This window comes from Caretta caretta, chromosome 21 (assembly GCF_965140235.1).
Source record: "Caretta caretta isolate rCarCar2 chromosome 21, rCarCar1.hap1, whole genome shotgun sequence".
NCBI classification, from domain to species: Eukaryota; Metazoa; Chordata; order Testudines; family Cheloniidae; genus Caretta; species Caretta caretta.
In genome coordinates, this window is record NC_134226.1 from 8,275,057 (window position 1) to 8,560,243 (window position 285,187).

General features: G+C 49.9%; 5 protein-coding genes across 30 annotated transcripts; 1 reads left to right on the top strand and 4 right to left on the bottom strand.

The window, feature by feature from the left end:
- Positions 1–374: 374 nt before the first annotated feature.
- ETNK2 (ethanolamine kinase 2) lies at positions 375–26,794 on the top strand. Of its 2 annotated transcripts, none has more exons than XM_048827127.2 (8): positions 375–620; positions 5,989–6,248; positions 7,299–7,436; positions 18,234–18,376; positions 18,514–18,597; positions 19,943–20,118; positions 23,625–23,698; positions 24,431–26,794. In XM_048827127.2, the coding sequence occupies exons 1-8, from the start codon at positions 447–449 to the stop codon at positions 24,501–24,503; spliced, it is 1,122 nt and encodes a 373-aa protein (XP_048683084.2). In that variant the 5' UTR covers positions 375–446; the 3' UTR covers positions 24,504–26,794. The 2 variants fall into 2 exon arrangements, with proteins under 2 accessions (XP_048683084.2, XP_074978027.1); XM_075121926.1 differs by lacking the exon at positions 375–620 and adding an exon at positions 983–1,068.
- Positions 26,795–39,330: 12,536 nt separating this feature from the next.
- SOX13 (SRY-box transcription factor 13) lies at positions 39,331–132,877 on the bottom strand. Of its 17 annotated transcripts, none has more exons than XM_048826323.2 (16): positions 132,631–132,877; positions 127,466–127,618; positions 85,889–85,979; positions 62,651–62,858; positions 60,960–61,065; positions 60,100–60,186; positions 58,847–59,019; positions 57,126–57,317; positions 56,806–56,920; positions 55,845–55,927; positions 55,590–55,749; positions 54,804–54,913; positions 54,005–54,101; positions 52,086–52,229; positions 44,383–44,599; positions 39,331–43,226 (listed from the first exon to the last, which is right to left on the bottom strand). In XM_048826323.2, the coding sequence occupies exons 4-16, from the start codon at positions 62,855–62,857 to the stop codon at positions 42,947–42,949; spliced, it is 1,971 nt and encodes a 656-aa protein (XP_048682280.2). In that variant the 5' UTR covers position 62,858; positions 85,889–85,979; positions 127,466–127,618; positions 132,631–132,877; the 3' UTR covers positions 39,331–42,946. The 17 variants fall into 17 exon arrangements, with proteins under 17 accessions (XP_048682280.2, XP_074977974.1, XP_048682279.2 ...); XM_075121873.1 differs by lacking the exons at positions 85,889–85,979; positions 127,466–127,618; positions 132,631–132,877 and adding exons at positions 77,584–77,758; positions 83,881–83,932; positions 84,695–84,943; XM_048826322.2 differs by lacking the exon at positions 85,889–85,979 and having other exon boundaries at positions 132,631–132,876.
- Positions 132,878–135,787: 2,910 nt separating this feature from the next.
- On the bottom strand, positions 135,788–142,643 carry SNRPE (small nuclear ribonucleoprotein polypeptide E). Its single transcript, XM_048826332.2, has 5 exons — positions 142,475–142,643; positions 141,796–141,822; positions 140,759–140,821; positions 140,318–140,396; positions 135,788–136,224 (listed from the first exon to the last, which is right to left on the bottom strand). The coding sequence occupies exons 1-5, from the start codon at positions 142,526–142,528 to the stop codon at positions 136,169–136,171; spliced, it is 279 nt and encodes a 92-aa protein (XP_048682289.1). The 5' UTR covers positions 142,529–142,643; the 3' UTR covers positions 135,788–136,168.
- A 637-nt stretch (positions 142,644–143,280) lies between these two features.
- Positions 143,281–170,387, bottom strand: ZC3H11A (zinc finger CCCH-type containing 11A). Of its 6 annotated transcripts, none has more exons than XM_048826315.2 (18): positions 170,261–170,387; positions 162,441–162,493; positions 161,769–161,956; positions 160,394–160,513; positions 159,521–159,644; positions 158,479–158,682; positions 157,649–157,765; positions 156,470–156,550; positions 155,743–155,853; positions 154,526–154,588; positions 152,406–152,498; positions 152,181–152,246; positions 151,110–151,631; positions 149,620–149,699; positions 148,727–149,051; positions 147,517–147,686; positions 146,972–147,039; positions 143,281–145,537 (listed from the first exon to the last, which is right to left on the bottom strand). In XM_048826315.2, the coding sequence occupies exons 3-18, from the start codon at positions 161,820–161,822 to the stop codon at positions 145,279–145,281; spliced, it is 2,457 nt and encodes an 818-aa protein (XP_048682272.1). In that variant the 5' UTR covers positions 161,823–161,956; positions 162,441–162,493; positions 170,261–170,387; the 3' UTR covers positions 143,281–145,278. The 6 variants fall into 6 exon arrangements, with proteins under 6 accessions (XP_048682272.1, XP_048682271.1, XP_048682273.1 ...); XM_048826314.2 differs by having other exon boundaries at positions 170,242–170,374; XM_048826316.2 differs by lacking the exon at positions 170,261–170,387 and having other exon boundaries at positions 156,473–156,550; positions 162,441–169,703.
- Positions 170,388–179,186: 8,799 nt separating this feature from the next.
- On the bottom strand, positions 179,187–279,351 carry ATP2B4 (ATPase plasma membrane Ca2+ transporting 4). Of its 4 annotated transcripts, none has more exons than XM_048826312.2 (22): positions 278,809–279,351; positions 233,165–233,749; positions 222,560–222,757; positions 219,758–220,015; positions 218,952–219,077; positions 218,053–218,178; positions 215,351–215,386; positions 212,627–212,788; positions 211,738–211,952; positions 210,748–210,990; positions 209,829–210,070; positions 208,566–208,800; positions 206,016–206,195; positions 205,085–205,172; positions 204,340–204,446; positions 201,087–201,278; positions 200,650–200,863; positions 198,565–198,776; positions 197,162–197,269; positions 196,402–196,584; positions 191,696–191,812; positions 179,187–184,698 (listed from the first exon to the last, which is right to left on the bottom strand). In XM_048826312.2, the coding sequence occupies exons 2-22, from the start codon at positions 233,358–233,360 to the stop codon at positions 184,393–184,395; spliced, it is 3,744 nt and encodes a 1,247-aa protein (XP_048682269.1). In that variant the 5' UTR covers positions 233,361–233,749; positions 278,809–279,351; the 3' UTR covers positions 179,187–184,392. The 4 variants fall into 4 exon arrangements, with proteins under 4 accessions (XP_048682269.1, XP_048682263.1, XP_074978060.1 ...); XM_048826310.2 differs by having other exon boundaries at positions 184,533–184,698; positions 191,620–191,812; positions 278,809–279,350; XM_048826306.2 differs by lacking the exon at positions 191,696–191,812 and having other exon boundaries at positions 278,809–279,349.
- Between the last annotated feature and the right edge of the window lie 5,836 nt (positions 279,352–285,187).

Sequence of the window (285,187 nt, forward strand, 5' to 3'; positions counted from 1 at the left end):
CGCTGCCCCGGGGGGGGGGGGGGGCTCCCCCTGCCAGGCTCAGCCTGCGCCCGGCCCCGGCGCACCTGCCCGGAGCGGAGCGGCCCCTCCGCAGTGCGCAGGGCCGGCGGGACGCGGGCGGAGCGGCTCGTCCCGGCCGAGCCGCGCAGGGGGCCCGCCCCGGGGCGGGATGGCGGCGCCGGGGGACCCCGGTGACATCACAATGGTGGCCGGCCCGAGCGCCGGGCTGGGCACGGAGGGGCGGCGGCGGCGGCGGCGGGGCTGACTCATGGGTTCCCGGCGGCGGCGGCGGCGGCTCCTCCCCGCCCAGCCCCTCTCCAGCCCCTGCCCATGGGCCGCTGCCCCAGCGCTCCGCGGCTAGCGGGGGTGGAGTCGCCGGTGCCCGCTCCCCGCCTGCCGCTCCGGCCCGGCAGAGGCCGCGGGTCCGCCCGCGCTGCACGTGGGCCATGGAGGAGAAGCTCTCGGCCGCCGCCGCCCCCGCCGGGCTGCCCGGCCGCCGGGGCCAGCCGGCCGTGCGCTGCCTGGGCATCGCGGTGGACGAAGACAACGTCCGGCCCGGCGCGCTGCGGCTGATCCGCGAGCTGAGACCGCAGTGGGCGCCGGAGCGCGTGAAAACCAAGGTACGGGGCGAGCGTCCCGTCCCGTCCCCTCCCCGGGGGCTGCGAGGGGCCGGGCTGGACCGGCTGCCCCCCGCCGCCGCCGCTCCCGGCCAGCCCGGTTTCCATGGCTCTCGCCCAGGCAGGCGGAAGGGAAACCGCTTGCTGGGGCGAGATCTGGTCTGGGCAGCCGCCTCCCGCAGCACCCCGGGGGCGGTGCAAGTTCGCCTGGGCTCTGGAGCTAGACAAGCCCCTGGAAGGGGCGAGGTTTGCGCCCAGTGACCTGCTCCGGGTCTTTCCTCCCTCGCCGGGGGATGTTGCCGGGCACCTTTTCGCAGCCCCCCCCCCCCCCCCCCCGGGCGGTCCCAGGGGCGCTAGGGCGGCCGCGAAGAGCTGAGGAGTGACTGGGCGGATTCATGTTCCCTGCAGAACTCTGAAATGCCTGTTGCACGTTGGAGATTTTTAAGAGCAGGTTAGACGGGCACCTGCCAGGGACGCTGGAGGCCAGCGCTCCTCCAAGGGGTGGTCCGCGGGCCATCGGCTGCCGGTCTGCCCGCACAGTGGGAAGAACATTGCCAGCCCCCCACCTCAGATAGCTGGAGAAGCAGTGGTCTGGAGAATACCTGGGCCTGCTGTGGGTGCAGGGCGCTGGGCTAGATGACCTCTGGAGGGCCTTTCCAGTCCTGTGATTCTGTGATCTATGAATCCTGGTTCTCCCCAGGCAGAGGCATCCAATCCTTAGAGCCAGAGACCAGGCACTGGGACTCCAAGAATCTGTTCCTGGTTGTGCCACTAATTGGCTTTGCTGCTCTGTGCCTCGGTTTCCCCATCTGTAAAATAGGGATGGTAATAGGCACCTGAAGAAGTGGGGTTTTTACCCACAAAAGCTTATGGCCAAATAAATCTGCCTGTCTTTAAGGTGCCATCAGACTCCTTGTTGTTTTTATAGGGATGGTAATGACACATTGCCTAGCTTAGCTCATCAGTATTTGTAAAGTGCTTTGAGATCCCTGCATGAAAATGTTCTGTAGCTGGGCAGCGAGGGCACAGCACTAGTACAGTATCGATGTAATCTAGCACTCAGACAAGCCCGTGTGCTTATTTCCAGTGTGCCTGGAGCATCCTTAGTAATATATTAGTAGCCCAGAGTCATTTAAATACAAGAAGCTGTGTCAAAATATCTGTGCCAGGGCAGCTGCTAATAGACAGGAGACTCTTGAGTTAAGGCTGTGATCTCTTCAGGGCAGGGACTGTCTGTCATGTGTTTGTACAGCCCCTTGAGCCCCGGTCTCAGCTGAGCCCTCTAACTGCTTCCTATAATACAAAGCGTTCGTAATAAGACTCTTGTCAGCCGTCTTGTATCCATGTGTTGATGTTGTGTTGAACAGCAGATCTTACTTGTGTAAGCCTAAGGGGAAGCCTTAAATTGTAGCCCCAGCTGATGTTACTTTATATTTGTTGTTTTTTTTTAACATGGGGAGAGAGACTTTCTTTTTAAAAAAAATTTTTTCGAAAAGACCATTTTTTTTATTAAAGAGAGAATTGGAGCAGATCCTTAGCTGGTACGTATCAGCATCGTGATGGGGTGACGCTGATTTACCCTGCCTAGCTCCATGGTGTCAGAGCCAGCCTCTTAGGTACTGTGCACCACTGCAGATGTTAAAGGCTAAGTCTTTAGAGTGGCCAAGGTCTGCTCGGTGTAGGACCCAGGAAAGCTGGGTAAAGGTGGCTGTACGCCCCCCCCCCCATGCCCACACACAATTCTGGGGCCAGCTGAAGATTGTCCAGCCCCCCAGTGCAAGTAAAAGGAGCCTACAGGTTGCACTAGGTTACGCCCAACTGCAGTGGTCTCCAAGGATCTGGCCCCACCACCAGTGCATCCCCTAGTTCTGCCACTAAGCAGAAAGCATCTCCCTGCAGGGGACTGGACTAGATGACCTCTCGAGGTCCCTTCCACGCCTATGATTCTATGCTGGAGAGCTTCAGGGCATTGTAAGCAAGCTTGATCGCATACTATCAGAGGGGTGCCTGCTTCTCTCTCACCTTAGATGTGATAAGGAGAGCCAGCACAATACATTCAGCGCTGAAGCCCTGTCTGGACTGCAGCAGGTTGGAGATCTATGCTCTGCATTCCAGTATCTTTAAGGCTGTGTTGGCAACACAGAAAGGCCCCTGCTTAAATACTCATGGAGTTACCATCCAATGAAAGAGACAGGAGATGCACGGGAGCACTTTGGGGTGAAGAATGTCTGTGAGAATGTCTGAATAGGCAGGGATGTGTGTGTCACATTCACTCTGCAGTTGACACTTCCGGGAACGTCTCAGGTGGTCTCCTGAGCAGCTGCCCTTGTTCCTGGAAGCTGGAGGAGCTGTGAGATGCTGGGTACGCAGGTCGTCAGCAGTGCTGAAATGAACGTCATGGAATGCCAGCAGGATCAATACCAACAGTCCAATTCACACCCACAGGAAAGATCTGAATGGACTTCAGATCCGAAAATGGAGAAGAACTGAGGCAGAGTTCAGTTTGCCGAAGAGGAAGGGGCTGCTGAGCTAGAACTGCTGGGGGAGTGGGACCTGTCCACAGGAAATTCCTGTTCTCGCCCTCACGTAACCTGGGGCTATTCTATTCCATGTGCAGGGGGCTAGTTTCAGTGGGTCCCACCCTTAGCTGGTGTAAATCTGGATAGTTCCAGTGATATCAATGGAACTATGCCGGTTTGTACCAGCTGAGGATTTGGCCCATTGGATATGAAAGGAGGAGGACAGGGAGAGGCTGAGGGCGAAGACTTTAAGGAAATATGTGTCTTATGGTATTTACTTCTCTCTGGCCTGTGAAGCTCAAATCAGTTTCCGTTTTACTTATAGGGGAAAAGCATATTGTCACCTACAGCGAAGCTACTAAAGCTCCAGATCATGTCCCGGGCAGTGCTGGACAAAGGTAGCATCAGCTTGGGCGGTACGGCACCAGGCTGTGCCCTTGGTGCTGCCGGTTCTGCAACAGCGGGTAGCCTGAGCAATGCCTGCTTTGGGCGTGGCATCCCTCCCCTGTGCATCAGGCCATAATGCTGGGCACTGCCCGCCCAGGCAAAACAAGCCCCATCGGATTGCACCCTCAGTGCCACTGTCTCATCAGCACATTGTGTCACAGGTCCTGCTCCAGTCTGACTCTGCCCGTCCCATTGCACTCCCAGGCAGCACCAGATCTGCCTTCTGAAAGGCCCAAGGATCCAAGCCTGCATTTCCCACAGCAGGATGGCTCGGTGGATGGCAAGGATTGCCTTTGCGGGGGCGCCTTGCTCAGCACTGGCTTGCAGCCGGAGCTAGCAGCCCCTCGCTTCGTTCCACAAGCATCAGATTCCCCCAACTTTTAAAAAATCGAAGAGGAGAAAAGTGGCCCTTGGAAACAGCATTAATCTCGACTTAACCCGGGGCTAAGGGTTCCGCTTCGCCCCCATCTCGCTGGCTCCTTTGACTTCCGTGGAGTTACTCCTCATTTACTCCAGCGTGAGTGAGAGGGGAATCAGGCCAATATTTCTTGCCGTCCCCAGACCATCTGGAATGGCCTCCCTTCCCCATCAATCCACACCTCTGTGCGTTTCCTCTGCTTCCCAAGAGAGAGCATAGACAGGAGCATAGAGGGAGAGATCTGCAGGAAGAAGGGTCATTGAGTTGGAGAGGACGGGGGAAGGGGAGAAGACTCCGTGTATCCGGGCATCCAGCCAAGTTAAGGAGAAGCCCGAACAAAACCCTCTTTCCATCTGTGAGGAGCCATCAGATTAGTGACAGAGGCATCCCCAGCAGAGACATCCCTGCTGTCAATGATCTCAGTGCTGTCAATGATCCCTGCGGTTGGTTGGTTTGTTTCATTTGCTCCTCGCTGTGTTTTGTGCCTGAGGCTCTGTGCCAGTTCAGGGATTCTGCCCGCGGGGCAGCTCAGAACCTACAGAGGCCTGAGCCGCGGCCCTCAACACCTCAGGGTGGAACGGTTCTTTTAGCTCTCTTGAGTCGCCAGCCGGAAAACAGCCCAAACCACCCAGCTGTGCCTGGTGCCTTCATCAGCGCCTCCAGCTAGCTGAGAACTTATCACAGCCCCCTCCCCCACCCCACCCCGGTTCGAAACCCTGCTGAGCGCCCCCATTGAACTGGGATCGAGTGTCAGGTTTGTAACTTAACCCAGTGTCATGCTTTGCTACTAAATCTCCAAGCTCCACTTATAAGCCTGGGCCGTATGAGGAGTGCAAGACAGGCCCATGTTTGGGATGCTGTCGAGACCTCCCAAACGTACGTTGTCTTGTGACTGGTGCGTCTCCTGAGGCGAACCGACAAGAAAGGTCTCCAGAGAGAGTGCCCGCTGATCATAACCAAGCTCTTAATTAAACCATGCGGTTCCGTGCCGTGGTGCTGCTGAGACCCCTTCTTTCCTCACCTTGTCCCTTTCCTGTTCTCTGTTGCCCCCACATCTTACTGCAGCTTCTTTTGGCAGGGACCGTGCACAGGTGCACACATTCATTCACAAGCAGCACCCAGAGGGTACAAAACAGAACGGCTCCAGCAATGACCCAAGTTGCAAGGCGGGGGAGAATCAGACCCGGTATCTTGCAGTCTGTCCTTGTAAAGTGCCTCGTGCAACTCGGACACTGTTCAAATAATATTGCGCCACGCTGCGCATTTAACAGCCTCAGCCCATGTGCCCTGAGTCACAACCTCCATCCTGAGCCAAAGGCTGGTGACCTGGCTAGGACTCCGTTCCAAGAGTCTGTGCTGTTCCCTAGTCGGCATTTTGACTGGCGACAGTGGCAAAGAGAGAAAGGGTGGTTGCCTGGGACTCAATTCCCTGCTTCACCACAGACCCCTGTGCGACCTTGGGCAAGTCCCTTAGCTCTCTGGGCCTCAGTTGCCCATCTGTACAATGGAAATAATAGCCCCGCCTCACCGGGGTGCTGTGAGGATGGTGATAGCAATGCCTAGCTTTTATATAGTGCATTTCATCAGATCTCGGAGCACTTTCCCGTGGAGATCGGTTTCGTTATCCCCTTTCACAGATGGGAGAACTGGGCAGTTCCTTGCCCAAGCAGGCTGGGTATTGAGCTGAGACTTGAAGGCAGGTGGAGTGCTCTGTCCACTAGACCACACTGCCTGCCTAGGTCAAATCCATTGGAGTGTGAGCCACTCACATGTAACGGTTGTGGCAGCCAGATAAGTACCATGGACAGACTCCTGTGCCAACCTTTTTCCTTTTACACTCGGGGCTGTTCGGATTCTACATTAGTGTCTCTTTTTCCCCTTCCCACAGGGCATTCCCCTGCGCACACACTTGTTAATGGCCCCTACGGCCTCGCTGCTTTTCCCCACACCACGCCCTAACCCTCTCCCTCTGTCCCTCCCTCGCCAGCTCTTCACCGATGGCATCACCAACAAGCTCATGGCCTGCTACATGGACGAGGGGATGGCGGACGCGGTCCTGGTGCGGGTCTACGGCCGGAAGACGGAGCTCTTTGTGGACAGGGAAAATGAGCTGAAGAATTTCCAGGTGCTGCGAGCCCACGGCTGCGCCCCCAACCTCTACTGCACCTTCCAAAACGGCTTGTGCTACGAGTTCATGCAGGGGATAGCGCTGGAACCTGAGCATGTGCGGCAGCCACAAATCTTCAGGTGAGCGTGTGTGTGTGTAGTTTGTGCCACGTTTCCTTCCTCCGTGGTCCTGCCTTGGGAGGGGAAAGGCACTTGGGTGGATTGCTATGGGCCTGATTCTGCTATCGGTCTTAGGGTGCTGCATGCAGGGAGTGACGTTTGGGAGAAGCCAAGCCAGATCAGGGAATAGGTTCCTGACACCTCTGCAATGCCCCGTATTGGGCTGCTAGCAGGAACTTGGGTGGGAGGCAGCATAGGGCATCCTTTCTCCCAGCAACCAGAGGCAGCTGCTGGCAGGGGGGTGGGTGTTGCCTTTCTCTTGCAGACTGGCCTTTCGTCCGGCAGATGCGTAGTGCGCACAGCCATTGCAAGCCCCACAGAGGCTGTTCCCCCGAAGTCTCCCATACCATTTGCCTAGATAGAACCAGGACAGCAGCATTCTCTGGTAACTGCAGTCGGCGACCAGATTCCCTGTTCGTGTAAATGCCAGCAGTATTGCCAACTCTCCTGGTTTTCTGACAAATCTCGTAATTTGGGGTGTACTGATTGAAGCCCCAGCTGCTGGAATCAAGTGATCACATCAGAATCTCAGCTTTCATTTAAAAAGAAGTAACTTGTAACCCTCAGGGTTGTTGTGAAGAACTTGAAAACATGATGCAACTGCAACCTGAGGGCTCAGAAACCAGAGAGCAAATCACAGGAACAACAACAACAAAAATGTGGCTTGAAAATCACAAGATGATTTTTTAAAAATATCCCATGATTTTTGAATCATTGAGGTTGGCAATGCTGAAATTGGCATTTCTCCAGAGACTTATACCAGCAGAGAATTTGGCCCAGTGAGTTTGGAGATTTTTGAGATGGTACCTTGAAGCTTTTGGAAGTCACGCCACTAAAATGGAGAGAGAATTTAGACACTTTCAGCCTGAATTTTTAACAGTGGGCGCTGGTTTTGTGGGTGCCCAACTTGATGGCCCTGGGGTGTGGCTGACAGAAGGTGCTGAGCATTTCCCATTGACAGAATCTCGAAGTGTAGCCACCTATTATCGCTGCCCGTGTGATTTGTTATAGGTTGATAGCCTGGGAAATGGCCAAAATGCACGCAATTCACGCCAACGGGAGCCTCCCCAAACCCAGCCTGTGGCACAAGATACACAAGTACCTCACCATCATGAAAACTGATCTCATCACCAAGGCATCCAACCCCAGGTAAAGAGAGAGAGAGAACCCAGCAACAAGACTCCTGCTAAGGGCATCCTGTATCCACGCAGTTCTAGCCAGCTGCACTGGGCTCATCTCTAGTCCTGCGTATGGGTTCAGGCAATGCAGCCAGGCAGTTGTGGGAAGGGTAAGTGACATAGAATCATAGACTATCAGGGTATGTCTACACTACGGAATAAGGTCGAATTTATAGAAGTCGGTTTTTTAGAAATCGGTTTTATAAATTCGAGTGTGTGTGTCCCCACAGTAAATGCTCTAAGTGCATTAAGTGCATTAACTCGGCGGAGCGCTTCCACAGTACCGAGGCAAGCGTCGACTTCCGGAGCGTTGCACTGTGGGTAGCTATCCCACAGTTCCCGCAGTCTCCGCTGCCCATTGGAATTCTGGGTTGAGATCCCAATGCCTGATGGGGCTAAAACATTGTCGCGGGTGGTTCTGGGTACATATCGTCAGCCTCCCGTTCCCTCCCTCCCCCCGTGAAAGCAAGGTCAGACAATCATTTCGCGCCTTTTTTCCTGAGTTACCTGTGCAGACGCCATACCATGGCAAGCATGGAGCCCGCTCAGGTAACCGTCACCCTATGTCTCCTGGGTGCTGGCAGACGCGGTACGGCATTGCTACACAGTAGCAGCAACCCCTTGCCTTGTGGCAGCAGACGGTACAGTACGACTGGTAGCCGTCATCGTCATGTCTGAGGTGCTCCTGGTCGCCTCTGTGAGGTCGATCAGGAGCGCCTGGGCAGACATGGGCACAGGGACTAAATTTGGAGTGACTTGACCAGGTCATTCTCTTTAGTCCTGCAGTCAGTCCTATTGAACCGTCTTATGGTGAGCGGGCAGGCGATACGGACTGCTAGCAGTCGTGCTGTACCATCTTCTGCCGAGCAGTCATGAGATGTGGATGGCATGCAGTCCGTCTGCTGCCAGCCAAAGATGTAAAAGATAGATGGAGTGGGTCAAAACAAGAAATAGACCAGATTTGTTTTGTACTCATTTGCTTCCCCCCCCTCCCCTGTCTAGGGGACTCATTCTTCTAGATCACACTGCAGTCAAGGTGCAGCGAGGTAAATCTAGCCATGTATCAATCAGAGGCCAGGCTAACCTTCTTGCTCCAATAAGGACAATAACTTAGGTGCACCATTTCTTATTGGAACCCTCTGTGAAGTCCTGCCTGAAATACTCCTTGATGTAAAGCCACCCCCTTTGTTGATTTTAGCTCCCTGAAGCCAACCCTGTAAGCGCCCCTCCCAGCGTCAGAGCAATGGCAAACAATCGGGCATCTGAGAGTGCTGTCCAGAGCAGTCACAATGGAGCGCTCTGATGGGGCTAAAACATTGTCGCGGGTGGTTCTGGGTACGTGTCGTCAGGCCCCCGTTCCCTCCCTCCCTCCGTGAAAGCAAGGGCAGACAATCATTTCGCGCCTTTTTTCCTGAGTTACCTGTGCAGACGCCATACCACAGTAAGCATGGAGCCCGCTCAGGTAACCGTCACCCTATGTCTCCTGGGTGCTGGCAGACGCGGTACGGCTTTGCTGCACAGTAGCAGCAACCCCTTGCCTTCTGGCAGCAGACGGTGCAATACGATTGGTAGTCGTCCTCATCGTGTCCGAGGTGCTCCTGGCCGCGTCGGCTGGGAGCGCCTGGGCAGACATGGGCGCAGGGACTAAATTTGGAGTGACTTGACCAGGTCATTCTCTTTAGTCCTGCAGTCAGTCCTATTGAACCGTCTTATGGTGAGCAGGCAGGCGATACGGACTGCTAGCAGTCGTACTGTACCATCTTCTGCCAGGCAGGCAAGAGATGAGGATTGCTAGCAGTCGTATTGCACCATCTTCTGCCAGGCAGGCAAGAGATGGGGATGGCTAGCAGGCGTACTGTACCATCTTCTGCCAAGCAGCCATGAGATGTGGATGGCATGCAGTCCTTCTGCACCGTCTGCTGCCAGCCAAAGATGTAAAAGATAGATGGAGTGGGTCAAAACAAGAAATAGACCAGATTTGTTTTGTACTCATTTGCCTCCTCCCCTGTCTAGGGGACTCATTCCTCTAGGTCACACTGCAGTCACTCACAGAGAAGGTGCAGCGAGGTAAATCTAGCCATGTATCAATCAGAGGCCAGGCTAACCTCCTTGTTCCAATAACAACGATAACTTAGGTGCACCATTTCTTATTGGAACCCTCCGTGCAGTCCTGCCTGAAATACTCCTTGATGTACAGGCACCCCCTTTGTTGATTTTAGCTCCCTGAAGCCAACCCTGTAAGCCGTGTCGTCAGTCGCCCCTCCCTCCGTCAGAGCAACGGCAGACAATCGTTCCGCGCCTTTTTTCTGTGCGGACGCCATACCACGGCAAGCATGGAGCCCGCTCAGCTCACTTTGGCAATTAGGAGCACATTAACCACCACACGCATTATTCAGCAGTATATGCAGCACCAGAACATGGCAACGCGATACCGGGCGAGGAGGCGACGTCAGCGCGGTCCCGTGAGTGATCAGGACATGGACACAGATTTCTCTGAAAGCATGGGCCCTGACAATGCATGCATCATGGTGCTAATGGGGCAGGTTCATGCTGTGGAACGCCGATTCTGGGCTCGGGAAACAAGCACAGACTGGTGGGACCGCATAGTGTTGCAGGTCTGGGACGATTCCCCGTGGCTACGAAACTTTCGCATGCGTAAGGGCACTTTCATGGAACTTTGTGACTTGCTTTCCCCTGTCCTGAAGCGCATGAATACCAAGATGAGAGCAGCCCTCACAGTTGAGAAGCGAGTGGCGATAGCCCTGTGGAAGCTTGCAACGCCAGACAGCTACCGGTCAGTTGGGAATCAATTTGGAGTGGGCAAATCTACTGTGGGGGCTGCTGTGATGCAAGTAGCCCACGCAATCAAAGATCTGCTGATATCAAGGGTAGTGACCCTGGGAAATGTGCAGGTCATAGTGGATGGCTTTGCTGCAATGGGATTCCCTAACTGTGGTGGGGCTATAGATGGAACCCATATCCCTATCTTGGCACCGGAGCACCAAGCCGCCGAGTACATAAACCGCAAGGGGTACTTTTCAATAGTGCTGCAAGCTCTGGTGGATCACAAGGGACGTTTCACCAACATCAACGTGGGATGGCCGGGAAAGGTGCATGATGCTCGCATCTTCAGGAACTCTGGTCTGTTTCAAAAGCTGCAGGAAGGGACTTTATTCCCAGACCAGAAAATAACTGTTGGGGATGTTGAAATGCCTATATGTATCCTTGGGGACCCAGCCTACCCCTTAATGCCATGGCTCATGAAGCCGTACACAGGCAGCCTGGACAGTGGTCAGGAGCTGTTCAACTACAGGCTGAGCAAGTGCAGAATGGTGGTAGAATGTGCATTTGGACGTTTAAAGGCGCGCTGGCGCAGTTTATTGACTCGCTTAGACCTCAGCGAAACCAATATTCCCACTGTTATTACTGCTTGCTGTGTGCTCCACAATATCTGTGAGAGTAAGGGGGAGACGTTTATGGCGGGGTGGGAGGTTGAGGCAAATCGCCTGGCTGCTGGTTACGCGCAGCCAGACACCAGGGCGGTTAGAAGAGCACAGGAGGGCGCGGTACGCATCAGAGAAGCTTTGAAAAACAGTTTCATGACTGGCCAGGCTACGGTGTAAAAGTTCTGTTTGTTTCTCCTTGATGAACCCCCCCGCCCCTTGGTTCACTCTACTTCCCTGTAAGCTAACCACCCTCCCCTCCTCCCTTTAATCATTGCTTGCAGAGCCAATAAAGTCATTGCTGCTTCACAGTCATGCATTCGTTATTCATTCATCACACAAATAGGGGGATGACTACCAAGGTATCCCAGGAGGGGTGGTGGAGGAGGGAAGGAAAATGCCACACAGCACTTTAAGCACAGCACTTTAAAAGTTTACAACTTTAAAATTTATTGAATGACAGCCTTCTTTTTTTTGGGCAATCCTCTGTGGGGGAGTGGCTGGTTGGCCGGAGGCCTCCCCACCGTGTTCTTGGGCGTCTGGGTGTGGAGGCTATGGAACTTGGGGAGGAGGGCGGTTGGTTACAGAGGGGCTGCAGTGGCAGTCTGTGCTCCAGCTGCCTTTGCTGCAGCTCAACCATACACTGGAGCATACTGGTTTGGTCCTGCAGCAGCCTCAGCATTGAATCCTGCCTCCTCTCATCACGCTGCCGCCACCTTTGAGCTTCAGCCCTGTCTTCAGCCCGCCACTTACTCTCTTCAGCCCGCCACTTACTCTCTTCAGCCCTCCACCTCTCCTCCCGGTCATTTTGTGCTTTCCTGCACTCTGACATTATTTGCCTCCACGCATTCGTCTGTGCTCTGTCAGTGTGGGAGGACAGCATGAGCTCGGAGAACATTTCATCGCGAGTGCGTTTTTTTTTCTTTCTAAGCTTCACTAGCCTCTGGGAAGGAGAAGATCCTGTGATCATTGAAACACATGCAGCTGGTGGAGAAAAAAAAAGGGACAGCGGTATTTAAAAAGACACATTTTATAAAACAGTGGCTACACTCTTTCAGGGTAAACCTTGAAAGTTAACATTACATACATAGCACATGTGCTTTCGTTACAAGGTCGCATTTTGCCTCCTCCCACCGCGTGAACGGATTTTGGTTGAATGCCAGCAAACATACACTGCAATGCTTTGTTCTACAGTGATTCCCCAGTACGTGTTGCTGGCCTGGAGTGGTAAAGTGTCCTACCATGAAGGACGAAATAAGGCTGCCCTCCCCAGAAACCTTTTGCAAAGGCAGAACCGCAAATGCCAGGGCAAAGTAATCCTTTCACATGCTTGCTTTTAAACCATGTATAGCATTTTAAAAGGTACACTCACCAGAGGTCCCTTCTCCGCCTGCTGAGTCCAGGAGGCAGCCTTGGGTGGGTTCGGGGGGTACTGGCTCCAGGTCTAGGGTGAGAAACAGTTCCTGGCTGTCGGGAAAACCGGTTTCTCCGCTTGCTTGCTGTGAGCTATCTACAACCTCCTCCTCATCATCTTCTTCGTCCCCAAAACCTACTTCTGTATTGCCTCCATCTCCATTGAAGGAGTCAAACAACACGGCTGGGGTAGTGGTGGCTGAACCCCCTAAAATGGCATGCAGCTCATCATAGAAGCGGCATGTTTGGGGCTCTGACCCAGAGCGGCCGTTCGCCTCTCTGGTTTTCTGGTAGGCTTGCCTCAGCTCCTTCAGTTTCACGCGGCACTGCTTCGGGTCCCTGTTATGGCCTCTGTCCTTCATGCCCTGGGAGATTTTCAGAAAGGTTTTGGCATTTCGAAAACTGGAACGGAGTTCTGATAGCACGGATTCCTCTCCCCAAACAGCGATCAGATCCCGTACCTCCCGTTCAGTCCATGCTGGAGCTCTTTTGCGATTCTGGGACTCCATCATGGTCACCTCTGCTGATGAGCTCTGCATGGTCACCTGCAGCTTGCCACGCTGGCCAAACAGGAAATGAGATTCAAAAGTTCGCGGTTCTTTTCCTGTCTACCTGGCCAGTGCATCTGAGTTGAGAGCGCTGTCCAGAGCGGTCAGAATGGAGCACTCTGGGATAGCTCCCGGAGGCCAATACCATCGAATTGTGTCCACAGTACCCCAAATTCGAGCCGGCAACGTCGATTTAAGCGCTAATCCACTTGTCAGGGGTGGAGTAAGGAAATCGATTTTAAGAGCCCTTTAAGTCGAAATAAAGGGCTTCATTGTGTGGACGGGTGCAGGTTTAAATCGATTTAACGCTGCTAAATTCGATCTAAAGTCCTAGTGTAGACCAGGGCTCAGGGTTGGAAGGGACCTCAGGAGGTCATCTAGTCCAACCCCTGCTCAAAGCAGGACCAATCCCCAACTAAATCATCCCAGCCAGGGCTTTGTCAAGCCTGACCTTAAAAACCTCAAAGGAGGGAAATTCCACCACCCCCCTAGGTAACACATTCCAGTGTTTCACCACCCTCCTAGTGAAAAAGTTTTTCCTAATATCCAACCTAAACCTCCCCCACTGCAACTTGAGACCATTACTCCTTGTTTTGTCATCTGTTCCCACTGAGAACAGCCAAGCTCCATCCTCTTTGGAACCCCCCTTCAGGTAGTTGAAAGCAGCTATCAAATCCCCCCCTTACTCTTCTCTTCTGCAGACTAAATAATCGCAGTTCCCTCAGCCTCTCCTCGTAAGTCATGTGCTCCAGTCCCCTAATCATTTTTGTTGCCCTCCGCTGGACGCTTTCCAATTTTTCCACATCCTTCTTGTAGCGTGGGGCCCAAAACTGGACACAGTACTCCAGATGAGGCCTCACCAATGTCGAATAGAGGGGAACGATCACGTCCCTCGATCTGCTGGCAATGCCCCTACTTATACATCCCAAAATGCCATTGGCCTTCTTGGCAACAGGGGCACACTGTTGACTCATATCCAGCTTCTCGTCCACTGTCACCCCAGGTCCTTTTCTGCAGAACTGCTGCCTAGCCACTTGGTCCCTAGTCTGTAGCGGTGAATGGGATTGTTCCGTCCAAAGTGCAGGACTCTGCACTTGTCCTTGCTGAACCTCATCAGATTTCTTTTGGCCCAATCCTCCAATTTGTCTAGGTCCCTCTGTATCCTATCCCTACCCTCCAGCGTATCTACCACTCCTCCCAGTTTAGTGTCATCTGCAAACTTGCTGAGGGTGCAATCCATGCCATCCTCCAGATCATTAATGAAGATATTGAACAAAACCGGCCCGAGGACCGACCCTTGGGGCACTCCACTTGATACCGGCTGCCAACTAGACATGGAGCCATTGATCACTACCCGTTGAGCCCGACAATCTAGCCAGCTTTCTATCCACCTTATAGTCCATTCATCCAGCCCATACTTCATTAACTTGCTGGCAAGAATACTGTGGGAGACTGTATCAAAAGCTTTGCTAAAGTCAAGGAATAACACATCCACTCCTTTCCCCTCATCCACAGAGCCAGTTATCTCCTCATAGAAGGCTATTAGATTAGTCAGGCATGACTTGCCCTTGGTGAATCCATGCTGACTGGTCCTGATCACTTTCCTCTCCTCTAAGTGCTTCAGAATTGATTCCTTGAGGACCTGCTCCATGATTTTTCCAGGGACTGAGGTGAGGCTGACTGGCCTGTAGTTCCCTGGATCCTCCTCCTTCCCTTTTTTAAAAATGGGCACGACCTTAGCTTTTTTCCAGTCGTCCGGGACCTCCCCCGATCGCCATGAATTTTCAAAGATAATGGCCAATGGCTCTGCAATCACAGCCGCCAACTCCTTTAGCACTCTCGGATGCAACACATCCGGCCCCATGGACTTGTGCTCGTCCAGCTTTTCTAAATCGTCCTGAACCACTTCTTTCTCCACAGAGGGTTGGTGGTCTCCTCCCCATGCTGTGCTGCCCAGTGCAGTAGTCTGGGAGCTGACCTTGTTCGTGAAGACGGGCAAAAAAAGCATTGAGTACATTAGCTTTTTCCACATCCTCTGTCACTAGGTTGCCTCCCTCATTCAGTAAAGGGCCCACACTTTCCTTGACTTTCTTCTTGTTGCTAACATACCTGAAGAAACCCTTCTTGTTACTCTTAATATTTCTTGCTAGCTACAACTCCAAGTGTGATTTGGCCTTCCTGATTTCACTCCGGCATGCCCGAGCAATATTTTTATACTCCTCTCTGGTCATTTGTCCAATCTTCCACTTCTTGTAAGCTTCTTTTTTGTGTTTAAGATCAGCAAGGATTTCACTGTTAAGCCAAGCTGGTTGCCTCCCATATTTACTATTCTTTCTACACATCGGGATGGTTTGTCCCTGTAACCTCAATAAGGATTCTTTAAAATAAAGCCAGCTCTCCTGGACTCCTTTCCCCGTCATGTTATTCTCCCAGAGGATCCTGCCCATCAGTTCCCTGAGGTTGTCAAAGTCTGCTTTTCTGAAGTCCTGGGTCCATATTCTGCTGCTCTCCTTTCTTCCCTGTGTCAGGATCCTGAACTCGACCATCTCATGGTCACTGCCTCCCAGGTTCCCATCCACTTTTGCTTGCCCTACTAATTCTTCCCGGTTTGTGAGCAGCAGGTCAAGAAGAGCTCTGCCCCAGTTGGTTCCTCCAGCACTTGCACCAGGAAATTGTCCCCTACACTTCCCAAAAACTTCCTGGATTGTCTGTGCACCGCTGTATTGCTCTCCCAGCAGATATCAGGGTGATTGAAGTCTCCCATGAGAACCAGGGCCTGCGATCTAGTAACTTCCGTGAGTTGCCGGAAGAAAGCCTCGTCCTCCTCATCCCCCTGGTCTGGTGGTCTATAGCAGACTCCCACCACGACATCACCCTTGTTGCTCACACTTCTAAACTTAATCCAGAGACTCTCGGGTTTTTCTGCAGTTTCATACCGGAGCTCTGAGCAGTCATACTGCTCCCTTACATACCATGCAACTCCTCCACCTTTTCTGCCCTACCTGTCCTTCCTGAACAGTTTATATCCATCCATGACAGTGCTCCAGTCACGTGAGTTATCCCACCAAGTCTGTGTTATTCCAATCACGTCACAATTCCTTGACTGTGCCAGGACTTCCAGTTCTCCCTGCTTGTTTCCCAGGCTTCTTGCACTTGTGTATAGGCACTTGAGATAACTTGCTGTTTGTCCCGCTTTCTCAGTATGAGGCAGGAGCCGTCCCCTCTTGCGCTCTCCTGCTCGTGCTTCCTCCCAGTATCCCACTTCCCCACTTACCTCAGGGCTTTGGTCTCCTTCCCCCGGTGAAGCTAGGTTAAAGCCCTCCACACTGAACTTAACTGGAACTGGGCAAAACCAGAGTGAAAAAACCAGGCAACAGGCAAAGCCCTTGCTGGGGTTTGTCACAAACCTAAAATTCACAACAGGTTTGTCCAAAGATTCAGAGAGGTCAGTAAAACATTCAGCTTAGCTCCGGGGAGTCAGGCCAGTCCAGGGATTGGGCAAAATCAGGCCAAGTTTTGGGTTGAAACCATGTAACTCTGAGACTCTGACCTGAAACAAGACAAAATTTTGAGGGCTTTGGTTGCGTTTGGGGGCTTGTTTGAATCCCCAAACTGCAGGAAAGGCAAAACACGTGAGCTAAAAATGCAAGGAAAGAAAGGTGAACATCAGAACTGAACTGCTGAGTGTGGCAGAGCTCTAGACGTAACGTGGGGTGGCGTTTGTCAGCGGAGCAGCTGACACAATTACAGCAAGGTTTGAAATTTTTCATGTTAAGGAGCAAACCAAGGTGGGCCCTTCCATAACGCAACAGGGAAACATGGTCTAAATATAGCTATGGTCTGTCTACTCTACAAGATTGGCCAATTTTTGTATCTGGGCCCACCGACAAGCAGACTTCCCAGTATAGACGAGACCGCACGGGAGAATGAACCTGGTTGAAATGGGAGATCTCTCTCAACACTTAACTCTCGGATTACGCTGCCCAGCCTTTGCTCTGAGTTGCCTTGGAGAGACCTTCGCTGTGTCACAGACAAAGACTTTGGAGCGATCAAAGTGGAGACAACTTCGATTGTAAGCTCTCTGGGGCAGGGACTGTCTTGTTGTTCTGTGTCTGTACTGCGCCTAGCACAGTGGGGTCCTGGGCCATGACTAGGATTCCTCTGTTACTAGCAGTAATAACTCCCAGGAAAATCACCCCAGCTGGGATTAAACTGGGACCTGAGCCCCACTTACACTGGGCATTGATCCCAATTACGTGGGCTGATTTTACACCTAGTTCAGGGTAAATAGGGGTTAAACCAGGGGCCCTTGTAGCTCCAGTACACTGGCTTTAAAACCATCATAGGCCTAACGCTGTTTTTCGGTGATCCAGACAATGCACGTTTAAAACCAGTCCATCTAGTGTCCAGTGCAGACAAGGCCTTGAGGGAGATTTAATCCATTCCAGGTGGGTGGATCTAGAGGAAGTCTCAACCTGCGTCAGGATCCACCTACTTGGACGCCATCAGTACCCATAAACAGTGAAGGTGAATGAACTAGGTGGCACACAGAGTGCATTAAATGGCCAGTTAGATTTAATTATTAACTAGTTCATTTTTTTGGTATCACCGGGTTGCTTGAGGTTATTAGTACAACATGTGTCACTGTGGGGTCTTGAAAAATCCCGTTGTCCTTGTGGCTCTGGGCCTGGGAGCTCAGGGAACTGAACCATCATTTTGATCCACATGGACCCTTTGAAGGCGAATTGCAATGAGAGTCTTCTGCCCCTTGATTTGACTGATCTGATTGTTGCTGGTTTGTGCCCTATATGTGAGACGGGTTTGAGTCTTGGTCTAGTTCCCTGTGGGACAGGGTTTTACATCACCAAAACCACCAGTGCAATTGAGCTCACTTGTTAGCAAACTCCACCTAGAGGCTAAAGAGTCAGCGGGGCACGGAGATAGAATTATCCTTTTTCCGCCTAGAGAGAGTCCATCCACATCACCATGGAGGCACGTTGATAGGATAACATGGGGAAGCTTCTGCTGCTTGATTTGTCCCTGCTCTGAGGCTAAGTAGAGGATCCCAATCTCCAGGACTGTCAAGCCATTCACCGCTGCTGAGTATCAGAACTTGAAAGTGCATGGCTCCCAGCCTGGTGTTTAGTCCCCATTGATCTTCCAGTGAACAAAGAGGTTTTTGCTGGACCAAGTACCCATGCGATGTGATTCTCCAAGACTGTGCTGCCCTAGGAGATCTGCCCGCGCGCACTCTCTCTCCAGTTATTGAATGTTACTGAGCTTTGCATTATTTAAAAAAATAACCCACATTTGAAAAGAAACTTACTGTGCATGGACATGACCTCACATCCTTTTCTCCCCTAGGTTCCGTCAGGAAGTGCCCAGTCTGGAGGTGCTGGAGCAAGAGGTTGCCTGGCTGAAGGAATCTCTCTCCCAGCTGGGCTCTCCCATTGTGCTGTGCCATAATGACCTGCTGTGCAAAAACATCATCTACAACGAGACCGAAGGTTTGTTCCATTCCTGTCCAGTGCACACGAGCTTTGCACACGTGTCCCTTCCCCTGATGGTGGCTTCCAAGGGGTACAAGGATGCTTGAAGAACCAGAGGCGTCTACTCTAACCGCTCCCCGTTTTGCCTTCCACAGGGCACGTGCGGTTCATAGACTACGAATACGCTGGTTACAATTACCAGGCTTTCGACATTGGGAACCACTTTAATGAATTTGCAGGTGAGTCAAGCTCCCCTGCCCCCTTCTTTCCCTAGCCTGAAAGCTGGGCCCCCCAGTTTGGTGGAATGTTTCCCTTTGGCCATGTTTACTTACAGGGTAACTGATGAGGATATTTCATTAATGTAAGTAACTGTAGGAAACATTCCTTCCTCTCCCCATGTGTAGCCCCAAGTGCAGGTAATATTTATGTATGTCGATAGCCATTTCAGCTTGTACTGTGTAGCCTTCAGCTCTCACAAGCTAAGTAGGGTTGGACCAGGTCAGCACTGGGCGTGGAAACCTCTAAGAGGATTTGGAGGAAGTGTTGTGGGTGATTCAGTATTTGGTCCTTCTCCCTTCAAGTGACTACTGAGTCAAGAGCCACGTTCGGGGGGATTGTGCTGGTGGAGTTGCCGGCACCTTTCAAATGAGACCTAAAACTGAGATCCTGGCCACTTGTGGGCATTAAAGTTGCCATGGCAATAACAGCAGAGTGCCTGGGTCATTCTGTTCTGCCTACCCGATTTCCCAATGTGGTCTCTGTTGGCTTCTCTCCCAGCCCTAAACTTCTGAGTAGCGTTGCTGCACGTGGTTGAATGAATAGCTGCCACGTTCCTCTCCAGAAGAGTCTACAGGAAGTTACTCCTTGCACTTGGAAGACAAAAGGGGTTGTAGATGTACCAGTAATTTTTACCTTGAAGACTTAGGCAGGATTATTGCAGCCTGAAGCACAAACCCACACTGAAACTTTTAAGTCCCCTTCTGTGCGCCACTGCTGAGAGCAAACAGTAAAAGAGATCAAATCCAGGCTCATGCATGACAAGGTGCTCATGGGCCAGACTAGATCTAGGGGGAAGGGGGGCTTGGTATATATCGTGGCTCCCTGTTGTTTCCTAATTCAGTGGCCTTTCTCAGAGATCATCCCAAATTATTTTAAAGCCTCTGAAGAACTTCTAGGAGTAAAATTCACATGGAGCGCAGGGAAGATTAGGAATCAGTTCATGTGCCCTGGAGAGGGAAATTACATTTAGATTGTAACTTCAGGGCCAAAATCCCAGCGCCAGAGAGGGACGGATAGGACCCACTTGCTAACAGGATCTTGTAACAAGTAGATAGGATCAGCGTACTTGCACCCCATCCCTAGCTCTGGGGAAATACCTTGTCTTCCACTAGAATGGCCCTGGACTTACATAGTGTTTTTCTCCCAGGCGCTGGTCCAACAGCAGTTGAAAGATTCCCACTGACTTCAATGGGCTGTGGTTCATGGCCTGGGAGAGCCCATCTTCATCAGCACTTTGCCCTAGAGGAGCTGCCTTGTTCTCCTTGTCCGCCTCCAGTCCTCCTAATTGCTAGCTTCTGTTTGCAGGCGTGAACGAGGTGGATTACAGCCTATATCCCAGCAGAGACACCCAGCTGCAGTGGCTGAGACATTACCTGCAAGCCTACAAGCAACTGAGCCGGGAGAACCAGGGAAGCGGAGGGGGAGTCATCTCTGACCAGGAGCTGGAGACCCTCTACGTGCAAGCGAACCAGTTTGCTTTAGTGAGTGGGCGCCCGGCGGGGCGGTGGGAGGAGGCAGGGCTGACCAAGTGATGCGCGCTGGGGCGGGGGTTCCGAATATACTGAACCCACGGGAGAATTGATTGTTGGGGAATAGAAGAGGTATATTTACCATCCACTGGAGCATGTTCTTCTCTGACAGGCAAGACCCAGGGCTCTTGGGTGGGAGAGTTCATCTGCCCTGAAATGCACTCTGGGATTCAGTTACGGGAGTGGACAGGGAGAGGAAATAGGATCTGGTCCGGTGGCTCAAAGACACTGAAATTCTTCACTGTGCCTGTGTGTCCGCTCTGCGTTTAACATCGCTGCAGCCCCAGGCGTGAACCAACTCCGTCCTCATGGTCCTGGAGCTCCACCGTTCATGAAAGGAACATAGGAATTGCCGTACCTGACTAGAGTAATGGTCCAGGAGCAGTAGCTCGGCAGCAGTTCTGCAGAAAAGGACCTAGGGGTTACAGTGGACGAGAAGCTGGATATGAGTCAACAGTGTGCTCTTGTTGCCAAGAAGGCCAATGGCATTTTGGGATGTATATGTAGGGGCATTGCCAGCAGATCGAGGGACGTGATCGTTCCCCTCTATTCGACATTGGTGAGGCCTCATCTGGAGTACTGTGTCCAGTTTTGGGCCCCAAACTACAAGAAGGATGTGGAAAAATTGGAAAGCGTCCAGTGGAGGGCAGCAAAAATGATTAAGGGGCTGGAGCACATGACTTATGAGGAGAGGCCGAGGGAACTGGGATTGGTTAGTCTGCGGAAGAGAAGAATGAGGGGGGATTTGATAGCTGCTTTCAACTACCTGAAAGGGGGTTCCAAAGAGGATGGATCTAGACTGTTCTCAGTGGTAGCAGATGACAGAATGAGGAGTAATGGTCTCAAGTTACAGTGGGGGAGGTTTAGGTTGGATATTAGGAAAAACTTTTTCACTAGGAGGGTGGTGAAGCACTGGAATGGGTTCCCTAGGGAGGTGGTGGAGTCTCCTTCCTTAGAAGTTTTTAAGGTCAGGCTTGACAAAGCCCTGGCTGGGATGATTTAGTTGGGGGTTGGACTAGATGACCTCCCGAGGTCCCTTTCAACCCTGATAGTCTATGATTCTATGGTTGCATGGCCAGCACCAGATTCTTTAGAGGGAGATGCAAGAAGCCCTAGAATTAAAGTTCTCCAGCGGAGGGAAGGGAACTGCTGTGGAAGCAGAGAGGGAACAGATGTGATGGATCAGATCTTGCTAAAGAGCTCAGTAGGTTGAGCACGTGTTGGTTTTTTTTTGTTTTTGTTTTTTTGTTTGTTTATTTGAAGATCTAGGCGCAGTGGCACGTTCAGAGCCGTTAGAGGCCTGGTCCAATGTACATCAGCAGAGTCTGCCTGCCTAGCTGGAAGTCCTTCACGTTATTAAGTTCCTCCGACAATAAGGCAGATCCTCTCTAGGAGTCAGATGGCCAAGAGCTCTGAGTGCCACTTAATTCCTCAGGAATCCAGACCTAATGCCACCACTGACTTTGAGCAGAGTGCTCAGTGGGGGAGAGCACTGGATGGAGCAGCCAGAGGCCCTTCCCTGATCGCTTTTCCCCCCAGCCATCGTGGTTCTCTACTGCCTTCCACCTTGTGTAACATTTACAACTCGTAGGTACCTGTTGTTCAGGGGTTAACAGCATCGCCAGCCTCAGGCACTCCAGAAATCATGAGAATGGCTTTGACAAGCAGGTCGCCTTTTCAAGTTTTTCCTCTGCAACCACACACACACACACCCCCTTTCTCTCTTTCAAGTGAAAGCTGACATTCCCATGCAGTCTCTTGATGGGGTTTTAAGAAACCCACCAGCTATCACAAAAGTGCTGTTAAAACCACAGGAGTTGGCAACACTGGACCATGAACCTAGCCTGTGGGCTTGCTTTATGGTTTGCAGAGTTGCGAGAAAGAGCAGGCCCCCCAGAAGCCACAATCAGGCTCTGGGTTGAATTACAGCTCTTCTCCTGCCACTGAGGAGGGGCAGTGGAGGAAATCAGGCCAGGCAGTGGGTGGCTTCCTCTCTTCCACCTGCCCTGCTTGAGGAGCTATCCCACAAGTAGCAGAGCTTACATGGGACTCAAGACTCTGTGTCACTTTGAGATTTCTCAAAGGGCTACGAACCCATTTAGACACCAAAATAAGCGGCCAGGTTTTTGAGAGAGACCTGCACGTTGGGGTTAGCCACTTGAAAATCTGGCTCTGAGCTCTTTCTCGGTGAGCATAAAGACACATCTGACTGGGTGGTCTCAGGTTGCCTGGCTGATGGACAGATGGTGGTGCCCTGTTAGCCATTATCTTGTGCATCCTCTGCCAGACAGCAAGAATCCCAGAAAACTGGCTGTCAGCCGTGCACATGGGGCAGGATGTATGGGGCATGTGGAGCCCTGGAAATTTAGAGCCAGATTCTCAGCTGGTACAAACAGGTGAAGTCAATGGAGCTGCACTGACTTACACCAGCTGAGAAATGTTCTGGCCTATAGTTTCTGAGGACCGGAGTTTCTGTCCTCTATGGCAGCAAGACTGGGAGAGCTCAAGGAAGAAGTTTTTGCACTGGTAGCCACCTGCTCATAAGCTGGAGAAGAGAGGTGGCCACATCTTCCATGAGACAGGAGGCCAAAATAAAGAGTGATGCGCTTTGACTGTAGGTCAGTGGGGTACTAACATCAGGTGAGCAAAGACTGCAGTGACCTGTTGGCCTGAACCTGGGCCAGAGCCCGCTGAGCCCTGGAATACAAGGAAATCTGACTTTGCCAAGGTTACTTACATAAAATCTCCAGAGAGAGCAATGACCCTGTTGGAGCTGCTACAGCAAGCTTTGAACCGAGCAGCTAGAGGGGAATTTACCTTAGCTGAGAGCCAGGCAGTAAACAACTTCAGACCCATCCATCGTGATAAGGAAGCCGAGGGCTTGTGGAGCTAGTTGCCTGTATTTTAACTCCGAAACATTTAGAGAAGAATTGTCAGTGGACACGTTACGGAACATGCTCTTGCTATTTCAAACATGCAGGGGTAGGGGATCATCCTAGAGGTGCTGTGACCCAGGTGCTGCCAGCCAAGGATGGATCAAACCCAAGGCTGTCCCACTCAGAGGGACCAGGTGGTAACACCCCCTTCCCCCCACCCCGTGCAAGGAAGGGGATAATATTTCGCTTACTTATGACTGTAAGATCTTTGGGGCGGGGACAGCCCTTTTGTTCTGTGTTTGTACAGCACCTAGCACAACGGGATCCTGCTCCATAAAAACGTCACACAGATAATCGTTAATAAGACAGGAGCTGACTGTTCATTAGCATTAAAAAGCTCATGGGCCAGATCCCCAGCTGACTGCAAATCAGCATAGATACATTGAAGCCAGTGGAGCTGACTTAAACCAGCTGAGGATCTGGCCCTGAGTGCTGGGAGAAGCGGGTGACATGAAAGGCTTTATCATCCCGCAGTGGTATGGGAAGCTCTAGGCAGGTTCCTGATTCTTCTCTCTGTTGCAGGCCTCTCATTTCCTTTGGGCATGCTGGGCCCTGATCCAGGATAAATATTCCACCATAGACTTTAACTTCTTCAGGTGAGCAGGTCCCTGCAGCAGGGCTGGTGGTGGGTAGGGCTTCCCCTTTGCCACGGCACAAGCAGGCTGCCACGCTACTTCTGCACCCAGGCTGGCATGAATTCCTCTCCTGTTTTGGCTGCGGTGATCAGCACCGAGGTCCTCGTTGGATCCGTGGGTCACTGCAGCACCCAGACAGAGCACGTGGGGAGGTGCAGTGTGATGGGATGTGTAACGCGGCAGGGATCGACGCTGGGACCCATGGATCCTAACAGGATTGCCGCTCCAACCTGGGCTAAAAGACACACCTCTGTTAGCCCGAGCTGCAGCAGGCTCTTCAGATACGTAGCCCAGCCCCAGATTGCCGCGGTGTTACGGACACCCAGTGTATCAGCATTCTGCTGCAAGCACAGGAGAACGCAGTGAGCCCCAGGAAGACAGGGCTGCCCCTTGATCTGTTATCTCCTGCAGAGTTTGGACCAGAAATTGCTAGAATGAAGGCAGACCATCTCTCTCCAATCCCATCTAGCTCCTTACCCAACAGCTCAAGCAATCAGGATTCCAGCATTTCCCCTTGGAGATTATTCCACACCCTAAATCGCCCCTCTCCTTCATTGCAGCAGACGTGAGTAAGCAAGGCCGTGGGCTTCACCCTTGAAAGGAGGTGAGGGGAAGTCCCCGTAGCACTGACAGGGTGGAGGCAGTCAGATGTTCCCACTCTCGTGTAAGATCTGTCTCTGTCTCTCTTCACAGGTATGCAAGGCTAAGATTTAAACAGTACTTCAAGGCAAAGTCTGTGGTGACAGCCCTGGAGATGCCAAAATGACGTCTCAAGGCTGCTTCAGGGCCACAAGATTCCCCGTTATTTTCTCCTGCACGAGTCAGCTGCTGCCATGACCTCAGACCTCAGTCAGCCACTGGCTAGTGGAGGGGGCAGATAGTCTGGAGGGAGAGGGGGAAGGGGAAAGAAGACTTTCTGGGAAGCCAAAGATTAAACGAAGCCCCTGGAGCACAGTTATCCCATCTCTGGATTTAGCCCCATGGTTGATTTTGCTGATGGTGCCATTCTGGGGAATGACGGCAGGCCTTGGCTGCTGGCAAGACACTTGGTTCCAAGACTGGAACGTGAGACATTCAGGAAGGCCATGAGCTCAGCTGGACTTAAAGATTTCAGGACTGCCTTGCAGATTAGTATCGCCTTAAGATTGGAGCTGTGTTCCTTGGGCCGGGCGACCCGGCAGGTATGTGCTTTACTGAAACAAACCGTGCTGCTGTTTGGTGTCACATCCTCCACAGGGTATGGGGAATTCTGCTCGGTCAATCCTGTCTCAGGTGGGGATGGGGCTGACTCTGTGCCTCTCACCCCCACAACTCCCTTCTGCCCCACACTGTGAGGGGCTGGCTCTAGACCCCTCCCCCTTTATTTCTGAATGCACACTTAGGGGTTACACAAGGTGGCCTGCACAGGTCTGCAGTCAGAGGGTCTGGAGAAGGGTCTGCTGCTAGGCCCTGCCATGGCACATGGGAGAAAAAGGGGGGCCTTAATCATAGAGGTCACAGCAGCTGGCAGTGACCTCTCCACCCTCACCACTCAGCGTTGTGTTTGCCTAAGTATCCCGAGGAGGAGTTGAAGATCCCGACTATGAAGAATGGTCCCGCGTGCCCAAAATAAACTTCTCTTCCCAAATAGGGCTGCTCACCTGGTGCCTTGTCCCACAGCTGGGTGTCCTGGAGACGTGGCCGAGGCTGCACGTACCCCTTCCCTCCCCCTCCCCCATCCAGCACACTCCTCCGGCAGCGAGGACAGCATGTAACTTGCTATAAAGCACAGCTGGCCCCAAGCTGCTAAGTTTAGATATGAACTTTCCCTGAATTTGGGGAGCACGTTGGGAACTGGAGTTTGCTTAGCTCAGTAGAACCAGATCCCCGAATCTGGCTTGGAATCTCCCTTTAACACTACCCAGGACAAGGTATGTTTGGGGTGTGGGTGCTGTGCAGTCAGCTTCCACTGGACCCCCCCAAATACTTTCCTAGGTGTGTGGTTTTGCACAAGCTTTTTCTTTTGCCTCAGATCTATGGGGCCACGCACTCTGGTCTCCTCACAGTGTTTCCACCAGCCCAGGGACTGCTGTACCCCACAGCCTCCCTGAGACATGTAACGAGTCTGCAGGAGAAGCAGATAGAAAAGGTACAACCCCCGCACTCTCCTTGTGACTGCTAATTCCCCCCACACACACACATTCTCAGTGCCTGAGTCATTCGTGCCCCGCACCTTTATGCCGGCCTTGCTGGCAGAAAGGGGCCATAAGCCCCTGGCGTGCGGGAAGAGCACAACAGGGCTCACGGCAGCAGTAGGGGTCGCGCTGGCGGAACCAATGGCCCTGGCTGTGCAGTGGGCCCGGAGGTCCTAGTGAGGGCACCTCGGCTTTGCCTGGGTGGCTGGGACCACCCCTGACAGCGCGAGCATCAGGAATGTGGAGCTCAGTGAGAGCCAAAGCGGGTATGTCTACGGGCGATGGGAAGCGCACCCCCAGCTCCAACTGCTGGGGAGCTGTGCGGCCAGTGCTGATCCTTTGAGCCTTGTGCAGTAGCTGGGAGCACCCCGTTTATTCTGGCAGAGGGTTAACCAGGGCAATATCAGATTCTACTGCAGACCAGAGCCTACAATGGGTGCTATAACCTGGGGGAGAGGGTGTGCATTGCAAAATAGGCATGTTTCTCCCAGTTGGATGCCAAGCCAGCGTCCCATGTGCTGCTTAGTGGCTGGTTTTGCAGGGGTTAACCCTGCTCCCTTCATCAGGCCCACGGGCTGGCTGAGCACTCCAGCTGCATTCCCCCCCCCCCCCCCCGTCGGCTCAAGTTGTCAGGGCAGCCGCGGACTGCTGGCGTAGGGCCCGTTCAGCCTGTTGTCCCCCTGCCCTGCTCTGTCCTGCGCTTCGATACTTGTGGTTCAAATCTAGGCTGATTGGTGTCTGCAATTACCCGTGGTGTTAAACAGCTGTGCCTTCTGCCAGGAGAACGAGCGCGGAAGAACAAATCTCGCATCCTTACCCTGCAAGAGCCAGTATGTCCGGTGTTGTCTCAAACGGTGATAATAAAACGCTGCTGTTGTCTGGATCTTAGTGGAAGGAGGCTCTTTAATAACAGAGGGTAGGGGCTGCGCTTAGGGCCCCCATCTGCAACACCATGTGGGGGCCTGGTTCCCACTCCTCTGGGTCTCAGGTGCCTGGCTGACAGGCAGGAGGGGTGTATGGCCGCTTAGGAGACTCCGCCATGAACCCACTTCTGGAGTGAGATGCCTCATGCAGGTCAGCGTCCCTTTCTCATGAAAAACCAGCATGAGAAAGGATCTCCTCCCACCAAGAACAAATCCTGTCAAACTAACCTGATAGCTTTCTTTGACGGGGTAACCAGCCTTGTGGATAGGGGGGAAGCGGCAGATGTGGTCTATCTTGACCTTGGTAAGGCTTCTGACGCTCTCTCACATGACCTTCTCATAAACAAACTAGGGAAATACAACCTAGGTGGAGCTACTGTAAGCTACTATAACACGACCTATGAGGGAAGATTGAAAAAATTCAGTTTGTTTAGTCTGGAGAAGAGAAGACTAAGGGGGGGACATAACAGTTTTCAAGTATGTAAAAGATTGTTTGCCTGGGGGGTCAGTGAAGCAGGTTCCAATCCTTCCTATGTTGGTGGCTGTGTGCGCCCTCGGGTGCTGAGTGGCTCAAACGTGGGCTGTGTTCTCCAAGGGGGTCTGCTGTGCCCAAAATAGAGTTGCAGGTTATTAAAAATATTTTAGTGGACAGCACTTCTGTCACACTTACACTCCACCAGCTAACACACTCCAGCCTGCCTGGTTAGGGCCAAGCCCCCCACTGCATCCTTCTGAGCATAGACTTGAACTAGGCTTTCCCACACCCTATGCATAGGCCTTAACCAACATGCTAGAGAGTCTTTCCTGGCTAAGGTCTCCCAATCTCTTCTGTTGAAGCTACTCCACTGTGTAGCCCTAGTTAACTGTGTGTGGGGCCAGCCTAAGTAGTTGAATGCTGTGGTCTAAGCATTCGGCTGAGCTGTATGCATGTCAGGTTCAAGTCCCTGTCTTCGTTTCAGCTGAAAGCCGTAGTTCCACAGCTGGCAGGATTCTCAAGCTAGGAATGTCTCTGCAAAGCGTTTTTGTTCCAGTACAAAATAGAGCGTGCATTTGACTTTACACAGCAAGTGCTGCCAGACCTCCAGTAACTAGCCACACTTTGAGGAAGGCCACCAACAAATGCTGGCTTGTGAGCAGCACCTCAAACCTGGGCTTCCCACAACCCAGGTGCCCAGCCAACCATGGCGGGACTTTCTCAACTGTTCCTTGTGAAGTTGTTGCACGTTGTATTGAAATAATTAAATAGGTATTGGGCCAGAGAGCGAAAAAAGGGAGGTGTGTTTCAGTGCCTCGGCAGCCCGGGTGTGGGGGTGTCATGGGAGGGCGAGTCCGGTTCCTTTCATAGGTTTCCATTACGGAGGGTGCGTGTGTCGGTCTGAAGAGCTAGTGAGCCTTTCAAACTGGTCAGGTGTCCTTCGAGAATATTTGATGTGCACAAGCTATGGTCACATATTAGAAACTTTGTAGAGAGCAGCACACTCCACCGGTCAGACAACAGGGATAGACCCCCCCCTTTGAACTCCTTGAGAAGGGAACAGGGCTCTACCCTTGTCCCACCACTGGGTCTTAACCAACAGGCTAGAGATTCTTTTCTAAGCAGAACCTCCCAGTCGTGTCTGCTGAAGCTGTTGCACTTAGTAGCCATAGTTAACTGTGTGTTGGGCCAGAGAGCAAAACCAAGCAGTTGTCTCTAGCCCAGCCACTTGGGCACTCAGCTAGACTAAGGCAGCGTTGGGTTCAGGTCCTTGCTGCAGCACCTACAGGCATGTGAGTACAAAGCTGGCTGCCTCGTGAGCAGGTCTTGAGGTTGGACCATTGTAGTGCTCTCAGTAGGTGTGCCCAGAGCCTTTTCTGCCCAGCACAAAATAGATCAGGCCTTAAACTACTCCCAGCTCTACCCATCCCAGAGACTGGGACACTCACCTAGGAGGGTCACCATGAAATCCTAGAGCTGGCTCACACTCTCAAACCAGCATCTCTCCCACCCCTCATGCATAGCCTAACCACAAGGCTACAGGGGAACCCACAGCTGGAGTTTCTTAATCTCCCCTGTTGCAGCTGATCCACTTTATATTTATAACAAATTCAATCTGTATTGGGCAACAGAGAGAGCAAGGGGGGAGCTGTATTTGAGTCCCTTGCTAGTGCAGTGGTTTGGGTGCTGAATGTGGCAGAAGTAGAGAGTGCCTCAAACAAGGGATCTTCAGAGACTGTCTTCTGGGCCCCAAACATAGTTGTGTAGTTGAAATTTTGTGGGCAGCAGCTCTCCCAGCAGTATGCTCTGCTCGTCAGCCAACAGGACAGGAGCCCCACCTTCCTGTCCCTGATGGTGGTATTTGAACTCAGCACTCCCACAAAGAGGCCTTAGCCCCATGCTAGAGAGTCATTCCTAACCAACATCCCTCAGTTACCGCTCTGGAAGCTGTGCCACGGTGAAGCCATCCTTACCGCTGTCCTGGGCCAGCGAGGCTGCTCAAGCAGTTGACTCTTGAGTCCTGTGGTGTGAGCATGCTGTTGGGCTGGTTCGGTGTCAGGTTTAAAACTTGCCTTGGTAATTGGCGGCGTGTGTGTGAGGTTGTTGAGGCTTCCTGGAGGCTGGGCAGCGCTCTCCCCTCTTGGCAGTGCGTGTAGAGCTTTTGTTCCTGACACAAAAGGGATTATGCCTTAGACTGGCCACAGCAAGCAGCACCAGCCTGCCAGCACACTCACCAGGGAAGGCTGCCACCTCCGAGTCAGAGCACAGTCTCAAACCAGCATCGCCTACACCCTAGGCACAGGCCCTAACACAAGGCTATAGAGAAGCCACTAGTTAGAACCTCTCAAGCTCTCCTGTTGACGCTGTTCCACTCTATAGTCATTGCTAATTGACTCTGTCTGGGACTAGAGATAGAAAACAGGGCTAGTGCTTGTATCCCTTCCTAGCCTGGTGGCTTGGGTGTTTGCTTGGGGCCTTTGCAAGGCAGGTTCAAATCCCACCTTGTGTTCCTAGCACTGTGGTTGCTCTCTGAAGAGAGCTTCCCTTTAGTTTGCGTGTTGAAACTGTTCCACTTTACTTAACTATTAGCAAGGCCAAAGAGAAAATCAGAAGGTGTCTCTAGCCAAGTGGTTAGGCTACCTACCAGGAATGTGAGAGACCTGGGTTCAAGTCCCTCAGAAGGCCAGGAAATGTGGTGCCCTTTGAAGAGAGAGCACCTTTAAGCTTTCCTCTTGGAACTGGTCCGCTTTACTTAACTATTAATTGGGGAGCTCTGAGAGCTAGGATCACTCTGTAGCCCAGTGGTTGGGTGCTTGCTTAGGAAGTGGGAGATCCCTGAAATTTCTGGTTCAAATCCTGCCTCTGCCCCCTAAGGGGTTGGAATGAGGACATCCTATCTCCCAGGTGACCAGTGAGATGGGAAATTCCTGTTTAAGTCCCCTCTCCTTTGCAGGAGGCCCTTGTCTTCCAGGCAAAAGGAGGGGGCTTGAACAGGGGTCTCTCACCTCTTAGGGGGGAGGTGGGGTGGTTGGGCTGGGGGGTAGGGTAGGGTGGGGGGTGGAGGGAGGAGGGGTGGTCCCTGGGATGTAGGAGCTCCTCGTTCCAGTCCCTTCGCGGAGAAGGGATTGGAACTGGGATCTCCTACAGCCTAGGCGGGAGTCCGACCAGCGGGGGCGAAAGAGTGATTCAGCTTTTGCTGGGGCCGGGGCTGGTGGCCACTAAATATTAAAGTAAAAGCTGCTGCTCAGACAGCAAGGCCCTCTTCAAAGATTTCTTCCATCTCAGGCCCTGGGGACTTGAACCAAGGACTCCAGCATCCCAGCAGAGAGCCCTCACCACTAGGCTATAGAGGGCTTCTTGCTTTAATGTCTTCGTTTGTTCCAATTACTATTGAGTTAAAGTGGACTAGCTTCAAGAGGAAAAGTAAGCACCCTCCCAACTGACCAGCACCCCTCTCACCAGCCAGAGGAGTGAATTGAACCAAGGACTCCAGCATCCCAGCAGAGAGCCCTCGCCACTAGGCTATAGAGGGCTTCTTGCTTTTGTGTCTTGGTTTGGCCCAATTACTATTGAGTTAAAGTGGACCAGCTTCAAGAGGAAAAGTGAGCACCCTCCCAACTGACCAGCACCCCTCTCACCAGCCAGAGGAGTGAATTGAACCAAGGACTCCAGTATCCCAGCAGAGAGCCCTCACCACTAGGCTATAGAGGGCTTCTTGCTCTAGTCTTTTCGTTTGGCCCAATTACTATTGAGTTAAAGTGGCACTGCTTCAAGAGGAAAAGTTTCCATGAGCACCTTATGGAAATCCCTCTTTTCAGGGGGTAGACAGAGGAACTGAACCAAGCTCATCAGGATTTCTACTGAGCACTAACTTTTGGGGGCTACTTTTCTTTTGGTCCAATTAGTGATTAATTAAAGAGGAACTTTAACAGGACTCCTAGGCTGAGTTCCCTGCTCAAGTCCACTCTCTTTGTTAGGAAGGAGAAATTGAATCAATCTCATTTATGGAGACAATGGGTTTAAATGATGAGACAAAGCAGAAGGGAAATAAAGAGCAGAGATTAGGTGAGAAAGACACAGGGATGGGTGGGTTTTGACACATGTTCTGTTGCACCCTGTAGTGGGGTGAAAGTGAAAGCTGGAGGAAATACAGCTAAAGTTGAAAGTTTCTGTCTTTGCTGCAGAGTAAGCTCAGGGTTATAGAACCCAAGTTAGCAGACCCTGAGTTTGTTAACTTAGGGGTTGAGCATCTACGCTCACTTGACATACCCCAAGAGACCCCCCAGCCCTCTTGGAGGGTGGAAAAGAAGCTGTGAAATTTAGGAACCCCTTTTGGAATCTTGGGGCGGCCACCAGGCACTGGGCACAGACTCACCCTGAAGGCTTCAGGTCTGACACCGGAGCTCTGGATCCTATTGAACCGGGCATCAAGCCGCACGATGCTGCTGGGCAATGTGGGCAGCGTAGTCAGCCTGTTCTCAGCTAGGATGAGCTCTTGCAGGGTGCTCAGCAGCCGGAAGGAGTCCTCACCCACCCAGGAGATGAAGTTGCTAGTCAGGTCTATTCGCTTCAGCTTCTCTGATGGAGGGGAGGATAGAGATTCTGCCTTCACAAACCCTTGCCATCGCTCACAACGGTGCTGAGCAATAATTAGGGGCTAGGCCTGGCCAGAGCTGTAGGAAAAAAAGCCAGCACTCCAGCAAACAGAACTAGAATGAACCAGGTCCTCACCTAGTGTAAATGAACATAGCTCCATTGAACTCAATGAGCCAATGCCAATCTATGCCAGCTAAACTCAATCTAGCACCTAACACAACAGGCCAATATCCTGACTACGGTGGCTGGATGCAGCTCCAACAGAAATGTGAAATTCATTTATGTCTTTGTTATTATTATTCCTCCCAGATTATTCCTCCCACGGCCAGATTTTCAAGACCTCAGCATCCCCTCTCAGGGACAGGTTTTCAGAGGAGCGCAGCATCCATTTAAGGGCCTAAATCAGAGCAAGGTTTTCAAATATGTACAGCACCCAGCAGGTCTCATTTTAACAGTGCCCAGCCCCCTCAAACATGCACCTACTGTGCTGAGAGTCTCTGCAAGCCCCAGCTCACTGTTTTCTAGCTAGTCCTGCAATCTTAAGGCTCCATCTTGGCAGGGTCCATTCCATTGACTAGCACCAGGTGCAATTCCTTCCTGCAGGAGAGAAAAGATTTTAAAGCTACAGGGCTCCTATTCCAGCCAGCCAAGGGGGGAGGATTGTGCAAAACCACTGTCCTGCCTCTAGAGGGACCTGTTAGGAGCTCTCCAGAGCTGGGCAAAACCCAGCCAGTTTGCTTCACAGGGCATGAAGAGATGACTGTTTTCTCTGGGTTTTTAACCATGTGATACAAAACTGCCACCCCCAAATTTTGAGTTCAAACTAGCGTGGAACGGCATTAGGTGCTGTAAATGGGGGCACCTGGCTTGGCACTCATTGCACAGTCCTACACTCTCTCTAACCGGGCTTTTCCATCTCCAACATCTATGAGCCCTGCGACATTCTGATGTTACAACCAGAGAGTTCTGGAGAGCCCCTCCTGTTCCTAGAGCCGACCAGGACTTGCTGTACCGGGACTTCAATAAACAGCAGCATTGGTGCAGTGCAGTGTTAAGGGCTCCCATTCCCCCTCCTGGGAACAGTCTGCATTCGGCTCCCTGATTCTGCGCCAGGCTTTCTTGGGTGTGATGGGTGGGGCAACGTGTGCGAGATGCAGCCATGTCCCGGCTTGTCTCGTCCCCACGGTGATGCCCTTACATGCCACTCAGCAGGAAGGCACAAGGCAGGTCAGCGAGCTACAGCAGTGGGTCTTAGTGTCTCCCACCGCCTCTTCCTATCCCTGTTCTGACCCTTCCTGCAGGCTCCCACCACAGCTGGTTGCTGCAGCCTGGTGAGTCTTCCTTCAGAGGGGAATCTAGTACTTACAAGTGAAAAGGCCTTCCAGCCTGCCAGTCCTATTAGGTCAACATTGAAACTGTTAAAGAGCCATTCAAGTGGTAAAGAAGCCATCTAACAGGCATTTGCCAACTCCCAAGTATATACTGTCACTTTCTGAATTTACTGACACGAACAGTTGGGTGTTACTGTCATATTTACTCAGAACATGTTAGTCTACAAGACGACAGTTTAAAAATGGCTTTAAAAATATTTCAGTTGTGTGTTGCTGACGATTATAAAAAAACACGTCTCTTTAAAAAAAGCCTTCCATAGATTTTGGTTTTTTTAGATGTATGAGCTGAGTACGCATCTTTAACCTTAAATGCTTGGCTCTTCAGCCATGTCATTTTTTTAAATAAATCCTTCAAAAGCCCACCCTTATCGAAAATACACCTGTGAGCCCGGGCTGCCGTCGGGCATAGGGGCACCAGTTTAATAACACTGCATAGGGCCCCATAAATCCTAAGGACGGCCCTGCACCCAATCCCATTAACATGCACCTGCGTCCCTTAGGCTCTGCTGAAGATACACCCCCCCTCCCGCCACCCTGCCTGCTGCACTAAGTACTAGAGGGTTCCTAGACATGGAGTGCTCCATGCAGCCTCAATACCAGGCATGTCTCGCAGTCTTATGGTGCCTTTCCGCTCCATGGCTGCCAAAGTGCATGAAAGGCTGTGATCCAAGTTCAATGGTGTTGGGCAAGGGGTGAAGGCAAGATACACCTGGGCAAGTGGGTGTGAGTAAGGGAGGCTAACACCATCTCGCGGCGCCTCTTTGCTGAGTCCAAGGTGATGTAACGTCCATGCTGCAGGGCCCTGGAGCACACGTCCTCAGTTTAGCCTCAGCCCTTATTTTGCCCCCCAGTGATGCCAATGGGAGTTTTGCAGAGGACTCCAGCAAGAGCAGGGTCAGCCCCTGTACACTGGAACAACCGCACCGCTGCTGAAATGCAGCCACCCCCCGTGAGAGAGCAGCATGCCCTGGTCGTCTGACACACAGCATCCAGCAATGAAGCACGGGGCAGGGAGTGAATTGAAGGCGAATGCCACGTGCAAGGGAATGTGCAGAGACCAGGTCAACTCCTCAGCTGGTGTCAAGCCGCGTAGCTCTGTTGATGGCACTGGGATCCTGCTGACTGATGCCAGCGGAGACTCTGGCTCGGGGACTTAGGGACGCAGGGTAGAACTACCCACCAGCTAGGTTAGCGCCCCTACCCCGGAGCAGCCTGCCACGGATCTTTCCCAGAACCACTGCTTCACTCTGCCACAGCCTCTTTAAGCCAAGTACATTTGATAATGAAGCCTTACAACCCCTTTGTGAACAGTATTATTTCCAGCTTACACAGGGGCAAGGTGAAGCAAGGAGAGGGTTATGGGACTTGCCCAAACCAGTATGGCTCTGTGTGTGTCTCCTATTGGTGCTGCTTTGCTCAGTGCCAGGACCTAGTGAGGCTCTCAGATGAGCAGGTGGATTCAGAGTGGGTCTGCTGTGCCCAAAATACAGTTGTCTGGTAAAAATACTTTGGCAGCTGGCACATCTGCCACTCTTATGGCCTGGGAGGAAAGCACCCCTCCACTCCAGCAGCAGGGATTTGAACCAGGGATGCTCTCACAGTCCAGCACCGTGCCTTAACCCACATGCCAGAGCTTGTCCTTAGCTGAAGGGGCTCAATCTTTCCTGTTGAAGCTGTTGCACTTAGTAGCCATAGTCAACTATGTGTTGGGCCAGAGAGACTACTCCAGCCGTTCCTGGTCTAGGCCAGTGGTCTGCACATTCAACGGGGCTGGCTGAGGCTCAGGTTCCAGTCCTGGTGTTCATTTCTCTGCACGCGTGTGAGGCTTCCCCATTAGACCTTGGTTCCTGAGCCCTGGCAGGACTGTCAAGCTTAGTAGGAGTTGTAGAGCTTTTTCTGCCCGGCACAAAATAGAGCCCCCAGTACAGCTTTTTGCTCCTCCACCAAACAGCTCCAGGGATGGGACACATGCCTTGGCTGGGGAACGCCCACCTGCACGCCCCTAATTTGGAGCAGGGCTTCACCCCGGGTCCCCACACCCCCACGGCAAAGCCTAACCACGAGCCTATCGGGGAACCCATCTTCCTTGCAAAGCAGTGCCACGTTGTATGTAAATAATGAAATATGCAGGGGGCGACAGAAAGAAAGCAGCTGTGCTCTTCCTACACTCTACCCCCAGGGTGGGTTAGGGCGTCCGCCAGGGGGCAGCAACTGCTCCTGCTCCGCTGTGCAGTAAGTAATTGGCTATGCATTGGGCCAGAGAGAATGGCTTAGGTGCTTGCCTTGCCTATGAGATTGATCGGGCCACTTCAGTTCCCTCCCTGTTTCGTTGTGTGTCCTGATTGTGCCCAGTTGCTCTGGGCTGAAGACCTAGTGGGGCTCTCACAGTCAGGGTGCGTGTTCCGAGTGCGTCCACCCCGCACAAAAGATAGCTGCAGATTAGCTATTTTGGGGGACCCACAGCTCAGCCCCTCCTCCACTCATGGTCACGTCCCTACTTAAATTTCCACAAGTAGGAGTGTGCAACGCTGCCTGTAGCCTACGGCTCAGCTCCGGCAGGACTCTCAAGCTAGGTGTGTACGTGTGTGCACAGAGCTTTTCTGCCCTGTTCAAAAGGGAGCGAGACATTAAGACTTTTTGCAGCCAGGTCCCCTCACCTGAGCTGTAGGAAGCTTTTATTCCTGCTTTGGACCAGGTCTTCTACCTTTCCACACCGAGCTCTAAGTACAAGGCTCCAGGGTAACCCAGAGCAAGGCACCCTCAATCTCTCCTGTTGAAGGTGTTCCACTTGGTATTAAACAAACATACATATACATTGGGCCAGAGAGAACATGAGAAACAGTTTGACTCTGCAGCCCAGTAGCTGGGGCCTCTCAGCTGTGAGGTATCCGAGTCAGGATCAAGTCCCTGCCTAGAGACGTGTGAAGCCACCTAAGTCTTGATGCTGCCAATTCTTGAGTTCATTTTTTGCCGGTGGAGCCCATCACACAGGTAAGTGCTTGGAGCTGACCGTAGGAGTTTTTAATGCACACACATCTCTCCACCCCACACTTCAGGACATGCACCTGAAAGGGGAAACCCCACCTCTGAATTCCTGATTTGGAGCAGAGCTCAAATCAAGGCCTCCTACATACTAGGGCCATGTACTAGCCACCAACCTTCAGGATACTCCCCGTCCCTTGATCTCTCCTGTTTAGTACACAGTGGGACAGCTTTAACAAGTAAACATGTGTTGGGCCAGAGAGATTAACTGCCTCCCAAGTCCTATTGCTAAGGGTGTGTCAAGCTGCCTTCCTGGTGCCACTGAGCTTCTTGGTGTCGTGGCTCTCACGCTAGGTATTCAGAGCACATCTACCATGCCCAGCGTATAGCGGGATGTTTGAATTCTTGTGGCAGGCAGCTCTACCCCTCGTCCCAGCAGCCAGGCCCCTTTCCTCCAGTGTAGAACACCCTCTGAATCCCTGGTTTGGAGCTGGCGTTTTGTATGCTGGGAATTGGGGCAAGGAATGAAAGCTGACTAGTTCATAGCCCCAGAGAGCTCCCGAACCACTGGGTTAGAGCCTCCCTCTCTTGCGCGCTGGTCCAAAATATCTTTTATTATTTATAAAAAGTGGAAGTTTCCCCAGGAGAGGCCTACCCCGATACCCTGTCCTCGGGGAGCTAGAGCATTCTCCCAAGAAGTGGGAAACCTAGGTTCAAAATCCCTGCTGCAAATCAGCCAGAGCAGGCATCGGAAAACATGTCTCTCACCTCTCACGCAAGCGGCCTAAACCCTGGGCACGTAGCAATAGCAAGGGCGGGGGCTCTCTCTGCTTCTAGGGCACAGGTGGGTCAGTCACAGAACTCCAAGAGCCCGTTCAAGCGGCTGGCGGTGGCTCTCCTTAGGCCAGCGTTAGGCACCTGACCACCTTTGAGGCCCCTCCTCCCTTTTTCTTGCTGGCTTAGCTCAGGGGCTCCCTGCGCAGCTTGCTGCTTTCTGTGAATACCTTTGTGAGGAGCCTCACTCTCTCTCTTCAAGGCCTGGGGAGCCAGCTCAGGGCTGTGAATTCACAAGTCACCTTTGTGAATCTTGCACAAGGTTACCCAGCAGGCCAACGGCAGAAAGAAGAACAGGACCCAGCTCTCCTGGCTCCCAGTGCGCTGCACTATCTACCAGGATGCACTGTCTCCCCTAACAGAGACTCAAGCCACAATTGGGAGAGTGGTCACCGCTGAATTTGTGTAGCTGGTGGCCCCACTGAGAACAGCAGATATTATTTAGGAAGAGGTGGCTATGCCACCCTGGCTTTCGGAGATGGGTGAGGAGCAGGGACCACCTTTCTGCAAATTACTTCCTTTCCAAATAAAGACCTGCTACACCCGGTTCACAGGTCAGCAGTGAGGGCAAAGACCCCTCAGTGACTCCGCTCCACTCTGCGAGGGGACCAGAATTTCCACAGACCTCTATCTGCATGTAAAAACCTTTAATATGAAGATTGTTTCACAGCGACACCTCCTCTGGAGCTCACACAGGCTGGGGGTAGTGCTTTGCGTGAACTAGGGCTGCTATTCTCCCTTGCAAGTTCCCTGCATCCCTCCCACCCCCCTACATCTCCCCAACCTCCCTCCACTGCCCTCTCCCCCCATTCTCCCTCTCATACCAGGGGCTCTGTGGGCTTCCCCATTAACCTTCCCCACAAGCCAGGGGCTGTGTGTGCCCCTACACCCCTTTCCCCCCATACCAGGGTTCCCCCCCTTGCCTGGGATTATGTGGGACCCCATTCTCCCTTCTCTCTATACCAAGGTCCTGCATTCTCTCCCTCCTTCCCAGGGACTCTGTGCCCTCCCCCCTTTCCTCACTGTTATTTCACACCGACTTCTCTTCAGCTGCTGCTTCTTCTCGGCCATGTGGCTCGTGAGTCCGAAAGGAGACCTTTCCCCCCGTCTCTCACCCCCAAAGAAAGACTTTTAAAGCAACCAGGCTGAGAAGCAGCTGGATTAATTCCCCACGGTGTGATATGAAAACCAAGAGGAACATAACCCCCAGCACCCAAGGGAATTAAACGCTAGGTAACGCCTTTCCCCCACAGACACCCCTCCTTATCATTCGCTTTCATTTTTCAGACCCAGATTGTGTTCTACAGTCATCCACTCACAAGCAGAAACAAGTGAAACTTCGTAAACAGCAGCAGTTCCCCCCCTTGCCACTAGAGGGCAGGGGGCCATAGCGTTTGGCTTGCATGCCCAGCCCTGGGTTTCAAACTGGGGGGCACGCCCGGTGCGGGCGGGGGGCAAAGCGCGAGGATCACTTCCGTTTGTTAACAACCTCTGGGTGAACAGCAACATCAATGTCCAAAGGGGGCCACAGCACAAAACGTGTGGGTTCCTCAGCTACTCTGCGTGAGGCATCGGGTGCAGGGGATGGAAGCCCCCTCCGCCCCCCGATAGGGCCATCGCATCCGGATGCTGGGCAGTGGAAAGTATCTAACCCCAGGCGACATTTGGAGCAGACTCCTCTCAGATTCATCAGCACAAGGGCACCCTCGGAAACCCACCGCCATGCACCAAGGGGGCCGCAGGACACCCATTTCTCAGCCGGCTGAGCCTGCAGCCAGAGGCTTGATACAAGAGTGACGGGTGGGAGAAAAGGAAAATGAGGTAGGCAGGCAAGAGGTAGGAATCGTTAGGCGGAGACAGACTACAGACAGTACTTCGCAATGCTGTCACCCATGCCAACCCAATGGGGATCTCTGTCCCGGACCACATGGATGTTTGCCAGCCAACGTCAGCCGTGGAGCTCAGGGAGTCGAGACAGGTGCTTTGACAGCCAAAGGTGATGGGGTTGATCCTGGTGCTGACGATCAATCTAGACAAGGGGTGGAGGGGCACAATGAAGAGAGTGCTGATAGTAAGACAAGAGAGGCCACACCAGGAAAGAAAAAGCATCAGGAAGGACGAAAGCGAAGGAGAATGAGGAGGGGCGGGGAGGGAGGAAGAGAAACCGCACCCCTCTCCCTCCCTGTGATCTGTTTCCCAAAGCAGAACAGCCCAGATCTCTGCTCCAAAACATCCTCTTTATTGAGCCAAGAGGGGAAAAACAAAAACAAAAACCCCACCGTTGTAAACAAGTATGTGAAATATACAGGTTAAGTTACTCGTCGTCTTATTAACAAAATAAAGCTCTATCTATATTTACAGTCATAAAAAAAACCAAAAAACAGCTGGTTCCTTGGGCACATCTGGGGCCGATTTACAGAACGGGGGATGATTCCTATTTCCAATGCATTCCTGCCTGTCCAGTCCCCTTCCTCCCGTCCCTTCCCCCTTAGCCCCCCTAACCTGGACCCCAGGGGCTTGTCAAGGACACCACAGGAGGGGCAGGTGTAATAAATAACGGAGAAAGGGACCCTTACAGGGGCTGAGCCCTGCCATGGAAAAGCCAGCACCAGCTGGGGCAGATATGCCACCGGGCCTTTGAGGGGATCCTGAGGTTCAGCCTACCCGCACGCACCCGTCCCCTCAGTTCAGTTTTGCCCTGAATCTGAGGACCACTGTTCACTCAGACGCTCTCTGTCTCGCATACAAACGCGCCGCTTTCTGACAGAGCAACCTGTGCTGTGCCTACCTTCGGCTGGACACCAGGGTGACGGGACCCCAAATCACTACAGGGGGTTACGAGAGAACTCTAGAGAAGCTCTCCTTCTCCCAGCATGGCTGACTTGTGCAGCAGTTTAGGAAGGAGACACTTTTCTCAGCCTGGGGATGCCCCCAGTCTGGAAGTTGCTGCACTGACAAAGGAACAAGCAAAACAAACCACAAGAAATTCGAGGTTGCGAGGAACCAAGCCCAAGCCAGGAAAGGGGCCCACGCCCCAGGCCAGAAAGGGAGTGCTGCGTATAGCACAAAAAATAAGGACAGCAGCAGGTGAGAGAAGAAGAAGAAGAAGAAAGAGGGCCAGATCCTCAGCTTGTGTAAATCAGCAGAGGTCCATCAGCTTCAATACAGCTATGCTGATTTAGACCAGCTGGGGCTCTGATGCACAGTTCTTAAGCTGGATACAAGATCGAGCGGCCAAGTCAGGTCAGCCAGTTGTTGCCATGTCTACCCTGGAGATTCAGGGATTCACCCCATTTAACCCAGGCCTGCCTGGGCCTGCCTCCCTCCATAAAGGCAACCAGTTACAGCAAAGTGATCTCGGGCAGCTCTTCTCCAGGGGCCGCGTGTTCCCTATCAAGGCCCCAGGCCGTACGCCTCTAGCAGCCACCAGCTGGGGCGCCAGAGTCCGGAGGTGTGTAAGTAAAGCAGAACCCCCCTCCGATAACATGATCCTGAGGGGGAATCTTTGCCAAGCAGCATTAAAGCCAAATCAGGGAGGGGGCGGAGAAGAGAAGCACCTGCAGAGGACCACCTCCCCTCGCCTCCATCCACAGCGCAGGCCAGGGGGACGTCCAGCAGCTCTCGCTGTTAGCGGCCACCTGAGCTGCTGGGGCTCTTCCCTCCCACTGCAGCCTGGGCCATGCTAGGGAAGGGACTCTGCAGGTGACAGGATCCCAGCTGTCAGAATGGACCTCGCCTTCCTGCCAGCCAGGACTAACTCCCTGCCTGTGGGCTGCTGGCTTGTTTTGGATGCCATTTCAGCTCCTGCCACCAGGGAGAGCCAGGGTCCCATGCTGGGACCTGGTTTCCAGCCCTGAGGCATAGCCTGTATCATACCTCCAGCCAGGAGGATTTGCTTGGGGAGGTGAAGAGAACACAGCTGGCATGCTCCGTTGCGACAGTGGCTGGCAAAGTGTGTCGGCTCAGACGGATTTGCAAAGCTGTAGGAGACCCGCAAGAGCAGCACAGGCCCTCCGGTAGCCAATGGGGTTCACCTGGGGGAGCCGCAGGGGAATCCCAACCCGAGGGTCCCAGTCTGCTACAGGCACCGTTAGCCAATGCCGTGCCGCTGGGACAGGCTGGGGCTCCGTGCCCGTCCCATGCCGGGAGCTGAGCCCTCTGCAGCAGAATGCCCTGCCATGCCACTGCAAAGAAACGGGCAGCAGCTTTATTTACAAACTGGGCCAGAGCTGTCAGGAGGATAAAAGGCTCCTCTGAGACCTTGGCTCTTACTCATGCTAGTCAAGAGCTAAAAATGGCTCCATGGGAATTTACTGGCAGGGTTCAGAGAGCAAGGGGGGGAACGAGAGAAAGAAAGGCCTGAGCAAAGGAGCGGGGGGCGAGGGCGGGGTGGGCTGGCACACAGACTGAATGAGGAACAAGTGTTCCACCCAGACATTTGCTTTGGAGAAATGAAAAGGCCCCAGAGAGCCTGGCTGAATGGTGGCAACTGTGTTTTTCCTGTTGCAGCTGGCAGGGCCCCGAACAGGTGAGGATTCTCCTCAGCTGGCTGCACAACAGGGCCGGGATGGGGGGGCGGGGGGAAGACAATGGACAAAGGTCTTCCCAGCCGCTGGGGTCTTTCCTTATTTAACCCTCGCAGAGCCAGGGCTGCCCAGAGGCAAATGCATCTGTAACGCTGGGGGCAGGTTAAGTTTTCCAGCCCTCTTCCCCCATCCCCACGCGTCCTGTTAGCTTAACGGCAGGAGAGTCTCGGGAGGCGTTTCCCATATGGGCTGTTTGTAGCTCACTTGGGACCCTCCACCAACTGCTCTGAGCCCCATGCTCCAAGCGGGCCTGGATCTGCAGCCCTAGAGAGAGGGCTCCCATGAAGTGGGTTTGTTCCTTAGCCAGCAGGGAGCCAGGAGGAGGTAGCACCCGTCCCCAATGCAGTGGGGGACTCCGGATGGACCTTGGTGCCTAAGGATAAGAGGGAGTGGAGGGAAGCCCACCCCTACCTGCATCTCCTCTGTGCGGGGATTTCTCCCCCACAGGCCTGGCTCTCCGCGCACAACATGGCTCAGTCAAGGGGAGCTGGGCTCCTCCACATCCAACTAACCCTGCAGCACCTCACCCGGAAGCCCGTCTTTAAACTTCCTGCTGCTCATGCTGGCGAGAGGCCTGCCCGGCAGGGAGCCATTAACCCATGCCCCTGCAACCTCCGGAGGGAGAAAGCTGGATTCCACAGGGGCAGTTTCTGGATCCGCTGTGCAGTAGCTCCCCACGTTCACAGCTCCACCATCCTAGAGCTGCATCCCCTCCCACTTTAGCTAGCTTTTACACAGCCTTGGGATTGCTCTGCCCCCATGCTGAGGGGCCAGGCACCTCCCTCCTCTGTGCCACAAGGAAATATCCAGATGTCAGCTCATGCCAAGCACCATCCCCGTTGCTGCTTGGGTAAATGCATTATACAGCAGAGCTGGAACCTCTTCCTTCTGGGCGGGCGAATGAGCTAAGGCTCCCCCCATGCTGTGCGCGTTGGCATGCACACTTCCCGTTGTCCCCCGCACACCACTATATACATCCAGCACAGCCCTGCATGCCAGGCCATTCGGGGGGCAAGGGTGGCCCAGCTGCAAAGAGCTCTGCACGCAGAGGGGTTCGCAAGCGACCCCCTGAATCTAGTCACTTCCTAGATCAGGGAGCCATGCTGTGATGGCAGTTCTCCCCAAGCCCCCATTCCCATCTCCTCCCCACTCAGTCAGGTCTTCAGTTCCAGTCCCAGGCGGGGGAACACTGCAAAATCTGCTGCTGCTCCCCGCTTCACACACGCGCACCCCACCCCGGCTCTCTGCTCAGTCTGTGAGCACCACCAGCTCCCCGTCGCTCTTGTCCTCGCCCTCGGAGTCCTCGTCCTCGCTGTACCGGTACATCTCGCCATCCGCCACCGAGTGCCCGTCCTCCCCGCCGTCACCCTCTTGCGACTTGAGGCTGCGTGTGTTGACAATGACCGGCATGTTGGGGTCCATGCTGCGGGGCAGGCAGTGCTCCACCAGCGGTGGCACCAGCTGCATGCTCACCGGCCTCTGGTACAGGACATCTGATGAAGAGGCTTGCATCTGACTACCCTGGGGCCTGCAAAGCAGGAGATCACAGTCACCGTCCCTGGGCATAAGAGCTGGTTGGGAAAGGGGCTCCCACCCTCCCTTGGAAAATTCCAATGAAAATGAGGGGGAAAAAAAAAAAGCCTGTTGAAATTTTCTCCAGAAAATTAGAGTTTTCAGTGGAAAACCCCAAACCAGAAATATTTTGGCCAAACACAAATATTTCAATTAGGAAAGGCTGCCGTGGTGTCTCATGGGAGTTGTAGTTCTGGTGTCTCATGACCCCATTTTCTTCTATAGGTTCGGCTCCCTGTTTGGACAACACCTGCCATGATGCACCCTGGTCTCTCCTCATGGTGAAAGGAGGCAGTTGAATCATGGGAGATGTATTCCAGCTGAGGAGCCCAGCTCATGGGGGAAACTGAACTACATCTCCCATGAGGCACCCCGGTGGCATTTTTGAACCAAAATGTGTCAGTTTTCAAGATGAAAAATCCAAAATTTTCCTCGGAAAGCAGAAACTTTTCATAAAAAATGTCATGCAATTGAAAACTCTTATTTTCCATTAAAAACAGTTTTGAGGGGAAATTATTGACAAGCCTTACTGGGGATTCTCTCTTCCTTCTGGTCTTTCTGGCCCACAGCCCCTTTGCAGTATTGAATTAACCACCTTTCTCTCAGCTACCGTATACATGGATAGATACAGCGCAATAAACTGGCTAGCATGTCTGTGCACCACTACACCTTACTGGATGGGCTCAGCTGTGTGTCATAGAACCCGCAACTGCTAACAGCTAATGGAGAGTCTCCTTTCCAACCAGAAGTGGTGCTTCTAGGGCATCAGGATGTGGGGTTTCATCCTCACTACACCCAAAATAAGTTCTTAGTGGCCAAGGTATGTAACACAACAACTACTGGGAGATCCTAGGGTTCCCCATTGCCCTGGACATATACTGACACTGCTAATCATGTCCTGCTGATCTAACCTGCACTGCGATTTCAACAGGATGCAGTATTGCTCTTCACTTCCTGTCTAAACTTCTGTGCAGCACTGTTATGCCCTGTGTTCCACCCCAGCATTGTTTGCAATTCAGCAGCTGGCAGCTACAGACAAAGGCACTTTTTCAGGGCAGTGGGGGGGAAGGGGAAATGCAGGTATACGGGGACCAAAAGAGATGGAGCCTCACGCTATCAAGTAGCCCTGCCTGGTGTCTTGCCGTCTGTTCCTCATCAGCGCCTTGTACTCGCCCACGCGCAGCCGCTTCCCCTCCACAATGCAGGTGCGCTTTGGCCGCGGCTTGTATTTGTAGTCGGGATACTTCTCCAGGTGCTGCCGGCTCAGCCGCGCCTGCTCCTCATAATAGGGCTGCTTCTCTTGGTTCGTCATCGATTTCCACCGGGATCCTAGGAAGAGAGAATGCAAGGTAGAGAGATTCACTGAGCTGTTATGTTTGCCTTTTGAAACTCCTCACCATCCGTGGCCATCACTGGGGACAAAACCCAGGTCCTCCTCCAATGCCTCTAACATTTGAGCTGGAAGAATAACCATGTTAGCTGGTAGCAGTAGTAGGCTGTTATCCACTCAAGTTACCTGCCACTTGATGCAGCACAGATTTTGCAGCACATTCTGTTACACCTTTAAAGCCCTCTCTTCTGAAGCTGAACAGGCTGGATGGAGGGAGGAAGGCATTAGATAAGGACTCTCACAATCTTCCCCAAACTCCCAGAGTGGCAACAGAAGCAGCGGGGATATTTTCTTCTCTCCACCTCTGGGCCTGAGCAACAACAAAGTGCCTCACCAGATAAGCGATTCTCCAGGAGTGCTCCCAATGCTTCACAAACATTAATGAAGCCCCCCAATCCTCTTCAAAGGTAGGTCCATATTCCCAATTTTACATATGGGGAAACTGAGCCACAGAGCTTCGGGAAAGCGATTTGCCCAAGGCTGCACAGTGAGTCTGAGTCAGAGCTTGGAAAAGAATCCAGGAGCCACAATGCTTTAGCCTGCCACAGTATCAGTCCTTTCCTTCAAAACACCATGGCTAGTGGTCCAAACAGTAGTCTGGGAGCAAGACAGCCCAGGGTTCTATTCCCAAATCCTTCTAGAGCCTTAGGCAAGTCATAATTTTCCACTGCCTCAGTTTCTGCATCTGTAAAATGGATGCACACAGCACTTCCCATCTGTGAGGTGCCTAGCACACTGCTAGCTCTGTAAAATTAACAGTCTATAATAAAGCATCTCTGTTTGCCTGGGAAGTTCCGAGTTTAGATAACCAACCAAATTAAATAAATAAATCCTTCTTTGGAGAAGGCTGCCATTAGGGTTAAGGCACTGGATGGAGACTCAGGAGATGGGGGTTCAATTCCTGGCTCTGCAACAGCCTCCACCTGTGACCTTGGGCACATCACTTAGGTCTTGTCTACATGGGAAAGTTTTGCTGGTTATACCAGTATACTGTGGTTATATCAGTCTAACTCCCAAGTGGACACTTAAGAGTGGGTTTTTCCATTTAGCTTAAACCCATTCCTAACTAGCTTCAGTTAAACCAAAATAAGAGAGTCCACACGGGACTTTGCACCGGTGTAACTGAACCAATTTAAATTAAGCCAATGCAATTTCCCCATGTAGACAAGGCCTCAGTCTAGGAGCTACTGTGCTAACAATCAAATAGACGTTATGGAGGCAGGGGAAGAAACTGTTATTTGCATACAACGACATCTGAAAAAAAGAGGAGCCACTCAACTCAAGCGACTTGTGCAGGACATTGTCTTTGATTGGCAGGTGCTGAGAGGTATGCCAAGCCGCAGCAAGACAATGCAGTCACAGGGGACACAGGATATCAAGGGCACAGAGGAATGTAGGGCTATTCCACGGAGCCTGCTCCCATTTAAATGTGATTATCCAGGCCATTGTTAACAGCCAGTCCACCTGTCGTGAAAGAGAATGCCTCCCCCCGCCCTTCCCTGCCGCTGACCTTTCTGCGTCACCTCTCCGTCCTGGACTTTTCATTCTTTTTCCCTCACAAAAGGTATGGCAAGCAGGTGCTGCAGCTAAAATAGACAGTCCTGCCATGTGACTCGAATTCCCCGGGCTCGCTGACCTTTGTTGTCATCCCTGCCAAGGTCCAGAGCAGGCGGGGAAAACAGGGGAGCGGTGCACAGAATGCAGGCCGGACAGAAAGGGAAGGTCACACTCAACCAGCAAGCCTGGGGAAGGGGCAGGAGAGAAACACCTTACTTTTGTCACGGGAACGGGGCCTGCTCCCCAGAAAATAACGGGGGCCTTTGGATCAGGCCTCAGGGTAAAAGTGGGTCAGTTCAGATACAAGACAGACCCCTGCTCAGAGCTAGACAAAGTCAAACCTTACATCTGATGGCCCTTCTCTCGCCCTCCCCTTTGTCCCAGATGCTTTCATGTCCATCGTGCCACGGATGCTGTGAATACACAGACATGCACAGCTAGCCCGCACAGGAGCTTAGATCTCACCTGCTGCACCGCGACCAAGTTTAAAGAATACGGTCAGCGTAGGGGGTCCCACGCTCCTGGCAAAGTACAGTCTCAGGCTCATCCTTTCTCTCCTGCCTTTTACACTACACCCAGCTCTCCCTACTCCCAGAACTGCCAGGGATTGGGGGAGCGGAAACTCTCCCTTCTAGTACAGCCATATGAACCTCACACTGCCCTGGAAGACTATTGTGTGTCCAGTCTAACCGATCCACAGCTGCAAGGCAGCGAAAACCAGCTGAGAGCTAAACCACTCACAGGAGACAGAACCCAGGTTCTACGGCACACAATCCCAGTCGGTCCCACTTGTTATGTGTGGATGGAGCGACGCACCCGCCGGCTGGCAAACACTCAAACCATCTCTACCTCTGCCTCAGCTGTTACATTTCACGTCAAAAAGCAATAGTAAGGTTCAAACACGATGGGTCCGGATCTCTGTTGCCTGGAGAGTTATTTACACAAGTGCAAACCGGGGGCTTTCCAATCCAATTCCTTTGTACCGATGTAAATATTGTACATGGCATAGGGAAAGGGAGAATCCAGCATAGATCAGATATGAAATATGCAGGAGAACAAGTGTTTTGGGAGTAGCCCCTAGCTGTACACACAGCATAGCACTGACGGTCTGTCACGCTGTATATGAGGGTAAAATGCCTGCAAACGCATGTCATGTTTGTTCAGATTACCGACCAACTGCATGGCATGTTTTACTCAAAGATCTCAAAGCACTTAAACCTGACAACACCCCTGTGCAGTAGGGAAATATTATACCAATGTGGAATTGAGGCACAGGGGTGTTAATGGACTTGCCCCAGGTCATACAGCAATTCAGAGCATGAGCAGGAATAGAACCCAGGAGTTGGGACTCCCACTCCTCTGTTCTAGCCAACAGGGCGACACTCCCATAGAAGTATCTTATGCACAGATCGCCAGGACCAGCCATGCCTCCGGAAGATACACACGGACAACCACAGATTGGGCAAGTACCAGCTCCATGCCTCTGGATACAAAAAGACACCCACCACTAGTGTTCTCCACCTCTGCTAAATGTGCAGAAATGAATACAGACTGCCAAAACAAGAACCTCACCAGTTATTTAAAGCTACATAATTACATTAGCAGCCAGCACACCACAACGTGGCTGTTCCTGACACCCTCCAAACGCTGTGGGTTGCCATAAGTAACAGATCAGATCCTAACATAGTGATTCTTCAGAGGGAGAAGCTTTGTTCATTGCAGAGCTGCTAAAAGGAGCAAGAGACCAAATTAAAAGCATGCTCTGAGGGTAACCCACAAACCCCTGCATTGTGCTAATGCGCACTTGTTACTAGCAGTCTGGATGGACTCCTCAGAGACCACACCAGAGGCTTTAAAATAGCAAGCCTACCGAAGCTGAGACAAAGCAATTTGACATGAGACCACGGTGCGGGGTGCATGGTGAGGTGTGTTGGAGGCCTTTGCAGAATGCTATAGTCCAGGGGCGTTGATACACGGAGCAGAATAAAGGGTGTGAGGGTCTGACAGACACTCTTGTGATATAAAAATCTATATGAAATATTTACACCCAACACTTAAAATTGTAAAACAAGACACAGTGACAGGAAAAGCTCAGGATTGAACCCTCATGTAGAGAGAGTCATTACAATATTCTAGAAAGGTAAAATCTTATTACTGTCACCTCTTGGTTGGTGCAGGGCTCTGGGAGTCAGGACTCCTGGGTTCTGTTCCCAGCTCTGGGAGGAGAGTGTGGTTCAGAGCAGATCACTGTGCGTCAGGACTCCTGGGTTCTATTTCCCAGCTCGGACAGTGTTATGATCTTGGGGAGGTCACTTAGGGGCTAAATGCTGTGAGATCCCATTGTCTTCAGCGGGATCAGATAGCAGCACCCAGCCCCTCTGCAGGTTGGAGAAGTTTTGCCCTTCTGTGGAACAGAGCTAGAAGAATTTACGTCTCACAGGGCAGAGTAAGGCTTAATGCATGTAAAAGCGCTTTCAGATGTTCCGATGAAAAGTGCTGTAACTGCAGAATATTATTTGAATTAAAACTGAAGCGCATAGTGCCAGGTGTAAACACGCCTGCCCTTCACCTCTGGATTTATTTGGGGCGGGGGAGGGGGGGGTCACACCATGCTTATGCCACAAGTGCGCTGAATTTGGTGGGATCAGACTACGCTCTCATGGACATTTCCCACACGCACGTCACAAAAATTGTCCCTGTTGTCTCAGTCCAGGGGACATTCTGCAGCTTCACAGCAGGGAAATGGCTGGCCAGGGTTCAGGTGCATTGGCAGGGTAGCAGATGTCTGGCTGGCCTGGAAGGAGATGCACTGGCAGAGCGGTCGGGGGACTCAGGACTGGACTAACGGGGTTGGAGCAGATCGGGAATTAGATACATGGGCAGAGCTGGGTGGGGGAAGTTTGCTTGCACTATTAGTCCATTACTTTCATGAGCCCCATGCCATAGACCACCAGGGAAGAAGCTTCCTTTTACAGCTGCATTTGCACGGCCAGTTCTCTGACCCCTGGCCTCCCATCTGACTTGAGCCAGGATTTGATCTGGGTTCTGGTTTCTAGCCTGCGACACTGAGGATCATCTGAAAGAAGAGTGGGGGAAGGAGGGAACCAGGGTTGATAAAAATCAATGATTTTTTTTTAAAATCTTTTTTTTTTTAATTTAAATCGGATTTTTTTGATAAAATGCTTTTTGAGGAAAAAATCTATCTAAAGATAGTTTTAATTAAGATACATTATAGCTCAAAGATATCTCATTATGGAATAGGGATTATAAATTCTAATTCTATAGTATGAGACAGTATATTCATGTAATGTTTAAGAAAAGTTTTGTAAATGAGTTCCAGTAGTTCATGGATTAGGGACCCAATCTTACGGGGTTCCAGGGGCTTCCGTACAGAGTATTTAGGTTAATCTTTCTATCTACCCAATGGGACTCAGTGCTCAGTCTAGAAGATACCATCATAGATGCTTAGTTTTGCACTTCTCAAACTGGATTTGTCTCCAGAGATAACATGCGTGTTAACAGCAAAACGGTTTTAAATTAATTAATTAAATAAATAATATACAGAGGTGAGAAATAACAGACCTCAATCCTATTGTCCCTCTGCAAATTTGTGTACACAGAGCCAACCCCTTACCTCTCTCTACAAGTGCAAAATTTCAAAAAGTTCAATGAATAGAAGATTCTTGAGGGCGGAATAGATCTGGACAAGGAGAAGGAGTCTGGAGATAAATGTGAGAAGAGAGGGACAGGCAGTAGAAACAAAAGTGTAACTGTTTGAGCAGCATATTCCAGAAATCTTGAGGTCTTTTTGAGTGTAGCCTTCATTGATTTGAGATCTACCATACCATTCTCTCACTAGAAAGGAAAACTTATAATGGCAGCAGGCCATAAGAGAGACCCAGTTTCGGAATAAGACCCATTCAAGAAATATATGTTTGCTGATGATGTTTTAAAGAAAGTCACACCAGTGAACTGGTGGAAGTCACTTAAGCACTTGGATTCAGAGACTGTTGAAGTGATAATCTCACTTTTAACAGCAGTAGCTTCTTTTGCTGGTGTAGAGAGAATATTTTCTTCCTTTGGACTAATTCATTCCAAATTGAGAAATCGTTTGGGACCTGAAAAAGCAGGAAAGCTTGTTTTTCTTTTCCAAATTATGAACAAACAGGAAAATGAAGGTGAAGACAACTGAGTTAGCTGTAAAAGCCAATATTTTAAGATTCTCATGTTGACCTGGCTGACATGGTCAATTTAATTTTTTTTTTTTTAATATTTCTTGTAACTATTTTAGTTAAAAACAATTTTAACAAAAACAAACCTGATTTTAAAAAACTGGAATGTTTAATTAAATTCAAAAATTCATATACTTGTTTTGTTAAAGTATTATATGTTTGCTGTTGAAGAAAAGAATCCAGAATACATAACGTTGTTGTTTTAGTTAAATAAAACAATTTAAAATGTCTGTCTGATGATGTTCTCCTCCTAATACACATGGCAAGAAAATCCTCCAAATATTAATGTTAACCTGGTGAATTGGAGATATTTATGAAATCATTGGGAAGTGAACTATCTGCTTCAATTACCTTTGGTAAATGAAAAAACAAACAAACAAACAATCATTCATTTTCTGATATAGATGTAAAACTAATTTGAAAAGTTTTCAAAATAAATCACGTTAAAAATGTACAGTGTGTACCTTCAAAAAATGAAACCTACATCTGTCTCTGAGTTGTGAAGAATATGTATTAAGGTTAGAACAACCAACAAGAATGCACTTTTATGTAGAAATCCATGATTAAATTGAGCCTTCCTGACTAGTGACTTAAATCAAATCCATCCTGGAGGGAACATTCGGGCTGTGGAACTGAAGTTACAATCCATCAATGAACGGGGCTCGGGGAAAGCCCAGCTGCTATAAGAAATATCCTGGTCTTTCCTTTACTGGGGATCATTGTCAAAGTGAGCTAGCTCCTAGCTGCCCAAACACCTGCCATTCCGATTCCAGCTCGGACACCAGGGAAACAAAAGCCTGCCGCTCTCCATCATGTCCCACCACTGACCTCTCCACCAGGGAAGCTTTCCCCTCTGCACGATTAGCTCATTCCCACAGCTTTAATGTGTCTCCACTAGTCAAATCATACCAGATACCAGTGCATCTCACTGGTGTCTTATCTCCCTCTCACCCCAGCTAAGACATGCTTAGACAAGCTCAGAAAAGATTAGATAAGGATGGACAGATAGCCTTGTCTTTTGAAGATTATCTCCTCACTACCAACCCCTCTTTCCATAGCCAGGAACCACACTGGTTCTTATCCTCAGAGCTCACACGCTAAGCACATTTAGGCCTGGTTGATGGTTGGCATCGAGGGAAAGCACCAAGTGCTGCAGAAAATGGGGCAACATCTGATGCTTTCCCCCAAAAAACAATGCACAGCCCCAGGACCCAATGTGATGCCAAGGGGCACCGTGCTGCTGGAGAGGCTGACTTTGGGGAGAGACGCACAAAAGAGTGGTCCTAGCCACTTGTGGCCAGTGAAGTGATATTCAGCACCAGCCTTTCCTTCCTCCTCTTGGTGCAGAATGGTGTGTTTTTATGGCCCTGCTGCTTTGCTGGGTCAGTGCATCCATGTACCGGTTTGGAGGATCCAGACTCTTGCAACAAGCTGTCCTGGGAGAGAGGAGGGGGCTGCTTCTGTCATTTCATCCTAGCTCAGAGCCCTTTGGCCAGCTGTAGGCTGCATGGCATTAGCAGTAGGCAGTGGCTGATGGTTGCATGGGTCAGCAAAACAGCTCGGCAGATTCCACATCATTGGGAGTAGCCCAGCACGGAAAGCCCACCCCACCCTCGCTTGCCCGCAGGACATTTACCCAGGATCTTGCTGATACTGGAGTTGTGCATGTCCGGGAAGGCCTGCAAAATCTTTCGCCTCTCGTCCTTGGCCCACACCATGAAAGCATTCATGGGCCGCTTTATGTGGTTGTTGTTCCTGGACTCGGGGAAGTGTCGTGAGCCTGTTAGGAGCACAGCAAGGAAGAGCCAGTTAAAAGACAGGGAAAGTGAGGACCAAACACAAGATACAAAACGGTGACCAAGGTGGTAAGAGTCTCCCCTGCAAGGGGGTTTTACACATAAGAATAAGGGGCACTTGATGCTGCACTGGATTCTCACCACAGAGACTGAGGCTCAAATCCTTGAGAGCCTCCATTTTTAGGAGCCCAACTGGACAAATCCTGGGGTTGTGAGTTCTCAGATCCTCTGGAAAAATAAATCTCCTGTCTTTAAGAGCCTGATTTTTCAGGGGTGCTGAGCACTTGCAGCTCCCCTGAACTTTCACTGGAGTCAGCACTTCTGAAAAGCAGGCCCTGGGTGTCTCCTGTCAGGCACTCAGAAGCTGGGGCACGCAAAGCTAACGGGCGCTTTGGGGAAGTCTGGCCTAAGGGGACTGGCTGGGTCTTAGCTCAGTCCCTCGTTGACATTTAGCCCCTTTAACCTTTAGGAAAGGCTTAGCATCGACCCCGAGGGGCCTCAGCCGCACTGGGGGAGGGGTCCCTGACTAGAACAGCAGAGGCGGAGGTGAGAGCAGCGTGAACAGCCCGTCTGTACTGTGCATGTCTCGTGCCAGGACTTTTAGTCCATCATTGGCATTAGTCAAAATCAGTCCACGCACAGGCACTTGGCCGCCCCACCTGTGGGGCCAGAGACCCTTGAACGCCTTCCCAAGCCATGGCCCATCCCTTAGGCCACCTTCCCTCCCGCTGGCTCTTTTGGACCAATCAAGAGCCAGGATTTGGCTGTACCTGGCCAGCTGAGGAGAAGGGCAGGGACTGGCTCCTGTCTATCATAAGCCCACCAGGAGCAGCTCCCACACCAGTGGGCACAGGGGCCATGCTGGCGGCGCTAGGGTGCAGCTGTGGTCCGTTGAGTCTCTGTTGGCGTAGAGATCCCTTGGTGCAGACCACCCCCAGAATCAAGGAGCCGTAACCCACTCCCTGATGGTCCCCGCCTCAATCTAGCCTTTTCTCAAAGACTTTATGCCACCCTTGTGGATGACATGAAGCTCCACCCACTTCCATGACATCATTGTCTCCATAGTAACTAATGGGCTTTGAGCAAAAGGATCAAAAATTGACTTTTTTTTTAAATGAAGATGAAACCAAGCAAAATAAAGTGGAATTAAGTGAACTACACAATGGTGCAAGATGCCACGTTTCTACTTCCCCTTTCTGAGCCCTCTGGGGGATGGGCCCAGCCACAAGTGGTTAGCGTGGCCTTCCCTGGCTGCCTGCCACCTCTCTTCATGGCTTCCTATGCCTCGGAGCATCACATGTTCACTCTGTATCAAGAGCGCCATTTCAATACAAAAAGTGCTAATTTAGCTGTAACACTGACCATCCCCATCAGCTGGGGAGAACAGCAGAGCAGGGCTGCAGGAAATCAACCAAGTGACCACAAATGAAACTCCTACCCATCTCAAATAAGCACTTCCCTTATATTAGGTCTTTGCTATTCTCTTCTGGCTGTTTATTTCAACGTATGTAGCGCAACCCGAAGAGAGACACGGGGCTAGGTAGCCAGGTCAAGAAAGAAGAAGGGGTGGGGGAAGAATGGAAAAGGAAAAAATAAGAGAAGAACAGAAGAAAAGAGAAGGAAAAGTGATGCATTTTCTCCCATTCAGCCCACCCCAGGGAATCCCCACTGCAGTGGGTGTCCAAAGTGCTTAGAACCTCTCATGATCAGGCCCAGAGTTGAGTTTGGAGAAAGCCTCACACAGAGAATGTGTCCTTACCATCCACATCACAGGTTAACATGGACTCGTCCAGTTTGTGCATGCACGTCTCCTCCATCCGCTCCTTCATGGGCGAGGAATCCAAGCCCATTTGGTCCTGCAGGCCCGTGGAGAGCAGAAGTTATGGCCAGTTACCAACACAAGTAAGGTCACTGGTGGCAGACTGACCGGCAGTGAACCATCCCCCATGGGAGCATGTCCAGCACTTCCTTGTCTCATGGGCAGGCAATCCAGCCAGCAGCTCTTGACTGGGCAACTGTCAGGCAAGGACTTTCAGCCATGTGCACAACACAGGGATGAGTTTCGGACAGGATTGCCTGGGTTCTAGTGTGTGGTACACAGTCCCTGAGATCCACTCCCTGGGTCTCCGGCATACACCACGCTCAGCATCGCCTACCTGGGGAGGATGCTCCACTCCCAACCCGCAGTGCCCTTATGGAAAAGGGGGCCTATATGGTATAACAAGAGAGACAACCAACAGCACTCTGCAGACATGCCTGGGAACCTCAATAGGGTTTCATAGGAATGAGGTTCTTTCTCCAGAGGGTGTTTCTCAACCAACCTACGGAATGCTACAGCCTGGAGACAATTCTCCATTCAATTCTAGAAGACAGTCTGAAGGAACCTATAGAAAAGGGATTTTCTATTACATCCTATAGGGCTCTTCCCCTAAGCCCCCCCTCCTTTATATCCATTCACACCCTCCCCCTGGTCGCTCTGCGCTGAGCTGTCTCCTCTCAGATCTCCCCCTTCTACCAGGGACCAGCCTCTTGGCACTGCCAGTCCCAATGTCACTCACCTTCCGGTAGGGGTTATTCAGAGAGCTCTCCGTCACCCCGCTATGGCAGTGCAGGAGTTGCCGTGCATCCTGGAGTGCTTTAGTGATGGCGTCCCCCTCTCCCAGAAATCCTGAGGATGAACACCCAGCGCAGAACACGTCACAGCCAGCACCTTGTCCTTGCATAGGCCCCGTACACCCAAGAACGAATGGGGTTACTCCCAGCCATCGGAGCCATGAATCTAGCTAAGAGACATCTAGAGCCTCTAGTTTCTCATTGCCGACACATTCCCTATTAGCATCGAGCAAGGGAAGCAGAGGGTTCAAATCAGAAAGCTTGGTCTCCCACTATTCCATCCGCACCACCCAGGACTCCAGCTACTCCACCCAGGGAGCCCTCCAGCCTGGGTGCTTCTTCCCAGTAGGTGGTTTTCTTCTTCCTCTGGGCATGGAGCACATTTCTTCTTCCACCCTGGATCTCTCTTTGGGTGGGTGGGGTTTGAGAAGGCTGCCTAGAGACCCTTCCATCTCCCAGCATCAGCACAGACAACTCGGTTTCTCCCAGAGAGAGTCGCCCATCTTGCTTTCCCCAGAACTGCCCTGAACATCAGAGCAGGCAAGTCCCTGAACAATGGACCAGCTCCCCTGGTCTAGGGAGAGATTCTCTCCCCGTGGGGAGGAGGGAGATGGAGAACCACTAGGATCCCGCGAGCGTGTTTCCTCTGTAAGCAACACACCCGAATGACAGAGCAGGCTGGGGATGAAGGCAAGGGATGCCCAGCAGAGAGCACGTCTGAGGGTACCTACCCAGAGGCAGACTGGGAGGGCTGGACTGAAGGTCTCTCGTGACCCCGTGGTTAGGAGTGAGGGACCGGCAGCTGCTCATCTTCAAGCTGGGTGAGCTGGAGGCACTGGAGAGCTCAGAGCTTTTGGGTTTGGCCGTTAGGTTCAGTGGCTGTGAAGACTCCTGGGTGGAGGGGAGGAGACAGGGAGAAGGGAAGAGTGAGGCACGTCCCTGGGTCATGCTGGGTCCCCAGGAGGACGGCAGATTCAGGACAGTACCTGCATCTGGAGGTGGCCTGAGCCGGCGGGTCTCTTCAGTGTCGGAGGGGGAGGGCTGTGCAGCAACTGCATGGGGTACTCCACTGCAGAGAGGACAGCGAGAGGGAAGTTGGCCAATGAGGTCACAACAGGTACTTCGCACGCAGCCTGCTACCAGAAGCAAAGGGCAGGTGGGATCTACTTAGGCCTTGTCTGGGCCTGGAACCGGCCCCGATTTCCAGCCCAGCACCGTGGCACTGCACGAGAGATTTGCATGGGGGGAGCTAACCCCTGCTAGAAACCAGCCTGCCAGCGGGGCTAGTTCAAAGTGCAGACCCACGGGATAGCAAGGATTCAAGTATATTACGATTATTTCTATTACGGTCGCACCTAGAGGTCCCAACTGACCTAGAGAGGGGAAGGGCAGCAGCAGTGTGAGTTCCACACTCTGCATGCCACTACCCTGCCCAAGTGGCACCACAGAGCGCCGGCAGCGAGGTGGCCGGACCAGCTAATCCAGCAGCCAGTCCGCGCTCAGCTGTCGGCTTGCACAGCACCAAGGACGCTGCAGCCAGATTCAGTGACAACAGGAAAGCCGGCTCGCACCGCCTGGGCTTTCAGGAGTGGTTTCACTCCCACCCGGATGGCCAGCCAGAGATGGGCCAAGGTGACCTCAGTCAGATCACCAGAAACCTGCCAGGGAAAGCAATTTGCCTCTCCCCCACCACCCCACCCCATCTCAGCTTCTTAGACAACTTTCCCTGGCTCTCCCTGAGCTTCCAAACCCCGAGTTCGCAGCCCGAGGAATGGCAGGAAAGGGAGAGTGTCCTGATTATGTAGAGGGTATTTCTGAGGGGAGTCCACGCTCCCACCCAGACCTCTTCCCCCACCCTTTGAAAGCCACCTCTCCCCCTTTCTGCTCACCGCAGTCGCTTTCCCTGCCCTGATCCCCATAATACTGTACCCCCTCTGCCTTCCTTACCTGGCTTGCAAGGGATGGGCTGGATGGGAAGTGCTAGCTGGGAGTCTGAGGTCACAGGGAGAGGCTGGTGGCTGGGAGGAAAGGCTGGAATCATCACATAGGGCATATTGACCTGCTGGAGAGAGAGACACCAAATCACCTTTGCGGGACAGGGCAGCTGGGCTGCGGGGGGCTAATCCCCACTCGCAATGGTAAAGGAGTTTCCCGTGCAGGCAGGAGCCGAGGTCGTGGGGTGAAGAGGAGGGGGCGCATTAGCGCTTCGAAGGGGGACCAGAGTACGGACTGCGCAAGGGGGGCAGGGCGGGAAAGCTCCCCCTTACCTGGATCTGTTGCTGCAGCAGGTTAATCTTGTGCTGCTGCTGAATGAGCTGCTGCTGCTGCTTGGCAATCTGTCGGGGGGGGAAACAGCAATGATACGGCGGCTGGAAAATGCCGGCTAACCGAGCCTTCCAAGGGCCATTAGCCTGGGCTCGCCTCCGAGGGGCTACGGGAGGGGTGCAACGCACCGAGGCCTAGCAAAACAAGCCACAAACACAACTGGTCTGCGGAGATGCCAAGGACATAAGGGCAATGGAGGGCTCGGCGTCTCTGACGGGCAGATTCACGAGAGGATACACCCAGGACTGCCAGCATCCCACTGGTTAGAATGTGTCCCCCATCCCCATGTGGTGATCCTCAGAGGTGGGGTAAAGCTACAGCTGCCAGCGAGGGGCCTCTTAACTCAAGGCGTAACGGTGCTGAACTGGCTGCATGGATGCTCTCATTTGGGTAGCTTAAGTCAAGCAGGTTTAAACTAAGCTAAACCGCACTGCTCTTCAACTGCACTGAGAGGGTCCACACAGGTATTTGCACTGGTTTAATTCAATCGGGGTACGTCAGTGTGTAGACAAGGCCTTGGGCCTTTAGCTCAAGCTGAGGCACCCCAGGTCTAGATCTGAAGGAACCACTGATGACCAAGATGGTGGTCACGATCCTTCCACGGTGAAAGAGAAACATCCCCACTGCCACCCCAGCAAGCTCTCCGTCCTGACTGATAGATTCAGCCTGCCTCGCTACCCCAGAAGCCCTGTATCATCTGAACAAGGCAACCACCAGCCAAATCCAGGAGCAAGCTGTTTGGTACCTAGGGTTAGCCTCAAAAATTGTCCCCTACCTTCCACCCGGGAAGACTCCCTGGGCCAAGATGATCCCAGCTTGAAAGGACAGAATTATGACAATGTTTTTTTTTAAATCATGAGAAAACAAAAAAAAGGAGCCTTAAGTCATTTAAAAGCTATATTTGAACTTCCCTCTGGAGGAAATAAAAGAGACACAACAGCTGGGATAAAGGAAGGATTAGTCACCCCATTTACAGATGGGGAAACCAAGGCACAGAGAGATGCAGTGACCCACGTGAGGTCATGCAAGGAGACCGTGGCAGAGCCAGGAATTGAAGCCAAATCTCCTGAGTCCCAGCCCAGTGACTTGCCCACAAAACTGTCCGTCCTGGCACATGTCCCAAGTTTCCACCTGAAATTTGCTTTTATCTAATTTCAAAAAACATGAAACACTGCAGCTTAATCCCCTGGAATGGATCAAGCGCCACAGCCCTGACACTAACTGTTGCACTAGCCCCTGGGTGCTTCATTTAGCCTTAATTTGGAAAAAGTCAAAACGTTTCCTCATTTTGTAAACAGTTCAATTGTCGGTTTGGAAACGACTTTTCATTCCCGAATTTCTTTAAGTTTATTAAAAAAAAACAATTTCATTTTGAAAGCTTTAAAATGGTCACAATGGAAACAAAACACGTAGCGTATCCCGACGCAATCCCCGGCCCCCCGCCCCCCTCTCCGGAATTGCCAAAATCTGATGTTCACCTGGCTTTATATTTTATTCCCTGCTCGGTCCTGGTGCTCCAGCCAATTCTGAGGTGCAGCTCAGGTGGAGCCAAGACTGTGGGAAGCCCTACCAATGTGGGCTACCTGCCCTGGTTCTGAAACTAACCCCTTGAGATGGGAGACAGGGCATGGGAAATAGATACCCCAGAGCACTGGCCAAATACCTGCTCCTGTTGCTGCCGAGCCAGCTCCATCTGCTGCTGCTGCTTCTCAAACAGCATGGCTGCCATGTTCTTCTGCTCCGAATGGGCCGTCAGCAGCTGGTCCCGCAAGGTGGAGAGCTGGTTGATCATGACAAGCAACTGCAGCTCCTTCTCCGCTAAGCTCTCCTGGGTTCCTGGGCCAAGCAAGTAACCAAACAGAGGAGGGCGGGTAAACAAGGGCTGGCTGGCTGAACAGACGATACCCCAATTATTCTACACGGTTTAGGGTACGTCTACACTGGTGTCAGAGGTGTGAGCACATGTAGACATACTTGAGCTAGCTGTGAGCTGGCTACCTTGGGTACCTGGGGAGCACCAGATGTATAGCCCCACCCAGGACCCTGGGTATATACTTGAGTGGCTAGCCCACGCTGTCACGGCTTCACTACGACTGTCATTCCAGCGAGCTAGATCAAAGCTCGCTGGGGTCAATACATGCTGCAGTCACACCTCTAACTGCGGCACAGACATACCCTTAGAGCAGCCGCTCTCAAACTGTGGGTCGGGACCTCAAAGTGGGTCATGACCCCGTTTTAATGGGGTCGCCAGGGCTGGCGTTAGACTTGCTGGGGCCAGGGCCGAAGCCCGGGGCCAAAGCCTGAGCCCCACCACCTGGGGCCGAAGCCCAAGTGCTTCAGCTCTGGGTTGCGGGGCTCAGGTTACAGGCCCCCTGCCTGGGGCTGAAGCCTTGGGCTTGGGTTTTGGCTTTGCGCGTGCGCACACACCCCCCCCCTCCCCCCGTCAGGGCGGGCTTGGGCTTTGACCCCCCCTCTCCTGCGGTCATGTAATTTTTGTTGTCAGAATGGGGTTGCGGTACAATGAAGTTTGAGAACCTTGCCTTAGAGCCAGCAGAGAGCTTAGCTGGGACTTGGCCACAAATTCTCTAGATACTTTATTGAAGGGGTTGCATTGTATTTCATCCCTTTAGCATGCACTCCAGTGAGTCACATATTCGAGTTCAGACCAGATGAATATTCACTAGGACTGGTCAGAACTTTTCAACAAAATTCCGATGAAAATTGTTACTGATATTTCCAGTTTTGACCAAAACCAAAAAGTGGGGGAGGAAGGATGGAGGCAAAACTTGCCCCCCATTCACACCCCCTTTCCAACTTGCTGTAACATTCATACACACAAGACAAAGGAGAAAAAGGGCAGGGGGCAGATGGGAAGTTAAGGGCCCAGGAGGGCATGGTAGTTACTGTACTGCTCACCTTTCACCTCTTTGGATTCCATGGTGTTTCTACCCAGAAGCCTTTCTTTCCAGTCACTGGAGAGTAACTTCTCAATGGTTGGCATAACTGTCACCACAGGAGTGTACAGGGTGAGGAGAGAGAGAGGGAGAAGCAGGAGAAACAATTTTAGTCATGGCCACTGATTGCCATCACTGTCTATGAGTAGGGCCCTACCAAATTCACGGACCGTGAAATCTTATCTTTTATGTATTTTTATCCTACTATACAGATTTCACAGCAGAGACCAGCATTTCTCAAACTGGGAGTCACAACCCAAAGGGGGCTGCAGGAGGGGGGTGTCGCAAGGTTATTGGGGGAAGGGGGGGCATAGTATTTCCATCCTTACTTCTGTGCTGCCTTCAGAGCTGGGTGGCCAGAGAGCGGCAGCTGCTGGCTAGGTGCCCAGATCTGAAGGGAGCGCCATGCCAGCAGCAGCACAGAAGTAAGGGTGGCAATACCATAACCCCCCTACAATAAACCTGTGACACCAGCCCCCGCCCCCACACGCACACACACACTTTTGGGTCAGGACCCCTACAGTTACACCACCATGAAATTTCAGATTTAAATCTCTGAAATCATGAAATTTAAGATTTTTTAAATCCTATGACCATAACATTGACCAAAATGGACTGTGAATTTGACAGGGCCCTATCTATGAGGCTACACTGCTTATCACCGGTTCAGGATCTTGTTCAAAGTATGTTTATTTTTATACCGGAGGCCTCTTTCAAAACTTTAGAAAAATAAAAGATACCCCCAAAATATAGGACCAGGATAAAGCTGTCCGTAGATCAGGGGGATTTCAATGGAGACAGATGATCAGAAACCCTTCTTACCCTCTTTCAAGTTTCTGTTGAAATCTAACTTTTCCTGGCTGCTGACGGCAGGCTCAAACGCAGACCTCCTGGAATCTAACGCATTGCTCACAGGAGACCGGGATTCCTGCAATGTACAAAAAGTGACTCCCAATTTCCCACCTATCACCACAAACCTCCAAAGGGATAAGATTCATAGGTTCCAAGGACAGACTGGACCACCGCAAACATCTAATCTCCTATGTAACACAGGCCAGAGCACCAGACTCAGTAGCTCCTGTGATGGGATGAAGCAGGGAGGAGAGAAAATACACTGAAGGGTATAAAATACCATCCTGAGCTCCGCTTTCCAAGAAATATCCCTGCGCACTCCTGACATAGACCCTCTCAGAGGCTCTCAAAGCACTTTACAAAGAAGCAGTTTCACAACCTTTCGAAAAAGGCAGGATGCTTACAGATGGAGAAACCACGGGAGAGGTTAAGCAACTTACCCACAGTCTCTAGGGAAGGGCCTGACATAATGGCATGGAAGGACTCCCATTGTCCTTAATGGGCTATTGAACAGGTCCTGGGAGAGTAGGAGGGGTAGGAACAGAGCCTAGGAGTGCTGGCTGGCATTTCCAAGGAGAAGTCAATGGGTATTGGGTGCCTAACTTCTCTGGGCTCCTTTGAAAAGCCCAGCCTGCCTCTGAGCTCTGACCACTAGACAGCACTTCTCAACTGGAGACTCCTTAATCCTGACCGACACCAGCCCCATGAGCCTCTAATGCACTGAAGGTGACTTATTCTTTTCACGCTGCAAACACTTGTTTGCAATCGTTTTCAATTATTTATTTAGACTGCTATGCCTCGCTCCAAATGCGACCGCCTCTGGGAAGGCAGGAATTGAAAGCAGCAGGGTCTGAGGCTATGCAAGCGGGAGTGGCTCAGCACCCAAGAGCAATTAAAAAGGGAAAATTAAAGCATAGCCACAGGTTTCCCCAGCGGACCCGGAGCAGCTTCTAAGGCAGCACATCTGTTCTGGGGCTGCTGGCTCTGTTCTGAAGGCCGTTGTTCAAATCCCAAGACTGACTCGATAATATCAGGAATGGGCAGAAAGCCTGGGGGAGCCTCAAACTTCAGCTTTATTTCCTTTGGATAAGGATTAAATGCAGGCAGTGGACAGGGTAACAACCATTTTCTCTTACCTACAGACCACATTGCTGCACGGCTGTGGGGTCTAGGTTGCAATGTGGCATTACTCTCTCAAGTCTAGGAGGACAAGTTGGCTTCTGTCTCCAACTACTGGCAGGAAAGGGTAACCTCATAGTGCCAGACAGCGCAGAAAGGTGGGAAGAAAGATGGTTTAGTGGTTAGGGTGCTAACCAGGAACTCAGGAGACTGTCACACCTCTGACATACCCTTAGTATGCTTGAAGACTTGGTAGGCCAAAGGAGCTTAGTTACCAGAGTGATAAGTGCATTAGAGATTCCTGGGTTAGACAGATGAATTCAATAGCCAGACCTGGGGTCAGCAGGTGCAACTGCATTCAAGGCACAGACATATACCACAAGGAATCCTATTGACTTCATAAATCAGCACCAAATTTGGTTCTATGCAACTGTACCTGCTTACAACAGGTTGGGATTGGGCCCTGTGAGTTGGGTGGGAAAGGGGAGAGCCCGAGCCTGTAGGCAATGAGGAGAGAAGGGACCCAGAAGACTTAGCCCAACCTGTGGAAGAGTCCGGGGCTCAGCACTCTCTCTCAGTGACAGCGGCACTCCGTGCAAATCACTGGAGTGGGGATCGGAGCTGGTGGGTCCTCCTTGGGGGGACTCATGGCAGCTGTCTGTCTTCTCTTCCGTCTTGATGGTGCAGTTCACCATGTTCCCAGCTCCATCGAGTTCCAGGTGGGGAGAAACAGGGTTCCTCATGGACATCCTAGGGGGGGAGAGAGAGGTCAGCGTGGTGACAGGGCCAGAGTGGTTGTGCTTGCCATTCAGCAACGGTACCGAAGTTCTGGACACAGAACTGCTAGGAGCATGTTTCAAGAGGGAACAGCCCAGGAATAAACCAGTCAGTGCCTCCTTCCTCCCAGCCTGCACATTCCAAGAGCTTAGGTCTCTGCACTGTTTAAATGCACATTCAGCACTGTTGGCAGGAAGCTTGTCCCCACAGAGGGACATCTATGCAATGGTGTAACAGCTATTACTCCTTCCCTCTGGCTCCTAACAGACCGCACTGCATCACCCTTTTGCTCCCAATTCCTCCAACAGCCCTGCAGCACAGTCACCCCCCTGGAGCAAGTACGGGAACCCACTGGATTCACTCCATCTGGCTGGTTTGCTGTGCCACCAGGAGTGGGACAATGGTCTTGAGTTTTGCTGCCGTTTGCAGACCCCATTATTTGTAGTTTCCTTAATGTTCCCTGCTGAGGATACCGGCTCCAGAGACCAGAAGCTCCCAGGAGAACAAACCCAACCACCCTCCTGCGTGTGATGCCATGCGGTGATGTTGGTCTAGTAAAAACCAAAATGCATAGAGGCATGGGATTTGGGGCCAAAACAAGCGCGTGAACTCCTGAAGAAACGACTGTACTTTGTATTTACCTAGCCGCTTTCCGGAAAGGATCCTGCACCACTTTATGAAGTCTCACAACCCTCCAGAGCACGAGTGAGAAGAACAGCAGTACCCATTGCATAGATGAGCAATCTGAGGTACAACAAGTCATCGACAAAGCTGGAAACAGAGCCCGGGAGCTCTGGCTCCTATTCAATATTGGTCAGAGGACAGGATACAAGGAGTCAGGAGACCCAGGTTCTGCACCCAAGCTCTGCCACTGAGCTGCCCACAGTTATATAGAGAGTCGCTTTCCCCCCAACTGTACCTGAGAATGCTTCAACATGCTCTACGAAGATTAACTCATTACCTTCCACACGCACACCCCCAGGAAGAAGACAATTGTTCTTACCCCCACATTCCAGATGAGGCCTGGACAGGTCAAGGGCCCAACTTTTCAAAAGATGCTGGGTGCCCATAACTACAGTGGAAGTCAATGGGAGCTGCAGGGGCTCAGCTCCTTTGAAGAACTGGGCCCAAGGTGACATGCCTAAGGATATGTTGAACCTGCAGGAGACTTGAGGAACTCCTTGCTCATGGTATTGTGGCCAGACAAGCCAGACATCTACAGAAGGGGCTCCCAACTACCCTAGACGGCAGCACCAAGAAAAGTCTCCAAAACGCCAAAGTCAGACATGTTTCCTGTTGCAAAGGGAAGGTAAAATACCAGTCCCACTCAAGTCAATCGCAAAGCTCTCACTGACTTCAACAAGGCCAGGATTTCAACCAGATTAATTAGAAGAAGCTTCTTTTACCACAAAAGTCTCTCTCCCTCCCTCTCTGAGGAGTCCCCAGACCAGGGTCCCTCGAACCCACCCAGTCTCCTGTCTTTGCCACTAGCCAGCTGCTTCAAAGTAAGGTTTAAGAGCAGCCCGCCCAATAAGAAAGTTTCTTCCTAACTTCCATCAGCTGAAGTTTGGCTGGAGCCAGGCTAACACCCCCGCCCCCCTTCGTCCAAGTTTACTATAAAAGGTCAGATTCTCCAGAGGAACACTTGGCAAGCAGGACGCCAGGAGAACCCTGTGCAGGTGGCTCTGCTCAGGGGATCAGGAAGCAGAAATAACCACTAAACATTACAAGGGATTTAAAAAAAAAAAAAAAATCAAAGTGAGTCAAGGCAAAAGGGGAACCCGTGCCTGGGAAGTGCCTGCAATTTAAAGGGAGATAAAAAAAGCATCCATGTTATTTGCAAACCCATTTGCACTGTAGCAGCTGCTTGTGGTGCCACGGGGTCAAGGCTTCCAGGTGAATATACGACAATCCAGGATATAGACCACGGCTCGTCTCACGAGCCAGGTATGAGCCCCGTGCTCACTGGTTCTACCGAGGCAAAGTCCCAGAAAGGACTAGACATGTCTATGGGGAAAGAGATCATCTACAACTGCTCTAGCAGGGATTTGCCTAATAAGAGCCACCAGCCCTGATGCCCCAGAGCATGAATTAGTCAGCAGTAGGGGACCAGGAAAAAAATTACCCCTTCCCTCACCACTCCCTCCAGAGGGAAATAATGAAAATATAGGGGCATTAAGGAGGGGATTTACACTCTCCCTGACATTGGCCACTGTTGGAGACAGGATCCCAGGCTAGACAGATCACTGGGTCTTGTGCCATGGTAGGAGGAGGGATACCGGACCAGACGGACCGTTGGGTCTGTCGTGGCGCGGCAGGCGGAGGGATACCGGACCAGACGGACCGTTGGGTCTGTCGTGGCGCGGCAGGCGGAGGGATACCGGACCAGACGGACCGTTGGGTCTGTCGTGGCGCGGCAGGCGGAGGGATACCGGACCAGACGGACCGTTGGGTCTGTCGTGGCGCGGCAGGCGGAGGGATACCGGACCAGACGGACCGTTGGGTCTGTCGTGGCGCGGCAGGCGGAGGGATACCGGACCAGACGGACCGTTGAGTCTGTCGTGGCGCGGCAGGCGGAGGGATACCGGACCAGATGGACCGTTGAGTCTGTCGTGGCGCGGCAGGCGGAGGGATACCAGACCAGACGGACCGTTGGGTCGGTTGTGGCGCGGCAGGCGGAGGGATACCAGACCAGACGGACCGTTGGGTCGGTTGTGGCGTGGAAGGCGGAGGGATACCAGACCAGACGGACCGTTGGGTCTGTTCTGGTGCTGCAGGTAGCGGGACACGGGGCTGGACAGAGGGCTAGTTATGCTCTGAAGTGGCAATTCTTATGTTCTAAAACGTGACTTGATGGAGACCCCCAAAGACCCCATAGAAAGAACACGCACCTGGAACGATGCTGCACGCTCCAGGCCATTTCAAGCCAGAGAAGGAGGGGAGTGAGGCCAGAGCAGCGGCTGCGCCGAGGCTCTGGGGGCTCTGGAAAAGCGCAGGGCAGCAATTACATAACAAACAAAGCCCAGCTCAAGCTGTGAATTAATCAAACCGCTGAAAATAAAACCTTCCTCTCAGGAACTTCAAACAAAAGAAATGAAAACAACAAGGCCGGCTGGGTAATGAAAAGCCAGTGCTCTGAATAGGGGACAAAAGGAAGTGGAACAATAGGGTGTTGGACAAAAGCAATAAAGTAAAGGGAAGTGTGACAGCTCAACAATGGGGCACTGTGCACGCCAGAGTTTCTGATCTTAGCAGGGCTTTTTTATCTCAGTTCCCTGCCCTTCTCTGAACAAATCATTGCGCTTTCCAGGCTATTGGGTTTCCTTTTGGCTTGTACAGTAACTCCAGTTGGAGACCTACATCTTTTAATTCTAATCCCTAGCACAGTCCTGCTTCTCTCTGGCCCCACAGCTTTCCCACCCCATCCCATCCCCAGAGACTGAACAGACTCATCCCCGCGAGTTGGAGAGGAAGGTCCTGAGAGACTCATCAGGAGACTGACCAAGTGCCCCCACACAGGGGCCCCTGATAAAACACATCAATTACATTTGATGGACTTCAGCCAAGGCAAAAATGAATGTATCTGAGGACAGCTCAACGGAGGAGGATTTTAGCCTTTGGTAAACCCCATCTAGACCATTACTGTCGAGGGAAGATCTCTACCTCTCCGAGCCACTTTGGATCATGTTCACAGGTGTTGGCTTGCACAGGTTGGGTAATCTCTAGACTCCTTATGACCAAACCATCTCTTTGCTCTTAGCCTTCCACAAATTAGCGATGTTGACTTCCCTGCAACTGACTATGATTGTGGTCGCTCAGGTTAGACTCATTCATCGGTGGCCATTAAATATCCCATGGCATTTTCTGAGAGAGTAGGGGTTGGCCATAGCGTTCCAGGTGAAAATTCTTCCTACTTCCCAGTTGTGGAGCACACTGGGCATCTGTTGGTTTCTACCCCAGAGGGGGCTTCATTCCAACTGAGCTGTCACTCTGGAGACCTTGAGGAGAAAGGTACAATTTAAATGCACATTATTAGTTAGCTCTTTTCTTCTTTGGCTCCGAGAGCAGCTCAATTAAGCCTCAAATCCTCTGTCCACCTCCCACACAGTCGTTATTATTATTCCTGTTTTACAGATAGGAAAACGAAGGCAGAGAAGTGTGGGTATTTAAGCAACTTGCTCAAGTTCACACAGCAAGGGTGAGGGAATAAAAGCCAGGAGTCCAACTTGCCTTCCCTACTTTAACCACTAGACACCACTCCCTGCCTCTGAGAGCATTCCAGGGATGGGTAAAGGAATCCAAACTCTGAGGTTTCCTTGCTTTCTGCTCATGCATGGCCAATGCACTGGTCCAGTCTGGTTACCTTACATCGGCACTAAGTGCAAAGCCAGTATCTCCTAGCATGGGGCAAGTGAGTGTTTCAGCGAGAACTTGAGGTCTCCCAACCATCTGTCAGAGGGTATTTAGTGCGGTGCATGACCTGGTTCTTTATCCTTTCACCAGAGAAAGAGACTCGGATGAAAACATCCTGAAGGCCTCACAGCAAAAATGATATACTTTGAGACTAATAACCCCCGCCGAGTCTCTGGCAGATCTACACTGCACGGGCACACTCAGCACTGATGGAAGCCCGCGACTCAATCCCGTTTCCTGTAGTGGTCCTTGGGTTCACTTGCAGCTAAACCGCAAGCCACCCATTGCATGGGAGGATGGATGGGTCTTTGGTTAGGGGGCTAAGCTGGGATTCGGGAGAGCTGGGTTCAATGCCTTGTGCTGCAATGGGCTTCCTGTGTGCTTTTGGGCAAGGCACGTAGTCTCTTTGTGCCTCAGTTCCCCAGCAGTAGCATGGATGGGTATAATAGCTCCGGGGTGGGGGGGAAGGAGATGAGAATAAACTTTCCCACGCCCGGAGAAGTTCCCAGGAGGGCCCCCTGGGCTGAGGAAGGAGCTGCACTGGCAGTGGATGCTTGCTTTGCCAGGGCCCATGATGCCACAGTCCAGCTGAGAAATTCCACCCCCAGGGCGGCCAATCCAGCATTGATCTCCCCACCCCCATGACATTCTCTTGTGCGTAAAAACATGCACACGCACACACACCCCCCAATTCATTTTCAGAAGACCTTAACTAACCTAAAACGGTTGGCCTGAGAGAACTGGGATGGGACCATCTAGGCGATCTGCCCTGTGGATTCACAACAGATCAGGAATGGAAATTAACTGAGCAACGGGAAAAAAAATATTCAGGGTCTCATTCTAGCTCTTATTACTGCAAAAAAACCTGTTCCATGCACAACCCCATTGTGCAGGGGAGAGGGGAGATAAAGACTAGCCTGTTCTTGTCATAGGTCTCTCTCCTTCTCACTGGTATGTAGCCCTGTAAGAGGGCTGCCTTGTCGCCTGGACAATGGGGAAAACCAGGAACAATCGGTTTGTGGCGCAGTGAAAATGTATTCATTTTTAAAGAGCACACAAAAGGAAAGTTCCATTCCGCCAGCAGGTCAGATTTCCATTGTACTTAACCTTTCTGAGCCACTGGAAGTTTACTCTTAAAATAGGCTTGTTACTTTGATAAGTGTCTGTTTGAAAAGGGCCTCGTATTTTTATTATACAGTTTGCTGAACAGAGAGAGAGAGAGAGAGAGATAGAAAAGAAACCCAGTTATCTTGTTACAGGGCTTGTTCCACTAACAGGCCTTTTCTAACAGTCTCAGCTACTCTGCTCAAGAGGCTCTTCTGTTCAGCAGACAATGGGAACAGGAACAATTGGCTTGGCACATGGAAAATGTCTTCATGTAACAGATCTTCTCCTAACGATTCCTTTTCTGTGGTGGGGAGGGAGAATTGAGTGAACTTAGTATCAGGGAAAGATGCCAGTCTGAAAGGCTAAAGTCTTCCACTCCTAACGCATGTCCCGAACCATGGCTTGCTTGGTGCTTGGCCTAGGAGGAATGACCTCTGATGGGTAGAGGAGAGTTTGGTCTACATGGCTTGTAGTTCTTGGATACCCTGCTGAGAATCCTAAGAAGAGCTGTCCCAAGGCTGAGTTTGTTTGGGTGATGTGGACACTTATCCACTAGCAATGTATGGGACCAGATCCTTCACTGGTATAAGCAGGCTGCCTTCATTAGATGAGGTGGGGAGTGTGAGGCTAAAGCCCTCTTTAGCACGGTGAGGATCATGCTTAAGCCCATGTCAGCTCAGACACGCGGCTGGGCCTTGTGACTCACTCCTGCTCAGTGCAGAGGGCTAGAGTGGGTGCTTCACATCAGCTCATGCAGCCGTCACTTGCACTGCAGCACCACACCCTCCTAGAGACGATCTGAGCAACTCCGTGGTGGGAGAGCTTTGGGAGACCCCCAGCAACTGCCTGTCTCAAATCGCCCTGCTGTGTTGACTCCCTAGGGAATTTCTCCCCTTCAGGCTGTTGGCTCGTTGACGTCAGTGGAGCTAGGCTAAGGAGCTGGCCCCATAAGTCCAAGGACTTAAAGATCTTGCGATGGTGACAAAATTTCCCAACAGTAGCTGTGCGGCTTTTCTTTCTGAATTATTATTTCTTTATGGCACATCCTGTAATTCTCCCCCTGGGTTGTGCCACCCTTCCTGGCTAAAACTTGATCCTATCTCTCCTGTTTATTCCGTAACAGGATGGCTCAAAATGCCAGGGCAGACTCTTTAAAAATATCCACCCCTGGACTGGCACCACCTGAACTTTTGGAGGCCTTGCATTCAGGGAGTAGCAACTTCACTAGGGCCAGGGCCCTTACCAAAGCTACTCTGTGGCCGTATATGGAGTTTCTCTCTGTAGTTACTGGTCAGCAAATGTTAACTTGCTTGCATTAAGACCGGCTTGGCTCAGCTACACAGGACGGGGCCTCATACAGACCTGGCTAGAAGTAGGCCCAGGATGTTCTTGTTCCAGCACGGAAAACAGGGTGGTGCACGATCGCTGCCCTCCTTCTTCATCCCCTGGGTAAAACTCACTCTTGCTGATTGTCCTGCTGACCCTACTGCTGGCTACAAGACACTCTCTCGTTCCTGTTCACAGGCACATAATGAAACCAGCGTGAGGAATAGAAATCGCCAGATTTCTGCCCCAGATACCTAGGCAGAGACTGGAGGGTGATTTCTAGCCTCGCTTCAGCTGAAGCATGTGATAAGACCAGGGAGACTGTCCCCCATGCAATCAGTTTCCAGCGATTGCAGGGAGTTAAGCTGCGTCCTCCCTAAGTGACATAAAATAAAACCTGTTGAGGAGGAGGAGGAGCACGGTTGGGTGGGACAATGTAATAACAGAACTTCAATGGATACTTCCATGTCTATTGCACCTTTCCGTTGGAGGGTCTCCAAATGCAACAGATCCCGTGTGCTGGCCAAGGAGTGCCTCACAGTGGAAATACAACAGCCCTGAACCCCGGGGACAAATGCTGCTCCTAACACGTAAAATGGGTCAAATGTTTCCCATTATTTATCCCACAGGAAAAACAACTGGCAATGAAAGAAACAGGGGCTCTGAGCGTCCAGCTCCGGTAGGTCCGACGCGGTCTTGCCAAGAGGATGTTCCGTGGAGAAGCTGTGTGCTTTGGCAGCACATGCAGGAACATCTGAGGGACTTCCAAACCACATGTGTTCAAGGAGGGGTCAGTCAAGGCAACTACGCACCTGCACCAAGTGCTATGGGTGGGACGGAATGAAGGACAGAGTCTAGCAAGGCGTCGAAGAGCAGTTGGTCCCTTCCGCTCCCTGCAGTAGAGAGGATATGCTCCCAAGTGCTTGTCTGAGTCCTACTGCAGCGAACATGGTTCTGGCTGCAGCATGCATAGAGAGAGTGGCGCACGCACACACAGGACAATACATTCCAGCAACGTTCAGCTTCCCCAACGATGCACCGGCGTTTCTGCAGCTAACTCAGAAGGGAATGCACAAGGCTCATTGAGCCTTTTGAAACCCAGCTTTAAAAAAAAGGGGGGGGGGGCACGTCGGGAGGGGGAAGAAAGCCACATCCAAACAAACCCTCTCAAACAGCCAAAGCACAGGATGAGCAATAAAAAGGGTCCAATTAGAGGCAATCACAGCTATTTGTTACCCTGGCAATTCCAGCCCTCCTTGTCTCAGAAAGAGAGGACAAGTACATACTCTGCTATGCCAACTGGTTCCAGTATTGTTTGAGGTTAAAAATAAATCCCTTCTCTGGCAACTGTAGTGCTCTCAGCTAGGTGCTAAACGGACACGAAGGGGACTTGATTTGAAAGGGCTCTTGCAGCAGCCAAAGATGTGGAGACCGACTGAACAGTGAAGGTCCGGGAGTCAGCATGCTCAGATTCTGTTCTGATGCTGGCTCCTCTCGGTAAATCACGTGGAGCCTGGTTTTAAAAAGAGGTCAGGGCCTAATCTGCCAACTCAGCGCCCGCAACTGGGGCCACATTTTCAGAGGAGTTCAGCATCCAGTGTGCATAGGTCTTCTTATTCAGGTGCCCAAAAGGGAGCCACGTTGTTCTGATGTCAAATGAAAGGGATACTACTTACCTATTGCTGCAAAGGAGCTGGTCATTCACACTGCAAGAGACTGGGATGGAAGGGGTTAACCGTGCAAAATATTATACAAAAAAAAAAGAAAAAGAAAAAAAGGCAAAAAAAAGTTCAAAGCAAGAGCTGGCTAGGGGAAGTGGAGCCAGGTGGGAAAATCCTCTTTAGAGCATGTTATTTATTAAAATGGTCTAAAAGCCTGATCCAAAACCCAATGGGGTCAAAGGCTACGCCTAGATGGCTCCACCACACGGCTGACAGGGCCGTGTAGACGTTGCACGGCCTACGGGGTGTGAACCACAGTGAGAGTGGACGTGCTGTGGCTTTGACTGCCCCAGGTGGACGCTCCTGGTGTGACCTTAAAGGTACCTAGTTCATGTTAATGTAGTCCTGTTTTCAACCCCCGAAGTCCAAACTGAGGGGCCATGTAGACATAGCCTTTGATTCCACTGGGTTTTAGACCAGCCCTTGAGAATTCAACAAGCTCATGCATCAGGCCCTGGATGCGTTCACTTTACTTTGTTCTGTATTTACTCTCCTCTGAAAGGCCACAGTCGCCAGACCCAGTGGACCAGAAGAGTTACCTAGTCTTGCCCGTTGCTCCTCCAGGCATCAACACTTTCAGGAGAAGGGCAGTCAGTCATTCCTAGATAAAGCACAACACCAAGCCCTTTCCAGGTGATAGCAACTGTTCCCCATACATAACGACCGTCTGGAGGTAGGGAAATCGGATGGCTCTGGGGATTGGCATTGGCATAGGGAAAAGGCACTTCTTACCTCCGGACACAGGTCAAATCCAGCCCAAGTTTGCATTGAAAACGATGAATGATTAGACACCCCTATGACCCCTGATTCCTGACACCACAACTTGGAAGTGCCAGTTCCTGATAGAAAATACATCTATCAGATCCTTCCCAGAGCTGCAGTGTTCATCCTGAGAGACTGAGAGTCTCCCCCACTTGGAGACAGGCCCGAATTGAAATCCTGGTTTGGTGTAGCAGAGCACTGAGGAAAATCACAGCTCTAGAGAGAGCCCTGCTGGGGAAACCATCAGGCACAAGGATGAGCCCTTGGAAATCAAAAAGCCCCAGGAGCAAGCTCCACAGCTGGGGAACTGCTACCATGGACACCCTGCCTGCAGTCCCTGCTACAGCCCAGCAGCCAAAGCACCTTGGCCCTCACATAGGAGGGACTTTTTTGCAAGGTACTTTTGCTAGCACGTGTCAAGGCAGAGAAAAATACAAATATATTCCTGCATTTGACCAGGGTACCTGGTGAGCTTCTCACATGAGCCCACCGCCAATCCTGACAACCAGGCTATAAACGCAGTAGCTGCAGGATCCTCCCTCCAGCAGCAACTTCTACCATGGAAGACCGGGACGACAGTCACCACAGGCAGTGAAAACCTGAGTGTCCATCTCCCTCACCCTCCCCTGTTGCATTAAACCCATCTCCCCATCTGCACACCGCACAGTTAACACTAAGCGCCACGGGGTGGCTGTAAAATACCAGCGGTCGTTGCACACTGCAAAAGCTGCAGCCTCCATGCACCCTCGAGACAGGGGAGAGAAAGGAAAAAATAAGAACACATATACATTTCTTCTTCCAGACACAGCTCAAGGAATCCCTGCCAGCCACAAGGGGAGACAATAGCACATTCCTGCCAGGCAAACCTATTGCTTTCCTGCTAGACTTGGAATGTCCTTTCGGGGCATTTTCCGATCGTTTCCTCCCAGAGAGGCTTAATAAGCAAAAGAATAGACGGCTTCCCTCTGACACCCATTCCTCACACCCACAGAGAGGATATAACATCCCTGGACTCTGGAGAAGTACCCGTCATTTTATTGAAAGTCTTGCAATGTTTTGCTTAGGTCCTCAGCTGCCCGAGTCATGTGATTATATTCATTTAAAGGAAAAGGAAGTTTCTAGCCACGTGGTTGTAGAGAAATGCTCCAACAGCAGAAGGCAAATAAAAAGAACCCAAAGTTCATGTACATATTAAATCTCATGATGTTTACATAAATCTTGTGATTTCGGGGAACGTGACCTCCTGACTTTTGGGATTGGCAATTCTGAGTTCTGAATTTAGACTCCCTGGGACAGACCCATCTATCTGTACAGTACTTATATCTCTAGCAAGGTTAGAGTAAATTGTAATCTTTGGCGAAAACAGCAGAGACTTCAAAGAAGACTTAGCAAGCAGGGTTCTGTGTTTTATAGACCTGAGACCTAGACTGAATTATGGACCCTGGTAGGACATTACATAGATAGGCCCATTCAGAAATATACACCAACCACTACTAAGCATGCTCAGGGGTTAATTTTCAATCAACAGGAGACTCCGTACTGAGAAAAGTCATAGATGGCAGACTACAGATCTGTCCAGAGAGCAGGTTGTGGCCATCCATCTGTGACTGAGCAGAGGCTGCTGTCTCTCACAACACACACACACACACACACACCGCAGACAAAGCTAGCTGCCTCCAGCACTGGTCTGCAGCCAGTCGCTGGAATCTAGGGAAGCATTTGTTAGCTTCAAACAATGGAGAGCACGTTCCATGGGTCACTGCAGTGATCCAGCGATGGAAGGCAGGAGTTGGATGGGGAGGGAACAGGAACATTGCATAAATGGGTAACTGTAACCAGAGATGGCTGAGAAGATGACATGGGGCTACCCCATCCAGAATAGCTTTAGACTGAGAATCAACAGCCCAGCAAGCTCATCAGCTGGTTTTGCAAGATTTTGGCCCAAGTAGCAACAACCTCATGGAATCATTTCCCCTCTCCCACAAGCCAAACCTCAGCAAAGCGGAGCATAATTCCTTAGCCAGACTGTGGTACAAGGCTACCCCCGAGTCACAACCCAGTCTGACTTTGTTGCTGAAGCAGGGTTGCATTCAGAAAAGTGAGTAAAGTAGGGCCAGCCAGTGAAGTGCAAAAGTTGAAATTTTGAAATGGAAAAAAAGGGACGCATTTCACAAAAAAAAAAAAAATCCACAAAAGATATTTTCTTTTCTTTTTTTTTTGACCTGCTCCAGTCCACAGTGCCGACAATGAGACACAGGGACTTCGGGCAACTGGCTACAGCCTTTGGTTTGCATCCACGGCAATTTACAAACACGGCTTTGGCCGTTGGAGGGCTCCCATATCGTACCATGCGTACGTTTGATTAAAGCAGCAGGAGAGAGTCTATGAAAGCATACAGTCCCATCCTTCCTGCACGCCCAGGATGGAAGTCCCCCATTCACCTTCAAAGAGATGCTAAAATCTATTCTGTAACAGAACAGTGGACACACGGACCACACATGTCAGCTAATCCACACACATCAGGAACAGAACCAACCTACAACTCCAAGACCACAGGCCTTCACCATTGGAAGGGAAAATCTCTACCCACTGTCGGTAGGAGGAGTAGGGCTTTTATCCTCTGTGTCGGATGCAATCTCTCATACGCTCATGTATTATCTTTGTAACCCTGGGTATTATAGCAATAGAAGCCTTTTGCATTTATTTACCTGGAACTGGACCCTTCACTGCAATGAACCGTTCAGCCTTAAAACACACACAGACTCCTCGCATTTAAAACCTTATACTGGCACCTGTGATCCAGGAGGGAAAACCACCCCATTTGCTTTCATGAAAAGCCACCAGGTAAAGAGGCTGCTGGAGACGCTGCAAATTCAGCACTGGGAAGTAGGAAGGTAGGGAAGCGATGGTAGCGTTTCAGCATGTACAGCGAGAACCAGGCAGCAGGCTGGCAACTGCGTCTTCGCAGCCAGCTAGGCCCTGCCTTTGGCAAGATGGTGCCCAGGGCAAATACGAATTTGGCAGGCCCCCCCCAAAATGGCAAGTGAGCAAATATTCACTGCCAGCTCCACCTGTTGTTCTGCTACCTAGCTCAAAAGACCCCCCCAGGGCGGTCCTACAGCTCGGGATCTGCATCCATGTCTCTTCTCAGCTGGCACTTTAGGGAGCTCTCTGCCTGTACCTGCCTTAGGAAACCTGCTGTTCTTTGCATAAAACCTCCCACCCTGAAAAATCCTAAACCACTTTACAGATATAGGCCTGATCCTGCCAGGGGCTGAGTACTCGGGCCCCGATCCAGCATGCTTGGCTTCAAGCATGTGAGTATGCTGGGGACTTCAGCCCGTGGAAGGACAGAGCCCCAGCACCAGTGGATACAGCAATGAGAGGCAGCAGCCAGCAGGATGGGAGAGTGTACCTTGCAACTGTGTGAATGGTATTGTGTGCAGCAGCCTGAGCGAGGGAAGGAAGAGCAGTTTTGGCTGGGACCTGACTCTTGGGAAGGACCATACAGAACAGACGGGTCTTTTCCCAAACCTCCACAACCTGCACGGAGCGCCAGTTATCTCCCCAAGAAGGGGAAACTCTGCCAGAATGACAGGTTTCAGAGGAACAGCCGTGTTAGTCTGTATTCGCAAAAAGAAAAGGAGTACTTGTGGCACCTTAGAGACTAACCAATTTATTTGAGCATGAGCTTTCGTGAGCTACAGCTCACTTCATCAGATGTATACCGTGGAAACTGCAGCAGACTTTATATACACACAGAGAATATGAAACAATACCTCCTCCCACCCCACTGTCCTGCTGGTAATAGCTTATCTAAAGTGATCAACAGGTGGGCCATTTCTGCCAGAATCTGAACCCACGGTTCCAGAGAGCCTGCATATTTCCAGCCTGAGCCATCCCCCTGGCCTCACTCCCTGAATGCAACAGGCTCCCTTCTCCTCTCCGGTGAAACAGAATCATACCAAAACGTGTGAGCAACGAGTCCCCTTTCAGCCACCCCCATGCACCTGCTAAAACTTTCCGACAGGGTCAGATGGAAACAGCCATGCTTTGCTTCAGTGCAAATGTCACAGAGACTAAAGGGAAAACGGACTAAGGAAGATGCACTGACTGTATTCGGGGACCTTCCTCCCAACACCTCCCTGCCATTCCTGCCCTGTCCCGAGAAGTGGCCTTACTATGGAATGGCCTACTTGTCCTAGGTACTTGCATAGCCTCTATTACTGCAGTATCTGAGTGGTTTACAGTCTTCAGTGTATTTGGCCTCATAACACTGCTGTAAGGAAGTGCACTACCAATATCCCCCTTTCACAGATGGGGAACTAAGGCACAGCTGGACTAAGCGACTTCCTCATAGACACAGGAAATCTATGGTTGAGTCGAGAACTCAACCCTGGTCTCTCAAGTCTTCCGAGAGCACCCTACCCATTGGGGCGTCCTCCCTCTCTAATAAGCCTTTCTAAGAACCACTTAGGGAGGAATCTGCATTTCTCATCCATTGTAATGTACCCCTTTATTCACCCAAGGTCAATCTGTTTCTCTTACTTGCCCACGTACTTCCTCCCGATGAGGACGACATGGGTCACAAACTTTGATGAGAAGGAATAGTCCCTTGGCCTCTTCTCAAGGGGGAGGAGGTGTTGTTTCCATCACTTAGTCAGTGGCATGTTCGAATGCACTTTGGAAAAGAGCACAGTTTCCCCCACCCATTCAGAGGCCAAGACTGAAACACCAGAAAAAAGAAACAGAGGGTTTCTGTTACAAAACAGCATTGGGAGACTGGTCAACGCTCTGGATAAACTAAAGCGGTGACGTTCAGATTTTATGTATAAAATCCTCAGATCTACCTAGTATTTCTAAGACAACACACGCCTCCTTGGCCAACGCCAACATTGAAACAATTAAATAATTCAGAGGTGGGACCTAATCAATATCACAGACCTGGGGAGGAGAAAAAACCAGGTCAGTCACTAAATTAAATTAAGGGTTTGCAGTATAGGGAGAAAAATTAATTATGGGGTTTCTACAGATGTGAGGTAAAGGAGCTGGGAGAAGATGTGAGAAGACTGACCAATAAGCCTTAGGGTTTGTCTGCACTGCAATAAAAGATCCGCTTGGCATGGCCCTGGCTGACCTGGGTCAGTTGACTAGGGCTTGCAGGGCTAAAAATTGCAGCGTCAATGTTTGGACTTGGGCTGGAGTCCGGATTCTGACAAGGGGGATGGGTCTCAGAGCCCAGGACCCAGACCGCTCCCTAACGTTTACACAGCAATTTTGTATTGCAGGGCAGACATACCCACAGGGACATCTTCTGCACCATCATCAGTATCACTAGGTAGTTAGAGCCAAATACTGCTCTCACTTACTCCAGTGTCAATCCAGACTAACTCCACTGAAATCTCCTGGGCAGATCCTCAGCTGCTGTAAATTCTCCCAGTTCCATGGTATAAATGGTCATAGCTACACAGCGCTAAGATCGCTTACACCAGCTCAGGATTTTTCCCTTGGGCTCACACCATCGTGATACAGCAGAATCTGGCCCTTAAAGAGAAGAAATAATGTCTTAGAATATGCAAGCCATTTTTTTCTAGCCGGTGTGTGGAATATTTTAGCTCACTCTTGCCTACTCAAATTCAAACATTAATAGTGTGTGCACCCACCTTTCCTCCCCAACTCTGTGATGCAATATGGAATAAGCATGTCTCTCTCACCAACAGAAGGTGGTCCAATAAAAGTTATTACCTTAACCCGCCTTGTCCATTTAATTTCCTTTCCATTTACTACACTGAGCCAGGGGCGGAGGGAGGAGGGGGAAAAGGGAAAGAACAGACGGGGCAACCCTCACATTTCCAATTTGAGTCTACAGGGAAATTTTCAATTTGAAACACAATTTTCATGGTCACTCATTTCATCAAAAAATTCTGCGATTTTTTTGGTTGGCAGGAAATACCATTTTTCAATCCGCCATGCACTTGTCTATGTGACACTGAATCTATTCCTTCTGCAGTAAAAAGACAGGTCCTATTTTTTTTTTTTAAAAACACAAAGAAAATAGTAAATAATGAGAAAGGTGGGAAACACAGAAATGCAGAATTGGAAGGGACCGCAAGAGGTCATCTACTCCATCCGCCCACATTGAGACAGGATTAAGTACACCCTAGACCATCCGTGACTGATATTTGTCTAACCTATTCTTTAAAACCTCCAATGACGGTCACCTGTGGACACACACAATTAAGTTCAAGCTCATTTAAGGTTCTTTTTCAGGATACAAATTCCACAAACTAGGGTTTAAACAACGAAAAATTAGAATAAATGGCATTTTTCCATCATATGCTATCTACCTGCTTTCACCTTTGGAAAGCCACCATTTACTAATTTAGAAGCCTGGTTACACGAAGGTGCTGAGATCGGGTTGGAAAAAAATTGACAAAACAATTTTCAGTGAAAAGGAAATGAATTTGTTGGCAAAAAGCATTGCTTTGTTGTAAAACTTTGAAGGAAATGAACATTTTCGTGAACGTATTTTTCCCCCCGATTTTAACAAATGATTCAATTTGAACATTTTTGTTCCGTTTCAACTCGAAAAAGTAGTGTTGCATTTCATTCTTTGCAGCTTTCCCTCTTTCCTTTTTTCCGCGCCCCCACCCCCCCCCCCCGGAGAAGGGGAGAAAACACCCCCAAAATAGAAAGTTACAACAAAGCAAAAAATGTCATTTCCCCCCAAAAAAATTCTCAAAAAAATTTTGAACAAACCATATTTTTCCCCATTGCATTCCACATTTTTCAAGGAAAGTATCTGCCATTTTCAATCAGTCCCAGTTCGGAGCGCCTCCTGCAGAGTGAATCTACTTTCAGTGGCAATGGAGGGCACCCAGCATGTGTGGCCCCATTCAAGTCAATGGGAGTTTTGTCACTGATTTCAATGGGGCTGGGATTTCACCCTCAGCATGTTATAGGATTGGACCCTAAATGAGGAGATTGCTGGCCCATGCAAACCACAATCCATTTTCCACTCCACGTGCGCTTTACCAGCATTCAGCAGGATGGCGTATTGGGGTCCTAGTTCCCTCTAATTTTTGACAGGCCGCATGCACAAAAAATGTCTTCTGTGCACATTTTTGTGCGCGCAGTGTTTCGCCGTGTGCGCAGGGTTTAGGATCTGTGTGCGCACGCTCACACACGCACAGCTTAGAGGGAACTGTGGTCCTAGGTGGTGGTAACCACCAAGATTCTTTCCTAAGCCAACATCCCCATGCAGATTTTCATTGCAGTGAAGCAGATCCTGACACAGCGCATGTGACTGTTTTACAACCCGTATCCTGGATTGTAACGCATGTGAATTTCACTTACATTGGGATCCAGTTACACGGAACTCAGATCTAGTGACTGCAGCGTCACCAACTCTTTCAATTTTATCGCAAGTCTTGCAATTATCAGTGTTTTTCCTTAGAGCCCCAGCTGCTGGAATCAAGGCATTGCATAAGAATCTCAGCGGTTTGTTTTTTTGTTTTTGTTTTTAAAGTTTCTAGCCCTTGTAGTGGCAGAGAAAAGCTAGAAAACATGAAGCAAGTGTGACCTAGAGGCTGAAAAAAACAGAAGGCAAATAAAATGAGCCCATTATTTATTATTTTTAAAAATCTCATGATGTTTGAACGTTCGGGGTTGGCAATACAGAAACTGCGATGCTATTTAAAGATGGAAGCCCCGGCTTAGAATAAGGGCTTGTCTACACAGGGAACCTCAGGAATGTTTAATTCATTTAAAAAATGAATTAAGCTAAACTGAATTAAGGTCACTTCAATGCCAAATAAGAGCACCCACACAGGGGTTTAAGGCAGTTCAATGAATCCACTTTAAATTCACATCTCTGTTTAATTCAGATTAATTTTCCTGAGCGACCTGTGTAATCAAGCCCTCGGCGCAGAATAAAATCATCCACATGGAGGGTGGTGAGGAATATCTATTGTGCTTTAAATTCACACCCTAGCTATTTCGCACCAACTTCCCTGTGTAGCCAAGAATGACTTCGCTGCACGAGGTTTCCCTGTACAGAAGAGCCATAAGACAAGAAACAAAAAGCAAGCTATTTTTGGTGTCACACTTGTGCAATGTTTTTATAAAATCTGTATGAAGAATTCAAGCAAATCCACATACAGGCCAGATCTCTCAACTGGTATAAATTGGCGCAGCTCCACTGACTGAAGAGGTGGGACCCAGACTTTCCTTTACTGGGACTGAGTGATGGACAGGTTTTAGGAAAATTTAGGCTTCACATCAGGTAAAGCTCCCTGACACTAAGATTTATTCAACTGTGGAATGATCTCATAAGGGAAGTGATGAAGCTCCACATTGGAGTCATTTAAAACTGGACAATGCCCTGAGGAATATGCCACAAGAAACAGCCCTGTGCTGACTCTGAGTTTCCTTCCCCACTCTGAACTCTAGTGTAGGGATGTGGGGACCTGCATGAAAGACCCCCTAAGCTTATTCTTACCAGCTTAGGTTCAACGCTGCTACCACCAAAGCGTCTAACAATAACAACAGAGGAAGTGCGCATTTGGAAACGTCTCTCCCCCCAAAAAAATCCCCCCAAGCCCTGCACCCCCTTTTCTGGGAAAGTCTTGATAAAAATCCTCACCAATTTGTATAGGTGAACACAGACCCAAACCCTTGGATCTTAAGAACAATGAAAAGCAATCAGGTTCTTAAAAGAAGAATTTTAATTAAAGAAAAAGTAAACGAATCACCTCTGTAAAATCAGGATGGTAAATACCTTACAGGGTAATCAGATTCAAAAACATAAAAAATCCCTCTAGGCAAAACCTATATGGCATCATCAAGGATCTACAACCTATCCTGAAGGACGACCCATCACTCTCACAGATCTTGGGAGACAGGCCAGTCCTTGCTTACAGACAGCCCCCCAACCTGAAGCAAATACTCACCAGCAACCACACACCACACAACAGAACCGCTAACCCAGGAACCTATCCTTGCAACAAAGCCCGTTGCCAACTGTGTCCATATATCTATTCAGGGGACACCATCATAGGGCCTAATCACATCAGCCACACTATCAGAGGCTCGTTCACCTGCACATCTACCAATGTGATATATGCCATCATGTGCCAGCAATGCCCCTCTGCCATGTACATTGGCCAAACTGGACAGTCTCTACGTAAAAGAATAAATGGACACAAATCAGACGTCACGAATTATAATGTTCAAAAACCAGTCGGAGAACACTTCAATCTCTTTGGTCACTCGATTACAGACCTAAAAGTGGCAATTCTTCAACAAAAAAAACTTTAAAAACAGACTCCAACGGGAGACTGCTGAATTGGAATTAATTTACAAACTGGATACAATTAATTTAGGCTTGAATAAAGACTGGGAGTGGATGGGTCATCACACAAAGTAAAACTATTTCCCCATGTTTATTTCCCCCTCCCCCCCCCCCCCCCCCCACACTGTTCCTCAGATGTTCTTGTCAACTGCTGGAAATGGCCCACCTTGATTATCAGGACAAAAGGTCCCTCCCCCTCTCCCCCCCGAACCCCCATTCTCCTGCTGGTAATAGCTCACCCTACCTGATCACTCTCGTTACAGTGTGCGTGGTAACACCCATTGTTTCATGGTCTCTGTGTATATAAATCTCCCCACTGTATTTTCCACTGAATGCATCGGATGAAGCGAGCTGTAGCTCACGAAAGCTTATACTCAAATAAATTTTAGTCTCTAAGGTGCCACAAGTCCTCCTTTTCTTTTTGTGGAAGAAAATGTACAGACTAACATGGCAGCTACTCTGAAACCTACATATAGTGAGGTGACCTAACTGGTCTTTTCCAACTCCTAGCTTTACGATTAAACAAGCAGCTTGTTTCTTGTCATTATGAAGGCAGCTTCATGGCCAAAAGAACTTAAGACGTCACTCAAAATCGGTCAAGTGACAACTTTGGATTTAGTAAATGTCCAGAGATGTTTTACCAAGAGAAGGCTATGTGAAAAATTTACAACTTCTTTTTACACAATGGCAAGAGATAACTCTTTATATTAAGGGTATATTTATGCAGAGTTAGTACATGAATAAGGATGTTTTAATTTATGGTTATTCAGTGGCTAGCGTCCAACAGATCAATGGTTTGCTTATAGCTATGGATTATAACTGATATAACCAGTTGTAACGCTTACTACCCATGTCTGTAACATGCTTATAACACCTATTACTTGTTTATTAACCCTTTACTATAAGTGCGACCTTGCCATATAGTAAAGCTAACCTCTAATTAGCGCAGATTGCATTCGTTTTTAGGGACATGGTGTTAGCTGTATTTAGCGGAAACACCATCAATCTTTGAGGGGGAAGGGGAAGAGCGCACCAAAGCTAGGTATGCTCTTCCAAAAAGAATTGTCAATTGAAAACCCCAAAATGCTATGGATGAGTTCTAGAGGGACTGCCAAACCCTATGCTAAAGAGCTAACTGGGGTAGTAACTCTCCTGCCATTAGGTTATAGAAGAAAGAGTCTGTCTTTTTCTCTACACCCCATTGTGAAAAAATTACAGAAAGGAAGGGGGTCATGATCAAATGTAGCTGAAAAATCTTGGGAAGTAGAGAGGGGGAAATTGGGGGGGGGGGAAGGAGGAATTACTAAATGAGAAGAGATTTAAAAATTGAAGTAAATTATACACTCTAAAATGTGAACGGACAGATGAATAATCTATTCTGTGTGTGTAATTGTAAAATTCTCTCTCTCAGCCCCTCGTTCTTTCCAACGCCTTGGGCCAGATGCTCAGCTTGTGTAAACTGGTGTAGCTCCCTTACCGTCAATGATTATAACTAGACCTGGTCGGAAAATGGTTTGGTTTGGTTTTTTGGGGGGAGGGAGTTCATGTTATTGAAAGTTTATTTGAAAAATTTTGACATTTTCCAATGTTTTTCATGGAAAAAAAAACAAAAAATGCATTTTTAAATGTTTAAAACCCATGTTACTGTGTTCTCCTGGCCCCGTTCCCAGCCTCAGTGCAAAACAGGAAAGTGTGTGTGTGCGGGGGAGTTACAAGGGAAAAGAAGAGGAGAGGGGAAAACTGAAAATACATAGCCAGTGACATAGCTTTCTTTTTTCTCTGTCAAAGTTTTTTGCCTTTTTTTAAAATCCACACAGTTGGGGGGGGGGGGAGGGGTTGAAAAAAAAATCCTTTTTTTTGGTCAAAAAATGGTTAGATTGAAAAAGAAATTCCCTAGCTCTAATTATTGCTGAATATTTATATTGCAGTAGCACCTGGAACCTCAGCCAAGGCAGAGCCCACTGTGCTAGGCACTGTACATACACACAGTAAATGACATTCCCCGCCTTAAAGAACTTTCAGGGGAGCTATTGCAGCTTACACCAGCTGGGGATCATCATCTGGCCTTTGAGCTTCCCCAAAATTCACATGTACTTAAAATTCTTCCTCCCTATATATTCCCCCAGCTGCAATTCTGCCGACATTTTCACCTGGCATCATTGCTCAGAAAGTTTAATCAATTTATAGTTGGCTGATCATCTATAAGAAAGAAATTTTAAAAATCTCAGAACAATAACCGCATGCATCCCACAGAACTGAAGTGGGTCTGGGCCGCCGGAAGGAAAAAGACAAACAACAAACAAAAACAACTTACCTAACAGTTGCGGCAAGGTCCTGAAAGGTGAATGGCTTCTGACAATGAAATGCTGTGACGAAGGCGCAGAATGGAAGATTGAAAGCAATTATTGCCCACCCTTGTTTTCGTCAACTGTTTCCTGTACCCCCACCCGAAAGCAGCCCTCAGACTTATCTAAAAGCACAATCTTGATTATTTTGTGTGTGCGCAATTCTACACACTCAGCATTTCCAGACAAACCGAGGTTCTTGTTTGACTCAAGCGATACATAAACAATACTTTTCTATCTGAAAAAGGGGCCGAGACATCAGACCCTTCTCCTCCCCTGGGCACTGGAGGAAAGAGACTAATCTTGGGTAGATCGTCATCTCTTCCCACATACCTTTAAGGACAGAAAGGGGTAGCTATTTCTACTTGCTTTTTTGCAAGTAATCAGCTGCGTGGGACACCACATCAGGTGAAGTTTGCAGCACGGCTATAAACCAAACACCGTTGCTATTTCAGTTCTGCTCTCAAATGACCTGAATCTGTTGCAGAAGTTATCACTGGAAGAGACCAAGAAAATCACTCAGTCCATAAAGCCAAGGCAGGAGTGTTTCCAAAGCTATTTGTGTCCTGTCTAGTTTTGAAGTGTCTCAAGCAATGACCCTTCCACCATTTCTACTGGAAGACTTTCCATCGAAAGTCATCGTGGGCCAGTGGTTGAAGCAAACTCAGAGACAGAAGTTCTGGGTTCCATTCCTGGCCCTGCCCCTAATCTGTGGCATGACCCTGGACCAGTCACTTCCCCTTTCTGTGACTCATTTTCCCAAAGGGGAAATCATTCACCTACCTCACTGGGATGTTGTGAAGTTCCAGGGATCAGATCCATAACTGTTCTAAGGCTTCATAGCTCCATTGAAGTTGATGGTACTCTACACTGAACACCACCAGCTGGGATCTGGCCCTAACGAGGCTGAGATGAAATGTGCTACACATCTACTACCAATGTAACAGATTTCACTAGTAGGATAGGCAGCCCAAATTTTCTTTTGCTTAATTTCCTCCCGTTAGCCCGTGTTAGACTGTACATCCCCTTCTTAAACCACTTTAAACAACCCTGCCACTTCCTTGCTGCTGCTGGCATCTGAGAACCTCAGAGAGAGATCCCAGTAGAGCAACACCTGACACCCAGTGCCATTTCAGCAGCCACAAAGAGCAGGCACCACCTCTCTGGCAGAACACTTTCCTCACAGCATGAAGGCAGCTTGTGCGGCTGTGGTTTGTGGGGCAGGCACTGCTGAGATGTGCACTATAAGACTCTGTCAACACTCCCATGTCAACCTTGCTCGACTGCAGGAGACAGTGGGTTTGATTCTCCTCTCTGGAGTTAAACTGGTGTCTAGAGCGCAGTGCCAGGCCCCCCCATATATAACTTACAAGACCAATTGACAACCATCAGTCATATTCAAGGGGAGTGCTCTCCTCCAGAGAAGGTCCTGTTGTTCTTTCCTTGTTTAAGCATTTGGGCATAGGACTGGTGAAAGTGAGGTATGGAGCAAGTACAGCCACTGAACATGGGTAACTTCTGTGCAAGCTTCCCGAACACAAGCTCACACCCTTTCTTGCCAATGCACCTCCCCAGCCCTGCACCACACCTCCTCTTCCATGCCTGGCTCTACCTCTTGAGCCGCGAGACGGACAATTTAGATGCATACAGTAGTGGGTACATGAACCAGCAAGACAATAGCTGAGACCACACTAAAAGTCAGTTTGTGACCTCCATCATCAACCTCCTGATAGCCTTTTCACAACACTTCACGGCTTCCATTTCATGTGACAGGAAGACCACTCTTTTCAGAAGCGGCCACTGGTTTTTTGACACCTCCATTTGTTGGGCACCCAACTTCCTACACCTTGAGCTGGATTTTACCCAAGAGCTGAGCACCCTCTGAAAACCAGACCCAAGTTGGTTTCACAAGTTGGGCATCTAAAACCAGGGGCTTTGTCTGAAAATTTGTTTGCATGCTCTTCCACCTTTTCCTACCTTATGGCACTCGGACCACTGCTGTCCCCAGAAGTAGCCAGGTTTGCAAAGCCCCTTGGAAGGTTTAAAGAGCTCTGGAAACATTCCCAAACTGCAATTCAAAAAGCAGAGTGTTAGGCAACTTACCCACAAGCAGCAAGACAGAGACCCTGAAAGCCAAGCTCATCTTCGACAGTTGCCGTAAGCAGAAAATGCCACCGTTCTGAGATGGCTGTGCACAAATTCAGTTTGAAAGATATAATGCTGCGTCCCAGCTGCTATGGGTCTGTGACATTTTAATGACAGATTTTAGCTGGTGTGACAGGAGCGGCTTGGCAATTTGCTGTTAAAATCTAATTTTTCTCAAGGAAATGAAGCCTGCCAAAGGCTTCCCACTACGCCAGACTTCTCTCTCACTTAAGAGTGTAAATCCATTCACTGCAGTGGAGTTACTCCTGATTTATACCGGGGTAAGAGTGGAGAATCAGGCCCCTTGTGCTGATGGCTCAGTAGGTGGCCCTCTTCCCTTCAATTCAGGATTGAACCAATGCCCCAGGGTTGTGTTAGTGGGTCACTGTACAGAAGGATTTGCCGTCTTTCCACTGAGACTTAAAACCAACATCCCTTCTAACCACTTGTAGCTATCAGAGATCCCCTGGCATTTATTGCAAGACTTCCCAGACCCACTGGCTTCAAGTGCAGTTGTACTCAGAAAAACATGTTTAAAGATTGCACCGTCCTACATAACAGATCTGTCTGCTTGTGCATAATCAGAGCCAGAGCTTGTGACAATCCAAAAAATAAACACCTTTTCACTACGCTTTATTCCTGCTAGCCCTGTAGAGCCAAAGCAGTTAGCAGAGGGCAAGCTAAAGTGCTCCTTCTCTTGCCTTAACAGGATAGTTACCTAAGTTCCAATTAGCTGTAGCTCACGAAAGCTTATTCTCAAATAAATTTGTTAGTCTCTAAGGTGCCACAAGTACTCCTTTTCTTTTAGCTTCACCTGATTCCCCCAGACTGACTCTGGTGGGGGTCACACAGGTGTCACTGGGGGCCTAATCTGAGGATGTCGAGGTTGGGAAGGATTAACTGTGGGGAGTATTTGGCCCACAAAATCATTATTGCTGCTGCTGATTTAGGAGAATGAAAGAACCCAGCTTAACTCTCAGATCCCCAGTTACTCTTCCAGGGTTTGTACTTGGAAAAAAACACCTTCTTACTTGTAAAGTGAGCTGAAATGGATATAAGTGAGCCACAATAAACGTGGACTCCAACCCCGTATTTGGGAGGCTTTCACAGAAGCGGCCCATGCTCACTGGCTGTGCTCTCTCCCTACCTCCCTTTCGCCACTCCTATGCCCAAAAGCTTAAAGAAGTCACTTCAGACTCAAACCTTATTTTAAAATGGTCACAAAACCAAACTCAGTCTGTGCTATTGCCTACCAACTTGACAGGCATCTACCAGTCAGTGAGACACCCCAGCTTCAACCCGCCCCACCTGATCTATCCACAACACCTGCCGGGGCAGAGTTCTGCTTGCCAGCTTCCGAGATTGGAAGCTCTTTGAGACAGGGACTGTGCTATCTCGGGGGTGCGTACAGTGCCTGGCAGGTTGTGCTTGCTGCTGTTCTACAAATAATTAAGCCATACTTAGTGGGAGAGCCCTGTTTTTATGAACCAGTCCATATTTCCCTGCCACCGTCACATGAAGGAGCCGGACGGCAGCTCTGGAGAATTATTCAAGTGGACCACGGCATTCCACACCCGAGCAGCCATCCCACATGGACAGCGTGGCCAGGCTGAGGGCTAAGGAACTGAATTTCAGAGCGAGCTGGGAGCCTAACCCTCTTTTCAAAGGAGCCTTGTGCCCTGTTCATCCTCGCGAAGGAACACAGCACAGCTCGACTGCGACAGGGGCATAGCTGCATCCATCCAGGGACGCTGTAAACAGAGCATCTCACGTCAGGAGGGGAGAACATGCCACCATCCCTTCTAGGCCTACTAAAGCCACTGCAGAAATGTTCCTCTTCACCGAAGCATGACAAGGATCCAGCCCGAGATAACACCAACACTGCATCTCACCCTTTTAGAGCTCACCCCCTCCTGCCTTCATTTTCTAAATACTCCTTTTCTTTTTGCGAATACAGACTAACACGGCTGTTCCTCTGAAACCTGTCATTTTCTAAATGTATTCTTGGCATTTGCTTTCATGTTTCCAAAGGAAACTCCCACTGAGGCCCCCTGCCTCCTGTCCATCACCTGCAAGCATTGGACCCAGCAGGAATCCATTCACTTTCACACTGTCTCTCATGGGAAAGAGGGGGAAAGAGGAGGAAGCGTCTTTTGTTAGCCCCAAGGAGTCACTTAAGCATCTGAGCACCGTAACAAAGACCCAAAGGTGTCTCATGCTCAAATAAATTGGTTAGTTTCTAAGGTGCCACAAGTACTCCTTTTCTTTTTCCAAAGGTGTTGGGGTTTTAAGGAGCAGTGATGCTAGCATTGTCCCAGGCATGGATCTTGCAGACTCACACTTGAGACACAGCCCCTTTCCCCTTGCATCTGAGGAGCTAAAGAATACCTAGTTAGTATGGAGTTTTGCCACTGATTTCAACAAGGCCAGCTCTTCTGCTGGTGCATATCCGTATAGCTCTGTCCACTTCAATGGAGCTGCAGCAAGTGCCCCGGCTGAGAACAGGACCTTTAATCCTTATCTGTCTCTGCTCCGGCTGGGCCCCCTCTTGCCAGAGGTAATTGGGAAAGTGCCCTCGGAGGTTGGGGGGAGCAGGCTGTTTCATTTCATTTACTGCGCAACACTAAAGAAGCAGAGACTTTCAACTGAGGAAGCAGCCGCTCCAAGCAGCCAGTCCCCCAGCTCGGGGAGAAGCGTTTGCTTTGTTCTCCACTTCTGGCCAACGGACAACAGGCTCTTTGTGTCTCTCCAGCTCCTGAAGCACCTGTTCCCTCTGCCACCCCATTCTCCCGGTGTGTCCTTATTTATCCCCGTGTTCCGCAGCATGTTCTTCTGAGCCAAGAGCCTTGGCAGCCCCTGCCTACACCTGCCTCGGCCTGGCATGCCCGCCTCGGGACCAGCTAAGCGGAGTCTGAGGGCAGGCACAGTTGCCCCCCCCACACACACACACACAGAGCTATGTTTACACCAGTTGTTTATTTGGGGGAGGGCAGGGAACGAGGGCGGAGCAGGGAGGATGAGAGCAAGTGAAGGCATTTAACACTGGCCTGACAAATTCACACTTGGCCGCAAGAGTCATAATGCGGCCAACTGCCAAGCTGCCTGCTGTTCTCTGCATGACCCAGTCTGAGAGAGGGGCTCAGAACACTGCTGGTGTTGACCCGGACTGAGCTGGGACCCCCCACGAGGGATCGGGGCCGCACCACAAGAGCTGCACTCTGAAAGCTCCACAAGAGGGGTCGGCCCCATTGACTAGGTCGTTGCTGCTTGGGATAGGGCATCACAGGCTTTCACGAGGCTTCACACCGAAAATGAGGACCAGGGCAAGCTCACCCGGAGCTGGGTTATCAGGAGAGCTCAGCACATGGGGTGTAGTGCTCTACTGAAAACCTGGCCCCAACCCTGGGTGTTAAGCGCTTCTTCAGCTGGCCCCCAGGGCCTGATCCAAAGCCTATTGGAGTGAATGGGGGTCTGCCCTTCCAGGGCTGGGAGGTATGTAAAACCCAAGGCTCAGAGCCATCGCCTCCTGCTCCAACCTCACGCTGCACGTCCATTTCATTTACACACAGAGAGTCAGCGATAGGCTGAAGAATCAACGCCTGAGTCCAGGTTTCTCTCCCTTTTGCTTTAGCCAGGCTGCTGTAGCCGCAGAGCGCTCTCTTGCACTGGGGAGGGGAGCGCTCTACCTGGGCACTGCCGATCAAAAGCAGAGGAGAAAACCGCCTGCTCTCCCCTCCCTCCTAGCTCAAGGATTTCTAAACAAAAAAAAAGACAGTTAGCACCAGTTGTCAAGGAGGCTGTAAACCTTTAATGGCGTCACACCATCGCATGCCATATTGTCCCCACCAATCAATCACTCTGGGGTTCTCCCTACCCCAAAACACACCCCTCTCTGGCCTGGGAGGAGAAGCACCGGCATGCCCTCAAGGGATGGATGGACAGACACACACACTGCTTTAAGTGTGACCAGCAGACATGGCTGTATTTTTGTAGACCAGTCTGTGTTTATTGCCCACTCCACCCCGCTGGGCCCACAGTGCTCTTGTAATACGTTCTAAAAGTCAAGACACTGCATTCCTGCCTGTCCTAGCCATCAGAATCATTTCAGTGTCTCCTCCAGAGCTTATATACAGGCAAGAAAGGGCATGGACTTGTGGTTCAAGACACAGGACTGGCATTCTAGTCTGGAGACCTGGATTCTAGTCTCAGTCCTGTCACAAGCTTCCAGTGAAGCCATGGGCAAGTTGCTTCCCTTCAGTGCACCTCAGTTCACCCCTGTAAAATCAGCGTGTTATTTACAAGTGGGGCTGAGAGACTAACTTGTCCATGAAGCAGTTTGAGATCTACACCAGAAAGGTTCTAGTTAAAGGTCCAAATTCTTATCCTCCATCAACAGCCCAGCACAATAGTACTGTAACTACAGCAGTAGAATTATATGGGCATACGTCTGCTGGTAGATAGACAAGGCCTTAAGGCACGCTCATGTACAAACCTCTCGCCCCAAGAGATCTCTCTTTTCTGCCATCAGAGCAAGGTACAATAATAGACCAGAGGTCTCTATTAGTCTAACAAAAGAGAAACTCTGGCATTCCATTCCAGCATGCCCGTAATAAATGCTCCACACCCACAGAAACTGCCTGCAACCTGTGGCCTCACCCACCATGGAAGTTTCCCAAAATCTTCCCAATGCTCCCTCCCTCCAATGAATACAGCCCTGCAGCTTTCAAATTCCACCTGTCCTGCAGGAGATTTCATGCCCTGAAAGGTGAATTCCATTGAACAACACTGGATTCCCGCACTGCCAAGCACAAGCGTTCAAAAATCACGAGTGGGGCCATTCAAGAATCTTGAGCTTGACTTAAAAAATCAATCCATCTTGGTTTCATTTATTTGTCCTCTTGTTTTTGAGACTCTAGGGATCATGTTTTCCAGACTTTCTCCACAATGGCTAGAAAATGACATTTCATAAATTAAAGCAGAGACTCTTGCATAAATCACACGACTCCAGGAGCTGGGACTTAAAACCATCACCAGACAGGCGATAAAATCATGCTAGTTGGCAACATAGCATACGTCTCCAGGGGCCTGATTCTCACTGACATTAAGGCCCCTTTATAGCACTCTGGCAGGGCAAACAGGCCTCAAAAAGAGAGAACAAGGGGGGCTCCCATGGCCATTTATCACCCCAAAGCTCTTTGTTCAGTCTCACATACCTTGGCCTCTTCAGTCTTCTATCTCCCCTCCCCCCATACCCAAATGTTTCTCTTCCTTCCTAGGCCTGGCTCATCCCGTGGCTCCCTGCTGGTCCCATTCTGTTAAGTAAATGGAATCTCTGCCTAGCACTGATGGCTCTGTTGTCTCCTGGAGAGGGGGAGAGGGGGACTGGTCCACTGGACACTCACTAGGGTAACCTGTGACAGGGGCAGACATCCTACCAGCTCCTATTTCGAGCAAATATGTGCCACTGTGCCAGAGCTTCTTTGGATGAGCAGGGCTGGCTGCTGTCAAGGTCATGCTTAATAGGTGCCCAAAGCCAAGGATGGATGGGGCTTTCTGGCTCAATTCTCCCCCACCCTGCCAACAACAGGATGCGAGCAACCCCCACAGACTTCAGTGGGATCAATTTGTATACTGTGGATCAGGACGGGTGCAAGAACTGGGCCCAGGATGTTCCACTTCCTGGTCTGCCACACAGCTCCAGGACAAAGTCTGACTGGTTATTTATATTAGTGGTTCTCAACCTTTCCAGACGACTGTAACCCTTCCAGGAGTCTGATTTGTCTTGCAGACCCCCAAGTTTCACCTCACTTAGAAACTACTTGCTTACAAAAATCACACACAGAAGTGTCCCAGCACACTCGTACTGAAAAATGGCTTCCTTTCTCATTTTTACCATGTAATTAGCAATTGGAATATAACTATTACACTTACATTTCAGTGGATAGTATAGAGAACAGTATAAACAAGTCATTGTCTGTATGAAACGTTAGTTTGTCCTGACTTCACTAATAACGTAGCCTCTTGTAAAACTAGGTAAATGTCTAGATAAGGAGTTGATGTACCCCCAGGGATATGCATACCTCTGGTTGAGAACCACTGATTTATATTGTAGTCCGTAGGCTGCTACCTCTCTCTGCATCCCAACAATCTGCAAACGGGGGTTCAAAAGTGTATATGTAGCAAAGATTAATGTACCAGCAACGCTGAGAACTTCACACAAAACCCCACAGAATTAGAGTAAATTATTCCAGGCCTCCCCAAGCCCACTCCAAATGTGTTATTAACCATTATTTTGTACTGCAGGAGCACCAAAAAACCCCGATCAGGAATCATTGTGCTAGGAGCTGTACGTACACAAATCGCAAAAGGAGAACATCTGCCCTGAAGGGCGCAGGATCTGGTAAGAGCAGCACAGGGAAGAAGCAGTACTCCAAAGGAGACTTTTCTGGCTATGTCTACACTACGGACTAGGCGTGCGAGTCCCCTACACACGTACACGTTCTCAGGTCAGCTGAGTATAAATAGCAGTGTAGATGTGGTAGCACAGGATACCGTCAGCAGAGGCACAGCTGAGCCACGACGAGTCCACCCCACAAGTTTCAGGCAGGTGTGCATTTGGCCCTGCTCAGCCGTGCCTCCACGGCTTCTACCTGTGCTTCTGTGGCTACGCTGCTATTTATACCCATGCTAGCTCGAGGACAGCTAGCCCAAGTAAGTGTACACGAGCAGGGTCGTCACATCCCCGGCTTGCCGTGTAGACATAGCCTCTGTTCTACCAATTCCAATTAGGGGCAAATCATTAAAACCCCCAAATCCTGAGCCAGGATCAGTCAATTGGCCAATCCCAGGGCACTGTTTACAAGCCAAGCGTGCTTTGGTTGGGTTTGGCTTTCTTTTTTTTTTTTTTTTTGCTATTTAGCACTAAATTTGTAGTCTGCGACTCCATTCACCTCCCCGATATCTGGAACAAGCAGGGAGCAAGAAGCAAAGGGGCTGACGTCTGCTCATCTAGAAGCCTAGGCTTAAGCTCACTGAGGTCGGGACTGCTATTAACTCTCTGTCTTTACAGCACGTAGCACAAGGGGTCTCATGCTCATTGGCCTCTAGGCACTATTGCAACATAAATGTTAATAATAGATGTGACCACAACGGTGCTAACACTGTTAATAAGGTGGTTTGCGAAGTCTTGTCTACACTAGATTTTGTGTCATGAAATTCCATCATCCAATGAAGTGAGCTGTAACTCACGAAAGCTGATGCTCAAATAAATTGGTTAGTCTCTAAGGTGCCACAAGTCCTCCTTTTCTTTTTGCGAATACAGACTAACACAGCTGCTACTCTGAAACCTGTCATCCCCACAATAGCTCCACCAGAGGGAGAGGGCTAGGGTAGACTGGCCACTGGCATTTTAACCACCACATCCTCCAAACTAACTAGACCAAGGGTTCTCAAACTGGGGGTTGTGACCCCTCCAGGGCTCACAAGGTTATTACGGGGGAGGGGGGCGGGTCGCGAGCGGTCAGCCTCCACCCCAAAACCCCACTTCACCTCCAGCATTTATAATAGTATTAAATATGAAAAAAAATGTGGTTTTGACTTATAAAGGGGGTCACACGCAGAGGCTTGCTGTGTGAAAGGGGTCACCAGTACAAAAGTTTGAGAAACACTGAACTAGACTGACGCTTGTTACTAGTCAGTTTCGATTTCTGTCTTTTGCATGTTAACACAGGGCTGCAACCATTTGGGTAGCAAACCTCAGGGAAGGGCAGCGACCCAAACATGCGACAGCAACAACAAAAGCGAGGAAGCTATTTTTGCTAATTTCTTGAAACATTTCTATTAACACAAGGGTTTGGCAGACCTTTTAAAAAACAAACAAACAGAAAACCCCACAGGACCCGAATCTCCTCTCACTTATACCATTAACTCCATGGAATCACTCAGCATTTTCACCTGGGTAAGGGCAAAGTGAATCAGAGCCCCCAGAAACCACTTTCAGAATCTGCACTACCCACCATCCCTTTAACTCACTCGTGCAAAATTCAACTCAGCTGCTGTCTCCTTTTCCGGCAAGTAAAGTATTAGTAGGGTTTTTTCCACCATCACTAAATCATCATGAAAGGCCAGGCCAATAGATTTTGTGCCTGGACTAGTAAATTCTCACATCAAATTTTCAAGGCTGCTTTAATTATAAGCCATTTTACCTCACTCACTTCTATGATAAGAAACCTGGGGGGGGGAGGTGCCCTGGACTGCGAAGGCACTAGACTGCATCTTTTGTAATGGCCACATGCCTAAAGCCAGCATAGATGGCAATGGAGCATTACATTATGGAAAAGCAGAATTTCAGATACTTCTCCCAATGTGCATTCTTCAGCTATATGGCTGCAAATCGTGGCAGGAACTGAAAGGGAGCGAAAAAGAATGCAGTTACCCAATGTTCATATGAAGAACAGAAGTAGCTTTCAACTTGAAAACAATGTTTACTTAAGACCACTGCAAAAGCACTGGGCAAAGTCTGGGGTATTAGTTTCAATGTTTGGAGGGCTTCAGGCTCTGCCTGAGCACAGTTTAAGCACATGCTTAACTCTAAGCAAGTTTAAGTCCCTTTGACTTCAACAGTCACAAGATTAAATAAGGTTTCCTGCTCTTTTTTTTTTTTTTAAACTGACCCACCCAAATGGCTGGGACACTTTTGTGATGAGCCAGAGCAAAATGCAGCAGCCGCATTCTGTCTGCCAAATCCTGGCCCATTTTTATCCCGTCTTTATCACTGATCTGGTGGAACTCATTCAGACCAAAGGCCATTGTGTAGGACTGGACCCGTTCCAGGATCGGACACATGGCCTTAGAGCAGGTGGATTCAGTGCAGAGTGGGAAGAAGGGCTTCCAAATAACAGAAAATCTTCCAAAAGTGGCTGCCTCTGGCTCTGCCAACTTCCCTCCTGTTTAAACTGACAGCAGTGCTCCAAACCCAAGAGATTCTCAGTCAAGCCTGAGGGGGATCCAATGATTAGAAGCTCATTAGAGTGCGGGGCAAAATTTGGCCTGAAATACTTGTACACGGCTCTCAATGAAGTCAGGGGCAGCTTTACAGTGTGCAGTAGAGAGCCTATTGAGCTCACAGGGGATATTTCCCAAAGGGAAGGGCCAAGGGCGAATGGTGCTATAACTTATTGCATTGTGACAATTTACTGCATTGCTGGGGCAGTAATAATTTATGTCCCTCCTGTATGTTCTGCACTGAACTCGGCATACTGTCCACACTTGACCAAAGAATAATGCTAGCTTTTCATAAACTGATTTCTATAGTGGTGTATGGAGGAATGGGTTAGCAATCATGCGGCTCATCTCTGAATGTTTTTTTAAATACATTTTTTTGTAGAAAATGCAGCAGCATATACACCTCCCCTGCCAAAACAATGTATTTGAGCATTTGTGGATGCGGAGGTGGAAGACATAAACCTAGACCAGAGCTCTACACGCAACGCGTGCATGCTCCTAGCAGCACTCTTTTGTTAAATGCCGTCTCCAGCGTAACAGCAGCTATTTCAACATCCACTGTTACCCCGACACACAAACCCCAAAACAACATTTAGTGTTTACAACCTGAAGACCTAAAGCCAACAGGAAGGTGCTCTCACGGCAGTCTGCCCAAGCAGGTCTCAATCCGCTTTGCGCTGGCAAGCGCAGGATATCCGAGTCAGCGGTCTATGTTCCGTGTTGCAGATCGCTGGCCCTCCAGCCCTTCGGTTCTACAGACTGACTCTCAAGACACCTGTCTACACTGTACGGTTCTACAAACAGCAGTGATCTAGCAGGAAGGGCTCTGCACCCCCAACCGAAGACCAGCTCATTTGGGGCTCATGCTGCCACACTAATGGGCCTCAACCACGGTACGGGGATGTAGGACTGAGAGGAGTCCAGTCACCATGGCACATTAGGCCCTTGGCCTCTGCTGTGTACCAACTCCAAGGAGCCAATTGTGATGGTGACACCTCTGCAGGGAACTAAACTGAGACCCACAATCTCAGTTCACAGCCAGGAGACGGCCAGCAGGTTGGACCTGAACCTAAGACCTTAAAAATCCCTGAAGCTCATTTCCAATTCCCTGAGTCACCCCTCTCCCCACAAGCTGTTTTTAATATTAGTGACTGTCGCTCGGCCTAACAAGTCTTGATTCCAGGAAGCACACAGACAGAGTGTGAAAACGGCAAGTTCAGGCAGGCGCTCTGGGGGCCTCTTGAACAAATAGCAAATGTAAAAATAAACCCATTGAAAGAATAGATTTACTGTGCTTACGTCGCCACACACTTTGCACTCACAGCAGTGCCCTTTCCAGTACCCCAGGAACCAAATTAAACCTCTCAAGTGAGGAACAATTTTAAAAGCCAGCTCCAGTTTAACCAGCTACCAAATGCCAGACTGGTCAGAGCTGCACATGTAAATCCATTTATAATAGACAGTCAGTCAGAGTGATTTAAAGTCAAGCTATTTTTGCTGGTCAAGACTGCTTTCTGTAGGGGGTTGTTTGGGTGCTTTGGTTTGGCAAGCATAGAAGGAGAAAGCATCGCAGACGGAGACACTTGGCTGGATAAAGCTAAGAGACTGTGTTGGGATATTTGTTTCAGAGAGGGAGATTTTAAAATTGCCAGAACAAACTCAGTAAAACAGTCCAAAAAACCACCTCCTCCTCAGGAAATTGGTTTGACAGGGAGGAAATTTCATGGTCACCCCAACCCTACTGCCACCCATCTACAAAGAGTATCCAGCTAACATTGAGAAGGACAGAACAGATTCCCAAGGCAGATCTGGAGTGGGAAGTTCTTCTATGACAGAAAGTGATTCTGGATTCTCAACCCGCGGCAGATGTACTCTCAGTACAGAGATTAAACAAACCTACATCGAAAACGGAGGGTCAGTAAAAAAAAAAATCTCTGTAAAGGGGCAAGATCACTTAGAAACATCTCTCTCCTGCTTACCCTTACATTTTCCAGACTTCACCTGTATTTTTGAAGTGGAATATGGGTTCACAGGCTTTGATGTTTTAAAACAAAAGTTGATGGTCAAAAGGATGGAGTGTGTAAAAGTTAAAATGAACTACAACGAATTTGTATGCGTCACAAACACAAGCAGCTGGGCACAATACATGGTTAACTGGATGAAATTCTCAGGTGTGTTATACAGAGGCCAGACTAGATGATATAATTGGCCCTAAAATCTATAATCCAAAATCACGTTTTCTGTACTTAAAGTATCTTAGAAGATGTAGCTGAGACTTAAACAACAAGTGACTATTGTCAGCAAGTTTTTCCTGGGTGGCATCCCTGATTAGCATAAAATATTGGAAGCTATTAGCCTGAGGTGGAAATAAGCCAGCTTTTTAATTGTTTGCACATTTCACATGAAAACCTATCACTCACCTCTCCCTGAGCCATACATCTCTTCATTTCTCTCTCCTACCGCTATTATCTTAACTTTTTTATTGAATTATTTAACTCTAAAGCACTTTGAGGGTGCTGTATGGGTGAAATACACTATCCAAGGTGAAAATTGGTCTACTTAACCTCCAAAACTGATGGTCGTAACTGTCTTTTTAAATTTGCTACCTAACCACTATTCCAAAAGGTGCGTGAAATTCACCCCAGTGCACTATTGCAATTCACCTCTGACACTATTTATGTATTATTTGTATAGTACCAACAGTTGTGCTCTATATGTTATATAGAGACTGGAATAAGGACAAAGGGGACAGATGTGCATGGGGGGACTCCTGGTCCCACTGACTGCAGTAGGGTCAGGATTTCATCTGTAGTCCCTGTCCAATACACAGGGCCTTCTGGTTTGGAATGAATTTGGGCCTCTAAAGTACTGAAACTCACTTTCAAGCTGGTCATAAATGCTGGCTTAATGATAATTCACACTAAAGGAAGATCATAATATTAAAATTGCTAGGTTTGTTTTAGTTTAGGTACCAGAAAAAGTGACACAGCTCAGCATTTATTGCACTAAAAATCCTTTCTGTTGGTAGCCCTATTATTGTAATTTTGTTATTAAAGAAAAAAAAACAACTATTTACAAAGCCAAACATCTGAGCGCATCACACAGCAATCAAGTTTTGTTGCACGGATTTCATAACACTCTTCCTTGCTTCTAAACACACAGTATAAATATTTCCTTTGTGGAATCCTTTGAGTTGATGCGATCACTGGGAAGAAAAAACACATGAAAAAGCCAGCAACAAACAACAAGTTAAAGGACCAGGTGGGATATTTACAAGTTGTGTATGACTCTCTCTCTCTCTGCTACACTTTCTATAGGAGCAATGACTGGGATTCTGGTATATGCAGTCCCCAAAGATGCAGCATGTTAGTAAATAAAAGCTGCATAAATGTACCATGACATTTCTTTGTGGAAGGGTGGAGGGAAGAAATAAGCGGCGTTTAGAATTTTAAAATAATTGCAAAAAATAAATCACTCCATCCAAGGGGGAGATTCCAGCTACCAGCTCATCTTGCACCTTACCATCTTAGCCAATACGTGTCTGCCTGTTTATTTTACCACATGCGTGGTGACCTCTGCTGGTGCCTGTGTCTATGGAGAGTGTCACCCAATCTATTGCCCATTTTACTATGAAATCATTGTACTGCGGAGACCCACAGACTGGCTGGCGAGACGGTGCCCCTGCTCAGTGAGAAATGTCATAAATAAGCCATGAGGGGAGAGGGGGAGAAAGTGTCTGCTTCTTTTCCCAATTGTAGAGCCCCACACAAACCCTTCCCCTGGGCTCTCACCCCATCCCACAGAATCCCTTACACCTGACCTGTACCATTAAGTCAGTAACCTACTAAATCCAGTGACGCCTGGCAATAATCAAGGCCCTTATAATGTCCAGTTACGGAACAGGAAAGGCCAGGCCAGGCTAAACAGAAAAATGTGAGAAGCAACAGAAAACCTGACAGTCTGGTTTTATGCAAAGGGGGGAGCGCAGAGTGAGAATACAGGGGTTAACGCCTTCCTTGCCAGGATTAATACAAGTGCTCTGATGTAGTCCCCAGCCTAGGATCTGTTTGTGTCTTAAAGATCCAAGCACACTGGGGGACACTATTGCAACCAGTGGACTTTCCAGAGGGAGAAACTTGTTTTGTTTTGTTGTTAAACTGTTTTAGGTTTAATTCAAAACAAGTGGATCTCCCCCTTCCCCATAAAGGCGGGGGAGACTTGGCAGGTTTGGGAAGAGGGGAGGAATCAAGTTAAGATTTGCACAAGGAAATAAAAGCCCCGCAAACAAAGGGGCAGGGGTCAGAACCGCAAAATCCCTCCCTCCTTGTGCCTGTAGGGCATGGGAGCTCAGTGCATTGAACCTGAGAGCTGCCCAACTCCCTGCAAGTTACAAGGGCTGGCAGGGCTCAGCGGGGGGGGGGGGGGGGGGGGGGGGGGGGGTGATCCCAAAGCGGGGGGGGGGAGGCCATGGCGGTGTGTGGGTATGTGAGAGAGAAGGTAAAGGGGGGATGGAGGGGGTGAAGGGGGCAGTGCACGGGGCTGGCAGGCGATTTAAAGGGAGCAGGGGTCAGAAGCAGGGCTGGGGGGGTGAGACAGAAGGTAAAGGGGGGATGGAGGGAGGTGAAGGGGACAGTGCACAGGGCAGGAGGGGGGATTTGAAGGGAGCAGGGATCAGAAGGGGGTGAGAGGAGAGGAATGGAGGGGGAGAAGAGGGGCAGTGCACAGGGGGGAGAAGTGGGGCAGGGGTCAGAAGCGGGGCTGGGGGGGGATGAGAGGAGCTGGGCAGAAGGGGGCAGCGCATGGGCCATGGGATTTGAAGGGAGTAGGATTCAGAGGCGGGGCTGGGGGGCGGGATAAGAGGAGGGGGGCGGAGGAGGGATAAGGGGGGCAGTGCACGGGTGGGGGGGAGAAGTGGGGCAGGGGTCAGAAGCAGGGTTGGGGGTGGATGAGAGAGGAGGGGGAGAAGCAGGGTGAAGGGGGCAATGCACGGGGCTGGGGGGAAATTTGAAGGGAGCAGGGGTCAGAAGCGGGGCTGGGGGGGCGGGATGAGAGGAGGGGGGCAGAGGGGGGATAACAAGGGCAGTGCATGGGGCTGGGGGGGAAGTGGGGCAGGGGTCAGAATCGGGGCTGGGGGGATGAGAGGAGGGGGGTGGAGTGGGATAAGGGGGGCAGTGCACGGGGCGGGGGGGGAACTGTGGCAGGGGTCAGAAGCGGGGCTGGGGGGGATGAGAGGAGGGGGGCAGGGGTCAGAAGCGTAGGTGGATGAAAGGAAGGGGGCAGTGCACGGGGCTGGGGGGGGAAGTGGGGCAGGGATCAGAAGTGGGGCTGGATGAGAGGAGGGGAGCAGAGGGGGAATAAGGGGGGCACTGCACGGGTCCGGGGGGGGGGGAGTGGGGCAGGGATCAGAAGCGGGGCTGAGGGGAGGATGAGAGGAGGGGGGGCAGGGGTCAGAAGCGGGGGCTGGGGGGGATAAGGGGGGCAGTGCACGGGGGGGGGAAGTGGGGCAGGGATCAGAAGTGGGGCTGGATGAGAGGAGGGGAGCAGAGGGGGAATAAGGGGGGCACTGCACGGGTCCGGGGGGGGGAGTGGGGCAGGGATCAGAAGTGGGGCTGGATGAGAGGAGGGGAGCAGAGGGGGGATAAGGGGGGCACTGCACGGGTCCGGGGGGGGGAAGTGGGGCAGGGATCAGAAGCGGGGCTGGGGGGGGGATGAGAGGAGGGGGGCAGGGGTCAGAAGCGTAGGTGGATGAAAGGAAGGGGGCAGTGCACGGGGCTGGGGGGGGAAGTGGGGCAGGGATCAGAAGTGGGGCTGGATGAGAGGAGGGGAGCAGAGGGGGAATAAGGGGGGCACTGCACGGGTCCGGGGGGGGGGAGTGGGGCAGGGATCAGAAGCGGGGCTGAGGGGAGGATGAGAGGAGGGGGGCAGGGGTCAGAAGCGGGGCTGGAGGGGATAAAGGGGGCAGTGCACGGGGGGGGAAGTGGGGCAAGGATCGGAAGCGGGGATGGGGGGGATGAGAGAAGGGGGACAGGGGTCAGAAGCGGGGCTGGGGGGGATGAGAGGAGGGGGGCAGGGGTCAGAAGCGTAGGTGGATGAAAGGAAGGGGGCAGTGCATGGGGCTGGGGGGGAAGTAGGGCAGGGATCAGAAGTGGGGCTGGATGAGAGGAGGGGAGCAGAGGGGGAATAAGGGGGGCACTGCACGGGTCCGGGGGGGGAGTGGGGCAGGGATCAGAAGCGGGGCTGGGGGGGGATGAGAGGAGGGGGGGCAGGGGTCAGAAGCGGGGGCTGGGGGGGATAAGGGGGGCAGTGCACGGGGGGGGGAAGTGGGGCAGGGATCAGAAGTGGGGCTGGATGAGAGGAGGGGAGCAGAGGGGGAATAAGGGGGGCACTGCACGGGTCCGGGGGGGGGAGTGGGGCAGGGATCGGAAGTGGGGCTGGATGAGAGGAGGGGAGCAGAGGGGGAATAAGGGGGGCACTGCACGGGTCCGGGGGGGGGGGAGTGGGGCAGGGATCAGAAGCGGGGCTGAGGGGAGGATGAGAGGAGGGGGGCAGGGGTCAGAAGCGGGGCTGGAGGGGATAAAGGGGGCAGTGCACGGGGGGGGGAAGTGGGGCAAGGATCGGAAGCGGGGATGGGGGGGATGAGAGAAGGGGGACAGGGGTCAGAAGCGGGGCTGGGGGGATAAGGGGGGCAGTGCACGGGGGGGGCAGTGCACGGGGGGGGAAGTGGTGCAAGGATCGGAAGCGGGGCTGGGGGTCCCCGAGGTCCCCCCTGGGACGCGGGCGGCACTTACTACTCTGCCGGGCTGCGTCCTCGGGCAGCCCCCGCCCGCGGCTTGGGCGCTGCGCCGCGCCGGGCGCCTCTCTCGGCTGCCCCCCTGCGGGGCCGGCGGGGCGGGGAGGCGGCGGCGGCGGCGGCTGGGGCCGGGGCCGGGCTCCCTCCCGGGGCCGGGCGGACTGGGATGCTGCGGGCGGCCGGTGCGGGTCGCGGCGGCGGCTGCGGGCTCCGTGCAGCGCCAGCCCCCGCCCCAGCGCGGCGGAGGGAGGGAGAAGGGGAGGCACAGCCCGGCCGGCCCCCAGCTGCCGAGGGATCCCCCCTCCCACGCGCCGGGGCTGGGCTGGGCTGGGCTTGCAACGGGAGCAGTCCCGGGCCAGGCTGCCCTCTGCCTCTCCAGGCAGCGCCCGGCTGCTAGCAACTCCCCAGCCGGCTTCCTCCTGCCCCGGCCCCACTCCCAGCCACTTCAACCGGCGGCCAAAGCGCCCCTCCCTACCCTCGCTCGTCTGCCACAAGGCGACCCCCGCCCCCGTGCTTTAGCCGACTGGGGCTGGGTAGCATCGAGTCGCTGCTGCTAGCTCTGGGTCTCCAGGGCGCACTTTGCCTGGCTCAGGCCTCTTGTCGGGGGTCCTCCCTTGTGCTGTCTCCCCAGACCCCGCAACCAGCACCTGCGCCCCCCCCCCCCCCAGTCGCCCGGTCACTTGCACGTGCTCCCCAGAGCCCCACCTAGGCTGTGGTCCTGCTGGGCTTCTAGTTTAACCCCTGAAGAGACAATGTGGCCGGCAAGCAAGGAACACAACACAGGCTTAGCCATACTCCCTAGACTTTTAAAGCTCTCCAGACTTACAGGTCTTTGTTGTTTTCAAAGTCCTGACGTGTCCCCTCCCCTAGTCTGAGCTCACCCTGGCTGTGGGTTGCCAGCCTTTCAGGCTGGGCAGAGTCCCTCCTGGCTTCTCTCTCCTATAGCTGCTTATATGTGGCAATGGCTGGCGCCTGCACAGAGCACAACCCCGGTCTCTGTCCATGAAACATGTGCTCCACCAGGCATGCTTGCCCAGATTACAATCTTGATGGCTTCTCCGTGATCGTCCTTCAAGGTGTCACGACCCTCTCCCAGGTCGGGCAGCTGTCTAGGATGCAGTGCAGTAAGCCGCTCTGTTTAGACTTGTGCAGTCCCGTAGTACCACACCGAGTTCATCAGCTGATAGGTACGTCCCACCCCTGTCGCAAGGACCGCAAGGACCATCTCAAAGCACTCCAGGGTCACACTGCGATGCAGTAAAGCTTCAGGAGCTGGCCTGGGCCAGATGTGACGTGTGTGGCTGCTGCCCCCATGCAGACAGCTGGGGATCCCTGCCCACTCCTCCCATCTTGATTTCATGGTAGAATCAGATGGGGAAGAGCCTTTAAGAGGCCCTCCATCCTGCACACCAGCTTGCGCCTGCGGATCGTAGACCAGCCAGGAAACCAGCACACCTAGGTTCATAGATCCCTAGCTTTTAAGGCCAGAAAGGACTGTTATGAAATATGATCATCTAGTCTGACTGCACAACACAGGTCAGAAAATCTCAACCAATAATTTCTGCATCAAGCCCCTGGGTGCTATTCCCCATTCTGCCACAGGCTTGCTGGAAAGGCTCTCAGGCCCCATGAGGGTTGGCATGGTGTAAAAACCTCTCAACAGACAGCTGTCTGATCTGGAACAAGTCCTGGCCCCCCTCTCTGTGCCTCAGTTTTCCCGTCTGTAAAATGGGGGTGATGTTACGCAGCAGTGTTACTCAGTCTGAGATGGCTGAAAGACACTAGGTGTTATTTATTGCTTGGGCACCCAAAAGTTACTATTAGAATTTGGGACAATCAGAGATTTAAAATTTAGGACTTAGCCAAGTCTTGCCCTGTTCATGCACTGGGTAAGGCCGCAGAGGGAATCTCCAGTTCACATTGCTGCTGGGGGGCTGCTGTTCAGGCCACGCTCCCGCATGCGCGTGTTGACAGGCCCATGTCCTAATGCCCAATTTTTAAATTTCTTGTGACAACAAATATGTCGTCCTGCTGACTTTCAAAAGCAGCAATCACATCTGCCTTCCCTCTGCACCAGCATCAAGGAGGTGTTTTCATTCCCAGAGATGGATTGAAAAGCTATTTTGAATCTGGAGCACTTTCCCCAGGAGATTATAATTCTGGTAGCTGGGAAGTCCCAAAAGCAGAGCTCAACTTCCTTGGAACATGCCTGGTCTAGTTAAAGTTATAGAAACAGCCCATCTTTCTGAATCTGTCATGTGAGAGCCCCAGTGACTAATTAGTTCCTTTGTCCAGTCTATTAGCAACCACAGTAACACTCCGGTTTCAGAGTAGCAGCCGTGTTAGTCTGTATTCGCAAAAAGAAAAGGAGTACTTGTGGCACCTTAGAGACTAACCAATTTGTTTGAGCATAAGCTTTCGTGAGCTACAGCTCACTTCATCGGATTGCCTTGCTGCTAAAAGGCAGTGTCTATTTAGAGCGAGATACCAAAACATAGAATCTCCAACTCTGTCTCCTAGCCAGATGTAAAGCGTGCACAGATACATAGATTTCAAGGCCAGCAGAGATCACTCTGCTCACCGAGTCGATAAAACAGGCTAAAGAGCAGCACCCAGTAAAACACTCTTGTGTTACCGTTGTAAGACGGCGGGGTGGCCCATTCAAAACGGGCCTCATTTGCAGCACACAGGTATCCACATCACAGGACACACCACCACAAATGGCTCTTACTGTTTTCAGGCTCAGCGAAGGTGCCAAGGATTAAATTGGTCAGGCTGAACTGCCCTCTGACTCTCAGAGGTGGTCCCTCTAGGCCAGGGGTGAGGCCTGTCTGTGGGGGAAGCCTACACTCCTGCTGCTTGTTTTCTAGCTCGATTGCCATCTCCAGAGCTATCAAATAGAGCTGGTTGGAAATTTTCCAACTGAACGTTTTTGTGCTGGAAATGCCAATTCGTGCAAAACAAAACACGCTGCGGAACGAACACGACTTCCACAAGGATGCAAAGTGCGGAAACATGTCGTTGCTGATGAAATTTCATGGGGGGGAGGGGGGCAAATCAAGAAAAAAACATTTGTTAATGTCAAAAATATTCTGTTTCGACCTTTTCAGAGCAGAACTTTTCCCTGAGAATTTTTGTTTATATATATAATGAAAATGTTGAAATTGGAATGAAACATTTTATCTAAACAAAACATTTTGATTGATCCAAACCTATTCCTCCCCCCTCCCCCCCGGACTTCTGATTATCAGAAATTGCAAAAATTTTCATTTCATTCAGAATGGGGCGGGGGGGAATTGAACATGCAGAATTTTCCTTGCGTTGCTTTCAAACAAATACCATTCCCCAGCACTAGACATGCTAACCTGAAAAGCTGGGATGAGCCAAGGGCAGTTTGAGAACTAAATCCCATTTCAGTGGGTTCTTTTGAAAATTCCAACCACAACAAACTGTGCTACCTTCCCACCAGGCTCTGGAAAGCCCCTTTAATATTGTTAATAATAATAACTTCTATCATAGTAGCACTCAGGGGCCTCACTCAGAATCAAAATCCCATTGTGCTTGGCACCGCACAAACAGAGACACTCCTTGCCATGGAGAGTTTACAGTCTAATAACTCCACTGTAGTCAGGGTGTTTCTAACTTTGGTTTTGTTTGTTTCTCTTGACACCTCACATCAATGCCTAATTAACATTTGGGATAAAAGAAGTCTTTGTTAATGATTCAGTATATTCCTTCAATTAAAGAGCATCCCGCAAGACCTCCAACAAGTCCTCTAGCCAAGCCATGGATGAGCAGACTTGACTGTCCTAACATTTCAAAAGTTAAAAAACACAGGCATATCTGTTACCAGATTTGCCTGTTGCTTTGGGGTATGCTCATTTCTTAGGGTTACTCTTCTGGGGGGGTGGGGAGTTCTGTAATTCTATCAATGTACTGCTTGCGTCACTTGTGGTTTCATACGGCACTCTATTTCCCCCTCCTGCAAGTTCCCTCCAATGGAGCTATCCGGCAGGACCTAAGTTCCCCAGGGCTGGGTTCCTCCAGCCCCAGAATCAGATGAACACACACACACACGCATTAACAGAGCACGTCTGAGCGGTCCGGGTCAATCAGCACTCCCAAGCTGACCCCTTATATGTCCCTGGACTCAGCAGGCCGGGTCGAACAGCACTTCCAAGCTGCCACCCTCCTATGCCACAGGTTCAGCACGTCCCTCTCCCCACTTTCATGTGAAAATTGTTCTGGTCGTAACTCACTTGATGAGCAAACCCCACAGGATTTTTGGGTGGTGCAGGGATCTTTAGCTTAGGTAAGAGGAGCGTTGCTGCAGAGCAAATGGGGAAGCCAAAAACACAAAAGAGAGAGAGAGGGAGGGAAGCAACTAGCTCATCTATAAAAGTTATTTATTGCCAGGTAATAACCATACAAGGAGAGCCAAACAAACCAAACAGTTACAATATTAAATCTAGCTTAAATTTAATTACAAAAGTCAGGTTTAGAAAACTATACCTGATCACAAGTCAGGGTTAGAAAGCGATACCTAGAGTAGGGAAAAAGAGAGAGAGAGAGAGAGCTGGGTTCTCACCACTCTGTGAAGCTTGAACCGGGCGGGGTTCCCAGGTGGTGGTGGTGGTGGTAGCTGAGTGTCCAGAGTGCTGGAAACAGGCAGAGCCCCCAGCACGATCAGTCAGGAGAAGATGAAGTCCCAGTGGAACTGATGCAGATTTTGGATCCAGGCATCAGAACACTTACTTGAGCGTGAGTTGGGGTTTTTGTAGAGAAACAACAATGGTTCAAGGGAGAACACTAGATTTGTTTATGTGTAAACTGATGGCTTAGGGGAGGATACCAAAGTTGTTTTATTCAGGCTAGACAATAGGAACTGATCATTCCTGGCTACAGGCAGTGTTCCTTCGAGGGAGCTCACAATGCAGTTAGGCAGCTTCAGTATTTTGGATACCAATAAAGGATTTATTACTAGAATTGGTCTGATAACTACTGAGCTGGATGTGTGCAGGCGTGGGTTTATTAACATTTGGAGCAGAGATCCCCCATCATGCAGTGCTTCCCTGCTTTTCTGGTCCCAGAGTTCAGTGCGGTTCTTGCCTTGGAATCTCTGTTCCCATTCTGTATGCTAATGGAGATGCCTCCCTGTCCCATCTTTGATGCAAATTAGGCCAGGGGAGTTTCCTTAATCCTGTCACCCTGAAAATCCAGAGGGGTTTAGTTGCCTCCCGCAGCCTTTTCATTGCTTTTTGTAAGTCTTTCTTCTGATCAGTTTTGGCTCAAGCAGAGGCTGAGGGTGGGTGGGTGGAGGGTGTCCTTCGTGAGTCAGACAGGCTGGATACTGTGCCCTGGTTCCCCAAGAACACAGAGCTGACAGGTAACACACAAAAATCAGACATATTTCATGCCTTCTGGTTCCATCATGAAGAAGAAAAAAGGGCACGGAGGCAACTTTTGCAAAATCCTTTGCAGGTAACTTTGACTGCATCCCTCTGGGACTGTATTTGTCCCACTGGGCAGCTCCACCAGCAGGCGCTGCTGTAGTTTTTAATCACGACGTCCCATCAGTGGGGCCACCCCAGTGCTAGTGGGGGTCACCAAACAAGTGCTGGCTGTAGCCAAAAGCGTTCAAGGCTGGGAGAAAAGGCCCGAGAGGTAAAGGCATTGGGAATGTTTGGTTCTGGAATACCCTTTCTTTGAAGGGTGTCTCCCCCATAATATTCCTCTGGCTTTTGTTTCTAACAGTCCCCTGCACCTTTTGGGGGCCAGCCCTGCAAATTCCACCATCGCCTTTAGCCTGCCAGCATTTAACAATCACTCCTTTGATCCTGCCTTGATGGGAAAGGGGAAGCCGGGTGAGGTGGGGGGCCAAACACCCACCCAGAGTCAAAAAGAACAAATTGGACAGACAACAATTAACCAAGGGGCCAGGGAGGAACAATAGCCATTGACAATCCAAAAAGAGGGCTGAGAAAGGCTTTGTTCCAGTCTCCATAGCAACAACTAGGGCCAAGGGAGGAGTCAAAGTCCGCTCCCTATACTTTCACTTTCCCTTCAATCCCTCTCCCTTGGATTTACTGAAGAAGTGGCTAAGGGTTGGTAGAGGGAAGGATGCTAGGGCTTGGCCCTCCACTGCCCCTGTGCCTTGAGTGTGGAGAAGGAGGGATGCCTCCTCTGAGATACAAAACATCAGGACATCTGGGAGGATCTGAGCCCAGCAGACTAGACAGCCGGTAGTGTGTATTGAGCATCCTTACAGATTTCCCAAGACAGCCGATCCTGGGAAAAATGGAGAGGTGGCGACACTCAGGCCTGAGGAATGTCAAGCTCTACCGTTCTGAGCTGATGGTGTCTCCCACTCACTTTACAGAAGGACGAGCTATCAAGGATCGGACTCGTTCCCTGCGTGGGTCAGAGCTGGTCTGTTCATAGATCGTGTGCCAGTATAACTATGCCAATGAGAGGTGCGATTTTTCTCACCAGTCTCGTTATATAAGTGGAATCCCTAGTGTGGATGCAGTTATATGGGTAAAAAGGTGCCTTATACCAACATAGTTTATTCCCCTTCCTGCACAAGAATAAGTTAGCCAGGTATACATTACAACTACATCCACACTACAGAGTTGTACCCCATAGGCGGCACATGGCTAGAGCTGGACAGGGATGAGCCCCTCCAAATCTCTCTCCGCCATGCACCCTGCTGCCCGCAAGCATGCCAGGCTGGGCAGGTAAAGCCCCACATCTGGCGGCACCAGGGAGGGGGCAGGGTGGGGCATCGTCGGGTGATGTTGTGGCAGGCACCTCTGAATCAGCAAGAACCAATGGGCTGGCGCGGGGCCCAGCAGCAGGGACAAAAAACACAGCTGCAGGGTATGCAAGGAGCAGGCGCAGGGCTACATCCCCCCACCCCGAGAGTGCGGGCTCCCCCCGCACAGGCACAGGGATGGAGACTCAGTGCCCACAAAGGATATTTTCACCAGCAGCCTAATTGTATTAACTATCCGGCTACAATTACAGCCATGCAACCTGTGTGTGTAGCCAAGGCCTCAGAACGAGGAACAGACAACAGGGAACAGTCCAGGGAGCTCCAGATGAAAGCAGGATTTGTGTTTTTGGTGATGTTCTGTGTAGCCAGCACTGACTCTGTCTGCCCTGCCTGCCCCAGGAAACAGAAGCTGATCAGTTCCGCACTAGGGACCTGACTCCCGGCGCCCATACTACAGGGTAAATCAGGAGTAACTCCATTGAAGCCAGTAAGTGGCACTGCCAGCCAACATGAGTGAGATCAGAATCTGGCCCTAAATTCCCTCCTAATGGCATTTTCAGGTATTTTGCAGCACATTCCTGCTCTTAGCGCTGTTCATTTCTCCTCCACCTTCCTCAGATTTTGGCAAAAGCCCACTGGACACCATGGGCCCCATCCAAAGCCCTTTTGTGTCAATGGAAAGGCTTTGGATCAGGCACTCACCATGTGGGAATTGATGTACACAACTCGCTGTGCCTTGGGTTAAGGTTTTGCTCCTGTCCTTGATGTTACAAGGTAGTTGCAGCCTCTCTGTGCAAGAGCCTCTCTCCTTATTGCAAAAAGAAAAGGAGTACTTGTGGCACCTTAGAGACTAACCAATTTATTTGAGCATAAGCTTTCGTGAGCTACAGCTCACTTCATCGGATGCAGTGAGCTGTAGCTCACGAAAGCTTATGCTCAAATAAATTGGTTAGTCTCTAAGGTGCCACAAGTCCTCCTTTTCTTTTTGCGAATACAGACTAACACGGCTGTTACTCTGAAATCTCTCCTTATTGGCTCTGATTCTCAATAGCAGACTGCAGTCTTTGTTATGCCCTCTGATTCAGATACATGGGCGAAACTAAGGACCAGTGGTGTCATGATTAGAAAAATTCAGGGGCCAGAGGAGGGAGGGCATAAAGAACTTTATATATGGTTATATCATATCCTGCAAGGTTGGGGGCAGGGGCAAAAAGTGGAGCATATAGACCTATGAAAAGTTGGGGGACACACCAAGATCTGGGGGGGAGCAACTACCCCCCCCCGGACCCAAAGGAACTGACACCCCTGCTAAGGACTGCTCCCTGTTGGAATGTTTTTCCACCTTCTGTTTCAAAGTAGTCCCTCGAACCAGGGACAAACCTTGCTCTACTTACTTAGAAATCAGCAGACCTGTCTGCATGAGTAAGATAGGACATATTGGAGCAAACATTTTCTTCCTTCATTAAATCAAATACCATTAGGCCTGAAGCTGTCACCCAGCTTCTGCTTAGTCTTCGACTCTTGGATCAGCAGCATCTAGCCTGAGCAAGGAGGTAGGACTGGACCCCCTGCTTTGAGCTGGAGTCCGGTTCATTTCAGTATTCCGTTTTACACAGCAGAAGGAACCAGGGACAATCAGGAGGGATGAGGAGGTTTAGCAGGGGCAAGGATTCTGCTGTCTCCAGAGCAGGGGATATGGATGGAAAGAGACAGCCAGTTCCTTTCCTTTTCCCAAGCCCCCACAAGGGAGCCTAGCACCGTCCTTCTAGCTTGATGAATGCATCTCCCCTTTGCGCCGGCTGCAATATTCCAGCCTCCAGATCTCAGGATACAGTTGACTGAGTCATGGGAATGGCTCAAACAATGGCCTGGCCCTTTTGTCACTGGTCTGAGAGGGCGAGAAGAACTCAAACCTTGCTTCCTGCGAGGAAGTGAACCATTGTTTGGAAGTGGGCATGGGCTTAGTTCCTCACCCACTGTGGGGAAGCTGCAGAAGCAGAAGCAGAATTCCCTGACCAGGAGGAGCTCACGCAGATTTTGTTTATTGCTTTAGCTACCCTTTCTTTCAACACATAATCCTGGAAACAAAACTGAGTGCAAAGAGATGGAGTGAGCAACTGATAGCGCTTCCATTGCTTCTCCTGCCCTGACCCCTGGGGACTTTATAATCTAATGGGTTTCTAATCTACATAGACCAGATTCTGCAGTCTGCGTGGCATGGATAGGACAGTGGACTAGGACTCTGGAGACCTGGGTTCAATTTGAAGCTCTGCGACTTGCCTTCTGGACAGCTCACTTCACCTCTCTATGCCTCAGCTTCCCCACCTGTAAAATGGGGATAATGATATTGACCTCCTTAGAAAAGAGCTAGCTATTATTATTATAGAACTCCAACTGACTTCAGCAGCAGCTTTACCCAAATCAGTGATGGATAAAAAAGCTAGCAATATCTTCAGGAGTTAGCCTAGTAGTATTAATAATCAGCACCAAATCTAGGTTTGTATTGGGTGTGCTCTGTTGGGTAGAATTCGGGGCTGGGATTCAGGACTCCTGGGTTCTTTTCCCAGCTTGGCCACTGACTGTATATGTGACCTTAGACAGGTCTCTACGGACAAAATGTTCAAAAGTGGCCCTCATTTTGGGTGTCTCAATTATTAGGTGTCCAAATGGAAACACTGTTGGCCTGATTTGCAGAGATGCTGAGCAATCCCAGCTCCCATTGACTTTGACCGGGTTCGGTGGTGCTCAGCATCTCTGAAAATCAGGCCCTGGTTGTCTCAGACTGAGTCCTCAAATACTCAAATGCCCCCAAACTAGTGCATGACCATTAACGTAGCCCTGCCTCAGTTTCCCCATCTGTAAAACAGGATACTTCTTTCTCATTGGGGGGAAGAGATTATGATGTTCTGGCTCTCTGTAAAGAGTTTAGAGAGTCTCATAGAAGAGCCGTATCAAAGCCATATGAATACATTTCTAGTGATGCATTTGGAAACTTACACATTCATATAATAGATTACAGTATATGGTGTGTAAAATGTATACACACACACGTAACATATTAAATATAGTAAAACAACGCTACTGTAGTGTCTGTAAATTCAGTGTCACCCTACTGTATATAAATCTTGCAGCACATATCATAGAATCATAGAATATAAGGGTTGGAAGGGACCCCAGAAGGTCATCTAGTCCAACCCCCTGCTCGAAGCAGGACCAATTCCCAGTTAAATCATCCCAGCCAGGGCTTTGTCAAGCCTGACCTTAAAAACCTCTAAGGAAGGAGATTCTACCTCCTCCCTAGGTAACGCATTCCAGTGTTTCACCACCCTCTTAGTGAAAAAGTTTTTCCTAATATCCAATCTAAACCTCCCCCACTGCAGCTTGAGACCATTACTCCTCGTTCTGTCATCTGCTACCATTGAGAACAGTCTAGATCCATCCTCTTTGGAACCCCCTTTCAGGTAGTTGAAAGCAGCTATCAAATCCCCCCTCATTCTTCTCTTCTGCAGGCTAAACAATCCCAGCTCCCTCAGCCTCTCCTCATAACTCATGTGTTCCAGACCCCTAATCATTTTTGTTGCCCTTCGCTGGACTCTCTCCAATTTATCCACATCCTTCTTGAAGTGTGGGGCCCAAAACTGGACACAGTACTCCAGATGAGGCCTCACCAATGTCAAATAGAGGGGAACGATCACGTCCCTCGATCTGCTCGCTATGCCCCTACTTATACATCCCAAAATGCCATTGGCCTTCTTGGCAACAAGGGCACACTGCTGACTCATATCCAGCTTCTCGTCCACTGTCACCCCTAGGTCCTTTTCCGCAGAACTGCTGTCTAGCCATTCGGTCCCTAGTCTGTAGCTGTGCATTGGGTTCTTCCGACCTAAGTGCAGGACCCTGCACTTATCCTTATTGAACCTCATCAGATTTCTTTTGGCCCAATCCTCCAATTTGTCTAGGTCCTTCTGTATCCTATTCCTCCCCTCCAGCGTATCTACCACTCCTCCCAGTTTAGTATCATCCGCAAATTTGCTGAGAGTGCAATCCACACCATCCTCCAGATCATTTATGAAGATATTGAACAAAACCGGCCCCAGGACCGACCCTTGGGGCACTCCACTTGATACCGGCTGCCAACTAGACATGGAGCCATTGATAACTACCCGTTGAGCCCGACAATCTAGCCAGCTTTCTACCCACCTTATAGTGCATTCTTCCAGCCCATACTTCCTTAACTTGCTGACAAGAATACTGTGGGAGACCGTGTCAAAAGCTTTGCTAAAGTCAAGAAACAATACATCCACTGCTTTCCCTTCATCCACAGAACCAGTAATCTCATCATAAAAGGCGATTAGATTAGTCAGGCATGACCTTCCCTTGGTGAATCCATGCTGGCTGTTCCTGATCACTTTCCTCTCATGCAAGTGCTTCAGGATTGATTCTTTGAGGACCTGCTCCATGATTTTTCCAGGGACTGAGGTGAGGCTGACTGGCCTGTAGTTCCCAGGATCCTCCTTCTTCCCTTTTTTTCATATGGTATGAAGGATCACACAAGCCCGCATTCATTCCTGGTACAAGCCAACTGAAAGCAATAGAGTTACACCAGGAATGCATTTGGCCCATCACGTTCAGAGTCCTAAGACAACTACTAAATTAAAAGCAGGGTAACCTCTATAAAGAAGAAAAGGAGGACTTGTGGCACCTTAGAGACTAACAAATTTATTTGAGCATAAGCTTTTGTGAGCGACAGCTCACTTCGTCGGATGCATTCTATAAAGAAGAATTCTCTGGCTCATGTTAGTTTGTATCTAATCTTTGCCATCATTTGAACAGCGATTTATATGCACTTTCTGTGTGCGTGTTAACGGTAACACACATCTGCTGCCGGGTGGGGGAGTAAAGGGTTCCTTTACGCGACAAGAACTCAACCTGAGATCGCCAGCATCATCTCCTTGGAAGCATCTTTCTGAGGTGTAACGAGTCCGATTTTGTGCCGCACCTTTTGGAGACTCCGTTTAGAAAGTGCGGCTTGAGGAAGAGGCGGAAAAGTGAATTTCTGCCACCTCTGGGCCGTCTCAGTTCCAGACTGCCCTGGGGGGCTGAGAAATGGCCCTTGGGGTAAATGTAAGCAGCCCCGGGGTCGTCTAATTTTACAGCTGCCATGGGGTAGCGAAGAATTCCTTAGTGCCACATGCCATGGGACCAACCCTCCCACGCCCTCAGCCCATCTCCTCAGTTTCAGCATGTGACGTGGGCAGCCCAGGGCCATTTACAAAGGCCCTGCATCAGGTGAGTTCACACATTCAGTCCAGATGGGAGCATCTCATTCCCCACACTGCATGTCAGTAGGCTTCGGTCTCACCATGTAACTCTCAGGCGGCGGTGAAATGGGTGAGGTCTGGGAAGCCACCCTGAACAAGGTACCACTGCAAAGTACTTCCCCTCTCATTGACGCATTTTACACATGCCACTTAAGAGTCATTTCCAGTCACCTGTGAGCGCCTTGCTGCCAGTGGTGGTAAACTGTAGCGAGTCACAGAATCACAGGGTTGGAAGGGACCTCAGGAGGTCATCTAGTCCAACCCCCTGCTCAAAGCAGGACCAATCCCCAATTTTTACCCCAGATCCCTAAACAGCCCCCCTCAAGGACTGAACTCGCAACCCTGGGTTTAGCAGGCCAATGCTCAAACCACTGAGCTATCCCTCCCCCACCCGACATGTGGTTAGCAGACCAGCAGGAACCAATCAAATAATAATCCTTTTTCTACCAAGCACTACACTGTTTAGCCATACATCACCTGGAGGTAGGGAGGGCTTCCTTAGCATTACATACAAATGATTGCCACAGAAAGTCAAATTCTTGACAAAGTCACGCACCTCAGAGGATCACCTATGCTTTGTAGGCAGGATTTTCAAAAGTGACTAGGAATTAGGGGTGCCTCCCATTTTGGGGGCCCTACTAGAGATACTTTAAAGGAGCCCAGTTTGCAGAAACTGCCAAGGTCCTGACCTGTGAAAACACCCTTTGCGGCATCTCAGCTTGGGCACCCCACAGAAACAGAAGCATCTAAAAATCACCAGGCGCTCTGGAAAACCTTGGCCATTAGCAACCAAAATGTGTCTGGGCCAGATTCTGTGGTCACAGCCACCAGTGTAACGCCACCTACTTCCATGGAGTGGTTCAGATATGCCCTGGTGCCATTGGCATCAGAAGAGCTCGTTGCTGTTAGTTTTCCTTAAAGGTAATGAGTCAGCAATCATCTCGTCTGGCACGGGGAGCGGGGGAGAGGTGAGTGAAAGATCTCCAGAACTAAAAGCATGAGTCTCTAGAGCTTATGCTAATGGGCCAAGCTGTGTAGTAGGCTAGGAGCTGTAACAGACTCACATCTGCTACGAAGAGATACAGAGTGGGACACATAACACACACTGACCACTGGGTTACACTAATGCCGTCAAGAAGATTTGGTTCCAAATTTAGACTTGATAGGGAACAAATTTAGGCCACTACGAACTGAAGTGTTTCCATGGTTAGTTTGTCATTTCCAATTACAACAGTTTTTTTTAAAAATGTAAATGTTCCCACAGTGTTAGGAACCCAGACATCAGCGCTAGCCAGTGCAGGAGAACCAGACAGTGGCTGTATCCTTAGATTCATGCTAGCCCCCAAAGGCCCTCCGAAAGTGAAACTGATTAGGCTAGCTTCACTCTCCCAAGAATGCAAACCAAGGTAAAGCAAACCAACAGCATCAATGGGGAGAAATGAAGGCGAGTTTTAGGAATTCTGTCTGTTGGACCCTGATTCTGAAAGCTGCTCTGGATGGATCAGACACTGTGGCCACACAGATTTCACTGGGGTTATGTGCCTGTCCAGACCTTAGGACAGGGCTACACTAGAAGAGTTCTGCTGGTATAGCTACCCTGGCAAACCCTCCTAGTGTAGACGCAGATGGGCTTTTGATGGTGTTGCTCATACCGATTCTCGAAGGCAAATAACCTATGCTGGCAAAAGCAATGTTTTTTGGTACAACTGCATCTACACTAGGGGTTTTGCCAGTATTAAAAAATGTCATTTTTATCACACTCTTAACCAATGTTATTATACCTGCGGAAGTTCCTAGTGTAGACTTAGTCTTAATAACCAGAGATGAAATTATTAACCCAGGTTAGAACAAGATCCACCGAGATCTTGAATATCTGATCTGTCCCCTATCAGGGGACTAGAGCCCTCCATGGCAAAGAGGTAGATTTGATGATCTAAGGGGTCTTTCCCTGCTCCTTTATGCTTTTTATTGTGACGGCATTTTGCCCCTCTCTGGACAGCCCAAAGAAATGAGTTAAGTATTGTCAAAAATCTGTTCTGGCTGAAACAAGATAAAATGTTTTGGTCTGACCCATATGGGTGAGGCCAAACTGTCTTATCACCCGGTTAAAGATAACAATGTGCTTTAGCTCCAGGCGAAAGAATGGGTTTTCACCTGGTAATAATACACCTGACTAGAGGGCCTTGAATTCCCCAAAGAAAACCCTTGGGAGGGGTGAAATGGAAAGAAATCCTTGCAGAAATTTGCCCCCCAGTTGTTCTGCTACAGGGCAAGGCCAGTCCCTGCAGCAAGTCCATAAATCCTGTGGGTCCCGCTAGAGTCTAACAGACCAGAGGGGGACCTGAGCCATTCATGCGTCCCGTGGCTTAGTTGGGCTGTATCAGCAGGACGCTCAGCCCCAGCTGGCTTGGGGATCCCCTTTCAACATAATGGGGCAGGTGGGTTGGCTGCATTAACTTTGCATGAGGAACTCGGCAGGGTGGAAGGCAGGCGTGGTTGAAACACCACCATTTTGGATCTGTGAGTGGTGTGATCTTCGTGGAAGAGATGGGGAGAGAGAACTGGCCGGAAACGGTTACTCTAGAGAAGGGGGCAATTCTGAGCTCAGATCCAAGCCAACCTATTCTTTGGATAGTTGGAAACATCCGGTGAGCAGCTTGGGCCAGACAAAGGATGTGATCACAGAGTCATTCACCTCGGCGTCAAGAGCAGTCTAGAAGGCAGCTAAAGGCGCCCAGAGAAAAGCAGAGCCATAGAGACTGGACATAGATCTGCCTTTCCCCCTAAATTCACATGGGCTCTGGTTTGGGCCTATTGATTCAAAAGCAAATCAAATGCTCCTGGGTCCTCTGCTCCCACTCCCAATGCATCCCATAACAAACCCTTCTCCTCACCCACATTGGACACCACAGCACCTTTCACCCAGTAACGCAACATAAATCAGTGTATCCCCCCACATCTAACCCACCCACCCAGCCCCACGTGTCCTGGGACCCCTTCAAAAGCTCAGCTCTAACAGAGGGGCTTTTCTTGTCCAGCGTCTTTGTTTTCTTTTTAGTTGCTTTGTTCTCCATTCTTTGTTCTCCCTTCTTTGGTCCTTTGTGCCAGCTCGCTCTTTGTTCCGATGTCTTTGTTCAGCCTCTGGGTACTCCTCTCTTTGATCCTTTGTTGCTCCCTTCATCTTGGTTCCTTTCTTTCGTTTTTTTTTTTTTTTTTTTTAAGCTTTTGGTTGTTTCCTGCCTCTGCCATTTGCCTGGGTTTTTATCTTTTCTCCTGCCTTGTCCACTTCTCGTGTCACATGGTCTTGGTCCTGATTGTCTTTAAATCCGCATTTGTCTTGTTTCAGTGCCTGGATTTCCCTGCCTTTGTGGTCTTTCTTAAGAATTTATTTAGCAATGATTTTCCCTCACTGTGGAAGGTAGATGAGGATTGCCTGGCTTTAATTAATTAGCATGCGTACTGTTTAGATGCAAGGCATTAGAGAAGTGCAGAGTATTATTGCTAATTATTATTATTGTTATTATTATATTAAGGCTTAGGGAGGATTTAAATACTAGCTAACTGTAGCACAGAGTGCTTGCCTAGCAAAATAATATCAGAAACAGCCAGATTCTCTCTCTCCATGGCTTGTAGAACAAGATCAAATTAACTTGCAAATGTAGATACATGCAGTGTTATTGTAGCCGTGTTGGTCCCAGGATATTAGTGAGACAAGGTGGGTGAGGTCATCTCTTTTATTAAACCTATTCAGAACACTGACACAGCCAGTGAAACCTGAACTAAGCAAAACGAAAAGGAGGACTTGTGGCACCTTAGAGACTAACAAATTTATTTGAGCATAAGCTTTTGTGAGCTACAGGCCTATAAAAACAGTATCACTTTAAGAGTCAAAATATTTTTTTCTACCTGTCAGCACTGCGAATTCCCCACTGAGAAGCAAGCTGGGTTCTTTCTGTCCTGTGCACCTTCCAAGCTCTCACACCTTCACTGTTAAATCTTTAACAAACACATCCTTTATCTAAAAGGTTATTTGGTCAAGGCGTTAAATGGGTATTAACCGAAGTAAACAACCAACAAGAAGTTTTAACAAGTCTCCCCACAAATCCCTTCCCATCTCAGTTGCTCAACTTTCACTCTTGTAATGTCACTCGTTCTCTAGACCTCCATAGTGTCTGTTGAGTAGGTAAGACCTGAATGTCTCATGTAAAAAACAAGCAGAAAGAAAGTGGTTTTCCCTATCCATCATAGAGGAGGAATAAATAAATAAGAACCCATTCCCCCACACCTCCTTTACAGTGGTTGTCTGGGACAAGGAAATATGCTTGTTACGAAAGCTTATGCTCCAATAAATTTGTTAGTCTCTAAGGTGCCACAAGTACTCCTTTTCTTTTTGCGGATATAGACTAACATGGTTGCTACTCTGAAACCTGAACTAAGCAATCATCTTCAACAAGCATATTCCCTTATCCCAAACAACCACTGTAAAAGGGGGGTGGGGGAACGGGTTCTTATTTATGAGAGCTTGGAAGATGCACAGGACTGAAAGAACCCAGCTTGCTTCTCAGTGGAGAATTCGCAGTGCTGACTGGTAGAAAAAAATATTTTGACTCTTGAAGTGATACTGTTTTATAGGCCTGGTTCTCCTCCCCCATGCCCTAGTTTCACACTGATCTGATTCCAATGCCTTCTGTAGAATGACTCCTGATTTACACTGGTTTAGCTCAAATCATAATCAGGCCCTTACATGGACAGCACTGTTCGTGTCTCACTGTCTTTTTTAGAGAACCACTTTCCACTTTAAGAACAGCTGCTAGTTTGTTTTGATTTAAAGTCCCAAATATTTTCCCATGAAAGCATTTTGTCCTGAAGTCTGGTCATGCTGTGAGTACAAATGGGGCAGGAAGTGGCATGGTGCAACACCACTTACTTCAGCATCTCTAGAAAGTCTTGGTTCTCTAACACGGTTGTTACTCTGAAACCTGTTCTCCAGTGCAATGTGAAATCAGGGATTCATCGTTAGTTCGTAGTATGCAAAACCCACCTCCACTGAAACTCCATTTAGCTTACTGCAACAGCAGCTGTTGAACTAAGAAAACAGCCAAATTTAGCAACAGGATGTATCCTTCAGATAACACGATCAATATCAGAAATAAGGCCTTTCAAGTGAAAGCTAAACCCATCTGCTAAAGCTGGGTGTCTTAGGAGATCAGTACTGATATGGGGCTTCTATAGCATTCTCAACACCCTGACTTCTCTTTCCACAAGGTGACGTTTTTTCTGCATGACTTACAGTAGCTTGATGAACCCTCACCAGTTTGTGGCAGCCTAGTTTCATGCAATGTAAGGCTTGTGGTTTTCAAAGTGTGGGATGATCATGAAAAGGGCCAGGGGAGGGAAAGTGACACAAGAAGGTCCCGTGTGAGGTCCAAGAAGGGGAGTGGATGATTTGGAGTGTACGTAGGAACGTTATTTCATGGCTGGGCCCGGTCACAGATTCAGTCCTGGAGACTTGGCTACTTGTTTGTTGAATAAAAGAAGAGAAAACTTCAATACTGTAACCTAATATGCAGCAAAACAGGCCGGCTGTTGCCAAATAGTGATAGACTGGGTCACATCCACGAAGCAGAAAGTGGGGGGCATTATGGGATCCACAGAAGAACAATTTTGTGGGAGATCAAGGAACAGAACCCAGGTGTCCTGAGTCCCAGTCTAGTGCCCTGTGACGAAACACAAGAGGCGGATGAAACAAATCCCCAGAGAGGGAAGGAGAAGGAGGCGCTAGCAGCAAAGAGAGTGACGTTTGCACCATGGGTACAGCTCTCTGCCTGCCTAGCCTGAAAGGCTGCAAAGCGCAGATGTAACGGACCAGGAAGCAGCGGGGGGCGAGGGGGCAAGTTGAGGGACAAAGGCAGGGAGTTTTTCCAAGCCTGCCGGTAGCAAGGCTGACTCCAGCAGGACTTGGGAGGCGTCTCCCGTCAGCGCCAACCAAGTGAAGACGTAAACATTTGAAAGCCACCATTCTGGTTTGCCCAGGTGTGCTTTCCAGGCCACAAGCTGCACTCGGCCAAATGTACAGCTTGGGGAGCGGAGCCAAGAAGGGCAGCGCCTTTCATTCCAAAGGAGTCTCCAAACTGCCTGATGGAGAAAGCAGAAACTACTGACTGGCTTAAACCAATCGCTGCCCGACAGCCACCTCTGGTAAAGGATGCAGCAGCTGCGTGGCAATGCACAGGAACACAGTGGTTTAGCTCAGGAAGTCAAAAATAATACCATGTCCAACTGAAATTGCAAGGTGAGGAGAAGGGAATTTCGGAAGGCAGAAAGTATCCCCTTCCTTGGCATCTGGGCAGGACACTGGGGTTAACACCCATAAACTCGCAAAAAGTGCCACGGGCTCTTTAATGACCACAGTTAGTCAGGGCCTCCATTTTAAACATCCTCCAGATGGGAAGCTTAACGGCACCACAAGCTCCAGCACCCTACTGAAACATGAGGTCGGTATTAGCCATAGCCTTGGTTCAATACTGACTATGATGAGTGCCTCCTACCCCTGAGGGCACAGGGCATTATCCCGAGGGATTGGTTTGATAGTGGCTGAGGCACCAGTTTGGAACTGACCCAGAACAGAGTGCGACCAGCATAGTTATGACAGCGGCTCGCTACCCCTGGCTGAAATCTCCCATGCAGGCAAGGCCAGCTCGCCCATTCCCCATCCCCGCCAGGGAACTCTTAAGACTGTGGGTAGCTGTGTTTCTATAGCCACCTCGCTAGCACTGTCCAGACAGGCGAAAGGAAAAGAACAGGCCAGGAACTGAAAGATGCTCACCCCTGACCCGACAAAACTGGGCCCCCCACGGCATCGGAACAGAAACGGAACCAGCTACGCCGAGCCAAATATTCTCCCCCTTTCCCCGTCCTCAGAAGGGCTGAGCCTGGTTTTATAACCGAGCTGGCACTGGGCAGGGAAGAGCGACCCAAACCCCCCTCATCTTTATATCTGCAACCATGCAAGGAATATTGTTCAGCGCCGCACAAAAGCAACCCTGAAAATAGAAGCGCCGCGGCCAGGCCTGCCAGTGGCTGTGTGAGATAACGTCTACTTGCAAACACTGGTGCCTTTGTGCTGCTGTCACTGCCCCTATTGTTTGGGAGCCGATTGCCTCGGGGATATTGTTCCCTTCTTTTGTCTCAGCCTGGCTCCTTTTTGTTTGACTTTACTTGCCATTTCATTCCTCTCCTTTGTGCTGGGGTTCTCTCTTTTGTCTCTCTCTCTCCATTCTCTGTGTGATTTGTATTTAGCAATTGTTCTCGGCCCATTGGAAACACAATGTACTCAGGGCTCTTTTCTCTCCTCCATTCATTACCTATTCAGGTGGGTTTGGCTGCTGATAGGTACTAAGAGAGGGGCCTGGCCCCACCGCCTGCAGATATGAACCCTCCCAAACTTTGGGGGAACATGGCACCTGGATGTCAGCTATGGTGGGGAAGCTGACTACCACAACCCAGCCATCAGCAGAGTCCCAGATCCAGCAATCCTATATGTACGGAGCTGGATTCAAACCTCCCTAAAGGTGAAGGTTATTGAATAAATAGTCATAGAAGTTTTAAACACTTATCATGTGGTAGCGTCCACTGGCCAATCAATAGGGTGGTATATTGTGCAAGGTGCTGTACAGACATGGAGGGGCGGCCCGGCCAAATCTGAGTAGCGCTGCGACACTGTGCATCAGGGCACAACGCCCAAAGCAGGGAGCCGGGCCCAGCCCTGTGGGACAGGAGCGGCTGCTGCTGGGGGAGAACAGGGCTGGCTCACTATCCAACCCCCCTACACTGAGTCGGAAGAAGTGTGTGTTTGCCTAAGCCAGGGCCCCGTGAGTGATGGACTAATCCACCTGGAAGTAGTGACCCATCTAGACCCTTCCCGTAATCCTCTGGTGGGTCGGGACCAACTGTTTGGGAAGCACCGATCAACAAGATAGGACAAGCTGGAGTGCGCACAGTTCTTAGCCAATCAGGGGTCACTCAGCTGCACAGAAATTCTCAGATGGTCATTTTCATCCGTTGATCGCACAGAACCCCAGAGGGGGACAGCTAGCATTTCCCACATTCTGCAGAGGGCAGAACTGAGCACCGAGACCTGCCCAAGCTTAAACAGCAGGCTCAATGGCAGAAGCAGAACCCAGGTCGGATTCTCAGCCCAGTGCTCTGTCCACTGGGCCAACCTGGGTCCAGGACTTTGATTTGACCCTTTATAGAGATTGGATCTGAATGGTGCCACGGAGCCCTGATGCCAGCCAGGGACACCTGGACCTTTGGATACCAGGGATGCCTCAGATTTCAGGCCATGCTTATCTCTGGATAAAATGGATTCTTGGTCCGAATCATCACAGTCTTCTGTATGCAAGCCAGGACCCAGTGGGGAAGGGATTTTAACAACAGCAAAAATCAGGGACCTAGTTAAATTTCCTTGTGGCAGATTTTCATTGTTGTTTGCCCTCCATCCCCGTCTTCTTTCTGCATTTCCATAGGACCTGAAACAGTACCAGCTCCTCCTGGTGCTTTGCACATTCAAATTCCTGCTGCGGTGCGCGGGACCTGCAGACAGGGCCAATGGGGCAACTGCAACCCGGGTGGCATGTTTCAAGGGAATTCACGCCTGTGCGATGAAAGAAGCAAAAATCACAGCATGGCATTCCCTGGAGCTCTGGCTCCTGGGGACTTTGTAGGTCACTGCCACATCCCCAGAATACTGGATGTTCTGGTACTCCCAGGAACTGTCTCTCTCTCTCCTCCCACCCCACCAGTGTGACCTCACACACATGGTGCGTGCAAGGTCAGACCGGCCGGGGTGGCACGGCGTGCTCTTCAAAACGGCATCCCCCGTCCGCCATCCTGGACAAAACCACATCTGGTGTTGTCTCAGTAGTGGACAGGGGACAAAACCATGGGAAAAGAGGGCTGTCCAGCTTCAAACAGGACGAACGGCCTGGCAGCGCAGAGTAAGGGGGCTGCGGTGCTGGGATGGGGGACTCCGGGGGTTTTGCAGTCCACGAGCATCTTGCCCCTACAATTTCTGCTCTAAAGCCCTCTGGCACTTTTTGCTCCAGCTACCTGACCTGGTGAAACTCCCTCGGCACGCACGGCGCTGTAGCAGTGCCCCCCTGAAGCCCCATCCCTGCTCTCCCTTGCCTACCAAGTCCCCTTGCCCCTCTCCCGTGGCTCTGTCACCAGCACCGGCTTTGCTTGCCCCTCCACAGAGGGCAGCAGGCATGTGGGAGAAGAGTCCGTGTTATAACAGCCTCTCCCTCATCATCAAGAACATGAGGCATCAGCAACCCTAGAGGGACCACAGCTACAGTGAAAGCAAACAATGGCCAGCCCCAGAGACAACAACGCCCCATTGTCCTCCAGGGTGGGGAGGGACGGGATTACTTAATAGGACTTTTCCATTGCTAGTAATGAAACCATCACAATAAAAGACCAGCTAGAGGCTGCTTCCTTCTCCTCTGAGGGACATCTTGCTACAGTTGGGGTGCACGTGTGTCAGCCGGGGCATCCAGGACAAATCAGAGCCTGGGAGGTTCTATGGGGACAGCATGAGCTCCCGAATACAGACAGCAGCAGGGATACAGGGCATTGCTGCAGGGGGTGGGCCCGGGAATGAACGAAGCAGACTGTGGGCTATTGTTTCATTGTTATGGCTTCAAAGGACAATGGAGCATTGTCGTCTCTGGGGATCCCATTGTTTGCTTTCACTGCAGAGCCCAGCCACATGGTAGACGGAGGTTTCCTGAGGGCCAGGCAGGCTCTGTGAGGGGGATGCGGAATAAGGAGGCAGGCACATTTTCCAGAGTATGATCTGAGTGTGTGTGCACATGTGTATGCATGCCAGAGCACCAGAGTGCAGGGGCAAGCGTGCCAAGGCAGGTAGTCCATGGCAGTGTGAATGAGTGAGATTTTTATGTCCCCTCCCACCCATTGCAAAATCCTTCCTTCCTAGCAAGGGTGAGACACCCTAAAAGCTGCTCACAAATTAACCCCCCAGCCAGGGAATGGTTCTACCACCAGGGGAGACTGCAGCCGATGAGTGTGGGGACCAAAGAAAAGGCGGAAGCCCCTTTGAAATTGCTCCTGCTTGTTCCTTACCCTTGGTGACTGGCAGGGGGTCCGCTCCCCACCTCCCTCACCGCAGTGAGTTTGGCCAGGCACCAAAGCAAACACCCACAGACATGCAAATGGTGCCCTTTGCATTGAAGGCCTGTTAAAGGAGGGGACTGGATACCCCTGTGATAGAGACACTTTCAGTTCCCTCACAGCCCGCAGGAGATTAACCCCTTCCAGGAGCAGGGCTGGCAGTTTCCAAGGGACCGCCAGGAAGTGAAAGGGATTTGGGCACCTTTCAGAAATGCTGAGAAACAGAGGGTCCAGGCTGCACTCTGCACTTCATTACACCTTTGATCTCAGGGCGGGGTGGAGACACCCTGCGTGACCAGGAGCAGAATCTGGTCCTCTGCATACAACCCAAACCCAGTCCCTAAAGATCACAGAGCCTCCTGCCATGAGCTGTAAAGGAACAGACGTGTGAAAAAGACTCATTTCCTGCCCTGAATAGATTCCTGCCAGGCCTCTGCTCCCCAGGAAGCAGGGTAACAGCTTGGAAGGAAGTGCCCAGGCCCATCGACACCAGGAAGTAAGGAGTAACTCAGAGCAAGCGAACATCCAGGGGAACCCCGGCTGGCTTGCACTTGAGGTCACTCCTCGCACTTGCCCTGAGCATCTTCATGCTCCCAGCTGGGAAGAGAACAAATGGATGCAAAGATGGAGCCAGCAGAAACAGCAGGTGGAAAGAAAGAGGAGAGAGAGCAGTTATTTTTCACGCTTACTGCGAAGTATCAGAGCCTAGTGACTAAAGCAATGGGGCTGGGAATCAGGACTCCCAGCTAGTGTGAGATTTTGCCAACTCACTGTAAAACAGGAAGCTTTTAAGCACATTCGGGCAGCACACCGGGCCCCCTGGATGAATGGCGCAAGAACAAAGGCTGATTATTATTTGGAGGAAGAGAGTTTGAGAAGCACAGATTGCCCCAATACACCCCCCAGGGCCAGATCTTGATCTCCTACCACATGGGGCATTTAGTACCTTAGCCTCGAGCAGTGCCGTTGAGAAGTAAGGCACTATGCCATGGAACTAAGGGGATCAGAATCTGGCCCTGTGGGGTACATTACGGTGATACCGGCTTCTCCATCCCTCCTCCTCCAAATAATAATAGTCTTTTTGCCCTGCTGTAGCACCTACCACACACAGTGCGAGACAGCCCCTGCCCTGGCGAGCTTGTGCTCTACACAGCTAAGACAAAGAAGGGCTGAACAGATCATTATCCGCATTTTACATATGGGGAACTGAGGCCCAGAGAGATGGAGTGACTTGCCCAAGCCCACACATGCAGGCTGTGGCAGAGCCGCAAGCTCTATCCAGATCTCCTGAGTCTCAGCCCAGTGCCTTCACCACAAGGCTATCCTTTCCCCCCAATGACCTGCGACTGAGCTTGCTCAGTGCCACTATCAGCTGTCTCAGGGAAGTGCCCAGCATCAGACTGGCTGCACTGAAGGGTGCTGGACTAGGCCTGTCTGACTGTGGTCTCCCAGCGACCCTCATGAAAACCAGATGCCTCTCTCTTGGGGCTACCCCAGGGAGCCTGTGTCCGGGAAGGTCTGAAAAGAGGGAGTTCTGCCAGAGAAGGAGTTTCCTGGTGGCACCAGGCTACCCTCAGCAGATGTAAAGCAGCGCAGCTCCGTTGATTCTGGTGGAACCATGTCCCCTTACACCTGCTTCAGAGTTTTCCCCTGGCGCCTCTTCTAATCTGGTACAAAAGCTGCTGAAGACCAATCCACCTGGAGCACGTCCCAGAAAGGGGCCTTTGCCCTATCTATAGCCCCAGCCTCACCCAGGAGGAGAAAGGAGGAAACGGTCCTGGTCGCTTGCCTCCTGTTTGCACAGCATCCCCAGCTGAGGGCCTATTTGCATTGCTCTTTCCTATGTAAAAACCTGAGCCCTATGCAAAGGGGTGAAAATAAACACAGGAGCAATTTTCTGTCTCCACCCCGAAAGGCTCAAAAGTCCCTCCAGGGACTCAAGATACTCCAGTGATGAGCAGAGGACAAAAACCTGAACAGAACAGAACAGGCGGGGGCCGATCACAGAGTGAGGACTGCCTCTCATCCTGTACAGCAGCCCCCGAGCAGGATGGCCCTGGATTGATCATCACCAGGATCCCTCCTGGCCTACGAATCAGTGAGAGAAAACTGCCCTCCTTGCAGACATCATTTTGCCATCAGCCTGGTCACAACTGCAGGGGAAGGGGAGACGCTCAGCCGTGGCTGTGAGAAGCAGGATGAGGGGACAGAGCAGCGAATCTATAAACTTGAGGGGGAAGAGGGAACATCAGGTCTTGTGAAACTCGATCAACCTGGGATGGCCTCATTGCCTTGCCTTGTAACATATACCCCCAGCCTCCCACACACTTCAGAGACAGACTCCGGGCAACAATAGGCCCCATCGGATTGGAACATACATGGCATTCCAGGTAACACACATACAGACCCCCCGAGGTACTCCATCCCCCACTGCAGCCAAGGGGCCCTTTTAGAGGAGCTGGGTAACACAGCCATAAACAAAAGCCACCAGCCCCCACCACCGCACACACTGCCAAAACAACAGCTCTTCGGTGACTCGCTGCCCACTAATGAGCTGAGATGTGGAACTGCACGTTCAGATTCTCAGTCCTGGACTCCTTCCCTGGACCTTGCCTAGGTGCCTGGTCATCCACCTTCCATCCCCACTAACTTCCATGAGTGCAGACAGCGCCCTGCACCTTGCAGCACCAGCCCCTTCGCACTGGGATCACGATACAGATGAGAACACAGGGAGTCCTCTCCCCTGCGCTTACCTTGGGTGGGGAGCAGATGCTCCCACAAAGCCTGGAGACAGGAAGGCATGTGTTTGGGAGTGCTTAGGTAGGCCCCCCCTTAGGGAGCAGGCACAGCCTGCAACCCCATCTATATAGTGACCTGAGGTAGGGCTAGCATCATTGCTCCACCCACCACACACCTAGGCCCACCTATTGCTGGAGAGAAGGTGTCTGGGGCTGGCTCCACGGGCAGAGTGAAGCCCCCTAGTGACACAGACAGGAGGGCGCTGTGAAGGAAACAACAATAAAGGCCATGCACAATAAGCCCCTAGGGTCACTCTGGTGTTGGAGGGAAGTTGGACTTTCCAGGCCCTGCTGATTGATCTGGCAGGGTGGAGGCTGTAACTGACGTGTTTATGACCCATGGGACCGATCCTGCCACCTTTGTTCCCCAAAATAACCTTAGAGATGTGAATGTGCTTCTCCTAGGGGTTAGTGTAGTCTATAGGAATGGGGCAGTATCCCTCCATTAGATAATTTGGGATTCTCTAGTGGGCCTCTGTCTCCTATTGCAAAAGCCATCAGAAGCTAACAGGGCAGCAGTGTACTTACCTAGCTAGGCCTTGTAGCTTTGTCTAGCGTCAGTAAATACAGGTCTTGGGAACCAAATGGTGTCCGTATGGTTTCCTCACATTCTCAGTGTTGCGTAGAAAGCAAAAAGTTTGGGGGATCACGTCTGGCTGGCTCTACGAACTGGATCCAACTCTGCAAGCAAACACAACAGCTCCGGTGGGTGTCCTTAAAATGTCACTGTTTACCATCTCCTGGGGCCAGATTTTTCCAAAAAGCTCAGCCCCCACAGCTGGGTCTGAATTTGCCAATGTGCTGAATGAGCTCTTCCGAAAAACCACCTAACAACTTGTTTCAGTGCGTTCTCAGGGGGCTGAACCTTTCTGAAAATTCCAGCCATAGTTCTTCTGTTTGCCGGGCTGGTCTCTGTACTTAGCATGGGGGCCGCTGCAAACAGCGTAGCCAGTTTAGGAGTGTCCGCTGGAGACAAATGCCCGGTTTATAGTGGTGTCCACTGTGCTATGCATGCTGTTCACATACAGCCATACGCATCTGTGCCTCTCTCCCTGGGAAAGCAGGTAGCAAGCATATGCCCCTACCTTTATGGAAATGTCCCAGAGGATCTGTAACTTCTGCGTGGTCAGCCCATTGCATCTGGGCAGAACCTCTACTAATGTATTATTATTAAGCATTTATATTATAGCAATGCCTATCCGGATCAGGTCTTGTTGCGCTAGGTGCTCCACAAACACAAAGAGACATTGTTTTGTTTGTTTAAAGGAAAGGAACACACTTTCAGCTAAGAAAATTAGTAAGCCCCTAATTCTGCCATTATTCACAGCAATCCCACTGTCATTGGGGTGAAAATCAGGGCAGAATCTGCCTCAAAATTGCTTATAACTCTAGTTTCAAAGGAGGAATTTCCTTCAGAATTAGTATGATCAGAAGTTAAGGGATGCAGTGTGGGGAAGGGGCTAGACCTGACACTCAGAGTCAGGACATCTGACTTCTAACCCTGCCACTGACTCACTGGTTGACCTGGGGCAAATCCCTTCCTCTCGCTCCATGCCTCGGTTTCCCCCTCTTTAAAATGGGGCTAGTGATACTTGATCACTTTTGTAAGGCACATCAAGATCTATGAATGAAAAGCGTGATAGGAGTCAATCATCATGTCAGCTTAAAAAAATATTTTTAAGGGAAATTTCGGTTCACAGCCCGGTAGCTTTATGTTTCAGAACCTCTGGTATTTTGTCTTCTTGAATTACCCTGTCCTCTGAACGTTGAGTATAATCTGAGCCATTAGTTAATTGTTTGCTAGCCGGTATGTGATTGACACTATTGCATGAATGCAACACATCGATCGGCCCAGGGTACTAACATGAGATGGCAGAGCGTGCCCTGTAGCAGATGTTCTTTAATGGTCGTGGCAAAGGTGCTGCATGCACACAGAACTCTCTCTCTCCTGTTTAAGTACAGTACAGTTTCCTCTCTGATAAAGAGTTCCTGCCGCAGCCCCCCCTTTTGCCTCACACTCCAAACCCATGCATGCCTCACCACGCACCCAGTTCGAAGCCCAGCATGGGGCTCTGATACGATCTCACTTCCTAGACATGAATATTAGCTCTGCTGCTGATTTATGATAAAGGGATAAGCCTCCGAGACACTGTTCGGGGGGAGTGTTTTGAGACATGCTGTGATGTGCCCCAATCAAGAATAAAGCCTTTGAAAGACGAGCGGATGCTGCTGCCTGCTGCGACCTTGACTTAAAAGGCCATCTTCACTAGGAGCCTGGTACCCGCCGATGATGCCTTATGAATCCCGCTCAGCCATCTGCACCTGGGCAAGCAGGGGTAGCCTAGAGCTCTGCTCCGTGGTGCAGCAGCTGCAGGGGACGAGCCCCGAAATTTGGAAGGAAAGGAGAGAGCGGTAGCAGTTCTGTAGTTACCACTATCCATGAGACATCTGAGCAGGACACAGCTCAGCTCAGTTCCAAAGCACCAGCTTCGTACTGTTCAATAGCCACTGCTCTCAGTGGGCAAACACAACAGAGAAGCCAAAGTTCCCTTCTCACTGACACTGGTGCAGCTCCAGGGCCTGGCACAGGTATAACGGAGAGGTCTGTGCAGCACAGAGGGGGCAGTGTGGACCGCCCTAGAAAGCTTTGATTTATTTACAGAGCAAATGCGTTACCCGCCGGCAGCAAAGCTGGAGTAACAGGAATACACTGCTCCTCACGGCACTTTTTAGCCTAGGACCTCCGAGTTCTTTATCAACCATTATGAAAGCCCCTGGGCAGAGAGAAATATTTACGGTTTGGGGAACTGAAGAACAGATGTTAAGGGCAGAATTTTCCAGTGCGTTTGGAAAACCTGGACTTGTCCCCATGGCATCTGCTTGTTGCTAGGTACTTTTGAGACTCTGGTTAGTGCTCCTCCATGAACACAATAAAGGACACGTACAAAAGGCTAGATTGGCCTAAGACAGTGCACTGCAGTCTCTTGTTCTAGCTTTGGTTCACCACATCTCTGTCCCACAGCATCCAGGTAGATGGGAGTCAGAAATGTTGAGTGGAAAGGTAATTGCGGTGGGCACAGAAGTCCATTTTTGTTGCTGCCCAGATGGCCTCCCTGCTATAAGAATCAGCTGGTGTTAGCACCCACGGTAGTGCAGGAGAGCGATCAGTACAGGTGACGCTTAGGACTCCAGACTTCAAGCCCAAGCTGCGGGAGGGAATGAGGTTTCTTGGCTAGAGCAGGCGACTGAGGTCCCCCAAGTTTGAGTCCCACCCTTGCAGGGGCCTGGGAGTCAGGTGCAGCCACTGACTTGCTACCACTCCTTGGGCCAAGTCCCACAGTAGCTCCATGGTTCTTTTGGAAGCTAGAGTTAACGTTCACCTCCCCGCCGGGTCTTGGGAGGCTCAGTGAACTAACATTTGATCCGTGCATCAAAGGGCTTATGTGAACGTGAAGCGTCGGAGCAGGGCATGGCCGTTCCTCTTGCCGGTGTGGCTGAGAGGAAGCAACATGCCCTTGACTTGTTTTCCCAAGAAATGCTGCAGCCAGGGTAATTTTGCTCTGGTGGGTGTGAATGTCAAAGTACATGACACAGGAAGGAGACTGCACTGTCCACCTTCCATCCTGGCCAGCTTTCGGGGCAGGTTGCCTGTGCTAATAAACTTTGCTGAATCTGGCCTTTTAGCATCCTGCAGTCAGAGTGCTTGGGCCGGGGGCTTGACAGAAGGAAAGGGGGAAACAGTGGCCAAGGCCATCATAAAGGCCCCAATAAACTTCCCCAGGCATGATATTTACCATAGTTTTGATGAAAAGTGACCTATTCTCCCTACTGTTTTAACCCAGGTCCCCCGGTCTATCCAGCCACAGAGTGGCGTCACTAACGACTTCCGCTGCCCCTTTCTTTGGGACAACGAGCCCATATTGGGAGCAGAAATCAGGCCTCTGGGTTTGCAGCAAGGCAAAGCAGCATGAGTCAGGCCCTAGGACACAACACATGGGGCTTTCAGGAATCATCATTGCAACGTGCATCATGGCTGGGACAGGCCAGACTGCTGCACAGAGCACTGGCCCAGACCCTTCAGGATCCTTTCTGACCTTCTGATGCCAACCCAGTTTCTAAACCCATTGATTCTTCTTCCCAAGGCGGCTGTCGGTGTAAATGGTGGCGCTAACCCAAGATCAGCAGGCAGCCAGCCAGCCACACAAAGCCTCTGCCTTTGTACCTTGGGGTTGAGCCCACTGCAAGCAGCACCACATGCACTCTGACCCAGAGAGCCCACTGGCATGGTGCTCCGGCATTCATTTCCTGGCTTCAAATATGAGCATATGGACAACAAGCAATTACTCTAGGAAACAACCCTGAGTCTTTCCGCTGATGCTAATGAGATTTTTAGCATCCAAACGGCTCATGAGTTTGTTTTCAGCCACATACGAAAGCCTCTGTGCAAATCCAGGGATCATATCAAAGAGCCACAGTGAAACTCACTTTAAACAACCATCTAGGCAAAGAATGACCCACTGAGAGTCTGTGCGAAAATAAAGCTTATGCTTCACACAAATGACAACGCCGCCCCCCCCCCCCCATCCCATGGCAGACAGATTTAATTTTGACTTACATGGGGCAGGAAAACGTTTGTCCCAGTGGAGTCTCTTGGAAAAAAGCAGCGTTTAAAGTGGAAGAACCGTAAGTATAGTGCCACTAGAGATACTAGATGAAAACACAGAGCTTTCCACAGAAACCATGTTCCTAAAAGGAACAAACTTCCCCTGAGTCAAGGGGTTAAATAGAAATTTAAGGGGGGCAGTAGAAATTGGGAACAAGAAGGTCTGTTAAATGAAGATGCCGTCTGTCCACCGAAGCCCCTTGTAATCACAGAAGGGAGCAAAGATCTTGCAAACAAGAGCCCGTTAAAGGAACGGTCCGTGTTAGGGTAATCGAGTTTAGACCATGAAATGGAAGGGTTGGAATGCTTTTGATTTCATTACTTCAGTACACAGGACCATAGCCATGGATAAAACAAGGGCACTCACATTTAACCTGAACCTGTGCCACCTTCATCTTTAATAAAAACACACTGCCCGAGTGTTTGGCAGGAAATGTGGCTCCAGGTTGCCGGGAGCAGGCTGTAATTTGTTCTGTAAAGTCAATGCTGTAGTCTCAGATGTTAAATTCCGTGGGGCAGAGACCACCTCTCAATTAGCTTGTAACAGGCCACCTACATTCCTAGCGCTGAACTATTTGCTTCCAACACATAAAGATTGGGAATGCTGTTTCTACAAAGGGACCAGGCTGTTTGAGGTCGGCTCTTGGATTTTTCTACACCTCCTGGTGTAGAAGTGAGCTCTGGTTGGGGCAAGAAAAGTTTCTCTGACAAATTCCACTCCCAGCACTTTTCTACCTAGAGATTTGTGTGCTCTGTAGCACCGCAATTGCTCCATGCAGTGGGGCATTCAACTGCAATAATCCCTCAACCCCACCACACTCAGGGTTAACTGTACATTTCAGGAACCTTACCACCACTCAGTGCATCCTCCTCAGAAGGCGTCTGTACCCACCTCTGCTCGGTGGAAAGGAATTTGCACGTTATGGAAAAACACAGCTTGCAAAGCAAACACAACAGGTTTCAGGAGAGCGGAAAGCCAAGCAAAAGGAGCCCTCTAAACACAGAGCCCGATTGTAAGAGTTCACTCTACCTTACTCCTTCTGCCTGCCACTCGCTCAGTCAAAAACAGACCCTTCCGTTCTTCCTCCTACTCTGAGGCAGGGCTATGTCAGTTCTCAGGGAACACAGGCATCGTAGAAGGTGCAGGGGTGAGAAATAGGCAGGCCTGCTTGTTGGCTATTGTACTGAATAAGAACGGTCCCCCACTCTACAGCCCAGCTTTATCTTTCTTCCAGGTTGTTTTGGAGCCAGTACAGGCGTATGAATGCTGGAGAACTCTATGTTCCAGCAGAGGCTTACGACACTTTGCAATCGTGGTGGATGGTGTTGCTAGGGGCAGCAGCGCCCTCTGTAGTCCAAGACTGTGGCCACGTTTCAACCTGCAGGTTTTCCCCTCAAGAGCTCAATCTCACTTTGAGATAGATATTCTCCCAATTCATTTCTACAAGAGCTCAAAGCACTTTACAATTATACCTCACTCCACCCCTTGAGGAAGGGAAGTACTATGGACTTCTATTTTAGAGAGGGGGAAACTGAGGCACAACATGGAGACGTGACTTGCCCAAAGTCATCAGCAAGTGAGCTAGCAGACCCAAAAATAAATCACAGAACCCCAGACACGCAATCTAGTACTCTGTGACACAGACACCACCCTGTTGCTGTGTACAGCTCTTGGTTTAAAAGGTTAGAAGAGGGGTTTGGAATTAACATACAATGAAAAAAACAAGGTACAATTGTGAAGACTTGTACCATTCTCACAGATGGGGAGAAGTCAGTGCTCTATTCATAACGACAGGTGAGTATTTCACTAGTGCTTTAGAAGCCCCACTCACGGACCAGATCCCCATTGTGCTAGTCCCTGCCCTATGTGCAGACAAGCTTATGCTCCAATACAGGGTTTCTGCATCTTTCACAGCTTCCCTCTGAGGAAGCTGCTAATTACCCCTGCAGCTCACTTACAATACAGTCTATTTTGGTAGACTGTTTAACATCAGCTATGACATGCCTTATGGTTAGTCTAAACTTCCTTCCACTCATCATTGGACGACTGCAAATGAATTTAACATACAGGATCAGTCTGATAGCATCAAGCAGTGGAGGAGCTGTATGCAGCGCTGAGAGCATCCTGAAACGTGTGATTTGGAGCAGGAAGCAGCACGGCTGGTAACAGAGAGCTATTTCTCCTACCAGTCTACATCTGTGCAACAGCAACTGGAAAGGGACAGACCCCCTTATGAGCACGGAGACATTTTTTATTTCATTGACCTTATGTTCATTGGACTCATGGCATGCATCTTTACTCTCTCCCCCCTCTAGTAAATATCCTTTTCTGATCTCCACATTTCTCACTGCCCTTTTATCCTTCTATGACATTTTCCTCACATATTTGGAGAGAAAAAGTATTGCTTCAGAAACACGGAGCTGAAATATTTTAGGCATAAGGATGAGTCTCAAGGCCATGATTTGCCTTTGCACCTGCATCTAGTTAATCAGGTGGAATTTGCAGGCACCGTGAGGTATCATAAATACCCAGCAATTGTAGCCCCATCACTATTAATCGAGAGAATCCCGTAGTTATTTACTGCTCTGTAAAACTTCAGTGAGCATCTTGAGGATCCACGTAAAGCAGACACAGGGGAACCCAGTGACTATTCTATGCCTTCCATACGTAGTCCTTGGCAATGTTTAACTGCGTTCATCCACAGATGGTCTAACATTTGTGTCAGCACAAGACATGTACCTTTCTGTTGCTGTTTGTGCAGAACGCTTTGGAACTCATGAAAACAGATACAAAAATACCAATTCTTTTGTTAGCAGGTAGTATGCCTGATTTTGTTTCAGCTACAATATTGTGATAACATGTCCCATTCGATCATCATAGCTTTAAGCCTGGTAAGAGGTGTTACAATTTCTCTGCAGAATAGCTCAGTGAAATGGGTGAAAGTGCACCGGGTTACCTACGCTGGAACTGCATCTAAATTCTTTCAGATGCAAACAAGATAGACAAATAATTGTACACAATCCAGAAAAGCCCGAGCTGCTGTATTTCTGCATGTCTGGGATGAATAATGAGAGAGAGAGAGAGAGAGAGAGAGAAAAGTAGCTGACAGCAGCAGCAACAACAAAAAATATGTGGGTTTTATTTTTTTTAAACTTGAAAGGGAGAACATTTTTTCCCAACGGTCCCTTCCGTAGACTGGACCAAAATAGATTACAGGTATTTTAACTGTCCACTGTTGAACTGCATGTGTTAGATTTCCATGAACAGGGGAGATTTTTTTTCTTCTGAATTTCTCTGAATTCACTGGTTTGCAGGATAATAGCTATATGCAAAACTATGTTTTGAAAACTGAATGCTGACTAAATTACTCCAGTCTAAACGATTGTTACTGTAGCCCTCAAATCAATACGTGTGTCTTCACAGCACCAAGACATCCTCCATCAAAGCGGTATCAAATCTACACATATGGCTGCAACTACATTTCTTTTGTTTTAATTGAAAAAGGAGCAGAAGGGGTCTAATAGTGGTATGTAAGCCAGGAAGCATATAGGAGTAAAAGAAAATGCATCCATCTCACAGTTCCCCGAGCAAACCATCCAGGAGATCCCCATACAGACAGCACATTACTCCCAAATTAAAAATTGAAGAAAATATTAAAAACCCAAACATCTCAGATATTTCCAAATTGTTTAGTGACCTGACCACAGGAACTCTCGAGTTTTAATCCTGGCTCTGACACTGACTCCCTCTCTGTGATCTTGGGTCAACTACTTAGCCTCTCTGCTTAAATTTCCCCAATCAAATACGAGGATAATACTTAATTACATTGACAAGTGTGAGGATTGAGCATTGTTTGCTAAATGCTTTGATTAAATTCCTGGAGTCCTTCCCAGCATATTAACATACTTAACTGTAGAAATAATCCTTTACCAACAAGTACTTCTGTATAGATTCTCAAGAAATTTTATACTGTTTTATCAGTTAAAAGCTCTCTTCACGCAACTGAGATATGTTGGTAGAGAATAGTAATGCTAAGTTCCTAGACAAATTCCATCCTAATTTTACTGGATCTCTATAGTCTGGAGACTGCATGTGGCTCTGGTATTGTACTGAACAATTCAGATGGTGCATGGGTATTGTTCCAGAACAAAGATTTTTTTTTCCTATCAGAAATTGAACAGATCCATTTTAAGAAAAAAAGGTTTATTTTAGATTACATATTTTCCCCCAACAAAAACTGTGAGGGAGGGATGTAGGCATGAGATCAAATAAATTTAAGTTCACAGTTAACATAAAAATTACCCCCGACATTAATTGGTTCTCCAATGTAAAAAATGTTACTATGAAAGAAGAATTGCCAGACTGGCTCACACTCAAGACACCAGTGAAGTTACTGTTTTTACTCTTTTCAAATCAAGCTCATTTGGAGTTTTTATTTTCAAAACACCATCCACTTTCCCAGCACAGTGACTCTTGTTTATAATAATGTTTAGTCCACCCCGCACATTGAGTGAAAATTCTAGTTCGGAACACTCTTTAGTGTATTCCACCCTCTGAATGACAAGTTCTAGTTAGAAACACTTTGTAGAAGAGTAATATTGTCCCCCTTTAACATGATCCGACCTGCAACACAAAGGAGAACGGAAATGGCAGTTAGAGAGATTATCCTCAGGTCATGCAATGTCTAACTTGCAGAAAATTTTGTTGCAGAAAATCTTTCAAAAAGAAGTCTGCCTGGTGCCTATATAGTGCTTCTTTCTATTAACACTTACCATGGGAAAGACTGCAGTACAGATCAGAAGTTTCCTTTCAGTACAGTAAATTAAGCTAATACATAGACAGACTATCCCTCTGCATGAAGCCTATAAATCTATGGTGATTCTCTCTCCACAGTATATGACCGATATATGAAATTCGCTGCGTTGCAGGGTATCAGCACTATCTTGAGCCCCGTACTCTGCTTCCTTATAATAAACCAGAGTGTATCATAATAAAAGCCATCCTGGCTGGGAATTGGAAGACACCACCGTTTTCAGATTCACTGTTTATCTTTGGTACTTGGCAAATGGTGAATACCAAATCCAAACATGGTGGGGATGGCAGCGGCAAAAGGGTTTCCTGTATTGACTCAGAAGGGTGATGGGGCAAGGTGACAGTAGTATGTCTACACAGCAACTAGAAAAGGAGTACTTTTGGCACCTTAGAGACTAACCAATTTATTTGAGCATAAGCTTTCGTGAGCTACAGCTCACTTCATCGGATGCATACCGTGGAAACTGCAGAAGACATTATATACACAGAGACCATGAAACAATACCTCCTCCCACCCCACTCTCCTGCTGGTAATAGCTTATCTAAAGTGATCACTCTCCTTACAATGTGTACGATAATCAAGGTGGGCCATTTCCAGCACAAATCCAGGTTTTCTCATCCCCCCCCCCACACACACAACTCACTCTCCTGCTGGTAATAGCCCATCCAAAGTGACCACTCTCTTTACAATGTGTATGATAATCAAGGTGGGCCATTTCCAGCACAAATCCAGGTTTTCTCACCCCCGTCCCCCTTTTCCAAAAACCACACACACAAACTCACTCTCCTGCTGGTAATAGTTCATCCCAAAGTGACCACTCTCCCTACAATGTGCATGATAATCAAGGTGGGCCGTTTCCAGCACAAATCCAGGTTTTCTCACCCCCCCCCACCACACACACAAACTCATTCTCCTGCTGGTAATAGCTCGTCCAAACTGACCACTCTCCTTACAATGTGTACGATAATCAAGGTGGGCCATTTCCAGCATAAATCCAAGTTTAACCAGAATGTCGGGGGGGGGGAGGGAGGAGGAAAAAACAAGGGGAAATAGGCTACCTTGCATAATGACTTAGCCACTCCCAGTCTCTATTTAAGCCTAAAGTAATAGTATCCAATTTGCAAATGAATTCCAATTCAGCAGTTTCTCACTGGAGTCTGGATTTGAAGTTTTTTTGTTTTAAGATAGCGACCTTCATGTCTGTAATTGCGTGACCAGAGAGATTGAAGTGTTCTCCGACTGGTTTATGAATGTTATAATTCTTGACATCTGATTTGTGTCCATTTATTCTTTTACGTAGAGACTGTCCAGTTTGACCAATGTACATGGCAGAGGGGCATTGCTGGCACATGATGGCATATATCACATTGGTGGATGTGCAGGTGAACGAGCCTCTGATAGTGTGGCTAATGTGATTAGGCCCTGTGATGGTGCCCCCTGAATAGATATGTGGGCAATAGTTGGCAACGGGCTTTGTTGCAAGGATAGGTTCCTGGGTTAGTGGTTCTGTTGTGTGGTATGTGATTGTGGATGAGTATTTGCTTCAGGTTGGGGGGCTGTCTGTAGGCAAGGACTGGCCTGTCTCCCAAGATCTGTGAGAGACTCTTGGGAGACAGGCCAGTCCTTGCCTACAGACAGCCCCCCAACCTGAAGCAAATACTCACCCACAACCACATACCACACAACAGAACCACTAACCCAGGAACCTATCCTTGCAACAAAGCCCGTTGCCAACTGTGCCCACATATCTATTCAGGGGGCACCATCACAGGGCCTAATCACATCAGCCACACTATCAGAGGCTCGTTCACCTGCACATCCACCAATGTGATATATGCCATCATGTGCCAGCAATGCCCCTCTGCCATGTACATTGGTCAAACTGGACAGTCTCTACGTAAAAGAATAAATGGACACAAATCAGATGTCAAGAATTATAACATTCATAAACCAGTCGGAGAACACTTCAATCTCTCTGGTCACGCAATTACAGACACGAAGGTCGCTATCTTAAAACAAAAAAACTTCAAATCCAGACTCCAGCGAGAAACTGCTGAATTGGAATTCATTTGCAAATTGGATACTATTACTTTAGGCTTAAATAGAGACTGGGAGTGGCTAAGTCATTATGCAAGGTAGCCTATTTCCCCTTGTTTTTTCCTCCTCCCTCCCCCCCCCCGACATTCTGGTTAAACTTGGATTTATGCTGGAAACGGCCCACCTTGATTATCATGCACATTGTAGGGAGAGTGGTCACTTTGGGATGAACTATTACCAGCAGGAGAGTGAGTTTGTGTGTGTGGTTTTTGGAAAAGGGGGACAGGGGGGTGAGAAAACCTGGATTTGTGCTGGAAATGGCCCACCTTGATTATCATACACATTGTAAAGAGAGTGGTCACTTTGGATGGGCTATTACCAGCAGGAGAGTGAGTTTGTGTGTGTGTGAGTGGGGGGGGGGGGGAAGAAAACCTGGATTTGTGCTGGAAATGGCCCAACTTGATTATCATACACATTGTAAGGAGAGTGATCACTTTAGATAAGCTATTACCAGCAGGAGAGTGGGGTGGGAGGAGGTATTGTTTCATGGTCTCTGTGTATATAATGTCTTCTGCAGTTTCCACAGTATGCATCCGATGAAGTGAGCTGTAGCTCACGAAAGCTTATGCTCAAATAAATTAGTTAGTCTCTAAGGTGCCACAAGTACTCCTTTTCTTTTTGCGAATACAGACTAACACGGCTGTTACACTGAAACCTGTCATTACACAGCAACTAGACGCCTGTGGCTGGCCCATGCCAGCCACCTTGGGCTCAGAGGGCTAGGGCTTTGGGGCTGTTTCACTGCAGTGTAGACGTCCAGGCTCAGGCTCCAGCTTGAGCCCTGGGACCCTCCCACCTCGCAGGGTCTTAGAGCCTGGGCTCCAGCCCAGGCCCAGAAGCCTACACAGCAATGAAACAGCCCCACAGCTTGAGCCGTTGTGAGCCTAAGTCAGCTTGCACGGGCCAGACACAGGTTTTAATTTGTTGTGTAGACACAACTGAGTGTGAGGGGAGGGTACTAGGACTGTTGTATTTAAATGAATTAAAAACATAAGAATGGCCATACTAAGTCAAACCAATGGTCCATGGAGCCCAATATCCAGCCTTCTGACAGTGGCTGATGCCAGAGGCTTCAGAGGGAATGAACAGAACAGGGCAATTATAGAGTGATCCATCCCCAGCTGTCCAGTCTCAGCTTCTGGGAGTCAGAGGTTCAGGGACACCCAGTAAATAGGATTTTGTCCCTGACCATCTGGGCTACTAGTCATTGATGGACCTATCCTCCATGAATTTACCTAATTATTTTCTGAACCCGGCTGTACTTTGGGCCTTCACAACATCCCTTGGCAATGAGTTCCACAGGTTGACTGTGCATTGTGTGAAGAACTACTTCCTTTCACTTGTTTTAAACCTGCTGCCTATTAATTTCACTGGGTCACCCCTAGCTCCAGTGTTTCATGAAGGGGTAAATTACACCTCCAATTAATACAACAGTACAGAAATAGATATGGGAGTCTGGAGTTTAGATTGGCCTCCTCCAGCCACCCTGACACCCAAGAGAAGGCAGAGAGCTGCTGTTTATTAAACCACCTTTTTAAAGATTCAGATTCATTTTAGGACTCACTCACTCTTTGAGAAGTGCTGGATTCTGACATACAGCTAATCAGAATAGAACATTCATCAGCTCTCTAATCCCAACACAGTTAACCTACAGCAGAACTAATGCTATTCATTTGCTATTCACCAATGGGTTTCACTATCCTTCAGTCAAAGCTATTCATTTGCTCTGCATTTTATATTGCTACCACACACATGGTTCATATATGCAGCTTGGTGCCATAAATCATTTAACCCATGCAGACTTACCCAGCTGTTTCCTTGCTTTTGTTTTTGAGTGTATCTCCTCTGCATCATCCAGAACCAGGTTCATGTATTCATCAAAACCCTAAGAACCAACAACAAAGTGGTTAGTGAACAAAATCGCCTGGTCTCAAGCCTCAACAGTAGGAGCTGCTTTCACTAAGGGGACACAGAAAAACACCTGTCAGGAATGGTCTAGATAATACTTAGTCCTGCCATGAGTGCAAGGGACTGACCTAGATGACCTCTCGAGGTCCCTTCTGGTCCTATGATGCTATGATTAAATGGATCTAAGTAAGACGACTGCTTGGAAAACAGGGGGTGGGAGGGTGGGAGTGTGGCGTGTTATTCCTTCACTGTACTACTTTTTCCTGGGGAGTTGAAAATGGGACTTGTGAACTGGAAAAACAAATGAATGATGCAAAGTGCATATAACATGACACTCACAATGATACAGCCTTCTATGCGCATGTTCACCTGTTCATAGAGCCACACCTGAATCCTGGACCTCTGCAAAATCGGGAAGGGGGGAAGGAAAAGATAAGAAAGCACATTATTAGCACAGGTACTCCAAGCAACAGTTACTCATTGGTATACAGGATATTATTATCTGTTTGCCCCGTTGTAAGTCATTATTAAAAATATTCTTTGCAGTTTCTGTAAGAAAACCCAAATTAGAACTTAATGTTGCCCTGAGACATCTTATAAATAAAAAGGCATGTTTTCTCTCCAATTATTGAGGATTTGTGAACATGTAAAGGAATAAATTTTAGAATGTAAACAATAGTAGAAGTCTGCTCAGGACTAATTTTAAAGCCTGACCCAAATCCAACTAGATCACAGTCAATTTTAACCCAACCCCGAGAGTATTTCATTGTTTTCATACCCGAACCCAACACTTGTAGTCAGGTCCCACTGGGTTTAGGTGAGGTTGCAATGGTCTAGGGCAGTCAACACAATCAGTGATAAGAGCCTATCCGATCTGAGCTGCGCCTGAATGTATGCTACACAAATAATACCCAACCTAACCTGAACCTGACACCTGTATTCAGATCCTGTCGGGCTGCCAGGGTTATTACACACAAGCACATCACTGTATACTTTACCTTAGGATCAAACCTTTAGTATGCATTACTATTTCTTGGCATGCTAACAAAATATTAAACTTAGACCCACAATACAGTTTGGTGGCAGGAAGCTATTCAGTACAAAAAAACCCCCCAAAACCTTAAGAGCTAATACGTCAAATATTATCAGTACTATTATTAGTTAGAGATGGAAGAAACTGATCAGTTTATGAATCCCTGCTCCTTGCTGAAGAAGGAAGGAAGAAAGAATCCTTCCACACTCCAAAGACAAGATGTATCAGATATAAATCTCAGCAACATGACCATGGCTAAAACCACCTGTTTTTGTTTGGATCATATGTTTTGGATCATATTTACAATCACACAAGGAGTTGATAGTTAGACAGCATTACTTACATTCTGCAGGTACCTGAAGATGAGGTTCTGTAACACAGCACTTAAGGAAAAGCACAGAAGCAGCTCCTAGCACAACATGTGTCACTGTAACAACTCATCTGGTTATAACCAAAGTTCCCATTGTAAGAGCACCTTATTCTGAGGCAAGTCATGGTTTGTTTCTTGGAGGGGAGGGGGAGAAATCCAGCTGGCATTGAACACACTGATTCCCCCTTGGGACTCTGATAAAGAGTGGCCCCTTCCCAGTACACCCAGGCCCCACCCCAGGCACTAGACCCCCCAGCATGTAATGCCCGTGTGAGGGGCTGCATGGCAAACTCGATCTCTGCCCCCCCGCCCCCTCACTTCCGCCAGCCCCCATCCGGCACCCCCCCTCTCCCTCCCGCCAGCCCCCCATCTCCTCCCCCTCTCCCTCCCGCCGGTCCCCCATCTCCCCCCCCATCCCCGGCCCCCCCTCTCCCTCCCGCCGGTCCCCCATCTCCCCCCCCCTCCCCGGCCCCCTCACTCCCTCCCGCCGGTCCCCTCACTCCCTCCCGCCGGTCCCCCATCTCCTCCCCCTTCCGCCCCCCCACTCCAAACCCGCCAGCCCCCCCATCTCCTTCCTCTCAATCTCTCCCGCCCGCCAGTCCCCCCCACTTCCCCCTCCCCGCCCAGCCCCATTTCCCCCGCGGCAGGATACGATGGGCTGCACCATCACCTTCTGCACCTTCTGGCCCTGCCCGCGATACGCCATGGCCGCGAGCGAGCCTCAGCCAACCGGCGGGGGGGGGGGAAAGAGAGAGAGAGAGAGAGAGACGGAAGAAACCGTTACCCCCCAACAGCCCGCACGCACGCGCCGCCCCAGCTCAAAGACTTCCGGTGCAGACCGGAAGCCGCCGGGGCCTGCCCGCGGAACGCCGGGAACCCTTTCCCGGCCACTCTGGCACGCTGGAGGACTCTCCGTCCCGCCTCTCCTGCTCCCCCCTCTCAGAGAGCTGGGTTCGAGGCGCCTGCTGTCCTCGGGCGGGGGGCACGAGCCCCGCAGCAGCCCAGCCTGGGAGGGCAGCGCTGGCTGTTCAGAGCCCCTGCCCAGAGCACGGGCCCAGAGCCTGCAGGGTGCATGCAACACAGGCGTGGGGCCAGGCGGGTGCCGGGGTGAGCCTGCTACCCCCTTTCCACGTGGCTTCACCCCCTCCCTGTGGAGGCCCAGCTCTGGCCCCAACCTGCTGTTACTTCAGGCAAGTCTCTTCGCTTGCTAGGTCTCCCAGTTTTGTGAAGTGCTTTGAGATGAAAGGAGTTAAGTATTATGAATTCCCCACACAGTCACACTGCCTCTTCCATTGTTTGCAAGCTGACCCTCTCTGCACCCCCTACCACGGGGACATACTGTTTCCCCTACTGGTAACATTTTAAAGAAATTATTGGCTGTAGAAACCAAAAGATCCTTTTGTTTGTGCCTAATGCCCACCTCTGCATCTTACCCAGCTACACAGAGAACATCTGAAATAAGACTTCCTACATCAGCTTTATTTAAAAACAAGAGTAATGTTTTTCATGAACAGCCCAACTCATGGTGAACATGTATGATTCAGATTACATGTAAGACAATGCTTTAAATACAAACTAAATAGAAAATGAGAGAATAAAATATTTACAGAAGTAATGGCATACACAAAATTCGGCCTTCGTAGACAGGACTTCTCATCCAGAGAAGGAAGTGAACAAAGCTGACAATGGAACAGAATATTCTGCTTAAACACAGCGAGATAAGAAGCAGCAGGGAAAATTTTTTTTAGATCACAATCTCTCATACATCTCTCTCTCTCTCTCTCTGAAAGTTGCTTCCATTTGTGCACAAGCAACCTGAAGTCTCATTGTGAAAAGTCCTTCAGCAGGATGGAGGGTTGTTGCTTTTCAGCTTCTTCGGGATGAAGCTTCCTGCGTGGTGTCCCTCCTAGAACTATAACAGCAGTTTTTTCAGGAGTGGGCTTTTTAATTTAAAAATTGGTTTTGGTTCAAATCTTCCCTATAAGAACTAAGACATCACAGTGGATTACCAAATCATGTACGTGTTTTCTTCCAAAGACAAAATATTTACAATACAATTAAACTTTTTTTTTAAGCCTGCCAGCAGCAGAAGCTTGCCACACCTATATCCTCACAGCTCAAAGTCAGAAGGGACTAGCTTGTTGAAAGTTTAAGAAAATTAAAAAAAATAAAATAAAAAAACTCATGGTCAAAATGAACATAGGTGATGGGAAACACAATACACCCCAATCTCAACCGTTTACTGCGGGGTCACAGCAAGATTCCATGTACACAGTTCAGGCAAATGGACTGTCAAGCACAGAGGACTAGTTTTCCTAACATCCCAACCCCAGGTATGTACTTCCTAAATGATTAGTTCAGGCAGAGGAGGAGGAGGATGGAATTATAGAGAAATGAAGGGTGAGAAGAAAGAAAGGTATCCACAGGACAGGAGAGGACACAGAGTTTGCTCTGACCGCTGTAGAACACTTTTCTAGGACTTGCCTGACTTGACAAATGCTTCTTATTGGCTGAATTCCAGCATAGTGCTACATCAAATCAGACAAGCCTATACAGCGAATTGGGGTTCAAAGAAAGCTGAAAGTGTTTTCCCATCAGTGCCAGCAGCTACTGCTTTCCAGTAGAAGAAAAGTCAGCAGAAGAAGGAAGAGATTCGTGGAAATGAGAGGCACTTTTAAGACCCATTTTCAATTTACTGATGTGCAGCAGACCATGAGGGCTTACACCACTTGCCCCAGGACCTTATTCAGTCAACAAAAAGTACCAACCCCTCAAGATTTAGTACAGTAGGATTCAAAGGGAGAAAGGCAGTCTTCATGTACTGTATGCTGCTGCTTTCCATACTGATATTGTATTGTCCCTGATAAGTAAAAGGAAGTAAGGCTGGATGGACTAACCCAATCCCGCACCTTTGGCAGTACGTTTGGCCCACATTACTGTAGTAATTATCCTTTTCATTAATTTTCACCTAGAATCTTAAAACAAGAAGATAAGGACAAATACAACTCAAGAGTTGACATAGTAATTCGAGGCCATTCAAGAAAACAAAGCAAAAGAAAGCTTTGAAACACACTCACTGAGTTTTGCACACCTTGCTGAGAAAAACGTTTTTTTTTTTTTTTTTTAAAGCCTTCACAGCCTTGAATCAGTGGAAGAAGTTTATACCCCCAGGCTTTATAGATGGGCTCCAGGATCATTCTGGCCTGAAACTGTGAAGTGCTTTGTCTTCACATATTCAAAATAGCCACGTATGGTAACAGGATGGGTATACAGGTTAACTCTTACGGGCAGGGAAATTAACGACAATTGAGTGCAGATATTGCCAATTTCTACCAGTTCAAGTGTACTTGAAGACTTGTGGCAAAGCCTCATATAGAAGAAAAAGGTTTATCTTGGGTATCCAACAAAATAGAGTTTAAAATGTTTTTTGTTTTAAAAGATAAGTATAAGTCTGGTTCAGCTGTCAATCATTTCAGATAGTTCAAGCAGGAGGTCATCCTCATCTTTTCCTGCATCCAGATCAATCTCTGCTTCCAGTTTGCCTCCAGAGATTTCCCAAATCAGCTTCTCAAAGTCATCTTCTACGGACAAGGGTGCTTTCCCAGCTGCGTTGGAACTCAGCCTGCGGGTCTTTACTGCTGCCTGTGAAGAGGTTGGGCTTGTCATCTCTGATTGAGCCACAGAGGCTGCTTGGCTTCCTATGTGGAGCTCAGGGCTTGGGAGAAGAGAAAGAGAGCAATTAGACATTCCTTAATTGAAAATATCTATTTTGCCAAACACCCTATCTTACTGCAGTGTTACCCCCCCCACACCTCCAATCCTTTGGAATTGCTGTGTAACTAAGCAGTGGCTGTCCCCGAGTCCAACATAATATTACAGGTACATTCTCAGTTTACAGAGTAACAGCCGTGTTAGTCTGTATTCGCAAGAAGAAAAGGAGTACTTGTGGCACCTTAGAGACTAACCAATTTATTTGAGCATGAGCTTTCGTGAGCTACAGCTCACTTCATCGGATGCATACCGTGGAAACTGCAGCAGACTTTATATACACACAGAGATCATAAAACAATACCTCCTCCCACTCCACTGTCCTCCTGGTAATAGTTTATCTAAAGTGATCATCAAGTTGGGCCATTTCCAACACAAATCCAGGTTTTCTCACCCTCCACCCCCCCACACACAAACTCACTCTCCTGCTGGTAATAGCCCATCCAAAGTGACAACTCTCTACACAATGTGCATGATAATCAAGGTGGGCCATTTCCAGCACAAATCCAGGTTCTCTCACCCCCTCACCCCCCTCCAAAAAACACACACACAAACTCACTCTCCTGCTGGTAATAGCTCATCCAAAGTGACCACTCTCCCTACAATGTGCATGGTAATCAAGGTGGGCCATGTCCAGCACAAATCCAGGCTTAGTTTAGGGACCTAGACACAACCATGAGAATTAAACCAATCTTTTTGCTAGATCCCCAAATGCTCTGCCTCCAAAGACAATACACTTACACTAATTTACTAAACTGACTATAAAAATGTGAATGGATAAATTTTGTGAACTGTTTGTTAAAATGGATATCAACTATTTACTTTTTCCATCACACGTTTGGACGAATTTGGTGCTCTTGACACTAAGAAGCTGACAGCAGTGGATTTTAGTCAGCCCTGATTCGGCCAGGTGCTGCAGAAACTTGTCTCACCCAGCTCTGCGTTATTTTCTTCACCTAATATCCCTCTTCTCTTACAGAGCCTTCTGCTGAGACATGCATTTGGTCACAGAGAATGCCAGCCACTAGTTAGTATTTGAGGAGGAGCCAGCAGGAAAGTCTTCCCCTATCTTCATCCCACTTCTACGCCACCCTCGCCTCTTTCAGGACTCACAGGAATCCAGAAAGATGCTATTGCAAGTGATGCCAATTCACTGACATTAACAAAAACAACTCAAATGTTTTAAAAGATAATCCAAAGGAGAGTCTGCTAAATAGTTAGAAAATTAAAGCAGGGTATGTTGCACCGCTTAACAGGTATATTTTAACATTGATGACCTCAAACTCATCTTCCCAAATGTGTCAGGCAGACACTGTACTGAAGTTTCCTGAAACCCCAGTGACAAAAACCTTTTCTAACAGGAGTAAGTTGCAGACATTACCTGTCTCTGGATTTTGCTCTCTCTGGTACAGTGGCCGGACTATCCTCTGGCAGGGCTAGAACAGTAGTCTGGGAAAAAGCAAGGTGAAAGTTAAGGTACAAAAGTAAAATATTTCTCAGCAGTTTTCCTTTCTCCAGCATAATGCCTGTCCCATCCTTGCACAGCCATATCATCCCTGAGCTCCAGGCCAAAACAAATTTGGGCCTTCCCAGACAAAGCAAGCATAAAACTCGATGCCTATCAAGGGCCTGAAGTCTTCAGCAGTAGTTGACTAGCCACTCTGGAATGCATGTAAGTGGTACGTAGTTCAGTCCACTGAGAAGGCATCTAACTAAGAACATTATAGAAGTGCTGGTACTCATCTAATAAAAGATGGAGGAAGATACATCAAAATCATCCCATGGTATGGTAAGGGACTCAGATCTGGACAGAACTGCATAAGAGAGATAAGACATCCCTATATCTATCCTCTCTTAGGGGCAGGGTGAAACACTTCTGTTCAGGTTTCACCATAGGCTGTCCAGCTTGTAAGCCAGTTTCCTTACCATAGCTGCTTTTTTAGCCGGGAGCTCCTTCAAGTCACTGCTGGTGGTGCTTAGTGGTTTCACAGCTGCTATGGCAGAAGGATGACTTTCAGCCACCTTACGTTTCAGGGCCTGCTTTGCAGGGGAGATCGTTTTTACGCCTGATGGCTTCACATTCACCTTGGGTTTGGCTGGAACATAAAAGGAAAAGAACGGAAGCTGATTGGTTCCTAGGATTGTTGCAGTTTCCTTCCTCCTCTGTAAAGCCAGCAATGAGTATAAGGCACAGCACCTGGTAACCCCCAATTAACCCTTTGGCAGGTAGTTCAAATACATGTATTCAAAAAAGAACTAGATAAATTCATGGAGGATAGGTCCATCAATGGCTATTAGCCAGGATGGGCAGGACTGCTGTCCCTAGTCTCTGTTTGCCAGAGACTGTTCATTCCCTCTGGGGCACCTGGCATTGGCCACTGTCGGAAGACAGGATACTGGGCTAGATGGACCTTTGGTCTGATCCAGTATGGCCGTTATGTTCTTATGTAGTCAGCAATCTGTAAAAATGCTAACAGACTTACAGCGTCTCATCTTATCAGCTCTAACACATTCCAGAGAAATTCCTTCACCTCCATTAACACAGTCATCTTTGGGGTGGAATGTAGGAGCCGTTGAGCAACACTACCCAACAGTCAGGAATGAATTAGTAAACCAATCAGAAATGAAGGGGAGAATAGAGAGAAAATCTGGACAGCATCGAGATCCTAAGCAACACCACCACTTTTCTACGGTAACTTTCCTGAAATTTCAGTGTTTACAAATGAAAGCCATTTTCTAGTTATTTAGGGCTCTCGAAGAGGAAAGGGTTAACACGGGCTGGAGCTGGGAGGAAACAGAACAGGCACATTCTGTGTAGGCTTCCTCTCCCACCCACAGCAAGGATCTGCACAACTTGTTACACTACTGTGCCAATGCATCTAACTCCAGACTGGCAGCGTTTCCTTTTACTACTCCATTCTTCTGACTCACGGCTGGCCATTTTGCCAACCGAACGAAATATGCATCATACTGTGCTGCACTTGTGGCGATGAGAAAAGTCTAAAGACGACGACACTGGTCATCTTTCCCTGACAATATTGAGCAAAATAACTGAGTGATTTTGGGAACCGATTAAGTGATCGGTCCTTAAAGTTAAATCCCTGCTACAGAAAATACCACACAAAATGACATTCACCTTTAGCCTTTCGCTCCAGAGACTGAGCTGCTTGTTTCACTGGCAGTACTGAACCCTCCGTTCCTGGACTTTCCATCACGGCTTCCTCTGCTTTCACAGTCAGTCTCTTTGTCAGCCGACGAGTTGCCCCAGGTGTCACTGTGGATTCAGGACTTCCAGCCACTGGGCTCTTCTCTTCAATTGTTTCTTCTCCAGGGGACGACACAGCAGGTATTTCCTTCTGGAGCGTCTCCTTCTGCCGTGGCTTCAGCTGCCGCTTCTCCCTCAGGATTTCTTCAGAACTCTTCATTTGAGCCATAGAGTTGCTTGCACTCTCATCTGAAAACTAGAGAAAATAAGCGAGGAACAAGATGAGACAAATCTAGGGAGACTTCATAACAAAAACCTAATCAGCAATTCCTCTGGAGAGGACTCTGAGCTCCGCACCACCCTAATATCAGTCAGCTGCCTTTTGGCAACCTACATCAAGGTTCACAAACACCCTCACCTTTACTACAGAAGTGCAGCCCACAGAGGCTACAAGTCCCAGCATGGGTTGTCCCCTGATCAAAGCAAAAGACTCTAGCTGAAATCTATTCCATTCTTAGTAGGAGCCCAAGGGAAACACAAGTTGCCAGTGTTGCCCTCAGACAGATTACCTCTGATTACAAAGTCCTGGCTTCTTATTCATTGCTAAGTTTAAATAGCAAGAAATTCAAAGCCATTTGATCATTGAAATGTTGTCTTGAAATGCTATCACAGAAGACAGGACTCTGGATTAATCTCCAGCACTTCGGTGCAGAAATATATAGACACCCCCATTGTATCGGAGGTATGTGCCAAGTCGTGCTGGTAAACAGAATGTGAATATTACTTTTGACACATAGTGATTCCTATATTCTCCAGGGACTCACCTCTGCAGCCTTGTCTGCTGGGCCAACACTGAGGGGCGGAACGCTTGACTCCACCAACTTCTTTTCTTCTCTTCCAGGTGCTTTAAAACATCCCAAACCCACATGTTAATTCCAAGAGTTGAAACACCACAGATCTCCTGAATAGCATTTCACACTATTGGTTTCCAACCTTTTGGGGCAAACGCACCAGTTTAATAGACGAAGAATTTGGCTGCAGCTTGAGCTCTGCAATCTTCCATTCAGTTGTACACACTGTAATCATGAGGTTTGGGTTGCGCTACACACCAGAGAACTTTTATTTCCAGCTGACCAAGCACTGAGATGACCCAAACAGATCCCCATTTAATGTTACATCTGAAAGACGCTTTGTACAGTGTACATGATGTATTGTACGCAGGGAACGAATGAATGAGGCTGTTGTCTGTAGGACCCCTGCCTTATTTGTTGCAGAGGTTGGAAAGTGTATAGTGAATGAGGCAGAGGACAGTAGGATGAAAAAGGAATGGTCTCATGGTTAGGTGGTTGAATGCTGGCCTAGTAAACTGGATTCTATGCCTGCCTCTGCCACAGAGTTCCTGTGTGATGCTGGGCACCTCACTCAAACTAGTGTTAACAGCTGGCTACTAATTGTGTGTTCCCCATTTTCTGCGTGCCCAATACGAGACACCTGTGGTTTGAGACACAAAAATGCTGAACACTCAGACATCAGTGGAATTGTGCTTTGAACATGCAAAGTGGTTGTGTTCCAAAAAAAAAAAAAAAAAGCAAGTCCTAGATATTTCAAGTTGGGCACCCAAAATTAGTGGACAATTTTGGCCTTAATCTCTTTCTGTGCCTCAGTTCCCCTGCTGTAAAAAAAACCCAAAAAACCACACAAACACACCTCCCTACCTCACAAAGGTGTTGTGAAGATCATGAACATTAATAAAAGGAGTACTTGTGGCACCTTAGAGACTAACCAATTTATTTGAGCATGAGCTCACGAAAGCTCATGCTCAAATAAATTGGTTAGTCTCTAAGGTGCCACAAGTACTCCTTTTCTTTTTGCGAATACAGACTAACACGGCTGTTACTCTGAAACATGAACATTAATGTTCATGAAACACTGACTCCAATATTATTTTGAGAGGATCACAGAAACTCCCAGGAGGGAATGAATTTTGTATTCAGTACCGCGTGTGAGGCCTGAGGCCACACATTCAATATTGCATTTTGTCCTCCACGTTAAATAACTACGCATTCACTGAATGAGGCAGGAGCCCCATAGAAGACATAACAAGTGATATGCATGACAGTCTTTAATTACATATGTACAAAGCAGCAAGTAAGGTTGATATGGGCAATCCTGATTCTGGCACTTCCTAACTTTTGACTTTGACAGTCTTCTAGCTGTAATATGTAGTGGAGTGAGTGAATTCTGAGTCAACTGAAAATACTAGCAAAGACAGGGAAACCTGCTGTACTATGGGAATAGCCAAAGCATTTGTTACCTGTCAGCTTTGTAATGCGCAGTAATCTCCTGCCGATGGGAGTAAGCTCAGGTTGCGGTGGCGTATTTAGGGTGTTCTCTCCACTCTGCTGCATCCTCAGGGCTTTCTCCTGCTTGATCTCCTCCAATGTTTTAATGCGCACCTCCCCTATTGACATGGCTTTGCCTGTGGACTGCTCCAGCTGCCCTTTGCTGGCTATAGATGGAGCTGTGGTGTCCTGCTTCTTGGTCTCACTCTCAGTCTTCGGCTTCGTAGGGTTTTCCTCCGCTTTTAGCTTTTCCTCCATTTTTAGCTGCTCTTCCTCCCCCAACTGCCTGTTTTTTTTCTCAGCCAGGACCTCAGAAAAGGTTTTGATTCGAATTGTTGGGGAGGGTCTCACCCTTGGATTAGGATCTTCTGTTCTACAAGACTCTTCAGTCTTGGGTTTGGTTTGAGGTTCTCCCCGTTTCTGGCTGGCTTTCTCAAGACGGATTTCCTCTAGTGTTTTCACACGGATCTCACCTGCTTGTTTTGCAGCTCCCTCTGTTGTTACCAAAAGAGGAAAAACCCAAAACATTTAAAGAGAAGACTGACCTGCGCATTGAAAAAAAAATTAAGTAGCCATTTAGGGCCCCCCAAAAAACTGTCATTTTCAGTGTGTCAAAGAGAAAGGAAACCAAATCATAACCTATACTTGTGAAGGTGGTTTAGGGAAGCATGTATATCAAATTGTAGGGCACACTCTGATCCCTTTTCTGTAAACAATCCATTACTACTGCGATGACTGCAGCACAGAGGTAGATTTGCCCCATTCTACCACTACCTTGTACCTCCACTGGCATTTCCAATCCCATCTCTTGGTTTCCAATTTCTATTTCACTTGTCTCCAAGCACGTTTCAAACTCTTCTGCTTATAGACAGGTGAGAGAAGCTTGCTGAGGCACAAGTGGAAACAAATTGGCTGTCAAGAGCCAGAACTCTCACGCTGGCAGATACAGGAGTTCTAATGGCTACGAGAAGGGTAATGTAGATTGCTGAGAAATGGCAGGTCCAAGAAAAAGGGAAGCATCAGCTTTAGCAAACAGCTGTTACCTGTCTCCGTGCTAGCCTGCTCAGCTGGCAATCCTAGCCTCTCCTTAAGAGATTTGGGGACTTGAACTGCAAGAACAAACACAAAGCAGTTAGGTGGGCTGCTCCTTTGTCTCTCACATGGTTCCAGGAAATTCAAAGTTATCTTGAGAGGCTTCTTCTAACATACAAAGAACCAAAAGGGAAGTCTGTATGTAACAAACCCAAGGATTTTTTAAGCAGCAGTACCTCTCTTTGGTGCTTTGTCAGTCTTCTCCAGAGATTCAAGCTTCTTTCCAAGCCTTTCAGCAAGGCTACGCTTCAATGGAGGGCCACTTTCATCTGTAAAGCCAAACATGGTGGAAATAAAGTCAACAGCTAATATCTGAACATATTAACAAGAGCTTGTCCATCGGAGGACTTGAAGACAGGGGAGTCGCCTAGAAGCTCTCCTCTCTTTACCTTTCACAGAGTTTAATTTTTTCTGTTTTTATCTTCCAGCTGCTAATATCTGCTATTTCTACTTCGAAGTTGTAGCTTCCAAATAGCACAATGGTTCTCAGTGGAAGAAGCATTTTGAAACCCAAGCAGCAGAAGATAAGGATGTCAGGAGGGTAAGAGGCTCTCTGAGAAACTCCCTTATGAAGCAACTGCCAAATCAAGACGGGGACTCTCAGGGTAGAAAGTTCTAAAGCACTTCACAAACTTATAGGGGTTCTCATAATACATTTTTGGTGACCTCAGAGTTCGGCCACCAATTTTGCTGGGGGGGCGTTCTGACAATTTTTCCTAAAATACTTAACTTTAGGAAAAACAAATAAATATGAACATATACATGTTCAAGTCATTGTAGTTTATGTATATAGAGGTTTTTTGCAGACTCAATAATTAAAAACAATGTACAGTTGTCTCTATTCTTTATTGGACCTAAACAGAATAGAAACACAAATAAGGTGTTTTGCGCATTCTTGTCTTTTGTTGTTGTTGTTTCTTTTGCTTTTTGTTTGCTTTTTTAAAAAGACTTGTTAGCTAGTAAGTCTGCTGCTGAAAAAGGTAATATCTGTATATTTGTTAATATCAATTTCCACAGCAGACTTACTAGCTAGCTGGGGGTCTGTGAAAAGTGATATTAACAAACATACAAATATAAATTTTCACAGCAGACTTACTCAGCCAGTAAGCCCTGGATAAGAGGTGGGTAGGGAGACAGTGGGGACCAGGGGCAATGGTAGGGGGCAGGGGAGGCAGTGGGGGCCAGGAGTGATGTAGGGGGGTGGTGAGCCGAGGGCTGGCACCTGCAGCCAGGGTCCAGGGCCGGAGCCCAAAGCCCCATGACTGGAGCCTGCCGCCCGCCACCTCAGGGCTGAACCCCAAGCCTCACTGCCCCATGGAAGGTGGGGAACTCACACCGGCTGCCTGTTCCTCTGGCGTTTGTGGCTCCAGGGGGGATAGTGCCAAACCCCTGCTGATGGCCCTGGGGGAGGGACCACTGCTTTGCACCCCACCCCCATCGCCAGTCACTGCCCAGGAGGCTGTGGTCATAAGAAAAGCCCCTGGTGGCTGCATGTAGCCACATTGGCTGCATTTGAGAAACGCTGTCCTACAGTACCTGAAACGCAGACGTCTTTAAGGAGAAGGGCACTAGAACAATACATTTGCACAAGCCTGGGGGATATGTGAATGCGATATATCTGCTTTGGTGTTTTGGAGACACCGTATCTCTCTGGTAAAACATACAAGAAGCCACAAGCTCAGGAATTACCAAATAGATGACTTGATGGCTTCTGACTTAAGTTAAAGAAGCAGAGTATGTAAGCAGCTAGAGTACCCACACTGCTTCAGAGTATACACATTGCATAGTGTCAAAAAATTCCCCTTCTTGAGGGTTGCTCAGATAAATATCTAACTATAAACCTTATCCTAAAAGCTTTCTCTTCAAGTTTGGCTGTTCCTAGGGTTTCCCTGCAAATCCTCACCTGTCCCAGTCCCTTGTTCTCCGTTTTCCAGAGAGACACTCCATCCCCTTTCCAACCTGGTTGGAGTTAAGGACCCACCTGTCAGCATGAGTCACAGCAGTAATTAGTCTGCAACCTTATGCAGGGCTGTAGAAACTGCCACCCTGTTACAGACTAGCATTCAGGTAACGGGTAATGAGTCTCATACATATTCATTTTTTCCTGAAACTAAATTCCTATACCTTTATTTTGTTCTATAAAATATTTTTTTGAACCACATTAGCAGAGCTGCATGGAGCCTTACAGCTGTAATGGCAGATGGGTGTTGCAGATTTCAACTTAAGTGCATTACAAGAGCTATGCAGAGGAAGCTGACTCTAGCCAGCATTATTTCTCTATCCTATGAGTTCTTACCTATGGAGGGTTTCCGTTTTCCCAGTCTCTCCGAGAGACTCAATCGAATTAGAGGCTCCTCACCTTGAACAGTGAAACATAAGCATCTTTAATTTGGAAAAAGCACTAGACATATATAGATACAAAATAATCTCGCCAGTTTACACAAGTGATAGACTCCTATTGTAAATCATGAGATTTTGCCTATTAGCGAGGAAACAAAAATGCAATAATATTGCATCATAAAACATTTTGAGAATTACAATTTGGAAACTTACTAGTAAGTGTACTGTAGTATACTTCGTAAAAATCATAGAATGAGATCTTGCTTCAGCTTTCTGCTATTAAGGCTCTGATAACAAGTGTGCAAGTTACATACTGTGCTGGTTAGGGAGGTTCTCCTACAGTAGAAGTATTCACAAAGTTAAGTTTTACTCTTAGAAGCAAGCAAAATGCCTCTTGGGAGCACAACTTCCATATTCGGGTTCTAGTCTACAAGACACTTTGAGGATTTATTCCTTACTAGGATAACCAACTATCAAACAGCAGCGAGTCTCTCTCTGAAAAAAAATGGAACCTCGCATTGTCTTACTCCAGACTACCTCATGAACGCACTCTCCTCCCACCCACGCCCTTCTCTGCTTGTTTAGTGCTGACCCCCCCGCCAGTGCCACAGAGCTTCTCTGTGGCTGCTTCCTTTCATTGGTTCTCCAGTTGTCTCCTGTTTGCACCCATTCATTTCTCTCTCCTTTTGCTATTCTGTTCTGCAGCTATATCCTTGTGCAAACACTTGTCCTGATTCTGCAAATAGTTGAGCACATATGTAGCTCTACTCACAGCAGCAGACCCGTTGGGAGTAAAGTCAAGCACATGTTCAAGTGTTTGCAGCATCATGGTCACATTTGGTAACACTGGCTTGTTATGGTTAGCTCGAGCACTTCTCTGTAACCCTTTAATGGTGATGCCCAGATGCTGAATGTCCTGATGCAAAAATCAGAAATCTATATGCTTCACTGAGTACCAGCACTGTCAGAGGTTTTCGATATATCCAGGGACTCTTCCCTCAGGAGAAAACCATGAGTTTTGAAGCTTTAAATAAAGTCTTCAAACACCTTTCGGCACCATCAGTAGCAGATGAATACCATGTTGGCCAGAGAAAGCAAGGACATCTGGACCGACACTACAGTCTAAGGAACCACTAAAATGGAACCAGGGAAGCAGGCAGTAGTTATCATCACCTTGCTTTGCAGATAAGGTTACAGTCCTGATCACCGTCCGTAGGTTTTCCTTTTCCGGACCAGGAATGGTCTGGGATTGGAGTGGATAAACGGAAACTCCAGAGGGGCCTTCTGATCAGAGCAAACAAAAATATATTAAGTTAGCGGGGAAAAAAGTTTATAAAAAGCCACTCCCTTTCCACATGAGGAAAAACAGACAAGAGTTACTTTATTCCCAGCAAACTGATTTTAAATCACTTCAACAAAAACTTTATATGCAAATTGAAATCAAGGCTCAGATCATGCAATTGAGGGTGTGTAAAAACACCTTTATGAACAGACCTCACACTCAGTCAGTTGCATATCTGGGCCAAAAGAGAAGAGTAAATACAAAAGACTGCACAGAATAGTCCTAGCCTACGCTTGGCCAGCTATCCAGATGCTTCAGGGGGGAGAGATACATAATGCACAACAGCATAAGAGTATATTCTTGTACCCTTCTCATTTGGACTTTACTCCCTGCTTTAGAGGGCCTGACTAATACGAGAGAGCTTGTGCCATCTGGATTCTGCTTTTAACACCTGAACTATTTTTAAGCCATTTTTTCTGAAAGTAAAAATTATCCCAACAGATTATCCCAACCAAAAAACCCTGCAAGTCAACTTGTGCATTTCCCATGCAGGAAAAACTGTTCTCTCTCTTGAAACAGGAGGGCCACTGAATTTGGGAGGGAGGGAGAGTAACTCACCACCTTGTTTTTGTGATTTTTCCTTCATTTTTTTGGACTTGATTTCTTCAAGTGTTTTTATTCCAAAATTCAAACTGTTATCTGAAAATGCAGAAGTGTGAATGAACCCAAAACGTAAAAGCAATGGTGCATATCTATGAATACAGACCAAGCTTCTTAGCATTTACTGCTTTTTCCAAAAAATAAATTAAAAAAAAAAAATCACGAAAAAACAGACACGAAAGAAAAAAAAACAACCTTATGTTCATGGCCACAGAATTTGGGATAGTTTGTAGGTTGCTTGGTCTCACAAAAGAGCAGAAGCTGCATTTTTAAGAATTACCAACATCTGCGCTATTAGTCACTTGGCTTACTTTTAAGAGAGTTTTGTTTGTTTGTTTTTTTAAACAGTGTGGGGAAATCCAGGCTTTGAACTCCCTTTTGGTCTCCTGTGACAGCTAAGTCACAGAGATGCTCACCTTCCAGAGGCATTCTGTGTTCCCATTTCCACCCCTCACCTCACTGTTCTTCCACAATATACGGCTTTCTGAACTAGCTGCAGTATACTTCTTCAGCTGTCAGAAGATGCTACCGCATGACCATACAAATACCCCCTTTCCCTACAGAACTTCCTTGGTGATGTCTGTTTAAGGAGTAAGAACCTCAAAACTACACCTGCATGGTAATTTAAAGATTTAGGGAGTGATCTTCCGCCATCTTACACTGGTGTAAATCAGGAATAACTCCACTGAAATCAGTGGAGTTACCCAGTCAACATAAGGTGGTCTAGCCTGATGACCTACATGTTAACTCATGGACCACTCCATATGCTCCTAAAGCTAGCAAGATTTAATGTAAGCATTGATTACCAAGATGAATTTTTAAAAAGGTAACCTGAAAAGTCACGCTATCATTGCCTGTTTAAATGGCTTCTGGGATTGCTCAACATAAACCAAAAGCATTTGAAAAAAGAATGAGCTAAGCATTGACTGAGCTATCCTGTTTGTGACCGCAGAAGAGTGGCTGATACCCAAGGATCACCTTACTAAGGAGCTCAGCCAATAGCTAGAATTAAGGATTTTGCCAGGCAAACCACAGGGCTGGTCATTTATTACATTTGACCAACGCCTAACACAATGGGGTCCAAGAGCCAACCTGGCTGTGACCTTCAGGAGCTCCTGCAATATAAACATTAAATACCTTGTTTTGAATTAGCACTGGATTTCCGAGTAGAAATTATCCGCAATCCATTATGGGTTTCTGTAGCTGGCTGCTGAACAGGTGTTTTAGTTTCATCTCCTTCTTCAGAAAGCTGATCTGAAAGGGACAAAATGTTAGTTCACACACAATTAGCATCAGGAATTGGACAAGACTGTGTGCACTTTGGGGCAGGGAAACCAGGAACCTTTTTGTTCTGGTTGCATACAGCAGCTGGCACAATGGAGTCATGGTTTATGACTGGGGCTTCTAGGTGCAATGGTAATACAAATAACTAATAACCAAATCTCGTGTTTTCAGATATCAGACCATGCACTTACGCAGCACATTTCATCTAAGGGGTGAGTACTCTCTTCATTATGCAAAAGTGGAGGTATTGGGAGGTTAAGGCCAAAATGGCCAGGGTTTTTGGGTGCTCAACTTGAGCACCCAACAGCTCCCTCTGACTTCAAACAGTGGCCACTTAAAAAAAGTTGGCCTAAGCGACTTGCCCAAGTATGGCCATGTCAGAACTAAGATCTAGGTCTCGTGACTCAGTTCCTAGCTCTTAATCGCTCGACAAGGCTACTTTCTAGATTGCCTATAAGGGGAATGGTGCTTAAGGATGAAATTCCCTTCCTGTTTCCTTGTACAACAAGAGTTTAGAAAAGCTTTCCTTCAATATTCCAGGTATTGGCCATAGCCCAGTGCAGAATGCTAGACTAGAAACACCACAGGACTGACCATGTAAACTGAAGGTTGATTACTAGGACATAGCAAATGCATCAGTGCTGTATGTATTTATTTAAATATAGGAGCTAAAATCTGCTCACCATCATCATCTTCATCATCATCTGCAGCATTGATTACGACTGGAGGATGAGTGGGGCTGGGGACGTTTTCAGAGTTTTCCACTTTCATCACCCCCCGCAGCTGGGGGGAGGGGTTGGACTGGACAGACAGTTTATTCTGCTGCAGCGAGATCTGGGTCACCTTCACCTCCTCTTCTACACACTCAGTCATACTTGGCAACACAGCTAGAAGAACAGTAGAAACACCTGTAAATTGCCTATTTAAAACCTTGAATCCAACGCTTCATTCACTTCAAAATCTCAATGCATATAAACTTCCAGCCATGCTGAACTTTCCTTCACTATGAGAGAAGAGACTCCGCTCAGTATGGCTATGCCAGGTGAGAGCGCATGGATGTTTGGCTATTATTTTTACAGCCCCACAAAGCTATATCTCTTCGCACCTATTGAAAGGTTGAGTGAGATGAGGGTAGCCTAAAACAGAAGGAAAATATTAATAAAAAAGGGAGAGAAGCAGCTAAGCATAAAAAAATTGGGTGAAATCTCCACTGCTATTCATTTCAGCCTTGACTACAGCTGGAGGCCCATTTCTTGTGCTCAGGATCAGCAGCTGGCTGGTACAAGTCACCTGTTGTACAGCACCGATGCTGCTATATAAGTAACAAATTTACTTCATATTTTGATAATATCAAGGCTTCTTGTCTCACAAAGAAAAACTGACCAAGGTGGGGGATACTTTGACTATTGGGCCAACAAGTTTTAATATCGACCTCAAGAGACAGTATTTGTTTTTTAATAAAGCAAATAATGTAATATTTGATGCAGTGGTCTCGACATTGGTTTTTAAATAAGTATTTTTGACATTTTAGGTCAGACCAGTGTTCCATTTGAAACCATTACAGATTTTAATTTCTACCATGAACAATTGAGCTGCCTTTGTTTTTCAACTACCAATAGCAGGAGCACTCGGAAATATCTGTGCAAGTAAAAGTCGAGAGGTCAATTCTACAAGCCTTCAGGGATTTGGGAAGAATTGCCAAAGGAGAAAAATGAAACAACTCACTTTTGCTTGGAGGTAGAAAGAGTCCATCAACGTAGCGTCCCTTGTTGTGATGGAAAGCGCAATTTAATTTCTTACAGCCAACTGGCTGGTTCTCCCAGTAGCAAGGGATCTCACTGCGTTTTTTCTTCAGACAGACAAAACAAAGACCCACATTAAAGTCACCTTGGAAAAGCTACAGAGTCATGCAGTTATCAGATGGCATCCAAGTGGCATAGAACTCTCACAGAACAATCACAATGCAATATTATGACTTCAGTTCACAGGTCAAACATGTCATAAAGATAAAATATTTCAATATACCATTAGGACATCACTTCATAACTGAAACAAAAATCCAATCTAGTGCTCTGGGCACATATACAATCTTTACAAAAACTATGAAAATGACAATTTTGCATCTGTTTGTCACTACACTTCCTCTTTCCTTTCTCCGCTTTCCAGCCTATCCTAGCCCCCGACAAAAACTGTGTAGAAAACTGGAGAAGTCAGAGATGGAAGAGACACATTAATCACATCTAGTTCATCTCCCAAAGGGCCAGTGCAGGATTATTCCCGAGTGCTAGGGCCACCGCAATTTTAAGTAATACAACCAATGTGACTACTGCCACTTCCACTGAAGAGACTATTCCAGTGTCTAGTAGGTATCACAGCAAGGAGTTGTTTTCTAACAAGCTTAAATTTTCTTAAAATTCATCCCTTTACTTTGATCAGTGGAGGCCAGTGTTGCTTAGAGCAGGCAAAACTGATACGTAAAAGCGAACCCACTCTATGCTCTTTGCTTGCTACTGTAAATTATCACTCCAATTCAAAGCAAATTACAAGCACCAGATAAAAAGCACGGTCTGAAAACGTACTTGCAAAATGAACACTTACATCAATCTCCATATGCCTAAACCTGCAAATACTCCTGAAGCAGCGCCCTTCCTGCCAGAGTGTGCAGACAGTCTCGTTTCCGAGTGCAGCTTCACAGTGACGAAAGGGACAACCATCCCCCTATGCAAATGGGACAAAAGCAAATAAGAGGTTGCAATCTGAAAAACCCAGGAACAAAGACAGCTGTAAAAGTGGGACTTTCTGACTGAAGGAAAAAGGCTCAGTGACTGAACTGATCCTAGTGTGGGGGAATGGAAAGGCAGATGAATCAAGAAGAAGAAACGGAGCAATGGATGAGATGTGCATTCTCAGGAAGGCAGAAATAATTAATTCTATGGAAACATTTTGAAAGGTCCTTCCTGACATTATTTTAAACCACTGTCTTAACATCAGACAAACACTTTAGAGGTGGCCACGATGAAACAAGTCAGGATATACTGTGGATGCGATACAAGAACAAGATAAATCAATAACCACTTCATAAAAAAAAAACAACACACAAAAATGATTAACATCTACATCCCTATTCCCTACAGCCAACCTCAACCATCTTACTGTTGCATTTACACTTGATAGAATTCTGTTTACTGTATCATCCTTAAGAGCTATAGTTATTAGTGTTAAATTTTAAATTGAGCTATTTGTGCCACATTAAGAAATTCAAAAATTAGGCAGCAATCAACATGGAGTGGGTCAAGCACGATGCCTGCAGCTCTTGAAAAACGGCATGCCATTGCAAAAATAGAAACTCCCCTCCTGCCACAAAAAAAGGCACAAATGTTTCTGCATCTGTTCATTGGCCTTAGTCAGGTCTATAACTTCTGGATCTTATTTATTTAACAATGAAACAGCATACAGAGTAGACACAATAGGATATGGATTTTTTTTTCATAGCTGGTTCATTGGGCCCAATAAGCAATAGTTAGCTCTAAAGAGAAGCAGAATGGTTTAGCTGACTGAAGGAGTCAGGCGCTCGAGTTCCAATCCATCACTGACATTGACTCCCTCCACAGCTTGGGCAAGTTGCTTCAATTCCATGTCTCGATTTACCTATCTTTACAAGGAGTTAATGCCAACATCACAAGCAATTCGTAGGGATTAGCAACCAACTGTTTGAAAAGTGTTAATCAGTATTACTGCTTGATAAAAACAGGAGGAGGGGTAAAGATTAATTCTCTACACAGATGACCTTGCATTATTTTTCTACCTTGAAATTTATTGCTTTCCATAACAGATGGCTAGGTGTAATAAAACAAGACTGGAAAACAGGATATGAAACCAGCTAGGACATTTCAGGATAGATTCTACTTTCAAATCTAACTATGAGACATGTATTAAATTATCTGAGAAACTCTGTTCATTTCAGTTGTCTTACCTTGGTACACGTGGAATAGAAATAGAAGTAGCAATCATCTCCTTGTTTAGACATGCTGGACAGATTGTTAGAACAAGCTTAAGTTATCAGGGTTATTGCTCCGCACAGACTTCTTCCTCTCTTAGTGAAAATGGGCTTCACCCGTTCTTCTTCAGACGTGATCAGTGAAATCTTCTTTAAAAAGTAACCTTGGAGAAGATGGTTTGAGGGGAATTTTAAAATAAAAAAATCAGATCATCATCAAGTGACAAGTAACTTTCCCTCTTTCTTGCACCAATGCCATTTAATGAGTTTGAAGGGACAGTGTTAACTTGACTACCTTGAAACCGATCAGTTCCAAAAAAACAAAACAAAAAAAACTCCAGTTCTGAAGTACTTTCAAATCATGAGTTTTCTCTGTGGTTTAAAATAAAATAATGATTTTTCTATGTCCTTATTGACATTAAAAAGTTTTATTCACATAGAACAAACTGTGCTCCATACAGAGGTAAGTGCAGGATGGGAGGCCTACCTCTGAAGGAATGAATTGTGTCTGGGAAATATCTCTGGATGATTAACTATTGTTATAAGTAATAGTCTCTTAAAAAAAAAAATACAGCTTCAGTTATGAGCCCTCCCTCCCCACCCCTACGCTATACCAAGGGGAAATTAGACATCTATAGCTTAACATACCTGGATAACCTCGGCAAGAACGTTGGTCTTCAAAGACTTCCAATTAATTTCTCCTGTAGGCCGAACCAACACTCAATCCGTGAATTAATAATAAAGGGATAGAAAGAATTTTCTCCTCACATTGCCAAGGAAATCTCATCCACAATTCAGACACAGGCTGTGCTTTTAAACATCTTACAACTACTGGAGGAAGCAAGTCCATTCAAATACTCTCTGTCAGACTGGAGACAGCGAGGGTTAGTTAGCTCTTCAAAAAACAGTTCATTTAAAGATGAACTTGTGAGTCAAAGTGGCTGCAAAAATGAAGATCCATCTTCCACAGCCGGACAGTTTAAATTTTTTTTTTTTTTTAATTTAAAACTCAATAAGTTCCAATTTCTGGTCTTCAAGATTTCTTCACCTATTAAGAAAACACAAAAACCTTCCCCCATCTTTATTACCTGTATAGCAAAAACATACTTGTATGTATAAACATACATATGTATATACATATATACAAATGTGTTTATACACACACACCAATATATTCAAACGTGGTAATAAAAATGATATATTTGGGCTATTTGTCACTTAAGTGACATCATAAATGCATCATAAAGTGTCTCAATTTGGGGGAAACAGCAAAAATTGAGGGGTTATAAAAAGTGTCACAAATACACTTTCAGGCCAATGCTTTATAATATGGGCAAGTTTGGATTGGGCACATAAATATACACATGTATGTACATGCATACAGTATATCCATATTTATACAAAGTATGCATAGTCTGATATCCATATTGTAAAGAACAACTTGTAGCTCTGATCAGATATTTAAAGTTGCAATCAAGTGCAGAAACACAGCAGTTCTAGAATACAGCAAGCTGTAAGAAGCAGGGAAACGCTCAGTTTTGAAGAGGCACAGCTGCATGAGACACAATTTGGAAATATTTTAATTTTGATTTTTGGAAGCCAATTTTAATTTATTTGATTTTTTCAAATACTACTGGTTTGTGACCATATACTGTTCCCTGGTACATATATCCACCATTATCCATCGCTGTGAGATGGCAAAGGTCTGAAAGGATGGCTTGGGTCCAATTCTTAGCAGCCAATGACTTTGACACCATAAGGAGCCTAAAGGTGTTTCCAGTTACCACAAACAGTTTAATTTCACTGTGAAATGAGACATTTCAGTTTTCTTATTTTTACTGAATGCCATAAAACCTGCCTTTTTGACCATTAGATCTAAACGTAAGAGATTCCAGTTCCTGTGTCATTAAAAGTGCTGAGGGACACAAGGTGGGTGAGGTAATGTCTTTTCTTGGACCAGCTTCTGTTGGTGAGAGAATTTGGTCCAATAAAAGATATGACCTCACCCACTTTGTCTCTCTAATATCCTGGGACTGACACGACTTCAACAACACTGCCTACATTAAAAACACTGAAACATTTCTCTGGTAATTCTCTTCCAATTCTACCTTAGAAGAAATTGAATGAAATAGTTCTTACAAATTAATAATAAAAGATCAGACCTTTTATTCTCATGCACTAGTGAATTTTTCCAGGATTTTTTTTGGGGGTGGGGGGGGGTGGGGAAGAAGAGAGGGGAGAAAAGAGAGGGAGTTTCCATAAATCTAAAATAATGAGAGGAAATGTTGGGTTCTTGTATTAGTTATCAGTTTTAAACTCTTAACAAGGGGAATTAAAAAAAGGTAAGAATCAATCTCTGTCCTTCCCTTAGTATCTAAATAATTACTCACTTTTGACTTTTGTTGCCTTTACAACTGGATTTTGTATCCCAGGTAACTTTTGTCTACCTGTATCTAACTACACTAATGTTCCCTCAGTGTGCAATTAACATACATTAGATACAGGGAAGTTTTGCCATATTCACTTTCACTAATATCCTCCAGAATTCAATGCAATTTCAAAGTGTGAAATGCCTCCACATAAACCAAAACTTATTTCTTGGCAAGTAACAGACAATGCCTCCTGGTCTGTCTGATAACGTGCTATTTTTGATTATTTCTTTCAATGCATTTGCATATTACCTTCCATACTTTGGCACATACTTAGTACTTTGCACACAGTCCAGGGTTTGAATTAGCCTCACTGAAATTATACTACTAAGCAACTCAGGTCTCTCAGTTCTATACAAGCACCACAATGAAAAAATGTTAACACAGAAACTAGACTTTAAAAAAATTAAAAAAAAAAAAAGTTTTAAACAACTTTAGTCAGAACAGCAATTTAAATATTACAGAAAATCAACTGAGCTAACCCCTTAAAGCTTAAAATAAGTGAACAACTCTGGCGCACTCAGCAAGCTTGCATCAGAAATTGATTAAGAACTTCAAAGCCAATCAAATCCCGAGAATTACACTGGTGTTCACATTGAGATTGAGCTGTGGTTTGCATTGTAATTTCATTTTGTACAGGAGCTTAGTTATATCAAAACAATCATTCGAGACCAGTGAGAAGAAATAAAAGGCGGGGGTCACACACTTCACCCTCACTAAAGGAAGACAAGAGTACAGTAAACATTTGCCCAGTTCATTTTAGAGCCCTGTCTTTCTCAACACTGAAAAACTATGCAAGTCACTCATCCATCTTTTCAGTTAGCCAGCCAGCATTAGTCCATGGCCTTTCAACAGTATGCTGGGGTTATGGGGGAGAGAAGTCCAGAGAGGGAACATCTTTATACCTTAATAGGTATCATTAAGGAGCACTATTCAGTGAGTGCTGCCAGCACCATGCTTATCAACTACAAACACCTACCTCGTGCTCTTTATGATTTTAAAGCATGAATCCTATTTTGCTCTCTCTTTATTATTGACCTGTTTTTGTATATTTATTTTTATTTAAAAAAAATATTTTCATTAATATTTATATTAAAAAACCTAGGTGGTGTTTATTAGGACAATGTGATTAGGACAATCTGAACACAAGATCAAATTTTAATCCCACTTTTCGCACTAAGTCAGGTGTCAGTTTTCTGGTCTACAAAATGGACATAATGCTTAATTTACCTACTTCATGGGGGCATTTGGAGGATGTTGTAAAATGCTCTTAAGATGGAAAGCACAAGAAGTGCTAGATATTAACAACCGTACAAGAACAGTACATAGCAGCACAAGTCCCAGCACTTCAAATGGTCCAGAGCGCGGAACAAACTGAAGCTGCCAACACTGGCTAAAACATCTCATCCTCGCTATTCTGAGTGATCTCATCCTCTGTGTCAAAGCCCAAGGCCAGAGTGGAATAGTCATAATTAATAGTTTTTAAGTTCATTTTAAGGAACATTAACTGTTCAATATTGTCAAAACCTGGACTAGCAGAGTGTTCTGAAACGAGGTGTCTGGCTGTGCTGAAGACACATTCAGAGTGCAGACTACAGGGTGGGCAGCTGAGATACTGAATAGCTACTCGGGTTAATGCAGGCCATCTTCTCAGTTTCCCCTGCCAGTAAGTCAGGGGGTCATCTTTAACTGTTAGCCCTGAAGACTCATCTTGAAAGTACTCTTCTACTACTGCTGCAGCTGATGGGCACAACAGCCTCTTCTTGCCTATTAAAGCTGCACCACTCGAAGAGAAGCCACTGAAGGGATTTGAACCAGAGTAATCTTCCTTACGGTGAAGAGCACAAGGATCGGTTCCTATAAGGGATGAATGGCCTGATAGTTCTGTAGCTTCCAAGGAGCAACCCTCCACCGAAGTGCACATATACTCAGATACTACTTCAATAAGGATCTGTTTATAGCTTATCAAGTCAGTACCTTGAGGAAGGAATTCTTCTAAATTGTCTTTAAAGCAGGGATCTAATAAAGTGGCCAAGATACAATGCTCAGAACTGAGCACAGCGCTCAGTCGGGAGTCAGTTTCGAGCCTTAGAGACAAGTCATCCACCAGCCCGAGAGCTACAGTGGCACCTTTGATTTGAAAGTCTTTTCGCATGTTCTGCAGAGTCAAAAGCAGGCGGCGAACTAATGGCAGTACATGACTAAGACCTGCAGTGCACATGCTCACTTCCTGAGTGGCTTCTTCAAACGGCTCAAGGATATCACACACGTGAGCCATCAGACACCACTGAAATGAGGTGAGGATGACCCCATCCACCCTCCCCACATGGTGTTGCATGGAATAGTCATGCACTGCCTTCTGCTGCTCTAAAAGTCGCCTCAGCATATAAAAGGTGGAGGTCCACTGGGTGGCTATCTCCTGCTTCAAGTTGTGCTGCGGAAGATGGTTTGCATGCTGGAACTCCTGCAAAATTTGACGGGCCTTGACAGAATGATTAAAATGATGGCAAATCTCTCGAGCAGCTACTAACATGCTCCTCGTGCTTTTGTGCTCACAGAGGAAGTCCTGAATTACTAAACTTAAACAATGAATAAAGCATGGCACTTGGGTAAAGTCTCCATCTCTCACTGCATGCACAACATTGGCAGTGTTGTCAGAAACTATGAAGCCAGGGGTGAGGGAATTGGGGGAAAGCCACACACCGATTTGGTAATTTAGTTCTTGTAAAATACTGGCTGCTGCATAATCTTTAGCAAAGCCAGTTACACAAAGAGCTGCCTGCTTCCTACAACTGGGAGTTTTGCTGGCACTGTGAGAGGAAGACAACAGCATTTCAAAAGACACCCAATGTGCCATCACTGTCAGATAGTCCGTGGTTGGTTCATGGGTCCACATGTCAATGGTTAAGTGAACTTTTTTGCACTCAGCTTTCTCCAGAGCCATGAAAACCTTTTCTCTCACAACATTGTATAACCGGGGCACAGCCTTTGTGGAAAAGTAAGTTCTAGAAGGCAGCTGATAGCCTGGTGCCACTATCTTCATGAATCTCTGAAAAGCAGGGGTAGAAAAAAATGAGTAGGGTTGCATATCCTCAATAATCAATTCTGTAATAGCCCTATTTATCTGCTGTGCAACTGGAATTTCGTGGTATTTAATTTTCTTCTCAGTAGCGGATGTTTGAGAGTCTTGCGGAGTCCCAAAGTTGGGACTTATGACCTTTCTTTTACCAAGCACTGGCTTAGGAGATAAAGTTGGCGCATGGACACCCAGGCCTTGAGATGTTAAACTGTAACTGGCTGTAAGTTTATCCCTCCGAGACGAGAAATAGCCTGAAAAGCTTCTGGGACAGAGAAGTGACAAGTCCATCTCCCTAGGACCAACAGAAAAATCCTCTACTGTTTCCTCATCTACACCGTTACCAATAGTGCCATTCCATTGGCTGGCCATGGCCCAGTGTACAGGATGCATGGCCTGCAGATGCCGTTGCAGCGTGGACGTGCCCAGGTGAGTGCCTGGCCTGCCTCGGCTGACACTCTTTTTACAGACATTACAAACCGCCCTGCAGGTATACTGAGGATCAATGTAGAAGAAGTTCCAGACGGCTGATGTCTTGGTCCTGGTTCCTGGCATCAGGACGCGTTTGACCGTATTGCTTTCAATGAGAAAACTCTCTCTGTCTTCTCCAGATGCACCAGAAACGACTATTGCTGCGGCTGCACTGGCTGCGGTCGTTGCACCTGTGGGACCCACATCTTTGGCAAATTTTTTGGAAAGTTCTGGCTTTTCTGGGTATAACTCATGAACCTGCAGTCCTTTCTTTCTTCTTTTTTTGCTGGAAAACTGGCTCAGTGCCTCTTCCACACTGTCGCTGTGAAAGTGAACACTGGGAATATATTCCAAACTCCCATTGCTGCTCAAACTGCTAAATCTGCTGTCAGGGGAGATTGGGGACACAGGCACATTAAAGGCATATTCCTCCTCCCCTGCGCTGCTTCCACCAGTAGCACTTATTTTATTAGCCATGGCCCAGTACACAGAATGCTTTGCTTGGAGATGCCGCTGAAGCGTCGACGTGCCAAGGTGGGTGCCTGGCTTGCCACGGCTCACGCTTTTTTTACAGAGGCTGCAGATGGCACGACAGGGGTACTGGGGATCAACGTGGAAGAAGTTCCACACGATGGAAGTCTTTGCTCTCGTACCAGGCAATAGAACACGTCTTACTGTATTGCTCTCGATAAAGAAGCTCTCTCCATCTTGCTCAGAAGCACCAGGTATGACTACTGCAGCTGCAGCACCTGCCGGTCCCAGATCTTTAACAAACTTTTTAGACAGCACCAGTTTTTTATGGCGTGGCTTTCCCTTAGTCCGCAACCCCTTCTTTCCTTTATGTTTGGCAGGTTGCTCCACCCCTTCTGCCACCACCTTATCATCATCGTCAGTGCCAGAATGGGCACTGGGAATAAATTCCAGACTGCCCGCACTATTAAAAATGCTGCATCTACTGCTGGGGGAGACAGGGGAGACTGGCACACTGAAAGAATATGCACTCATTCTCTATTTCCAAAATTTATGCCAGAACTGAGAGTAATTTTACCATGGAAATATTGACAACTGATCTTGCCGCCCACTTAAGTGATCTTTTCTTGAGTGTCTGTAGCAGTCAACTTCCTCTTGAACCAGTTGCTTGAACGGGTACTATTTTAAGAGGAAAAGGGACAGAAGGAAGTACCTCTACACCAACTTTTTCCTGAAATGCTCAGGTATCCAGCCCCAAATTTAGTACCATCTATTAAGCCTAACTGGTTGTATACACATCCAACTTAATTGCATGCCATAGCGGTAGTTCCAAGTTCCCTTGTTTCAAAATTAACTCTTCCCAGGATATTTCATTTTTATAATCAAATAACACAGCAGTCTATTCTGAAAATAAGGTGCACAGCTCAATCCCCGAGTGCAATGTGCACTCGTGCACCCCAAAGCACCAGTTTTGGGAATGATTTTCCGAGTCCACATACTGATCGGTATGGTATGAGGCACTATTTTCGTATTTTCATTCTCAATTAAAAATCAAAGCTGATGGGAAGGGCTTTGTGGTTTGGTTGGTTTTAGACAGCCAAGGCCAATATCACCAATAATCTGATTTTGTGTTTTTTGTTTTGTTTTGTTTTTAAACGAGCTAAAGAAGAATTTAAGTCAGCTACTGGGTGCATCCAGAGTTAGTTTAGATCCTGATTTCAATCCCTTTGGGGGCACTGCTGTGTGCAGCCCGCAAAATTATGACTTGATGGCAGGCTCCTTGTCAGTCCCACCAGAAACGGGAAGCACGGCCTTTCAACTCTGAAGACCTTTTTGTTCTAAAGGGAGCCACCTGCACTGGAATCTTCTCTTTGCTCCACTTGACATCTGGGGCTGACCCAGGGACTCTCCTATCCCAGGAGGCCACAGGGCGTTTGGGGATGGGAAGCGGGGGGGGGGGGGGGGGGGGGAATATTCTTCACTCAAAACCTACCGTGCCCAAGGCAGGAGAGGGACAGAGCCCTGGCAGTCCCAGGGGGCCTGGCACAGGAGGGAAGAGGAGGAAACTCCCTCTGCAGCTTTCCCTAAGGGCTGCCCCAGGAGCTGGACCCAGGGATCCGTCAATTTCAGCCGGAAGTGGGGGCGGTCTCCCCCGACTCTCCCTCTTTTCCAGGGCGGGGGTGGATTTACCCCTGCGTCGGGGCCCCCCCGCCGCGGCTCTCTAGGGCGCTTGGCCCCAGGCCGTGGGGGCGGGAGGCCGGCTCCCCCCTCCAGCGGCTCTCTCGGGGGGCCCTGCTCCCCCGCCGCGGGCTGGCTAGCGAGGGGACCCCTCCTCCCCGTGCAGGCCCAGGGCGCGGGGCCTGGGCCCGGGGAAGGAAAAGGCGCGGAGGGGGCGGCCAGGGGAGGCTCCCCGGGGCCGGGGAGCAGGGGGGGCCCGGCCTCAGCCCCGGGGGCTGGTGAGGGGCCGCCCCCGGCCCGGGTTCGATTAACGGGCTCTAGTTACCGGCGAGCGGGGACTTTACCGAATCCCAAGGAGCGGTCGCCTCCGCTCCGCTGGCGCCTCTGTCTCCGGGCCGGGGGCACAGCTCGGGCCACCCGCCGCCGCCGTCGCTGCCGCTGCCAGCCTCAAAGATGGCACCCAACACCAACATACGGGCACTCGACCCGCCCGCAACTAACATGGCGGCCGGCGCGGCTGCGGCTGCGCCTGCCCTCGCCAAACGACTCCCAGCATGCAGTGCGGCCCCGGCGAAACGGCGTCGTCGATGCATGCTGGGGGATGTAGTCTCCACGAGCTAGGTCAGAACACCGTGGCGCAGTGCATGCTGGGATCGGTAGGCCCCACAGTCGGGGAGCGGGGACAGGGATGCTGGAGCATTGCATGCTGGGGCTTGTAGGCTGCCTGGGAGTATGGCATGCTGGGCTCTGTAAAGTAGGCCGCTGACCCAGTTTGTACTTAGTCTGCCTGGGCAATTGCAATGGAGAATTGCAATGGCAGAAATGGGCGTGCATTTTGAATGGGCACTGAGCCTCCATTCTGAAAATAATGTGGCCCTTAATTAACGACGATTGCTGCACCATTGCTGCCTCTCACCGTTGGATGGTGAGTCTCCGTAGCTGGCGGTGTTGCAAAAGCCCCAGCCCTTGGGGTCATGTGATTATTTTTAACATAAGTTTCTAGCCCTTGTGTTTGTGGCGAAAAGCTTGTAAATGTTCAGCCCCAAAGGCTCAGACAAGAGAAGACAAATATCAAGGACCCAAACAATTATTATTTTAAAAATCTCATGATTCTGAAGTGGAGGCTGAGCTCTGATTTTTAGATGTTTGGGGTTGGCAGTAATAGTATTGTCTTGTGTCGTCTCTGGCATCCCACCAGAAGATCCCCCAAACAACAAAAACGTCATAGACCGACTTTCACGGGTGCTGAGCACTCAAAGTTCCTGCTGACTGCAAATGGGGTTGGGGATGTGGATCATTCCTGAAAACCAGGGCCTTATATAATGGTATGTGGAAAAAGAGTGATTTCCTAGCATGTATTCGGGGCAGGGACCATCTTTATGTTCTGTGTTTGTACAGTGCCTAGCACAATGGAGTCTTGGGCCATCACTGGGGCTCCTAAGCACTGCCCAATATGTTAATAATTTAATTACAGTACCTTACTGGTATAGATTTATAAAGCCATAAAAATACTCTTGCAAGTCGCCACGTTGACTTCACTCGGCCCAGATTTCACCTGTAGAGCTTTGATGCAAAGGCACATCCAAATAGACATGGATGTTCTGATACTACTAGAACAGGATTTAAGCTGGAAAAATATTTTTGCTAATTCAAACTATCATTAGCCAAATTGCAAAGGAAGAAGGAAAGAGGGAATGGGAAGGAGAATGAAAGGGGGAAACGACAAAGGAGGAGGCTGAAAAGGCAACAAAGGATGAAGGAGGGAAAGGAAAAAGGGAGGTTGAAATGTAGGAAGGAGAAAGGGATCTGGGAGGAGAGGAGACAGGGGTGCTGGATAAAACAGCCACCCTCTCCCCTGGCTGAGACAGCATCCCCTCTCGTGGGGTCCATGCCTGTGCATCCCCTTGGTACTCCCACATCCCCCAGCCTTCAATCCATTTCTCCCTTGCTGGAAGAAATTGATAAGCATTCACTGTGTGTGTGGAGAGGAGCGGGGGGAGAATGGGAGCAAATATGGTTATTCTAATGGTCAAATCCAAACTGTCAGACAGCAATTCCAAACCCAAGCAAGCAGAGGGAATAGCCAGGAACTCCCTCCTCTCCTTGGCTGGCTTCCCCACTCTGTTTTTCTCTCCCCTCTCACTTGCTCCTGGTACCTGTTGGTTTATTTTGCTCCCTGTCTCTTTCTTTCCCTCATGTTCACAAGTGTGACTGTGCTCCCCCACCTCTACCTTACCTGACCCCCAGTTAACTCCTCACCCGCCCTCTCCCAATCTTGCTCAGACCTTGTTGGGTGTCCGGTTGCCATCACTGAACTTTGCCAAGAGATGTTGATTGTCCAGCTGCCTGCCTGCTGTTAGCCACCATCCCCAACTCCCTAAAGCCTCCCACTGTGGCAGGTAGTATGGTCTCATAGTGAAGGCACAGGCCTAGAAGCCCTCCCCACTGCCTTGCACCTTGTGTTGTCATTTACACCTGTGCAAAGTAAGAGGCGAGTGAACATGAGTGTGGACAATTCTGATGTGGCAGCATTGCACACTCACTTTGCGCAGGTGAAAAGGATCCCACAAGGTGCAAGGCAGTAGAGAATCAGGCCTTTGGATTCCGGACTCCTGGGCTCTGTTCTCATGGGCTGCGTGTCCTTAGATATCTCACGTCTCTCAGTTTCCCCATCTGTATAATGAGGGGTGATACTTGGCTATATTCATTACTGTTTGTTAAAGTGCTTTGTGATGCTCATAGCGAAGGTGCTTTCTTCCAAAGGACAGGTGCCCCAGGACTTGGGGCATTTAAATCTAGACTGGACAAAGCTTTAGAAAAATACTGTCCAGAGAACAATGCTGGAGTCAGCTACTATGCCATGGAGTTCTCAAACACTTGCGTAGCACAGACCATAGCTTAACAGAGGGTGGATGTCCTGTGGACACATTCCCTCCCATTCACAATCACGCAGCCCACTTCCCATCCCACTGATGATCAAATAACATCAGTGACCAGAACAACTGCTTGTGTGGGAAAGTATCCTTGGGAAAGTTTAGGGTTTTTTTAGCTTCTTCTAAAGCATCGGAGTGGCAGGAAACGAGGAGCCGCCAGCACTACTGACCAGACAGATTTCCATGGACCATCAGTGAATGCTCTGCAAGCCAATGGTGGTCAACAGATCCTAGCTTGGGAGCCATTAGACTTGACACCCTGGTCGATGCTTTCCATCTGTGGTGACAGATGAGCAAAGTACTGGAATATTTCTGTAGCTGCCATAGTTTGGATTAGCGACAGGGGGCTTTTAAAGTGTGTGACAGAGATTCACAAGGCAGGGATACCACCAAATAGAGCAGGAGCTTTCAATGAACTCCATGCCGTTGGAGAAAGCTGTTAGTTAACAACTGTATCCATGGCTTGGGACCTGCCTGCCTGCCTCCCTCTCTGTGTGAAACTGCTGTGACTGTGAGCAGTTGAGCAGGACCCACTTCACGTTAAACAGCGCTGGCAGGGCCTTCTCTGGGATGGACTTGGAACATAGAATCGGAGCACTGGAGGGAACTACGAGAGTCTTCCAATCCCGTCCCCTGCACTCCTGGCAGGACTAAATATTATCTAGACCATCCTGACAGGTGTTTGTCTAGCGGACTCTTAAAAATCTCCGATGATGGAGATTCCACAACCTCCCTGTACGTTTGCCCCTTGCCTGTCAGAGCCTTTGTTAACTTCTTGGGCGCACACACACTGCAACGGTGCAGGAAACTTTTCATGAGTGATTGGGGAGGAGATGGGCAGGAAATAGGAGCTGGATATTATGGCCATTATCTGGTGCTCTTGCATTAATGACTCATCAGTGTTGGAGTACTGGCGACTTGACACCGTTGTCAGTTTCCTTAATATTTTGATTTTTGTCCTTTCAGTGTCTTGAAAGCGGCTCACCTATGGGGATGGTGAGCTGCAATCTAAATACATGAATCTTAGGGCATCAATTCAAGGAGCTCACGGTAACACAGGACATTACTGTAGCACACGTACAGCACCTAATTGACAGCTTTGGCTCTTGGAACCTGCTTGGTAAGCAGAAACCGGAGCCACATGCTGAGGGTTATCTCCTCTTTTTCTTGGAGGGCTGTGGGATATTTCATTCACCCCAGGCAACCCAGCTGCTGCATCAGAACGGGACTGGCAGAGATCGGTACTATGCCTCAGGGCTGGCCTAGAGGGCCTCTCGAAGTCTTTTTCCGCTCTGCCTTCCAATGAGTCTCTGCACACGCTCAGACTGGATGATCAGAATGACCCCTTCTACCCTTAAAACCCATCACGTTAGTTTCCTGTCTCCTCTGACAGACGAGGCAGCAAAGCGGCAGAGCATGGAGCCAGCCTTTCAACCTGCACAGGTGGGTGTAGCATCCCACCTGCTGTTGAACAGTTCTTGGCTATACCCCTACATAATGGGTCATTCACTCCTCCCGTTGTGCTTCCTTTCTCCTACCCCACCACACATTTTCATTATGTGGAAAAAAAAAAAAAAATCACCTTAGTTAGGGTGATGCTATAAGCCTTCTGCATGCCAACCGTGCCTGTATGTCTGCACGACCTCTAACTTGGCTTGCAAGCCTACCTGGCTCTGAGACCCAGCCCGGCTTATGCACACCCATGGCATGACAAAAATAGCAATGCATTTAAACTGGTTGCCTTGCACTAGAGGAGAAAGCCCTGGTCCTAACAAGAGCTTGTTTTCTGCGATACAAAAGGAAGCACTGTAACCAAGGGAAAGATTGTTTTATTCTCTACAGCGGATATATTGGAGGGGCTCCTCCATTTTGACATCCACTGCTGAAGCCCTGTGAGTGCAAACAGATGAGCCATATGGGATAGGTTTCCCTTCCTTATACTCATCAGCCTTATTTTTTAATGAGCTATCGAAGATTCTTCTTCCCTCAAACCAAAGTGTAGCCACGCTACAGCTACCAGCTGAGGTATCAAGCAGCTGTGTCAGAAAAACTAACGCTGGGCCTCCGCATGGCAACCCAAAGCACCACCGGTTAGGCCCCCAGGTCAGCAGCAGGGAAAGGTGTGACTGAAAGATAAAGAAATGGAGAGAGACCAAATTTAGGTGTTCACAGCAGAAAAGAGGGAATTAAAAGGTTAGGAAATAAAACATAACCAGGAAGAGATGACAGAGATAAGAGAGGAAAAGACAAACAATCACCGGGGAGAAAAAGCTTCCTAGATTTTGTGCACACTCAGGCTAAGCCTGATTGCTGGCCACTACTGCCTAACTCACCAGTACTGATCCCTCAGACTAGACAAGGGCAAGCTAAGCTAAACCCCATTAGGCTCAACTGATGCAAACTCCAACTTGCCAGTGTCTACACACGGAATTGACATGTTAGCTCATATAATGTGAAACTCAGCACAGAAAAGAATGAGCGGGTCTAGCGTTGTTTCAGCTGGGTATGGTTAACCCTAGGGCCCATGTGAATGTTCAGCTGTATTTTACAGTATGGTGACTGACATGTCAAACACAATGTACTTTCCAAGCATCGGCAGGTCTTTAGAGGGAGCACTCCTAGAGCAATCGATGGCAGCCAGTGGCAGAGTTAGGGTAGCTGCGTACCGACAAGCTCTCAGCTAGATCGCTCAAGGTCCCATTGGCCTGACTGTAGCCCCGTGGAGCTAGCGATTTAGAAGTACAGTGCTTCACCCTGGCCCAGCTCATTCCAAGAAATAACCCAATGGGGCAAGTTAGAGAGAGACCGAGCGTGGTGTTAATAAAAGGCCTGCAGGGGAGTAGGCAGAGATGTCTGTCCTGTGCATCTTAGACCCCAGCCCGCCTTGACGTAACGTCCACATCTCCCCATGCTTAGAGGACTATGAAATGAGAGCAAATACCAGCCACACACAAACAGCTACCCCACCCCCACACTTCCCTTTTTATTATTTTTGGTTTGACGCTGATGAAGCCCAAAACACACCAGGAAGGAAATAAATAGGTGACAATTTTGTTTCTTTTTATTTACAACGGGATTAAAAAATGCTTGCCCATGAATGACTGATGGCCTCCCCTATTCAGTCTGCATTTGTCAGAGACACACAGTGGAGGACCATAGACGCCGACAGACATGGAGGACAGAAGCAGTAAATATGTAGCACTGATATCTAATGAGGCTTTGCTTTTTTTTCTTATTAAACCACAGACTAAGGCAGTGAGTCGCTGGGTCCATTTTTTTTTTGTTTGGCTGTTTAAAGCAGCAAAAGTTCATCACTTACATTAAATCGCGACCCCAGGCAGGCTGCAGGAGTTCTCAGTCAACCACCCCATTCAGTTAATGAAGAATGAGGTAGGAGGCTCTTGTGAAATGGAGTTGAGTCAAGACCCAAAAGCAGTTAGCAAACTAGCCAAGGTAGCAAAAGTCTGGCTCAGGAGGAGGTAAAAGCTCAGGAAATACTTAGCCCTACACTGTAACATGCATGGGGAAGTAAACACTTGTGCGCAGCTGGGAGCCTTTTTAAATCAGTTGTATTCCTTTCTGAAAAAAAGTAGTAATTTTTAATTGTGGCTTGACTTTTCAGAGGTGCTGAGCCCCTTCCAGCTCCCACTGACTTTGACTGGAAATGGAATCACAGGTGCTTTGCACTTCTGAAAAGCAGAACTTTTCTGCAGCGGTGAGTCTACTGAATATTACAGGTGTCAGTCAACAGAGCACCATTGGCTTCAAGGATGCGACGCTGATTTATAGCAGCTGAGGATCTGACCCATGGGTTTAAGGATTTGTCTATACAGGAAAAACTGGCATAATTATACGGCTAGTTATACCGGTAAATTTCCCCACCTAGACACTCTTATGCTGGAATAACTGTGCCTTTTTTCTGATTTAATTTAAACCCTTCAAAAGCACTCCAGGAAAAATCAGAAAGAAGGCACTTTTAATCTGGAGTAAGCGTTCATATAGAGACACTTCTCAATGTAACTAGAAATAATTAATTATGCTGGTAAATTTCCTCATGTAGACTAAACCTAAGGAATCTCACCTGAAATTTAAGGCTAAGATTAGCTATGCCCACCCATGAAAGTGATCACCACCACGGGCTTGTCTGCTGCTGTAACTACATGGATACAGTTATACCAATATAAAGGTGCTTATACCAGGATAGTTTATTCCAATAAGTGAAGGCAGAATAAGCTATGCCAGTATAACTACATCTAGACTAGGGCTTGTACTGGTATAATTACAGTAGTAGGAAATCACCCCTCCCACTGAAAAAAAATTATATTTGTTCAAACCCTATGCAGGCCCAGCCTTAGGGAGCATGGCCTTTCCAGCAAAAGAAACTTGAGTAATGAGGGGCACGCTGGACTCCCCGACCTACCAATTTCAGCGACATGAAGTTGCTTGTTTCACACCAAATCCAGGTCATGCTACCGCTCTGTGCAAAGCCATTTATGTTAAACAGAACTTTTGCCCTATTTATCCACCCCAAGAGCCTAAGGGAGGAAGGCCCAGCTTGTCAAAAGGTGTAAGGAGTTAGGTGCCTAAATACCTTTGAGGATCTGGGCCCAATCTGCTGGGCTTGTATCCTGATCTCTCTTCTCCACTCAGTTTGGGCCCAACTTTGATGGAGACACATGGAGTCCAATATTTTAGTCTTTCCCAGTCACACACAAGTTTGGCTACTGTGGGACCTCAAAGTGGTTCACCAGTGACCCCATTCCAGTGCCTCTGCTGCTGGTAACCTGGCCCCATAACAACATATCTTGGTAGAATTAACGGCAGTTGAGTTCCCATCAAAGTGGCAGGATGGAAACAGAAGATGCAAGCTCAGTGGCCGTGGGAATAATGATCTTGCTCGTATCTGCCAATGCCCAACCAACCAAATTATCACACAAAAGGAGCGACAGGCCAACACAATCACAAAGGAACATACAATTATGCACAAAAATGAGAGAGACAGTGTGAGCCACAATTATTGGCATAACTGGGTATGGGAAAAAACAACACAACTCTGTAAATTAGCATCGCAGCTGCTGTTCAGAAAAAAGGACTAGGTCCGAAACCATTGGGAAAATTTGGAGCATTTCTGCTGAATAGCATCCAATCAGAACCAGCTTTTACTTTTAAGAATAAACTACATTTCTGACTGCATCTTTTAAAACCAAAGAGACAGGCCTTAGGGGTTAGCTAGTGTGTGATCCCAAAGAAGAGGTTCACTATTTGACAGCACTCCACTGGGAACAAGAGTGACCCTGCCAGGCCCTTGTATTATAATTCCTGTAACCACTTCTCCCAGTCACGTAAGCTCTGATCTAAGCTTAATTCACATCAATTGATTTGCTGGTCTCTGGACAGCGGTCCTCAAACTATGGGGGCATACCACTGAAAGTGTGTGGAGGGGTGCGTGCGCGGGGCACCCAGGCCAGCCCCAACAGGAGGGAGCACCACCTATACCAGCTTCACTGCCCAGCTCTGCCCTCATTCCCACAAGTCTCCATCTCTAGCCCCAGCTCCTCTCCCATCCCAGCTCTGCCTTCAGCCCAAGTTCCTCTCCTGAGCTGACTGTGCAGTAATGACAGGTGGGATGTCCGCCCCCCCATGTGGTCAAAATCTCCATTACGTCTTCAAAATTGCTCCTAAAAATGGTGAAACCCCTGAATAGTTTTACTTGTGGGAACAGTCCCACTGATGCTGCTAAGACTACTCAGATTAGTAAAGCCCTTCCTGAGCATAAATGCCAAAGGATCAGGACTTGTTTCAGCTACATCTTTGGATGAATTTCAATAGCTAACTGCTTTTGAGACTCCAGCTCAACAAAACACTTAAGTATGTGACTAAAAGAGGGATGGACTTAGATATTTAAAGGGCTTTACTGAATTGAGGTCAACACTAGAAAGATGCAGTTCAACTCTATTGCCACATACTGCATTTGGAGAGTTTTTGGAGGGACACCGTCAGAGGAATGGGAAAATGTCCACATGGCCATATCTGTGAGAAGGCATTAGCTTTGGCTAGTATTTGACAGCTGCTTCTGGACCTTGCTCGCAGATGGTAGAAGTCAGAACGATGGGAACAAACAGTTCAGTACAGTCATCCACATCTGAAGAGGGAGGTTGGAAAACCTTTTTAAATAAATTTTTTTTCATGGTGTGAGATTGAAACAAAATCAGCCACCACCAGTTTCCACACTACAGCTTTGCTCTGAGGTGAGCCTTTAAGTGCAGTCCTTCATCTCCGCTTCAGTAGATGATCAGTGACTTCACAAGCTAGTAGACATACACTAAGGACAGCACAATTACGTGTGGGCACATTTTATTCTCTTGATGCACTCGCACATTGTTTCTGCTCAACAGCAAAAGCTTTATTGATTCAAAACGTTACCCCTTTGTTTCCCCCGCTTTATCTTCCGTTACGTAGTTTCCCCCCGCCCCTTCCATTTCCAATCACAGCATTCTCTGCTTTGAGTTCCAAATTTTCCCAGAAGCAGCTAGTTGACAATTCATTCAAAAAAGTATTTTTTTCCTCCCCAAGAACCATATAAATTACATGCAAAACATCATACAGAGAGATTAAATATCAAAATGCAAATACAGATCAGGTGCACTTTAAGCTGGATTCTAGGTTATGGCAAACACACCAGGGTACATATTGCTTTGAAACCACCATTTTTTTTAATGTCATGCATACCACATAATATTCAGTCTTTTATTGTGTCTTTTTTTCTTCTTTTTTTTTTAAATACAAAAATACCAGTGCTTATTATACTAGTTACTGAAAAAAAACTCAAATTCAAACCTGCGTGCTTTTTTCAAAAGAAAGATTTTGGTTATTTTGTTGTTTTTTTTTTAAAAGAGAATCAGATAAATATATACATACAAAGTATATTTTTGTATATATATTTATTGAGGGTTAGGAAATAAACTAAAGGCCATTTTAGCCATGGACTTTGCTGAAAGGCTAATTAACTTAACATCCCAACCACAGCCCCCTCTGTGTGTGTGGGGGGGGGGGGGGGAGATCAGCAGGGACATCAGAGGCATAAAGCACAAGAGGTCAGACAGCGAGGAGGAAGAGATGGGCAGAATTACTGACAAGGAAAGGGAAAAGACACCATCATGAATAGGACAGCACAAGCCACAAAGCAGCATTGTTTTTGACCCACAAATCCTAGGTAAGCCTGAAGGAGTTATGGTCAGTTCTATCAGGCCAAAGTTATATTCACCACAACTACACTTAGCTTGTCCTTCTCTCAGCAAGATTTACGGCTGGGATATATGTGTGGGGGAGTTGAGTTTTCAGAGCACATTTCAGGAGATCCTTATGGATAGCTCAGAAAATTGGCAAATTCACAAGGAGGTAGGGAAAGCAGAAGATGAAGTCATCTAAGACTTTCTCACGGCACAAACAGAACTACCATCACCCTTCCCCTCCTCTTGGGGCTGTAGCTCCCAGAGACAATAGTCAACAGCCATTTGCCCCAAAAACACATGTGAAGGCAGAAAACCTTGGGATACATGAAAATCAAAGGCCGTGACTGTTTTTGGCGGGGGGGGGGGAAGGGTCCCTGCTTGGTGGAATGCTGGAAGAAGTCACTATAGCAACCGATCTTCTCGAAGATCCCTTCCTCAGAGGGCCTGATCCAGAACCCATTGAAGGCCGTGGGAGTCAGCCATGGGCTTTGAATTGCCTCTTCCCCAGCATGATCCAAAGTTAAACCTGCCACAAATCATCCATGCTCCCCACAGAGAAAGCTTCTAGATGAGGGACAGACTGAACATGTTCCTCTGCCCCAGCTCATTTATTTTTTACAGCCTACCCATGGCTAAAATTCAGTTTAGTATTTTTCCTTCTGGAGATTTTTTTTTTTCTTGTTTTGTTGTAAATGTTTTTCCTTAAAAACTTATTGCACAAAACCTTTGAAAATTAAAGTCAGATCCCTGTGCAAACAAACATCCCCCTTTCGAACCTAATCACATGATGAAAGCTCCTAGAAATGGATATTCACCATTGCACACAGGAAGTGATGTAATGTCTTTGGTACCAATCCGCCACTTGATTTAACAAAACAAAACAGACCCTACCCTTAAGAATTGGACGCAAAATAGTTTAAAGTGTTTTAACAACACAGCATTCCAAGGCAAGTTAACACGTATCACAGGAGATTACTTCATTTCCTGTCTGATATGGCACTACCTAATTCCCTCCCCCCGACTCGTTCTGTTGGCAGTAAAAAAAAAAATAAAATAAACCTCTCTCCATCTTTCAAGGCATGTTTCATGAAATTCATTTAGGCTACCATGCCTTTTAAATTGAATGCACCATCTCTTTCTCTCCCCATTTTAAGTTTCCTCAATAACTTAAGCCATAGTTAGCTGCTGCCAGTTTATCACTGAAACTAAATAGAAAAAAATATTACATAAAAAAGTATGCACAATAAATGCTTATACTTTAAGCAACCAGCCATACCAACATAATTTATATAAAAACGGTTCTGTGTAATCCAACTAACTTTTAGTACAAAGATGGCTGCTCAGAGAAAGGAAGTCGATTGGCGTCTGACCAATCCTTAAGTTACCTGTCACTTTAAACTGCCAGTCATGTGATCACATTCCATTGCAGACACATGATTTACAGCTTTGTTTTCCTTTAAACAAAATACATATGGCTGACTTAAAAATATCAGTTTCTGATCTAAAGAAAACTATATTTTTTGCATATTTATATATAATTTCCCTCCCCCGCCCCCCAATGATTGAAACTAGAACAAAAAATAAATTGACTAAAGGTAGACCAGACCCTCATGGTAACCTGCCAGTCAGAGACTTCTGGGAGTGACGTTTTAAGCGTTTACTCCAAAGTCCCCCCCCCCCCTTTTTAAAAAAAAAAAACAAAAACAGGTCTGAGGTAATAAAAAAACAAACAAAATCCGTGTCCCCCAAAAGTATTTAATAAATATTTACGTAAGCGCCTAAGAACACCGTATTTTCATCAGTTGTATTTTTTTGCAAGTACTTAAAATAGAAAAATGATCTTTTAAGCAATGTAAGCTTTAGAACAGAAAAACGAAACTCCTTTTCTCTTTCCCATCAGATAGGTCATGTAAGAGACCAAGAAACAGCTAAACTTCCCCCTTAATCCCTCCCAATTATAGCTCACATGAATGAAAGGAATGAAGGAAGCAGGTGGGTTTTTCTGGATGAAAGGGATGGGCTTTGATTTGCAATTAAGATGCAAAGGTGGTTATTTCTTCTTGGTATTGGCAGTTTGTGGAGCCTAGCATCCCCTCCTCTTTACTAGCCTTGGAGCAGAAGACCCTGTGAGAAGGACCTTTCATTGGTCTACCCTGAACAGATGTGGAATGAAGCGTGACAGCGCCAGGGCACGAGTCCGTACTGAGTTGTTTAAGGAACACTTATTTCTTGGCAAAGTACCGGGCTCCCAAGTGGCAGACGGTGCTTTGGGCAGTGCTTGGAAAAGGCACGGGAGTTTTTGCTGTGCGTTCTTTTAAAAAAAAAAAAAAAAAGAAAAAACACGTCACTCAGTAAGATATAACTGCTTGTTGGGAAGGAGACTGGGCAAAGGCCCCTGTCCCTTTTTTGTCACAAACCCTTTAATACAGGCAGTTGCAAGTGGGTTCTCTTTTTCCTTCCAGGTAGAGCTTTTAATTGAATAAGTGTTAGATAAGGGAGTAAAGTAGGTAACCTTCTACAGCATTTCTCAATGACACCAATCTAGGGCCAAACTCAGAGGTACAAAAGCACCCAGTGAAGTCAACAGGAGTTGCAGACATCTCCCATCACTCATGATTTAGCCCTTCCTTGTCTTCACAAGTGAGTTTGCTCAAAACTATTTCACTGAGTGGCTTCCCAGATGATCAAAAGCTCAAGTCCAGGCCTCTCACCCTGCCACAACCTAAATATCAGGGGACAAACCTAAAAAACCGAGAGCCACATTAACAATTAGCACAGGACATCCTGGAACGGATTTGTCCAGAGTAAGTTACATTGGCTATGACCTTAGCTTCGCGGATCATCATTTCTTGCATCTGTCTGTAGTACTGAGATGCAACAAGATCCAGGCAACAGGAGAGGCAAATTTGGGTCTAAGGTGGAGAGGGGACCTTTGTGACAAGGGAGAGTGGGGCAAAGCCTAGCTATCAAGCCTCCTCTGAAGTTCTGATGAAGGAGGTGCCCTTCCCTTCCCAGGAGTAAGACAGCCATGTTACAGGACAATGCTCCCATTTGCATCCAACCCTAGAGACACACAGACAGGACAATTCCATCATGAGGCAGGTATGTACACTGAATAGGATTATGCAGATATGGCCAATGCAAATATGGCCTTCCCTACTGCAGTCTCTCTTCTCTGTCCTAAGGGACCTGCAAAATCCAGCAGCAAAACCCAGCCTTAAGCTGCCCCAGCCTTCCATCAGCAGCTGGCACTCGATTCCCATCCAGACCCCACCACCGCTTTGAAAAGGATGTACAGCACGTGGTATGTTCTTTGGGATGAACCTTAGCCACAGCTAGCCTCACTCCAGGGCCAAAGGAATATTTAATCTGACAGTATAAAAAAAAACCACGCAAAAACACCTCTGCTTCCCAAAGTGGTTCAGAAATGATTTGCTATTCAATTACGCACAACTCTTGCTGACCATCATCATACAGTTCAAGAGCAAAACGATGCATTTAAAAAGTTCCGCAGAAAGTAAGACTTCTTATTTCCAGTCATTGCAGTTCTTGGAGAACATTCCCAGCAATGGTGGCAGCATCTCCCATGGGACTTTGTAACAAAGCAGGGTCTTTTTCAAATCACATCTTAGCCAACATATTTAAGACTCTTAAATCACCCTCCTCCCTTGTTTTTAATCACAGTTAGCATGTTGGAAACAGAGAGAGAGAGAGAGATACAAAGACAGAAAAGTAGTAAAGGTTAGGTACCATTTTTTCAAGGTGGAAGACTGGTTTACATGCTCTAACCATCAGAATCTCCCGCAGGGAATACCGGTTTGGTTTTTCCCTTTCCTACTCTTTAACACAATTCAAGATTTTCTTCCCCCTGTTCAATTTTTAAATCTGTACCTTCATGCTGCTGCTCCCCCACCCCCAAGTGTGATGTTACCAGGGGTCAAATCCCACAAGCTAAAAGACCCCCAAGTCACCCCACAAATGCACCCTCAGATGGCGAGCGTGCATGTAAGACTATTTAAGACAATCTGAACCTTTTCTTTTAACATGCATTTTTCAAAATGAAAAACCCCTACGGACACATGGAACCCGACTCAAGAAGAAATATCAACTTGTTTCCCACCTGGGCGAGTACCCACTGCAAACAGCACCCTCCCAACTCCATGAGACTCTGGTTCCTGCCGCTAAATCATAAAAGGAAAACAAAATTGTATACATATGAGCAGTTAACATGAAGTGACCGCTCTGCAATATCAGTTATCGGTGCTGATATCACACAGGACTCAGGGTGAAGGAAGTATCAAAGTTCAAAGGTCAAACCGATGATTCCAGGCCGTCTAAGGGGCTTTCAAACTCTGGGACGGTGTTCTCGGCTAGATCGCTGTCCACCGCATTGTTATTTTGGTTGAGGGAGAAGGATTCACCTGGGCTACTCCCACCTTTGTTTTCGAGTCCATCAGTCTTGGAGTCTTCTTCTGCGTCGTCGAGGAATGGGGTTCGAGGCTCGTCTTCCTCCAGGATGAACTCAGGGTGAGTTGAGAAGTTATGAATGGAGCTTCTGGATTCGGGTTTCTTGAGGCCATCGTATAAAGAGCTACGGAACGCATTCACCACTTTGATCTGTCAGAAGGTTGGGGGATAAACAGAGAAGAGGTGAGAGGCAGCCATAGGGAGATCTCAGGGACTTTAGGTGAAAAATTAAAAAAAAAAAAAAAAAAGACCACCACCACAATATGCAACAAAACTAAATAAAAATAAGAGAAATTATGGGAAACTAGGATGGCCACATGGATCAAATTCAGGAGTAGGTGTGTGATGGGGCAACCGACTATGGGGCGACTTCAGAAGCTGTAAGAAAAGACGAACATTTCCAAACAGATCACTTTGAAATGAATGGAAATCAAAATGCATTAGTTCTGGTGTGTGCACGCACACGCTTCCGTGTGTTTAACAAAAAGGACAAAATAAAAGTGGAAATACAACTCAAAAGAGAGGTGGGTTAGACACACAGTGATTTGGCTTCTAGGCAAGTGGGAAGTGATGCATTTTTAGTTATTTATTTTTTTAAACCTATAAAAAGGAATCAGTTTAAAGGTGTCATGGCTTCATCAACTCCGCGTGGAGCGGCAGATCCAAGCAGATGGCACTAACAACAAACGTACCCAGCCGAGCATGCAAGGAGGAAACCAAAGCGGTGCGAGTTTCCACGTTGTAGTCTAGATTCTGGTCACGAGCTTCTGATCCTTGCCTGTGCCAACACGTTTAAGGCCAGCGTTTCCAAAAGCAGCCGCTGCTTTCAGGTGCCCAGCTTGACATATGTCGGACCTGGCTTTCCAGAGACGTGAGGTGCCCACAGCTCCCATTCGCTCCGACAACAGTCATGGGGGCTGAGCGCTTCTGCAAATCAGGCCCTCTGCATCTCAAGTTGGGCAGAATTTATAAAGGAGCCTAAGGCATCCCATTCACAAGTTCCTCAGGTTCCTTTGAAAATCCAAGCCTGAAAGCCTAACGCTCTCTTGCCCCACCGTGCAGTCAAGTCAGTTTATTCGGTCACAGGTTTAAGGTGCAATTCACATTTTCAACACACTAAGGTGAAGTAGGCAACGACCTGGTTAACGCTGCATTTTTGGCGACGGTGACTTCTCTGCCTTGCGGGATGTGGCAGGTTTCCATGGTCACACTCACCCCAAACCCGCAAAACCGCACGTGTGCGTGCGATGTAGGTCATTCCATTGCAGCCAATGCACATACATGGAGCGCGGAAGATTGCATCCGTTCCCTTGAATGACTTGTACGCAAGGAACACTCAGGGTGTATGCATTCTAAAGGTCAGTTCAATGAATGCATCCTCGTACATTTAAATGGCTTCTATAGAGAGCTGACAAACCAGAATCACTACTCCAAACCCTCACAACCTTGAGAGGGCAGAGAAAAGTGCTATCCAGATCCAAATTGCACCCTGGTTTTGCAAAATAAAATGCTACCTACTTGTTTCCCCCTCACCCCCAAGTATTTCTAATTAACCTCTGGCCACATTCCTGAGTTCCCATGCTGTCAGAGTGCTATGCCTCACATTGCATGAATTACTCCTGTCCACAGCTCCCAACCTTCCCCCGCCAACGGGCTCTGGAGAGTGCTGGGGGTCATGGAATTGCAGACACTGGTTTAGCCTAGACATCAGCCCTCATTGAAAGTTACATTCCAAAGATGTTCATCATCCCATTACAGTCATGACCTGCTGCAACCCACTGGGTTCACTCCTTCCCCCAGTGAGTGGAGGGGGAGTTCCAATCAACCATTTGTGTTGGATGGAAATGGAGCAGATTCTGTTTTTTGAGGGCAGAAAGGATCATCCTCTAATTTCACCTCCTGCATAAATTCCTCAATGAAAAGGTCACTCAGGGATTCCTGAAGTGGAGGGAGTTGTTAGCACTCCAGTGTACTCTCAAGTCACTGCTTTAGATCGCTTTGAGCATCCCCCACCAGCAGCAGAGATCTGTGCCTTCACCCAGCCCTGAGTCACCTTCGCCCACTGCTCTGAACTCACCATCTAGTCAGTTTCGCCTACCCGCTTTCAGATGCTGCCTGTGGAGTTAAGTTATCAGCACAGTGCTCTTAGTCCTCTGGTACCTAGGCTGGCCCAGAAGGGGTAGCGTGGAGCACTTCATTAAAGCATCAACACCTGTGAAGATGCACATGCCTGCAAGAGCTCCTTGCTTCAGCCTGCACCACTCCACTACAGCAGCCTCCAGCGTGTCTCAACACCCGCCCTACGTCCCAGCTAAATGGACAGAAAGCAAAGGAGGAAGGAGAAACTCAATTCCTCCACTCGCAAGTGTGCAAACTTTCTCCACTGTACCTTGGAGAAAAGGCCATCGATCCTGGTAAGTCAGGAGGGGACACCACCACCCACCCCTCATGAAATTCACTGGGTTAAATATTGGTTACTATTTCACTAGCAGACTCAACTGGAGACACCAGCCAGAATCCCTCCCATCACCACCTCCCAGACACCCAAGATAAAAACTCCCCAAAGATCTTTGGTGTCAGCACAATGACAGCATGCCAACATTCACAAAGCATAAAAAACAAGGCATTACACAAAGGGAAGCGTGAGATGAGACCCCCCTTTCTCCCCCCCCCAACTTTACAGGCTCACAAGTCAACCTATAGGATGCCCGTGTCCCCCACTTTAACAGAGACATGCTTTTGGGCTGGCATCTCCACCCGAACAGATGATGGTGCCCCCAAGCCTCAGGATAATGACCCATGAACATTTTGATGGAACATCCTCATTGACACCAGCATGAGGAGGGCTTTGAAAGCCAAAAGCTTTTAATCTATAAAAGTAAAACAAGCCCATTCTCATGTCACACATGGACAGATAAGAACACAAACACACCGGCTTGCAGTGGCCGGAAGACAGACAAAAACACACAGATCCGGGGGAAGACTTGAGCGTCCACCTTCACAGTGGGGAGCCATACGGCCTAACCTGTGAAAAGGGAAGGTTATATCCAGGTGGACAACATTGGGACAGCTGTAATTCAAAGCCTTCTCTCACTGGAGCACGTCTGTGATTGATGGATTGGGTGAAGCAGCTAGAGAAACCCAGATGCTTTGGGTTCCTTCCAAGCTGAGCAACCTGGTACTCCCATTTCCTTTTCTTAACCCCAATCGTACCACAAAGCTACCGAGGAACAGTAATGTAGAGCTGGAAAAGACCTAGGCCAAAAGGCAATGGAGGCCAGTTTATTTATATATAAGGGGGCAGAATATTCATGGATTCTACTGGAAAAGTTTTTGGCCTTATTGCATACCAGGACATTAGTCCATCTCCCAACCATTACAGGATTATGTCTGTATATTACCCCTCCATCAGCCATGGCATGAAGCCATCAGAATATTTAACATTACTCCTCCTCCTAACTTTTAGGTACCCTTGCTTGAGGGAGTTAGCTGTGCTGGCATTAGTGCCAGAAAAACCCACTTCTCTGAAGCCTGAAGTCCCCCCCCATCCCTCGCAAAAGTGAAAACAAAACCCCAACCCTGTTCGGTGCACACTCTGATAACCCCAGAAACAAACGATCGACACACAGACCTCTGAGAAATAGGCACTGCACCGCTACAAAGCGCAAGAAACAAAAAACAAGCCAGCCAACCAAGAATGATAGGTCTGCATAAAACAATGAACGCTTAGAGATTTTCCAAGCAGCCCAAGAGATTTAGACACATTCCAAACGTGTGGCTAAACTCCCTAGACTGCTCTGAAAAATCCACGTGCAGCAATAAAACTAGTGCCATCACTTGCTTTTCAGCTTTTAACACAAGTGAGTAACCTCCCCTAACAGCATGGCACTTTGTCTCCGGCCTCTGGCTAGATCACATGCAGAGGTTTATCAGTCCACTTCTTCCACAGAGCGAGCACAGCTGCTCCTTTAGCTCAGACAGAAGAGGCTCGTGCTCTGAGATCCAAAGTTTCTGGGCTTTAACTGTGCAGGCAGCGACCTATCCAGGAGGATAATTACAACTGGTTGGTCCAGATGTCCATGTATGGTTTTGGCTCCTCTAACATGTTAATTCCCCACTCAGCTCATCAAGGAAATATTTTGTTGCCTTCCCCCATGCAGGCCCCATTATTTCTGCGGTTGATCATCGTAAGAAGCTGTCAGCAGAACTAACATAAAACCAATGCAAATTCCACTTTGTTGTTAACGGATCTCTGAGTAGGAAGACAAGCAAAGGAGGAACAGTTTAGGGATGGGTTCACCAGTCTGGAGAAAATAAAAGTCCATCCAAACCCTTGCTCCAAACTGGAACCACATCACTGAGGGGTGAAACATTTCACTGGCTTTTTCTCATTGTGTTTGGTTTTCAAGCATCTACTCAGCACTTCTGGGTTCAGGTGCAAGTTCAGAAAAAACTGCAAGAAATGTTGTTCTTGTTATTTGCAGCCTAGCTAGAAGCAGGATTTCTGATGCTCCTTGCAAGAAAGCCTTTCGGTGCAAGACTACCCAGCCCACCTTTGCCTCAGGTTCGGATCAAGCATCTGAACTTATCCAGATGATCCCCCCACCCCCCAATTCCAAGCCGTAGGACGTTTGTCCATGACTAGTGAGTTTTCAGAGCACTGCATTAATTATGGCCACTTCATGGGGAGTGGAACAGTTTAAGAACTTCCCATGCAGAAATGTCGGCAATCCACAGGAGTGGCTAGAGTCTATGCAGACACACAAAGGGTGATGTCAATGACATGTTTCAATTTCTCTGAAAATGAACACCCCCTATCTTCCATGCCCAGAACAAGGACCTGCTTTTCCTCTTGATTCCAACTTTTCCACAGCATTTCAAGCATCAGCTACATTGGGAGTTTGCCCCAATTCCAGCCCCTGGACTAGGTGAACCCAGGCAAACCCCTAGGTCAAGCTACCGCTTGTACTGGCCAAGCTCACCGCTCTTTGAAACAGAGATCAACAATGCAAAGGTGTGGCTTGCCCTTTACTCTAGTGCTTTACCCTATTCAGCCTTGGTGGAGCTGGGACACCGATAGCTGCAATCAGGGCAAAAATTCCCAATGGAGACACAGCCTAAATCTACAAGCCACCAGCTTTGGTTCACTCATGAGGTCTCCCCTTTGTTACATCACCACCCAATTCAGGACTGCTGAGATCTGGCACTGTAGGACTTTCCACCAGGAAGTAATAAGGGGAAAGACAGAGCGGCTCAGTTAATCTGTATTCAGGGATACAGAGTTTTTAGAAGAAGAGAGAACAGCAGAAAGGAAGTAGAGCCAAGTCTAGATAAAATGGAGGGAACCCTTAGCAACCTGGTTTAGCTTTTGGGAAAGTTGTTATCTGGTAGGGCTCATCGATTCCCTCCCGCAATCAAGTAGAACATTAATCAATGAGCAAAAATGGTGTTTTGGTGGAACACATTGGCATCCACTATGTTTCCCTCCCTTTGCTGGAGCTCTATTGTGTGGTTAAATATATTGATCATCCTCCCCCAAACTGAGCAGATTCCCTTCTGAGAAGCCCACTACGCTGGTGCATAGAGGCTCAAGTAAACAAAAAGGCAAACCCCTATAAATTCACTAGGTGGAAGTCTGACTCCACTGAATGACAAAACTCCCACTGACTTCAACAGGGCCAGGATTCCCCCCCCCCCACAAACTTGGTATCTAAATTTGCAAAGCGCTTGAAGATCTATGGATGGAAAGTACCATAGAAGAGCTAGGCATGATTAACTGTGCACTCGCAACCTTGGCACGTTCAGTGCCAGGTGTTTCCACATGTAAGTGGACAGTGAGATTCTATAAACATTTTTAAAATCAGCTGTCTAGGTGATCTACCTAATTTGCACATACAGGGTGAAATTCAAAGGCCCAGAAACAGGCCTACATGCCAGTAGCATCCCATGTAACCCCCAATTCAGGAAAGCACTTACACATGTGCTTCCTACTTAGGACAGCATTAAATAGGGAGGTCATTTGTCTGCTTATAAACCAGGCAATCCTTTTTTGAGGTGGTTTGTCCCCATCCGAGACAAAACTGGATGTGGTTTTGTCTTGTATTGGACCGGGGATGCCATAATTAAGTGCATGCTGTCCCCCCACCCCCAGCATGTCCTCGTACGGACTGTGCGTGCAAGGTCACATTGGTGGGGGTGGGGCGGCACGCTCTTCAAAATGGCAGCCTCCCGTGTGGCATGACCTCACATGCAAAGTCATGTGGAGGGGGTTGGTGCCATGCAGGTGGTGGTAGGCCCACACTGTGCCCAGAAGTACTGGACCGTTCAATATTCTGGACACGTGCGATTGGCCCTATAGCATTAAATGATGCTTCACTCTCAAAACGTCCTCAAGGCCCACTGACTGCGATTTAAGCACGTGCTTAAGCGCGGACCTGATTATGGCCCTAAGACCTCGCAACATTGCTTTGTGGGGGGAACTTAAGCAGTAGTCCTCTGCACAGGGCTCTGTCAATTCCAGTGACTTGTGGCTCACGCAACATGCAAGTTCTTGTGAAGGCCAGTCTGGGGGCTGTTCAACTACAAGTTAGCGCTAAAGCTAAGTGGTCCCGCTGACCTCCAACAAGCCAAGACTTAAGGGAAAACACCAGCTCAGAGGATTTGAGGAGAGCCAGGTCAGAAATCCTGACTTGTGGAAAGAATGGCTTCCCTCATTTTATTGGGGGGGGTCCTTCGTCCCACATGGTTCTTTTAAAGAACCTCAAATTTTGCACCCATGGGAAGGAAAAAAAAACATCCATCAAAATCCTGCAGGGAGGAGAAAAGATAAAAGAAGCAACAAGGAGGAGAGAAGGAAACAAACTGGAAAGGGTTTTAAAACATGGTTAAAGATGCAACAGCTTTAAAAGAAACAAATGGCCTCTCCACCCTGCCCCTGCATCGAGACAGGGAATCATTGGGCCAAGTCAAGGATAAAAGAGGAGGAAGAGAGAACAGGTTTGGTTAGGTCGATGCAAGTGCTTTCTCGTGGTTATTAGGAAGTCATGCATTGTAATAGAGACTATCACTCACTGCCCGCAGTAGGAGATGCAGCAGCAGCAGCAGCAGCAGAGGTGGTGGGAGTGGAATTGACGGAGGAAAGAGCTACATGGGTTGGGCTAGAAACATGTTTTACATCGTGGTGCTGGCTCACGATGGAAGGCTGTCTCCTGAGGGCTCCCTGTAAAGAGGAGGCGCCGGTCTGGAATGTGTAAACTACGTCCATCTGTAAAGAATCAGAGAGTGAGATAGCTTCGCCCCACAGTCAGAGAACAAGAGGAAGGGGGGAGGGAGGAGGGGAGGCTGGGCAGACAGGGACAGACACAAACAAGACAATAAGGAAGAGAGGATGGAGGTGGGTAGGGAGAAGAGCGGAAAAACCCATTTCAGATTACATTCCCATAAATACAGTTTTGGCAGGTGATCCAAAAGCAGAGACATGGAGCAAAGATTAGACGTTAGCTTTCAGTCTTTCCCTCCCTCTCTCTGTAGTTTGCATCAGGTGCAATCTTTACAGGCCCAAAGGAGTCGGGGCAGTGAGGGGAAAGGATCTAGTATATAAAGGCAACCTGCAGGAGGTGCGGAAAGAGAGACAGAGAGCGGGAGGGGATGGGTGCAGGTGTGAGCTGGCAACTGATACAGTGTGCAGCCTGTATTCTAGAAAACGGCAATGGGATAGAAAAGCATTTCCAATCAGTCAGGTCTTTCATTGGACTGAGTAAGAGGCTGACTCCGGAAACACGCCAAGCGTCCACAACTCCCACTAAAGCCGAAAGGGCTCACAGATGCTCAGCCCCTCTCAGGATCAGGCCCTGAACCACCCAGTGATTTATGCAAATGCCCTAAATATAAAGGAAAAACAAAACCAAACCACAACAGCTATGAAATAAGGAAGCAGCCGCAGCATCAGCCTGCGGACACATTCCAAGGAAGGAAGCTCAGAGCAGTACCAGTTACACCTGGGGATTTACATGGCGCTGAATTTTGACTCTCCTAGCTCTCTCTTGGTCCATACAGGTAGAACCAGGCGGCTACGTGTCCCTGCAGCTTCCTTGTGTTTCTGGCCACTGCCCTGGTCACGTGATCCTTATTAAAAACGGTAACCCCAAGGAAGGGCATGCAGCTGCCCAGTCCATCCTAGTGGGTATTCCATGCACTGCTTTGCCATTTCCTGGTTTCATTCTCATACTGCGATGCAGGCACGTTTTTCCTGCGACCAGCCAGGGCTATCATGAAAGAATCACTGCAGTTTTCCTTTAAGGCACATTTGTTTAGGACACTCCCCTGGAAGCCTAGAACTCCAGGGTTTTGATCTCCAGGCGGGTGTGCTGGGATTTGCAGGACAGACATACGCTGGAAAGAGCCCAGGGCTTTGCATAGCGTTGCAAAAGCAAGTAGCATTTTTCATGAGGCAAGAACGCAAAGCTTCGTCAGTAAACGGGCTCCAGTACGGACACATGGGCACTGCATGGTGGCCACTGGTATCGCTACCTCAATTCTTCCAACTGGTTTGGAGGCAACGCCTAGGACCTGCAGCACCTCTGCAGCACTACATTACAGAAATTTCTACCTACCGTACTCCGGCAAGTCTGGATCGTTCTTGTAACGGGATGGTATTCCCAAAGGCGTTATCACGCGGCAGGCTAGCTTGAGAAATTAGCAAACGCAGCCGGTGTCCCAATGACCAGCAACATCTGACCCCAAGGCAATTGGTTTTCCCCATATCCCACTGCAAAAATATCCCAGTCTGGCAGATACAAGCCAGCACTAAAGCTTAAAAGAATAGGAGCTCAGATGACAAAAGTCACATGTTGGCTTCAGTCATATGTACCCCCCGGCTTGTGTTTTTCAACACACAACTCACAGTGACCTCAATGTGGGCCATGCTCCAATATATATATATTTTTAAACCATATACACGTGGCTTTGGTGTGGATCACACGCATTTCCTGTGTGCTGCAAAAATAAAAAAAGTGTCACACTTAGGCTGTGAGCACCACAATTTCCACATATGAAACAGGACATGCATGCGAATCCCACATGGGCACATCTCCCAGTCCAGTGGGCTTAAGGAACCTTTTGCTGGTTGGCCACTGTTCTGGAAGCAGGTACCTACACTTTAACAGTGCCCAAGCTTTGTGAATCCAACGTCCATGAGAATACTGAGGCCTCATCTCGGCACCTCTGTTCCATGGAGTGGCCCCAGCCCCCCTTGTTTCTTTGAAATGCAGCCACCCTAAAATTCTCATTCCAAGTGTATCACATGATTCTGAAACACACAAAACAAACACTGCTCCCTTCTTATCCCTTGTATGTTTAACAATCAGATGGTAACTCTGGCAGGGTCCCTAGGCAGGAGAAGTGGAGGTGGTCAGATTGGTATCTTCACATTCAGAAACCTCTAGTAGCCTTTGTGGTGGAAAAAAAGGTGAACATGGGGTGGGGTGGGTGTTTGCTTGCTTGGGCAGGGAAGAAGAAACCACTGTACAAAGCCAAGAGGATATAGCCTGGCCGATATGGGTCTCAGGAGATATTTCTTCTTGGGTTTATAATAGCTTCCATGTGCCACACATGGACTTACTCGCAGATATTGTCCTGAGCTCCCACCCGAATGACACCTCCTCCCGCTTCTCCTCGGAGGAATTTCACTCTGAAATTCCCACCGGACTCGGATGCCAGAGGGAAGCATCCCCAGCCCCTCAGAACCCGCTCTGGTAGTGCGTGGTTTTGTCAAAGGCAGGAGAGTTGGGAAGGAAAAATAAATGCGTGACAACCAAAGGCAGCTCAGCAGTTATCCCACTCCCTTCCCCCTCGTGTCTCATCACTGGGCTCTGGTTCCTGGGAGCTGGGTAAAGAGCAAAGGGAAATGAAAGGACTGGCCCTTGCTGTGCCTATGAGGCTGTAGTGGTAGGGAGCAGACAGACTCCTCCAGGCAGGTAAGTTTTCCAGAGGCCTTTGAGGAAGATGCTTTCTGGCTATCAATTCCCCCCTCAGACTTGTTTAGCTGGAGGCAGGGCAATGGCGACGCTCCAGGTCGACAGATACTAGGCCCCGCTCCAAGGGGCTGAAAAGCCCCTTCTATTCCCAGCCGGACAGCTCATGCTATTAGGCAACTGCCCAATCTGCAGCCAGGACACCAGAGGGCAGGGGAAGAACGGACAGGCCAACACAAGGGAAATACCCAGAGCAGATGAGGAGGGGGAATGAATGTGCCACTTGCAGAAGAGCGTGAATTCTTTGTTCCTCACATCCACGCTGAATACATGAGCTTCCTAGCACGGCATTTGACCCAGGAAAGCAAGGAGGAGAGCCCGCTGCTAGCAGTCTGGGAGCACGCTTCAGGAGCTTGCAGGTCATTGGGCATTGCATTCCTCACTTTGGTCTTTGCCTCCCACCTCTTCATCCCCAGCCTTGTACCGTCCCAATGTGGGGCAGGAGGTGAGCAGGACAGAGAAAGCCTCTACCAGCATGGAGCAGAGGGGGCCCTGGGGGTAGGGAGCGGGTGCTTAACAAGAGAAACATCGAGAAGGGAATGGCTGGTAGAGAAACGTGAGCAGCTCGTGTGCAAGCTGTATTCTCCAGGATGAGACGCTTCCTTTCAGGGGGAAAGAGCAGAGGAGGGTCCCAAGGACAAATATGCTCTTTGGCAAAAACAATTAAAAACGGTCAGTGAGATTTTTAAAACTGCAACGGAAAAGAAAACTATTAGAGAAACCAAAACTAGGCTTCTTTCCCTCGTACAATTCTCCCCTTCTAGCTACAGCATGGGGGACAGTAGATGGAGAGGCCCATGAGAGGGGACTTATCAGGAGACTGGGGGAGTAGCAGGGAAGAGGAGAGATAAATAAAACCAATGGGGAGGGAGTGTGAAAAGTCACTGTGGTACGGGTCACCACCACACTGCGAAGGTGGCCAGAGCAAGAGAGCGTGTTGGCTCCAGAGTGGTGAAAGCCAATAATGCTTGTGCAAAATAGCTGATGCGGAAAAGCCCCAACTTCCCTGCTAGGAACAGAGTGGGCACTCAAGAGTGGCAAGTCCCAACAAGCAGCTCCACCACTCCACCAAACTAAGCCAGCCTGGCTCTGCTGAGCTCGGGCTGCTGTCCTCATCTTGAGTCTGGGGTTTGAAACAGCTTGATCCAAAGGCCGCTGAAGTGAATGAGAAGAGGACATGTGGGGAAGGGAAAGGGGTGGAGCTTTGATCCCTATAGAACGGGGTTCTTACACACCTGCAATGCAGAAAAAAAGGAGAACACCTGGGTGCTAAATGCCCCATCTCCCGCAGCATATTCAACTCCATCCCAGACTGCAGGTAGACAGGCCGTCCTAGAGCAGGATCTTTTGTCAGGGCTTGACTAAGGCTGCCCAGCATCTACTTCCCACTAGGGGAGCAGCCATCCTGCAGACAATGCTTAGAAAAAGGCCCACTGATGTCCATCCAGCTGCACCATCCATGGTTGCAAGGTCACCTGCCCAAGCCCCATTAACAGAGGGCCATGCAGCTCTGAGCCTGCCCCCCCCAGCTGTGCAAGGCACAGATCCCTCCCCACAGTAGCTACAACCCCCCCACTCTCATTGTAGCCCTGGCCCCACTGGGAATCGGGCGTGCTATGCACACACGGCTAAGCAGCAGTGCATGCCCACAGGCCTGGCTCACTGATCAGAAAGGCCCTGGCAGTGGGAATTCTAGACCCTGGAGGGGCTGAAGTGTCACCGTGGCCACGAGGAGCTGCACAGGGAACAGGATGGCACTCGATCTCTTCGGCCAGGGCCCCTGGGAAAGCAGGAAGCGGCACTTCAGTGCCCCACACAGTACCTGAGTCTGTATCCTGTTGAGGCCCCTGAACCACAGAATCTGCCCCCGCCGGAGCTCCATTTCAGCATGGTCAATCTCATCCATGTCCTCCGGCAGGTCCTCTTCTGGAATATCCTCCTTGGTGGTACCATGTCCAGCTTCCTTCAGGAACTTCAGCTGACTGGTTGGAACACTGCAGATCAGCTACAGAGACACAGGAAACCATGGGTTAATCCCTCGCCATCACCTGTACCGACCTGGGCATGACACACCTGCGCTCCCCATCCCCCAAGAGTCCCCCGGCAGTATTGCTCAGGCTGGCTCGCCTGCAGCCCCAAGTGGCTCAAAAGGCAGTAGTTAGAAAGAGGGAGAGCCCTCATCTGCCAGCCTAGAGCAGCACTCCCCTCCAATGCTTTATGGCAACCCCCCAGGGCATATATGGGGTGGGGAAAGAGGGTGTTCATCTCACAGCCCCAGCCAGAGGACGAGAGCTCTCCCTCTGTTTTGAGCAGAAGGAAGCAAACTTGCGCGCGGGGGGGGGGGGGGGGGGGGGGAGAGAAGAGAGAAGAGGAGGAAGTAGGGAGACACTAACTCCTGTATAGAATCATAGAACTGGAAGGGACCTTGAGAGGTCATCTAGTCCAGTCCCTTGCACTCATGGCAGGACTAGGTATTATACAAATGTGTGTGTGTAGATGGAGGGATAGTGATCCAATGTTTCCATTGGGGCTGTGGGTTTGGAAATATACCGTGGGGGTGGGGTCATCAGCCCAGCCCTCACCTGGCCCCAAAGCAGCTCTCCAACACCGATAAAGATGCACCAGAGCCACTGGCTCAGGGTGAGCCCAGAGCAGCTGAACGGCTTCCCACCAAACTCCACGATGAGGATCTGCAGTGCAGGAAAGAAGAGCACACGCCGGGGGGCTGTTAGAGGGGACACGCAGTCAGAGAGGTTGCGTAGCATTTGGGAGTTTCTTCCTCCTCAAGCGGCCGGTTCGGGATGCTTTCAGTGTAGACCAGTGGTGTCACTGGGTGCAGGACAGCAAAGCTACAACTTGGGGGGCTGGAAAATGCTAAGGATTTCCCACCAAATGCATTTGGAGGGAAACTAAGTATTTGCCCCTTGAAAATGTTCAGTTTTTTTACTCCACATCACCCCCATTTAAAAAAAAAAACGTTTTCCGAACTGTTTTTCACTGACAAACCAGAAAATTTCAAAACTAAAAAAAGCTGAAAAGGCGGTTTCTCATAGAAAAGAAATTTCCACTGTAAGAAGATTTTGACTAGTTCTCCCAATCCTGTTCCAGTTTGCACCTGGGTCGGGCCAGTATATTGGAGCAGGTATTTCATCCAGACCCAGAAAAGGGTCAAAGAAACCACAACAACTTGTGCTTTATCCTCTTTCATAGCCCAGTGTCACAACACCGAGCAAAGGGCATCATCTGGACAGCTCTGGAAACCCACTCTCCAATAAATGCTCTTTGCAGCCGAGCTCCCCAGATGCTGTGAGAGGAGGCTTCTGCGCCACACACCCAGCCACTCTCAAATTTTCCTCGTCTCAAAAGGGAGTGGCAGGCTTAACAACTAGGCACACGCCAAGTGTTTTTACTGAAAAATGGACAAAATTAACAGCCCAGGCAGTGGCCTGTACAGGATGTACAATTCAGAGCTGTAAAACTCCAAACCCCAGAGCAACAGAATGGAAACTCTGCATGCTCATCCATGTCAGCATCTGGCTGGGAGTCGGGCCAGAACCAGAACCTTTTATCTAGCCCCACCTTGACTGCAGGGCTCTGGATAAAATGGACCCTGAATCCAAACTACTTCTTGGTCAGGCAAAACACAGTTTTCAAGGCCATTTCTAGCTCTATCTAGGGGTATATAGACCCATCACCGTAGTATCTGAGCAGCTCATCAGCATTAATGCATTTATCTTTGCAACACCCTGCAAGGTAAGGAAGGACCATTATCTCCATTTAAAGGTGGGGAACTGAGGCACAGAGAGGCTAAAGAACTTGCCCAAGGTCACAGAGGGTGTCTGTGGCAGAGCAGAGAATCAAACCCTGCTCTCCTGAGACCCAGGCTAGTGCCCTAACCACTGGCCCATCCTTCCTCTCTTCAGCACGCACTGTCTATCTCTAGTCCACACGCACCCACACTGCTCTCAGCGCCCGTGGCTGTTACCTGGGCAGCAAAGGTTCCCAGCACCACCGTGCAGAAGATGGGATTCCGGAAGATGGCATCAAAGACGTTCCTCTCGCCGTGAATCTTGCGAGCATTGATCTCGTTGAACAGCTGCATCATGACGAAGGTGTTGAAGACAATGGTGTAGTGTTCGGAGGGCGGGGAGTGCAGTGGCGTGTTCCGGCCACTGTCAATATCAAAGAACTTCTCACCTATCAGACAGGAGGTGAAAGAGAAACTTGGTGGGTCTTTTCCCTGCCCCTTCATGCATAACCTGGAATTTGAACGGACACTGCAGAAGGAGAGGTGTTGGCGCCGTGTTGGTCCCAGGATTGGGGAGAGACAAAGCGGGGGAGGTAATCTCTTATCGGCCCATGGTTCCTACACATGCCTATCACACCACCATGCGGTGGACCTCACCCAGTGCACTAAATGCCCCAATAGCAACTCTGTAGGTGACACCAGACCATCACTACGCTCTTGAATGAACTCGCACAGGAAAATGATAAGACAAACACACTGCATCACCTGTGGGTGACCACTTTTCACAAAGCGGTCACTTGATCTGTCCTCATCCTCAAAGGAAACCTGCAAAACACCTTGAAAAGAAGAGACTGGACATTTAAGTTCACTACTCTGCTAGACACTAAAAATCATGGACAGAATAGAAATACTGGATTTATGGCCAATTACAACAATCTGCAATCCACTCCAGTCCACCCCGCTCCACCCAGCTACTTCTCACCCCGCCCTCCTTCTCCACCCTGTGACTGGAGGGGTGGAAACAGGCCACTTCACCTTGAATGGTCCTTGAAAGGCGTTAACTATTTATGCTAAACAATCTGTTCCACCTCAAATTTAGCAGGGACACTGAGGCTGTGTGTACACTACAGATTACTTCGGTATAAGTTATGTCACTCGGAGTGTGACTAATACACACCTCTGAGTGATGCACGCCGGTGCAGACAGTGCCGTCAGCAGGAGAACTTCTCCCATAGCTACCGCCTCCTGTGGAGGCAGGACTCATTAAGCTGACTGGAAGGCTCTCCCCCGTTGGCTTAGAGAGTCTTTACCGGAAGTGCGCTGTAAATGATGTCGTGTAGACATAGCCCGAGTCACTTTCCCAGCCCTGAAGAAGAGCTCTGTGTAGCTCAAAAGCATGTCTCTCCCCCACAACAGAAGTTGGTCCAGTAAAAGATAGGACCTTCCCCCAGTTTGGCTTTCTAATTGCAGGAGAAGCTGGATTATGGAAACATGGGGGGTGGACAAAGGGAATGTGGGGAAACAGATGCCTGTCTCAGTTAGTTTGACTGAGGGCACCAGCAAAGTGCAATGCATCATGGATAAGCCAGGCAGAGCCCATTCAGACACCTGGATGTCCCTGCGTTGGGCCCCACAGGAGGCACTGGAAGTCTTTAAACAGATGGGAATGTAATGCCATACAGGCAGCCATGGATGGCCACGTCCTTCCTTCATCCCAAGAGGATCAGCAGCAGCTCCCTCCCCCATCTCGCTGCCCTCGGCTCCCTGAGGTGGAAGCTTCGTGTCGGGGACGGCAGAGCGCCCACTGCGTTCTCGGCCTACATGAGGCGGCTGTTCAGAACGGGCGGTAGCTATGGTTTGTGTTGTGGATGCTGACTCACTTGGCATTAGACAGAGTCCCACCAAGGTCATTTCCACACAGCCCACGCAGCAGCCACCTGCAGTAGCTGCGGAGCAGGGCCAGAACTGAACGACCAATCTCGGCGTTTAAGGTCCTATAGGCTTATTACGGATCCCGGGAGCCAATCCATCTCCAGCAGCAAAATAAAAAAAAAAAAAAAAAATAGAAGTGTTCATTTCATTAACCCTTTACTTAGTGGAGAGCTGAAAAAAGGAGCCACTTTCTTGGCTACAGCGTGCTCTCTGCACCCAGTAGATTAGATTCTGGTGCAGACAATGGGATTCACTGAACTGGGGTCACTGTAGGTGGGCACATGCCCAGCTGGATTAGATAGACTACCTGGATTTACCTCTCACTGGTTTAGAGGCAGAGGGGGTGGCTGGTGAGGAAGTTCCCCCTTCCCTATGGCCTCAGAGACTCACCTGCAAAGAGCAGAGTGAAGATGATGGTGAGCTGGTACACTGCGTGCCCCAGGATGTTCTTCATCATGGTGCGGGAGATCAGGGGCTTGTTGCGGCCGTACGGCCGGCGCAGCAGGAGGGACTCCGAGGGGGGCTCTGTGGCAAGGGCTAAGGACGCAAAGGTGTCCATGATCAAGTTCACCCACAGCATCTGGACGGCCTTCAGCGGAGAGTCCTGCAGAGGGAGAAGAATCCCCCGAGGAGAACGTGGTCTCTTTGCTCAATACATAAAACCACCACCACCACCTCTGCCGCTCACTGGATGCTTTGTCATGATTATTTTATCTACCCCCACCCCACCCCCAAGGTCTCTTGGCAAATCAGCAGCTAAGCCAAGGACTCCTGGCTTCAAGTCCCATCCAGCTCTAAGCACTAGGTTGCTCCCCAGGCCTCCTTACCTGTGTGATGCAGGCTCCTGTGAAAGCGACGATGACGGCCACCACGTTGACGGTCAGCTGGAACTGCAGGAACTTGGAGATACTGTCGTACACGTTGCGGCCCCACATCACCGCCTTCACAATGCTGGTGAAGTTGTCATCCGTCAGGATGATGTCCGAAGCTTCTTTGGCCACGTCTGTGCCTGCGATGCCCTTGAGGGGGAAACAGAGTGTCGATGAGTCATAAGAACAGCCATACTGAGTCAGACCAAAGGCCCATCTAGCCCAATATCCTGTCTTCCGACAGTGGCCAATGCCAGGTGCCCCAGAGGGAATGAGCAGAACAAGTAATCAAGTGATCCATCCCATTGCCCATTCCCAGCTTCTGACAAACAGAGGCGAGGGACACCATCCCTGCCCATCCTGGCTCATAGCCATTGATGGACCTATCCTCCACTGAATTTATCTAGTTCTTTTTTGAACCCTGTTATAGTCTTGGCCTTCACAATATCCTCTGGCAAGGAGTTCCACAGGTTGACTGTGCGTAGTGTGAAAAAAATACTTCCTTTTGTTTTAAACCTGCTGCCTATTAATTTCATTTGGTGGCCCCCTAGTTCTTGCGTTGAGGAGTAAACAACACTTCCTTATTTACTTTCTCCATGCCAGTCATGATTTTATAGACATCTATCATATCCCCCCTTAGTCATCTCTTTTCCAAGCTGAAAAGTCCCAGTCTTATTAATCTCTCCTCATACAGAAGCCGTTCCATACCTCGAATCATTTTTGTTGCCCTTTTCTGAACCTTTTCCAATTCCAATGCATCTTTTTTGAGATGGGGTGACCACATCTGCACACAGAATTCAAGATGTGGCTGTACCATGGATTTATATAGAGACACAATATGATATTTTTGGTCTTATCTGTCCCTTTCTTAATGATTCCCAACATTCGGTTCGCTTTTTTGACTTCTGCTGCACACTTAGTGGATGTTTTCAGAGAACTCTCCACAATGACTCCAAGATCTCTTTGAGTGGTAACAGCTAATTTAGACCCCATCATTTTATATGTATAATTGGGGGTCACTGGGCAAACTGTCCACCTCCCCATGCCAGTGCTCTGCTTCTTCCCAGAGACAGGCCTGTTGCACAATGCTGACAAGCCTTGGAAGTTTAGATCCAGATCAGACCTATGACCAGAATGAGCCCGCTTCTATCTTTACAGGACGCCCTCTATGCTTGGAACAGCTTCCACATCCTATGCACCAAGCACCTTCCTTCCTACCTGGGGACAGCAGGCTGTCAATTCTGGTATGGGATCTCCTGCCAACACCTCTTACCTCACAGAGTGTTGAAATGGAGCACGCAACAATAGTCAGTCTTTAAGGTGCCATCGTACTCAGTGTTGTTTTTGTGGATACAGACTAACACGGCTACCCCAATACTTAAAAGTAGCTATTTCCCCTTGATCCTTTTTGCTAAGTGTTCATACAAACAGGGACCATTGAGATCCAGAAGCACGCTCTCTCTGGTAGGGAGCTCCAGAGAAACAGATGGGCTTCCCCCCAAAATTGCACCCAGTATAGTTCATTTGCTGGCAGAGGTGTCTGAGGATTTACTCTCCCGTGTTTGGCACACACCCCCGCCCCGCTCCTCTGGTCTTAATTGAGACTGTAATCCTGCAATGAGCACCAAACCAGGTGGACCCCTGTGCCCACTGCAATCTCTCTGGGGCAAAGACTCCCTCTGTGTTTTGCAAAGCGCCACATACATCTAAGGCACTTCACAATGGCCATTTAAAAGAGATCAGGCTGCTTGCTGCAGTAATCAGTCGTGGGCACTAGAAGGTGCTCAGTTTGCACAGATGCTGCCATTGCCAGGAGCAAAGGCACAGCTACGTGCAGATGTGTTAAGTGGAAGCAGCTTCATGATTTTGCCTAATGCTCTCCTGCTGGGTCCTGTTGAGCCTGGGTATTGGGAGATTCTGTCCCTAGCTGTCAATTTCCTGGTTTGGTAGGAGGGCAAACGTGACACTGAATTTTGACCACGTTGTTTGTTTCCCAGTCTCCGGAGTCCATAGTCAGAGATAAACAGTAAGGGGCCCTTAGTTTCCTGTTGGGAAAGTCCATCCCCACAGACTGCAGCAGGGCAGCCATTCTTTTCAACTCTCAGCACAACACTCAGCCCCAAAAAGGATTGGTCATCGGATTTCAGCACCCGATCCAGTCACCTCTCCAGCTGTAGAACGCCTATGTCCAGCCTGCAGACTCAAGACCTTAGTTTTAGCCAGCAATCAAGTCCATTGCTTGGACTAAATCAATGAGTGAGAGAAAGACAGAAAACTATGTTGCAGGGGCTCGGGAGGATTAAATGGGCCTGCAAACCCTTTGAAATCCCAGGCCTGCAAAACGGCTTCCAACAGATCTTTGTTTAAAGAAAATTCCAAAAGGAATCTGTTTAAACATACATACATTCCCCTGTAGTGGCTGCAACCCAAACACTGCAGCCTTATGCTAGAGTACCAGAACCTGACCATGAAACGGACTAGAAACCAGGGGAAAAATGACCAGTTTATTTTCCTGGTTCCATTTGAAAGAAATGCAGAAAAGTAGGCAAACAGTGTTAACAGCAAAGCGCAAGCTAGATTTTCAGATTCTTTCTGGGTAAATAAGCTAATGCATTAACAGAAAGATAAGATTTGGGGTTGTTTATTTTCCGTTTGGGTCAGTAACTCCAGGCCTGGGTCCTTTCAGCCAGGCTCCTAAATACATGTGGCTGATTTGCAGAGGTGCTGAACATCTGCACCTACCATTGTCTTGAGCCTATATGAAAACCAGGCTATGTTTATTTAGGTGCCTATGTGTGGGTTTAGGACATTAGCTTTCAGCAGCCAAGTTTGAACGTTAAGGCTAGGATTCTTAATCTGACAATGTCCCTTTAAGAATGTAAAAGGAGGGAGGGTTCGTCTTCAAGCCAGGATAAGAGGATTGTTTCTTGGTATGGGATATTTTCCAGGACCCTTGTGGCAAAAATCCTATAGCACTTAATACAAAGTGATCACCTCCCTGCAAAATGTTTGAACCATCTTATGAAGTCTATAGAGAATTTTATAGCAGGGATAAAATTCTATAGGATGATTAAAATGATCTCCTCTTCTACTACATCCTGTAAGCCTTTGCGCGATTCCTATACCACAAAAGGTTTTCACTCCTCTTCAAATCCATAGGATGTTTCTAACACAATGCAGCACACGGAGAAAGACTCATATTCTTCCATACCATAGCAAATCCGACATCAGCTTTCTTCAAGGCTGGGCCATCATTGGTCCCGTCCCCAGTCACGGCCACCACCTGCCGCCGCTCTCCAACAGTGCTGTCAATAATTCCTGAAACACAGACACAGGGTTCAAAGGCAACAGGCCCCAGCATGGGCTCCTTGCACAGATGGAGCTGCACTGGGTAGCAGTTAGCCTGGGAATCACTAGATCGGCACAAAGTGGCAACGATATAACAGTGGCACGTCTTCTCTTAATGTGGACACCTGTCAGCCACTGAATATTGCAGGGCTGCGTCTCTCCTTGGGGACAGGCACCGTTTTTAAGACTCTCATCCAGTGTCTCTTCTGGCAGGGGTGCTGGAACTATTTGTAGGGGCAGGGGTGCTGAGAACCATTGAACCAAACTGTCAACGCTGTAGAGGAAACCACTTCAAGCCAGGGGGTGCAGCCGTAACCCCAGCACCTCCAGTTCCAGCACCTATGGCAGGATCATACCACTGCTGATACTTTGCCTTTCCAGATCACCTTCCCTGCAAGGATCTCAGTCCTTGAGCCTTACTGCCCCCCTAGGAAGATGATCAGCACCAGTTAGCCTTGTTATACAGATGGGGAAAACATGTCAGGCACAAGGAATGATGGGGGAAAAAGTGTCTTGCTCTAGGTCACAGTGAGTCAACGGCAGAGCTAGGAAAAGAACACAGGAGTCCAGGTTCCCTACCCTGTGGGAATTTGTACAGGAGCGCTTACCTTTCACAAGCGTATGCTTATCCGTGGGGGAGGAACGGGCCAGAACTCGCAGCTTGGGCCAGACTTTATCCAGCTGCTCTTGCTCCACCTGCAGGACCAACCAAGAGAGAGACGTTGAGTCGGTCAAGGAGCGTGAAGCTGCCTCCGTGGGCCTGGCCAGGCAGGCGTTTGAAAACTAGAGCCGAGCGAATCATTGATCATTCAGTTCGCTGGCCGAAAAGAAAAAAAAAACTGAACGAACTATTCAGTGTGGGTCCAAAAAGTTTAGTTTAGTTTTCAGGTGCGGGGGGTTTTTACTAGCTCGATTTCAAAACAAGAAGTCAAAACAGTTCATTTAGCAAAAATATCCAATTAAAATAGTTCAACTTTCCCCAAAAAGTTTTCCCCTTTGTTTTCCCCCCCCAGCTGAAGCGATAGGCAGAATTGGACCCAAACTCGTGAACAGTTTCTCAGCCTGAAACTAGTTTATTCACTGAAAAATGCAGTCACTGAAAAATTTTGTCCAGCCAAGGATTTTGAGAGCCAAGGATCATTAGGTAGGGCAGGACGGGGAGCGAGGACTGGATGGTCCCTTCACCTCAACTTTACTGTTTCTCCCACGACAAGTCTGGAGCCCAGGCATCTACCAGGGGTCACTGGCCCCTAGCCAAGCTGGCTAGAAGCTCCAGCTGATACGAGCTGAGCAGGCAGCTCTCCATGACAGGCATTCGAAGCATTATAAGCAGCGAGGTCCAGTTCAGTTTTGGTCCAAGAGGCCATGTATTATGCAGGTAGCCTCTTGCTCCTGCCTGTGCTGCACTTCCAGATCTATGGTTCGGAGCTAACCGCACCCTTTGTCAGCAGGCTACGCTTCCGAAGATGCCTCTGGAGTCCATTGCCCAGGGCCCCGAGTGACTCATACAGAGGCAGGGTCCCTTATCTGTATTCCTACCTCTCCCTTCTCATTCCGGATGAGCCGGTTGAACTCCTTGCCCTCCAGGCACAGGAAGTCCTCCCCAGGCAGCAGGATGCCGCACTTGGTAGCGATGGCGCGGGCCGTGTTGATGTTGTCGCCTGTCACCATGCGGACGGTGATGCCAGCACGCTGGCACTTCACGATGGCCTCTGGCACCTACGGGCGAGGTCAGAGAGAAACACTGTGGAACAGGGCCACCCGGGCGGAGGGGGGGGCAAGTGGGGCAATTTGCCCCAGGGGAGTTTTCAGGGGCCCCCAGGGGAGTTTTCAGGGGCAATTTGGCAGCGGGGGGGGTCCTTCAGCGCCGCTGAACACACCCGGAGTGAAGGACCCGCTGCCACTTCTGCCGCTCCGGGTCTTTGGCGGCAGTGCAGCGGTGGGGGTCCTTCCGCTCCACGTCTTCGGCAAAGCGTCCCGAAGACCCGGAGCGGAAGGACCCCTGCCACCGAAGACCCCAGGCTCCCTGAATCCTCTGGGCAGCCCTGCTGTGGAAAAGTGACAGATGGGGGAAGAGAGACGGACTGGAAAAAGAAGCTGTGGAAAAAACCTGTAGGGTCAGACAGACTCAAGGAGCCCCACCTGTACAGTGTGAATGGAGGGCTGGGGTAACGGGCACAGAAAAGCTGGCATACAAGGGACATGCTAGCAGCTTTGGTGCAGCAGGAGGCCTCCCTGGGAAGGAGCGGCAGATGAAGGTAGGATTGCTGGAATCCTGGCCCAGCAGTCAGGAGAGGTTCAGGCATGGCAGCAAGCCAGGGCAAATTGAGGAGCAGCATCTGGGAAAGTTGGGTGCGCGAGGGAGCTGGGGGTGCGAAGAGTCCATCCAGGGAGAAGGTCCAGGGGGATGAAGATCAAGGAGCCCAGGGTGGGGCTGAGATGTCTTGAGGGGGTTGGAGCAGGAGGTTGGTTCAAGTTTTGGTGAATTCAGGCCTCATTCAGTCCCAATGCACCGCTGGGCTGGGCCGGGCTGGCCACCAACAACAGGATCATGCAGAGGGATGCTGCGTAGGGTGGAAGGCTCAGGGCAGCCTGGAAGGAAAGCCCCAGACAGAGGAATCCCCAAGAACCAGAGAGCAGGAAGGAGCGGAGTCTTGCTTCTATGCCTTGTTCTCCAACCCCATGGGGTGGTTGATTTGACACTGGCCTCCTAGCGTCAAGAACCAGGCAGCGGCTAACCGAGGGCAAGGCAAAGAGTCTCCATCTTGCTCCACAGGAGCGGGGAAGCAGCGCATGGCAAGTTGGGTCTATGGAGCCCAGATGCTGGGCACTGGAGCCCCATCGTACTGAGTCGCGCACAGGGGACTCAAGTTACTGAGAGTTTGACAGGAGCCAGCTCACTTCTAAGCTCGGTGTAGGAGGCACTGGCTGAGCGGTTCTGAACCAAGGAGCTCATTCTCTCCATGGTGCTAGAGGACAGCAGGTCTGTTCAGAGCCGTTCCTGGAACTGAATGCGGGGCCGTTCCTCTACTGCCCCCAGGGACACGTAACCTCATTGCCTCCTCCACGCGATGCCGCGGTGCTCAGGAACCTCCGGTGCTGCAGTACGGATGAGCAATCTAATCGAGACGTGGGACGTTTTATTTCTCCTGCTCTGCCGGATGGCACGTTGACAGCGGCCCAGCCCGGCATCTCCGGCTGCAGCAGCACCACGTCGCTGCGCTAAATAGGTTTCATCTCATACATAACGAGCCTGAGCAGGGGGTAGGGCATCCTCGGCTGTGTGTGTGTGTGTGTGTGGGGGAAAAACATTACTGAGAAATCAGCAAATTGAATCATGGCCTCCAGAGCCGGTGCAGACCGGGCATCTGTAATGCGATTCCCGAGCCCAGATACTTCAACGTCTAATTAGGGAAAGACGAGAGCAAGGCAGGCTCCAAAATGTAATAAAGAGGCAGGCATGGGACTGCTTATTGCTTTAGCCCAGCGGTCTGTCTGTTACCCCCGGGCGAGCTGTGAGAAAGAACAGGGGGAAGGAGCAGGTGGGCATCGCTGGGGAAAACAGGTTCCTGTAAACAGTACTCTCCCACCCTGGGGGGCAGCAAATCAGTTCCCCCCCACCCCCCCATTAACCTTTCACCTGTGGAACACTCCACCCGACTTCTGGGCAACCTCTGGCAATGCACCCTTCCCTTGAACATTGGCACTGGAGGGGCGCTCGTGCCCAGACACCTGGCTCAGACCAAGATGCCTTTGTGGGGATGTGCCTGGTATACAGGTGAGGAAGGGAGGGAAGCGCACACCCCAGGCACTTGGCGTGCTCCGCATAGTGGCACAGAGCGAGGGCACCTCAGGAGCAGGCACCCCCACATGGCACAGGGACCGGGGGAGACAATGCGTGGCACACTGCAGGACATCTCTGTGGGGTGCTCGTGCCCCATCCACCTCTCTAGACGGGCACTCATCACCCCGCAGCAGCAGCAGACCGGGGGGCACAGAGCTCATGCTGCAGCAGGGTGGAGAAGGGACATGCAGCCAGCAAAGCAGCCGAACTGCCCGGGTTAAGGTGGTGAGAGGGCGTTGTGGTACCTCTGGCCGGACAGGATCCTCTATGCCGACCACGGTGATACAGGCCAGGTCAGACACGATCTCGTTCTCGCTGTCCCAGTCAGGCTCGGCGTCGGCAGGGAAGTCGCGGAAGGCCAGACAGATGGTGCGCAGTCCTTGGCACGCCATCGGCTCAATCACCTTCTTCACCATCTCATCCCGGTCCTTCACCTTGAACACCCGCAAGTCCCCGTTCTTGTCCAGAATCTTTGTGCACCTGCACACGGCGAGAGGTTTCAGAAGTTAACGGAGAGATGGCTTGGCATCTGCCGACGAACTAGAGAGGCAAGACTCCCAGCCCCAGCCACACATCAGAAGAGACGGTGCCACCGATTTAGCAAGCCCCTCATCTGTCAGTTAGGCATGAACCCCAAGAGTTTGCAGGTGAGCCCACAGGAAGGGAAAAAAAAATTATATATACATGAGGTGGATGCTTCCTTCCCTGAAACAGCCTAGATTCTCAGGGCTGCAGAGCTGGGCGTGGAATCTCTCTGGAACACACTCCCTGCCAGATGTATGGCACTACCTGGCTGCAGACACCAACGCAGCTTCTGCATGGCATTTTGGCTGCCAGGAGCGCAAAGGCAGCAGTAGAAGTGACAAAACAATTACTCAGCAAATGTGCCAAGCGCCCTCCAGACAGGTTCCGCTTGAGCTCCAATTAACAGATTGTATTTTATGCCAAGCAACTGAGGATGAAGCCACGGGGCTGTCCTGCATGGCACAATGCTCTTATAATGACCGCATGCAGGCTCAAAGATGGCAGAGAACCGCTCACTTCACTAGGTGCTATTTGAAGCTTTCCTAGAGGCAGTGTGGCCTAGTGAATAGTGCACTGGACCAGGACTTGGGAGACTGTGGTTACCAAGCAGACTGGGAATAGAACCCATCAAGTTACATCTCTCTGGGCCTCAGTTTCCCAATCTGTAAAATGGGGATAATGATACTGATCTCCTTTGTAAAGCGCTCCGAGATCTACAGATGAAAAAAGTGTGCTATACAAGAACTAGGGATTATTCTTCTCTGTTCTGCAGATAATGTACATGAGTCTTTTTTCACAAGAGAGATCTCACAGATGTCCCCTCCCCACTGAAATTCCCACAATTCTGGGTTCATTCTGGGAAGGGCTCCCCAGACCACCAGTGGCCTGTGGAGCATAGCCAGAGAATTTGCATTCAGAAGCACCACTAGTGGCTCTAGCAGGGGGATGGCTTACTCAGCAACGTAGGAGGGAAGGGTAGTTACTTGCGTAGGATGATCTCCGAGGCTCCTTTGCTGTACATGCGGAAGCTGCCGTCCGGGTTTTTCAACACCGTGCTCATGGATTTGCGCACTGAGTTGAAGGTGTAGACCTTGTAGAGTTTCTCCTCTGGCACCTCGTTCCGAACTGCCTGGTAGTCTTGCTTCAAATCCAGGACGAAGCCCAGCAGGGAGCACTCTGTCTTGTTCCCCACTTGCCGCGGGAGGCCCCCTTCCTTTTCTGGTGGCTAAGAAGTTCCCAAAGTGGGGAGAAAGGGGGGAAATAAAAGTCAATACAAATCTTCCCGGCCAGGCCCACTGAGGTGGGGGGAAAGGAGGGGAGGAGTTGGAAGTCTGATCTGCAGGGATATAATGGATGTTGACTTTTTAAAGATTGTGATCAGCAGGGTCCAGAGCGAACAAGTCAAGATGAAATGGGAGTAGATTCCACTTCTTAGAGCCTTGGAGCCAGATCCTCAGCTAGTGCAAATCAAGATAGCGCCACTGAGGTCAACCCCAGCCCCGGAGAACTAAGAGGCATAAACCCCAGCTGAGGACCTGGCCCATTGTTTCAGACTCTCTGCATCACCACATCTATGTAAAGGCCCGTGCAAAGTGATGGAAAGTCACAGATTTAAGGGGAAAAACGGACCCCTGATCATCTAATCCGACCTTCTGCATAACAGGGGCCATTAATTCCTATTTGAACTAGATCCTCTGACCAGCTGTGTGGAGGACACAAAGCATGCTAAGCTGCTCTTAACTCCTTGTTCATCGGGAAGTAAATCTTACACCCCCTCCCCCATATCCTATCACAGCCCCAAGCTTTTCCCTGTGCTGTTCCTTTGCATGGGTCGCCAGCCACCTGAGCTCTGGGAGGGGCTAGAAGCAGCGTTGTCAGAGTAGCAGGGGGAGGACAACTCACCAGGATCTTTGACGTGTAGGCGGAGTTGATGGCGACGCTATGGACGATGAGGTCCAAGACCTTGGACAGGATGGCTTCGGGGTCGGGGATCTGCCGGTAATGGGTGTCGCCCACGTAGGCCTGCACCACGGTCATGCGGTTCATGGTGAGCGTGCCAGTCTTGTCCGAGCAGATGGCCGTAGCGTTGCCCATGGTCTCGCAGGCATCCAGGTGCCTCACCAGGTTGTTGTCCTTCATCATTTTCTGCAGCGGGGCGCAAGACAGGCCGTGAAAGGGTTAAGAGGCAGGTAGGCTTCTCCTCACCTGTGTGTCTTCACACGGCACACAGCCGGAGCTCACAGCCATGCTTCGCACCCCCCCGGGAAGGCAGATCCTGGAGCCAAGGGCACTGGGAACACAGAGGAACGGGGAGGCCATGGCCTCTGCACTCAGCATCACCTCAGCGAGGGATGCCGTTTCTGTAGGGCCAGCCCGACACCCCCACGCCCTCCCAGCTCTGCTCCGCGGCGCTCCGCTGGCTTGGCAGGAAGCGCTATTGCCACGTGCGTCCCCAGCAGTGCCAGGCCAGGCTCCTGGCTTACTTAGAACAAGGGGACGGGAGGGTTTGTCTGGGAGAGCAGGACACTGGGCAGGGGAGCAGCAGCGGAGTAAATGAGAATCCCTTTCCCCAGCCGGTGGCTAACGCGGCCCAGCGCCGGCCTCCCTGCACAACAGCTGGGAAAAACAGGCCTCTGCCCCCGGCCTTCCCGTGGGGAGGAGAGCCACCTCCATCTGCACTCTGCCCCTCCAAAGCCCCCCTTGCCATCGTGAACATAGCACCCCCACCTCCAAATATGCACAGCTCCCTCTATGCGCCTTGGTGAAGATGGGAACCCATTACTGTCCTCTGCTCAACACTTCCCCCGCCCCAGCCTTCTGGTGAGGGGAACAACCCCTCCCCTTCTGGTGAACACAGTCACCCCAACATTCCCCGCCCAGGTGCGGCCTCACCTTGACCGAGTAGGCCAGGGAGATGGTGACAGCCAGGGGCAGGCCCTCAGGCACGGCCACCACCAGCACGGTGACGCCAATGATGAAGAACTTGACGAAGTACTGGATGTAGATGGGGGTGCACTCAGCCAGCCAGGGCCTCTGCTGCACCCCAAAGGTGTCGATCACAAAGTACAGCACCAGGATGACCACCGTGATGGCCGACATGATCAGTCCTAGGGAAGGAGACAGGTGAGAGGCCAGCGAGACCTGTAGCGACGCCCACACCCCTAGGCTGGGGATCGAGATGGGAAAGCCGCTCTGACAAGAGTGTCTTGGAGCTCTGCTCCCCCAGGCTTGAACCCTGGGGGCTCTTTGCCTGGGCGTCCATCCACACCTAAGCCTGCCCCAGCATTTCAAAGTGTTCACAGCAGGGTCTCTGATCCCATAGACTCCCCGGGCCAGACTAGCCGAGGGGCTGCTGGTGAAGACGGAGGTTCATTAGCAGAGCTATGTGGAGACCTAGGACTGGACTAGGGCACGGGAGAGCTGGAGTTCAGGATTGAGGGGCGTGAGCAAATCTGTGAGCATGGAGTGCCAGAGGGTATTGGAGGTCAGGACCGAGGTACATTAGCAAAGATGGGCCTGGGGGTACCGTTGGGATGAAGGGGCGTCAGCAAAGCTGAGTGTGGGGGATCCAAGGCTGGAATAGCAGGACGTGCTGCAGCTTAGGACTGAGGGGAACCAGCACAGGGACCTTCTCACACCATGCCAGTCTCTAGCCCGCACTATCTGTCCCTCATGGTCACCGCCAACACATCTAGTGGAACATCCTGCCACTACAACTTCACTGGGGAGCAGACCAGCGTGAAGCTGTCTGAGAGTGGAGATACACCTCATCCATGCTCACCTGCCTTCCCAATCTGCACTGCCAGGCGGGTGAGCTTCCCTTGCAGCACCGATTTCTCCTTCTTCGGGACCTTCACCTTCTTCTTCTCCTTCTCCTCATTCTCCACCCCTTCCTGGCTCTTCAGGGGCTGGATCTCCAGGGCCACACCATCCTGAGTTTTAGCTACACCCCAGGGGCAAAAGAGAGACAGTGGGTGAGTGGGAGAGGCCATGAGGTAAAGCTTTTGACGCCATTGGACAGAGATGGTGGAGAGAGAGAAAAAAAAAACCTAGAGCAAAAAAAAAAAAAAAAAGGACTCCCCTGGCCCACACAGGCAAACGCTAAGGTTAAAGCCTACACAGTCCCAGGGAGCCTGCCCCAGAGGGCAAGTGCCTGGAACAGCTCATGGGATCATCTCTCATTTGCCTCCCTGCCCCCAACCCCACTTCCCAGGTAAGGGAAAAACATCTCTACTTGATTACACCGGAGGAGGCAGGACAGCCTTACTAGGGTATGGGGCCAAGACTCCTGGGTTCTATTCCCAGCTCCGCCAATGGCCCTGATTGTGTGGTCTTGGGCGAGAGTCCCTTCACTGCCTTGTGCCTCAGTTTATCCATCTGTAAAATGCAGCTTGTGATACTTACCTTACAGGGTTGTGTTAGGAGACTTAATTTGCTAAGTGTTTGTAAAGCCCTTTGAATACAGGATCATCAGAATGGCCACGCTGGATCAGATTACAGGATAATCCAGGATCCTCTCACCTACAGTGGCCAAAAGCACAAGCTACTTCGGAGGAAGGTGCAGGAACACCTACAGTAGGGCATTATGGAATACATTAAGGTTTCCTCCTAACCCCCACTGGAGGCTGCTTTATGCCCTGAAGCATGACTGTTTAGATCCCTTCCAAAACAGTCATCTTTAATCCTAAATTTTATAACTCCAGGTAATTATCCATATGCATGTCCTGTACTTTCTGGAATCCTGCTAAGCACTTAGCCTTGAGGAGATAGTGGCAATGAGTTCCACAAGCTAACTTCCCACTACGTGTAACAGTATTTCCTTTCCTTAGCTCCCCTGTTCTACACATGTGCCATGGATGAGCTCTTTAATGCCTTCATGGAAGCTCAGTGGGAGTCGCTTTACGCAGACAGCATTTGAGGGGGTGGAATGGAGGGGAGGGAAGGTTAAGGATTGGGGGTGGAGACTGACTCATTAAAGGTGGAGGAGTGAACCGGCTTCTTTACCTTCAGCCCTCTGTGATCCAGCCCAAAAATTTCTTTAGGATCCTTAAGACATAAAAAGGCCAGATCCTCAGCTCATGCAGCCGGATGTAGCTCCCCCCATGTCAATAGAGCTATGCTGGCCTACACTTGAGTATTTGAACCCAAAGAGCACCAACGAAACAAGAAGTCGGGGTGGGGGACCATGAAGATGAGTAGAAAACCCCACAAAAATAATGGAAGTTATTTACTTCATCTCAGTTCTTGTTCTTGGGTTTAAAAAAAGCCAAACAACCCAATCAAAAAAGCAGTGGTTCACATACAGATCCAAATCTGGCTGTTTCAGAGCAGATTCCCCTTTCTAGCCTCCACCACCAAAGTGTTATGGATTCAGAAGAACTCACAGTTGCTCCAAAATGGTGACCTCCCTGATTAGGACTTTCAGACAGAACAGAAATGAGGGTGGGTGAGGAGACAACAAAACAAAAATCCAGAACACCCACAAACCCAAAACAACGCAACATGTCAGATTGGAAGGAAGGAAAGAAACGTAAACTGCCGAGAGAGAGAGAGAGAGAGGGTGGAGAAACAGACAGGTGCAGAAATGGGCTTCCTCTACACAGCCTGGAAAGAACACTGTGAGAAACATACTGGAGGAGTAGACGCTCACTTTGATTCAAAAAGGCCATGAGAAGAACAGGGTGTAACAGTTTCACAGGCCAAACCCACCACTGATCCGGGTCCAAACTTGGGTGAGGGGGGCAGCACTTCATGCTCGGACTTAAAACCCCATCCCCACCACCCCATTTGCTGCAGAGCGCTCTCCTCACTCGATTCCATGTCCACATTCATCCTGGCCCGACGGAGGGAGGAATCACTAGCTGCTGCGCTGTGGAAGAATCCCAGGTGGTCAATTTTCTGCTGGTACAAGGCAGTGGTGGAAACTGACAGCCCAGATCAGAGACAGGGCAGAACTATCTGGGGCAGATTTGGTCCCAACGGTCTATTTCTAGGCTGATGTTAAACCTCCCTGAACAATGGGGCTTTTCCCCACTTCCACTCTCCCACCTTCCTCGACCCACAGATCTTGATGTGCTGCTGTCTGTCTAGCCCAGACCTTCCTTTGGAAGAGGCCAGGCCGCCTCATGGGGCGCAAAGAACCGTCATCCCCCCTCACAGCACCAATGGTGGGGGAAAAAAACCCCCAAAAAACAAAAAAAACCAAACCCAAATCCTTCGATCAGAACCCTAGGCTGACAGCAGAGGGTGCTGCGACTCCAGCAGCACAGACCTGGGGTTTGAGGCTGGCCCCTAGTTGGACAGGATGGCTCGGGGAGGGGGCACTGGGGATCAGGGGTAAAGGAAGCGTGGAGGTTAGCACTGTGGGGACAGTTACACCCTCTTCCGGGACAACAAGGCGAGATTCTCGCTGCAGCGGCGAAGAGCACAGACTCATGGGAAGAAGGAAGGAGGAATGCTTGGTAGTTAGTGTGGTGCTGGTTCAAAGGATGGAGAGGCTGGTTACCTTTGTTGCGATTTTCAGGGGCTCCTGCTTTTTTACCTGTTCAGACAAAGAGAAAAAGGGTGGAGTGCTGAGCACATGGTTCTCGACATTAACGTCCCTGTGGGCAGGAAAACACCCTGGGTGCTCTCTATGCTGGCACTCGCATGGCAGGAATCCCACACAGCTGCTGGGCTCCACGTAACTGGCCAGGACTCAAGAGATCAAAGGTGCCTCCCACCCATAAAAGCCAAAGGGGATTTCTCCTGCCAGGTCTCAGCCCTCCTCTCCCTGCTGCTAGAAGGAGCATTTAGCCACAGGGCAAGGGAAGTCTCTGCCTGACGAAGGCTGGTCTCGTGGGTAAGGCACTGGGGTAGGACTCAGGAGCTCTGGGCTCAGCTCCCTGCTCTGCCACAGACTGTGTGTGACCTTGGGCAAGTCACTTCCATCTCCCTGTGCCTCAATTTCCAATCTGAAATGGAGAAAATACTTCACTTCTTCCACCTGTGGTCTCAACTCTTTAGCGTATGAGCTTGTCATGAGTGGGGCTGTGTGTGTTTGTACAGCACCTAATGCAAAGGGAACCCGATCTCGGCCGGGGCAGAACTTCAGGCCAGCCCAAAAGGGACCATCGTGATCGTCTAGTCGGACCTGCAGAATGCCGGCCGATCTCTGCATCAAGCCTGTAATTCCCGTTTGAGCTGGAGCAGTTTTTAGACAGACAACCCACCCAGATTACCACGATAGCAGTAACGTCTTAGACGTAGCATGGAAGCTCTTGGGGGCAGGAACAGTCTTTGTTCTGTGAATGCTCAGCACCAACCACAATGGGGCCCCGATTTAGGACTATGGCCCCTGGGCGCGACTGTGATACAAACAAGCAGCAGCAGCCAAGAGCTGTTGGGAACAAATCCGCATTGCAGGACTGAGGGGCTTTGCCTGATGGGTCTAAAGTTGGACTATTTATCCAGACAACCCTCCGCCCAGTGATGTGGAGAGGCATGGGCCCTGGGACACAGCACCCTCGGCCCACCCGTCCCCTGCTTTCAACATCTGGGGACGGCACTGGAGCAGGACTCCAGTACAGGATGTCAAGCCAGGCTTAACCGGCCAGCAAACGCTACCGCCCGGGGACGGGGGGAGATGCCAAGTGACATTTACGAAGCAGAATAAATAAGAAGTTGGGCACCACTTCCTGAGACAGAGGGAACCGCTTCAAACGAGAGACCAAAGGCTACTCCCTGAGCAAGAGGAGCGACTCCCCAAAGGTGGGAGACACAGGATTGCCTGGCTAGCTGGAGAGGAGATGAACAGCTGCCTCTCCACTCACTCTGCCTCATCCTCCTTAATCCTTCTGACAAGCACTGTCCATGAGCAGCGGTTCTGTAGGGAGACAGCAGAGAGCCCATCATCTGGTCCCTTTTACTAATCCCCGGATGCTTTGCCAAAGCGGATCGACAGCACCAACGCCTGTTCTGCGGACTGGGAGCGAGGGAGCATTGGGCTGCTTTGATAAGTGGGGAGTTGCTGGATTGTCTCGGAGCCCCAGAAAGGAGGCGGCACGGTTCTGAGCCATCTGTGATCGGCAGGGATTGGGGTGGAGTGGGTGGAATAAGCAGCAAGACATCGGAGCGGTGTGCAGGGTGGTGTTTGGCTCCTGGCACGGTCGGTGCTGTATAGGTGAGCAACGCAGCCTGACAAGCTGTGCCCCTCCCACCCTGTGGGCACACGCCACTTCTTCCCCCTGACTGACACACACACACCCCGGGGCTCCCCGCAGAGTGCCCTCAGCTTTCAGAACACGAGGGGTTCAGACAGCAGCACTGGGATCAGCCTGGCGCCATAGCTCACCCCACCGCAAGGGGCTTATGAGCGACCGGCCCCTCTTGTAGCCTGGAGCCAGTGAACGGAAGGAGCAAAGGGCTGAACCTGTTAAGTGCAAGGCCCCACAGCTCTTTTCTGGGAAAAGTGGGCTACCAGGATAGGAATGGGTCCAAAGTTCACAATAGCTTAATGCAAGGTGTATATGCGGGGGGGGGGGTCCCAAAGGCGCATTTCCCCACCCACCAAAGTCAGGGAGCCAGGAGTGACCCTCTCCCTGCACAAAGTCCTACCAGCTGAGGATCTCAGACAGCAGAGCAAAGCAAGTCCTCCTAGCCATCCTCCCCCACCCCCACACTGCCAGGTCAACCCTGGGGGATGGGGAGTCGGTCTTTGGATGAAAAGAGAGAACAAATGGAGAGAGAAAGAAAGAAAGCTGCTGGTGAAGCCCTCGGGTGCTGGACTGTCTGAAGGACATGGATCATTTCAGCTATCAGTCACCTCCCGCCATGGGGCTGGAGCAATAGTAACTCCATTGACAGCCTCTTTGCCAAAGCCAGCTCTGATAGCCACTCCCTTTCTGCCTCTGAAGCCTGCTCCCACATGCTCCCGAGCTGCGGCTGGATGGAGACAGAGCGGTGGATGGTGCGTCAAAGAAGGCACAGGAAGGGGAGCCCAGGCAGTGCCCCCAGGCTCCCAAGCATGGAAGGGGCCTTCTCATGCGGTGTGCTCCCTGCATCATGACCTGATGGTGCTAGAAGTGGGATTCCCAGCTTCGTCTCCTAAGGCTTGACAGGCCCAGCTCAGTCACTCACACTAAATGGGGCTGCGTGTTCCCTCTCAGCCATGGACACAGCTCACCACATCCCAGAAAGAAACAGCTGGGCTCCCAGAGATCGCCATACCTTTCTTCACCTTCTTCTCCTCCTCCCCTTCTCCTGCACCCAGCAGAGTGAAGATGATTCCAGTTTGCGAGTTGATGCCCACAGCCGTCACTAACATCCGTCCGGAGCCCTCCATCACATGGGTACCTGGCCAGGGGAATGAAGCATCGAGGGGAAAGGAAAACACAAACCAGGAAGAGGAGACATTAACAGTCAACTTCCTGACTATTTTAACACAAGAGACTGTTGGACTCCAGGGGATGGAGTACAGAGCCTGTTGCTTCTGGGTCACCGGTTCAAACCTGGCCCAGGTCAACCGAGACCCAAAGTTATTGCTGGAATGACGGCTGCTCAGAGCCTCGTTTTAAGTTAACTGGATCTCATTCCAGGTTCCCTGGGGCAGGCATCGGCATCACAACGGGCCACTGAGACGGAACTCCCCGCTAGAAGTGATCCTATCAGTCTAGCGAGATTTTTATATTGGCCCCAACCCACACATGCTGCCACACTACAGAAACCCCTCCAGGACAGGGTTGGAGCATACCGGCAGGGAGCAAATGGCAACAGACACCTGCTCTGCTGCTGCCCATGCTGTCCCTGCTCTGGAAGGGGATTCACCCTCCAAGGCTGGTCATCCACCAAGACCATTCTTGGTCTGATCAGTAGCTGAGGGGCCACTCTATGCTGTGCTAGGACCATGAATGGCCAGAAGGGATCTAGCCATCTCCTGCTGGCCATGCTCCAGGGATGGGCATGCAGAACCCGGTCTAACTTGTGCCGGCATTGGGAGGGTACCAGCACTGGGTCATCTGAACATGAATCCTGCCAAACCCCAAAGCATCCAGAGGCTGGGTATCTGGCTGGGGTTTCCAGCCCTAGCGTGGAGGGCTTGGGTCACAAGTCACGTCTGGTGGCCTCACCTGAAAGCAGCATGGGGTCTTTATCCAGGGATTTCTTGACATGGTCCGACTCCCCAGTCAGAGAGCTCTCGTCGATCTTCAGATCATTGCCCTGGATCAGGATCCCATCCGAGGGCAGCAGATCACCTGAAAGAGGAGGGAACACATTACAGGCCAGCCTGTGCCTGACACAAAGCTCATCCTGCCCTTTTCTCAGTCTGCGGCTGGGGAGGCAAGGCCTGAAGAATTCCTGATGCCAGGAAGATTACCCAGAATCCCAAGGCATGGCTAAGTCTAGGGGAGAAGAGGTAGCACAATGGTGGGAGAACAAAAAAAACAAAAACAAATTACTCCTTACAGCAAAGCTGTAGAGACAAGCTCCCAGTGGTGACAGACAGCAAAGGGACACGGTGGGGCGGGACGTAGAAGATTGCTGACTGGAGAAATTTTTCTTCAGTGCAATGAAAGCCTGAGCAAAAGCAATTCGGTGAGTCCCTGCTGGGGAAATGGCTACAGCACGAGGTACTCCACAGAGTCCAGCTTAGCACCAACAGTTGCCTCTGTGCGTGAGGAGCCCACGCAGGCAGACATTGTCCTCCACAGACAGCAGCCCCTGTAAGGTCAGGATGAAGGCATGCTGGGACAAGTGGGGAACAGGTACTGCCCACATCCAGCGAAGAAGGCAGCCAGGGCCTCAGTTTCCACTGCTGGCAGCTCCATGACTGAGCCAACTCAAGGAGGGAAAGGGCAAGGTGTGAGACAGGCACAGGAGTGCCTGAACTGGCCAAGTCAACTCTCTGTGGGCTGGCTCCCCTCCCACCACTCACCGTATTTGATCTGCGCAATGTCCCCCACCACGATCTCAGCCACAGGGATCTGGATCACCTGCCCCTTACGGATGACCGTGAACTTCTGCTCCTGCTCGATCCGGCTCTGAAGACCCCGGAACTGCTTCTCCTTGCTCCAGTCGTTGAAGGCCGTCACCAGCACCACAATGATCACCGAGAAGAGAATGGCTGCTCCCTCGATCCAGCCAGCCTGCGCCTCCCCCTCATCCTCCGCGCCCGCCACTGCTTGGCCACACACTGCCGGGGTGGGGGTGGGGGGGGGGCAGGAAGTGCAGAGAAGAGGAAGATTCAGTCACGTAAAGGAGTTCTCTGTATCTGTCAGCATGTTGCACAGCAAAGGGCCTGAAAAGCCCACATACACACAGATGCCTCCTGTCCCTTTCTCCCACAAGTCACTCCCTCTGGTCGCCCTTCTCCTACGGACACTGCCCATCCAGCCATTTCTGCATAGAAGTTATTTTGGCAGGGGCCTGGGAATCAGGACACTGGAGTTCTTTTCACAGGTCTGACATGCCCTCTCTAGGTGTGACCTTGGGAATGAGTCACCATCTGTGTCTTGCTTTCCTCAGTTGTTATCCCAATTTGATACTTCAAACAGCCACCAATAAAAACTAAGCAAACACCATTACTGGGCCCTTGCAGAGAACTTTGCAACCCTTAACCAATTAACCCTTACAGATTAAGGCCCCAATTTACACAGGCTCGAAGAGGTGACATGCCTTGCCCATCCACCTCCAAAACCACAAAGGGGCACCCCATCAGAGCTGGGATTAAGTCACGTGGCCAGACCACACTTATCAGCCCACCTGATACGGACATTGCCAGAGGCATAATCCAGACTTCGCAAAGGACTCAGATCTCTGGATGACAGGTACTAGATTACACACGCTGGCATGAGATCAGCCTGTGGGAATGTGTCTCTCTCTCTCGAGAGCTACGATAGACCCTGTATAGCCTGCTTCATGGTAGGTATCCCCAGGGCTGAGCACACAGCAGGATGACCAGCAATGCAAACCCAAAACATAATGGTCACGCACTAGGAGGTGGTTGTTCAGGGGACAGGGTGCTTTTATCTTAGCTATGGTGTATGCACGTGCACCGGGATCTGGTACGGTTAGGAGATACAGACCACCATGCAGGTATTTCCAAGCCTACTAGGTGGGTGCTTGGTATCTTGGTGGCAGATAGAGCCTTAACATACATGTATATAAGTGCACCAGTATGGATACGTGACAGGTCTGGAGAACCTTTCTCCCTTGTTCTGGGCATATAGCGCTGCACAGCCAGGATCACAGGTTGGGGACTAATCTTCCCCTGAGGCATCAGGGATTGGCTGCAAGGGGCCTGCTCCAACTCCTATCCGAGTCAATGGAAGGACTCCCACTGAGCTGGATGGGAGTCAGATGGGGCCATAGGAAAGGCAGGACTTTGACCAGCTGGGCCCTGCATGCTGCCATCACACCAGTGAAGGCCTGCCTCCATTTATCTAGCTACCCACCCACACAGCAGGTGTGCAGACCAAGCCCCGATCAGCATATCAGCCAAACCGCTCCTCTGCTCTTCACCCCCTCTCTTCAGCCTATTGCCCCTGGTCAGGGAGCTGTTTTCCTCTTGGGGTCTCCAATTGGGATTATTTTGCTATCTCTGGCCAAGAGCAGAATTTTTTCACCCCCGTTCTCAGCCCATCCTGCCAAGCCTGCCTGGCCTTCCTTGTGTTTAGAGTTCAGATTCATTTTGATCCATAAACTGATGCAGAGACACACAGGATACGAGACATGCTGCAGTTTCCTCTCCTCTACTGTTCCATAGGATGAAAACTCAGCGCCATGGTCTAGCTTGGAAGCCAGTACTTTCCCTGCAACCCCCCCCACAGCCTAGGGTCTCGCATCCAATCCACAGCATCCTTTAGCGCCAGGATCGTGCCACTGACTTCTCCTTGCAGGGACTATAGGCACTCGGAAGACAGCGCTCATATCTTTCTGTATAGCACCTTTTAAGCCCATATAATCCCAGAGCACTCTCCAACAGACTATTAACAGGAGTTCTGACTCCCTCAGATGCAGCTGCTTCTGAGGTGGAGCCTGGAAGTTGTTTAACAAGCCCCTGTTCTGAACTGTGTTGCAGTAAGCGAATCCTGTATCTCCCTGAAACGGCAAGGGGCAGAGAATTAACAGAGATGGAATGTGGCCAGGACATAGGCATTAACCCTTTTTGTCTATTGGCCTGACCCAAAGCCCATTCAAGGTTAATGGGAATCTCTCCATTAGCTTCAATGGGCTTTGGATCAGTTCACAGATGTTAGCATTTTCCACCACACCCAGCACTGTAGCATCTAGCTGTACAGTGGGAGAGGTGTGCTGGCAAGGAAACCGGCAGGAAAACTCAGCGATGTCAGCTGTATGTTAGGGAACTCAGCTAGGGAAAATCTGCTTAAGAGTCAATCAGGCAGCGTGTATGTTGGGGCAGGAGTGGGGAAGGGAAATATGAGGCCCCAGATCCCCAGCTGGGGCAGAGGTAGAGTTCCACTGAAGTCACTGGGCCAAATCCCCAGCCTGTGCAAACCCAGATAGTTCCTCCAGCTTCAGGGTCACACCAGCTGAGGATTGATCCTAAAGAGGAAGCCTAAAGCAGCGATCAAAGCGCCTTTTCCAGAACACAAATGATACAGCCTAGGGGATAGGATAGTGCGGCTCCTGGCAAGACCAACCCCTTCCGTGCCAGTTCTCCGTGAATGTTCCTGGAGACGCGGCCCCTTCCCCGCCGCAGCTGTGGGGCACTCACATTCGTTGTCGCCACCTGGGGGGTGATAGAACGACAGACCCAGGGAGATTATGGCTGCGATTTCCAAGATGATCAGTGTGACGTCCTGAAGCGCCTCCCAGACTAACTGCAGGAAGGTCTTGGCCTTTTTGGGCGGGATGAAGTTCTGGCCAAAAACCTGCCTCCGCTTCTCCAGATCCGCTGGGTTCCCAGACAAGCCTGGAGAGGAAGGCAAGAAGGAGAGGTGAGGAGAAAAAAGTCACCCTGCCACCCCCATCCCAACAGCTGACACATCATCCTTGGACATCCCTGGGTACCTTCCTTCTCCAGTACTCCCTTCAGCGTTATTTAGATCACAGCAGAGCTGAGATCAGGGCCCCATTGTGTCGGGGGCTGTACAGACAGACCCTGTCCCAGAGAGCTCGCAACCTACACAGATAAAACAGACAGACAGATGGTGGGAGGGGAAACTGAGGCACTGAGCAGGGAAGTGCCTTGCCCGAAGTCACCCAGGTCTCCTAATGTCCCATTCACTAGACCGCACGGCTTCTTATTCTCGGTTTCTCCCATGCATGTGCTTTTCTGGCTGGGCCTCTACAGCAGAAAACAGCAGAGGGCGCCCAGACCCTGGAGAGATCAGGCTCCAATGCAGATCCTGGCAAGCTTCCCCCACCTGCACCGATTTGCATTGAGGTTACAAATACCAGAGGTGCCCTCAGGGACAAGCGAGCCCAGCTGGGGCCAGGTGGTTGAGTTCCCTTGAATGATGCAGCAAGACAGAAACCTGGGAGTCCCCCCTGCGCTCTCAGTTACCCCCGACACTGGGTGGAGTGGGTCATGAGAACAGTGGGTGGCTTTACTCTAGTTCCTTGTTGGGGTTCCCCCACCAACCTAAATCAGCCTGCTAGGGAAGGTGTGACTGGTCAGCAAAGGGACGGGAGAGAATGAGGCAAACTGAGTGAGTCGCAGGTTTGACACCAAGTGAGCTGGGGTGTCCCCACAAGTATGTCTACACTGTGGAGAAACACCAGCAGTGCTGAGTGTCAGAGCTCAGGGCCATTGATAGGGTCGCGGGGACTGGGCTGCAGTGCTAAAGACATCAGCGTAGACTTTCAGGATTGGGCTGGAGCCTGGGCTCTGTAACCTAGCGAGGGGGAGAGTTTCACAGCCCGGGCTCCAGCCTGAGCCCCAATGTCTCCATGGCTATCACCTGACCTGGGCTCGGAGACTCAGTACCTCGGGTTTGTCTTTCAAGTGTAGACGTACCCTCAGACATTCAGCTGGACCAGGTACCCCACACACAGGAAACAAGGGACACTAGCTCTGATCAGCAAACCAAAGGTAGCGAGAGCTCTTGATTCTCACCACCTTTCCAACACAGCCACCACCTAGCAAACCCCTCACGTGCCAATGAATGCCAGCTGGTGCTCACTGGCTTGTTTACATGTTGCATCAAATTAGCTGTGACTCTGGCATTTATAACAGGTGTGAAATCAGAGCTGCCTGCTTCAGTATCTCTCTCCAGCTCACAGGGAAGGCAGCGGCTGCCAGAGCACTCTCTGCCTAGCATGTGGGCAGCAGGTACCACCCACAAAGCCTCAGACAACCAGATCTGTGCTTTGTCCTGTGCCCAGGCAAGGTGACAGAGTCCAAGGCATCACTCCGGATTTCCCCAGCCTTGCAAAATCAGCTGTACCCAGTTCTTCCAGGACGTCCGAGGGTTTTTCCAGCTCTACTAAGATCTTTCCAATGGAAAGCTGGCAGAGGCAGATTAGGGGTTTGTGGGGCCCGCCCCAATCCTTCCACCTGCAGGCCCTGCCCCCGGGCTCCAGAATAGGGCTGTGACATGGGAGGGAAGCCAAGGGGAGGAGAGTCCGCGCAGACAGCTGCACAGATAGGGAGAGCAATGGGGGCGTCCATTCATGCCAGGGCTAGATCTGTAGATTCAGCCCCATCCGCAGGGAGACGTTTGCTGGGCTGATGCTGTAGGGAAGACATGGGCTTGGAGACAGACCTCCAGCATCCAGCTGCTGCTTCCATCAGTCTTACACGGGTCCATCAAAACAAAACCGCCTCCTCTCGCCCACTTTGCCATGCGGATTTTTTGGCAGTAAGGGGGTGGGGGGAGGGTTAACGAGAAACTGTCAGATCCCTGAGGCTGCCCTAAACGCCCATGGTCAAGACCACCGCTTATACATCACGGTGTTCACATGGCCCCCGTCACGGCAGCACGTGTGCCCTCAGCTGGGCAGTGAGGCAGGAAAGGGTTAACCCCCCCCCCACACACACACACGCTGCCTTTTCCAGATGTGGAACTGTGGCCCAGAGAGGGGATGTGACTTGCCCAAGGTTGCACAGAAAAGTCTGGGGCATAACTAGGCATTGAGCCCAGCCCTCAAGCCCCAATCTCCACATCTGGGGAAAAAAAAAAGGGGGGGGGGGAGGCATGTTAACCCTTGAGCCTTCACCACAAAGCCATCTCCACCCTGTTGCGACACAGAAGAGTTGTCTCCTTGGGGCTGTCAACCCAGCCCCTTTAACCAACATTATGTCAGGGTGGACTTAAATGAAATTTATCCATAACTGCCCGCCTCCCCACCAGCTCCACCTTAAAAAGGTCAGAGCCCTGCATTTTCCACCTTAAGGGTGCCCCAGCCAGGTTCCTGCCAACTCCCGAGATGCACCAGGCGGGGAGGTCAGACTCAGAGCTGTGCTCTGAACTGTAGACACTTGGACTATCTCCCCTCCACATGTGGGTCAGGGCTGGGCCAGCCTGGAAACCCGGACAGACCCTCTAGCTAGAGACTGACTTCCCTGTCGTTTGAGGGGGTTTTCCCCTCCTTCAGCCAGCTGAGCCCTGAGGAGAACAAAATCCTCCCCTTCTACCCAGCTGCAGCCACCCGCAGGAGATCAGGGGGGCCAGGGAGGGAGCAGAGGCAGGGGGCTGGAGGTGTGGAGAGGGGAGAGCAGACGAGGGAGCGCCCCCCTCCGTCCCATCACAGGCTGGCTGGCACTGCACAGTCCGAAGGGAGAGGAAAGCTGGCCAGATGAAGTCAGCCCGGGTGTCCCTACAAGCCTGCCTGGGAATGAGCCCCACCCAAAGTCTCTGGACCGGATGGAAAATAATGCGGTGGTTTGACTCACGCGGTGTCATGGCCCAGGGACTGGGAGGGGAGGATGAGTGCACGCTCCCCAGCACGGGGGAGAAGGGAGGAATGCCAGGCACATGGAGTCAGAGAACAAGGACAGCTGCAGCCCTACTGGCACACCCAGCTCTGTGCCATAGGGAGGGGGGTGAGCCCCACAGCCCCAGCTGTACACGGGCTCTGTACCAGAACAGCAGAACGCACCCCACAACTCAGCCCTGCAGCTGTCCCCCAGAGCCTCCCAGTCTGGGCCCCCACCCCCTAGATTCTGCTCCACCACAGAGCGCACCCCACAACTCAGCCCTGCAGCTGCCCCTCAACACAGACACTCACTCTGCCACAGGGGGAGAGAACGCAAGCCCAGGTCTGCTCTCACAGCCCAGGTCTGCTGCCCCCTCCCCAGACCCAGCTGCATGCCAGAGGCAGAGAGCCCCCTGCCCCAGAGTCTCCACTCCACAAGTTTCCATAACTGTTCCCCTCAACTTCTAGCACAAACAGGGACCGTGGATCAGGTTTGTCTCTCCAGTTATGCCCAAGCCAGCGGATCTGCTCTCCCTCTACCCTCGAGCAGCCCCCCTTTGGGCCACAGCAGGTGACCGACACGGGCGGTGCCAGCCCAGAAGCCAGTCAGTGCAGACTCCCCCACATTCACCTTAACTGCTTAGCCCCTGGTCTGGCAGGGAACTTGCTGCTCACACATACACACCAGCCGCCCGTCTCCTCCCAAACCATCCCCACCCTCTTGCTCTGCCCTGTTCCTTCTCCCCAACTTTCAATGTTCTTTTCTTCATGGTCACCCTCTAACCTCATTCCGCTAGTCCTCCTGCCAGCTGTCGGGGGGGTGGGGTGGGGGGGAAACACGGTCACACCCTTTCACCTTCCTAAGGGAGCCAATTCACCACAGTCCTGGGGGAAAGCAGAGCTTCAGAGTGACTGGAGTTGGGGACCCACAGGAAAGTGGGAGCATCTGTGTCATGATGAGCCGGTGACAGGGTCACCTGCTGTCCTGAAATTAGCCAAACCAGCCGAGATTTCCACAGCCCCCTCCGACATTCCAGGGGTGCAGCCCTCTGAGCTCCCAAGCTTATTATGGTGCCATTGACGGAATTGTGCAAGACTCCAGGATGTGGAGGAGGGAGGCTAGTCTCGGGATTAAGGCACTGGCCAGGGATTTAGAAGATCAGAATTCAGCTCCGTGCACTATTGCAGATGCCACATGCGACCTTGGGAACATCTGTTAGGGTTTGATTTTTCAAAAGCCCCTAAAAGGGTTAGGCATCCAACTGCCTTTGATTTTCAAATTGCTTATCCTGTACATACAGCACCAAGCACAACAAGGCCCTGATCTCAGCTGGGACATCTAGACACGACAACACTATATATTAAAAAAGTGAAAGATTTATAAGCCATTGCAATCCCCGGGATGTTTGCCAGTTAAAGTAGGAAGTAAAGGAAAGAAAGGGTTAATGGGGGGGAGGAGCTACAGAGAGGGAAGAGAAGAGGTTCCAAAATAACCCACCTGCCACTTTGTGCATCAAATCAACTGTGGCCATCCTCTCACAGTCAGGGAGGAAGGCAAGGACAAGGGGCAGCCAATCATTGATAGATGTTGGGTGTGACAGGGGAATGGGTTAGAGGCCAATGGACTCTAGTCAGCATAGATCTCTTGGCCAGTGGTGTGAAGACGTGTGACCCCCGACTGGCAAAGCAGTGCTGGCAGAAGCCCTTAGCCTAGATGCAGCTAGATTGGCAAAGCCGCGCTTTCACCAGGGTATCTTGTTTTGTTCACAGGGGCGGTTGCTACACAAACAAAGAGCAGCTACGCTGGGATAGCTGCCTGCACGTCAGGAGTGCTTTGCCGGTGTACATAGCATAGCGGTGTACCTATACCAGTAAGGGACTCTAGTGTAGACATGGCCTCTGGCAGGAGTAAAAGGGCACTGAGCCTATCGGGGAGGGGAACCTGAACAGCAATCTCTCTCCCCCAGAATGCAGCATCCCATTGCCACTCTTCTCCTGGCTGAATGTGGGTCTCCTTCTCCAGGTTAGTTCGTGCATACACACAGAAAAACAGGTCAGGTGCCCAGCCCTGGCTCTTTACCCCTCCCGGTGCTCTTGCCACTGCAGTCCTTGGGCACCGGAAAGGTCTCATGGCTTGCCTCTGCTATTCCCCATGCCCCATTGGGTTATTTTATTTTGTATTGCCAGCAGGAAGATTTGCCTCTTCTAGGGAAGCTGGGACAAGGTGACTGGCTGGCTAAGCCAACCTCGGGCCCAGGGATCCCCAGTTACGGGCTGGGCTCTCCATGCTAGCTCTGCAGGCTGGAGGAGGGAGAGAGTGGGCCAGAGGAGGAAAAGGGGACTCTGGTGTGGTTATTGCCAGCGAGACAGCCAAGGCTGTATTTGCTGACACTTTCATCCCCCAGGCGAGATAGAAAAACGAGAGAGAGACTCCCGTCAAACTGATTCACAGAACAAGCCTTTGCTTAGGGCAACAGCTGCTGTGTACAGCTCCCTTTCCCACCCCACCTCCCTCGCCACCACAAACCAGCTTTGGGCTCCAAACTCACAGAGCAGAGGGTTAATTCCACAGCAGTTGGCCAGCTGAGGAACAGAGGGACAGTGGTCTACATGCCTACGAGGTAACACTCAAAGGGGCAGAGGACCAAAGCAACTAGGAGCTCAGGAGGAATCCTCTCCTCGCCGTAGGGGTCATTCTTCATCACCTGACGGCAGGCACCTCCTTACCATCCCCTCCTGGCACCAATGCGCCATCTCCTCTACATCCTCTGACAGTCACCAGGTGGTTGACTCCGGTCCCACCACGAGTGAGCTGGCCAGAGCCCTGATTGGCTTAAACACAGAGAGGCCAGTTTGCAGAGATGACTTAGCAGGAGGTTGGGGGGGTCCACAAGCCTGGATGGGAAGGGCCCCCACAGGGCACAGACACAGCCAAACTACGCTCCACAGCGCAGAACAAAGTGCTTTCCCCACCAGTGTCCCTTGTGGCAGAGAAGGGCTGTAATGACTGTACAGGAGATCTTTCACGGAGGCTGCTGGGCAGACAGACCCTCTGGTTCTCTAGCTCCCAACCACAGAGTCCCCATCAGGGCGCTTCTAAATATCTGCCTGACCCAAGCAGTAACGGAAGGGGCTGCCGAAGGCCCTACGGCAATGCTTTGGGATACACAAACCTAGCAGCGAGCTCTTGGGAAGGGGTCATTCTGAGCCATGAAGCTCAAGATTCAAAATGCAACTATTCCAATAGAGAGCAGCGTAGGCTGTGTGTGATGAACCCTCAACACTCGGCTGTCCCCTTGAGATGGGGTTCATAGAGTGGGGACAGGAGCTGGACTCTAGTGCTGGATAAAGCACCTTGTATTGACCCAGGCAATCTAGATGCCCTAGGAGAGTGTCACTAGTAAACAGCCTCTTACTGAACCCCAAGATTTGAAGTTTAGGGAGACACGACTTGGCTGTAGATGCCTTGAAATGCAAACACGGCCTCTGCCACTAACAATTTGTGGACAAGATTTAGCACACAGGGACATTGTCCCCGCCCAAAAGCGCCTTCTGTTGCAATGCAGGGAAGAGCAGGAGACTTAGTGCAGGGAGGGAGACTCCCTGGACGTGTACATTCCCAGGGAGCCAAGCTGGAATTCAGCAGTACTAGAAGTTGCCCGCAGAGGGCTCCTATATTTTATATGTCAAGGCAGAAGTCCCAGAGGACAAGTTGTATCGGCAAAATAGATTCTGTAACTTCCTCTCAACTTAAGAGGATGTTTCCGTGTTAATCCTAGGGCATCCAAACAGCTCTGTCGCTGCACCTCCATCCTGACCTGCGGCTCTCTGGTCGAGAGACCACCCCCCACTCTTGTGGTTGCAGCTCATTCCTGATCCACTGCTCCCAGGCCAGATTCCCTGTGGACTGGAAGGATCCAAGAACAGACTCTCAGTCATTCCACCCTTCCGATCCCAGCAAAAGTCAGAAGCACAGGGGCTGCCACAAGAGATGAAAAACCAATGGGCGGAAGAAAGGTTCAGAGAAGATTTGGTCCAGAAATGGCCAGCATGTCTAACTGCAGTCGAACCTGGCCTCATCCCTGCGTCCTGCTGATACTAGAGATGGGCCCAAGCTGTGTGGGAGTCCAAACTCCCGCAGAAGGTTCAAGGGTGGGCTGTTTAGAACCAAAGCTTTGGCTCAGCCCATGACAAAAAACGGGCCAGCTGCAGAGCACGGAACTGAACTTGACCAATGCGCAAAGGGTCTTGGCTCCTGGGAAGCAAGTTCAAGCCTCCCCCTCAAATTCTAATCTGGGACTTTTCACTGGCATGGGGCACAGGACTCCACAGAACAGGGCTGAACATGGACTGTCAGAGGAACCCATTTTATACAAACCACCAGGGGCCAGGACAACTGAGTTACAGACCAACTTCCGCTCAGTTTGTGCAGGAGTTAGCACGATGGGGCCTGTTGTGACTGGGGCACCTCTTTGCACTCAGCAGGTGAACCATGGGGTTGCTTTATGGACCACTTAATAAAAGGGATTGCCTAATGGAGGTGGGTCCTGAACACTGGTTAGCCCGTAACTTAAAAAAAAAAGTGAAGAGGAACCGCTAGATCTAGGCAGTAGCCCCAGTAACTTTGGGGGAGGAGTAGGACACTCCATAAGCTGAGATTTAAAAAAAACAAAACACTCCGTGCTCCCCCATTATTAAAATGGTTTATACTGCAGTAGCACCTAAGACCCTAGTCATGAACCAGACTCCATGGTGCCAGGTGCTGTACAAACCCAGAAGAGAGCTTTTTGGGGTAGGGACTTACTTTAAGAGACAGATGGACACTGATCCTCAGCCATGCTGGAGGACCAATCAGAAATCCAGCTCAGCCTACATTCAGGAGCCAAGAGGACACTCCTCGGGCTGGATTTTCACAGGTGTTGAGCACCTGCAGCTCCCATCAACTTCAACTGGCACCGTGGGTGCTCAGCACCTCCTGAATCAATGTCTCAGGGCTGTGCTCTCAAGTACTGAGGTTCCCCCAAATCAGCAGCAACTCTTGAAAACGCTGGCTTCACTGAGCTGCCAGTGAGGGGAGTCCATTCCCTCTGCCAGGGTTATACGTCTCTGTGCAGAGAGCATTGCCATCTACTAAATACATCACGTTGGGCTATTTACCCTGGGCCTGCAGGCTCTCTGACCCGCTGGTTGTTTCCCTAGCCAGTCACTGTGGTGACATTATCTGGATGAATCAACCTGTGCACAGGCTCTCTCATGGAATCACACATGAGATTTACTGGGATGCAGAGCGAAAGCCCCAGGCCTGAGGGGAATGGCATCATTACAGTCTACCATGCTGCTGGCTATGGTGTCTTTCCCAGCCCCGAGGACATGCCTCTTGCATCAGGGCCATCGATCACGTCAGTGTTTTGTCACAGGCAACGACGACGAAAAAAATTTCTCAACCTGTCAAGATCCAGAAGTGAGACAACAGAAAAAGGGGACACGTGGGAGGATGACAGGAAAAAGCAGGGAACTCGGAAAGACGGCGGGATGCAGCGCTCCAGCCTTCAGTGTTTGCAGTAACCTCGGCGCTGGGCGGAAATAAACCCAAGTGAGAGCAATGCTGGGGCTGTGTGGGATGGAGGAATATGCAGGTCTGGAAACAAGGGAGAGAGTCAGACAAAAAGACTGAGGGAATTAGGACAGCTGCCTTTCAGCTCTCTTCTCTGCAAACAGAAATAAGAGCACAGAGCAGCATCTGGGGTGTAACTCCCCACCCCTCCATGCATGTGCATTCTCTGCTTGGCGTGGGAAACACATTCCTTTGTGATCTGAATTTGGTATTTTCCCAAACAGGATGTCCCCATCTCTCCCCCCACGATTAGATCCTGTGTGGTCTTCCCTTCTCCCCAGCACACCTTCCCATTCCCAGGCACGGCTGTGAAATATGCTAATCCAGCACTTACATCACAATACGAAAGAACTACGAACAATAAGTTCTCAAAGTGAAGCAAGAAAACATTTGATTTCGGAGTCTTGGCCTTGCTAATGCAGCTGCCATCCACGCAGATCCCCTCTGCCTTCCATAGGCAATGGCCAAGCCTATTCAGCCAGCCCAGTCCCTGCCACCTTAACATCAGCTCCCCTCTTAGGAATCCTTGTCCAACACACTTCACTGGTGTTAAAAAAAAATCGCTTTCCTTGTCTTTTCCTTCCTTTTCTCTGCTAGGACCACTAGCTACCCAGCATGCATTGATGCTATCCTGCCTCTTGTGAGCCTAGATTGGAGGGTCCTCAAAAAGAGTTTGGGGGCTAGGGAAATAAAAAATTATGGAGTGCAACACTCCAGGGAACGTAACCCTGGCCTGGGAGGCTGACTAGAATCATCATCAGCCCCCCAGGATTACTTTCTAACACGGCAAGGACCACATTTCTATTGGGAAGTCCTCTGGAGGGGCTCAGGCAGAAACCTGATTAGCATGGCTGCCAGGGGGGAGCATCCCCACCCAAGGGTTACTTGGTTTTACACGTAGACCTTATGAGACCCTTTTAGGAGCCCAGAGAATTGGTGAGTCCATATTAGAAGCATCCCCTGTAAGTGTCTGCCTCTGGGGAACAGCTGGTTACATACACAGTTGTTCAGGACACTAGCATGAGAGCTTTGCAAGGACATATGACAAGCCCAGCTGGAGTCACAGGTGTCTGGATGGTAGCTGGACATGGCTGCTGAGTTCCTAATCTACCTTTAAACTCTCCTTCACCACCAGCCCACGCTGCCCCAGCGCTATCCTGCTGTTAGCGCTATCAATTATTTAACGGCAGAAACGCTGGAGCAAAGCTCATGGGCACCAGGCCAGCCGCGGAAAGGAATCCCACAGCTTTTCACGCTTCCTAAACTACTCAACTCTTCGCTCGTTCCCTCAGTTTGGAGTCTGCATCCCACTCTGGGGGCCTGGCAAAGAGAAGGGAGCTGGAGGCTGCAGGGAGAATGTGAATGGATAGCCTTGTGGTTAAGGCTGGGACTATTGAGACCTGGCCGCCCCCTCAAGTCAGTCATTTGATCTCTGTGCCTCAGCCCACTCCAGCTGCAAAATGGGGATATTACTCCTTCCTTGGGCTGTTTTGTCTAGTTCGACTGTAAACTCTTTGGTCAGGGACTGTCTCTCACTTGGTGTATGGCCAGCACACAACACAACGGGGCCCCGATCTTGGATTGGGCCACTTGAATACTTACCATAATCTGATGGACCCTCACAACTACTGAGCCACGCAACTGAATGGGGAACGTAGGCCTGCGGCCTCCAATTTGCAGGTTTAGGCCTAACAAGATGGCAAATTCTAACCCACCACTGATCAACAACAGGCAAGATCAGGAACGGTTCCCCTCAGATCCTCCAGAGCACATGGGAGCTTGGGAGAAACAGCTCCTGTTTCAGTCCCTCTCTGCTAACCCGCCTGGGCCAGGCCAGCCCCTTACCTTCCACCGGCGACGTCTTCAGCCTCTTGCAGATGTTCTGCACACCCCCGTATGTGTCATTTATCCTTGCGACGGCCTCACTGCTCCGAAGCTCCATGAGGGTCCGCAGGTCGACCAGGGAGCAGCCGAAATCCCCTTCATGGCTACCCTCAGCGACCGAATTCCCAGGATGGTGGTCGGCAGCGTTGTTCGTCATGTTGCCAAAACAGCGGGAGTCGCAACAGACGCGTGTGGAAAAACGCTGGCTCCTATTTGTTCACCTCCCTCCCTTGACAGTCCCGCAGGGGGGACAGACGGTCCTTGGCAGCTCTCAGCAGCCACCTTAGCTCCACAGTCCCGTAGAGGACTGGATGGTGGAGCCTCGACAGAGAAGAGAATCCCTGCGGACGTGCTGGAGGTGGGGAAGGGGAAGCAGGTGCTTCCTTCTACAGCTTCCCAGGTGAAGCAGCGTGACTAGCTGAGCCCAACTTCTCCAGATAAAGGTGTAAACAGGATGTGCATGTTACCGTGGAAGCGACCTTAGCAACAACCAGTGTCTCTCTTGGAGAAGGAGGAGGGTTCCCTGGATACCAGCGGCAACGGGAGCTGCAAGACAGATTTAAAACAAAAATACTGTCATTAGCAAGAGGCCCGAGATGCACGTGCCATGGAACGGGGGACCGAAAGCCACGGTGCTAGGGCTGCACCTATACAAGAAATACTGGGAGGCAGTAAGGTCTAGGAATGGAGCACTGGAGCCAGGAACCCCCAAGTTCTAATCCCACTTCTACCCTGTTTTAGGGCAGGATCTTAAAGGGACATGCCCAGCTGGACAACTAGATGGTGTAAGAAAAGGCTGCTTCACAGCAAGAATGCTTAGCACTCGTAGTCCTTTTCAAGCGGGATGGTTAGCTAGCAGAAATGGGTCTATTATTTGCATTACTGTGAGGCGTAGAAGCCTGTCACGGCCCAGGACTCCGTGGCACTAGGTGCTGTACAAATACAGAACAAGACAGTCTAAGCTCTGCTGATCTCAACAAAACTATGCTGCTAAACGGTAGCTGAGGATCTGGTCCTTCATCTCAATCTCAAAGCACTTCAAAGTGCATCAGCATCACTGGTCTAACTACGCAGCAGGGAAGACTGAGGGCCCCCCGGATAAACGACTTTCCAGTTGAGTCACGAAGAGGACCCAGGTGACTCTCTGCTCCATCCACAGCAGTCTGGCCCAAAGCAGAGAGGAAGAGAAATATTTCCATTTATTTGTTTTCAAAACAAAGACTTCCACTGGAAAACAGCTGTCTCTTACACACCCCTCTGTTGTGCCAGGGACGCCCTGAGAATCTGGCTCTGAAACTGACTATATATAAAATGTGAAAGTGACTCCACTGATTTCTTCTGTCTGGAAGAGACAAAGCTAAAGAAGTAAACAAACATAAATGTGGACAAATAAATTGGAGCTTAAAAGGCCTTTTGTTTAAGTCATGAGTGCATTGTCAGTTAACATGGGTAAAAACCCTCAAACATTTAAATACAGACAGATTTTTATACTACATCCCTTTAGCTTCTTTGCCAGAGTTTCCCAATCTGTACAATGATTACTAGCTATTACCATTACTTAGAATGGGGCAATGAGGAGGAGAGAAATACTATGACTTATTCAGCAATGAAGCCCCACGTGCAGACACAGCTGAGTTAGAATCAGCACCAGCTATATCCTGCATGGAAGGGAGAATTCCAGAGCAAGTCTCAGTGGGTTCCCTGAAGCAGGAAGGGAGAGAACCTGGAATATTAAAACTGGGGAGGATTCAAGAGTCCATTCCAGATGGGCAGAGAAATCCACTTCAGTTTCTTCTCCTCCTCCTCCAGGAGGAGAGGGGAGTCCCCCTCGGCACCTGTGACAGTTGTAGGGAAATGCTGGGACGGAACTTCATACCCCAGTTGGATTCCAGACATTTTGGGCCCCCATGCTTTCCCTGCCCTCTCCAAAAGCGGAAGCAGCTGGCAAGGAAGGAGTCGGGGGATTGAACGCTTGAGGATGCCCCCCTCCCCAGATTGCTAGAGAGGGCTTTCTCCACCAACAGTCCACGACTGCAGTCTGCTCAAGGCCACTGATCCTGAAAATGCATGCACAAAGCGGGCTTCTCTCAACTGGGGGTGTTGCAGCTATGCTGCAGTTTGGGATTTCTTCAGGGTTGCATCTGCCCTGAAGAGGGACTGGGGAGACCAGGAAGTTCACAGCAGCCTAGCTACCACAGTCCTTGAAGCACCCTGTTTCTTAGACTAAACTCTGAGGGGCAGAGAAAGAAGCTCTTCCTACGTGTTTATATGGGGCCTTTGGGCACGAATGCAACACAATTAGATAAACACTCTACCTAAGGGGTCACCAGAAGCACAAGAACGTAGAGGAGCAAATTGGGAAGGAGGGACTAGGGCAGGGTATGCTGCTAGGAAGCCTTCACCCCATCCCCTTCCCTTCTCCCTGAATGCAACATGGAAAATCTCAGTCCCTCTGATGCTCCAGCTCCTTCCATAAGCAATACGACAGCAGAGATCCCGCAGAACCAAACTGCAGAGGCAAAGATGCGCATGATCCAAGCTGCGTTCTCAGAAAAACCATCCCGCTAGGCCAGGGATTAGGGTATTATGACTCCACCCATCCCCCAGCATAATTCAGCTACTTGCAGGGAAGGCAGGAACAGACTGAGCTGTGGAGATTAGAGATAAGGAGACAGGATAAGAGAAGACTCCATGCTGGTGGCTAAAGATATGGAGTCAGCATGCAATAGGGCTGGAGGGAGACCGTTTCTCTCCATATCTTTCTTCTCACTTGGGGCAGAGAGAACCTGACAGATGCTGTCTGTGTGCCCCCAAATTTAGCCTCTGAAGGGAATTTTAAGAGTTGCTACAGATGTCAGGTATGACAGGCGCAGAAGTGTCCTCAAGAGATGCCTTTGTGAAAACAGGGTAATCCTGGGAACACAGCATCATGTTAGTGCATGAGAACCAGGAATAGAGATAGAAAGGGAAGCCAGCCAGCCAAGTTACTGTCACATCCACCCAGGGAGAGCAAGACACCCAGAGCAGACCCAAGCAGCACATGAGGAAAGTGGGGAGCTGTAGCCCCTGTTTTCCAGGAAACCCCTGCTCCTTTCACTGCTACCACAACTCCCCCTGTCTGTTTGTTCATCCTCCTTTTGAATCTTTTAATAAGCCAAGGTCCCAACCCCACAAGTCGTCCCATGCAGGTGGATCTCGGCGCCCATGGGGATCCAGTCAAGCAGAACAGCTTGCAGAATCTAGGCTTTTGACTGTAAATTCTTTGAGGCAGGGATGGTCTTTGTGATCCCTGCCTGAACCATGCCCAGAACAGGGCTCTGATCCCTGCCTGGGGCCTCTAGGTGCTAATATGAATCAGGAACCACACTCCCACCGTGCTGAGCCCTGGACACACATGGATGACCAACAAACTCCTTGTTTAGGGAAGGAACTCTAAATAGGCCATTATTAATTTTCAGGGTTCCCCTTAAAGAAGTAGGCCCACCTCAGGGATAGAGAGAGTTTTAAGGCTGGGAAGACGCAGACAAGAAATCCCTTAAGGAAGTCCTGCGGTAGGTCATTGGTATGGGACTGGGGGGCAACTCTAGGTCATGGCTTGGTGCTATAGAAGAAAGCACATCTGTCCATCCATCTACTTGCTTTGCCCTCCCCCACCCCACCCAGGAGCCTCTCTAGTGGAGCCGTTACTCATCTATCATTTAAGGGCGTTAAAGCTCCCTGCGGGAGGAGGTACAAGATGGCAGATCCAATTAAACAGACCCCTGCTGATTAATAGCGTGTTGGGGGATGGGGGAGGGGATTATGGTTCCTATTTTTTCCCCTTTCATAACAAATAACATCTTCTGAAAAGAGCTAAGAGGTTAAGAGAAAGGCAGCTAATTAATCCTGGAATTGCAGACTCCATAATTACCCCTGGAGGAGCCTGCAGGGCTCCTATCATTATCTCCCCAGATTCCTCTCCTCCTCAGAACTGGAGCACCAGGGATCCCTCTTGGCATGTTGCAAGGTGGAGAGGGGCGGGGGAGAGAAGAGACCAAAAAATAACAGATTCCCAGGGGAGGAAAGTCTGCTTACACTCAGACAGCTCTAGTCTGCACTGCTGCCCATTGGAGTGGAACTGTGGTCCTAGAGGGTAGGGCACCGAACTGGGAGTCAGGAGACCTGGCTCTGCCACGGACCTGCTGGGTAACCTTGGGCAAGTCATGTTTCCCCATCTTTTTTGTCAGCTCTACTTTGACTGCAAGCTCTCCAGGGCAGGATCAGGTGTATGTCCCGTGCCTGCAACACTGGGGCCCTGGGTTTAGCTGGGACAGACAGACCTGGGGCATGTCCAGGAAATACGCTCCCACCGTGCATCCAGGTGTAGCTGGGATGGATCAAAAGCAGCTTTCAGTCTCCTTTAAAGACGGCTATCCCCTCACCTGGGAGTCCGGGTGCAAGCTCAGCCTGGCCACACTTTGACCCATGAGGTCTACAGCTTCACACTGACCCCATTGACACTCTTACAAACACCAGGTTCACCCTAATTGGGGGGGGGGGGGCGGACTTTGGACCACCACAGTAGGTTTGCCCCAACCATGCAGACTGCAAATCAGGGGACACATTAAGGTGACACCCACCTAGCCACGTCATTCCAGGCAATTTACATGTCAAAGGCCCAGTCCAGCCAGTCCCCTCCTGGGCGTTAAATATTATAGCTGGAAACTACTGAACGGATGTGCTCAGGGTGCTCTTTGGAGCCAGACAAATGGTCCCAGAGGCCCTGCCAGGGACAGAAAGAACCCCACGGGACAGGGTGATCCTCTGGAATCTCCTTCCGGCCCCACCAAGGCCAGGGAGAGAAGGAGGAAAGCCCCAGCAGCCAGCACTCTAACAAGCATCTAATGACATTATTCAGCTGACTGTCCCTAACTCCTCCACTGAATGCATCCAATGAAGCGGGCTGTAACGCACAGAAGCTTATGCTCAAATAAATTTGTTAGTCTCTAAGGTGCCACAAGTCCTCTTTTTCTTTTTCCTAACTCTCTAATTAGTTTCCAGAGCCTCTAGGCACCAAGGGGGAAGCTGTTCTTTCCCTGGGTCCCTTCCTCTGAAGGGGGAGTAAGGCAGAGAGTGACTAAGGGAGGGAAAGGCAGTGGGGAAGACCAGAAGAAGGCTCCAAGCAGCCCAAACACTCAGCTGCTGGCAGCCAAGTGCAGAGATGCTAGGACAATGCTGCATCCTTCCACCTAGTACTGGTCATGTGAAGCAGGGGGTGGGACCAGAGGGGCAGGGATTGTTCCCCAACTGACCCCTCTATAGGCCAAAGGAAGTGGAGAAAGTCCCCAACAGGTGAGTCTTCTTAATTGGTATCAGATGGCTCCTAGCACATTTGTCCCCCGATTCATATAGGATTAAGGGTGGATCCATCAAGAGGCGGTTCTTCAACCAGTGGGCCTCTGAGCTGGACAGGACTAGCCTGGGATTCAGCTCTGGCGGTTGGGTCAGACCCAGAGTCTGGATTCTGATAAATACAGTCCCCACTTTGCAATAGCCACATGTGGAGAGCTCTAGGGAAAAGGGATCCATCTCAGCCCTCTGCATCAGCTCCACCAGCATGCCTCCATGACCAGCAATCCCCTCCTTGCTGCTATTCCTGCCCTGGGCTTCATCCATACAGTTCTGCTAGCACACCTCACTCCCAACCTGCTGCTCCCCTCTGCTATTGCATTCTTGTGTGTCATCCCCCTGCACCACCATGTCCAGCCATGCCAGTGCCTCTTGGCCCCAATTCCCTGCTATTCCGGTCCTGGGGCATCTGCTGAGCAGAAACAGCCAACGGTGCTGCCTTGTGATGAGCCACAGAGCAACGGTCATCCTGGCAAGTGAACGTAAACAACTCCCTTGAATTCACCCACATCATAAGCAAGCTTTAAATCCAGGTCTCCAGGGCTAAGTGCCCTGGGCTGGGGCTAGGAAAGGAGAGAGGGTTGGAGGAGACATCCTGCAGCAGAGGGGTATGGCAAGCAAAGGCTTCCTCTATGTCAAGAGGAGACTAGGGAATAAGCCCCAGGGGGCCTATGCTAAAACACCTCTGCATTACACTGGCTTTGATACCCTTTGCTGGAGCAGGAACACAACAGCCTTTGAACCCATCTCCGCACTGGATCACGCCCCAGCCCAGCCACATTCTGCAAGTGTAGGGGCAGGGACAGGGGAGAAGAGTGGAAACATTTACAGGCCAGGTAAGCGGGGGAAGGGTGGGTGCTGGCTGGGCAGGCACGGCTGGGTTTTATATGGCCGTCTGCAGAGGGCATCAAAAAAAGGGGAGATAGAGATTTAAAACCAAAAAGGATCCTTTCAAATGAGGGGGAAAAATAAAGGAGGGGCAGGAGAGAGAGGATGCTGACAGTAGTGGCCCAGTAGGGTCCTTCCTTTCTACACCTAGGTTGGGGGGGGACAGGATCCGGGGGGGGAGACTGGGTCTCCCTAAAATCATTGTCATGTACCCCCCCAAATATACACACACAGCCCCCTCTCCATCCCCCCTAAACCCCCTTCCCAGCAGACTCCTGCCCCCAGCCGCACCCCAACCACTCCCATCCCATCCCCCTTCACAGTCAGTGGGTGCTAGCCAAGTGAGAAAGGAAAGAGGGAGGAAGGGAGTGTGGAACAGAGAGAGAAGCTGGCAGGAGCAGGAGGAGGGAGCAGCTGATGAGGAATGATGGAGCTGATGCAGTGCTGCAGACAAACCTGCCCGGAATAATAAACGGCTGCATTACACCTCCACCATGGCAGACGGAGAAGACACTTACTGGCATTAGGGAGACAGGGCACCCCTCCCAGGGGTGGAAAACCAAAAGGCAAGCAGGCAGAGGTGCAGCTGATGGCACCTAAGTGCCATCTCTCCACTCCAGGGTGCAGGGACTGACACAGAATGGCCAGCGGGATCTGGGGCCCAGACCTCCCCCTAGGAACACAGGGCATTCCCCATGCGAGAAAAAGGGAAGCTACCCCTGGGCAGGAGCAGGGGAGGGTGAGAGACTGCTGTGGGACGGCCAGAGAGGTTATCCTCTCTAAAACAGTCAGGCCCAGTCTTAACATCCAGTAAGTACCTGCCAAGGGGGGCATTTTCCCCCTTCCCTCTAGACAGGGCTCTCTGGGGCCTGCAGTCACAGTACGCTGTTGTATTTGCCTCGCTCCACAACTCAGAGACTTTGGTGTAGCTCCTCATGCCGCTACTAGGGGCTTCACTCCTCTTGCAGACCTATGTCCCCTGTTGGGGGGGAGAAGGTCTTAACTCCTAGATCTGGGATGGCAGAGATCAGTGGCCTGCACTGGCTGGACTGAAGCAACAACTGCTCAGGCTGGAGAGGTCCAAAGGTGGGCACCTAAAAAAAAAATATATGGAGGCATCCAAAAGCCACGGGCTCCTTTTGAAAAGGAAGGTCTAAAAAAAACAACAAACAAAAAACAAAAAAAAAGGTTGTTGGCTCCCTGTCCTGGGCTGCAGATCCCAGCCCAACTCTGTCCTCCCCTGGGGTCTTTGGAAAGGGTTGTATGCAGCATCGTCTCCAGAGACAATGGTCCGGGCCAGCATTTCCCTGTATCTCCCGCAGAGTGTCACCGGGGGAGAGGGCTCCCTTGGTCACAGCCAATGCTTCAGCCAACATGGCTTACCTGGGATCCTCAGAGGTACTTGTAAGTCCAAAACGGATTCCAGCTCTGGCCTAGTAATTCCCTCAGCCATCTCCTGGAGTTGGCAGTTTCCCTTTGCTCTTGCAGTAGCAAGGTGCTCCGGGGGGGGGGGGGGAGGAGGAGTCAGGCACAAGCTGTTGTGCTCTGACCACTCTAGCTACTGCCCTTTCATGACTAAGGAGAAAGATGCCCACAACTTGTGTGTCAGGATGGAGACAACAAGGTCTGGGATCAGCCTGCAGGGCTCAGTGCAAACATACCCACAGCCAGTGGAAGCTGGGAGAGGGTCTCCCTTACCTTGGCTTTGCTTTTCCCTTCTCTCCCCCAAGTTACATTGCCTTGATCATCCTGGCTCTCCATGCTAGGAAGGTGCCCTGTTCCCAGCAACTAGCAGAAGCTGCTACAGCCTTGAGTGCAGCGTAAGCCTCTAGACCAGTGGTTCTCAAAGTGGGGTTCGCAGAACGTTACAGGGGGGTTCATCAGAAAAATTTCACTCATGGCAGCCAGAGGACCCCGGGCATTGGAGACAGCAGGTGGGACCCAGTTGCAGGGCAGACAGCCTGAGCCCTAGGGAGAGCAGGGAAGGGCAGTTGGGGCTGGCAGCCCGAGCCCTACCCCCCCCCAAATCAGCCGGGGAGCCGGCCGCCCGAACCCCAGAGCTCTGCGCAGGGCTGGCAGCCTGAGCCCCGGGGGTCAGCGGGACCTGCAGCCCGAGCTCAGTGGACCGGGGTGATCAACGGGGTCCAGCAGCAGGAGCCCTGCTCAAATCCCTGGAAACATTCATTTTCAGGAGGGGGTTCACGAGATTTCACAATTTAGTGAAAGGGGTTGGCGAGCTGTTAAAGTTTGGGAACCACTGCTCTAGACTGATTATATAGATAGGGATGATCTTTCCCAGAGACCAAGGCAATTAAAGCAGACCCAGCCAGGCAGAGATCCTGGGTCTAGAGATCAAGCACAGTTGATTGGTTTCAGCATTGGACATGGGGGGTGTAGCAGGCGGCATACAGGCTCACTGCCCAGTCATCTCCATTGTTCACTCCCCAAATGGGGAGGAGGATAGGAATTCGAAGTTCCATCCCTATCTGCCCCTCTCCCCTAGCCTCCACTTCCTGGCCTCCCCCACTCTGGGTTCCAAGGTTAAAGAGCATCTCCTCAGCTCAGATGCGGAGTCCCTCTGGGTATTTCCCCACCTGTCTGCAGGCAGATATCACAGCGGTGATTCAGGATCCAAGGGTGGAAGAACGGGCCCGATCCTGGTGTCAAATGGAGTTTCTCCCATTTGTTGGGCTACCGGGAGACCAGGACTGAGCTCGCTGCTTCGAGGACAGAATGGCCGGTGAAGCAAGGAAGGATCGTGCCTCATTTAAAACGAATCAGGCTGCTGCCTTCAGAGCCCAATTTCAACCTTCCCCAAGTTTCTCCTGGGAGTAACAGGCTGGCTCCCGAGTCCTTCTACGAAACCATGCTCCTTACTCCTAGGAGAAGTTAAAGGAACAGAGTCAGAGAGAAAGAGCAGGCCCATGTGGCATTTGGCCCCATCCCTTCCATGCAGCGAGGCAGCTGCCTGGCACGTTTCCACGTGCCCACAGCTGGATTGCTGCAGGAGCCCACAATAGCCCTGATGTCAGGGCCCTGCAGAGGAACTCCGCTCCAGCACCGGAAGCTTGTGGTGGACGCCCCCCCCATTTTACTGGAGAGAGTCACCCCAGCCTGCTACGGCAGCAGCTGCTTGTTTTCTCCAGCCCTGGTGACAGGGTGTTATAAACACTGGCTTTGCTGTAGGTTGCTATGGCAAACTCAATGTAAAGCTTTGTCACAGGGAGACTATTTATGCCAAACGGAAAAAAGTGTCCCAGTTTGGGGGTTAAGATTTTTTTCAAAAAAAAAAAAATTTTTCTTTAAAAGCCCAGCTCTTAACATCACTACAGGCCCACAGCCAGGCTGAGCCAAGAATGAAGGACCCCAAGGAGGAGGAGGAAGGAGCAAGATCGATCCAAAGCAGGGAAAGATGCTCCCAGATGGGCACAAGACCAAAAAAAAAAGCCACCGTCAATTTAGAGAACAAACCCAATCTGGTGCCCAAAAGCACACTGGGTAAATGAACCCCGGGGGGGTGGGGGGGGAATCAGGGCTGCTTCATACAGCACAAGTTCTACTCACACCTCCTCTAATTAGCACTCACCACCAGGCTGGGGCTGAGCGTGCGGCTGCAGGGCTGACTCACCTCCGCAGAAGTGATTCGGCAAAGGAAGAGGAATAAATACCAAAAAAGCACCCAAAAAAGCAAAAGTGGCTTTGTGATGCCACAGAGGAAAAGCAGATGTGCTAAGTGCTACCTCTGGGGGTTATTTGTAGATCAGAGCACACCACGTGGGTGCAGCAGCTCTGACTCCATGTTCGGACGGGCGTAGACGTAAGAGCACAGGGCTGGATTCCCAGCTCCTCTGCTATTGCGCCTGAGGCAAGGCTGAAGTGGGACTTCCTGTATTTTGGGGCCCTGTGCTACAGCAGAGCAGCCTCAGGGCTGCTTTAACTTATACAGTTTCTCATGGACCCCTATGGGCCTGGGGAAGCAGAGAACTCTGGCCATACCCCAAAACACCTCCTACATCATGGCTTGGAGTAGAGCCAGGGCAAGCTCTCACCAGCCTGGGAGGTGGTCTGCACAAGGGGGCATTTCCGCCCACTTTAAGGCCCCTTTATGCTGCCAGGACGGCATAAAGGAGCCCTGGCATAAGAGGGAATTGGACCTATATACTGCCAAGATTTTCCTGCATAAATCTGTGCTCCAACGCAGTCCAGCTGCCTCTGGGAACCACTGCTAGCAGTGAGACAAAACTGCATTCCCTCCACTCACGGTGCTCTCTTCCCTACAATGGCAGGCAACCCTGCTGGCTGCTCCTGCATTTAGTGAGTCACACAATAAATGGGGCTGGTCCCCCAATTCACATACACACCGACCACTCCCCAGACAGTGAAGAGGCCAGCGGAGTGCTGACAGATTCAATTAGTTTATAGAACAGCGTAGGGGAGATTAGAGTTTTGGAAAGAAATTTATCTTGGCAGAATAATGGAGGTTTTTTTTTTTTAATATATAAAAAAAAAAGTTGGCCAAAAGGGATAAGCCACTCAAAAGTGGCCAAGCTGCCTTCCCACCCCAGGCTGCGACGAAGAAGCCCCACTCATCTCCTTCCGGGAAGGCGGCAGGGGAATGATGGGCCCTGTTTTGGGTTATTGCAGGAGAGGAGAATGAGACCTGCTTCTAACCAACGGAGTGGGGATAGGGAAACTCCAGTTTAGGCCCAAAATCACTCAACTTTCCAAGTGCTGCTCAAATGCTAATGAAAGTATTCTCCCTCCACCCATAAGGCAGGGCTGGGCTATTCTCCCCATTGTACACATGGGGAAACTGAGGCACAGAGCGACTTGCCCAAGGTCACCCAGGGAGTCTGGGCAGGGCTGGGAACTGAACGCAGGCCAGTGTCTTAAGCCCCAAACCAGCCTTCCTCTCCCAACATTCCTCAGTCTGTCTGGTCCTGCAGACAGTGGGCAATTTGACACCAGAGGGCGTAGATAAGCTGAAGTCTATACAGGCGAGAGCTGACCCATTGGCCCTCAGCCACCACACCCCAGGCTTAGTCCCCAGACACCGAGCAGGGTGTTAGAGAAGCAGATGAAGAGCACAAACTTGGCCAAGACTTGGGGAAGGAGGTGGCAGGAGAGTAACATGCCAGATCCATCCCTGCTTCGCATCAGCACCCCTAGTTCATCTGGACCGTAAAAATCTTATTTTGAGGGTGTGGGAGGAGCCAAACATGGCAACACACCCACCCTTCCTCCCCCCCCGCTCACATTTGAGTGCCCGGATGGTGGGGCACACACACTGTAAACTCCTAGAAACACCCCAGCCACTGAGACACACCAACTGGCTGCAGCCCGACATGGGTCCAGCCTGCGTGCGTGTGCGTGTTTTTGGGGGGGGGGGGTGAGGTTAACCTCTCCAGGGTGGGCCAGCAATGCCAGCAGCTTTCAGGGCCTGGCCAAGAAGGCTCAGCAGGTTATTTATAACCCATCCAGAGTCACTAATGAGAGGAGCAGAGAAGGTGACTCATGGTTACAAACCACAGATTTAGCGGAAGGAGGGGAGGGCTGATCCGGAGCCTGGCTCCCAGGGCACTGGGGTTGCTAAGAAGCGGGTTGGATTGGCTTGGGTATGTGGCGGAGATGGGGGTGTGAGGAAGGGAGCGGTCTACAAATGCTGGGGGCAGGATCTCTCCCTCACCGTTGCTCACAACCAACCAAGAAAGGGACACCTGGCTTGGGACTAAGCCATTCAATGAAGCCCATGGAGAACGCAGCAAAAAGTCACCCACTGCCAGCACCTGCCGACACCAACACCTAAAGGGCACAGGCAGCAGAGAGACTTGGGATCCTGGCACTGGGGAAGGAGACCAGCAAGCCCAAACTGAGAGGGGATGGAGAGGGGGAGGTGGCAGAGAGCAGGAAGAAGCAGGAAATGGAGATGCAGGAGGGGGAGCCCCCTCTCCCCAAGCACATGCTGGCTTAGGCCCCCCCCCCCAATAGCCCACCAACCCCTCATCGCCAGAGCTGGCATCTCCCTCTGCCAGACATCCCTTGGAGTGTTTCCTCCCCCGCAGCCCTGCTTCAGAGCAGCCCATTTGTGGCAGCATCTCAGACACTGGGGAAGACGTGGAGGAACTTGGCAATCCCCTGTCGCAGGTGCCTCAACCAACACTGCTGCCAGGAAAGCAAATCGCCCCAGTGCAACACAGCTGTGAGTCCGTGGGGAACCTCTCCCCCCACCCCCATAGGACAGGCTTGGCTTTGCTGGCTTTCCTGGGAAAGCACCCTGTGCCCGCTGTGGGGCCGGGGGAGGGCAGCAGCTATGCACATCACTGGTTCTGAGGGGAACAGGCTCCTATCCCAGGAGAATAGGAAATGGGAGGGTTAAAATAAGGGGGAGTCAGGAGAGAACAGCACCTCCTTTCCCTGCTGAGCTCCCCCTCATACCCTGGCTGGGCAAGAGCCTCCCCAATCCAGCTCCTATTTGCATTGACCATTTTGGGACCAGCATCCCAGCTCCTATCCTTCTGGAATGGTGAGCCCGTCTGCTATCCAAAAGCCACGTGGCCATTTAGACTGTAATGGGGTAAAACGGCTCCCGTGCACCCCCTGCCCATTAATTTAACACCATTTACATAGCACCAGGTAACCAGGGGATCTCCAAAGGCAGGTCAGCATCAGCCCTATTTTATAGAAAGAGAAATAGAGGCACAGTAGCAAGGCAACTTGCTCCAGTGCTCAGGGCAGGGACACCATCTCCAGGCCCTGGCTCTGGCCACTGGACTCTAGAGTCCCACCAAGCACCTTCCCTTGGTTAGCTTATCAGCGTTAGCTGCAGAGGGTGCTGCGAGCTGGGCTGGTGTCTGTGCAGGCCTCCGTGTGCTTCCGACGTTTCCTGAATGCAAACATAGCGCCTGCTCTTTGCCCCCTTCACACACGGCATCGCATCGTCCCCTGCCACAAGAAGCGGAGCCCTGGGAAAGTGGAACAAAAGCAACTAGGAAACCGATTTCCTTAGCATTCCCCAGCTCCCACATCGCACGGACGCCTGCACCCCTTGCTGCCAGCCAGCCCCCACTCTGATGAGCTGGGACTCGGGAGCAAGCACGTGAAGAGAACGCAGTTATTGGGAGCAGTGCAGAAAGTGCGCTTGCTCTCTACCTTCCAAATGGTGCAAAACTGGGATCAGACACACCCTGCTCTGCCCAAGCTTTATCTGCCACCGCCAGCCAGCTGTCCCTCTTCCCCTCCCCCCCCCTTCACAGTTCTCCTGCCCCTTGGAGGTGGGAAAGAGAACCGTGTGTCAGAGCCTTCCCTGTGTAGGTGTGTGGTGCTTGTGAACATCAGCTGTGTGTGTGTGTACACATCAGCATCTATGCATCCATTGTGTGTCAGTTGCATCTGTGTGTTGGTGCACATGGCCATGCCTGTCTGCATGCCAGTCAGGGGGTCAGCTGCCCAGGCATGAGCGTGCCAGCATCACATACTTGTTCAGCCAGGTGGGTCGGAGAGTCTGACCCGCTGCGGAATGAGCAGCGCCCATTTCCTGGCTTCCCTCCCTAGTCTGCGCAGGGACTAAGCCGCAGATAAACCCACCACCTCATCCCACAACTCCAGTACCTGTCCTGGTTCATCACCAAGCCCCTTGACCTCCATGCCTCTCCAGCCACATCTGCTAGCCTGGCCCTCCTTTGAGGGCAGTTTCCAAGCTGCTCCCAGGTTCATTTCGGAGGGTGGGATTTGCCAGTCTCAGATTTTCCTAGAGGCCACTTATCTCAGGCGACCTTTGGACTGTCCAGATCTGCAAAACTGCCTTCCACTCCCACATCTGTGAAACTGTGGCATTTGACACCAGCTGTCCAGTGCCCTCTTTAACGCTCAAGTGATAACTGAGTGGCTCTGCCTAATCCCCACTGAAAAAAAACTTGCCCTAGAGGAAAGCCATTGCAGAGTTTGACACATTTGGCACTCTGCCAGAGGAAGCCAGGGCTCAGCAAGCAAGAGAAGCAGGGGGGCTGCAGGGCAGGATGGAGGAGCATTGGGCCCAATTGTGTGGGGGAGGCATGTAGGAGAGCACCAGGACTATGGGTAACAGCTTGTCTGGATTAGCATTGAGTGCTGCAAGTGAGGACTGAAGTGCATTGACAGAACTGCACACATCAGGGGAGAGGTAAGGGGACTCAAGACTGGAATAGCAGGGACTTCCGTGGATCTGGACAAGGTGGTATTGGCAGAACTGTGTAAGGACCCCCGAACAGGGCCATTATGGGTCAGTAAGACTCATTGTGAGAGCTGCATGAAAACTTGCTGTACTTCCTCTGGCCGGACCCTGTTACTCCATCCCTGCACTGCTGTTCGGCAGCAGCAGAGCCTAGGCTAGAGACCGGTGCTGTACCATCCCCGGCACTCAGCCCAGCAAATGCACCTCAGTCCTCACCCGGGCTGAGCACCGGAGGCTGTGACGAGCTCCCCTCTGCCCTCCAGCTGCCCAGTGTTGACTTCCTGCAGAAGTAAAAACCCCTTCTGAGAATTAAGCAGATGGACTAGGAACCTGGCCCTGGGATGAGGACATTGGAACAAAGCAGCGGGACAATCAGCAGCCAAACAAAAGCCTGCCCAGACATATCAAGTGTGCTCAGGAGGTCACCACAGAAGTGCTGAAGGCTCAAATTCAGGGCAGTTACTGAGGCTCTTGAACTCAGGAGAAGAGCTCAAGGTAATGGGAAGGTAAAACAGAACCCCTCAGTATAGGGAGCCCTTGAAATCCAGTCTTGCCAGGCAGCGAAGGTGGGAAACTTCTGCCCAGAGGCACCCTCCAGCAATGCAGGAAATGCCAGCCACCTGGGAGTTCCTATTTTCTACAGCAGAAGATTTCTGAGTCCGTTCCAGGAGCTGCCAGTCAAGCTTAAAAACCTGCACGATACATTTAAAGAGAGCACTGGAAGATTTTTCTGCCATTAATGGTATTTAGAGCACCGTTGAGAGACTCACGGGTAGGGAGAGCCACAAGAGTCAGGCTTTGGGAATGTCCGCACTAGGGAGAAAAGGTGCTCTTACTCACATTAGCTAACACAACTAACATGAGGTGAAACCCTAGCCAAAAACAAGGCAGCTGTGTAGTTTGAGGTGAACACAGGCTTCCTTGTAACATTTACCTTGACCTGCTCAAACCTGTGACAGCCAGAGCTGCCTTGACCTCACTAGGCTCTGACCACAGGTTAGCTAACAAAGAAAGCAAGCACCTTCTTCCCTTCTAGAGTGAAGAGGTTGGTGGATTGAACGTCTAGGATTGGTGTGAAGTGTGCCTCAAATGCCGCCGCCCCCCATTTCAAACAATCTGAAAAACTGGTTTCTCAATTGCAGTGCTAAACCTGTTCATCTAAGCTACTTCATCCTCTGACTAACCCTGCTGCCCGAGCCCTGGCGAGGCTCATACATGGGCAGAAGCCACAGGGCAGCCGAGAAGCAGAACCACTTGGAAGAATCCTCACTCATGACTCAGGAATGCGGGAAGCAGTCAGACTGCCAGTACCCCCAGCCTCAGGGGCTTTCCTTGTGGAAGCCGCACCACCCAGGAGGCAGAAAAATCTCTGAGGAGGGGAAATCTCCAGACGAGCTGTCAAGAGAAACGTTTCCATCTAAGGCCTTGGTATTTCTCTCCTGGCGCCTGCAGTAAATCACCCAAGTTCCCCTCACAACTCTTGTGCTTTACAAGGTAGCGCTGGAGCTGGAAAGGGGGTTAGGGGAGAGCCCTAGGAATGTGCAGGGGAGGCCGAGTGCAGGGTTGACTTTGCAAAGCCCAACACCTGGGACGGTTGGGATCCAGGCTCCGTTTTACGCTAACTCCCCCAAAGAGTTCAATAGGTTCGGTTCGGTTCAGGTCTGCTGCTTTGGGGAGGCAGCAAGGCCTAGTGCAGCGTCTGTCAGTGACTGGTCTGTGGACCGTTGCCAGTCTTCGAGACCTGTCACAGTTTAGGAAAGCAGAAAGCTGGCTCCTAATATCAAACAAGGTTGAGCAACACTGGGCTAGTGGGTAACCAACTGACGGACTCAAAACCAGGATTCTGTTTCCACGGGTTTGCTGTGCAACTCGCTTTCCCCTCCTGTGCCTCAGTTCCCCCCCCCCCACATCTATTTGCATTGTAAGCTCTTTGGGGCAAGGACTCTGTTTGCACACAGCCGACTGGCGAGGATCTTGTGTTGCTCGGGGCCCCAAGGTGCCACCATCATACAACTTGTGACAAACGACATTAGCCTCTTGAATGAGATAGTGAGGAAAACCCAAGAGACTAGCGCAAAGGGGATGGACTCTTGCACAAGAAGTCCAAGTGACTGGCATTTGCCACTATGGGATGTCACTTTTGCCTCCACTGACCAACCTCTGCCCCAACACAGCATGTCTGATTGACACACGTTTGTCCCCTCTGTTTGCGAAGCACCATCATGGAATGCCACAGTTCTGCACTGTGAAGGGAAAAGAAACAGCTGACACATCAGGGCATTTGCTTAGGTACAACCTGAAGTCAAAAGCCAAGCAGGCCAACAGTCCATATAATCCTCCCCCACCTACTCCAGGAAGCCATCTACCCTCACCATTTCACAGGGCATTGGTGACCATCAATGCCTCTGGGCTGGGAGTGGTTACATCGATGGCCAGTGTCAGGGAGCAGCCACCAATATTAACACTGGAAATGAGCCAAGGGGCTATGTTCAGATTCCACTACCCCCATCAAGTTGCAGCGTATTCAGATCTAGGTGCAGGCTCACCCTTCACCAACACGATCCCTCCTGGGACAGCCCCTTAACAGGCCCTATGCTGCAGCCTTGGACATAGGGACATGTCTGGGGCAGGCCTAGGAGACTGTTGTGTCAAAGGTGAGTGGAGAAGCGGCAGGAGCGTGGTACATGCTGGGTCCACAGAACAGTTGGAGTCCATTTCGAAAGTGGTGAAATAGAATGGTGCCGACACTGAAGGACCCAGGTTCAAATCCCACTGATGCCCTGGGATATCAAATCCACCCCTTAATGCATGGGCACAGGATCATGATCCAAGGGTAGCAAATGTAGAAGCTGGTGATGAAGGGAAGGGGAAGAAAGAAGGAACCCAGGAGGCTGAAAGCTGCTTGTGGGGGAGGGCTCAGGTGAGCTTGACTTCCACTGATCAGATAGAGCCAACAAAACCCAAGCAGCGAAGTTGTCTCTTTCCCCACCACACACTAGGTGGTGCCCAGCCAGGCAAGAAGACCCACCGCCAAGCAGAAAGCCTTATCCCGGCAGCCTTGCAAAAACCCCATTGTGAACTGCAGCATTCACCACCCAATCAGACCATGCTAGTGCATGAGAGCCAAAGAGGGAAGCAGGCTCCCACTGTCCAAGAGGGGAGAAGCACAACACGAACATGCAGCTTAGCCTGTGTCCAATTCCTACAGATATGCCTCCACAAATAGCGGAGTGGCACAGATGCCATGCTGCAGGTACAGCAACAGAAGTTTTTCCCCCTTTCGCTGTGGTAAATCCACCCCCTTGAGAAGCAGTAGCTAGGTCAAGAGAAGAATTCTTCCACTGACCTAGTGGTGTCTACACCAGCGCTTACTTCAGCTTAACTACGCCCCCTACGTGCAAGGGATCAGTAGTAGATAAACTACATTTATCATCCCTTCGAACGACTAGAACAAGGCCTCCCAGTCTGAGCAGCAGAGCGGAAATTACACTGCAAGAGGAAAGACCTGGCCTTGCAGTTAAGGCCCAGGGCTCCTGGGTTCTATCCCCGGCTCTGCAGTGACAGGCAAGTCACAAAGGAACAAATTCCTATTGTGGAGGCTGCTGGTTTTCAGGAAATACGTGGGCTCTGCTGTTCAGAGGTACAGCTCCCATTGGCTTCAGATGGAATGACAGTTGCTTGGCTCCCCTGGGGAAAAGAAAAAAGCAGCTCCAGACTTCAGGTGTCCCAAATTGGGCCTGTCTGTGCCTCAGTTTCCCCATCTGCACAGTGCAGTTCATCGCCTACCTTCCAGGGAGGCTTAATTCATGGGGATTTGTGCAGGGCTTGCAGACCCTTAGATGGAAGGTATTAGAAAAAGAGCAGAGTACTATTAAGTTGCTGGCTCTCAGCCCTGTGCTTGGGCCATGCAGAGAGGTCCCCAGGGCATTTCTCATCTGACAGTGAGAGAGGGAAGACTGAATCCTGTCCAACTACAAAGGCTCCCAAGCTCCTCGCCTCCTCCCAGCAGGATTCCCCTCCCAGCAGACTGCAGGAGGTTCTGGGAGCTGGGAGTTCCCCCAGCCAGGCAGATGGGCTGCTCCCAGCAGCATTTCTGCCTGGCTTGCACAGCACAGTAATGGCACCGGCAGGCTGATGCAGAGTCTGGGAGTTTTCCAGAGGAAGCCCTTGCCCCCTTTGAAGCTTGTTGTACAGAGTTCTCTGTGATGTGAGGTCAGCCAGCAACTTGGAGAGGACGTGAGTGAGGCCAGCATTAAAAATACATGCAAGAAGTGACAGGCAGGAGACAAACTCCCGTCTCCTCAGCTTGGAGTTAAGAGCCCTCTCTCCCCACCTCCCACATCCTGATCCCTGCAGCAGGTTTGGCTGGGCCAGGCTAGCACTTCTCCAGGCAGCTAAAGGTCACAAGGGACATGCCGATATGAAGTTAGCGGTCAGAAATGTAGCCTGCCAAACCGGCAGCTCTGTATGCTCAGCACTACCCATGCATCTCAATCCTGACCCATGGCACCCTGCTATTCCAGTCCTGGGACTCCCTGCTTCTCCTGATGCGCCTCAGTCCTGACCCACAGCCTCTCCCCAAACACTGTCCCAGTGTCAGGAGCCACACAGTCTGCCTCAAGCCCCCCAAGCATGGCTCTGTACCTCTGCTGAGCAGGTCTCTCTGGCATGCCCCAGCCCTGCATGGGGAGGTGTGTCCAAGCTCAGCCCTGCTTCTTTGGCCAAGCAGGCAGAGCAATTCCTGGTACCTCCCCAGAGCTGCAGGAGACATCAACTCATCCATGCCACTGCCCTCCCCCTGCCTGCAACCAGGCTCCTTCTAAGCATCAGGCTGTTCAAGAGCTTCCCCATGCAGACCTGCTAAGGATCCAGGCTCATGAAATACCCAAATCTCCCCCCACCCCACCCACACACGCATTCGAGTCTCCATCCACAGAGCTGCAGCAGCCTCATTCTGCACTTCCTTCCTGCCCCCACCAAAGTCACAACAGCGCCTTGCTGCCGGGCACAACTCTGGCCATTTTTGCCTTCTTGGCCCACTCCAACCCAGTCTCTACTGGGGCCCAGCCTGCAGATGCAGCAGCTTCAGAAGGCAGTTGCATGTTTTTTTGGGGCAAGGGGAGGAAGAGGCAGCATGCACAAGCAAGGCCTTGCAGCATTCACTCCCCCTCCATGTGCCACACCCTGGCAGGGAACCAGAGTGCTTGTGAAGGAGCTTTGCTCTTCAGAGCACTGCACCCAAGCTCAAGAATCCAGCTCCACCCTGCCCCCCTCCCTCCCATGCATAGTTCATTGTGAGAGCTGGAGCTGCTGGCATCACGCCCAGCCATTCAGTGCCATATGCCTGCATCTCAGCACCCCCTACACTTGCCTCACACACACAGGCTCTGCCATACCCACTTGCAGCCCTGGCTGCTTCCCTGTTTCCGCTGCACAGAGCCAGTCAGCACCAAGCCTTTAGGATAGCCCTCAAACCAGTGACAGATTTCCCTACAGATGTTTGGGATATACTGAACTCAGACAGCGTCTCACATGCTTGGAAACGCAAGCCCCAGCAGGGGGAAGAGTAAACACGCTGGGTTTGGAACAGCCCTCAAGGCGTCCCCACATGCAGAGCAAGTTTATTGGCACTAACAAACTCCTTCCTGCAACGTCCACACAAAGCTGCGATGGTTCCTTCATTTAAAAAAAAATGGGGAAACCGAGGCAAGGAGCAAGAGAGGCCACTTGCCTGAGGGTCACACAGCAGGACAACGGTGGAGCTGAGAACACACAACTGAGGGTAGGGTCACCACTTTTGGTCTGGAGGTTTCAGCATGAGACTCTTTGAAGGTTAATCTTTAATTCCTGTTGATGCCAGGACAATCTTGAAGGGTTGGCAACCCTAACCTCAGGGGCTCCTCAGTCTTACGCCCTATCCAAATAGGCTGCCTCTCTGTGCCAGAAGCCAGGCATAAGCCTTCCCCCAGCTCTCACTGGAAGAGGGAAGGGCTGGGAGCCCCACTGACGGCTGGCATTCTGTGAGGGGCCTGACTTCACATTCGGCAGCTGGGAGAGGAGGGATCTCAGCATGGAGACACTTGAATCTGACCAGTGGAGAGGGGACAGACACGGAGATCATGAAGGAGAGAAAAGAGACCTAACAGAAGGATAGAGACATGACACTGCGAGAGAGATGTGTCTATTACCAGCCAGCACACATGGCCACAGCTAGGTTATTTTTGGCAGCTTGAGTTACGCTGGCCCAGGGAATTCCTTTCCTGAAGGTCCCCAGGGAGCTTAAAATAGGCCTGGTCACTTCCTCCTAGCATAGCTGCAAGCAGCTTCCAGGGCTGGGATCAGGAGGGGGCCAGCAGGTCAGGCTCTGGGAGTTAGCAGGGTGGCTGCTGTACGCTACGGGCCTCAAATATGTGCAACGGGCAGCACGTGCATGGTAGCATCTCTTGGGCATTGCTGGATGAGAACAGGCCAATGGAGCTCTTCCCAAAGGCCCTGTCTGCCCAATGGCACGCACCAGCTCCCACGTCTAAACTGGCTATTTAGCTACTAATACAACCACTGGAAAAGGGGGCTGAGTCCCCCCACCCACAGCTTTTCACTCTTCTGTTATGTCCCCCCACCCCCCATCATGTCCTCTGCCTGGCTGCACCTCCAAAGAGGGGGCGCATGGCTGACACACTGGAAAGCGTCTCCCTGGGGCAAGCTAGTCGCTGTGGTAATACTGCTCCCTTCCACAGATGCAGCATGCTTTACTGACCGACTGCCTGTACCACTCAGTATCATCATCCCTGCTTCAGAAGGGGAAACTGAGGCAGAGGGGGAGGGGTTTGTCCAAGGTCACATGGTGAATCAGTGGCAGAAACAGAAGCCAGGAGTCTTGACTGTTCTCCATCCACCCACCACTAGAATCCACTCCCTCCTACCGCTGGGAATTGAACTCGGGAGTCTGGACTCCCCAGCCCTGTGCTGAACCATTGCTTCCTGTTGGATTAAGAACACGTCCCTCTCCTGGCTGCGACACTGCTTGGCCGGTCAGACTCTCCCATCCCTGGACTGCCAGGCTCCCCTACAGAAGAAGGCAGTAGCTTCTGGGTAGCAAGCGCAGCACAGCATCTCCTTACCAGCAGTCTTGCTCTGGCAAGTCAACAGGAATTTAGGGCAATGGAGCCAAGAGACATGGCCGTAGTCCTGGCAGGGAGAGAGTTAGGGTGCAGCCTACAGATATCCCCCATTGTGGGCAAACTAGGAATGGGGCCATCCATGTAGGACTAGGGACAGCTCCCTGTGCCAGCTCTTAGTTGAAATGGGCACAAATCAACACCCCAGATCAGAAATTCCCCAACACGGGGGATTCTTGAAAGCCAAATCCCACCATGCCATCCAGAGCTTCAGATGCAGTCACACCCCCCCCCCAACAAAATGGAGGCAATCAAAATCCAGTTCAAGTGTTTGTGGCTTCAAGCCTATCTTTAGCAGTGATCTACTTGGGGTAGGAACTTCCCTTAAATGGGACTCAAACTAGAACTTTGCCTCCTTCCCTGAAGTATTTTGGCAGAGATGCCCAGTCTCCACCCACTCTCTTCCTCTAAGCCCCCCTAAATGGTTAAATACAAAGACCACAGAGTGTAGCTGTGATAGGGGAAAGAAAACCACATGCTCTCCCAGGGAGAGCAAGCTTGCTGCTAGCCCAGCTTCCCTCCCTGGCAAGCCCTGCTCCTGGGGAAGTGTAGGCCGTTTTCCATATATAACTGCAAACTGTTCCATGCAGTAAGAAGTCCAATTAAAGGGAGGGAGACACAGAAGACCAAAAGGCAATATTTGTAAGACGGAAGAAAGCCTGCAAACCAGGCACCAAATTCAACCCTTGCAGAGCAGCACCTGCGATATCAGGAGATCAGACCCAGCGCAGTGGTGGCTTTGCACAGTCGATCAGGGCACCAATAAATGAGAACAGGGTCACGTGGGCCAAGGGAGCAGTGGGGGGAGAACAGGGCTGATTGGAGCCAATTGTTCAAGCTAGTGCAACACAGCAGGGGACCATACACACACACACAGCACTGTTTCTATTGCAGTAAAACAAGGAGACATTCCCAGGGTCCTGAGCAAGCCCATCAGCCAGCCAGCCAACCCCTCAACGAGCACAGCCTGTAGCTGAAGAATGACCGGCCAGCCCAATGCTGCCTAAATAGCTGGATCGGTTTCAAATGTACAGTGGAACTGAGCTCAAGGGAGTGACACTCCAGCCAGGAGTCACAGGTCATCTCAGTGCCTTGCATTGTGCCAACTGCAATCCCACCACAGCAACAGGTCTGCTTAGCTGGGAGAGATGGAGCCAGAGAGAGGAGCCATTGCTCTAAGGCCTTGTCTAGACTAGGATTTCAGCCACTGGGGAAGCAGAACCAGGGAACCTTCTGTCCTGCTCCATGCAAGTCCTTGTTCAGGTTCTCTAGTGACCAGAGCTGTATGCTAAGCCATGCGACAAACATCTGTCACATGTGGTTCACAGGCCTCTCCCCCACACCCCTACCAAGTTGCACTGGTTTAACTGAAAACACTTTTATAACCAATGCAAATCTGTGTGTGGATGCGCTTATATCAGCTTTGAACTGTCACAGGATAGCTGGTCCCCGTGCATAGACCAGGTGAGGGGTTCTCAACAAACATTTGGTGGCCTCAGCGGCCACCAACTCTTGCTTGTATAAATATGCATGTGCCCACATCCAGGTCACTGTAAATGTAGGGTTTTTTGCAGAGACAATAAAACTACTGCTGAGAAAAAGATTTGTTAATATCACTTTTCACAGCAAGTCCTGACAAGTTAAGACCTGGATAGAGGGGTGGGGGGGGATGAGGGAGCAGAGGCTGGGGTGATGGATGGAGGGCCCTGCCAGTGCGGTCAGAAGCGTGGGCTGGTGCCTTGGGCATTGGTGCCCTGGGACGGTGCATGTAGTGGTGAGCCCAGGGCCAGGGGTCAGTGTCCAGGGCTGGGGGATCAGCGCCTGGAGTGGGCACCCAGGGTCAGCGCTTGAGATCAAGCCTGGAGCCCACGTCCTGGGCCAGCACCCGCCAGACCCAGCTGCTGCATGACCAGGGCTGGGGATCGGTGCCCATGGCCAGCACCTGCCAGAACCCAAGATCAACACCCAGGAGCAGCTGCCCAAGGTCAATGGCCAGGGTGGGGGGGTTGGAGCACACCGTTGGGGGTTGGCCGCTGCCAGAGCTTGGGGCTGGCGCTTGGGGTCTGCCTGCTGCTGCATGGCCAGAGCCCGCGCCTGCCAAAGCCCAAGGCCAGTGCTGGAGATGTACACCCAGGGCCAGCAGCTGCTGGAGCTCAGGGTCGGCGTGCACTCCCAACCCCTGGCCACGTGGTGGTGGGCTCTAATCCCTCGCCAGTGGCCACCAGTGGGATTGCGGGTCAGGCAACACATGGCCAGAGCCAGAGCTCAGAGCCAAGGGTTGGAGTCTGAAGCCCCATGCCTGGAGCCCTAGTCTGCAGCCAGGCTCCCTAAGTCCCCGCTGCACAGCCACCCAGGGCTGAAATCTGAGCCCCACTAGGCCCGTCCCCCCTCACCGGGGGAGGGCTCACCTTACTCCTTCAGCGTTGTGCCCCACCAGTCTCCAGAGACGTGCATCCAGGACAACAGGGAGGAAGGGAGAGAGAGGCCGATGCTTTGCACCCACCCCACATCCCCACCCAGGAAGTGGTGGTGGCTGCAGGGAAAACCCCCTGGTGGCCACATTTGAGGCAGGGTGGCCTCGGCCCAGCCCCCCAGGTTCAGAACAGCCATGTCCAAGCCAGCCAGTTCACGGAGGCTGGGCCACACCTAGGCCTACACAGGGCTGCCAGAGGGCAGCAAATGGGAGGTGGAAGGGAGTGAAGGTGATGGCTTGGGACAGCCTGTGCCCGGGGAGGGAAAGCCACAGCGGAGAGTAGCAGCGCCCATGCTTGGGCTAGGTACCCAGGGAGACAGCCCTGAGGCTACTGTCCCAGAGAGGGGGCAGAGCTGGTCAGAGATGGGGCTGGAGCCTGGATGTGAGGACAGTTAAAAAGATTGTTTTTCTGTGTGTTGACTTGCTTCTATTAAGCAAATAAACCTCTGGAAAGAGATTGGACAGGGCAGCGTGTAGTTTAGAGCCGGGGAGAAGCCCTGCTTGGTGGCAAACTATTTATAGCTGTTCGGCTTGTGCCTGCAAGTTTCCCAGCACAGCTGAGCCCACGTGAGCCAGGTTTCAACTAGTGTCCACAATGGCGTGTGCACTGGTTTATAAACGAAGAAATACCAGTCGTCACTTCTAGAGCAGCGAGTGCAACAGCCTGCGTAGAGCAGGGGCAGGCAGGTGAAGTGGGGATGGGTGTAAGACATGCTGCCAGTTGACCACTAATGCTCATTCCCCATGTCAACCACAGGCCTCCTAGCGTAACCCTGCAACCAGCTCACGCGTTGCTGAAGAGATTAGGACTTGCCTACCCACGCTTCGCATGCAGTTTTTAATCACTAGCATGCTTTAAGTGCTAGGACATTTAAGAGCCCCCTCTTCCCTGAGCCAAGACCAGGCTGACATGTAGAGCGACTGGCGCTGCTGCAGCTCACCCCGGCTCCAAGGAGGCTCCCTGCATGTTTCGATTTCCACCCCTGTGGTGGGCTCTGGTTTACCCTGCACTTGGGATGGAACGGCCACCTTGAGGCTTTTGGAAGCCTGAGCTAAAGTCGTCCCGTCCAGCCTCGGTCTCTGCTTTCAGTGCATCCAGGCTTTTGGATTTTTCCTGTTCCCTTTCCGTACCCTGGGCTGGATTCAGTTATCCCAGAATAAATCCGGGGCCACTCCCACTGAAGCAGGGTAGCAGAGAACAGACTGACATTTAAATGCCTACTTGCACTTCCTTTCTCTTCCCCCCTCCCCCCAATTATACTTTCAACATGCCTCTGAAGTCACAGTTTTGTGCCTACAGCAGGCTTGGTTCTGACCTATAATTCTCCTCCCACTTACTGCAGCAGCGTCCCAAACCCCATCGCATGGTTTCTTGCTCCTGTCTTGGGAAATGCCTCACAGGTTCCCGGCTGCATGAATACAAAATAGAAGTAAAAAAAAATCCAACACCCCTTTCCCAAGCACCAACCTGAAGTCATGAGCCACAATCAGCCATCTCATGCCCTTCTATTTAGCAGATGGGTTGACTGCCCTGGTACAGTGACTCCACCTCTTCGATCTCCAGCTTCCCCTTTTAGTGAAGGGCCTCTGAATTCCCCCACCACCAAAGCTCAGCACTGATCACCACATCATCACTTATGGGACAGTGGCAACGAGAGGCCCTGTATGTATGCCCCACCCAAAGGAGCTTGGTAGTGTAGACAGAGGGAACATAAGTAACCAGATGGATTTTGCACAGTCCCACTGTCGGGAAGGGATTTTGTTCAGCAGCCGTTTAGGGGCAGGCTGGACTGAGTTGGGTTATGTATCTTGAGGCTTGGTCATTTCATTTAAGATGGAAAAGCTGCAGACAGGGCAGATCCTAGAGTCAGTCTAGAGGGCATCAGTCACAGCACCCTCCTGTCATTAGCAGGGTTTGGGGCCCTCCGTCACAGCTCAGGGCAGATGCGAGCTAGACCTCCCCAATCTGTCTGCCCTTGAATCAAAAGCAATGAGCCACCTGAGCGGTTCTCTTATTGGGGAGATAGTACAGCCAGCTAACCCGATGTTATAAGTAACCCGTCTACCAGTCCCAATCGGTTGGCTATCGGCCCAAAATCCATTCAGCAGAACAGTGAGGCCTGCAAAAAACCCACAACACTTGACACTTAGGCTGCTGGTGTACTGAGACCACGACTGGCCAATGTGGAGCAATGCGGTCTCATTGTTTCCTTGTGCTCCCCGACCTGTCTGTATCCACCTGCTGCCTCTCATGTTTCAAGGGTAAGATTTTTGGAGCAGGGACTGCTTGTTCGGTGTTTGTACAGCACCTAGCGCAGCGGGGTCTTGGTTCACACCTGTGGCTCCTAGGTGCGAACACAATACCAAAAAATAAAGTGCCTCTGCTTGGAATCTTGGTGTGGGGAAGTGATAGGGAGGAAAAAATGCAAAAAAAGCCAGAGGAAGAGGAGAGACAGCTATGGTGCCCCTGCGAACGTGCTCTTGGGAGCTCTGTGCAGCACTGCTGTTATGCAGGATGACTGCTAGACATTTTAACTGTGCACAGGTTGGACCCCCTTGGCATTTTAACCATTTAAGGGAAGCTTTGCAATGGTTTCTGCCTTTTGCAAACCTTTATAAAGAATCTAATCCCCAATGCTAATCTGGGGATAGTGGCAGCTTTAAACAGGATAGGGCAGGCGATTACTGCAGCAATTTGAGCGTCAGGGGGCATCATTAGCAATAAGCAACTTGGTAGGTAGGCAGTTGTAGGAAAGATCTTTACTGAATATGCTAAGTGGCCAGTGTTACTGGCTTAACAGCAAGGCCCCAGACTACATTCCTACTCACACCTGGCTCTGAAACCTGACCATTTTTCTCCACTTCCACTTAACTATGAGGGGGTGAGGGGGACTAGGGAGAGAGGTCTTCCTCATTAGCACAACCCCATTTAATTGCTAATTGAGTTCTGCTTGGGCAGGATTCCTGGAGCTAACGGGGGCTTGCACCCCCTCCTGGCAGGATTGCCACCGCTGACAACCCCTGCAAAGCAGGGATGGTGATAGTAACCTGGCACCCACGCCTTTGATGCTACAGCTCCTCTATTTCTTTGGTTTTTCAGTGTCATCCCACACTAAACTGGAACAGCCAGCTGTAGCATGCTCCTTTGCAAATCCCTTCTGTGTCACTGCTTTACACTACCCTTTGGCTCCAATCCAGGGGGAGAATTCAAAGAACACGCACACTGCACAAGCAGGACCTCAGAGCAGTTTTGAAACTGCAGTGAGGTTTGGCAGAGCCAAGCAAGTGGGAGCAAGGAGACAGGGCAGAAAATGCTCAAATACTGCAGCGAGCGTTTGGAAGAATAGCTTACACCATGTGACCAGCAGCAGAGTCTTGCCCATTGACTTCCATTCTTAGCATTAATGGCAGATCTTTGCTTGCTGAGTCACTCGGTGACTCCAGCAGAGGTCTGGCCACCTTCCTTGTCCTCTTATAAACAGGGAACTCAAACCTTCCCCACACTGACCCATGTCTCAGCCTAAATTACTTCTGCAAGTCAGGTGCAATCTGCAATTGCAGCCACTAGGGCACTGACTTCCAGTCCAGGAGTTCGCCAAGTCTGTTACAATGAGGCCCATATGGAGCCTGGTTCTACACATGGTCCCAAAGTAGTCAGTGGAGTGTTGCTTGTGTGATAGGTCGGCAGTGTGATTTGGTTTTCCATGGACAGACCAGACCAAACCATGTTGTCATGGATGTGAAGGGAGCCGTGCTACAACCCTGAGAAGACCAGGGCTATAGTAAGATTCCCATAACATAGTTAGAAGCCCACGTGCACATGAATGTTTCACACTGACACAGCCAGGCTGCAAGTGCTGGGTTAAAAGGTCCTCATGTGCGTCTCCAACATGGAAACGAGTCTAGTTACCGTGGGCCAGCCTAAGGGACCAGGTCCTTTACCTCTAGCAGTACAGGCGGACGCTTTTAGATCCAACAGGTTAAGTCAGCCAGGGACATAGTTACAGAGGTCCTAGATCCCATGCACTTTAAGAAATGCATGTTAATGCCAGAAAGATGCCAGCTCTCCAATTTAAAAGGCCATTGGGAGGGAACCCAGCAGCCTCTTGAGCCTTGCATAACCTGAAGAGCTGAATGCAACATAAGAGGTAAATTTCTGACATAATGGATGGGTGAATTCTCCTCCCTCCAACTCTGATTTCTGGAGAAACCATTGTAAGCCAGGTTTCAGAGTAACAGCCATGTTAGTCTGTATTCGCAAGAAGAAAAGGAGTACTTGTGGCACCTTAGAGACTAACCAATTTATTTGAGCATGAGCTTTTGTGAGCTACAGCTCACTTCATCTAACTGAAAAGCCCGGGTGAGTTCATCATTCCCAGATCATTAGACCCCACCAGGGATGGATCTGCGGCAGGGTTTAAAACAGACACTGAAGGAACTGTACCGGGGTTCCCACTGCAGCAGATGGAGTAACAGGGGGTGATCTGGAGGCAGTCACCAAGGACACCCAACTACCCCTGTATTGCAACATGCCCGATAAAAGCAGACTTCTCACGATCTTGTGCAAACAGCTGCTCTGTCTTTGTTTGTCTGGGAGAGAAAGAAGGAAGAGGTGTTTGGAGAGAGGGGAAATCTGACCTTCAGTTTCCTTTTATCTTTAGGAGGGACAATATATTTGAGTGCTACAGACAGGACAATACCCCAGCTTTCCTCCAGCCCAGACTTCTGGGACAACTGCACAATCTGCCCCGAGGCGAGACAGCACTGCAGAGAGCCCATGCATTGCAGTCCAGATTACTGTAGAGCACTGCAGCACAAACTGCCCTGTGCTGCAAAAAGTTAGCGTAATCTGTAGCGTCTTGCAGGGACTTAATGCATTACACGTTTGCCTGCAGGACGCTGCAGTGACGGCAGGATTTCCCAGCCAGCTGCCCGGCCGACACACAGGCAGGTACTGCAGAGGAAGAGTGGCAGAAGGAAAGGAGGTGGAGAGATTCCCCCTGCCTCCGCCCAGTCTCTTTTCTGGAACCACTGTTGCTAAATATGAACCATATACTGTGCCATGTAAGGCCAGATAAACAAGCAACAGGATCCGGGAGCTGGTGCTCAGGGGAGCTGGCACTTGGAGATGCATGCCCGTGCCTGGAGCAGACAGTGCAACTGACTGCAGATGGCTGGCTCAGATGGAGAGCAGGGAGAAGAGAAGAGGCAAGGATAAATAAAGGCGAGAAGAGGGAAAGAAGGGAAAGAAATGAGATTCATCAGGTGGCTGGTGAGGCAGCACCGATAGCACAGATTTTGCAAAAATTAAAGCAGCCCAGTGAGTCGCTACAGGAATTCACCCTCCAGCACATAAAGCGGCAGGCTTGGTGGGGCTGGGGGAGGAGTGCTAGCAAAGGATGCAGCTGCTGAGCACACATTGAATCTAGGAGGAAGGGTGGGGTCTTGTGGTGAAGGCACAGGGCAGCGATGGCTCAATTCCTGGCTTTGCCACAGATTCCTCAGGCAAGCCATAGACAGGGGCAGATCAGGAGATCTCCGCATGTTGGATGCCATGCTCTTAGGAAAATCTGGCGCCAGTTGTGGGCATTGAACCCCCATAACACTGCCCAGTGGGACACTATCACCACCATAGCATCGTAGGACTGGAAGGGACCTCGAGAGGTCATCTAGTCCAGTCCCCTGCACTCACGGCAAGACTAAGTATTAGTCATGCTCTTCCAAGGGAAGGCCAGAGGCTGACTTACCCTCCAGATGCTACTGATAGTCCATGCCAGTTTCAAGGCATGCTGGCAAGCCCCCATCCCCCAAAATAGCATCCTCCAGGGTACTTTCCACAAAGATTCAACTCCCTTTCAAGGAGGTTTTTGAGCAGCTTTGGGGACTGGTGGAAGGTGCTGTACTGAGACCCCCGGGGACTGAAGGCCTTTGGTTCCCCACAGAGCAGCAGATCCACCATGAACAGTGACAGGGCTAACTTTTCCCCTCCACCCTACAGCTGGCCAGCATGACTCAGCCCTGACTTGAAGGGACCAGTCCTAGGGGCAAGGAGAAAGTCCAGTCACCAAGGCTCATTCCATCCTGTGCCCTCGAACAATGCTGTTAATTGGGTTGGTGGCGGGGTGAGGCAGGCATATAAGAATCCCCACCCCATGAGCCATGTTTAACTGCATTTGTCACCCAGCAGATGTCTGGGTAAGTAAAGTTCCCCATGAGTATAGAAGCCTGTGACTGTCAACTCCTCCTCTAAGTATGTTCTTGGCTAACTTCTTCAGTCCCAACAGATCCCACTGTTTTCTAACATTGACATGCCGCCTTTAAATTTTGCCCTCTCCTTCACCAGGAGATGTGGTACCCATCAGAATATGCATGTGCATGCTCATGTATATAAACACATGCACTAAGGGTTATGTATTGATTTGTACAGCCTGAATTGTCCAAAAATGGAGGCACCCAAAATGGATACCCAAGTGGAGACATTTAAAAGGAAATTTGATTTTTCTGAAAGCACTAACCCCTTCACCCTGAAAATAACCTCTCAGGGAGTCTCTAGCTGGGCACCTAAACATCAGTCGTCCCTTCCAAAGTGTACATTTTCCAAAGCATGACCCAAAACATGGTCTGATTACAGGAGCCATTCTACCAGCTTTTCAGATATGGTTATTCCAGCCCCTCCTCAGAAGAGTGGGCACAGAGCTATGCTCCTCTTTACAGGCTAATTGTGGTGCTAACCTGAGTGAGCTCCGTTTCACCTCATCACTTCTGCCAGCGTCACCGCTTTGGCTAAAGCCCTTATGAAGGGAGATTTGGCCAAGTTATATTTGTAGGTTCAAAGTTTCAAAAGCACACAGGCAATAAAAACAGCATGCGTCTCAAAATGTATGTCTCTGAAAAGCTGGCCCTTGCTTGCTCGTTTAAAAGGAGACCCCATTTTTATAGAGTTCTTGGAAAGTATCTGTAGCATTTGGCTGTCACGTGACTATGTGGTCATGGAAAAAATGTTAAAAAAGGTATTTTCTTACTGTACAGGTCTTCTCTTGCTCAGCACTCTAAAGGTCTTATATGGCCCTGTACAGTATGAACAAATATCAGTTTATCTGAACAGCAACCCTGTGAGGTACAGAGTATTATTAGCACTATTTTACAGATAGAGGAAGAGATTTGCCCAAGGCCATACATGGAATCTGTGGCAGAGGCAGGAGTTGAACCAAGGTTTCCCAAATCCCAGTTCAGTGCTTTATAAGACATTTTTTAGTGGCATGAATATTCTTTTAATTCCTGTTAGCACTGCAGAGCCAACAGCTGTGCTTCCCCCTACTGGCTACCCTTCTCTAGCTCATCCCATAGAAGCAACTGGGCTTCTCTTTCAAGGCCCTTCATGGACTATTGCCACCCTACCCATCATCTCTCATTCACTATCAAAATGTCCACTCCCACCGGCCCATGATGCCAGCTGCCGTTGCCCACTTATGTTTGCAAACAAGCTTTCATGCTCACGCTGCCCCTCACACTTGGGAGGAACGCTTCACTGTAGCCAATCCACAAAACCACTTCACTGTTCTTCAGATGCCTCCTTAAAAATCCCCCTTTGCCAACGTGCCTCTAACAACTTGAGAGCCATTAGAACAGTAGAGCACTGAGTCCATGCTGGCCAATACACCCCCATCTGTCCATATCTATTTGTCATGTCTTACTCTTCAGTTGCAAGCTCTTTGGGGCAGGGACTGTCTTCTTGTTGCAGGTTTGTAGTGCCTAGCATAATGGGTTCTGATCCATATCTGAAGTTCCTAGGTGCTAGGGTTAAAAAAACTGCGGGCGTGCAAGCTCAGTTCTAATCTGAGTCACATAGCTGTATAGGCTATGGAATTCAAAGATTATCATGGAGTCAGAGAATTATTAACTAAGTTCCACTGGCAAAATTACTGGTTATGAGCCCATGAGGCACAAAAAGAACCCAGCTTGATGCTCAGATCCCAGGGTGAGTTTGCAGGGCTGGCAATTCGGAAAGAGACAAACAAGGCTTTTTTTTTTTAAACTTATGAGCAGAGCAAATTGCATTTGGCATCATGGAGATGATTAGACTAGTGCAGAGACATTTTAAGAGCAGATCCTACATTAAACTGCCATATCTAGTGCCAGGGGTTTGCAAGGAGCATTACAGATGTACAAGAGCCTGCCCTGAGGAGCTTACAACCCAAAGTTATACAGAGCCCATGAACACCCATCATCCTTTCCAGTGTTGGAAACAAGAGTCCCTGCCCTGGAGATCTTACTGGCCACAGGAGAGGTGTTGATTACAATTTGGGACTCTGACTAGTTACCCCAGTGGCTAGGGAATTCTTTTCTGGCTATGTGGTTAAGATGGAGTGAGTCTAAGCAGGGGGAATCCAGCATAAGTGGTCAGACAGTGGAGATCAGAAACTTCAGGTCTGGGGTTCTGCTTCTTCTCTACAGGAAGCTAAATGCAAAGGACAGCAAGAAAGCACACAGCAGGGGCCATCTCTTCTCTCCCTTGCAGTGGTTTTGTTCCATTGGCTACAGTGGAGTTACTGCTGATTTACACTAGCATGCACAAGAGGGGGGGGGAGGATCAGGCACTAGGCGAGTAACTTTTCTTGACCCAAGTTTAATGGCATCTTCTTGGCAGGCCCTGGATTGCCCAGAACAGCTAAATGTTAAGTCAATCCAAGGATTGCTTTCAGTAGTTAGTGCCGGGGAGGGATGAGAGACCAGCACAGGCTGAGGTGCACTGCACACACAAGGGGCAGGATAGTTAAACACTAAACAATTTTAAGTCTCTTGCAGTGATGAGATGGTAGAAGAGGAAACTGGTGTTGTGGGGAAGAGTGAAAAGTTTGCCAGAGCTCAAAACAGATTTCTGCATTTGATGTCAGCAAGCTGCATCGGCAAATGAGAGACAGGTGAGTGGGGAACATGGATACAACTGGGGTTAATGGGACAGATAGTCAGTGCAGAGGAGAAGCATGGGGGTGATTGGGAAGAGGCAGAGGAAAGGGGCCTGTCATTTATACCCATGGGACACGGGGACAGTAAAGCCTCAGTTACAGTGGGGTCCTTAACATGTCTCCCAGGAAATCTTATTCTGCAAAGTCAGGCACCTTATGGCTGAAATCTGAGACAGACCTGAAAATCTGATCGCTAGATTCAAGTTGTGCTCAAAGAAAGAGCAAAGGTCACTCAGGAGTCACTGCTGGGCCTTTAAGCTGCAAGCACACACTTTAGTTCAGACCCAAATGCCCAGGAGATGGCAAGGGACCCTGGATTTCCTTCCCAACACACTGGGGTTCCCACCTCCTCCAGCCCCTCCCTGGCTTTTCAGATTCTCTACCAGACCCCCCACATTCAGCTCCAGGGCTGGGGCTCTCGTAACAGATCCAAAGTCTCATCATTCCAAGGGCCTGTAGGCTTCTTCTCAGACTTGGGAATCAAAGCACTAGTGAGCAGATCTCTGTTCTGTTCCTGGACAAGGAAGGAGGTTTAAGAAATGCTGCTCCCTATTACCATTTTCCCCAACTCAAGGGCACAGAGTGGGCCTAGGAACCAGTCTGTATGGAGCAGCATCTCTAGTCCCACTCAGATTCCTCCACTACACATTATTGGCAGCCCTGGGGACTAAATGCACCACTCCCCAGAGAAAGCAGAGGACCCCCATTCTGAGAGGGGTGAAGGCTGGTCTTGTGTTTAAAGCACTGGCCCGGGACTCAAGATCTGGGTTTGATTCCTAGCACTGCCATAAGCTTCCTGGACGAACTTGGGAATTCACTTAAGTTTAGATCTTGTCTGTAAAAATCCTTCCTTCCTCTGACCTGGACTGTCTTTTCTGTTCTGATCATAAGCTCTTCCAGGCAGACATTCCCCTGTGTACCTGTACAATGTTCAGCCCAGTGGAGCTGCTGTAGTAAACAATTGCAAAAGCCTTGAACAGCCCTGGCAGAACAGGCCTGAGCAGAGTTACAAAGAGGAGTTTGAGAAGCACTGTCCCACGCTGGCTGTAGAATCAGTTGGGTGTTATTTGCCTGCTGGAATACTGGCTCCAGTTCTGGGTGTCACACTTCAGGAAAGATGGACAAAGGGTTTAGGTCAGGTTATGTGAGAAAAGGTTTAGACAACTGGGCATAGTTAGTCTCAAGGGCTGTAATAAAGAGCCCAGGGATCAGTTGTTCTCCGTGTCTGCTGAAGGTAGGACAAGTAGTAATGAGCTTAATCTGCAGCAAGAGATTTAGGTTAGATATTATGAAAAATTCTTACTATAGAGATAGTCAAGCTGTGGAATAAGCTTCCAAGGGAGGTTGTAGAATCCCCATCATTTGATGTTTTAGTAACAGGCTGGACAAACACGCCCGGAACGTCCAGGTTTACTTGGTCTTGTCTCAGCGCAGGGGACTGGACTAGAGGACCTCTCAAGGTCCCTTCCAGCCCTGCATTTCTAAGGCCTTGTCTACACGGCCACTTTACAGCACTGAAACTTTCTCTGCTCAGGGGTGTGAAAAAACACCCCCAAGCCCTGCACATTTCAGTGCTGTAAAGCAGCCGTGTAGACAGTGCACCAGGGCTGGGAGCTATTCCCCTCACAGAGGTGGTTTTATTAGAGCTGGGAGAACTCTCCCCCAGTGCTGGAGCCGTGACTACACAGCCCTGTTAAAGTGCTGTCAGCTGTGTAGACATACCCCAAAGATCCCGATTGCCAAGAACGAACAGACTCATCCCTGCCATAGACATTCACCACTCAGAGGTCCCCTGCCCTATCAGCACAGAATGGGGTCAGTGGACCAAATCCTCAGCTTGATTTCAGCTGGTGTAAATCAGCATAGCCCCTTGGAAGGTGTAGCTCAATCTCCCTGAAAAACCAACCCACACTCCACGCTTCTGAGCATGTGCTCCAAGCAAGAGACGCAGGGAAACATGAAATCATCTCCCAAATTAAGAATTCAGAAATGGTAAGGAGCTTTGACAGCTGTTCCCGCTCAGGCTCCCAGCTGACGCACCAACATGGGGAGGACAAAACTTATAGCCACTTGCACCCATCACAGCAGTGAGTTTCAGGGGTAGGAAGGGGATGTTGATAGGATGCCTGCACAGTTGCCTTCAAGCCTGGGCTATTTGGTACAGACAGGCCTATCCAGGCACTGTGCTTAAGTGCAGGTGGAATAACCCACTGCTTCCAAAGCATCTCAAAGTAGCCAAGTTAGTGATTATTCCAGTTTGGGGTGGAGTTCAACTTCTCTAAATGGATCTTCCACATGGTAAGGTAATTTTGATTACAGGAAGGTGCTAAGCCATCCACCCTCTCCTGATGTCAGCTGGGATTTGTTCTTGGAGTAACTGGATTTGCTTTCATTCTGGAAACAAGGCGCTTGATTTGATTTACAATAGCACCTATGCAGAGAACAGGGCCCCACTGTGCTTGGCACTGTGCATATACATAGCAGGAGACAATCCCTGCCCCAAATAGCTTACAGTCTAAATAGACCAGACTGGCAAAGGTGTGAGGGAAAAAGAGGGAGGAAGCAACTCGCCCAAAGTCAGCAGAAGAGCCATGTGTCCAGAGTCCCAGTGTTGTGCTCTCCACACAGGCCGAGGAGGCCTGCCCACTCCCCACAGCCAGCTGCTATCAAAGGATAGACAGAAAGGGCCCAAATGGAGTCCCCACTCAGCCCTAGGACCCCTTCAGCTGGTGAAGGGCTCCCAGAGCAGCTGCCAGAATTGCCTGCAAGCCCTGATCTGACCTCTGCAGTCTTATCATGGCCCCAGGCTTGCATCTCATCCACATGCAGGACACTTGAATTACGGGTGGGTCAGGAGTGGATTCCAGGGATCAGCAGGTAGATGATTGGTTTTGACATTCATTAGTGTATGGAATAAACACTCCTTAGCATTTCCATCTGCAAAGTCCATTACAGATACTATCAACCCACCCCTGCAACCCAATCCCACCTGCATGGAGGTGGAGCAGCAGCCTCCTTATCTTACAGGTGGGGAAACTGAGGCACAGGGGGTGAAAAGTCACATCGAAGACCACTGCTACACCTCCTTTCCATTCACTCCTTAGCGCAGGACTGAAGAATTGGCCAGGAGGATGGTATTAGGATGTACTGAGACCTGGGTTCTCTTCCCAGCTCTGCCACTGACCTGCTGTGAGACTCTGGGCAAGTCACTTCCCTGCTCTGTCCCTCAGTTTCCCCATTTGTATAACAGAGCACTGACTCCCTATGCACAAGGCTGAGGCTTAACTCATTCTTGCCTATGAAGAGACATGCAATTCTCAGACAGAGGGTGCTGCAGAAGGCAAAGTATTATCACCATCAGTATTTAATCTGCCATTGTCCAGGGGTGAGTGTCATACCACACAGAGCAAACGGCTGATGTATTGTGCATCAAGCCTTTGCCCACTGCAAAAAAGCCTTGATTAAAGAAAAACAAATAGAGGGGCAGGTTTATAAGTCTATGGAAATGGTTATCCCCACACATTAAAGCCAAAAGCAACTAATTAAAACAGCATCAATGTCAGATGTTTTAGGAGTTTAGCCTCAGAAAGCCCTGGCAAGGGATGCCAGGGAACAGAGCTGCTGCAGCCAGTTGGAACGGAGGGAGAACACAGACAGGACCTGCAACTGGGACGCTGCATCCTGATCCAAGCACCCCACCTGGGTAAACACCAGAGGCTGCTGCAGATAGCCTGCGACTGGCCAAGGGTGTTTGGTGAACTACAGACTTTGGGCAGCCTAAGAGCGTCCTGGGACCACCATGTGCCATCTTCAGATGTTCTCTGATTGACCCCCTCCACCTCCAGCACAACAGAACAGCCCCATTCCTGCTGGGAGACAGTGTTACCCACTCAGTGATCTCCCCATCCTTGGCCTAAGTACCCCTCTTTCCCATCCCCTACATTCCTGCCCTCCCCAGCTGCCATCTGAACCCCTTTCTCCCATCCCACAGGTCCCTAGCATGTGCACTTTGAACCTCCTATTCCCCCTGGCTCCCAACATATGAAATCTGCACCCCCTCTTCCCCACCATGTTCAGTCTACACCCTTTCTTTCTCATGCCATCCCCAGCTCCTCCCATGCACAAACTAAACTGGATTAAAAAAGACATTTAAAGAAAATCTGGGCATGGGAATGGTTCCCTTTGAGCCCTGCAAATTGAAGCAGCTTTGAAATTTCAGGAATTGTTCTGGTTTTTGGACCAGCTCTATTCAGGACCTTCAGAATGATATGCTGTGTAACTATCAGACACCACCACCTCCTCCAAGGGGACAGATCATCCATTAGGTCTATTAAGGACAGCTTCTGTGAAGGAGCATCTCAGCACTTCAGGTATGGTACCAACAACATCAGTGGCAAACCCTGCTAGGAAGTACAGGAGCACGAACGGCAAGGAGAGAAAACAGAGGTGAGGAAGGCTGTTTTGTGCCCAAGGCACTGGACTGGGACTGAAGTGAACTGGGTTCAGTTCCCAGCTCTGGCAGATTCCCTGAGCCACCTTGGGCATGTCTACACTGCAGTTGGAAGTGTGACGGCAGCAGGTGTAGACCTACCGGAGCGGCTTTGATCTAGTAGCACAAGAGCAGTAAAGCTGCAGCAGAGTAGGCTGCACAAGCCAGTCCAGGATCCTGGACAAGCCAGTTAGGCAGCTAGCCCATATTGAAGCCCAACCTACTGTATCTTCATTGGGCCAGAAACTAATCTTGCTTATGTGTTTGGGGCCCATTGCACTGGGTGCTGTGCAATCTCCATTGAGCCTCAAGGTACTCCTGTATTATAATCAGGCTGGGGCGAGGTCTATGGGGAAGGAAATTCTTCCCCCGGCCCAGGAATTCCCAAAGGAGGGTGCATTCATTGTATTTAAATGGCAGTTTCCGGTCAGGGAGGTTGGCCCTGGGAATCTGTTCTATTACTTGGAGTTACCTTAGAATCCTTAGCAGGGGAACTCACCAAGCAGGTACCAATCCCTCGCCACCCTGCTCCCTCTCGCGTGCCTTCTTGTGCCAGAACATAAAAACAACCTCAACAGCTTTGTTGATGCAGCATGTAACAAGTTCAGCCAGAGCCCCTAGATCCACCCAGGGCGGAGAAACAGTGAAGTTGGGCCACTGTATTGGTTCTCCTCCGCAACCTGCAAGGAGATTTAGCCCCAGCTTCCTTTATCTGAACCTACCCTCAGCAACTAACATTCCTAGAGCTATGTAGGTACATGGAAGAGTGGAGGGCAGCCTTCCCTGGCTAGGAGGAGCAGCATTTGTCCAGACATACTGCAGTCTCGGTTGGCCCTTCCCAGGGCTGTGTACAAGAGACATGAGAATAGAAGGAAGAGAAAACATGGAGGAAGGACAGATGGGTGCACAGGAAATCACACAAAATGGAGCAACAGGGAGTGGAAGGCCATCACTGGGCAAGCCTGCTAGGGGACGCTGTTACAAAACAGAAGCTCCCCAGTGCTGTCAAGATCCAGCTCAATAAATGGGATGTAATCATCTCCCCTAATAGCATCCCAGCTATGGAGAGCCTGGGGCTGGAGCACGGATGAGAAACACTGTTAGGCTCACATTGGCAAGGTTAACCAGAAACCTCATGGTGTCTGGGAGGCCCCAGTACAAATCTTATTTTGCAGTTGACAGGCCCAAAGAGAAACAGCCTTATGGAGCCCAGTGGAGCAGAAGGAAAATGGGGTCAAAGAAGCTTTGCTCCCCCAAACCTGCCTCCTACTCAAGCAGATACAGGTCTTGTCTATGCTCAGGGATAGACTTGAGCCAATAACTGGTGTCCATGCAACAGTACTGACCCTTAGTGCAGATGATGGCGTTCAGGGGGTCTTGAGTAACAATTTCTGACTAGTCCAATCAGTGCAAACCCCTGCACATCTCAGTCAGTGCTTTGGGCCCCCCACAAGACCAGTGCTGCTACCCTGATGGCCAAGTTGAGGATATTGCTGAGTGCAGCAAGGCCCTACCTAGGAGGCAGCAGGATTAGATGCAGCCAGCCCATACGTCCTCTCCAAAGATGTCCCCATCCCAGGTCCCCAGAGAGATGTACAGCACCCCCTTCCCTCCGTTCATTCAGATGCGAGGTGAGCAGGGGGAGGAGGAGGAAAAAGCAGACACTAGAGAAACCAAACAGGCCTAGTCCAGGCTACATTTCCCCTTTACTGTCACCACCACATTGCTGCCATCACAGGTGGGGCCACGTGAGTACACAGTTATGGTAGTGCACACACACGAGTACACAGTTATGGTAGCGGGTGCATTGGCCAGCTGCTCCCACATGGCTTGTATGGCAGAGTTAGTCACACTACAAGAGTACCACTTTTGGAATCAGGCCCCCAAGGGGCTAGGTGTTTTATAGACAAGGGACAGACAACAGCCCCTGCCCCCCTGGGTCAAGCTATCCAAAACAGGTAGAGGTGGGCGGGAGGACAAGGTAGGCACAGAGTAGGGTGACAGTCCTGATATTTGGGGCTCTTATATAGGTGCCTATTACTCCCCACCCCATCCAGATTTTTTGCATTTGCTATCTGGTCACTCTAGACCAGAGCCATGAGGATGCCTGCAGTTGCTCCTGTGCATGGGGCTAGGCCAACACAAAACATGGAGAAGGCTCATCTAGTGCAGGCAGCCTAGGGCCTCTGGGAACTGCACTCCTGGGGAGGAAGAGTAGGAGCGAGCTCTAGTCACAGCAGATGTGCCACCCGGCTTCTTCCTAGTGAGAGGACAATAGCGCAGCCCCTCCCTGCCTTCTCCTGCACACTGGCTTCGCTCGCCTCTGCTGCGGCTACAGGAGTCCTTTCTCCACTCAAATCTCCCGCTGCCTTTGTCTAGTGTAGAACAGGCCCTGGAGCTTCAGTCACCCGCTTGATGCGGGTCTCGAGGACCCAATGGGTGCCCACGAACTGTCTGCACTAGGGCTCCCAGTGCTGCTACAATAGCCGCCCTGGTGGGACCTTTGGATTGCCTGGGACAGACAAGTCCCTGGGCATGCTGACAACAGGCAGATCTGCAGCAAGACCCATGGATTTACAGGCGAATAGAGGGCAGGGAATTCCCACTTGGAAGGACCCACGTTCAGTCTGGAATGGGAAGGGAAGGTCTGTCTGGCTCTCGGCATCACCAAGTAACCCTCATCCCTTCCTGCTGCCGTCAAAGCCCTCCTCCAATCCCCACACCTTCCCCCAGGAGTGCTCCCAGCAGGGGTATTAGTGCAGATCTAGCCAGGCTGGTGCCCACATCACACTGCAGCCTCAGCAGGGGCCTCACTGCCTGGATCAGACTGGACATGGAACTGCCCTGGGGAGTGGGGCAGGGCCTCCAGCTCAGAGCCCAGGGGACACTCACCCTGCCACTGCTCCATGGATGCAGAGGACTGATCTCCAAAGTGCTCAGTCTGCTGCCTCTCACCACTCCACCCAGAGCGCAGCAGTCTGGCAGGGCATTTCCCTGCTCAGTTCTGGACAGTCATGCCAAGAGCATGTCCAGAGACAGCAAAAGCCCCCTCCTCGCTAGACACAGACTGGGCACCTTTCAGGCCAGCACCGGCACAGCTGGGCTGTTCCCTCCACTTGGTTTTCCCTCAAGTGGAGGGTTCTTCTACCTGCCACAAACCAACACCCATAAACCCTGGGACAGGTGCCCTATGAAGAACTCAGTTTTGAACAGAGGCCCAGGAAAGGCTCTGGGGTTGTCGGACTCTCTACAGGAGCTGAGAGGATTCCCTACGCACGGCCTCCAACAAGCCAGCAGCAGACCAGGAAAGGAACCCACCATCACCCCACACCTCCCAAGCCAAGGCCCAGAGATGGTGCAGTCCTGCCCCCGCCACCTCCCACACCCAAATCATCCCTTTCCTGGATCTTACCTTGCAACTCCCTGGGGGGAGTCACCCAGCAGCCAAGTCAGAGGTCACGGCAGCACCTCACCGGCCGCTGGCCCTGAAAGGGAGTTTTGTGCCACTGCTTCCGACTGGGATGTGAGGGCTGCTGGCCTCTCTTGTTAGTCAATATTCAGGCGCATTTCAGTGCTCAGAGAAGTGAAGGATTGAGGGCACTGATTTGCAGGCTGCCTGTGCTCTGCCTGGCTCCAAACACGGACACCTCTGCCAACACACCCCACTCCTGCCCTGGTCCTCCTGCCTGTGCTGAGGGGCCTCCACCCTGACCCTCCACCCCATTTGCATTCCAGCCCTGGGCTCCCCCCCAATACTCTGTCGATGCATCTCGAGCCTGACCCAGACCTCCCCCACTGCTGTTCCAACCCCAGGCTCCCCACACCCCTCAATCCTGACTGAGAGCTCCCTACTATTCCAGTCCCAAGCTCTGGTGATCCACCTCACTGCCAGCCCATAGCCCCACTCACCCACAAGGATGCCTCTGTCAGACTCTTGACCATCATGGTGTACTCTAATGTGGTGTGTTGCATTGCAGACAAAAATCCCATCAACTTTACCAAACTATGTTGTTTGTGATCCAAGCCCCATACAAACCCAGGGCCCCAGAGATACCAGGACAATAACCTGTTGGACCAGCTCCCATGCCCTTCCCCTTTACTTTCAATTCTGGCCTGAATTGGTCTCTGCCAAGCAGGAAGGGGCCACCCAGATTTCAGCCTCCCCCACAGAAGCTCCCTCTAATCCTTTGAGCTGCAGGGAGACCCTCAGCATCACCCTCAAGTGAAAGAGGGTTGGGGCAGGTTAGTGAGCCTGTGAACTGAGCACAGGGGGGCCCTCCCTCCGACTGCACATTCCTCCCAGCTGTGTAACAAGCAGCATCACTCCACAAAGCATGCAGATTCAAACCAGATGCTCAATGTGACAGAAGAATGCTCCAAAGCTACAGAGCACAGAACCAAGCAGCAAAAAGGGTGCTGGGGGCAGAGAGGGGAGAGAGATAAGAGCCGGAAGAGCACTTATTCCCAGTCATTTGTCTGCCGGCCGTGTGGGCTGCAATCCAGCTTCTCCTTCTGCTTTATTTGCTTATTTTTTATTTTGATTTGATCTGATGGGTGGGAATAGACAGGAGGGAGGGAACGATATCGCCAGGCATGGCGTGGCGCAAACTGCCCCCATGAAGCGCTGCCAAAGCACCACAATCCCACCCTGAAACATCCTGCTAGTCCAGGACTGGCTCGTCCACCCACCCGCCTGCATTTCTACCCTGTGCTGCTCCAGCTTCGTTCTCCCAATACACTTGACATCCCTGCCTGTTCCGGAGCCAAGTGCTCACGCAGCCCTACCAGGGCACCTCAGTGCTTGCTGCCCTGCAGCACACCTGATGCTGCACTCCCCCCACTCTTTCAGTCCTGGACTCCCACACAGCCCTGCCAGACACTGCGCCTCATCCCAACCTGCAGCCCGCACCCCACAGCTATTTTGACCCTTCCCCAGCAGAGACCAGCAACAGCGCCGATGGTTCTATTCCACATGGGTCAACGTCACCCAGCCCAGATTGTGAGAACCTCTTCTCACTGGCGCCTGAAGCCAGATTGCTCAGGCCTAGCACTCCAGAGGGGAAAGATGCACATTGCCCATCCCATGCCAGTCTAATGCACTTATCCTATCCTGCAGCTGCATACAGCCGGCCACCCCAGCACACCAGACAAGACGTATGGGTGACCCCTCCTGAGCAACAAGGGGACGTGGGGGAATCCAGAGGGTGATGCTCCCTGTGACCCTGAGAGCAGGCTAACGAGGTCAGGGAGACCCACCCAGACACCAAGCAGCAGCTGCCAGAGAGGTTTACGACTGCAGCTCTCCCAAGGAGAGGTGTAGTAACAGACAGGAGTCTCCCCCGCTAGAGTTTTCTTCCTAGCCACCTGCCACGAGGCTGGTGGGAAGTCAATCAGGATTGCCTGTGGGTGCAGGCCAGGGGGAGGCTCCTTCAATTCCATGCCTATCTGCTGTAGGTATCCACCCACTCCAGCACAATGGATCAGTGGGGTCAGACTGCAGGGCTTGAACCCAGCCAGCCCAGGGATCCTGGAGTGCCCTGCTGCAAGGGTGGGATCCTCTCCATTGAGTGGAATAAAGGAGGGGTGTGCCCCTTGAAGCCACATCTGTCTGTATCTCACCCCCACTGGAATAATTTAGCTCTGCTACCAGCATGGGCCCCACACTCCCACCCCTTAGTGATTGCTGGTGTCCCCCTGGGATGGAACCCTGCCCACAGCCCCCCACTGGAGATCCGAGAGGAGCAAAGAAACAGCACCCCAACCCTCTGAAGGGAGAGCTAAGCCAGATCTTGGCACCTGTTGGAAATCAGGCTGGGCCAGTTAGGTGGTCTGAGCTGGCCCATTATGCCCCTCCTCTGTGCCCCACAGTATGCAATTCTTCTTTGGCTTTGGGGGGCTGAAGGCAGCAGCCTCTCCCTCCACCCATTCCATCCTGGCCTCCTCATGCCTGTTGTTCATTGCACCCCCTCTCTTGCGAAGAGGTGGGGCAACCTGCTCACTCCTGGCTGAGCCCCCCTCCCCTGACCTGTTTGTTCCTTAAAAGCATCCCCACCCCACCCGCTGCACCACAGCAGGCCAGGCTGCGCCATGCAGGGATCGTGTGTGAGCAGAGAGGGAAAGCAGCCCCCCCACCCCCACACAGTGCCCCCAGCCATCTCCCTGATGAATGAACTCTGCAGTGGCAGAACCTGCTGACACCCTCCCTAGCAGCCAGAGCGCCCTGGGAGCACATGTTCCTAGCCCAGCATCCCAGCCAGACCACTGTGTCCTGTTGCTCCCGTGGCAAATCCCCCTATAGACTAGACACTGGTGGGTCCCTTAGGGGAGCAAAATGTTTGACCCCATCCCCCTGCGCCCCACCCAATTAGTTGGCCTTTCCCTCAACCCTCTGCATCTGCAGACCTGGCAGCCCTCCCAGTGGGTGGGGGTTAGGAGAGGCAGGACTGGGGAAATGAGCTTCCCCTTTTCAAATGAAGCCAGGCTCAACAGTAGGGGTGACGGACCCGGCATTGTGCGCCGGAGCAATAAAGCAGCAGGTCACTGTATTAGAGCCTAGCATGCTGGACACACACACCCCCACCCCTTATTTATATGACCATAGTGCCCAGAGACCCCAGCCAGGCTCAGACTTCCAGTGCCCACAGCCAGAGACAGTCCCTGCCCCAGAGAACTTGCAGTCTGCTACAGCCAGACAGGCACCCACATGCAGGTACGCAGAATTACACACTGGAATAACCGATTGCTTAGACAGTGAAACAACCGGTGCCAGGCTTGATAGTGGGCACCACTCTTCCACTACCCAGTTCTCCTTTGAGAAATCTTCCACACTGGCATGGATTCCTTCGCAGAGGAATTCAGCACCACTACCCGCCTCCCTGCCAGGTGGAAGGAGGGAAAGGTAGAGAAACACTGAGGGTGGAAAAATGCACAAGAAAACACTGCTGCATCAGACGATCAAATCTGAGTCCATGGAGCCAGGGGAAAAAGTCCCCCCCCCCCACACACCCACCCAACCTGCCAAAAAAACCAAGCCATCAGGACCAAAGGAGAGGGAGAGAAAATTGGGACAAGAAACAATAAGCCTAGAAGACAAGGGTGAGGAATAGGCTTCTGCTCCCCCCCCCCCAAAAAAAATGCAAGTTCCCCTGATCCTAGGTGCTACCACACCCCCTGGCTTGAAGTGGTTTGCGGTTTCCATCATATCCAGGGTTTAGAGTTTGGTTCAATGGCTCTCGGGGCCGCCACCCCCCCCCCCCCCCCCCACACACACACAGTATACAAATTGTTCCAGCAACCCTGCCTCTGATCAAAGTCAGCCAACCCAGCCAGTAAGCAGCACGGTCACGCTCCTCGCCCGATTAAACATACAAGCACCAAACTTATTTCCATTTTACAAATATTCCTTCCCCGCCGCCCCCCCACGGGTATTTTCTCCTAGGAAACATCCCCTCCCCCCCAGACAACAGTCCATTTCTCTCGGTTTTTGACCCAGCTCCACTTAAGGGAACTCCCTGAATTTTCCACAGCTAATTATAGCTTGCAAACTCCCAAGGGCTCCCAGGGGCTGTTTTTTTGCCAGCATGGCCAGGGCGAGTCACCGGCTTGGATTTCCGTGGAGAAAGAAAATACACCCCCCCCCCAAGAGCTTGTTCGTGTTGCTGCAACCAGCGATTTGAGAGAGAGAGAGAGAGGCACACGCCCACCCCTCTGCTTTCCAGCCCCCCTCTGTTTCCAGCCCTCACCACCTCCCTGTGCCCCCCCCCGGCCCGGGTGATCTCCTCTCTTCTGCCTCCTTTCGCTCTGCGGACAAGTAGCACCGGAGCAGGGAGAGAGACAGGCACGGAATACAGGTTTGCAACAGGTTTCCATTCGGTGCCTGTTCCTCGGCCAGAGAGGAAGCCAGGCAGCCCCCCCGGGAGAAATCCCAGCCCCTGACCCCGCGTGGAGCAGCAGCTCCATGCACGGGGGAAGCGGGAGGCGAAAGGCCACCAGCCCAACAGGACAAACCACTTACCGCGCTCCTGGCTCGGGAGGCGAGGTTCCTCCAGCCCGAGGTTACAACCCGCCCAGCTGCTCCGGCGCTTCAGGCTGCGGGCCGGGGAAGCGCCATGCGATCAATGGCTTTCGCACGGCGGAATCAATTCATAGACTGCGGCTGCTTTCCCTCCGCCTCCAGTAATCCCGTCTTCCGCTGGCAGGGAAACCCCCCTGGATTTCCATGGACGGGAAGGGGTTAAAAAATCCCAAGCGCCTGGATTCGCTTTTCCACCCCCCTCCACTTCGCTGGATTTTGCTCTTCCCAAAGTTTGGAGGGTGGAGAGAGACCACTGTCCTTTCACGCTGCAGGTCTGCAAGGAAAACCAACAACCCCCACCGATCTCTGCACTGAAGCTGATCAGCAGATAGATGGGGGGCTTGGGTTTGTTTTTGCCTCTTCTCCCTCCCTTCTCCCCGTTTTCAGAGCCAGCCCTTTGCAAATGGAGCGAGTCCTACACGAGCGGCGCTAGCTTAAGAAAACGCTTGTCATGGCAACGCCACTGCCTAGCCCAGCCAGCCTCACCCCATCCCAGAGAGGAGGAGGAGGAGGAAGTCTCTTAAGGTGGCTTCAAATGCAACAGTCCCAGCCCCGCTGCTGCTGGCTCTCGGCTTTGCTTTTTTAAGGGGGAAGTGGCAAAAGGCAGCTCTCCCTTCTCCGAGAGTTCCCCCCGCCCCCCTTCCATAGATCCAGGTGGGCTTCCGAGCATGAAAGCGGTGGGGAGATCACCGGAAGAAATTAAGAATCTGGGGTCCCGATCCTGCCGTGACATTAGTGCAGGAGAGCTTTGCCTGTGTAGAGGTCATCGCAAGATATGAGATGGGGTGCGCGCAGAGTTTTCATTACTGGTGATGCTTTGGCTTGTGTGTTTTCACTCAGGTTGGACAGTGAGAAGTAGGCTGATCAGTTTCACTTTTTTCTAGTCAGTTTCACACTTGAGATTTCATGCCCTGGCCAAAAATTTGAGTTGCAAGCGGCTCCAGAGGCAATCCTGGAAGTTACAGGCTGGAAAGTCTAACTTCGGTACTAGGCAAACTGGTTGAAACTATAGTCCAGAACAGAATCAGACAGATGAACACTATGTTGGGGGAAGAGTCAACATGGCTTTTGTAAAGGGAAGTTATGCCTCACCAATCTATTACCATTCTTTGAGAGTATCAAGCAGCATGTGGACAAGTATGATCCGGTGGATACAGTGCACTTGGACTTTCAGAAAGTCTTTAACAAGATTCCACACCAATAGTACTTAAGCTAATTAAGCAATCATGGGATAAGAGGAAAGCTCCTCATAGAGAAGTAATTAGTTAAAAGATAAGAAACAATAGGAATAAATAGTCAGTTTTCACAATGGAGAGGGGTAAATAGCAGGATCCCCCCAAGGATCTGTACCAGGACCAGTGTTGTTCCACTTTCATAATTAATCTGGAAAAGGGGGCATACAATAAGGTAGCAAAGTTTGGAGAGGATACAAAATTATTCAAGACTTCTAAAGGGATCTTACAAAAGAGTGACAAAACAGATTAAATGTAATGTTGGTAAGAGCAAAATAGTGTATACTGGAAAACAATTCCAACTAAACATACAAAATGATAGGTTCTAAATCAGTGATTACCACTCAAGAAAGACATTGGAGTCGCCCAGGATTGTTCTCTGAAAACATCCACTAAATGTGCAGCAGCAGTCAAAAAAGCAACCAGAGTGTTAGGAACCATTAGGAAAGGGATCAATAAGACAAAATATAATGCCGCTCTATAAATCCATGGTATGCCCATATCTTGACTACTGTATGCAATTCTAGTTGTCCCATCTCAGAAAGGATAATTAGAAAAGGTACAGAGGACAACAACAAAAGCTATTAGGGGTATGGAACAGCTTCCATAGGAGGAGAGATTAAAAACACTGGAAGGTATGGTGGGGCTTCACTCACCACACAGGCTCCTCCTGCTGGCAATCTTGGGGATTAGCTCCACAGGTCAGTGTACCCTCTCCCAACGGTACTTCACCCACTGTCATATCTGCTCCTGGACCCACATCACTCCAAGGCAATGGCATCCTCTTTGTGATGCAGCCCCCCAGCCATGTCACATTCTGTACTGCCACCTTCCAAGGGAGGCGTAGCATCTCAGGAGTCCAGCCACTTCCCCAGGGGGGCACCAGACCCACCCACTACTGTGAGTCCCAGTCCACAGATCCTATAGCTGGCAGCTTCCTGCTACCTCTCCTTAAGTTCTCACCACTGCTGATTCAATTTCATGGGCCACTTCTCTGCAGCCCCAGCACCTTCTTTGCCCTCTTCTCAGGGCCTCAAGCCTGCACATTCCAGCAGGTCTCTCTAGCTCCCACAGTCCCCACTAGCAGCTGTCCTAGCTGAGGTACTACCCTACTACAGCCATCTAGGAACCCTATCCTCTCCCTTGGACTCCCTGCAGCAACTAAGCACCTGCCCCTGCAGCTCTTTTTATATGGGCCTGCTGGGCCCTGATTGGCTGCTCCCTGCACAGCCTCCCTAGGCTGCTTTTAACCCCTTCTCTGCCAGTGTGGGGCAGATACCCCATCACAAACATAAGGAAGTACTTCTTTGCAAAACCTGTGCAACTTGTTGCCAGGGGATATGAAGGCCAAAAGTATAACTGGGTTCAAAAAAAGAAAAGGAGTACTTGTGGCACCTTAGAGACTAACCAATTTATTTGAGCATGAGCTACAGAGCTGTAGCTCACGAAAGCTCATGCTCAAATAAATTGGTTAGTCTCTAAGGTGCCACAAGTACTCCTTTTCTTTTTGCAAATACAGACTAACACGGCTGTTACTCTGAAACCTGGGTTCAAAAAGGAATTAGTTAAGTTCCTGGAGGATAGGACTGTTATCCAAGATGGTCAGGGGATGCAACCCCATGTCCCTTAAGCTCTCATTGCCATATGCTGGGACTGGATAACCAGGGGATAGATTGCTCAATAATTGTCCTGTTCTGTTCATTCCCTCTGAAGCATCTGGCACTAGCCACAGTCAGAAACCAGGATACTGGGCTAGATGGACCAGACATTCTTATGTTCTTATTTAGTTAAATTGGTGCAACTATTGTGTGTGGACACTCAAACTGGTTTAAACCTGGTTTGGTTTAACCTGTTCCTGTAAACCAATGAAAGTTCAGCCAGTGCAACCTCCATGTGTATACAAGCCCTTAGGTTTTATAACACTTTGTTTTACAGAACATAAGTCCTTGATCCTGCAAATATTTATGCTGGTGGGTATAAGTTATGTGGGTAACTTTACAGATATAAGTAGCTGCAGTACGTTACTGTCATGCATGGGTAAGATTACTCACAAGCAGAATTGTTTACAGGATCAGGGCCTAAATGCAGAGCTTTAAGTCTACCTCATATATGGTCCTTTTATATAGGGAAAGTCTCCACATACCCATGGCTTCTCTAATTAAAGGTGCATGGTTAGAAATGTTTGAATCTAGCATTGGATCTACTTTTTCAGTGACTTATTGGGAGTCATGAAACTCTTCCTCTCTCACAGCCCAGATCCAGCAAAGACAGATTGTATAGTCAGTTGTGGGATTGGGGCTAAACTGGCTGCTCCCATCCTCTAAATAGTCAATGACTTTCTGGTCTCCTCCCACCATATATCTACCTAGCTATAGTATCTGAGCATGTCCACTATCTCTATTTGTCCTCACAACACCTCTGTGAGGCAGGGAAGTGCTATTATTAACTGATGCACAGAAAGACAGAGTGACATGCCCAAGGTCATGCAGAAATCAGTGGCAGAGGAGGGAGTTGAACCCAGGTCTCAGGCTAGCACCTTAACCAACGGACCATCCTTCCTGGCTCTCTCCCCTCTGTTCCTTGTGATTTGTATTACTATTCCAGTGCATTATGACTCACTATTTACCTTGCTCCAGCAACCGTAAGCCCATTGCATGGCTTCTCTCCCCATGTAGGTGTTTCACAGATAAATCACTTCACTTCACACATCACTTCAGCTCGCAGTTGTGGGTGTATGTTTTTAAAAGAAAAGGTTACGATGTGCTCAACAGAGGACTTGAAAGTACGTTTGCATATCTCTCTTTGTATTTCAATTTTATTATTATTAATTATTTGGATTACCATAGCACCTAGGAGCTCCCGCCAAGATCAGGGCCCTCTTGTGCTAACCACTATAAGCACACATAGCAAGAGAACAGTCTCTGCTTACTATAGCTTACCATCTAAACGACAGATCCTGCAAACACTTACACACCTGATCGCTTCATGTGAGCGTTCATCGATTCCAAGGCCAGAAGCAACCATTGTGATCATCTAGTCTTACCTCCTGTATATCAGCCCACAGAACTTCCCCAAAATAATTCGTAGAGCAGCTCTTTTGAAAAACATCCCATCTTGATTAAAAATGGTCAGTGATGGAAAATCCACCATGATCCTTGGTAAATTGTTCCAATGGTTAATTACCCTCACTGTCAAAAATGTATGCCTTATTTCCACTCTGAATTTGTCTAGCTTCAATTTCCAGCAATTGGATCATGTTGTACTTTTCTGTGCTAGATTGAAGAGCCCATTGTTAAATATTTGTTCCCCATGTAGATACTTTTAGACTAATCAAGTTGCCTCTTAACCTTCTCTTTGTTAAGCTAAAGAGATTGAGGTCTTTGAGTCTTTCACTATAAGGCAGGTTTTCTAATCCTTTCATCATTCTCAGGACTTGTCTGAACCCTCTTCAATTTATCAGCATCCTTCTTGAATTGTGTGCACCAGAACAAGACACAGTCTTCCAGCAGCAGTCACACCAGTGCCCAATATAGAGGTAAAATAACTTCTCTACTTCTACTTGAGATTCCCCTGTCTACACATCCCATCATCATATTAGCTCTTTTGGCCACAGGATCACATTGGGAGCTCCTGTTCAGCTGATTACCCACCATGCCCTTCAAATCTTACTGCTTCCCAGAATAGGATCCTATATGCTTTGTTCTTAGATGTATATGTTTGCATTTAGGCATGTTGTTTGCATGTTCCCAGTTTACCAAATGATCCAGATCGCTCTGAATCGGTGACCTGTCCTCTTCATCATTTACCACGCCCCCTATTTTTGTGTCATCTGCAAATTTTATCAGTGATGATTTTATGTTTTCTTCCTGATCATTGATACAAATGTTAACTATTGTAGGGCCAAGAACCGATCCCTGCTGGATCCCACTGGAAACACACCTGCTCGATGACAATTCCCCATTTACAATTACATTTTGAGACCTATCAGTTAGCCAGTTTTTAATCCATTTAACATGTATCATGTTAATTTTATGTTGTTCTAGTTTTTTTAATCAAAATGTTGTGAGGTACCAAATCAAATGCTTTACAGAAGTCTAAGTAGTCTAAGTATACTACTGCAACTCCATTACCTTATCAATCAAACTTGTAATATTACCAGACAAATCAAGTTAGTTTGACAGGATCTATTTTCCACAAATCTATGATGATTTGCATTCATTACATTACTGAATTCTTTAATTCTTTATTAATTGAGTCCTTTATCACCTGCTCCATTATCTTGCTCTGGATTGATGTCAGGCTGACAGGCCTATAATTAACCTTGTTATCCCATTTACCCTTTTTTTAAAAATTGGCACAACAATAGCTTTACTACAGTCTTCTGGAACTTCCCCAGTGCTCCAGGACTTATTGAAAATCAGTGTGAATGGTCCAGCAAATGCTTCAGCCAGCTCTTTTAAAACTTGCATGTTGTATTTATAGCTGCCTTCACTTTTTTGGGCATCTACTAAGGTGTTCTTAATTGATTCCCAATTATCAGTTGCATTTTTCTGATTAAATTGTTCTTCCCAGCTGATTTGACTCATAATTGTTTTCATCTTTGTGAAATTGCCCCTATTAAAGCAGCATATATAGATATGATTGCTTTGGACTTTGTTCTGCTTGCACATTATGAATGGGATCAAGTCATAAACACCTGTACCTAAGCTACCGTTCACTTTTAGTTCCATGATCAGATCCTCTTTATCTGTTACGGGTAAGGTCTAGTATAGAATTCCCCTGTTGGCTGCAATCCTTTTCCAGTTAGAAAGTTGTCACCTATAATGTTTAGAAATTCCAAGGATGTTTTAGTCCTGGCCAGATGAGACCTCCAGCATCCACTGAAGTCCCCCATGATCACACAACTTTTTTCCGTACACATTATGGTTAGGTGCTTATAGAGGCAGTCATCCTGTCCCTGTGTGATTTGGTGGTCTTGGAAGAAAAAGCTTGTCCTTTCCACCAATAGAAGTTGGTCCAATAAAATATATTATTTCACTTCCATTCTCTCTCTTAATATTATTATTTATTATTTATTTGCAAAGCTA

Bases quoted from the DNA above. Each gene is read 5' to 3' on its own strand.
- ETNK2 (XM_048827127.2), top strand. From the start codon at position 447: ATGGAGGAGAAGCTCTCGGCCGCCGCCGCCCCCGCCGGGCTGCCCGGC. The intron at 20,119-23,624 runs GTGAGTGGGCGC...TCTCTGTTGCAG, and splicing joins AAGCGAACCAGTTTGCTTTA to GCCTCTCATTTCCTTTGGGC. The intron at 23,699-24,430 runs GTGAGCAGGTCC...CTCTCTTCACAG, and splicing joins ATAGACTTTAACTTCTTCAG to GTATGCAAGGCTAAGATTTA.
- SOX13 (XM_075121866.1), bottom strand. From the start codon at position 66,571: ATGATCCAAAGTGGCTCGGAGAG. The intron at 56,921-57,125 runs GTAAGGGGGAGC...CTCTCTCTCCAG, and splicing joins TGCTGCAGCAACAGATCCAG to CAGGTCAATATGCCCTATGT. The intron at 55,928-56,805 runs GTAAGGAAGGCA...TCCTCTCTGCAG, and splicing joins GCCCATCCCTTGCAAGCCAG to TGGAGTACCCCATGCAGTTG.
- SNRPE (XM_048826332.2), bottom strand. From the start codon at position 142,528: ATGGCGTATCGCGGGCAGGGCCAGAAGGTGCAGAAGGTGATGGTGCAG. The intron at 140,822-141,795 runs GTAAGTAATGCT...CCGATTTTGCAG, and splicing joins TCTTCAGGTACCTGCAGAAT to AGGTCCAGGATTCAGGTGTG. The intron at 140,397-140,758 runs GTGAGTGTCATG...GTTGGTTCTTAG, and splicing joins GCATAGAAGGCTGTATCATT to GGTTTTGATGAATACATGAA.
- ZC3H11A (XM_048826315.2), bottom strand. From the start codon at position 161,822: ATGTCTAAACAAGGAGATGATTGCTACTTCTATTTCTATTCCACGTGT. The intron at 158,683-159,520 runs GTGAGTTGTTTC...CTGTTCTTCTAG, and splicing joins CTTTCTACCTCCAAGCAAAA to CTGTGTTGCCAAGTATGACT. The intron at 154,589-155,742 runs GTGATGATAACT...TCACTGTTCAAG, and splicing joins AACCTTATCTGCAAAGCAAG to GTGAGGAGCCTCTAATTCGA.
- ATP2B4 (XM_048826312.2), bottom strand. From the start codon at position 233,360: ATGACGAACAACGCTGCCGACCACCATCCTGGGAATTCGGTCGCTGAG. The intron at 212,789-215,350 runs GTAACCAGCCTC...CCTGGGGTGTAG, and splicing joins CCCTGAAAATCGCAACAAAG to CTAAAACTCAGGATGGTGTG. The intron at 208,801-209,828 runs GTAACTACCCTT...CGCCGTGTGCAG, and splicing joins TCGGAGATCATCCTACGCAA to GTGCACAAAGATTCTGGACA.